The following is a 281,838-nucleotide window of genomic DNA, read 5'->3' on the forward strand; positions in this document are numbered from 1 at the left end:
TGCTGAGCTAAGGCATATTCTTTCACTGGCCCGATGCTGTCGGAGGAAGGTTCTCTTGCAGGCCAGAAACAACAGAGCCTGGAATGGTGGAAGTGGAAAAGAGCCCATTCAGTTCCCTCCAAGCCCATCTCAGAACTTACCTTTCTGAGGTGAGGTGGAGCACTTAGCATGACTAAGGTTGTTTCTCCACCTGACTGAAATGAATCCAAACCATGTGCCCATGAAACAATCACTTGTTCCTCTCCCCTCCCCATTTAACCTGGACCTGAATCACTCTCCTGGACCTTCCTCTGTTCTTCCCTTGTTTCTGTATCTAGACTATGAGCACCTGAAGACACAGCCCCCTAACCTGTAAGCCTCCCGATCGCCAATGGTTCTCCTTGGGCCTGGACTAACTCTTTAGCTGGCACAAGTCCAAGGAGAGAAAGATAGCATAATGGCACAGGTTGTGCATGCCAAGACACGCCACCCTCTGGCTGCGGGAACCCGCAGATACTGAAATCCACTGATAAGGAGGGCCCTTTGTCCACAGATTGAATCTGCATCAAACGGAATGTGTGGTCTCTGGTCTCCTCCCCATTCTACACCCCCACTGCCCCCTCACTGCCCCCACTCCATTCTGCCTACCCCACCAGCTGAGCTGCACTCCCAAGCGTAGTCAGGTGCTAGAGTGGGCTACTACTGCCGCTGCAGGCATTTCGGGTGGCTGGTGGCGGCCCAGTGCAATGTCATAGGCCCTTTGACACTGGGACTAGTGTTATAACGTCACAATCAATCAGCCTCTGCGGGTGGGCCGACGCTTGATTCAGGGCAGATTCCAGCAAAGAAAAATAGAGATCCAGTGGCATAGCTGGAGGGGGGCGGAGTGCTCAGGCTGGCAGGGAGCCTCAGCGAGGTGGGCAAGCGACCCCCCCCCGTTCGGAGCCGTTCCCGGCGGGGGGAGCAAAATGGAGCCACACGGAGCGCTCCACCCCCCCTCCAGCTACGCCGCTGTGGAGATCCAATAAAACATCCATCCTTATTAGCCGGGTTTCAACAGCAACCAAAGTGGGCTGCAGCACAGGGAAACTTCGGCTGAAATCAAGGCGTTGGTTTTGAAGGCGTCACAAGCTATGTTGTTCTTGCGGCTACAGACTAACATGGTTGCCTCTCCGGTCTCCGGATGTTGTTTACATCCAAACAGAGAGGGCGCAGGAGGGTCAAGACAAGATTATAATCAGACAGCCGCACCAAAAATAATCCCAGCAGATCAGCAAAAGGCTGTTGAAACAAGAACACTTACAACTGGCTCTGTGGGGGAAATCGGAACCCTTCCCCCTGCTCTTGGCACTCTGCCGTGAAACCCAGAAGTCCTGCACTTCCAGGTTTCACAACAGCGTGCAAGGAGCCTGGTGAGCAGGAAAGTGATCGGGTTCACGCTTGAGTGAGAAATGGATGGTTGTGGCTTGCAACAGGTTGGAGAGAGGCAGCTCCACTTCCTTGTCCATAGGGCTCAATACACTTTCCTCATCAGTTTCACGACCCATCAAAAACCGAGTTGCGACTCACTGGTGGGTCCCAGCCCACAGTTTGGGAACTACTGCCTTAATTCAAAACTGACCAATGATACTGATTGTTCTGGAAGCCAATGAGGCATTACTGTGACGCAGCAGAGAACCAATATGGTGTGAGTGTGAATCGGCTCTCGTTTCCATGTATCAGAGCTAATACTTGGAACTTGGGCCTCTTCAGCCTAGAAAAGAGACGCCTGAGGGAGGACATGATTGAGACATACAAAATTATGCATGGGAAGGATAAAGTGGATAGAGAGATGCTCTTTACACTCTCACATAACACCAGAACCAGGGGACATCCACTCAAATTGAGTGTTGGGAGAGTTAGAACAGACAAAAGAAAACATTTCTTTACTCAGTGTGTGGTTGGTCTGTGGAACTTCTTGCCACAGGATGTGGTGATGGCGCCTGGCCTGGACACCTTTAAAAGGGATTGGACAAGTTTCTGGAGGAAAAATCCATTACGGGTTACAAGCTATGATGCGTATGTGCAACCTCCTGATTTTAGAAATGGGCTATGTTAAAATGCCAGATGCAAGGGAGGGCACCAGGATGCAGGTCTCTGTTATCTGGTGTGCTCCCTGGGGCATTTGGTGAGCCGCAGTGAGATACAGGAAGCTGGACTAGATGGGCCTATGGCCTGATCCAGTGGGGCTGTTCTTATGTTCTTAACTACAATTCCCAGGAGGCCTTGCAGGTCTTGTTGTCTGGTGTACTCCCTGGGGCATTTGGTGGGCCGCTGTGAGATACAGGAAGCTGGACTAGATGGGCCTATGGCCTGATCCAGTGGGGCTGTTCTTATGTTCTTAACTCTTCTTCAGTTGTGTGAGTGTCATCAAACTGGCCACTAGTTTTTGTGTTGGCTACTGATTTCTCGGGTGACCCGTACAGGTATATATTAAAATAAATAAATAATAAAGTTAACGAGGGTGACATCAACTCTAGTGATGCCACTGCATTTGGGCTGTGCTCATGATATTGTAATTTATTCAATATGGTCGGGTATGGGAGGAGATCCATCATGGGGGGGGTGAAACTCTCGCACTGGCTGATGGAAACTCTAGTGGTGCCTCTGTTTACAGCTGAAAAGAATGACTTGTAATTTAAGAGATAGGACACAAAAAGAAAAGGCATTGAGGAAGAAAGAATATGAAGAGTTGATTGACATAATTTTTGACCAATATAAAAGGTGCAGAAGTCTTATTCTAATGGTTAAAACTCTCTTGCTCCATCATGTCTTTGGGTGGTGTATGATGGGAGCCCAGTGTCCTGGATCAGTTTCAGCATAAGCATCACTGGGCATCTGTCAAATGTCCACTTGTATTCCCTGACACCAAATAAGTACAAAGAGCAAGAGAAGAGATTGCAGTTGAACATCAGGAAGGAATTCTTGATGGTCAGGGCGTTTCAGCAATGGAGCTGATCACCAAGAGAGGTGGTGGATTCTCCCTCACTAGAGATCTTCAAGGAGAGACTCGATGAGCACCTGTTGGAGATGCTCTAGGGCAGAGGTGTCAAACATAAGGTCCGCGGGCCCGGAAGCAATTTATCCAGCCCTCAGGCTCTCCCAAAACCACCATCAGCTGCTCTGAACTGCTGAGCTGTGCTGAGTACCACTGTTGAAAGGGCACCCGCATGATAATTGGGGGCGCCCATATCTTGAAAATATGATCAAGATTTCCATAGTTCCTAAGCGAGAAAAAAGTGCTTTTTTCTGGTCATCACCTGCTTAATGACATCACTTCCTGCTTAATGACATCACTTCCGGCCCTCAGCAGGCATTATGAATGCTATTCAGCCCGCTGCATGAAATGACTTTGACACCTCTAGTAGGATCTCCTGCTACAGGAGACAGGCAGGGGGTTGGACTAGAATGCCTTGTGGGTACCTTCCAATGCTATGATTCTATCTCTGTGCCCAGGTCTTTTTTGTGACTGTGGCTCTCAGGTCCCATCCAGACAGAAAGGAGCCCATGGAGGGCAGTTAGCCAAGAGCTCCCTCAAATCACTGTTATCATTATCTTGTTGCAATCTCTGCTGTGATCCCCATTTTGAAGGTGAAAAAGAAGGCTGAGAGAAAGTGTCCCGTAGCCGAGGCAGCATTCAAAGTGGGGCAGCCCTGGTTCAAGGGGCTGTGTAGCCACAAATGGACGATTCGGGAGTTGGACGTAGACCTGGGATATTCAGGTTCAAATCCCACTCAGCTGTGAAGGTTCCTGGGTGACCTTGAGCCAGTCACTCTGTTTCACTTGCCTTACAGGGTTCTTGTGAGGATAAAAGAAGGGGAGGCCCATGTACACCACCCTGAGCTTGAAGGAAGGATGGTATAAAAATGTTATAAATAAATAAATAAATAAATAAATAAATAAATAAATAAATATAGACATCAAAACAATATTAAGCTTTTTTTATTATAATGCTTTTTAAAGGTTTTTAACTTTAAACTTTGAGTGTTTTCTTTAAAGAAATTGGCTTATATGAAAGCAAATAAATTCTGATCAACTGCAGCATCTCACCCCTGAGGCCGTCTTGGGCCAACCCTGTGGCTTAAATCCAGGGAATAACAGCATTTCTCAACATTTGTCTCCTGTCATATCACTTTGCATGGTTCACCTATGATGTTATCACTAGTTACTTCTAAAGTGGGAGGCCAGATGATACAGCAGACACCAGTAAGAAGCTCAGAAAGCAGATAGGAGGGCTTCCCCCCCCCATCACACTCTGGAACCCTGCCCATCAGACTAGCCTCCTTACTGCTGTTTGTTACTCCACAGTCTCACTGCCTGGTGGTGGGTGCCCTTCACATACCAGTTGACACCACCTCAAGCACCACAGTTGTACTCATACTACTGGTTGAGAAACCTGGGTGTATATAATTGCACCCGTGCAATGGAATGTTAAAATATTTGCCAAAAAAAATATTTTAAATGGATGATGATGATGATGATGATGATGATGATGATGATGATGATTTGAAGCCATTTCTGCCCAAAGTTGCACATACGCAACAGGGACTAAATGTGTACACCTGTGGGCTGGGCAGAAATGGGTTAAGGCAGTAATTTTCAACATTTTTCATCTCACGGCAGACTGGCAAGGCACTAAAATGGTCAAGGCACACCACCAGTTTTTTGACAATTGACAAGGCACACTGTGCTGTCAATGGGGGCTCATATCCCCCAATGGTCCTATTGATAAATGAAGCTCTCCCAAATTCCCACAGCACACTGGGGACCACAGTGGTTGAAAATGGCTGGGTTAAGGAAAGAAAATCAAGGTTGCGATCCTAAAAACACTTGACTAGTAACTAGATCCAGGGAACTCCATGCAACTTGCACCTGAGCAAGCATATTTAATTGAGAGCAAGTTAATTTGCTCTCTCAAATTAACCCCATGCCAGGATAGCTGGACATCCTGCAAAGGGGTGGGGGGTGAACCAAGCATGCCTTGCTTTGTTGGTTCCATCTTAGCAAAATAAGTGCCTTCTTTGTTTTCCCACCTCCCCCCCCCAAAAAACACTCCTAGCAAGGCTCCTCCCTGTGAACTACACCTCCCATGATGCTCTGCTCTTCTGCGCATGCCCAGAGCTGCTGGGTTTGAGTGGCAAGTTGTTTGTTTCACTGAAACACCAGCAGCTTTCCTGCACTCCTGGGCTCCCAACTCTCCTGCTTGCTTCTGCTCCTCTTTTTATGTTCTTTTTAATCCTTTTTTTCCCCCTGCTTTGCTTTTTTCCCCTTTCCCCCCACTTTTCCCCACTCTTTGCAATCTGTCTCTCTCTTTTCCCCCTCTGTCTTTTATTTAAGATCATCTCCCACCCCCTTTCCAAAGTCATCATATTTTTCTATATCTCTTTTTTTCCTCCCCTTCTCCTTTGCCTGCCCTGGAGACTTGCAAAGGAAAAAAAAAATACCTTCTTTGACAAAGGGACACACACACACACACACAAGGCACAACAGAAAACAGGGAATTCAAACCAGATGAACCACAAATGAGAAAAAGGAAAAGATGGAATTGCACATTTTAGAGCACCGGCTGAAAGTAGCTAGTGTAGCCAAGGAGAGCATACAGTTGTTTACCTATGGACTGATCAAGCTGGCTTTCCTCTCCTCCAAGACAAGGTAGGTGCCCCACTTGCCATGCATGTCAATTTCAATTATTGTTCTTTTTTTTGCAAACAAAAAAAGGACCTCAAGACCAATATTGCAAAGGCTTCTTTGGGAAATCCTGGACAAATTCAGATGCAAGCTGGGGAGGGGGGTTCAGGAAGGTGGGGGGGCACCCCAGCCATTCACCCCCCCCCATCAGATATACATACCACCCTCTGAAAGGATTGCACCTTCTCCGTGGTCTCTTTCATTTGATTATATCTTTTTACAGAGTTTTTTTTCCCCCAGAAACACGCCCCCTTCTTCCCCTCCCCCCATAACCTTTATTTTAATTCATCTGCTTTTAAAGCTGCTGGGCCAGGAAAACAGCTCTTGGCAATGGACAGGAAAAGCATCTTCAGTGCAATCTGGGTCTAAATATGTATTTTAAAACAGAGTTAGATATTTAAAAAAACAAAGAACTAGGAGGCAGGCACTCAGGACAACAAAGAACAGCAGTAAGGGAGGGAGGGGGAAGGACAGATCAGTGTGTGTTACACACACATTTTACTTCTAGCAGTTACAATTGTGTAATCTTTACTCACGAGAAGTATTATTGCTAAATGTACTGGGGAGGGGGCAATATCCTGGATTCCTGGCCGCATCATGTTGTTTTCCTAAAGGATCACATTTGGGAGAGCTGCTAGATAAAAAGTCAAAAGGTTTGCATTGGATGTATCTGTGCATGTATGTATAAATAAGTCAACACTGAAAGCAATCATAAATTTTGGCCAAGAAGTGAACTGCATGGGTTTTTTCCACTCCCGGAGCTTCGTAGAGACAAATAATTTGAATGGCAAATGCAGAGTTCTCATTTTTTTCCCCATCCTTATTTTGCCCTGTGAGTGTACGTAGATAGACCAAAACTGGAGGAATGTCTAAACTTTCCTTTATTATTTTTTTTCCACTTTAACAATTAGTCAGTTTCCATGTCGGCATCCGGAACCAACTTCAGAACTCATCTCTAATAACTGTGTCCCCCCTGGTGGTCCTTGGGGAGGCAGGCCCTAAACTGAGTGGGCATTATTTGTTTTTAAAATCAAATTTTGGATTTGAGAGTGCAAGGAAAGCTGTGTCTTTTCCTCCTTAATGTGGTGGAATGAACAAGCTTGTTTACAACTTAATGTGATGATTGTCTCTGATCTGGAGCAAAAACTTCATTGCATTAAAATTCTTTTCTTCCCCACCCCCTTCTTTGTGTCTTAGCTCTGTGGCATATACTGTAATGTCATTCCGCAATCATGTTTACAGCCTCCCGTGAATAACTCAACAGGATATTAAACATAAAATACAAGGCAGTGTTCAGTTCCTTCTTCACAGGTGATGACAAAACAGGCTTCCCTTCATTGCATTGTTCTGGTCACTTGTGGGCGGAGGGGGTTGGGAACCCCAAAGTGTTCTTAGAGTGTCACCCATAATCTTTAAATCTCAACTGTCAAACATGTTCTGTGTTCGAGTTCTGAAAAAAGTCTGACACCATATTTGTGTTAAGCCACAGATCCCTGAGACGGGTCTGTTGTGCCAACAAGTCAGAGAAGGCAGGCACTGCCCCAGTTTCTTGTTACCGTTCAGAGCTGCGGTCAGTGGCGTAGCTAATGGTTGTGTAACCCGGTGCCAAGCTCAAAATGATGCCCCGGAAGTGATGTCACAACCAGAAGTGATGTCACGCCCAAGCTTTTTAAAAAGTGAAAGTTGGGAGAAACCCACTTCCTTTCCCTCCAGCAGCTTTCCACCTGCTTGCTATGCTGCCTTCCCCTAGCCAGTGACATAGCTAAGGCATCTATCTGCTATCTGGGGTCAAAGAAGATTTGTAAACCCCCCCAAGACAAAATCAAATTTAATTAAGTAAATAAATAGAAAGTGTGCCCCTGATTGATTTGAGACACTGTGCTGGGGTGAAGAGGGACGGTTATTCTCCCCCTGCTAAATATGAGAGGAGCGCCACTTGAAAAAGTGCCTTTTTACCCAGTTAGCAGGGGTAACTGTATTATCATACATGGAAAAGAGAGTTGACTCATACTAACCCTTTATTGGTTCCATGCTGTATCATAATTACATGTCATTGCAACATGTCAATAACATAATAACATGTCATTGGTTCTCAGAACAATCAGTCTCATAGGTCAGTTTTGAGTTAAAGAAATCCACTTTTTGTTCCATAAGGCCGTTGCGTTTTCATTTTCTAGTTAATTGGCCATAACTTTTGATAGAATAAAGATATTCCAATGCAGTTTATTTCATTGCACTCTGCATTAAATTACCTTTCCAATGATATATAACATGATAGTATTCATACATACCAAGATTTTCACAATTTTGGTCGCTAGTGTCAAGCTTAGCTTGTTGCCCCCCCCCAAAGCTTGTTGCCCAGTGCAACTGCTACCCCCGGTACCCCCTTAGCTACGCCACTGGCTGCAGTCCTTCCATCTCAGTTGACCATCCACAAAAAGGGTGTCAGAAAGGCCCACCTCTTAAGTGTCCCTGGAAGGACTATTGCAACCATGAAATGGCTCAGTTCTTGCTTGACCAGAGCAGCAGGGTTGCTCTCCAATGGCCTCTGCCACTGTCGGTCAGATTAGACCCGTTCCAGAAGGATCACTCAATATTTTGTAGAGAAATCCGGTGGTAAAGCAGTTCCTGGTCTGTCTTGCTGCAAGTGGAAGTTGCAAGTTGCTTCCCCTTTGGGGGAAGAGCCGTAGCTCAGTGCTTGAGTACCTGTTTTGTATGCAGAAGAATTCCCTGGCAGCGTCCCCGGGCTGGGTTGGGAAACAGCTCCAACTGCAAACACTGGAGAGCTGCTATTGGCCAGGTACTGAACTATATGGCCCAATGGCCTGAAGGGGACAGCTTCATAGGGTCACATGTATTCAGGTCTGTAATACTGGTAGCGCCCGGACCGGCCCACCCCCGAGGGAGGTTGAGGTAGTCGCCTCAGTGGATCTGCAGAAGCACCCTGCATGCCTCCACCTCCTCCTTCTCCCTGGTTTTGAAAAGAGAAAGGATGTGAAGGAGAAGACTGGTGGGCTAGAGGGGAATGGAGCAGAAGCATAGAGGACTGGTGGCTAGATTGGTACCACTCTTCCACTGCCTTCCCCTTTCTTTTTAAAGCCAGAAACCTGAAGTGATGGTAGCAGCAGAAGCTAACACACCGCTGGGGAAGGGGAACCATATTTGGTCCCCTTCCACCTCAGGCACCAGAAGATCCTGGGCTAGCCCTGGTTAGCATCATCTAGTACGTGCTTGACAAAGAACAAGATGTCGGGTCTCTGCCCCAAGAGGCTATCACCCTGCAATCAACTCAAGGAAGGCAAGAGCAGAAAGGAAGGGGTGGGTAAGGGAGGGATCAACTGGGAAAAGATCTACAATTGTTTCATTTGTGCTCACACATTCATTTGTGTTTGATGACAATGTGCTTCTCTTCCCCTATGGAAAAACCAAGCCAAGCAGGCTTCTGGGGAAAAGAGTGGGCTTCCCTAATATGCTAGTTTTCTAGGTGCGGAGAGGGGGATGTGTTGCTTTTTCCTTTGGGGTGCATTTAAACCAGCCACCTCCACCAGGCAAAGTCCAGCCCAGGACTTGGCCACCTCAGCCTGCATAAGCTGGGGTCAGTTTAGTCCTAAGCAGAGACCGGTTCTGGAGTGTACCACTTTGGGCTATAGCGGAGGTGGGGCATATTGTAAATGGTTCCTCCATTAAAATAATCACACTAATAACATCCTACCCCTCCTGCATGGTTTCTATTCTTTATTTACTTTTCTTTATGTCACCATAAGCCACAGAAGCATAAGCCCTGCTGGGTCAGGCCAGACGCCCATCTTGTCCAGCTTCCTGTATCTCCCAGTGGCCCACCAGATGCCTCAAGGAGCACACAAGACACCTCATCCTGGTGCCCTCCCTTGCATCTGGCATTCTGACATAGCCCATTTCTAAAATCAGGAGGTTGCATATACACATCGTGGCTTGTAATCTGTAATGGATTTTTCCTCCAGAAACTTGCCTAATCCCCTTTTAAATGTATCCAGGCCAGATACCGTCACCACATCCTGTGGCAAGAAGTTCCACAGACCAACCACACACTGAGTAAAGACATATTTTCTTTTGTCTGTCCTAACCCTCCCAGCACTCAATTTTAGGGGATGTCCCCTGTATGGGATGCAGCCCAGAGCCCACATCTTGGAGTGAGTGGCCGAACCGCTTGCTAACAGGAACACTTTGCCAATGTTTTTGTTCATGCTGTGTCTATAGTCTAGAGTCTATATCTATAGACTGGCTTCCAAGTAAGGCTGGTTAGAATCAGGTAACAGTGTATAGTGTAGAGTGTTCATTGTTACCTGATGCTAAAAGTTCCTTCCTTGGAAGCTAGTCCTCATTGATCTTCAGATCTGAAACAGGGAAGGACTCCCCTACTGTCTTATATCAGTTGACCACTGGCTTTGAGGGGAGGTTAGCTGTTCTGCCTCTTTAGTTTAATGTGTCTCCTTCCTTCACTTTAATGAGATCAGGGCCATGAATATGGTCTCTCACTCACTTTTATCCTTACCGCACCCCGGTAGGGTAGCTTAGGCAGAGAGGGTGGCCGGCTGACCCAAGGTTCCCCAGTGAGATTTATAGCTGAGTGGGGATGTGTTCTAAGGCTGTGACTCTAACCATTACACCACACTTTACTTTCTTTGCAACAATGTGGTGCTGAATCTTAACTTCGGTTCATCAAAGGCAATACTAAAGACAATATTCTTGACAGCGATTGGCAGCAGCTTTCCAAGTTACTGGTCAGGAATTTTTCTCTGCCCTGCTTGGAGATGCTGCCAGGGATTGAACCTGCGACCCTGCAGAGATGGGCAAATCCAGCGCAGCTTGAGTCGAGTCACGATTGCTCCGTTTAACTCGGCTCGAAAACGAGTTCTGATGAGCAGTAACAACAGAGCCTGCAGGCGCCATGAGGTTGGAAAGTGTGATTGCTACAAACCACCTTCCCCCAGCTTCCTTTTCCCCTCTCCCTGGGCTCCTCCAGTCAATTCTAAGGCAAGAAGCCCCTTGGGCTCCTCCTTTTGCCTTCCCTCAACCAAAGAAAAAAATCAGACCACCCAACCTTCATCCAGTGATCATCGGTTCCTTCAGAGATGGACAAGAGAGCCCAGACTCACAGCCAACACGGGATCCCTGAAGCCCTCGCCATGTTGCTTCCCCCTCTGCCACACCACCAGCTCCAACCTGGCCTCCCACACAGCATGCTAGAGGTGCTGATGTGGGCCACACGGCAGAGACTGCAGCTGCTGCAAGTCTTATGTGCCAGGCTGAGGAACGCACACAAGACACTCCTTAACACAGTGTCAAACCTGGGAGAAAACTGTCCTGCTCCAGTAGGTCTTTGGCTTGTGGATCTGTTTACCGTGAAGGAGCTCTGGGACACAGCTGTGGGGCTACAGCTGCTGCAGAAGTAAGTGTTGATACCTGGAAATTTCCTGGGATCACAGCTGACCTCCTGGAGAGCAAAAGATGGAGGCAGGGCTGACTGAGAGGCCGGGGCTACTGGACAGGTAGACTTGGGCTCCAGGGACTTTTCCGGCTGTTGCCCCCCTGGTGTATTTCTCCCCTACCCCTTTGGGAAGGGGCCCAAGACAAACTTTGTACCCATGATAAAATTCCTCTCATGGCCCGGCTGTGGGCAGCCATCAGGTAGAAGCCAGGAGGTTGAGGGATCGCAGTCCAGGGTTCAAATCTCAAGAGGAAGCTGACCATCAGGAAAGACTATGTCTGCCTCGCCCCAGTCTCAGCCTGAACAGGAAATCTTGGGAGACTCTTCCTTTTTTGGAGAGCCAATGGCCAGTCAGAATGAATTGACTTCCTCCACTGTTTTCTTGACCCCATCAAACTCTCAAGCAAAGTGATCGAAAGGCAGTTTTTGAGTGGCGGGATAGATAGAACAGGACAAAGAAAATATTTCTTTACCCAGCATATAATCAATCTGTGCAACTCCTTGCCATAGGATGTGGTGATGGCATCTGGCCTGGATGCCTTTAAAAAAGGATTGGACTGATTTCTAGAAGAGAATTCCATCACTGGTTACAAGCCATGTTGGCTACGAGCAACCTCCTGGTTCTAGAAGTAGGCAATCTCAGAATGCCAGATGCAAGGGAGGGCACCAGAATGCAGGTCTCTTGTTGTCTTGAGTGCTCCTGGAGGCACCTGGCGGGCCACTGTGAGATACAAGAAGCTGGACTAGGTTGGCCTTTGGCCTGGTTCTTATGTTCTCACATCTTTCAACCTGTGCTTTTGAATGATGTGGAGGAGGCAAAAAAATTATCACTGGTAGATTGAATCTGATGGGGACAGACTACCCAAGATCGCAGCCTCGTACATAGCTCAAAAGATCCAGAAACCAACCTGGCCCCCCCACCCCGGTTCCATGATGAAGCAGAAAAGATCTGTCTTTATAGAATCCTCGCAGCTGGGGCTCCGTTGCCTGCAGCTAATTAGAGGGAATCTGGTTATTAAGAGAGAAAACAATTAGCAAACATGACAAATTTTTGTCTCGTTGCGTTCTGGATTGGCTGGATGGCTTTCAGCGCTGACTAGCTTCTCGGCCCCTTTTTTTGTGCTTATTTTACGAAGCTCTCTGGTGCTGCTCTTGCAAATTAGCTCTTTGATGAGGACTTTTCGGGGCCTGTTGCTCTGCCACAAACGGTTTTTGCCACTGACTGAACTTCAGTGCGCTGGGCCAGCGCACTGAGCATGTGTCAAAAGCTGCCTTTGAACAGGGACAGAGATTGTGCGTCCCTCCAGCCTCTCTCATTTCAGCCATTGCTATTTATAAGGGACTTTTGCTATCTGCTGAGCCCTGTGTGAATCTTCTTTATCCTGAGTCTGGCCATTGGTCCATATTGCTCAGTATTGTCCACACTGAAGCCACTCTCCAGAGTTTCAGAGAAGGGATTTTCCCAGCTCCACCCGGAATTGCTGCCAGGATTAGAACCTGGGACTTATACATGCAGAGTAGGGGCTGTTCCTCTGGGCTACAAGTTGGTCCAATTTGGTCTCTTTCTTACCTTTGGGGGATGTTCAACTTTCCGTTGGACTAACGCGAGGTGCCATTCCTCAAGATTCCCCTTCCAAGTCTCCAAAAGCCAGGGAGCCAAGCCATCAAAATGTGGGTTTGGTTCTGTTTCAGTTGTGTGTTTTTTTAGCTCCGGGTTCAGACACTCTTAAGAGTGGTTTAGTAACTCCTATCAGACACGCTGAGCCAGTTTAGATCATATTTATGGGAATAATACCCTGCTACTTTGCTTGCAGTTCTCCTCCATATCTAGGAAATACAGTAATAACTGCTGAACTTGAGAAAAAATATATATATATTTATTATTTTTGAGCTGTTTGTTTCTGGGTTTTTTTTTAAAAAGGATCTGACAAACCAAGCAAAACCAGACTGGAACCTAGGAAAAGAAAACTTGAACCATAGAATTGCAAACTGAGTGCCTGGAATTAAATTACTTGTTTCGAACTGGGAACTGCTTTTGGTGATCAAGGGGGGGTCACTTCAGGTTCACTTAAAGCCTCCCCGAATGAGACTTTTGGAGTCTTTTGGAATATGGAGCCATTTTGAAGACATGGAGAGACAGGATGCAGAAGGGGACAGTCCAAACTATCAGGGAGCAAAGCGCCTTCCATACATACAAAGAGCCCCGCTGGATCAAGCCAAAGGTCTATCTAGTCCAGTTTCCTATATCTCACAGTGGTCCACTAAATGCCTCGGAAGCATACAAGACAAGAGACTCGCATCCTGGTGCCCTTCTTTGCATCTGGCAATACGAGGAAAGGCTATAGCATTTGGGGCTTTTTAAGAGGCAACTAAGGGAAGGGGTTGTGATAGAAATCTTAAAATGATACATGATGAACCGAAAGAACTTTAAAACCGATAAAAGTGAACCGAAAGAACTTTATCTTCTCACTCTCATAATACCAGAACCAGGGATCGTTCAACAACATTGATTGGTGCGATATTCAGGACTGACATAAGGAAGTACATCCCCCACCCACCGCCCACACAATTAGTATGTGGAATTTGCTACCATGGGATTATTCTATTCCTTTAAAACCATTTTTGTCATGCTTTTCCAGGCCCTCATGGGCATCTTAAAGCCATTTATGGATTAGGATAAAAATATAGGCAAAAAGGGGAAAAAATTCAATAGTAAAAACAGCAAAACGGGTCTTATTTTTGCTGTTTTTATGATGGAATTTTAAAAAACTTTTTGCCTACACTTTTATTCTGTTCCCTAAGCAGCCTGGAGGGCGCCTGACATGGGGGCTTAGAAAAGCGGTATGGAAAAATGGTTTTAAGCCATTTCTGCCCAATGTTGTATCAACACAACAGGGATCAAATGTGTACAGCTGTGGGTTGGGCAGAAATGGGTTAAAGAAAACAAGAGTATTTAACAGCACAATAGATAAAGGTGGCAAAATAGAAGCAATCAATCAAAGGTTAGATTAAATAAAAAAAAAGTTTAAACTCCCCATTGAAATGGTGGCAGAGAAGGAACAGTTCTGATCTCACTTGGGAGTGAGTTCCATAGCTCTGACCCCACCACAGAAAGGCCCTGTTGTCAGACCCCACACAGCGGATATCTAAAGGTGGGCAGTGTCCACAACAGGTCATTTCCAGTGGCATCTTGGGATAGGCAGGCTCATAGAAGGAAAGACAATCCTCCAGGTATCTAGGTCCCAAACCATTAAGGTCTTTATAGGTCATTACCAGCCTGTTGAATTATGCTCAGAAACATACGAGCAACCAGCAAAGATTTTTCAACAGGAGGTGCATGGTGTAGCTGAAAAACTCCTTTGGGTTCTGCAGCTCTGTTCTTAGGGCAACTGTCTGTAGTAGCAAGTTGTCTGTCCCTCTTCCTCTGCCAGTAGAGCAGAGGGACAGACAACTTGTTACTGCAGACAGTTGTCCTCAAAACAGAACCACGGAACCCAGAAGAGTCTGTTGGGAGTGACATCACAAGAGGTGAAGACCACGGAGAAGACCTTAGAGGTCAAAGTGCGGTGAGGGGAAAACATTGCAGCATTCTACAAAATTCAGGGTGTAGAACACTCTGAATCTACAAATTTGCAAGGGAGGGCACCAGGATGCAGGTCTCTTGTTATCTGGTGTGCTCCCTGGGGAATTTGGTGGGCTGCTGTGAGATACACAGGAGGTCTGGTCTAGAGGGTAGAGCCTCCATTTGCCTGAAGATAACATCCACAAGGTCGCCAGTTCGAAGCCACCGGCACCGTGCGACCTTGAAGCAGCTGACAAGCTGAAGCCGAGCTATTCCATCTGCTCTGAGCGTGGGAGGATGGAGGCCAGAATGTGAAACCAGATCAGAGTGAAACACCTGGACTGTTGTGGTTCTTGAAAGATAGAACCTTCTTTCAATTGTAAAAATCCCTACGGGGATTTAATCAGCCTGCCTATGTAAACCGCCTTGAATACAGTCTTGAATAAAGACCAAGAAAGGCGGTATATAAATACCTGTATTATTATTATTATTATTATTATTATTATTATTATTATTATTATTATTATTATTATTATTATTATTATTCAGGAAGCTGGACTAGATGGGCCTATGGCCTGATCCAGCGGGGCTGTTCTTATGTTCTTAACTACAATTCCCAGGAGGCCTTGCAGGTCTTCTTATTATCTGATATGCTCCCTGGGGCATTTGGTGGGCTGCTGTGAGATACAGGAAGCTGGACTAGATGGGCCTGTGGCCTCATCCAGCGGGGCTGTTCTTATGTTCTTATGCTCAGGGTGAAATTTTGGCTGGGCAGCAGCCAGACTTCTCTTCCGAACGGTGATAATAGGAGACACCTTTCTCTTGTTTTCTATCTCCCCCCCCCACCAGTGCATCTGGCTTGACATACAGATGTCATAATATTCTGACAGCTTCATCTCGTCTCCCACGCATGCGTCCCTCGGTAACACTGGCCTCCTTCGCAGCCAAAGGCTGTCGTTCAGAGGAGTTTAAATTATAGAAGAGTTGGGCCTTTCAAGTTGCTTTCCCAAGGAGACCTACAGCATCTGATGAAGTGGACTCTAGTCCAAGAAACCTTCAACCACGATAGATCTCTTTTCTCCCTTTTTTATTCCCCCCCTCCTTGTTTGCTTGCCAACAATTTCAGCTAGTGCTGAAATTTGGTGGGGAACCAAACTGGCAGGGCCAAAACTGGTGGCGGTTTCAAGGAGAGGTTCCGAGTACTCTTAATTTGAGGAGCAGCTGATTATTTTACTTCGACAGTAGCAAACGTAGTTCTTGCATGCCAATCTACAAAGAAGATGGAGCTTTCTCAGTATGCGCGGAACCCCAGGGGTGAGAAGAGAACTGAAACTTTCAAAACATGCACATGCATGCACGCACCCCACCAAAGAGGGAGAAGCCCCCAAAGTCTTTGCATCGTAGGGACTCTGAAGGGTTAAATGAAGAGACTACAGGGGACAATCCTAGAGAGGCATCGCTCTTTGTGCTGCGAGGGCATCCATAAGGGAGGGAAAAAACTTTGGGTGTAACTCAGCGGCATCATTAGGGTTTTGTCACCCAGGCTGCAATCCTAACCACGCTTTCCTGAGAGTAAGCCCCATTGAACCAAATAGGACTTACTTCTGAGTAGACCTGGTTAGGATTGTGCCCCCAGTGTGGGAGGCCAGTGCATCACCCCCCATGATGGACTTCTTCCTACGCAGTGGGCATGATGCACCGTGGCCCTGCCCCACTGGTTTTTTGGCTATATCTTTTGATAGAATGGAGATATTTCCACACCGTTCATTTCATTGCATTCTGCATGAAATCGCACATCGAATGATATATAACATGATGGTATTATTCAAAAGTACCAAGATATTACAAATTTTGGCCAGTAGTAGTGTCACATTCCCCCCCCCCCGTGCACATCACCTGGTGTGGCCTGCACCCCCACACCCTCCTAGCGTTGCCACTGGTGTAACTGAAAAATCTGCAGGTGAGTGAAAAGAGAGGAAGGAGAACAGGTTGTATGCACAGACATACAGAGATTGAGAACAAAGTTCTGAGATAATGAGAAGAAAGCAGGTTTGACAGTTCATGCAGAAGATTCCCACCTTTTCCTGAAACCTAATAGCGTGATCCAGGGCATGCAAACTCTGAAGTAAGCCCACTTGAATCCACTGAGACTCCCAGGAAGGTGCAAACATTGCAGTATTCTGTTTCATGGCCCCTCTTCTTGTTGCCGTCAGTATCACTCATGTTCCACCTCCGAGGGAGGTCCATAACTGATGGGATGGTTAAGAGAAGACACCAACAGACCAACATGTTTCTCAGCTCCCTCTGTGTGCCTTGACAAAGTCATCACACCTCATGCAGTGAAGCGCATGATTTAATTTGGAGTCTCAGTGGTTTGCAATTACAACAGTACCTTGACTTTCATCCACTTGACTTTCATCGCTTCAGCTGTTTTCAGTGTTGACCACATTTCAAATTTCGTCCACGTGCTTTCCCCTTTCATCCAATTTCACCCAACCTTCCACAATGTTCGTCAGCATTCTTCTATTTATTTTTTTTATTTCTGTTTATTTAGGTTTTGCGCATATTTGCATGTGTTATGTAGTTATGTTGCTTGCCAAAATAAATTTGCATTCTAATTAAGGCTTTGATGTTCATCCATTTTTGACTTTCATCCATGCTCTAATCCCTATCCAGATGGAAGTCTCTGGTTCCAGATGATAGGCAAGCTACTGCTACGCTGTACTGTAGAGTACAAGATCACTCTTCAGTTCCTTTCCAGCAAAGCAGGTCAGAGAAGGAGCCACCTTCTCCGGAGGCAAGCCACAGGTCTATCTAGCCACATGTGGCAAGCTCTCCAGTATCTCGGGCAGAACATTTCTCTGCTTGCCAAGTGTATGTTCTGCCCCTAAGCGTAATGAACCAATATGGAGGTCCAGCAGTAGCTTGTTTTGCGGTTGTTCATACCTGCAGAGGCAGGTCAAAGCTCAGCGTTTTATACGTCAGCTGCTTGGACTGAGAAGCAAAACCAGAGTCATCAGCATTATCGGGCTGCTGGAGCTTGATTGTCCCTCTTGTTACACCTGATCCATCCTGAGTTTGTAGCTGCAATACCACCTGCTGACCTTGTGTCATACTGCTGTAGCCCAGCTGCCTGTGGAACTGCAGGAGACAGTAGAACTGCAGGCTTCCATCTGAGAGCATGCCATCTGTGTCAGGCTGCAAGAGTCCCCAGCTTGAGCTGTGTCGCCCCTTGCGTGCTGTCTCTCTCGACCCCATTGTTTGCTGGCACTAGGTGGAAGTGTGGAGAGCATTGTTATAGCCCCTCTGGATGGCATTGGCTGAGCTGCTGTGACATCACAGAGAGTTTTGTGGACAGGCTCAGGCTGAGAACATATAGAGAGCCCTGCTGGACATATAGAGCTCCCTGTTTGGAAATTAACAGGTTTTTGAACAACCACTACTTTGTGCCAGCCGACCAAAGGGTTTCCATGTCTTTCACTCCATGCATTTTGATGGCACCTGATGGTTTGGGGCGTGCCGAAGTTCAGCCCGTTGGGCAGTGGAATGTGTTTGTGTCTCTCTCACTGGCCGCTTTCCCAAGCAGTTCTGAAATGCCTGCAGCAGCAAAAACAAGTCCTCAAACTCTCGAGCTGCCAAAATTCTCGATTCTGGAGCGGACAAGTTGGCTGTGTACCGCTCAGCTTTCCAGGAAGAGGCAGTCAGCACCCAGATCATAATCATGGCGCTCTTTACCCTATTAACTTGAGTTGCTCTTCAGGAATCAGCCAGCCAAAATCCACCGCAGGACAGGCTTCACTGAGAAGGAAGTTGAAGGGAGCGAGCAAGGAGGCATCCGAGCGAATTCCAAGCACAAGGGGCAGAGGGGCATTTGTTCACTCCCAAAATGGGGGGAAGAACTTTTGAAAGAGCGTTCAGCTGTTGCCGTGACTCTCCAATTAATTTTGGCTAGCTGTCATGGAAGGTTCATGACAGCTTGTATATAAAATGTGACGTCTCTGATTTGATGGAAGATTTTTGACATTTGAGTGGTCCTGGCATTGTGGGGCTTTTAGGGAACACTAACATGTGATTTTCATGTGGATTTGTTGGCCTTGGTTAAAGGTTGAGTGGCCTTTATACAGTAGGCTTCGCATCCACAAATTTGGGTCTCCATGGACGCCGAGTCTGCGACTGCAGGGCCTCAGAGGACCACCGAGATGCACGTGGAAGTGCCTTCCGATCACATTTGGGAGGCGTGATGACACTGGGAGGCCACACACAATTTCCTGAGGGCCAGGTGTAACCCTCAGGTGAGAACATAAGAACAGCCCCACTGGATCAGGCCACAGGCCCATCTAGTCCAGCTCCCTGTATCTCACAGCGGCCCACCAAATGCCCCAGGGAGCACACCAGACAACACGAGACCTGCAAGGTTTCCTGGGAATTGTAGTTAAGAACATAAGAACAGCCCCGCTGGATCAGGCCATAGGCCCATCTAGTCCAGCTTCCTGTATCTCACAGCGGCCCACCAAATGCCCCAGGGAGCGCACCAGACAACAAGAGACCTGCATCCTGGTGCCCTCCCCTGCATCTGACATAGCCCACTTCTAAAATCAGGAGGTTGCACATATCCCTATATAGAGTTGTGACCCTGACCTCCCACGGATTCCATTATTCACAGAATTCAGTATCTGCAGGGGACAGATCCCCCACAGATAACGATGACACACTTATCTTTCTTTTTATGGGATATCAAGTCTTAAGAACTGAGGGTGTTCCACTTTATATAATGAATGGGTTCCATGTACAACTTACTTGATTCTAAGCACTGTTCCCTGACAAAGCACCCATCTATTCTGCCTGTGGAACTGCAGGAGACAATAGGCCAATAGGCTTTCATAGTGACAATAGGCTTAGTGACTATAGACCACTATGGATCACTATAGAACATGGTGACATACACAATAGGCTTTCATAGTGATACAGCAGGGGTGCTCACACTTTTTTGGCTCGAGAGCTACTTTGAAACCCAGCAAGGCCCGGAGATCTACCAGAGTTTTTTTTACAATGTTCACGCCATCATAACATATAACATTTATGTGTACAATGTATGTTGGTGTACCTTGAGCCCCACTGAGTATAACAGCACTTACTCCTGAGTAGACATGCCTAGGATTAGGCTGTGAGGCTGCAATCCTAGCCACACTTACCTGGGAGTAAGCCCCATTGAGTACAATGGGCCTTACTCCCGGCGTTTCCTCCCAGAGGCACCTGAAGGGGGGGGTGGCACTCCGCGATCTACTCATTTTGCCTCGCGATCTACCGGTAGATCACGATCCACCTATTGAGCACCCCTGTGATACAGAATGCATGCAAATGCCTCCAAGAAACCTCAAAGTAGAGCATGAAGACAGCAGATATTCCACCCCCCTCCCATCATTTGATACTCCGGGAGAGCCTCTCTCTGCACATGGAGGTTTCATAAGGACAGTCTTTCTGGGTCAGGACAAAGGTCCATCTGGTTCATCGTCCTGCTTCTTATAGTAGCCAACCAGATACCTCTAGGAAGCTGGCAAGCAAATCATGAAGGCAAGGCTCCTGCGCAGCACCTGATAGCCACAGATAGACTCCCTTTGCATAGGAAAGTTCCGCTTGGCTATTGGAGATAATAGATGTCAGAGGACCCATTTTTTGAGTTCAGCCTTACTGTCCATCCAGTTCAGCATCTGAAATTCAGAGGTACACTGTTCCTGAACCTGGAGGTTCCATACGACCACCATGGCTTACATCCATGGAATGACCCATCCTCCACAAATTTGTCTAATCTCTTTTTAGAATCATAAAAACATAGATGGCCAAGAACCCATCTAGTCCTGCACCCTGTTGCCTTTGAGGAGCTGGCAAGCAGGATATGAAGGCTGATGCTGTCCTGTGTTGAATAACTGATATTCAAAGATACACTGCCTCTAAGCATGGAGGATCTAGGACCAGGTTCTGATAAGAAAAGCTTCTTGTTTGTCTCCTCCCTTTCTTCTGCACCCATCCCCACTTAGTTCTTCCCCAGCTTCGCCTAGGAATGCAACAGAGCACAGAAACTGGAAGATGATTTTGTGTGTTGGCAGGAAAGAGCTCTTGCGGCTACAAAAATACAGCAGGAATCTCGACAACACTCCGCCTGTCTCCTGCCAAAGGTTATGGCACTTGGTCTTGGAATGCCTTTGCGGGGGGGGGGGTGTTTCCATCACACCACTTGGTCTCCCGGGTGCGAAATATGCAAGGCACATATTTAACCAGCTCGGTAATAACACCTCCATTTCTCCCTAATGTACACTTAACCTCGCCTGAGTCCTCCATTTACACAAGCACTGGTACATATTGACCTGGCAAACGGTGCCGTAAATAAGTTTATCCTGGACTCTTGAGCAAAAAAAGGGAGGGTGAGAAAAAGAGACGGAGACAACGATCGAATTGCACAGTCTGTTCTTTCCTCTCTGTTGAAAAACAAGGCCGTTAAGACAGAGGCCAACTGTTAGCGGAGTGGGGTTTTTCTTCGAGGAGGTCTTCTAGGACAGGGTAGAGCAGCGTATCTGAAACCGTAGGTCAGGACCCGATTTCTGGTGGGTCCTGCAGTGTCTCCAATGAAAACACGAATGGTGGAAAGATCAGATAACTAACTGCCTCAAGCCGTAGGGCTATTCAAAAATCAGATAGCTGCTAAGTGCCCTGCAAAGAGCTCAGCTCCTGCAGTTGCAAGATAGCTACTGGTTGTGCCTGATCCTAACAGCCAGCTCCAACCCCACTCTGGATTCGGGGCAGGCCAGCCGGCCTCCCCATTCCAGCATGGGTTAGGATTGGGCTATAAGCCCCTCAAGCCTTGAGGCTATTCCTTAGGGCTGCCTCATGAGAAATGGATCAAGTTGGGTTTTTTTTTTTTGCAAATAAATAAATTAGTAAAGCATTACTTGTCAATAAATAAATAAAAATATTATTTCTTTCTAGATCCCTTTTTCTTAAGTCTTGTAAAGCGAGGTGGCTCCTGATGGAGTGTCATTTTAAAAAATGGGTCCCGGTGCCAAGAGGTTTGAGAACCACTGGGGTTAGAGCATTTGCTTTGCGGCAGAATGTTCCGGGTTCAATCCCTAGCAGCGTGTAAACATAGGGTTGGGCGTGACCCCTGCCTGAGACCTTGGAGGACGCGCTGCCAGGCTGCGTCTGGCATTCCTGAGTTTGATAGACCAATGGTCTGACTCTGGTGAAGGCAGCATCATAACATACAAAGAGCTTTTCAGAATCCAGGATCTCAGTCAGGGAGACTGGAAAGAAGGAACAAAATCATTGATCATACAGTTCCCTTTGTGTGTGATGCATTTAAAAATGTATATTTGATATGATGTTGACAGCTGAGTCACTAGATAAATGAAATGGGATTGTCCCAATGCCTGACCTCCACAGCTGGTTGGTTGACTGGCAGTGATTGAGTGGCATGGCTTATCGTTGCTTAGCAACCGCATCCCTCCTCTTCTTCCCCAGTCTCCCAACATGCCCAGCTAAGGAGAGCTTGGCTGCATCAGACCAAGAGTCCCTCGTATCCTGTTTCCCACAGTGGCTCACCAGCTTGCCCCTCAAGCAGGCAAAGGTAAAAGCTCTCCCCAGTTGGATGTCTCCGCATCTGGCACTTTGAGGTAGATTGCATCTGTATATGGAGGTTTTGTTTCTAACTAGCATTGGAATTTAGGCTGCTGAAGACCTTCCTTTCTCAAACTGTCCATCTAGTGGGAGAGGTTGGGTCCTGGGGCAGGGTGAGATACAGAGCACACCTGTGCATTCCATTGATTTCTTTTATTCCTGGGTTCTGATGGGCGATCCACATCTCCCACAACTTCAGAGAAAGCTCCCTGAAGTGTGTACAGGAGAGAAAAATCCCTCTTCTGTTTTCCTGCTGACTTATTTGGTCAAATCCCTTCGTCTTTCAACACCTGCAAACGGCTGAAGAAAGGCTGTTAGAAATTAAACACCTTGAAAGCCAGAATGCCCAAGTTCTTGCTCTTCTGAGTTTGTTGCTGTGGATGGAACTGCCCCTTACTGGCTCGATCCAGGAGTTGACAAGTCCCTGTCCTTTGGATTGATGGTTTAGAGCAGCAGACCAGAAAGTGGGGGGGGGGGGAGAGACAGTGACATCCTTGCCTGAATAATATAATACCTGCTCAATGCATCACACTGATCTTCCTGCAAGCAGCAAAACGTGTTTGCTGTGCCCGAGGTCCTTCAACATGCTTGCCCGCCCAGCAGACGATTGGATTGTGATGAGAAGATTCCGGAAGGCAAGCATGTCCAGAAAGGTGACTTGAGTGGCGAGGATGTGCTGGCTTCTGGGTTACAACCATTGTCAAACTTGCCACCAATGGGGTCATCCATTTTTGAGCTTTGGTGAAAAAAGATGCTAACAGTGTAGTCAATCCGACTGAGTTAAACGTGGCTTCCTTCTAGAAAAAGAGTTTCATAGCATCATAGAGTTGGAAGGGTGCCACAGGGTCATCTAGTCCAACCCATTGCTTGTAGCAGGAAATCCTCCTAGACATCTCCAGCAGGTGCCTCTGCTTAACAATGTCCAGTAAGGGAGAATCCACCACCTCTCTTGGCAATCAGCTCCACTGCTGAACTGCCCTTACCAATTACAGTGTTTAGGATTGCAGCTCAATGGCAGGTTCTCCCCCCCACACACACACACCCACCCCCAAATCAGATACTGGGTTGGGTAGCTGACAGACCATTCAGCTGTCCCTAAAGGGAGATCCACTTCTTCTCCCTCCATGTGGATTGATTCTGCCTGCTTATTGCAGTGTCTTCTACCTCCAGGAACTTCTACAAATGCTTAGAAATGCACACAAAGGAAACCTGCTGTTTGGTGGCAATCTGGAGAGGCAAAATAGTTAATAAGTACGGTTATTACAGCACTTCAGTTCCTGGAGAGAAGTGGAACCGATTGAGCAGAGCAGAGGTGTACCAGTTGAGAACGGTCTGCTAGACACACAGCTTAGTTCTCCCTCAATATGAACCAGTTGTTAAAATAACAATGATTCTTAGCGTTTAGAGGGGTTTAGAGAGCTTTGTGTGTATTAGCTTAGTGTACTTTTTACCACAAACTTGTAAAGTAAGTTTTATTATGTCCATGCTGCAGATGGCGAGAACTGAGGCTGTAAGGGCACCTAGGAAGAAGTGTCCCTGGTGTATCTAAGGGGGTCAGGGGGGCAAATGCCCTGGGGTGCCACTGCCTTTCTCGTCATCCCCCCTCCCGTTACTTTCCTCACCCCTCTGTTCGCGTTTCTCGCCCCGTTTGGAGAAGGTCACACGTGGCCTTCTCCGGCCCGCTGAAGGCCCCTGGACATGGGGCACAGCATTCTCCGTGGTGGGGGACAGTATTCTATGGTCCTGGCCATTCTATGGAGCCAGGGCCAGGAGCCCGGATTGCCAGTGGGACTGATTTACAGCTCAACTGCTGGGTTACAAAAGCTCTCAAGAGGCATTCCTGGACCAGCCATTCACAAACAATTCATGGTGGACAAGGGAGACAGCAGTTAACCATGAAACCTCCATGTTCAGAGATAGAGCACATCGGAATACCACAAATATCTCTTGATTCAGAAACCCACAGTGCAGGTATTAGACTATTGACCTGCTCTGGGTGGGGTTGCACTCCCTCTGAAGGAACAAATGCGCAGCCCCAGAGGAAGGTGTCCTTCTGGATCCACAGCTCCTCCTGGATGCCCAAGTGACAGCTTTGGCCAGGTGGGCCTTTGCCTAGCCTCAGCTTGCGTACCACCTGCAGCCATAGCCGAGTCATTCAGATCTGGCTCTAGTGGTCCATGCCTTGGTGACATACCATTTAGACTACTGCAGTGTGCTCCACGTGGGGCTGCCCCTGAAGACGGTCTGGAAGTTAGTGCAGAATGTGGTCGCAGAGACCCAACAGCTTAACTCAGTTGAGCTGCTGCTCCGGCGACCACACTGGCTGCCCATTCATTTCCAGGCCCAATTCAAGGTGCTGGTATTTACCTTTAAAGCCCTTTGCAGCCTGGGATCATTTTATCTGAGGGGCTACCTATTCTCATATAATTCTGCCCGTTCTCTTAAGTCACTGGAGAGGTCCATGTTCCACCACCAAGAAAAGGGTGTGCCAGGAAAAGCAAGGGACAAGGCCTTCTCAGTTGTGGCACCACTTTAATGCAATTCACTACCAGAAAATCTAAAATCTATCTTTTCAGTAGAGTTTCCAGTGAGACCCAAAAACATTTTTATTTACATTAAGGGTTGGGAAAGGGTGAGATTTCTGGCTGTTTTTGTCTGGTCTGTTGCTTTTATCATGTATTTATATGTTTCTTTAGCATGTTGCGCCTTAGCTTTTTAGCTACCACTACCTATGGGTATTTAGATTTGTTGCAATTATTTGCTGCACTGTCTTTTAAGTATGGCTTGGATTTTAAATTTTACTTTCTTTTTTTTAAAAAAATGTATACTAACTTATATTTTGTATTTTATTGAGTAATGTTAGCCACCCTGAGCTTCTGGAAAGGCAAGGTATCCATGTTTTGAATTAACACCAACAAAACTGATCAAGGCTGCAATCCTATCCACAGTTACCTAGGAGTAAGACCCATTGACTATAATGGGACTTACTTCTAAGTAGACATGCATAGGATTGGGCTCTAAAATATATTTCTGATAACAGAGGCTCCAGCACTCCCAGGTGGTAAAATTGGAGGGCCCATTTCAGCCATTGGAGGACAGGTGAAAGGGGGGACTTAGCCGTGGTGGGGCACGTCTCGTCCTGAGTGCCTGGGGGCTGCCATTTTTCATTCCCATCAATTCCGTATTTGCCTCCGGCTGGCTCTCCCATGAGCAGCAGCTACATGAGAGGAGGCACATAGCCAATGGCCCAGCTGCTGTTGACACCTCAATCTCTTCCATGGCTACAGTTGTCATTTTTGGTTGATGACTAAGGCTGTTATTTCTTGAAAGCTTCAGTCCATTTAATCTCACAAATGTGCAACTAGATGAGTTGTCAAGTTCTTGACCTTCAGCTGAAAGCGGAGCTCCGGTATCCAGTCCAAGCTCCAGTACAGGAGCTTTTTCCACCGCTGAGGTGGGCACCCCAAGTTCATGTGTGATTAAGTTCTTCCTATTTTATTTCTGGTTTTAGCATCTTGCTAACCTAACTCTTTTTTTTTTCTTTTCTTTTCCGGGTTGGCAGAGTACAGAATCTCTTTTCGTTTCGCAGCCAAGGGTGGGGAGGTGGGTGATGAGTTAATTGGTGCTTATTCCAAATCTGCTAACTGGGAAATTCTTCGGACATGGTGTGTTGGTTTTGTATCGGGGACACATCCAAATAATAGAGCTCTTTCCCTCTCCCGTGCATGTGAAGAGGTTCAAAGCCAATTTGAGAAGAGGCTGTGGCTCAGTGTCGGAACACGTGAAAGGTGAATTTTCATGTGAATGTAAATTCACCATTTGCATGAATTTACGTGAATGGTTCCAGGTTCAACCTCTGAGTAGGACTGGGAAGCACCCTTCTCTGCCAGAGGCTTGGAAGAACTACTGCTACTCGGAGTAGACAATGGAGAGCTAGATGGGCCAGGTGACTGACTCAGTAGAATGCAGCTTCTTCTGTTCACCAGAAGCGTCCATAGGTCAGTAGTAGATCATATGCAGGCATCATTCCCCCATGTCCATGGGGGATGTGTTTCTGCCCCCCGCAATACAGGAAACCGCAGATACAGGGGAACCCGATATCTACGCCCACCTCTCCTGTGCCCATTAACTTAGTTTGTTGTTTACAGTTGCACAGATCGTGTATCTTGCCTTAACCAGATGTTATAAGCAGGAAGCTTATAGCAAGACAAGCAGGCAGGCAGGCAGCTGGAGAGGATGACTCAGCAAGTGTGCTTCCTGTTAACGTTCGCTGAGTCGTCCCCTCTGGCTGCAGGCTGCCTGCCTGCTTGTCTTGCTATAAGCTTCCTACTTATAGCATCTGGTTAAAGCAAGGTACACGATCCTTTGTGCAACTGTAAAGGTAATGGCCACAGTGGAGTACGTGGGATAAGCAGATACCGGGCAGGGGTGCCTTTACTATGCATGCAGATGTCCCACATTGAGAGCCAGGGTGGTGTAGTGTTTTGGGAGGTGGACTTAGAGCTGGATGATCCAGGTTCAAATCCCCCCTCAGCCACAAAGCTTCCTGGGTGACCTTGGGCCAGTCACTTTCTCTCAGCCTCACCTACCTCACAGGGTTGTTGTGAGGACAAGAAAGAGGGGGAGGAGCAGCTGTGTAAACCGCCCTGAGCTCTGTGGGGGAAGGGCGGTACAAAAATGTGAAAAATAAATAAATAAATAAATAAATAAATTTAGTAATTGGCAGCATCTTCTGCCGTTCCCAGTTGATGTGGCCAATACTGAGATGGAGCAATGTCCTGACTCATTGATTCACAACCACAGCTGTTTTTTTCCCTCTCTCATCCGATCAAGACAGAAAATGTCACTTCAAAGTAAATATTTCTCAAGACAACCCTCGGTGGAGTTGGAAAAAGTGACTGTACAGAAAGCCACCTCCCTGCTGTTAACAGCACTTTAAAGTTGCAAAGAATATTTTTGGGTGGTGTTGTCGTTGTTTTTTCAAAAAGCTATGTGAAAACAGAGCTAGCCGGGAGGAACAAATTCTAAGAGTTGACCGGGAAGAAGCAAATGTGTGTTTTTGTGGGGTGTGTGATTTTGCAGGTTTTTTTTTTGGAGAAGAGGAATTAAAGCAGTATACCTGTTTGTTCCTTTTTAAAAAAATAAATAAAAAGCATTGTACAATGCAACAAATACAGACTTTTTTCCCCCACTCGGTAAAATTAGGCCCTGGTGTGTGCCGTTGACCCTGTCTCAATAATGGTTAATGAAACTTAACCATGGTTTGGAAGAAAGGTCCTAGTTGCAGATTGTTGGCTGTGATTGGCCTGCAGCCCAGCATTGGAAACCATGCTGAAATGACAAATGGGAGTTGTCATCACCACTTTGCCTTCAGAGGTGACTTCCAGGAGACTTGGTCATGCACCCCATTTGCCCATGTCCTGAAATCCTGGCCTTTGCATCAGGCTTTCAGTAGGCCCTTGGTGCAGCCTCTTAGTCCCGTTCTGTCCCCCACTGCAACTAACCTGAAGGACATGTTCCTGAAACTGTTGCGTCTTCCTTCCCTCGTTGACTCTGGCCTCCATTTCCTTCCTCTTCCACCATGCCAGAAAAGGAGTGTCACCTCCTTGTCCCCCTGGGCTTCTCTTCAGAATTGGCTGTGCAGGAGGTGGTGGTGGAAGCAGAAGTGGCAGGTGCAAAAGATGGGGGGGCAGGAATTTCAGGCACTCTTCCTCCTTGGTTCAGATCTAGTCAGTGCTCAAATACAGTCTTTGGGTTCCAGCAAGTGACAACGTCTTTCAGGAGGTTCGCTCATGCCTTGAAGATCACCTTATAGCTCAGCCCTATGCAACGTAACTCAGAAGTAAGTCCCACTAACCTAATTTGGAATCTCCTGTAAGCTGAAAGTGACATCACAAGAGGCAAAGAACACAGAGAAGGGTCCAAGTCTGAGTTCTGCATCTGAGCTGGAACGTTTGAATTTCGAGCTATGCAAAATAACAGCACGAGCATGCTGTGTAATGGGACCTTTGGCTGATTGGGGCTTATGTTTGAAGCCTAAATTGATGATGTCACTTCCAACCATGACATCACTTCTAGGTTAATGACATCACCAGTGGTCCTGACTGATTGTCAATCCAAAAAGTGAGTCCTGGTGCTTAAAAGTTTGAGAACCACTTTTCTGAAGGAACATACTGGGCTTGCACTGTTACACCAGAACTAAGAGAATTCTTTCTTTCTTTCTTTCTTTCTTTCTTTCTTTCTTTCTTTCTTTCTTTCTTTCTTTCTTTCTCACAGATGCAAATTTTTCAGCCTGACAGAAACACCCGAGGACTACACGATCATCGTGGATGAAGAAGGTTTTCTTGGTGAGTTCCAGAATTTGCTGCTCACTTTGCCTATCATTTTATTATTTTAGTTCACTTTAAACTTTTAAATGATTTGATTATTTAATATTAGAAGGTTTAATATGTTCTATTAATTAACACGCCCATATCCTATCTCTGCGCTGTGAGCGCTGGGCAGCTCACAACCATTGAAAGCCCGGGTAGCATAGTGGCTAAGATGCTGAGATGCAAATCGGGACTTCCTCTGTTCAGAGTTTACCTCCGCCATGATCTTACAAGGAGGCCCTTAGGCAAGCCACTCAGTCTTGGCTTCAACCTTCCCTAGCTGTAAAATGGGCATGTTGGTTTGTGCCTTAGAGCCTTGCTGTAAGAATTGCAATGAGATATGTGAAAGACACATGAAGCATTTCACTGTACCAGTGCTACCATCACCTAAAACCTACTAAGTAATTAGTAAAAACACAACTGCCATACAGGTTGGGTACAGATGTGACAACAAACTATGATTTTATTTATTTGAATGTTTTTGAATTCTGGTTTTGCATCTTAAAAAATCCAGGAACATCAGGTGTCCAAGGCCACTCATGAAACAGAATCAAACTAAAGGTACATGGGCCAAAATTATGATGCAGTTGTTTAATACGTGAAAAACAAAACAACAGCATTTGGGGGGGGCGGGTTGAATTCAGAAAGAAAAGATCAGGAACTGATCTGACCATCAAACTACAGCAAAGCAAAATCAAACTTCAGGCAAGAAAACAAAGCATCTGTTATGATGGTGAGCCTTGTACCCTTGCATTCCCATGAAGAGTTTTCTATAGGTACATCCCATAGCTTGTAAAACATATCTGTTAAAAGGGTTTTTGGCTCACGTGGTCCTCGGCTTAACCAGCAGTTGAAAGTCTACCATGGTTTGTTTGTTTGTTTGTTTCACATTTTTATTCCGCCCTTCCTGCAAAGAGCTCAGGGTAGTGTACACAGTTGCTCCCTCCTTTCGTCCTCACAACAGCCCTGTGAGGTAGGTGAGGCTGAGAGAAAGTGACTGGCCCAAGGTCACCCAGGAAGCATCGTGGCTGAGTAGGGATTTGAACCTAAATCTTCCAGGTCTAAATCTTACAAACTTCTTCCTTCTTCTTGCCGGGGGAGACAGAAAGCTTCCTTTTGCAGTTTGATATAAACCGCAGTTTCCTATTTTGCCCAAACTCAGAGAACCGTGGTTGGTTCAAACCCCCATTTTCTCTTATTTACATCAAGCTTGAAATTGCAATTTGTGAAGCTTCCTGGTTGTTGTTTTTATGTCTTCTCTTCCTTGCATGCTTGTGCCGGCAGCAAACAAAACCTGGTTTGTTGCCTCCAGAGCCAGTCATGAAGACGGCGCTTGGGCAGCGTCAGGTTAACATCCCGGCGCGAGCCAGCCGGCAGAACACAACTATTAAACACCAGCCCCTCCCACTCATGAGGACTGAGAACTTGGCAATTCTGTGCAGCCATAATCACAGAAGATAAAGTCTTCTGCTAATCCGGTGCCTTTATCTTCTCGGGCACGGTCAGGTGTTGGAATAAGAGTGTCAGCCAATGGAGCGTATGAAACCAATGGCCACAGAAAGCATTCTGGACTTGAAGTGGACTGCACTTTAGCAAAACAGAGAAGGTGTCTCCTCTCTCTCTCTCTCTCTCTCTCTCTCTCTCTCTCTCTCTCTCTCTCTCTCTCTCTCTCTCTCCTCTTTCTGGAGCTCCTTGTACTTACAAATGTCAGGGATAAATTGTGTGGAAAATTCTTTAAACTAATGGCCTGAGAAATATTCTGCAAAAGCTATTTTCTATCCCTGCTTCTAATTGCATCTTAAACTGTAATAGCCTTGGCAACGGGAGAATCGCACACAGGCTAATGTCACAGTTCACTTGGAGCAATTTGTTTCATAAGATAATGAACTGTATTAGCAGAAGTTTGGGAGGGGGAGAGGAGGTGGCGATCAGTTGGCTACCTCATCGAGGAGGGGGGGATCTGTCGGGTTTGCAAGAGTGCAGGGTGAGATTGAGACCTGGGGTCTTTGTAGTGGTGTAGCTAATGACTGTGTAGCCAAGCTCAAAATGGTGCCCCGGAAGTGAATACAACCAGAAGTGGCCCCAGTTTGATTTTCTGTTTAATTGGCATAACTTTGGATAGAATACAGATATTCCAATGTGGCTTGTTTCATTGCATTCTGCCTTAAATCATCTTTCCAATGATATATAATGATGGTATTATTCATACATACCAAGGTTTTCATAATTTTGGCCACTAGAGTCAGGGGGGGGGGCTGAAGGGTCCCCCATGGATACAGGGGGGATGTCTGTACTGAGCTATACGGACCAGTGGTCAGACTTGGAACAAGAGAGTTCATTGAGAGCATCTATGGCACAGTAGTAGAGCCCCCGCCTTGCATGCAAAAGGTCCCAGGTTCAGTCCTTTATATCTCCAAGTCAGGGTGGAAAAGACCCATCTGAAACCATGGAGAGCCTATCACTGTCAGCACAGCATAGGCGTTTTAATTATGTCAGCTGTTTTGAATACTTGTTCGTTGAAAAGTGGTATATTCTCAGTCACTACCCTGCACATGCCCGATCTGATCTCAGAAGCTAAGCAGGGTCAGGCCTGGTTAGTACTTGGATGGGAGACCGCCTGGGAATATCGGGTGCTGTAGGCTTATACCATGATCTCGGAAGCTAAGCAGGGTCAGGCCTGGTTAGTACTTGGATGGGAGACCGCCTGGGAATATCGGGTGCTGTAGGCTTATACCATGATCTCGGAAGCTAAGCAGGGTCAGGCCTGGTTAGTACTTGGATGGGAGACCGCCTGGGAATACCGGGTGCTGTAGGCTTATACCATGATCTCGGAAGCTAAGCAGGGTCAGGCCTGGTTAGTACTTGGATGGGAGACCGCCTGGGAATACCGGGTGCTGTAGGCTTATACCATGATCTCGGAAGCTAAGCAGGGTCAGGCCTGGTTAGTACTTGGATGGGAGACCACCTGGGAATACCGGGTGCTGTAGGCTTATACCATGATCTCGGAAGCTAAGCAGGGTCAGGCCTGGTTAGTACTTGGATGGGAGACCGCCTGGGAATACCGGGTGCTGTAGGCTTATACCATGATCTCGGAAGCTAAGCAGGGTCAGGCCTGGTTAGTACTTGGATGGGAGACCGCCTGGGAATACCGGGTGCTGTAGGCTTATACCATGATCTCGGAAGCTAAGCAGGGTCAGGCCTGGTTAGTACTCGGATGGGAGACCGCCTGGGAATATCGGGTGCTGAAGGCTTATACCATAGTCTTTCGAGACTGAAGGTTGCCAGCCAGCACATAAATAATGTGAGGAAGGGGATCTGTGTCTGAGGGGGAAGGGGCTGCAGCAGAGGGTCAGCAATGCATCCCCTCATGCACCCTCGGTCAGAAATTTAACTCCTAGAGCTTCTTGGGAGGAGACAGAAAGATGAAAATCACACATGGAAAGGTAAAGAGGCATCTTTAAAGGGCAGAAGAGAAATGGTGATTTATGGAGGGGAAGGTGCCGAAAAACAGGGACCGCTGGCATGTAGTAGACGGAGCGGGACAGGTGAGGAAGCTATGGAACTCCAGGCCAGGAAGCTCTGGCACTCTGTATACGTATACCAATGACTTACATGCTACACCAGCGTTTCTCAAACTGTGGGTCGGGACCCACCAGGTGGGTCATGAGCCAACTTCAGGTTGGTCATGCAGTGCTTAGCTCAGCCACCACTGAAAATACAGAGCTGAAAATACTGGGTGCAGAGCATCCACAAAGGCTGCCCTTTAAGGGTTGGTCATCTTCCTGGGTGCCCTTGATGTGAAGAGCCTTCATATGGCCTGGGTTCTGTTCCTTTCTGCCTTTGTCTTCTGCTTCAATTGCAACATCCATCCCCCAAGAAGCCAGCCTGCAATAACCGGAGTCGGGGTGGCCCAAGCCGCCTCCGTCTGCCGTACAGGCTTGTTTGCCGCGGACACAGACGCTAATCTTGCCACGTCCAACTGCTTGTGCTCTCTTGTTTCATAAACAGAGCCAGACGGTGTGTTCAACCGGCTTCCCCATCTCAACGTGGATATTTTAGAACTGGAAAAAGGCTTACCAAAGTGATGGGGGGAGGGGGGGGCTGGAGGACCTTCCTGATGAGAAAGGGCACAACATTGGGGGCTTTTTAGTGTGCAGAGGGAGGTGTGACTCCGAGGGGCTGTGATTAAGGCCTAGAAAATTATGGGGGAAAGGGGGATTGAGAGATGTTTTTCTCCCTTTTGAAACAGTGGGATTCGGGCAGTGAACTGATGGGCAGCAGATTCAGGAGAGGCAAAAGAGCTTCTGTGCCCAAATGTATCATCAACTTGTGAAACCCGTTGCCATAAGATGTTGTGACCGCTTGAAGAAGCACAACCCCTGCATTCAAGCCCTGCCTGTGACCTTCTTGAAAGCCTCTGGATGGCCATTCTGAGGACACTGGGCTGGATGGCTCTTTGTCCTTATGCCTTCTCACTTCCTTGGGTAGACAGTAATCCTTCCCCCCCCCCATCCACATGTGATTTGTTCCAAGATCTACTACATACAGGAGGCCCCTGTGTCAGTGGATTCACTTATCCACAAATCGGGTCTGCGGGCCCCTGCCCACATACACACCCCCGCACTCCAGAGGGTCCAGAGCTCCTCTCGCCTCCAGAGGGTCCGCTGAGTCCAGCAGAGGTCATGCGTGTCTGTCCATGGCCTCTGCTGGGCTCAGACTGTGCCTTAAAGTAAAAAAAAAAAAAAGTCACTTGTGAATTTTTCATAAAACCGTGACATTTTTAATGCCTTATAAGGCATTAGGAGGCCCGGGGAAGCCCCCGCTCCGCTGGGTCCTGAACTCTGTAAAGGGTCAGAAGGCTTGACATGGAGGCTTTTGTGTCTGCACAGCAAAATAGCCAGCGCAGATGCAAGGAGACCCATTGCCTCGGCCCAAGCTTTTCTCAGGGAAAGGGAACGAAATCCCCCTGAAGAGACTCACGGCAACTTCCTTTAACCCGCTGGATACAACTTTGGATACAACTACCAACTGGTAGCTACTTTGGTGCTACTGTTCTAGCTGGCTCCAGAAAGCATAGGATTGGGCTGCCCAACTGCAATCCTGTACATACTGACATGGAAATGTGTCCCATTGAATACAATGGGGCTTACTTCTGAGTAGGCATTCATAGAGTTGTACTGAAGCCTTCATAGGAAAGGTGAATTTTAAAAAGGCAATAAGAGGGGAGGGGTCTTGGGAGGGTTTCGGAGCATAAGGGGCAGCGAGTGCAAATGGTGGGGTCGTTGCAAGAGGAAGTTCAAGGTGTTTCTCTCTCTTTCTCTAGAAACTGGAGTCTGGTTGTTGGTTTGAGCCGTTCCTTTAAAAAGGAAAAAAAAAAAACGACCTTATCGCTATGCTGGTGAGAATCCACATCACACCACCATGGTTGTTGATGACTGTTTTGTTAAATCAGCCTCGCGGCCCATCCCTGCCAATTACAGCACCATGACTAAGTGTGTCTTCCGTAATTGGGGGGGGGGGAGGGAAGGTCCATTCTATTTCTGACATAGGTGCTGGTTCCAAGAAAAAAAGCCAAGAAGGGGAAAAAAAATGTCATGTGATTTTCAGAGCCCCAGGCTGCCTTATCCTATTCTTCAAGCCAGCAATCAAGCTGGGTTTTGGGTTGCAGGTCAGCTTTGGACAACAAAAGGATTGCAAGCTTTTCAGTGGCGTAACTTGGGAATACACGAGCACAGAATAAATGAACGAGCCATGCCCCGTCTTCCAAACAGTCTTGTGCCAGCATCTTTTTACATGCCAAAGGTCCAGGGCTGAACCAGTGGCATAGCTAAAGGGGACTGGGGAGTTCCTTTTTCGCAGCTACCACACTTTGAAGGGGGTGTCAAGGGGGTGCCTTTCAGAGGCCTTAGAAAGGCCGGTTTTCGGCAAAAACGGAAGCGCCTTTCTAAGACCTCTAAAAGGCCTTCTCGGACCTGGGTGGGGAGTATGGAGGATGTTAAATTTTGGGGCCCTGGATGTCAGATGTCCAAGCTGTGCCACTGGACTGAATCGCTGACATCACCTGCAGGAGATGGAGAGCTGCTGTCAGCCCACGGAGACTAGCAGTTGTCCATCTTTTTCATCTCATGGCATGCTAACAAAGGGCAAAAACTGCCAAGACACAACAGTGGCAGTCCTGGGGAGAGTCAAGAGGGGCAAAAGCCCCAGGGCACCACACCTGACTTGCTGTCACTGCCACCCCCCCCACCCTCCAGAGCCCTTCGGAGGGCTGGGGAGGCCCTGCACTGCATCTACTGGCCCTCCTAAAGCTTTCAGATGCCTCCAGAGGGCTGTTAAACAATACTTCCAGTTTTCTGAAAGCTGGAAGTACTGTTTAACGACCCTCCAAAGGCCTCAGAAAGGGCCAATGGATCACGTGCAAGGCTCCATAACAGAGGTCTTTTCTCGGGGGAGGGGGGCCATTTTGTGGTCCTGTTTTGTGGACACAGGGGCCAGGTCCCCAACTGAGACACACCATCTGTTTTTTGACAATTGACAAGGCACACTGTGTTGCCCGTACAGAGCCTTGAATCCCCCAATGGCCTTAGTAATAAACGATCCCCCTCCAAACTCCTGCCGCACACCTGCCACCTGCAGGGACCATTTGTAGCGCACTAATGTGCAACGGCACACCGGTTGAAAACCACTGACGTGGACCACACTGAGCCAGGTGGGCCGACATGATAGGAGGCAGCTTTATCTGGTCATAAGAGGGAGAAGGTCTTTAGCGCAATGTACCTGGGGGGGGAGAGAGTGAAAGAGCTCAACTCGTCTTTTTAAAGAGATTAAGTGCTGCTGGAATGTGAGTTTTGGGCCCAGTTAATTCTTTTAGGGGGCTAAAACAGGGAGAGAGGAAAGTGGTGTCGATTTGGAATGAGATCTATGGCTAGCTAGATCACTGGTCACCTTGTAAAGGTCTGTCACTTTCTGGGACTTCCGATCCAGTGTGCCAGATGGAGATCATGAGATTTATGGTTTTTTTAAAGCTGTCCGTAGAGGGATTCTGTTTGGACGTAACACTGCGATGCTTTAAGTGAACCAAACAAATGCCCAGAACTCCAGGGTTTCTTATATAATGGAGGTTACATAATCAAGTGGCAACTAAAAATATACTCCAGTATAACTTTCCAGGCAGCCAAGCATAATTGATGATCTTTCTTCTTCCAGGAGAAAAGTATTATCTCTCTCTCGCCCCCTCCCTCTGTCGGTTAACATGCAAGTTATTAACTTACTACAAAGCAACTAGCTTAATAAGCAACGTACTGCTTTGCAGAGCAATAAGCAAAATAACCCTTGCATGTTATCAGATTGCTACGTCCTGGGTTGCCTCAGGTCACAGAGCTTGACCTGTTTCAGGAGGGTATTCCCAGGTGAGGGAATCCCTCAGAGGGAGGAGTCAGGATCAATAGGGCTGTTCTCTGATTGGCTTAATGAGAGCTTTTGCTCTTAGCTCCGCCTCCATGTCTATCAGGCTCCACTACCAAACTGCTAGGTCTGGGAAACTATCCTCTTTTATTCAGCAGCATTAGGCCCCACCTCGTCATACCAGGCCCCTCCCCTTGACTTGAGACACAGTGACAGGCCAGGAGCTGCCCTCTGGCTTCTGCCAAGGCCCATCCCATGTCACCCAGCTCCACCCCTAGCTAGCCAACCATTTCCCTTCAGGGCAGTGGTCACCAAACTCTTGACCACTGCACAGAAAACTGGTCCCTGTTTGGAACGGAGCTTACCATTCTGCTGTATCGCCGCATGACTTCTAGTTAGATCGGGGGACAGGGATGCTCTGGGCAGTCGCATTTGTTGCCTGGCATCCCAGAAGGCTGCACAACAGGACATCTGGGCAGACATGACTGCCCAGAGCATCCCTGTCCCCCGATCTAACTAGAAGTCATGCGGCAATGCGGCAGAACAGTAAGCTCTGCTTACGGGGTGGAAGGGTTACACTAAACCCCGGATCTGGCCCTGGGGCCAGGATTTGGAAGCACACCCTGCTTCAGGGCATCACTAGGTGGACATTGAAATCCCACTGCCTGCAACCTTGAGGAACCACTGCCAGTCATTGTAGACCAGAGGTTTTCAACCAGTGTGTCTTGAAAGGTTCGCAGATGTGCCACAGCTGAAAATTGCTGGAAACACACATCCGGGTCCTGCTGCTATGTTTCTAGGGCAACTGTCTGTAGTAACTAATTGTCCCAGGCCCAGAGGAGGAAGAGGGACAGACAATTCATTACTACAGACAGTTGCCCTAGAAATAGAATTGCAGAACACCAGAAATCTTCCAGAAGTGACATCACAAGAGGCAAAACCACAGAGAAGACCATTGAACATCTCTGTTGTAGGTGGTCCTGAGCTAGATGGACCAATGATCTGAATTCAGGCAGCTTCATTTGTTCTAAGCATTCCCATATAAAGCAAATAATTTCCACATTCTGGATGACGCTACTAATCCAGGTTGGCCATTGGCTCTCCCGTTCAGGCTAGATGCCCTTCCTCTTCAGGCTGGCATTTTGCTCTGAGCAGTGATAGCTTTTCTTGGTGTTTGTCTCTTGTCCCACATCCAATTTGCAGCTCAGCTTCCTCGCACCTGATGCCCTTTTGTAGCAAGGTGAGGGTGGCTACAAAGGTACCCACCAAGAGCAGGCAATAGCCAACTTCCTGTGATGGTGTTAGCAGCCAAGACCAGATGCTGCTGGAGCTGGGAACAATGCAAATGGTTGGCAACCTTCAGTCTCGAAAGACTATGGCATAAGCCTACAGCACCCTGTATTTCCAGGCGGTCTCCCATCCAAATACTAACCAGGCCTGACCCTGCTTAGCTTCCGAGATCATGGTATCAGCCTACAGCACCTGGTATTCCCAGGCGGTCTCCCATCCAAGTACTAACCAGGCCTGACCCTGCTTAGCAGACAAGACCAGACGAGATCGGGCATGAACAATGGAAGCTCTCTTAGCTTCCTCCCTCTCCTGGAGAGTCCGCACTGTTCTGTGCCTCCTCTCTCTGCCTCCGCAGCCCTTGTTTACCCACATAATTCCCCGGGTACCTTATCAGATTAGCAGGACTTCAGAATGTGAAGAGCCAACCGCATTTGGAGAGAACTTTGCACTTGGCTCACATCCAGCTGGGCTTTCGGCTTCTGTGGGCTTAAGATTTTGATGTAAACACATTCTTGATACCAGGAAGCCATGCATGCCAAAGGCAAAAGAGCTGCCATAGCCTAATTATAGACACACGAGGGCTTGCTGAACCAATGGGGTGACGTTCTGCTGCTCCTGTGACCTCGGGGATTCTGTCCTCCTAGGCTTGCATTCAGGAGCCGCATCATCGATGGTAGCTGGTCAGGAATGTTAAATAGAGCCAAGCAGAGGACAGGCAAGAGTTGTTCTTGACTGTCAAGAGTGGGCATCAGCTCCCCAGTGCCTCCACGCTCCTCCCCACCACCTCCCTTTCCATGGACCCTCCCGCCAGGCGATTTGCTTGGAGGTGGTGGGAAGCAGTTCCCAAACTCCACACTGAGGGGCAGGACATCTGGGAATTGTGAAAGGGCACCAGCTGAGGATCAGGGTGGAATTTGGCTTTCCAGGAAGGCTCGGTTCCACCCCTGGTTTCCTGGGGCAAAAAAAAGGACCGCTCACTCTGATTTGACATCATGAGGCCATCACTGAGCCCAATCTGGTTATGGCATCATCTGGTTGTGACATCATCCCGTTAGCAGCCTGATTCCTGATTGGCTGGCCAGAACGGCCACCACAAACATTTATAGTTTCACCCACCAAAATTAATTTCAGCTCTAATTTAAAAAAAATAAAAAATTCCCATCACATTCCCATTATTGAGCTGCAATCCTGCCCAAACCGTATTTCTCCCCATCAGGAGGCCAAGCTGCTCTGTCTCAATTCACTGTCCAGTGTGGGAAGAGTAGGAAAGGAATGAGAATATTATAGCAGCCTCTCTCTTTGGGGAGCTTGTGCGACTGTTTAATTCCCATTTCTTACTGACCTCTTTCCGCTTAGGGAAACCCCAGGCGTCCATTAAGAAAAGGGTGTCTGCCTGGTTTCCAGATGTTGTCTCCAGGAACCACTTATCAAGATGCAGAACATCGAGAGTTATAGCAGCGGAGAATGTTGATTGAGCTTCCACATCTGCCGCTGTTTTTCTGCCCATTAAGGTGAAGGGAAGGGCATAAAAAGCCCTCCCCCTCCCTGGCTGGAGTTTCAAGTCCCTGATGATGGCAGGCAAAAGCCACTGCTGTTTTCTCTTCCAGTCTTCGATCTTCAAGGAGAAAAATTGGAATTTGGCACCAAACATGTATGTTTTCCAGAACACTAATAGGGTGGTCCTTTATCCTTGGGCTTTGCAAGCTTTTAGTAAAAAGCATAGAGTTTAGTGTGCCATGAGAAGGAAATCACTGATTTGATTATCCACAGAATTTGCTATCCACAAGAGGTTTGGGAACGGATCCCCCGTGGATATCAAGGGTCCACTGTAAGTCCCTTGTATTTCTGACTTGGATTGTGTAGAACAGGGGTGTCCAAAGTTTTTGGCAGGAGGGCCACATCAGCTCTCTGACACTGTGTCGGGGGCCGGGGAGAAAAAAGAATTAATTTACATTTAAAATTTGAATAAATTTACATGAATGAATATATTAAAGATGAACATATATGACTGAATGAAGGTCTTGCAATAGCTCAAGGCCTATAAAAGGCCTTGCACAAAGCAAGGCTGGCCTTTCCTTTGCTGCTGCTGCTACTGCATCACAGACTTGAAACAGCAAGCAGTGGAGGAAGCCCTCATCCCACAGCTCACGCAAGAGGTCAAACAGTCGCCCTCATGCTGAGAGCAGTTGCGTCAGGCCAGTGCAGGCTCCAACAAATCTCTGGAGGGCCAGAGGCTCATTGGAGACTGGGGGCTCCCTGAGGGCCTCATTGAGAGGCCTCGAGGGCCGCAACTGGCCCCAGGGCCAGGGTTTGGGCACCCCTGGTGTAGAACAAGGGAGAGAGGAACTGGAAACATGAAGACAGTTGGAAATTCACGTTAAGAAAAATTAGCAAAAACTTGCCCCAAAACCCAAAACAGGCTTTTCAACAGAACGACCAAACAAACCTTTAGGAAACTTCCTCAGACTTTTAGGCATCCATGCAGCTCTGGGCTTGTCCCATTTCTCAACAGGTCAGAGCCTGTGTGGTGCAGTGGTTTGAGTGTCCGACAAGGTAAGGAGATGTAGGTTGGAATCCCCCTTCAGCCAGGAAGTTCATTGGGTGACCCTGAACCAGCCATCACCTCTCAGCTTCATCTCCCTTCCAGAGTTGTTGAGAGTTTAAAATTTGGGCAGGGGGCAAAGTGGGAGAGAGAACACAAAGAAGCCAAATCATGACCCAGTTCTGAAATTTGGTGGCAACTTTTGCTGGGAAACCATTTCTCTGTTCCGTTGACTGACTCACACAAGACTCTTGCACATCAGCAAGAGGTCATAAACTGAAAATCAGCTGCCACTTTTGTTGCGACGGTGTGGCTCTCGCTTCCCATTAAGTGACAAGGACACACTTGGGTGTGTCATGATTTGCTGTGGGAAGAGCTTGCGCCCCGGGGGGGGGGGGAAGGTGGCTGTTAAAGATCGGCACCAGAATCTCCCCCATGGCAACACAATACAAACAGCTAGGTATTGTTGAGACTGCTCCCATTTCACTCTCACAAAAGGCAAGCTCAGGACAAGATCAATCCTCTGGGTGGTGTTTCACTCTAAGAAAAACTGTATTCTACATCATATGTGGATTCTTGGAATAATGCAGTGGGCCCTTGGTATCCATGGGGAATCCATTCCAGGACCCTCTGTAGATACTGATTTCTGTGGGTAATGAAATCCATGGCTGGAGAGCTTCAGAACACCACCGAATGAGACCTGAGGTTGCTGGTGTTCTAAGGCCCTTCAGCCAACATGGGCTCAGCATCCACAGTTAGTGATAAGGAGGGCCCACCATATTGTTGTGTTTCATCAAGAGGAGCAAAGAGGTGTGTAGGACTCTGAAATAGCGCCCACAGGAGTCAGGGGTCTTGCTCTGCTCCCACCAACCCAGAGACAACTTCAGGGGTCAACTAGGTTGAAGAAGGTTGAAAGTCGCTGCGCTAGAAGTTAGATCTCAGAGTGGAGAGTGGGCATACCTTATCTTTAATGTGTATACCTGGCAAGGCCTGCCCATGAATGCCAAGAGGCTGTGCAGTGCCCAGCCTGCCATTTCACATGATATATCTTGAACTACTAATAACCTACTGGTTGGCAACCTTCAGTCTCGAAAGACTCTGGTATAAGCCTACAGCACCCGGGATTCCCAGGCGGTCTCCCATCCAAGTACTAACCAGGCCTGACCCTGCTTAGCTTCAGAGATCATTGTATCAGCCTACAGCACCTGGTATTCCCAGGCGGTCTCCCATCCAAGTACCAACCAGGCCTGACCCTGCTTAGCTTCAGAGATCATGATATCAGCCTGCAGCACCCGGTATTCCCAGACGGTCTCCCATCCAAGTACCAACCAGGCCTGACCCTGCTTAGCTTCCGAGATCATGGTATAAGCCTACAGCACCCGATATTCCCAAGCGGTCTCCCATCCAAGTACTAACCAGGCCTGACCCTGCTTAGCTTCCCAGATCATGGTATAAGCCTACAGCACCCGGTATTCCCAGGCTGTCTCCCATCCAAGTACTAACCAGGCCTGACCCTGCTTAGCTTCCCAGATCATGGTATAAGCCTACAGCACCCGGTATTCCCAGGCTGTCTCCCATCCAGGTACTAACCAGGCCTGACCCTGCTTAGCTTCCCAGATCATGGTATAAGCCTACAGCACCCGGTATTCCCAGGCTGTCTCCCATCCAAGTACTAACCAGGCCTGACCCTGCTTAGCTTCCGAGATCATGGTATAAGCCTACAGCACCCGGTATTCCCAAGCGGTCTCCCATCCAAGTACTAACCAGGCCTGACCCTGCTTAGCTTCCCAGATCATGGTATAAGCCTACAGCACCCGGTATTCCCAGGCGGTCTCCCATCCAAGTACTAACCAGACCTGACCCTGCTTAGCTTCTGAGATCAGACAAGATCGGGCATGTGCAGGATAACCTACTAATAAACTACTAATAACCTACTAATAAACTACTACTAATATATCTTGAACTACTAATAACTGAGATATATCTTGAACTACTAATAACCTACTTTAGGACAATTTTAAAAAATGTTGAAGGCTCTGTATGGAAATGCATAAAAAGTGATTATTAGAAAACCACTGTCCTGTGGCAGTGGAGGGGGGGAGTGCAAGAAGGAAAGGAAGATTGTGACTTTTCAAAAGAGTCCAGATTTTAATTGTAAAAATGCCCTCTGGCGTCTTCTCCACTCTTCTGTAGAGACTTTAGTGTATCCTATCGCAGAAGCTTAGAACTGGGTCTGTTTCCCCAATACAGGGATGTGGGAAGAAGTGAGAAATGGGATTTTGCAATCCCACAGGGCCCTTTTCATCTCCTGGGCAGACAGGCACTCTAACCATGTGTGAAAACCAAAAATAAAAATCCAGTGCTATTTTTGCACACTTGAAAATTATTCGAAGGGGAGGTGGGTCAGGGATCGGATGAGCTGGGGAACACATGGTTATTTTTGAAAGTTTGCTTCTTTTGGCTTGTTGACTTCATGCTTCTGAAGGGGATGTATGCAAATTTCCTCATATTCATGTCATTTTCTTATCAGAACTTGACCATCCATGGACTTTGTTATCTGCTCCTGGTTCCAGAACCAAACCCCTGTGGATTAGGAGGACATAAGAACAGCCCCACTGGATCAGGCCATAGGCCCATCTAATCCGGCTTCCTGTATCTCACAGCGGCCCACCAAATGCCCCAGGGAGCACACCAGATAACAAGAAGACCTGCAAGGCTTCCTGGGAATTGTAGTTAAGAACATAAGAACAGCCCCACTGGATCAGGCCATAGGCCCATCTAGTCCAGCTTCCTGGATCTCACAGCAGCCCACCAAATGCCCCAGGGAGCACACCAGATAACAAGAGACCTCATCCTGGTGCCCTCCCTTGCATCTGGCATTCTGACATAGCCCATTTCTAAAATCAGGAGGTTGCACATGCACATCATGGCTTGTAACCCGTAATGGATTTTTCCTACAGAAACTTGTCCAATCCCTTTTAAAGGACCCACTGCAATTAAATATTAGGCATACTAATGGCGAAGAAGGGTGGGGCCTTCTGCGCTGGGGGAGGAGCCTACAGTGAGCACTTTCCGTTTTTTGCCATAAATTGGCAAGGATATGAGTGTGTGTTTGAGACTGAATTGAACACAATGCTCTGCTAAGTTATTTCTCTTTTATTTAATACCTTCTTCTGCCTCATTGACTCTGCATTAATGGTGTAACTGGAGTTCCCAGGACTCTCTGTACACTGCAGATTTCACAGCTCCCTGGGCAAGAAAACCATCCCAAGCGGCTCTTTGGGATGAAACTCGCAAGTATTCCTTCCGTCCCCTTTTTCCCTCAGCCCCTTCCCGGGAGCCACTCTCACCTGGCCTACGTTTTCTTCTCGCCAAGCTCTGGTGAGACTTTTCCATCTGTCTGTCTGTCGATCAGGGCACCACGTCCAGGAGCACCACGTCCAGTTGCCATTGAATCACAGCTCTGAGAGATTCTGCTTCTTCCTTTTTGAAAACCAGTAATTGAGTTGGTTACAAGAGTTGAGATTTGGCGAGCAAGCCAAGCACCGGCAGGCTGGCTTTTGAGACTTAATTAAGCCCGGTTAAGCCAACACACAACAAATAAACTTCTGTGATTACCAGGGTAATGGCTGAAGGCTGCTGGGCCATTTTGGTCAGAGGGGAAAAGTTGATTGCTGTGAGGACAAAGTTGGATCTCACCACCCACCACCCCTTAGCAAAGTCCTGACGAAGCATCATTTTGCTCCTGTTTTAGATTCTTGCTGTAAGAATCGGAGTCCTTGTTTCAGAGCAAGCTGGCAGGGGGCTAGGGAACCCTTGAGCCAAGCCCTGTCTTGGGGTCCAGAGGGGTGCATGTTACTAGAAGAGTGGCTCCCAGGACGAGGGTGAAAGTAAAAGACAAAAGTGCTTGGAGGGTACTCCTTCCTCAGCACTCCTGCAGCACTAAGGTAGAACATCCAACAGCCTTCTCTCCTGCCCTCTATGAATGGGGAAGCCCAACTGCAGGTGGGGAAGACAGAAGCAGGTGTCAGCAGGACAAGTGGGTCGGCTGAGTGACTTGCGCTGCCCCCTCTGCTCATGTCCTGTGGGCATAAGGCAGTATCACATGGTGCTTCCCCCCAGAAATAAAGGTTCTAGAACTGATCACATGATTCTGGTGGAACAAAAGCATCAAAGGCTGTTTGTTCTGGGTTATTTAAATGGTTCTGGGTGTTTGTTGCGGTTGCATTGAGTGGCTCCTGTGAGAAACACAGTTCTGTAGGAATATTGACATATATTTTACAATCGGACCGTACAATCACACAGTAGTCTGCATCCCAAGTTGTCTCAGCTTTCGTATCTTTAAAAAAAACAAAGCAAGTTTCTAGACCTTAAGGTTGGGTGGGGTTGGGTGCCTGTCGAACTCTCAGAAGGGAAGTGGGAGACACGTATTAGGGGGCAAAGTTAAGCTACAACTCCTTGACTCCGTTCTTCACACGATTGTGTCCGTGACTTTCGGTCACCCAGAATGTTCTGTGCGTGCTGATGATGCATCCGGACATTTTTCTTGGCTGAATTAACCCTTGCAGGCACAACGCATGGCTAATCTTGTGGGTTTTTCCCCTCCTAGAGCTCCCTTCGTCAGAACACCTGAGCGTGGCAGATGCAACGTGGCTGGCCCTCAACGTGGTTTCCGGCGGCGGCAGCTTCTCCAGCTCCCAGCCCATTGGCGTGACCAAGATTGCCAAGTCGGTGATTGCTCCACTGGCTGATCACAACATCTCAGTATTCATGCTCTCTACCTATCAGACGGACTTTATTCTGGTAAGAAAATGCGACACCGGCCAGTGCTGAAAGGTGCCATGTCCCCTCTATGGGGGGCTCAAGAATCAAATGCGTAACATTACCTGAAATGGTGAATTTCAGGGGCCAAAGTTCTTGGACTGCTTTGCTGCCTGCCTTCCATAGAACTTGTGATTTTTGTGAATCTCTGTAACAGGGTGGCCAAACTTGCTTTACTTAAGAGCCACGTACGATAAACTTCAGATGTCTGAGAGCTGCAAGAGAGATGTATAAGAGCCCCAACATAATAATAATAATAATAATAATAATAATAATAATAATAATAATAATAATAATAATAATACAGGTATTTCTATACTGCCTTTCTTGGTCCTCAGATTTCTCCTTAGACTTTATTCAAGGCGGTTTACATAGGCAGGCAATTTTTAAATCCCCGTAGGGATTTTTACAATTTGAAAGAAGGTTTCTATCTTTCAAGAAACCACAACATTCAGGTGTTTCTTTCTTGATCTGGCCTCCATCCTGGCCTCCATCCTCCCACGCTCAGAGCAGATGGAATAGCTCGGCTTCAGCTTGTCAGCTGCTTCAAGGTCGCACGGTGCCAGTGGCCTCGAACCGGCGACCTTCAGATGTTATCTTCAGGCGAATGGAGGCTCAACCCTCTAGACCAGACCTCCAGTCCTTTAACAATAAAGAAGCATTTACATTCTTGAATATATTTACTCACCATGAACATGACACTTACATTTTAATCTGATGGACTCTCAGTTTGTACCCGGTAAATAAATATAAAGCTTGAAAATGTCTTATTTGCTTTTTATTTTCCTTTTATGCTGGTGAAGAAAGAGGGACAGGCAAATGGTTACAACAGACAGTTGCTCCTGAAACAGAGCTGCAGAACCTGGGAGAGATTTTCACCCATTTTCAACTGCTGTGCTCCAAACTCCCGTGGCACGCCTGGAGACCTTGCACGGCACACCAATGTGCTGTGGTTGAACACTGGTTGAACACTGCTGTCCTGGGTTCTTCTACGTTTGAATTGCTCTGCTGCTTTAATGCAACTGTGATCGTTTTATGCGTCAGAAATGCATCAAAAGGTGGTCTGTGTCAAGAAATAAAATAAACGTTTGTCCCCACGGCAGATACGCAATTAAAAGAACACGGTTGCCACTGCCTCTTTTAGAGTTGGGCCTTCAGATTTCAAGTCTGAGATGCAAATCTCAGTGCTCCAGAAATCCCACCACCTCCTAAGCAGACCATTGAGTCCCACTGTGGAACAACTGTCCCTTTCTGAGCTAACTCAGTTCTTGTTTTTCATGCATCGATTCCCCCCCCCCCAGGTACGTGAGCGGGACCTTTCGTTTGTGATGCACGCACTGGCATCGGAGTTCACCATCCTCAGAGTCGTGAACGGGGAGACGGTAGCAGCTGACAGCCTCGGGATCACGAATGGATTTCTGAAACCAAAACTGGGTATAGTCCTCTTGTGCATTCTGACTATCCCTGATTCTGGATACCTGCCCCTGGTATCCTGGCAAAACCGCTGTCTCCGTTTTGGCCTTCTGGAACTATTTGGGGGTTGCCTTCCTTGTGATGGGCTGGGTCAAGCGATGGGTCAGGAGGTGGTAGCCTCACCTACCTCACAGGGTTGTTGTGAAGGCAACAAAAGGGGAGGGACTGTGTACACCACCCTGAGCTCCTCGGAGGAAAGGCGGAATGAAAATGAGAAAAGATAAACAGAGAGTTGAGATAGTTCAAGGACCACCTTCCTCCAAGTCAATCTGCTCTTCCTGTAAGGTCCTTTACGGAGGCTCTCTTGTGGCTTCTGCCACCCTTTGTGGTGTGTTTGTCGGGGCCTTCTCAGTGGTAGCCCCTGGAACTTCTACCCTGTAAGCTGAGCCCAGCATTCTCTCTGCCTGGTTTTTTTTATCACCTGTTGAAAACTCCTGTTGTGGAATATATCACGTCTTCTGTGAAATGTCATGTCACTGTGTGCCACCTTGAATCTTGCCACCAGCATGCAAGTGTTTACAATTAATGAAGAAGCCTCGTTTGCTGTTTCTTTCCTTTTCAGTTCAGAGGCCCGTCATCCACCCCCTCTCCAGTCCGAGCAACATGTTCTGTGTCACCAGCCTTGATCCAGATACCCTTCCCGCTGTTGCTACACTCCTTATGGATGTCATGTTTTACTCCAATGGGTATGTATGATCGGCACACATCCCATGGGTGAAAGAGTGGGGGGTAATAGGATGCTGGTCTTTAGCCAGATCCAGCAGGGCTTGTCTTGTGTCCCTTTGTTCAGACAAGTGAAGTACGCAACATCTCCAAGCATGTTCCCTGGGGCATTTGGTGGGCCGCTGTGAGATACAGGAAGCTGGACTAGATGGGCCTATGGCCTGATCCAGTGGGGCTGTTCTTATGTTCTTAAACTACAATTCCCAGGAGGCCTTGCAGGTCTCTTGTTATCTGGTGTGCTCCCTGGGGCATTTGGTGGGCCGCTGTGAGATACAGGAAGCTGGACTAGATGGGCCTATGGCCTGATCCAGTGGGGCTGTTCTTATGTTCTTAACTACAATTCCCAGGAGGCCTTGCAGGTCTCTTGTTATCTGGTGTGCTCCCTGGGGCATTTGGTGGGCTGCTGTGAGATACAGGAAGCTGGACTAGGTGGGCCTATGGCCTGACCCAGTGGGGCTGTTCTTATGTTCTTAACTACAATTCCCAGGAGGCCTTGCAGGTCTCTTGTTGTCTGGTGTGCTCCCTGGGGCATTTGGTGGGCCACTGTGAGATACAGAAAGCTGGACTAGATGGGCCTATGGCCTGATCCAGTGGGGCTGTTCTTATGTTCTTAACTACAATTCCCAGGAGGCCTTGCAGGTCTCTTGTTATCTGGTGTGCTCCCTGGGGCATTTGGTGGGCTGCTGTGAGATACAGGAAGCTGGACTAGGTGGGCCTATGGCCTGACCCAGTGGGGCTGTTCTTATGTTCTTAACTACAATTCCCAGGAGGCCTTGCAGGTCTCTTGTTGTCTGGTGTGCTCCCTGGGGCATTTGGTGGGCCGTTGTGAGATACAGGAAGCTGGACTAGATGGGCCTATGGCCTGATCCAGCGGGGCTGTTCTTATGCCTTTTGTGCCCTATTGCTAGGCTTCCAGGAAGCATCTGGGGGGTAATAGGATGCTGGTCTTCAGCCGGATCCAGCAGGGTTTGTCTTGTGTCCCTAATACATTTGTTCAGACAAGTGAAGTACACAACATCTCCAAGCATCACATCTGCCCTTGCAGGAAAGGTTATAGCGTTTGGGGCTCTTCAGTCTAGAAAGACGGTTGAGGTAGGATATGATTGAGACATGTAAAATAATGCATGAGATGAAGTTCTTCTCCCTCTTCCACAAGACCAGAATCAGGGAACATTCACTCAAATTGAGTATCGGGAGAGTTAGAACAGAGGAAAGAAAATATTTCTTTACCCAGCATGTAATTAATCTGTGGAACTCCTTGCCACAGGATGCAGTGATGGAGTCTGTCCTAGATGCCCTGAAAAGGGAATTGGACAAATTTCTGGAGGAAGAGCCCATCACAGGTTACAAGCCATGATGGGCATATGCAACCTCCTGGTTTTAGAAATAGGTTCTCTCAACATGCAAGATGCAAGGGAGGGCACCAGGATGCAGCCCTCTTGTTGTCTTGTGTGTTCCCTGAGGCATCTGGTGGGCCACTGGGAGATACAAGAAGCTGGACTAGATGAGCTTTTGGCCTGATCCAGCAGGGCTCATCTTATGTTCTTATGTTGGAGAGCACACCTGCATATTTCTATGTGGTCGACCACTGAGCTACAACCTGTCCTAGCCAGATGCCAGAAGCCAGAAATAGACCTCTTTCATGAGAGGTGACCTAGTTAACCACTCTGACCTCCAGCTCTTTTTCCCCAGAGTAAAAGATTCTGTGGCAGGCAATGAAGACTCTGGACACATCCGCTTCTTCTCCTTTTCTCTCATTGAGGGTTACATTTCTTTGGTGATGGACGTACAGACGCAAAAAAGGTGAGTCTTGGATCTGCTCTATAAAGCCTTGAGGAGTTGTGCAGACACTCACAAATCAATTAGAGACTGTAGTGAGTTGGGGGGGGAAGCCCCAGAATAATCAGGGGCCTCTTACCACCCGTCTCAGAATGTATGGCCATGTAAAGAAGAGCAATGCCATGATCTTGGGGAGGTTGAGCTGTGTCTTCTATAGATAACAGAGTGGACTGGGACGAATCACGAGGTTCTCGGTTATGGATACCCACAAATCAACACTCTCTGACCCCACGACAGATGTGCTTGTGGATCAATTCCATCGTTTCCCAGAATAGTTTTATTGGCTGCCTTTATTTGTACTCTGCTGTCTCCTCTTGCAGGTTTCCTAATAATCTGTTGTTTACAAGTGCATCGGGAGAACTCTGGAAGATGGTTCGGATCGGAGGGCAGCCCCTTGGCTTTGGTAGGTCGGAACGGAGAGGTTGGCCACTGGCATCCTCCAAGTCAAACTCTGACCTTAGGGCTTGCCTCAGGGTGTAAGGAGAAACTCCCTGGAAGCAGAAATCCAGCACAGCAAGGAGAAGGTTCTTCGATAACCTTTTTGCCCTTATGCACTGATGAGCCGTTTGCCAGGAATTTCACGGAATTTCGTGAGGCAGCATTTACAAGTGAACAGCCCTCCCTCCAGTTTCCTGAAGCAAATAATCTGTTCTGTGACTTGGTTAGCAGTCCTGGATTAAATCTCACCTCCAACACAAACAGGAGGTCTCAGATTCAAACTCTGCTTTCTCTCGGTCGGTGTTTCTCCTAGGAGCCCTGGGGCTCCCTGAGACCCCTTCAGGGGCTACACGAGCCCACCCTAAGTGGCTACCATCTGCTTGGTGCTGCATCCGTATTCTAGGACTTCCCATGAGTCTGTGCATGCTCCGGTGGGACTCCCTGAGACTCCGTTTAGGAGCATAAAGGGCTCTGGAGCCCAAATTGTTTGCAAATCGCTGCTCTATAGAGGGCTGAGAAAGACCATCCTCTGCATCCCTGGAGAGCCTGCTGCCAGTCACTGCTGACCCAGAGGGACCGATGGTCTGACTCAGTAGGTGACAGATTCCAAAGGCTGTATTGACCTGCATTTTTTTCTCCTAGATGAATGTGGAATCGTTGCTCAGATTTCTGAGCCCTTGGCTGCTGCCGACATCCCTGCCTATTACATCAGTACTTTTAAATTTGATCATGCACTGGTAAGTCCCTGAAATAACTTCACCGGGGAGGGGAAAACCTAGCCTGAAAGATGCCAGGGGTTGGAGGGACAGCCTCATTGAACAGGCCACCCAATTACTGTGCTCTCTTGTTCATTTCTGTGAAACTTATGCATAGGGACTGAGGCCTGTGTGAATTTGTAGCAAGAGGTTATAGTCTCTGCATGGAGAAAACTAGCCAGTCAGGGTAAAGCAGCTCTTTCACGTGCTAGATATCTGCCTGCAAGGACATATGTGCAAGGACATATGTTGCCCAGATCAACTTGAGATCTGGGCAACCAACCTAACCTAGCTGTGTAGTGCATGTCATTTTAAAACCTGGTCAATTTCTTTCAGGCTCACAAGTGGGTCTAATGAAGGGTATTGCTTGACCAAGTCACATGCTGCGTGTTGTCCCCCAAACAAAACCAATGATGGTGTCAATTTCCTTTCCCATTATGAATGCTAAGCCTCTTCATGCAAGCCTAACCTTTTAACCTATTAAATGCTCAAGCGAACAAGCTTTCTGCTCCTTCCCTGAACTGTTGGTTTTGCCGTTGGCTGGAAGCTCTGGTGTGTACACAGTAAAAAGTCAACCTGATCTTAGATAGCAGAGGTCAGAATGTGAGAGCCATTTGGGTGATTCCCTTGAACATTAACCACCCTGATAAGATAAGTCCAGGAACAGGAATCAGAAAGCTAACACACTGCCCTAGTTCTCCACTCAGGTGATAAAAAGCTCCGTCTGGCTGCATCCAGGAATGTCCCTCTATATCCTGACACACTAGATATTGCAGCAGAATGTTTTCTTTTTGCACCTTCAGTTCACTGATGGGTGATTAGCCTCACATTTATGTGAGGGTTTAATTCTACAATTGGAAAAATAAAAATATAAAACACCTGGTTTGGCCTGCCCAGCAGTGGTGCTGTATCTACTCCAGTGGCGTAGCCAGAGGGGGTGCAAAGCACTAAGTTTTGCAGGGAGCCTCACCACAGTGTGCAAGCAGAGTGTGTAATATCCAGAACAGATCCGTCATTTACAAGCAAATGTGTGCTAATTTAATCAATGATACAATTTTAACCAATTGATTGACTAAAACAGCTATCCTATACACACCTTCCTGGGAGTAAGCCTTATCCTGAACTTGTCTTCCTTCTGAGTAGACGTGCCTAGGCTTGCACTATAATATTCCTTTTAATTGAATGATGATACCTAGCAAGAATAGAACTGGGGTATCCATCCATCCCGCCCCATTTAGATGACCTTTAACCCATTTCTACCCAGCCCACAGGTGTACACATTTGATCCCTGATGCCTATATGCAACATTGGGCAGAAATGGCTTATTGGGTGTATATGACCCTTGGTTGACCTAGAATTTATGACATTGAAAAGTTGGGTTTCTCTCTTATAACATAGCATCCTAATTTTCATTTTTTTTTTCCTCCATAGGTACCAGAAGAAAATATAAATGGTGTTATCAATGCACTGAAAGTTAGTCAAGCAGAAAAACATTAAGATCCCTCGGAGTGGGACCTGGGTGCATTTTACAACAAAATTTCTTGTTCTCAGTATTTTCTGGGAGGGAGGGGAATCAATTTTTTTTTTTTCACTCCAAAAAGATCATGGGAAGAGTGTCACAGTGCCATGAAGCCGTGGAAGGGACAAGCAGTGCTGGATAGCTTTTAAAAATTATAATTTTTAAAAATTGTTCAAGAGGGGAGGGGGAAAGGGGAATTGTTGGGACTAACAAACTGTGAAAGGTTTTCTGAAGATCCAACTCGGAAGCAAAAAGTAACCATGCTGCTTTTGTGTGTGTGTGTGTGTGTGTGTGTGTGCGTGTGTGCGTGTGTGCGTGTGTGTGAGATCAGCAACAGGACCACACAATATGGGAGGCGCAGAGAGAGAAAGAGACTACCGTAAACTCATGCAAGGGAGTACACAGGTGGCAGATAACACTTCTGGGAAAAGGATAGAGGTGGAGGGACTGAATGGAAATCTGAGTAATGATTTCTTACAGTTTCAGCTCACTTTCAGCCAGGATGGGCTCAGAGGGAGAACAGACAGCAATGGGCTCTGCATTTCAACATCCTAGGCGAGTGTGACCCTGGAGAGTGGCAGCGTGGCAGGCAGAAGGTCCCAGGTTCGAGTCCCGGTAGGTGCAGCTAGAGATGGGGGAAAAGGCTAGTCTGGACTCCTGGAAGGTTGCCACCATTCAGTGCAGACAGGATTGAGCTGTCTAGACTGATGGTCTCTCTGTTGGCAGTAGCCTGCTTTGCCTTCATGGTGACGCTTCCCTGTAAAAAGCAGTTGGGGCCCGCTCCCAGCCCGTGCTCTTGCCGTCTGCGTCTCTGAAACAAACAGGAGCTGCGCCAGTCGTGCAAGGGCAGGTGTGCAGGAGACCATCCCAGCGGACTGGGCCTTCAGTGATCCCCTTACCCCTGATGCAGAGGATTGACTTGGCGTCCAGTGGAGACTCTTTGTTTTTGTTGAAATTCCTTTTCTTAGAACCATTTGGGATCGTAAGGGGGAGGGAGGGTGGACCAGCTCAGGGCACAGTTGTTCTGGAACCAAGAAACGAGTTTGGAACGTTTTGTCCTCGAGAGACCTTCTCAATTGTCTGCCTCTCTGCAGTCTCCCAAATACATCTTTGCTGCAAAGTTTCCCAGGCTGTGTTTGTGTGGCTCCAACTCTCTTTTCATGTGTGCTGCTGCCTCCTTCGGCTACCTCCCTCCAGGCCTGGAGACATTTTAGCATGACCAAGGTAGATCTGGCACAAGGGCTGTGCTGCTCTGTGTTCAGTCTTTGCCCAGCTACAGGTCCCTAGAAGCTTGCAGGAGAGCCTGTTTGTGCTTCCCAGCCTCTGCCAGGAAGTAAGCAATAGTGGCTGATCAATTTACTTGGTGCAGCCAATCCTATAGCTGTCCTTCATCTTTTTACCTAATTTTACCTTTTTGATTCACTAGCTGCTTGCCCCTCTTGTAGCAAGGAGTTCCAGCAGTTAAAAGCACTTTTTTTTCATCTTACTGCTTTTAGGGAGCCATTATGGAAGTTTGTATGCTGAGTGAACTTCATGATATATGTTTGTCCTCCTTTCATGTCCACGACAACTGCCCAGCTACAGTCAATGCTAGCAGTCAATGCTTGTTAAAAAGAGGCTAGAGGGTCGTAATCCCCCTAGAACAGGGGTTCTCAGAGTGTGCATCACAACACCTTAGGGCATCACAGCAGTCAGAAGGGTGCCATGGGATGTCCCTATTCCTGTTCCTTCAGGCGTCACCAGCTTGGATTTTGCAAAATCCCACAAGATCCAAGTTGGCAGTGATCAAATCTCACATGATGCCGCCATCTTGGATCTCACAAATTCTTGCAAGATTTTGGTGCCACCTTCTTGGCTCTTGAGAGATTTTGTGAGATCCAAGATGGCAGCGCCCGGCTGAGCTGGAAAGAAGAGGCTGCAGGGGTTCCATGACCCAAGTAAGTTTAGGACCCACTGCCCTAGGGACACGCAAGACTGAATTTGGTTCATGCTACCTATATCCTCAGGAGCTCAGGGCAGGATACAGTAGCTGGCCAAAGGCCAACCAGTGAGGGTTCGTGGGTGGGGATTTGAATCCAAGACTCATCAGCATGCCAGCTCTCCTTTAAACATTGCTGGAGCTGTTACACAGTGTATTTCCTTCTGCCAACAGCTCCACTGTTGCCATCCCTTCTGCTCTTCCTTCCACTAACATTAATGAGGGAGACAAGCAATGATTTTCCATGCAGCAGCTGCCACTCCGCTATCTACAGTAATCAAACAGGCCTCTGCTTGAGAGGAGCCAAATATCTGCCCATTAGCACTGGGGGCTTCCTTCCCACTACTTAGCTTTATTTCCTCAGCAACCAGTATTGAAAGCTTTGGTGTTTACCTTGCAGCTGTCACTGTTGGTACAAGTAACAATGCCCAGTGCCCGCACGTGAGCTCAGGCCCACAGATTACAGAGCCAGCCACCATTGGCTGTCAGGTTTTTTTCCCCCAAATCAGGTTGAAAGAGGCGTCTTCTAAAGCTGTTTTAAGTCTTAATTAACAGCTTCCTCCAGGCAGCTTTGACTGCTTCCCTTAAAACAGTGCGGCAACATTCGCCTTTATGGTCTTCACATCCACCAGGAGACACTTCTGGGCTCTGTGGCTCTGTTTCTAGGGCAACTGTCTAAAGTTGCCCTAAAAACAATCAAAGATCTTGGAAGAGTTTTTCAACCGCTATGTTCCAGACTCCTGCAGCACCCCTGCAGACTTTTCACGGCACACCAATGTGCCACGGCACACTGGTTGAAACTCGCTGTGCTACCGCTCCAGCAGTCACAGTTTAAATCTCAGAAAACCACAGACTTGCTAGATACCCTTAAGCATACCTCTGTGGTTCAAGTCACTACCTGCACTAAGGGGGGAAAAAAAAACTGATCTAACTTACAGGATTCTTGTGCTCTTCACAAACCAGCACCTGCTTTCAACACCAGAATGCTGTCAATGTTAACTTTTACATGGCACTACCTGTTCCTCTGTGCTGGAGCAACCCCCCACCCCCACCCCAAGATTAGGCACAGAGTTTTCAGAGATCCCCCTCTCTCTTACAACCAGGTAGTTTGGTCCACCTGCTGTTCTGCTATGAACTGTGACGGAAGGTGGACTTGGCCCTTCCTGTCTGCACACAGCCTATCACTGCATGAATTAGGGGTGAATAGGAGGCACACTGATCTGTAGAGGGAAGATCCTGCTGGAGGGGTGCAAAACTGGACTGTGGTTGACCGCACACCTCCAGTCCAGCAATTCCAGGAAACCTGAGTCAGACTCTCAGGAACAGCCTTGAGGGAGCCATTTGGAATAAGGTGCATTGCATCAGAAAGACCAACACTCATCACTGAAGAACAGTGTATTTGGCACCTTATAGCGTGTTCCGCTTTAGGATCAAAGCAACCCCATTTCAGAACAAGAATCCGTCCTCCCCTCGCTAAGCCTCGACAACCTGTTGCAGAACTGAAGAGTCTCGCCCACCGGCAGGAGAGCACTTGCTTCAAAAGAGACAAAGACAACCCACTTCAGAGGCCGCTCAGTTCCAACTTCCTGCGCACCCAACAGCAAGAGTTCAGTCCCTCTCTGGAAGCTTTTCAGTTATAATGCCTGAAGTAATAGAATACCCATTGGTGTCCTATGAATAGACTCAAGTGTTCCTCGAGAGGCTGCTGATGTGGTGTGCCTTCTGGTAGGCTGCTGGCAAGGAATTCCGGGAGATGCCAGGCTGGCACAAAGTAGCAGCCAACTGTAACGGTCAATAATGCCGGTTTTGGCTGTCTGGTCCGGTTTGCATCCTAAACAAAGGACTTGACCAGAGTCACCATGTGGTCCACTCCACAAGCAATGTCCATCACTTCCCCTGGCACCGTTACCTAGAAAAGAAAGGTCAGAAAAAATAAGTGTGCTTTCGATCCAGCCCAGCATTTCTCAACATTTGTCCCCTACGCGCTATGCATGGTCCACCTGTTGGGCGCAACTGGTGATGATGTCATCACCAGTTACTTCTGGATTGGGAGGTGAGATAGAATGTGGCAAACACCAGTAGGAGGCTCAGGGTGGACAGAAGGGTTTTTCTGAGCATGCGAAAAGTGCATAATGGAGCTCTGCCCACATAGTCAAGCCTCCTACTGGTGCCTGTCATGTTGCATTACTGGTCTCTCTACCAGGCAGCAGGGTTCTGGGTTTCCCAGGTGTACCACCAGACACCACCTGAAAGACCACCATTGATCTAGCCCTTTTCATTTCATGGCGCACTGAGAAGGTGCTAAAATTGTTACAACACACCATCAGTGTTGTTGTTTTTTTACAATAGACAAGGCACACTGTACTGCCAGCAGGGAGCTCACATCTCCAATGGCCCAACTAATAACTGACCCTCTCCCAAATTCCCACAGGGCACCTACAGACCATAACAGCACACCAATATCCGTGGCACACCTATTGAAAATTGCTGGGCTAGAGGGAGCTTTGGCATGCAGAACCCGTGCTCAGCCGATCAGAGCAGAGAGCATGGAGGTCCAGGTGGACCAAGGGTCCGACAGCATCACTGTTCAAGCCTGATGAGTGGGGGGGGCAGGGGGAATAGCTCAGTGATAGAGCACATGTTCAGAGAGCCCCAGCTGCAACCCAGTAGCAGGAATGGGAGACCGTTCCACCTGACACCAGTGGCAATCCTGGCCACTCTGGCACCTCCAGGGATGCTGTCTCCACTTGGAGGTGCCACCACCCCAGACCCACTGTCTCCCCCTTAGGTGTTCTGGGGGCCTTCTAAGGGTCTTTAAACGTCACTTCCTGTTTTTGCCTGAAAACCGAAAGTGACGCTTAAAGGCCTTCCAGAGACCTTAGAAGGGCTTACGATGGCCAGGGAGGCCACATGCAGCCTCTCCAGCCCTCAGAACGCCTCCAGGGGGAGGCAGCAGGTGCGGGCAGACAGCACAAACCTAGATGGCCAAAAGATCTGACTCAGTAGGAAACAGCTTCATACTTTCACACTCTCACGATGGCCTCCATCAGTGCTCTTTTTACTAGAAAGCATTTGAAAAGGAGCTCTGGGTGGGGGAGGGGGGAATATCCCCAAAGCTGGTTTTGTCCCCAGAGTTGCTGGTGTGTTACAGGGAAAACACAAACTGATCAGCACCCCTCCCTGCCAGTATTTTCTGGCTGCTTCAGTGTAAGTCAACAGAGACAAGGTCAGCTATACAATCTTCCAGGGCAAATGGAGATTGGCGGGGGGGGGGGATTCCTCCTGCCTTTTTCCCCCCCGGCTTTCCCATCAAGAAACAAGGCAGGAGGGGGCGAATGTCGGCTAGACAAGTCCTCTGTCCATCTCCATCTGTCACTTCTATTCAGAAGTAGGCCGGGGACAGCATCTCATCCTCCCAGTAAAGCTGGACAGCATCTCACTGACCCAGTAAAGCTGAAGCATTACTACAAGTCCTGCATGCCAGGTTCTCCATGGACTGTTTTCCCAGTTAAGTCTGATCCAGAAGGGGGGCGGGGCACATGATATGTTTTGGGCTTGCAGTCCATTCTCCTCCAAGAACATCAGTGGCCTCAAGGAGATTCTCCTTACCCTCCAGGGAAAGTACTGGTCCTCCATTCTGCCAATCCCCAGACAACCTCGGACATTCTTGCCCCACACAAAGAGCTCGCCCCGGTCTGGAAGCCAAAACAGAACACACCGAGTGGTCAATCGGGTGACCTTCGTGGGCCACATCTGCACCTTTTCAACTCTTCCAACTGGCCTGCTTATTTCATAGGTCACATTTTCCTCCACTGCCATCACTCTTCAATCATTTAAGAATGAAAGAGACAGAACGCTTGTCTCCCACTGGCTATGGACATGGATCCAGGGTGGGGGGGGAGAGTGTTCTTGTGAAACAGAGCCAAAGAAAAGGGGGGGAACTCAACAGATTCATTTGGGAGGTCTCTCTCTGTAGGGTAGGTGGAGGAAGAGCTGACACAACTCACTGTCTGCTGCCCCCTACAGGGTGCATTTAATTTGCTGGATTGCTCCTTCCAAGAGAGGGGGGGCAGGAATCAGCCCAGAACTCTGGGCCCTTTCTTCAGTTCAGTGGGGAAGGAATAGGAGCCGCCCCATTTTTTGCTTTTAATTTTGCATTAAAACTAAAGTGCTGGGAGTCGGACTTAGACCTGGAAGATCCAAGTTTGAATCCCTGCTCAGTCATGAAGCTTTCTGGGTGACCTTGGGGCAGTTACTCTCTCTCTCAGCCCCCCCCACCTCGCAGGGTTGCTGTAAGGACAAAAAGGAGGGGAAGAACTATGTACATCACCCTGAGCTCCTTGGAGGAAATGCAAAAAATAAATAAATGCGCCAGGGCATCAGATTACAGCATGGCCACAAAAGCACCCCATCACCACAAACATTGCATCAGATTTTGTACCTTCCTCACAGGCTTCTTTATCACTTCTTCCTACCCTGCTTTCCTACCAGCTTTGCATTCCTACCTACCACTTGCTTTGCATTCAGAAGATCCCAGGATTCATCTCTGGCAGCATCGTCAGGGAGCCCACAGGAAAATTCCTGTCTCAAGCCCCATGGAACTCCTGCTGCCAGCCAGTGCAGACCATCCTGAAGGACCAAGGGCCTAAGATAACTTTGTAAGATCATCCCACACCTCTGCAAACCTATCACCTCCATCTTCCTCCTTCACGTGGCTCCTCCCTTCTCTAGACCCCAGGTGAAGTTTTATTCTGTCCCGTCTTTCCCGTTCCCTCAGAGCATGCTCTTTCAACATTCTCAATTGTCAATACACTCAGCAGGCGAGACATATGTACGCATTCCATGACATCACAGCAGTTCAACCAACAGGACGTTTTGGGAGCAAGAAAGCAGTCTCTCACAGAATACGCATTTTTTTACCGTGCTCTAATGGGATCTAACGCGTATAAAAATGGGAACACAATCTTAAACTTTTTCTTCTTCAGCTGATGCTGAAACCGGTGCCGATTCAATCAGGGCTTGCGTATAGCTCCAACACAAAAGCAGCTGCTGCAGAAGCTATAATGGGAACGGCCCTGGATGAAATACTAGTGAGAAGAAGTATGGCTGGTGGCCACATGTGTAAATGCCTTTTCTATAGTAGCACAAGCTTATGGAACTCCCTGCCACATACAATCAGGTAAGCAGCACCCATATCAGAATTCCAGTAGCTCCTGAAAACCCTGGGAAGTGTGGACAGCAGACCTGCAATTGGTCCAGAAGCCAAATTCTTTTTCCATTTTGTATTCTTTGCGATTCTGCTGTGGTTCCTGTTATTTTATACAGTGTACTGTATACACAGAATCCGTGGGGAATCCATTCCACGCCCCCCCCCATGGATACCAAATTCCATGAATAACTAAATCCACAGAGGACCCTCAGAGGACCTCCCAGATGCGAAGTGGCTTCCAATTGTGTCCAGGTAGCCTTCTGAAGCACACGGAGGCCACACATGGCTGCCCCGGACCTCAGGAGGCCTTCCGGACGGGACAGAAAGTCAGTTCCAGTTTGTGTCCAGGAGATACTCTCAGGCCTTCCAGCTGCAGGCTCGACATCCACAGATATTCACTGATGTCAAATCTGCAGATAAGGAGGGTCCACTGTATTATATAACTGTTTTAAAAATGCATGTTTAGTCATCATTCCTATACTCGATCATTACTCGATCATTACTAAATCGATGGTAAGGCCACACCTGGAGTATTGCATCCAGTTCTGGTCGCCACATCTCAAAGGACATAGTGGAAATGGGAAAGGTACAAAAGAGAGCAACTAAGATGATTACTGGGTTGGGGCACCTTCCTTATGCGGAAAGGCTATGGCATTTGGGCCTCTTCAGCCTAGAAAAGAGACGCCTGAGGGGGGACATGATTGAGACATACAAAATTATGCAGGGGATGGACAGAGTGGACAGAGAGATGCTCTTTACACTCTCACATAACACCAGAACCAGAGGACATCCACTAAAATTGAGTGTTGGGAGAGTTAGGACAGACAAAAGAAAATATTTCTTTACTCAGCATGTTGTTGGTCCGTGGAACTCCTTGCCACAGGTTGTGGTGATGGCATCTGGCCTGGACGCCTTTAAAAGGGGAGTGGACATGTTTCTGGAGGAAAAATCCATTACGGGTTACAAGCCATGATGCGTATGTGCAACCTCCTGATTTTAGAAATGGGCTATGTCAGAATGCCAGTGCAAGGGAGGGCACCAGGATGCAGGTCTCTTGTTATCTGGTGTGCTCCCTGGGGCATTTGGTGGGCCGCTGTGAGATACAGAAAGCTGAACTAGATGGGCCTATGGCCTGATCCAGTGGGGCTGTTCTTATGTTCTTATTACCCTGCCATAAGTGAGATGGAACAGCAGAACACAATAAAGAGATGAAAGAGACTATCCAGACTTGGAGCAAGACAAAGAGAGACCATTTCCTCATCAGCCACACATCTAAGAAACTTACTGGTGATCGCGGCAAACTGGCTGAGACCGCAACGGATCCGAGTCACGCGGATGTCAGCGCTGAAGTCAGACAAGCCAAACAGAGTAGGGGGGATCATTTCCGGAGTCGCTGCTTCCATCAGCTTCGGTCCTTTCCCAAGTATTCCATAGCCCCACACAAATACGTGACCTTCCTCTGGGTTGGGCGGAAAACAAGTTCAGCGACTGGCCATTCATTCCTTTGCCACAGGCTCTGAGGGCCCAGATTCGAGAACATGAGAGACGGGCTTACCATTTACCAGCGCACTGACCGTCCCTCCACAGCAGACGTCCTTCACCCTCCCAACCTTGAAGGGAAGATGTCTGGGCACGTTTACCTGGGCAAGGAAGGAAGTTCAGAAGATGATTTCCTCTAGTTTTTTGCTTGGTCTCTTTCAAAGACCAATTAAATTTTATGTGGAAGGAACAAAGGGCAAGATGATGTAAAACGTATCTAAATTAAAACCAAGAACCACAGTCCAGGTTCTCCCACAAACTCAGAGGCGTATGCATGCCCTACCCTGTAGTCATATCCTGAATGTTCAGAAGTTACAGCCAAGCACAAAATTCAATGTGCTGCTAGTCCAAGCTTTGCCTTTTTCTTTCCTCCCTTGATTTAAATTTGATGCAGCAGAAACAGAACAAAAAAAAGCACGACACTTCAACGCTTGTCAAAATGCTAAACAAATTCTTCACCTTCAGCAAACTCTGCCCCCAAGTACTCCACAACGCTATGATCTCATCACGCACACTCAGAAACTGGCATTGGGTGAGGAGTACAACATCCAGACCATCTCAGCTCTCACATAGTTTCCTGGGTTCTCCTGTCTTGAGTTTCCTGGGGTCTTTTTTTGTTTGTTTTCATTTTAAGCCAGGTCTAAGCCTTAAGTTAACAATACTCAACGTTTTCCTTCTCACAACACACTGACTTCTATGGTCTTTGGCTCTTGTGATGTCACTTCCAGCTTCCAGGAGACTCTTCCGGGTTCTGTGGCTCTGTTTCTTGGGCAACTGTCTATAGTAACAAATTGTCTGTCCCTCTTCCTCAGATAGCAATACAGACAGTTGCCCTGAAAACAGAGCCACAGAACCCAGAAAAGTTTTTCAGTAATTTTTAATGCTGTGCTGCAATCTCCCGTGGCACACCTGCAGACCTCTCGCAGCACACCTATGTGCCACAGAACATTGGTTGAAAGCTTCTGTCTTAAGTGAATGAACACTGTATGGTAAAAGGAACAAAACCCCAGCAGGCTAATCTTGCCCATCTTTAAACTCAGAGATCCCACCTGTCTGCTCCAGCACCTTCCCACCAGCACCAGACACCCACATGTTTGACCAGCGGACCTCCAAGGACAAATCCCTGCCCACCAGGCCCTACAAAGTTCCACTCTCTCAAAGAAGAGCCCTGTTGGATCAGGCCAAAGGCCCATCTAGTCCAGCTTCCTGGATCTCCCAGTGGCCCACCAGATGCCTCAGGGAGCACACAAGACAACAAGAGACCTGCATCCTGGTGCTACTCCCTTGCACCTGCCATTCAGAGACAGACTACCTCTAAAAGCTGGGGAGCAAATATAGTCATCATGAGCATCCCCATACGTTACAGAAATAAGTGTTTCTTCTGAGTTTGTTCCAACCTGGGTCAATTCGGTTACAGCAGCCAACTGCAGGTATTCGGAGTTTCCCCAGCCAAAGAGGTCACCGTCCTCTGACACAGCAAGGCAGCAATCACCGTAAGTGGTAACCTTAGCAATGGGGACACCAGCAATATCCCCACCCAGTTTTGCAGGGGTGCTGGTAATGTCGTAGTGACCGAGGCCTGATTTGGAAAGAGGAAGAGAAATACTTCATTGCAGGTATATACAGTGCAAAATTGGTGGACTTGGGGGTCTGTCAGTGGGACAGAGAAATGGGAGCAACTGTGGACAAAGGAGAAGTTTGTGCATGCTCAGAAGACTTCTGCAAAAAAAATACTAGTGTGCACATTTGAAGACAGAATGAGAAGAATCACAGAGTTGGAAGATACCCAAAAGATCATCTAGTCCAACCCCCTCCCTGCAGCAGGCAATCCTCCTAGCACAAGTCCAGCAGGTGTGGGGAGATGGAGGTATAGTCCCAGACTGCTGAGGTTTGAGGCTAGCCAAGCAGAACCTTCTTCATCTAGACCTCAACTTGTGGGGTGGGGGAAATTCTGTTTTTTCATCTCCTAACACCCATGGCCATTTCCAAGCCCTTGATGCTTTTTACCCAGCATTCCACAGCTCTTCTCACAAGTTGCAGCTCCAACTACCTGTTTGGCCATCTGCTCCCCACCCACAGGCAAAGACATCTCCTTTCTCCGTCCGGAAGAGGCTGTGATCCTGCCCACAGGCCACCTAGGTGCAAATATAAAGGGGGCAGAGGTTTGGAAGCAGGGGGGACAAAAAGATGGGCAAAAGGAGGATTCAAAATTAAATGTGACTGCTTAAAAACAATTAAATCATGGTAAAATATGCATTCAAAAGGATGTCTTACTTGGGCAACTCTGTTTTCACACTCGGGCAGTCTGTGGATCAGCTGGCTTCCGCTGGATCAGGGAGAGAAGGTCAAAGAAAACAGTGGACATGTATAATTTGGTTTGCAATCCAGACAACTACTCTGTAAAATAAGTGAATGTCATTATCTCTATATTACAGATGGGGAATACTGAGGCTGATGGGAAATGGCTTGCCCATTCCCCAAGTCTGTAGAAGATAAGAGATTCAGACCTGGGGAATTCCAGTTTGCATCTTGGTCTCTTTTAGCCTCTATACTACCTCAACTCTGGTGGAAAGAGGAATTAGCAGTGTACACATGCACGGAGAAGTTACCAAAACCCACAGATTCATTGAATCCACAGGTGGGGGCCATCAGAGGACCTGATCACATCTGGGAGGTCAAGTGAGCCCCTCTCACACCAAGTCAAATCCACACATGCCAAACCTGCAGATAAAGAGCCCCCCCCCCCCAAGTAATCTAATAGCTCCCTATTTCACAAGCTTACAATCTAAAAAGATGCAGAACTCCCACCAGCAAACAGCCATTAGAAGAGACACTGTGCTGGCGTAAAGAGGGACAGTTACTCCTCCCCAGCGAAATATAAGAGGACCATCACTTGAAAATGTACCTCTTTACTTGTTTCAGATTTTAAATTAAGTAAGCTTTTCATTCCAACAGATGGATTAAAACAATCTTGTCAATTAATCCTAGCCATTGATTAATTAAATCTGCATCCATTGCATATAATAAAACACAGCAGTTCCTAAGGGGGGGAAAGCACACTTGGAATCAAGAGGATATAAGCGAGTCTTAGAATAGGTATTCCCATATCTCTCTCCCCCACAAGACAAAATTCTTCTCCTGCAGTCCCAGGGCTGCTATGCTTTTAAAGTATTTTTTTAAATCACATCCCATGACTGATGGGAATGATTTTTTACCATATCAAGGTGGGTTCATTGGATAAGTCAACCCATGTGTTTTCAGGTTAGGCAATTTGGTCCTGGTCTAGTAGTTAAATATTATTGTAATAATCTGGAAGCAGAGGGGTCAGCTGGAACCAGGCAGATTCTCGTACCTGTAAATTTCACCTTCAATCACTTTTCGGCCACACTGGCCATAAGCATTGTTCCCCATGCTGAAGACTGAAACAGAGTTATGGGTTGCAATCAGAAGAATATCATGTTCCACTCCACCCTTTTGGAAGGTGGCACTGCCTTTATGCACACACACAAGCTCCGTGAATGTTTGGGGACTATTTTAAAATATCCAACTGCAGTCAAAACCAGGAGGGTAGTTGTCCAGTGCTCCAACCCTCCTGTGCAGACATCTGCAAAACCAATTACTGGGGCTGGGCTGGAGAGGATTGTGGGGTGAGAAAGAATATATGGCAAGTGTAGAGACAGGGGGTGCTCCTTCCTTCCCACCCACCCACCAGACTAAAAAGCACTGGAAAACAAGGATGAAGATGCATGACAAATCAAGATTCTTTGAACTTGCCAGATTACCACACCTCCTTCTTTGTCAGTCAGCACCAAGGAGTGCGCTCTCCCACAAGACACCTGCAGGACTCTGGTCTGCTGGGGTTTGTCCAGGGGCAATGGAACAGGGCTTGGCTCCAAGATGTATTCGTAGCCTTTTGCTTTGAAGAAGAAGAAAAAAAAAGACAACCAATTAAAAAAAAACTAAGACAAACTGACCACAATTTACGACCAGAGCTCTAAGCATTCAGCTACAAATATTCAGAGGTACCCTGCCCCATACATGAAGTTTTCACTGCTAACTGACATGGCCAACAGCCAAAATGCAGCACTTGTGCGTCAGCCCAAAGCTCCATCAAGCACAACATCCGTTTTCTAACATGACCAGTCAGATGCCCTCGGAAAGCCCACAAGCAGATCAGGAAGGTAATGACCCTCTACTGTTTTACAATCCCTAAACCTGGCATTAAGAGGTAGAGTGCCTCTGTACATGGAGGTTCTACTAATAATTATTACTGCTAACAGGAAGCTCTGTTGGATCAGTCTAGAGGCCCATCTAGTCCAGCATCCTTTTTCCATCAGTGGTCAAGTCAGTTGCTTTTGGGAAGCTCACAAGGAGACTATGCGTGAAGGGCCACAGCCCACAGAGACCCCAGCCATGCCTAAATCCTACTGAAGTCATGCAGCATAAAGACATCATTCAGCAACCCTGTGCAAGGGACTCCAGTGGAATTTAGATGACCCCCAACTTCCTAATTGGGTTGTAGCAAGTGCCCTAACAGAGGTTACCAAAAGAGGTAGGAGTGAGGGATGGAACACCATCTTCAAAACTCCAAACCTCATCAAGGGTCCAGGTACTTACAGCGATCTTTCCTGCTGTGATGAAAGCCAATCTGAGAGTCTTTGTTTAGCCCCATTCCCCAGACTTTCGTAACATCCGTGGTTTTGGAGGATAAAAGTGTGAATCCATAGCCACAGGCGGCAGAGGAGATCTTTCAAGGAAAGGTAATGATATGTAGTTTAATACAGATACAGAAAAATGGGTAGAGAGCCAGGGTTGTTGCGAGGAGAAAGCCCCAAATTCAATCCCTGGCATTTCCAGATAGGATAGGAAAGACCCGCTTTCAAACCATGGAACATAGTTGCGTGTCAGTAGAAAATACTAAACTCAATGGCCAAGACTCTGTTTAAGTCAGCCTTATGTGTTCCTAGAAAACCTCTCTAATGAATGGAATAGAAGGGACCATGAACAGAATTTTGGAACCAGTAACTTTGCACAAGTGACATAGACACCAGCAACTCAGCTAAGCGATACAATATTTATCTATTTATATCAGGCTTTTCTGCCCCAAAGGGCACCCACGGCAGCTCACGTATCAGACTATATATATAAATCATAAACGTATATAAAAATAAGATACAGAAATAAACATAACCAACCCCTCCCCTCCCCCCCTCAAAAGCTAGCAGACAAAGAAATGTTTTTAAGCCTTGCCCATACTTCTCCGTAGAGGATGATTGTAGATCTCCGGGAAGAATGGTTTGGAGGAGTGGTGCCACAACAGAGCACCACCATTTCCTTCACCTTGGATGGCAGTGGAACTCTTAGCAGGGACCTGCCAGATGATCTAAGGCAGCCATTTTCAACCACTGTGCCGTGGCACACTGGTGTGCCGCAAGTGGTCCACAGGTGTGTCACAGGAATTTGGGAGAAGGTCATTTATTAATAGGGCCAATGGGAGATGCGAGCCCCCACTGGCAGCATGGTGTGCCTTGTCAATTGTCAAAAACCTGGTGGTGTGCCTTGACCATTTTAGTGCCTTGTCAGTGTGCCGTGAGATGAAAAAGGTTGAAAATCACTGATCTAAGGAGTGGGGGATTCCAAAAGTACTTTGTTCCCAGGCCATATATGAATCCTCCATAGCTCAGAAAGCACATCTCTCAATACAAGCCCACTAGTGATTGAAAGGAGAGTTCTTACTCCATGTGAGCATAAAAAAAAACCTCTCTTGATCATGTGAACATGGAAGGTGACTTCTATGGAGTCAGGCCCTTGGTCATTCCAGCTTTGTATTGTGTACCTTGACCAGCATCAGCTCCCCAGGGTTTCAAACAAGCATCTTCCTTAAGTCTGCCTGGAGTCACCAGCCAAGACTGAACTCCTGCATGCAAAAGACATGCTCAGCCACTGAGCTACGACCTCACCTCAGACCAGGATCTGCCTTGTACAGCATCCTCTTTTTATCTTTTCAGACCCTTCCAGGAAGCCTCAAAACAGGGCAACTGAAAGGGGAAAGTGGCCCACCTGCCCCCCATCTCTCCCTCACCTTCGTCTCCAGATCCAGGCGATAGGGAGTGGGTTGGATCCTCCGCCGCTTCTTCCACCCGGCGTCAGGCACGACGAAGCTCGGGATGCCCAGAGCCCCGGAGTAGGAGAAGCCCCACACATACACCCGGTCTTTCCTCTTGGCGTGCCTGCCCACGTACTGGAAAATGGGGGTGCTGCTGTCGGCCTCCTGGAGGTCCCGGGTGCTCTGTGTCCCGGTGGCTTTCGCTAGGCCCCTGGAGGGCCCCTGCAGGGAGGACCCCCTGGAGGGGCTGAGAAAGGGGTCCAGTGCGGCTCTGGTGGGAATGTGAGGAGCCCCCCAAAGGGAACCCAGTGCCCTTCCTGGGGGGGCCCTGCTGTGCATGCTGGGAAGCCCAGGAGTCCCCCCTGCCTTCCTCAGGGGGCCCAGAGGCAGCCCCTTCTTGGGGCCCAGGTGGGCACCCCAAGGAGGCTCCAGGGCCTTGCTTGGGACTCCCCCCACTCCTCTATGGGGCCTGAGCCACTGCAGCACAGTGGATCCCAGTGGATCCCTGACCCCTTTCTGAAGGGCTGACAGCAGTCCACGCCCTGAGCCCATCACAGCCTCCCCCAAGGGATCAGAGACCCCCAAGCCTCCCTCCCATCTGGGCCCCCTGCAGCATGGGCATGGGCAGCGCCATCTTGCCCACCTTCCCCCTTTGACCCGCTTCCTGACCTCTGCGCAGGCGTGGGCGCCGCGGCCATGACAAGGAAGGCACGATTCCCCAGGGACAGCTTTCTTCTGCGCAGGCGCAGAGGCTCACGGTCGTGAACGTTCTGTTATGACTGTACCGCGGGAGAGGTTGTTCTGCGCAGGCGCAGATACTCGCAGAGTGGGTCGCCATGACACGAGAGGCATGATGCTAATGCCTATAGAGTCGGGTTGGAGGCGGCGGCCATGAAACCAGAGGCAAATGGTTGCCTCTCTCATTCATTGTCTTTGACTGGTCAAAGGGGTGATCTTGGTGGCATTGCAAAGGCACTAGACCTCATGATCATAAATAAACCGCATGGCCTGACACACCCTGATTATTTCTGCTCATTTAAGTCTTTCATTTAAATTAAGGCAACATTAATTAATCAATCATTAATCAAACAATTAATGAAGCAATCAATTAAAGGTTTCCTTTTCCCTCCCAGTTGCTATTTTAAGGTTGTTTTGATCTTAAAGTAGCAGCTGGGAGGGAAAAGGCAAACTTTGATTGATTAATTGATTTAATTAAATAATTGATTGATTGAAGGTTGCCTTTTCCCTCCCAGTTGCTACTTTAAGATTAAATCAACCTTAAAATAACAGCTGGGAGGGAAAAGGCAATCTTTGATTGATTGATTGATTGATTGATTGATTGATTGATTGATTGATTGATTGAAGGTTACCTTTTCCCTCCTAGTTGCTATTTTAAGATTATTTTAATTTGGAAGGATTTTTTTTCTTTCCTCCCCCCCTTTTTTTTTGCAAGACCCCTCCCAAAATGCATGTATTGAAGCAGTGGTTTTCAACCTTTTTCATCTCATGGCACACTGAGAAGGCACTAAAATTGACAAAGCACACCATCAGTTTTTGTTTTGTTTTTGACAATTGAAAAGGCACACTACACTGCCAGCCAGGGGGCCCACACGCCCCTATGGCCCCACTAACAAGTGACCTCCCCCAAACTTCCACATCGCACCTGTGAACCAGTCATGGTAGAGCATATTTTGATCTATTGCCCTGCGCACTGTACACTTCGAAAGCTGTACTTGGAGCCTTTTTTATGCCATCCTGTTGGTCCATTTATTGATCCCCTTTTTGTTCTGCTTAGCGATAATCACGTAAATATTACTAAGGCAGTTGCTAGTTTTTTGTCTCATTAAAATATCCCCCCCTTCCTAAAAATCTCTTTTTTCCTCTTTCCCTCTTCTATCTTTGGACCATTTCCCTCTTCCCTGCCTCACTATGTTTTTCTTTAGTGATTGTCATAATTTGTTTTGTTTATCTTGTTTATTTGTTATATGCCAATAAAGGTTGTGAAGTGAACCAGTCCTGGCACATTCATGTGCCAGGGCACATTGGTTGAAAATTGCTTGAGGGTGGGGTAAAAATGCATCAATGAAAGTAAATAAAAGCTCTAGTATGCTGCAAGCACTGTGGGAGAGAGGAGGTGGCAGCTTGCGATTTTGCAGTAAATGGTTAGGGCAAGAGGTGGGGGTGCAGCTTTTGTAGCACGGATTCACTGACATGCTGGGGGCCCAGTGGAAAGGGGACCCAAGACCCAGCTGCCAAGCAAATGACAGATTCCTTTACAAGAGCCATGAATCAGACAGCAAAGGACATGCAGCCCTTCCCAGACTAGAAATCAAACACCAGGGTTTGGGGGTATAAAGGGGCCATAGCAGTTGGCATAGCTAAAGGGGGGTGCAAAGCACTAAGTTTTGCAGAGAGCCTCACTGCAGCCTTTAAGGGGCCCCTCCCCTTTGGAGCTAGGCCAGCACCTCCATTTTGCTTCCACCACCTGGAATGGCTGCAAAGGGGCTGGTGCATTTGCCGCCCCTCTAAGGAAGACACTCCATGTGAACATTTCGGGGTGGCCTCAGCCCTGCTTCCTGATCTCACCCTTGCATGCGCAGGCTCTAGTTCTGTACTGTTCCTTCATTAACTGCCCTTCCTTGTTATGCACGTCCTTTCTGTTTCTCAATTTTTCTTCCTCAAAGGAGCTCAGGGTGGTGCGCATAATTCCTTCCTACACAACAGCCCTGTAAGGTAGGCGAGGCTTTACCCCACCCTTCTTCCACGGAGTTCAGAGTGACAGTGCTGACCCTGCCCTGCCTCCATTTCCATGTTTATTTTCCACATTTTTATATCACTGTTCCTCCGAGAAGGTGGTGTACATAGTTTCTTCCTTTTGTCCTTGCTTTCTTGTAAGGTAGGTGAGGTTGAGACTGACTGGCCCAAGGTCATCAGGGAGCTTTGTGGCTGAGCACGGATGTGAACTGGGCCCTTCTAGGTCTGCGTCCAAAACCAGAACCACAACACTATCCTGGATCTCAAAATACAAATCCCACCTCTTGTGGACTGTTTTTCTCCTTTAATGCCTCTAGCCATGGGATACAATTTCATTATCCTTTGAGCCCATGAAAATGAGCTTTCCTGAAATCCAGAGTACATCTCTTGAGCACCCTGAGCTTTCATATCTCTTAAGACTGAGAATTCCAAAATGACATGGCTGGTTTCACCCAAAGACCCGGCCAACTTTCACTTCCTCACCAATTCTCTCCTGTTGGTAAGGATTAACGCTGCAATCCTGTACATCCTTTCCTGGAACTAAGCCCCACTGAACACAATGGAACTTGCTTCTTAGTAGATATGCTACTGTGCTCTATGTCAGCAGATCCCCCCTTCCTCCACTGTCTGAGATAGAGGTATCCACAAGGCAAGAATTCACGGGACCTCCCAATTTTCACCAAATTAAAAAAAGAGGCTTATTTTAACCAAGCAAAACAAAAACCTGGTCAGTACCTGAGCCTCTCTCACAAGCCCCCCTCTGCAGAAGAGTGAAGCTTAGTCAAACAAACTGAGCTTAATCTGTGGAACTCCTTGCCACAGGATGAGGTGATGGCATCTAGCCTAGATGCCTTTAAAAGGGAATTGGACAGACTGATCAAGGAAGAGTCCATCGCAGGTGACAAGCCTAATGGGTAAATGCAACCTCCTGGCTTTAGAAGTAGACTATTTCTGAAAGCCAGATGCAAGGGAGCCGTACCAGGATGCAGGTATCTTGTTGTCTTGTGTGCTCCGTGAGGCACCTGGTGAACCACTGTGAGATACAGGAAGAGCCCAGGACCTTTGCTTTTCCAATTCCACCGACCGCTTCTGTATGAAGATCTCCATTCCTTTCCAGGACAGACTGTTCCGTCTTTGCAGCTCTTGATGCCTAGAACTCCCTCCCTCCCTCCCTCCATCCCCCTGCTCGCTTAAACGTCTCTGTCCTTTCCTCCTTTTTGCCCCCCTTATGCTTGGGCAACTCTTCCAGAATGCCTCTCCCCCCCCCCCCAAAACCCACCTTTGCCACGAAGTCTTTTTCTCAATCCCATCATACTCAGCCCTCACTAGGCCTGCAGTGTTGTGCACAGTTACCTGGAAGTAATCTCCATCAAACACAGAAAACATAACCGGGATGGGCAACCCTCGACAAGTATGTGTAGTAGAAACCAATGCAAGCTTTTCCCTGGTTGACATCTTTCCTCTGTCGTCTCTCCTGCCCCAAGTGTGGCACTGTAAGCCTTCCAGGGCAGAGACCTGTTCTCTTGAACTAAGTAATGTGCCAGGCACATTAATGCTGCAGTAGGGAGGAGGTGGTGGTGCTGATGAGGGAGGAAGCCATTATTCATTATCTGCAGTCTTCTTCCACCACCACCACTACTGGCCTTATGACATTCTCCCTTCCTGTCAACAGTCATATGCAGGGTTATGCAAGAGATTTGAGAAGAATCAGTATGTTTTGGGAGAAACTGTAACCACTAAACCCAGAAGATTTCCTGTCTGTTGCAATGTTTGGGGTTTGCCTCAGATTTGAGCAAGTTCTCAGCTTGAACTTTAATGGGAAATTCCGTGTTCACGCTGACACTTTCATTTCTCAAACATCTGAATGTACACACAATTACTTTGTTATGAACCAAACACGCCTGACAAAGGACACTATATGACACATCTGTTTCCTGGAGATGGACTAACATTGGCCATGCGCTGCTTTGTCCCATCTCTGGTCCTCCGGAGCAGGTCAGGGGATCTTGGTCTGGTTGGAAATGCCACAGATTGGCCTGCTACCTCCCAGGCTCAAGGAGAGGGGAGGGTTAGAGGCCTTCAGAACATGCACGCTGGTTCAAAATGGTCACACTGAGCCTTTTGGGGCGAAGGAGGCAACCTGAGACCAGTCGATCCGAAAAATGGTTGGGTGCCTGCAGGTCCAGGAGCACTCTGGCAAGCAAGGCAGCCTCCTGGCTGCACAAGAAAATCAAGTGGGTGAGCGAGGATGAAAAGAAAGGTCCTCTGCTCATCGTCTCAGGGGGTCAGCAGGAGCTCCATAAAGGCAAGGAGCTCCATAAAGGCAAGGTCAGTTTGGGGAATCGAGGCATCCCCTCGAGGAGGACTTCCAACCTGACCTGCCTACCTGAGAGGGAGGAGCTACCCAGCTACCCAGATGTCAAGGACTGACCCTGCCGTGGAGATCTCACCAGAGGAGAAGACATTCTGATGGACAAATTCAGTCCTCATAGAAAACGCTGAGTCATTAGCAAGTCTGATACCAATTTATAGCAGAGTCCAGCAGTACCCAAACTAAAAAAAACACTGGTTCAGAGAGGGGTTTTTCTGAGAATTATAACTGACCCTCAAAAATGCAGAAACTTTTTGTTGCACTGAACCGGACCCAATTCAAAAAGCTATACATGCTCCAGAATAGGTGATTCAGTCCCTTTATACTCCATTTATACTCATATGTTGCAAGGCAAATCATCAACTCAGAGAAGCAACTCAGAATGACTCGGTACACAGGGTTGAAGGTTCACAGGCTTTTATTGAATTGTATACAATTGGTTCACAGGACTCATGTCCAAAGCATGGACCCTGTCTGAATACTGGTCCTTAACTTTTATACCACACAGTCCTTTGTCTGAAAATCTAGACTTCTCATTCGCTGAAAGTTTGACATCATAAATGGGGCTAACTCTTAACAGGATGTAGATAAAATACTATTTACATACAAGATGGAAAATAGGTGGGCAACAAACGAACAAAACTATTGACTGGCGCTTATTTACATACAGGTGGGGTTTCATCTTGAAATTTTGCCAAAATTACACAATTTCCAAAAGTTTCCAAAACCAGTAGGGTCCGCTGTAACATCATTCCATCCAGCACTGACCCTCACTCACATTTATCAATCTAACTAGGGACCTCTTTGAGAAAATAGGTTTTCATACTATCCTCATTAAAGAGAACACACAAACACTTAAACACAAGTGTGAAGACCTTAATTTTGCAGAACGTCTAATCTATTTATTGACATATATTCCTTTCAAACCCTTCCTAATTAGGGTGGCCTTGCTTGAACCACCTATCCTATCTCTTTGTACCTTTTCTCCTGGTTTTAGTAACTCTCTGTGGGCCCTCTGCAAACCAGTCTTTTCAACTTCCTTTTAACAAATCCTTCTGTTCTCCCATTTACCTTATTCAGACATTACATGCCAAGCAAACTGTTTGAGGCAACCCTGCACCAGCCGCCCTCTTTTCATCTCACTGGCAATTCACACAAAGGACTCCGTCTTAAGGATGATCCTGGTTATCTAACTAAATGTTCTAAACTCATCTCTGCAGGTGTCTGTCAAGAACATCCTTGCCAACTAAGATAAGGATGTCTGCAATGTTAAACCCTTTGTCTAGTATTCTTAAAACTTTACTAAAATCAAGCATTTTGATTCTTTAAGACTTTCTTCTAATCACTACCATATGTCTCCATATATGTTTGTTATACTTTAAGGCCGGGGTGCCCAAACCCCGGCCCTGGGGCCACTTGCGGCCCTCAAGGCCTCTCAATGCAGCCCTCAGGGAGCCCCCAGTCTCCAATGAGCCTCTGGCCCTCCAGAGATTTGTTGGAGCCCACACTGGCCCGACGCAACTGATCTCAGCGTGAGGGCAACTATTTGACCTCTCGCGTGAGCTGTGGGATGAGGGCTCCCTCCACTGCTTGCTGTTTCACGTCTGAGATGCAGCAGCGGCAGCAAAGGGAAGGCCAACCTTGCTTTGTGCAAGGCCTTTTATAGACCTTGAGCTATCACAAGACCTTCATTCATTCAGATAAATTCATCTTTAATATACATTTATGTAAAATTATGTAAATCTATTCAAATTTTACACATAAATTAATTCTTTTTTTCCCCGGCCCCTGACACAGTGTCAAAGAGCTGATGTGGCCCTCCTGCCAAAAACTTTGGACACCCCTGCTTTAAGGCAAAGACTATATATTCGTATGTCCCTATATGTGTCTTTTCCTTCTTTTGAAAACTTAGAACAACAAACAAGTGAGTTGGCATCATAATGTGCTCTGCCAAGAAGGAGTCCTATCTTCCTTGTTGCCCTAGTTACTACTCCCTTAAAGTGTATCACAGCCTTTGAAGCTCAAGGTCTCTCTTCTAAATAATTCCTTCAAGCAGCTGTTCTGTGAGACTAACTATGATGTTTAAATAAAACTCCTTTTTCTATTTTGTGTAGCAGTGTGGCTTTTAAGCTGCTAAGCATTTGTTTCTGAAAATCAAGCAACTCTCTTCCATTATGTATATGCTGTAGTATTAAACTATTTTGTAGTACTCTGCTTATACTTTACTGGGCTATCCAGGTCTAGGGTCAAAGGTCACCGTGCCTCACATATATATATTTATTTTCCTAGTAGTGCAATCCTATGTATATCTACTCAGGTACAAATTCCACTGAATTCAATGGGACTTACTCCCAGGTAAGTGGGTATACAATTGCAATGTTCATTGCTTTTTAATCCTTCTTGTAAAAAAACAACAACTAAGAATTCAAAAGTAAACCGTTTTAAAAATAATACATCTCTTTTCTCGAGTTAAATATTATTGTATTTGGTTCTTACAATTGCTAGGATGCTTTTTTGTTTATGAGGCATTCTGCATAAAATGCAAAGCACTCCTTAAAAGTCTCTGAAACAGAAAGTTAAAAAAAAAAAAATACTGAATGGCCTGAACCAGATCTGAACTGAAATACTGGACTCCGTGATTTACAGTGATCTCACCAAAAAAAAGAGCAGTTTATGCACCAATGGGAATTCAGAAAGAAGTTGCGGTGCTCTGGAATAAACAGTGATAAAAGAGCAAAGGTCCCTCTCCATCTAAGATGTCTGCCGCAGACCGAATTCTGGCACAGCGCTCCCTCCTCACGTGATCTTCTTTTTGGTGCTCTCTGAACAGCGGGTCAAGATCAAATCCTTACTGGGTCTTGGAGGGATGGCAGGCTGAGCTTTGGATTGGTTACTCCCCAGTTTTTCATCCTTCTCCTCTGTAAAGCAAAAGAGGCACACAAAGGTGTTCACCGCAAGCTCCTCCAGAATTGCAGCTCCAAAAACAAAATCCGGCCCAGCTGTCTTTAAGGAAGAATCCAATCCTTCTTCTGTCATTAAGAGCAGGTTTCCAGTAGCTCAGCGCTTAGTTGCAGGCGGGTCTATTAATGCCTCTGCTGGTGCCTGCTTGCTGGGGGTAGAGTCTTGCCCTGGACCCCCATGGCACTCCCCCTGCCCACTGGTAGTTCGGCACTATGCCACAAATACCAAAGAGAATAGATGGTAGCTTGTAACGTGTAACCATGTCGTGAGAATGGATGATGGCCGGATCCCAAAGGATCTCCTCTATGGAGAACTCGTGCAAGGAAAGCGCCCTACAGGTAGACCACAGCTGCAATACAAGGGATCTGCAAGAGGGATCTGAAGGCCTTAGGAGTGGACCTCAACAGGTGGGAAACCCTGGCCTCTGAGCAGCCCGCTTGGAGGCAGGCTGTGCGGCATGGCCTTTCCCAGTTTGAAGAGACACTTGGCCAACAGTTTGAGGCTAAGAGGCAAAGAAGGAAGGCCCATAGCCAGGGAGACAGGCCAGGGACAGACTGCACTTGCTCCCAGTGTGGAAGGGATTGTCACTCCCGAATCGGCCTTTTCAGCCACACTAGACGCTGTGCCAGAACCACCATTCAGAGCACGATACCAGAGTCTTTCCAGACTGAAGGTTGCCAACACATGCAACGTGTAACCACTTCAGCAGATTAGCAGTGGGTAGGCACAGACTACACAGTGGGGGAGTTTTGGATACAGGAGATCTCCTCGGGGTAAGGGGACATTTGTCCCCTTGCCCCTGGGAAAGCCCCAGCAGCCACTATGGGTCAACTCGGACCTGCACCAGCTATATCACTGGCACAGGTCCACATTGATCAATGCAGGTGTATAAGGCCTGGGAAGGGGGTTTGGATACAGGCATGTGCTGGCACTGCCAATCCCACCCTCTCCCACCCCTTTGGGGACAGGGAACCATTTCTTGATTTGGTTTGCTATGTAAACCCGCTCTGTGAATAAATTTTTGATGAAATTATTCTTAATAATAATAAAACAACAACATCGGGTGAAGCTGCAGACTTTGTGGTAAGGAGCCCAAATGGGGAGACAAATTGCTGCCTAGAAGCCTTTGCAAGTCTTTGCGGCTTTTTTCTTAGCAGGCTTGGACAGTCTCAAACAGTGGCATTGCTAGGCAGGTGTGGGCCACACCGGGCCACGTGCACAGAGGTGGGTTACACCACTGCTTGCCAAAATTTAAAAAATCTAGGTATTTCCAAATACCACCATCATGTTATATATCAATCGATGCGCAATTTCATGCAGGATGCAATGAAACAAACCACGTTGAAATATCTCTATTCTGTCAAAAGTTATAGCCAAAAAACCAGCGGGGGCAGGGCAATGGTATATCACCACAGCTACTACTGCACTGCATGGGTGAAGGCCCATTATAGGGCTGAAGCGTTGGCCTCCCATACCGGATGACGCATAGCGACGCCTCTGCACCATGCCACTTTATAAAATGCATAGAGTATAATTATTCTAATTTAGAATAGAATAATAAAGAGCAAATTTTCTTTTATTAAGGAGGTAAACTTGGTAACCTGCAGCTGACTTGGCTGCCTTTCAAACAAGCAAAGGAAGTTATGGAAGTCCAAGGGGCTCCTGGTCCTGCCCCCCCCCCCCCAAAAAAAAACTTACCAATCACACTGGTTTTGTTGAGAAAGTTGCTCTTCAGCTTCTTTCTGCCCTGCGTGTATTTCATGCTGTTCCTCCTATAGGTCTCCTGGCTGATTTGCTTGCGACTTTGATTGTGAATGCTCTTAATGTTTCGGATGGTGGATCTACCCGGTTGGAAAGAGAGCAAAAGGAGAGGTGTGGGGGTGAGCATCTCCCCGATTCACAGTGAAACCACAACTTGCTGCAGCCTGGCAGAACCCTGGAAAGGGCAACTGTTGGGATGGGCTGCTCAGAGGGCCAGGGTCAGCTTTAAGCCAATTGGTCCAACTGCTCCCATAAGAACATAAGAACAGCCCCACTGGAGCAGGCCAGAGGCCCATCTAGTCCAGCTTCCTGTATCTCACAGCGGCCCACCAAATGCCCCAGGGAGCGCACCAGATAACAAGAGACCTGCAAGGCCTCCTGGGAATTGTAGTTAAGAACATAAGAACAGCCCCACTGGATCAGGCCATAGGCCCATCTAGTCCAGCTTCCTGTATCTCACAGCGGCCCACCAAATGCCCCAGGGAGCACACCAGATAACAAGAGACCTGCAAGGCTTCCTGGGAATTGTAGTTAAGAACATAAGAACAGCCCCACTGGGTCAGGCCATAGGCCCATCTAGTCCAGCTTCCTGTATCTCACAGCGGCCCACCAAATGCCCCAGGCAGCACACCAGATAACAAGAGACCTGCAAGGCTTCCTGGGAATTGTAGTTAAGAACATAAGAACAGCCCCACTGGCTCAGGCCATAGGCCCATCTAGTCTAGCTTCCTGCATCTCACAGCGGCCCACCAAATGCCCCAGGGAGCACACCAGATAACAAGAGACCTGCAAGGCTTCCTGGGAATTGTAGTTAAGAACATAAGAACAGCCCCACTGGATCAGGCCATAGGCCCATCTAGTCCAGCTTCCTGTATCACACAGCGGCCCACCAAATGCCCCAGGGAGCACACCAGATAACAAGAGACCTGCAAGGCTTCCTGGGAATTGTAGTTAAGAACATAAGAACAGCCCCACTGGAGCAGGCCACAGACCCATCTAGTCCAGCTTCCTGTATCACACAGCGGCCCACCAAATGCCCCAGGGAGCACACCAGATAACAAGAGACCTGCAAGGCTTCCTGGGAATTGTAGTTAAGAACATAAGAACAGCCCCACTGGAGCAGGCCACAGGCCCATCTAGTCCAGCTTCCTGCATCTCACAGCAGCCCACCAAATGCCCCAGGGAGCACACCAGATAACAAGAGACCTGCAAGGCTTCCTGGGAATTGTAGTTAAGAACATAAGAACAGCCCCACTGGATCAGGCCATAGGCCCATCTAGTCCAGCTTCCTGTATCACACAGCGGCCCACCAAATGCCCCAGGGAGCACACCAGATAACAAGAGACCTGCAAGGCTTCCTGGGAATTGTAGTTAAGAACATAAGAACAGCCCCACTGGATCAGACCATAGGCCCATCTAGTCCAGCTTCCTGTATCTCTCAGCGGCCCACCAAATGCCCCAGGGAGCACACCAGATAACAAGAGACCTGCAAGGCCTCCTGGGAATTGTAGTTAAGAACATAAGAACAGCCCCACTGGGTCAGGCCATAGGCCCATCTAGTCCAGCTTCCTGTATCTCACAGCGGCCCACCAAATGCCCCAGGGAGCACACCAGATAACAAGAGACCTGCATCCTGGTGCCCTCCCTTGCATCTGGCATTCTGACATAACCCATTTCTAAAATCAGGAGGTTGTGCATACACATCATGGCTTGTACCCCGTAATGGATTTTTCCTCCAGAAACTTGTCCAATCCCTTTTTAAAGGCGTCCAGGCCAGATGCCGTCACCACATCCTGTGGCAAGGAGTTCCACAGACCCCACGCTCCCGGTTGGACCCCACACCTAAGGGGCGTCCACACCACAGTAGTCTCCTCTAATCTCGTCAAACACACACAATGCATTGTTGCAATGGACACCTAACAGCACACTGCAGGCTTGATAAGCAACCATTTTAATTTCCTTCTCCATTTTGACAAAGCCAGGAGGTTTGCTTAGACTTTTAAATCAGCTCACATGCATTTCTGAAGCGCGCACGTTGATTGTTTTCCATCCTACCGTAGAGATCTAAAGTCTATCCTGAATTTTATTGATATCTCTAAGATTCAACAGAGCTCGGCTCCAAACCTGGGGCCCAGCAAAAAATGTTTCCAATTGGCTCCCGCAGCTCCTAAGGTCGCCCCCCCCCCATGGGACTGTCCTATCCCAGTATATGCGTATCCGGATTGTCCTATCCCGTCCACAAATCTGGTGAGGACACAGCCTCGAACTCGCCTCCTCCTGGTGGGTTCCCTGCCTCCACCATCATCACTGCTTTTCCTCTCCCTTCTGCCTCTTGGATTTTTAAAAATGAAAAGGGAGAGAGGAAGAAGAAGCACTGAAGGGAGGAGTGTGGCAGGTGAAATCTCCCACCTTCATGCTTCATCTGCTGTTCCCATTCAAAATCCAGGGAGCAGGAACAGCAGCAACAGAGCATGGACGACAAAGGGTGGTGTGCTCACCATTGGATACAGGGGAAGGGTGTGCATGCTGCTGAAGTGTGGATAGCCCAACAAGGAACCAAGACCAGGGTACAGCATCCACCACCTTAGATACCTGAGAAGTGTGGACAGGCCCTGATTGTTTGGGATCCAGTCCTACTGATGCTTTTCAGGGATCTTGCCCTTGTTCACTGATGAAATCGACTTAGATCTGTTCAGTTACAGGTAGGCTGAGTAGGCAGTCATTCCCTGAGCTGTGTACACAGCACACACATGTACACACTCTATAATGTACACTACATGCTTACCTGTAGAGTCTCATCTGACCACCCAAGAAGCCTGGAAATTATCATTTGGTAGGGAGGTAGTACACAGAGATCTCTGGCTCCACCAGAGATCCCTAGCCCCTCTTCCCTAAAGGACAATTCCCAGGATTCCCTGGGGAGAATGAATGGGTATGAAAGTGAGAGATACCTATGGTGTAGGATGCTGTTTATCATCCATCACATACCACAGGTTAGCAAGAACTTAGTCTGTAGATTGCTGCACATAGATGCTTTTACAGGTTTTGATGCTGTTGATCTATCACAGAAATTGCTAGAAGTTTTTAGAGTGCGTGGTTTAACGTAGATATGGCTTTATTATTTTTTTAAGTGTTATAACGGCACCCTGGTGGGCAGAGAGTAGCAGGAAAAGCCAGATAAAACTGTAACAAAATAAAATCTCTCTCTCTCACACACACACACACACACACACACACACAATACCTTCGTGGTGGGATCCCCTTGTTCCTTAGCTGATTATTTTCTGGTGTGTTCTCATCTCCTGATTTCTGCAAATACATCGAGGGGTAATAGCCAGTGGTTTCATCTTTCCTGGAATGAAGGAAACACCATTTGAATACGTCAGATAAAAGGAGCGTGGCCTGTTTGGGTCGTCACTAATTATAACATCCTGTGGGGCATAGAATATTTTACTTATTTATTTTCCACATTTTTATACCGCCCTTCCTCCAAGAAGCACAGGACGGCGCACATAGTTACTACCTTCCTTTGGTCCTGAAAACTCTGTGCGGTAGGCGAGGCTAAGACAGGGGTCTCCAAACTTTTTGGCCAGAGGGCCGCATCAAATATCTGGCATGGTGTGGAGGGCAGGGGGAAAAAATTTAAATATAAAATTTAAATAAATAAGAGATGGAACTCAGATGAGTGAACAAATTAATGGATGGGCTCATTCATTCAACCTCTCTGGCCTTCAGAACACCCTCCAGACACAGTCAGAGCACATTTCTGGTCATGTTCAGTTGAGCGGGCCAAAGGCTTTCAGGAGACAAGAGGTCGGCCGCGGGCCGGAAAGAGGCTTGCTGCGGGCTGCACCTGGCCCCCGGGCCGGGGTTTGGAGACCCCTGGGCTAAGACATAGCGACCGGCCCAGGACCATGAAGGAAGCTTTGTGGCTGAGCAGAGATTTGAACCTGTATCTTCCAGGTCTAAGTCCAACTCCCAAGCCACTACACTATCCTGGCTATATGATGTGGACTGGGGTCAGTGTAAGGTACTCCTGAACATCTCTAGAGGACCCTCTATGGGGGAGGGGGGAGGCCACTGCTGAAGCATGCCATACTCTGGCCCCTGGAAGTTGATAGCTAGGTGGGCTCCCTTCCTTACTGTGATGACAGATAGGGGTCTTTCATTCTCAGCAGGCCACCAGCATCAACAACCACTGTCCCATCTAGCAATGGTTGCCTTCGTGGCCTTGCTAGGGGGTGTGACGCGCACAGAGGGTGACACCACTACTGGCCAAAATTTTTTAAACCTTGGTATTTTCAAATAATGTTATATATCAATCGATTGATATATAACATTATTTGAAAATACCAAGGTTTAAAAAATTTTATGCAGAACGCAGTGAGCAAACTGCACTGAACTATCTCTATTCTAGCTGAAGTTAGAGCCAAAAACCCAGTGCCAGTGGGGCAATGGTACATCACCACGCCCACTGCCCAGGATGTTGCCCCGCCCACTGCATTCGGGGAGGTCCATCATAGGGGTGACACTCTGGCCTCCCACACTGGGTGACATAAACCCTAGTAATGCCACTGGGCTGCCTGACTTTTTTTGCTCCCCCTTTCCCATGTCGTGATGTGTGGGCCATGGGGTGGGGGTGGAGAAATATGGCAGGCAGAAGCCCCCACTGTTGTTTCTGCTGTTGACTCAGAGTGAATAAATAAAAAAAAAGCCATGCTTGCTGCCCTGGTACAGGAAGGGAGGCCCAAAACCTAGCCCAGTAGAGGGCAACCCGTTGAAGCTCTGGAGCTGAATTCTTGAAGGACAGCTATCTCATCAGACACACACCCCCTCTCCTATGTGAGTTTCCTTGTGGACTCACCTGATAACCCACCAGCCGTCCAGCAACTTATGGATCACTTCGATGGTTTCTCCCTCCTTCAGTGTGATCTCATCATCCTGGGCAGCTGTGTAGGCTTTTCGAACCACAAACAGCTCACCTGACCAGGAACGAAAAGTTTGAGAGTTACAAGGGGCTTCACCAAATTAACACAGCACTGGGAGAAGAAAAAAAAACGCTCAGTAACATTTTTGCAACTAGCTATTATTGTACTTTTTCCCCCTTTCAAAAAAATGAAATGAAAGGAAAAATGGAACTGGAAAGTCTTCCCCTTTCTGGTGGCCTTCATTTACCAAGACAACAACATGAGGTAGGTCACTATAGGACCCATTTTACATACAGGGTAATGGAAGCTGCAAAGAAATAAGTTGGTCTGAGGTCAAATGGGTCTGTAAGGGTGTCATATCAGCAACACCTGACACCTGAGATATTTGAGCAGTGGGTCTGGTGATGTCACAAGGTGGGACCTCATGACCAGTAGTACACAGTTGTTTACTGCTGAATCAAAGCATTTAGTGAAGGTGGCCATCTAAAACCCAACCTTGGGCTGAAAACCTGAGATCCTCCAACTAGCCGAAGTGCTGGGCTTGAGAATCTGAGGCTGAAAATTTGGAATCTGACAACCCTCTGGGTCCATAGCAAAGGTAGAATTCACACACAGGTTACAGCTGAAATTACGTTGTACTTAACCAGTTGGTCAGCCCAGCCCTGGACATCTGAGGATCCACTGAGAGGGTTGTTTTACCTGTATAGTTGGGTTCTTGTTCTTCAGATTCATCTGGGCCATCCATGGGTTCTAGGTAGGCAGCGGGGACCCAGCCTCGTTTGTTCTTTTGCTGACAGAACCACCAGCCTGGAACAACAGCAAAATAAATAAATGCCCCTTCAGATCTCAGAGTTTTCAAGACTTATGTTTATTGACAAGGGGTAGAAGTTAGGACTGCATTTCTTCATGCCATGAGCAAGGCATCATCTGTGATTGCAAGGAAGCCTGTAAGCGGGATCTGTTGTCTCCCACAATGCTTTACTACAGAGTGACTTGAAAACAGTGGGTTCAGCCATGCTGGCATTCCTCTCGGCAGTGAAGGGCCTTGCTGGTTGGGAACTCCCAAGGGTGCCACATGATGTGGCTCTTCTGACCTAGCAATAAAAGCGGCCTCGCTCCGAAGCAGGGATCAGCAACCCTTTCGGGCAAAGGGGTCAAATGTTTGGCAATGATGTCATGAGCGAACGTCTGGGTTGCTGAGCTTCGGAGAGCTCGGCTTGGGAGGTGAAGCCTCCCACCCAATAAGCCAAGGGCAGGCAGCTCTGCCATTCCCTGACCACCACAAGGCATATTGGGAGAGCTCCACATGGGTCAGTTGACTTTGAGTAGCAGGCTGGATCTGGCCGGCGGGTCTGAGGTTGCCAACCCCTACCCTAAAGCCAAACGGATAGTGTTCTTACCACTTTCGCTTTTCTCAACCACGTCCACCGCGTCTCCTGCCTTGACGCCCATCTCGGTTCTGGAATTCTTCTCGTAGTCTGCAATCGCTCGGTACGTCTGAAGGATGATGGGCCCTGTGATGTCTGCCAAAAGAGAAGAAGTCAGGATTTGTACATTCCTGAGCAGGGCGTGAAAGCAAGAGCTATCACCCATTTTATCCCTACCTAGCACTCAAGTTCAATGCCTCTCAACAAGGCTTCCTATCTATCATGGGACTTCCATGGGACTTTCTGTCTATCATGGGACTATCACACTTCCTTCCTATGATGGCTAAAAACATAAGTGGAGAATCTTTGGCTGAATCAGACTGATCTACTGTAGCATTCGGTATCCCATGGTAGCCAACCAAATGCATCTGGGAAGTCCACAAGTGGGTCATGAAGGCACTAGCCTTCCTCTGCTGCTGGCCAGCAATTGATACTCTAAAGCAGGGGTCTCCAATCTATTTGGCCAGAGGGCCGCATGAAATATCTGGGGCAGTGCTGAGGGCCGGAAAAAAAATTTAAATATAAAATTTAAATAAATAAATAAGAGATGGAACTTAGATGAATGAATAAATGAATGAGTGAGCTCATTCACTCAGCCTCTTCGGCCCTCAGAACATCCTCCAGATGCAATCAGAGCACAGCTCTGGTCATGTTCAGTCGAGCGGGCCAGAGGCTCTCGGGGACAAGAAGATGGCCTCGGGTCGGATAGAAGCTCACTGCGGGCCACATATGGCCCCTGGGCTGGGGTTTGGAGACCCCTGCTCTAAAGGTAGACTGCCTTTGAATATAGAATCTCTATTCAGGCACCTTGAACCTATTACAGAAACAAATGCAGGTAGACAAATTCAGAAGGAAAATTTTTATCCATCCAGAACTGGGAAACTTTCCAGAGTTACTAGAAGTGATGAACGAAGAGCCACTTCTGCTTTCTTACCTGCTGCAATTTTCTTCAGATCCTTTGGCATTAAGAAGGTTTCTGGTTTCCTGACCCTGGAAAAGACCAAGAAGAAAAGTCCCTGAAATACCAAACCTCACATCTCGGTCACAAACTGAACAGAAGGCTAGCCTCTCAAGCCTCCACCGCTCCTTCACAATAGGGAGTTTCCCTTAACAGGGCTGTTGAGAGGATTGGATTGCTAAGATGTCATATTGATCAACAGAGTCTAGCAACCAGCAAAAGGGGAGAGAGGCTACCTGTGTTGCTTGCCTGTTGCTCCTTCCTTTTACAGATACTATTGTATCTGTATATTTTACTGCAATGAAGGAAGGACCAACAGGCAATTGACGGGGGCAGTCCCTCTCCCTTCTTTTTGGCCGTTTGCTTCAGGGAGGGGGAAGGTGTTGTATAGAGGAAGAGATGTTAAAAATTTCTGTTGTACAGAGGAGGGGGTGTCAAAGGTACTAGCTACACCACTGCCCCAGCAACTGGTTTTCAGTGTCACTAAACATGGAGGCTTGATTTTGCTGTGAAATGTTTTCCAGTCTATGCATATTTATTTTATTTACATCCCGTTTTCCTCCCCAAAGAGGCTATGTATACCTCACTTCTCTATTTTGTTGGGAGGGGTGCCTTGTTAATATTTTGTTAGTGTGAACTGCAGCACCGTTTGCTTGGGGGGGGGGGGCTTTTCTCTCTTCCTAGATTTTAGAAGTTAAATTTCAGAGTGGGCAAAGGAATGCATTATGTCTTTAGCATGCATGCCAGCAGGGGCAGAATCATTAAGGCACCGTGCAGTGCCCAGTCTATGCATGACTGCTTCTCCCAATCTTAAATGGATGGACTAGAGGAAAATGAACCAGTTCAGATTGCCCCCACCCCCAGATTAGGGTCTCTTTCCCATTTCTACTCACTGGCCTCCTGTTGGGGGATTCAGATCATCTGGTCGGACTTTAAAGAAATCCAGGACGTGCCCACATCGGGCAATCTTGCGGGGCAGGTTGATCAAGGCCAGGCTGTACTCGGCTATGGTGCCTTGGCGGGTTTTCGTCATTTTCTGGCCCTCAAACCACCTTGGTGCTAAGATGGATTAAAGAAAAAGAAAGCATTTAGAAATGAACAGAATGCAGAGAGATTCCGTATACTGTTCCACCTCACAGAGTTGTAGTATCCTGAGAGCCAGGATGGTGTAGTGGTTCTGGGGTTGGACTTAGACATGAAAGATCTAGGTACAAAAACCTGCTCAGCCATGAAGCGAACTGGCCCAAGGTGTGTGACTTTGGGCCAGTCACTCTCTTCTCACCTGCCTCACAGGGTTGTCGTGACACATTGCACTTCCCCACAGGAAGTTGGGGGGTCAGTGGCAGAAAGATTAGTGACAGGAAAAGATCTTTCCACCCCCACCCAGCTACCCAAAAAGAATGTCTATAGACACTGTCGCCTGAAAGACATTTTGACCACATGCCTTTGCTTAGATAACCAGCCGATCTCAAGGCAGCCTTTCAGTTCCTCAAAACCCCAGTGCCTGCATTCCCAAGACACTCGATTTAGCCAAACCACAGGACCTCAATGCTTTACTCTGTACAGGAAACAAACATTTGAGCTCCCACGCGCAACTGCACGCGACCCTAACACCCCGAGAAGCCATTTCTCAGAGTTTGATTTGAGCAAGTATACCACAGGGTGCGGCCACCAAAACTATAAATGCTAAGGGTTTGGGCTTTGGATCACAATAATACAGGGGAAAGTGTTCCTCTGAGCTTGTACAGAGTGCCTTCTCTCTACCCTGAGATAGCTCCAAAGAACTAGGATTAGAAGGAGGGCGACCTTCTAGCACAGAAATCACAAAATCCAGTTCATTTTCTTCCTTGGTATAATAATTTCAGTAAGAGGACTGAACCAGATGTCTAATTTCTGCAGAAGGTGAAATATTTTCTGGGGAAAACTCTGAAATTCATTTTTCTAATGCTGAAAATGTTTTTCATTTCTGTTTTCTACTGCTGCTTGTTGCTGCTTAGGCATTATATATATAACTGGATTTCTGTTTTCCTAGAAAAATTTCCATGGATGATCCCAGCCAATCAGGGATCACAGAGCAGACAAGATGCTCTCACAAGGTGACATAGCCCAGTCAGAGTTGGTTAGGGGCTGATCGCACTGTGGGGAAAAATGAAGCAGTGAGAATTTCTCAGTTCAAGAGTCGTTCCCCCCCCCAAAATATCCCTCTGTCCAACCAAGTTACTGACCTGGCAAGTGGGGAATGATTCTGTTCTCCATGTTGATATCCCCAGATTCAATTGGGAACATTTCCTTTAATGTCCTCTAGTGAGAGAAAACAGCAGCAGTTTGAGAGTCCAGTTGAAAGCCTGGGCAAAAATAATGCATTGTCTGCACTGAGCAGTGCCTGGTAGATATTCGGCCAATGGCATTTTCCCTGTCACTTCAGCCCCACACCTGGCAAACATCTGCGCATTGGGCATCCGCTACATGCGCAGTGGCCCCTCTTAGCACTACTGGACCACCTTCCTGTCAGGAACTTCTTCCTGATGTTATAAGAACATTTCCCCTCTTTCAGTTTGCAAGACTGGTTGAGAGCCAATCAGTAGTGTAGCTAGTGGGGGTGCAAAGCACTAAGTTTTGCAGGGAGCCTAATTGCCCCGTGCAAGCAGCCCCTCTCCCTTGGAGCCACCCTGGGCCACTAGAGAAAATGGAGTCATACACCTCCATTTTTCTCCCACCACTTGGAACGGCTCCGAAGGGGAGAGGGAGGGGTCGTTTGCAGGGTGCAGTGAGGCTCCCTGCAAAACACACCCCCTCTAGCTATGCTACTGGAGCCAATTTCTTCAATCAAATCCCATCTTTGCAGCCATATGACAGGGCTGATACAACACACACATTGCAGGGCACACACAATGCAGCTGCTGTGTGTATACTCTGAACATAGGTGGTTTACCAGGGTGTTCGGGCCCTAGGAAAAAAGTACTGTCCCTGGTCAAAAGGGACAATTGGAATGTAAAGGCAGAGTTTTGACAGCACAAGCGTGTTGCAGATGACTCTGTTTCAACATCGGCTTTCCCAAACTCGATGCAACTGCAAGTTACTACACAAACCGAGCAATGGCGCTTTCCCCATTGCAAGGTTGCCCCAAACGGGTTTCCCGAAAGGGAAATTTGCAATCGCCGATTTTGCAATCTTGTTCAATCCAAGTCAGGGGGCTGAAAAAAAAAAATCCAGCTAGCTGTGCGACATGCTGAAGGCCACCGTGACATGGACAAGGGGAAGCCCGAGAGGCCGCAGCCACACCCAGACCGCTAGAAATCTGAGTCAACCGCCCTCTGGTTTTGGCAAGCGATCATGTGAAACAGTTGAGATCTTGGATGAGTTAACCTGATATACCCTTTTGCAAAGTCAAGGCTATGTCCCCTCTTCTTACTGGAACTACGTGGCAGGACGTGTAACTGAAACAACCGCACAGACTCCCCCCATTTCCCCCTACGTCCGCCCCCCCTGTTGTCTCTCTTATGTGATCTCTACACTGTACACCTCATGGAACTGGGGCCTTGTCTCCCCCACTGTATCTAAAGCTCCAAAAGTGGCATGCATAGCAAAATAAATAGGGGGAAATGGTTCCCTGTCCCCAAGGGGCTCACAGTCTAAAAAGACCCCCAACAGAGACGCCAGCAAAGAGGCAAAGCTGGGATGATTATATTAGGAGCATAGTAAACGGCAATCTGGTGATGTGGCCTCAAGCCCACAACACTTTCTGCAGCCACAAATGTGTTAGTCTGCAAGATACAAGAAGACTCTTCATTGCCTCTGTTTCCAATTTGCCAAAATGAGGAGACAAATTGCTGCCTAGAAGCCTTTGCAAGTCTTTACAGCATTTTTTTAAGCAGGCTTTGACAGTCTCAGACAGTGGCACGGCTAGATGGGTGCAGACCAGGTGACGCAGATGGGGGGGTGACATCGCTATTTGCCAACATTTTAAAAATCTTGGTATTTTTGAATATTACCGTCATGTTACGCATCAGTCAATGTGCAATTTCATGTGGAATGCAATGAAATAAACCTCGTCAAAATATTTCTATTCTATCAAAAGTTATAGCCAAAATATCAATGAGAGTGGGGCGACGGTACATCAACACACCTACTGCCCGGGGCGTTGCATGGGAGGAGGTTCCATCGTAGGTGTCACGCACTGGCCTCCCGCACCGGATGATATATACTGGATGATAGCCAGTGGCTAGTGGTGCCACTGGCCTCAGACAGTCATTCTTGACTTGGAATTGTGTATGTGATGAGGAGTCAAAACTCAGCAGTCGTGGCAATTTCAATTTCCACAAAAGAATTGCTTTGTTTTATGCAATGTCAGAAAATAATTTTCTATAATCACATGATGCTCTGCCCTGGGCATGATTCTTACTGCTGCAGGCTTTTGGAGTGGCATATGAAACATTTATATTTCTCTGTTTTATGATTGTGTTTTTATTTTTCAATTGTACACTGCCTTGAGCATAGGAAAGGAGGCACATAAATCTTCCACAATAAATAAATGAGGCTTTTCAGATTTAATGAGGTACCCAGTGAAAGAATGAGGGCCCAATCCTATTCAATTTTCCACAACCAGTGCAGCCGTAATGCAGCCCCAAGGTAAGGGAACAAAAGTTTCCATAGCTTAAGGAGGCCTCTGTGACTGCTGCCCCACCACCAGATGCAGTGCATGCCCCATTGGCACAGCTGCACTGGCACTGGAAAACTGGCTAGGATTGGGCACTGAATGAAAAAATGAATGAAGGCACCCAAAAATAAAAGGCAAAACCATAACTGGATACAATGTGAGAGTTCTGAGGTCAGGGTTCCAACACCTATTTCTTTTTAAAAAGCAGCTACATATGGGCAGGGTTGATATGGATCAGGCCCACAGCATGGGGGCAGCAACATGTCTCACCCTTTCCGCCCATGTCACTACTAAGGACTTATACAGTCTTTCAAGAGGCATGCCTTCCTCTATGTGCGAGATGGGAGGATGCCTCATTTAAGACATGGGCATGCATCACTTATGCATGCGTTTCTCCTTTAGAACTACTAGTTGTTTTTTTTTCCTCCGTTGCAAACATATATATGGATATAATAATCAGATTAGCCCATCAACTTAATTACATATTAGAATTAATCAATTAAAATGTCTTTCAAAAGGTAGCCTTCCTATTCGGCAGTAAACTGCAGTGAGTTCAAGGGGCATACATATGCCCTAGTCAGGGTGCACAGGATCACAGCACTATAGCCAGAAGAGGTCCTTACTTACATGGAAGTCATAGATCTCCGTGAACTTCCGATACACAACCTTCTCGCTGAGATCCTGCCACTTCACCAGGAACATGTAAACCTGACAAAGGACAACACAGTGGCATTCTGCAATTAAAATCTGCAGGCATTTCAAATTAGCTACCCACAAGAACATCTACTCCAACATCCCCGCCACCAGTAGCAGGAACTCCTCCTAGAGCATCTCCAGCAGGTGAAGAATCTACCACCTCCCTCATCTGTTCCACTGCTGAACTGCTCTTACCATTAAGAATGTCTTCCTGAAATAGTTTTTATACTGTCTTTATATTAATTGTATATTATTGCCATTTTTACATCTTTTAATCCACGCAAGTATTGCTTTAGTTTTTCACTGTTTTTATTTAAAGCTTTTATCGCTCACAACAGGAGAAGAAGCTGAACGCTTTCCACATGCACTAGCTCCAACGCGTCCTCAGTATCACCTGGCAGGACAAAGTTCCAAACGACACAGTCCTGGAACGAGCTGGAATCCCCAGCGTGTATACACTGCTGAAATAGAGACGCCTGCGTTGGCTTGGTCATGTGGTGAGAATGGGCGATGGTCGGATCCCAAAGGATCTCCTCTGTGAAGAACTTGTGCAGGGAAAGCGCCCTATGGGTAGACCACAGCTGCGATACAAGGACATCTGCAAGAGGGATCTGAAGGCCTTAGGAGTGGACCTCAACAGGTGGGAAACCCTGGCCTCTGAGCAGCCCGCTTGGAGGCAGGCTGTGCAGCATGGCCTTTCCCGGTTTGAAGAGACACTTGGCCAACAGTCTGAGGCAAAGAGGCAAAGAAGGAAGGCCCATAGCCAGGGAGACAGACCAGGGACAGACTGCACTTGCTCCCGGTGTGGAAGGGATTGTCACTCCCGAATCGGCCTTTTCAGCCACACTAGATGCTGTGCCAGAACCACCATTCGAAGCGCTATACCAGAGTCTTTCGAGACTGAAGGTTGCGAACGTTATTGATTGTAAATTTGTATTGTATCTTTATGTTGTGCACTGGAAAGCAGCATTAAAATTTTTCAAATAAATAAAGGCACCCCAAGTCTTCCTCCTCCTCCTCCTCAGACCCCTTGCTATCTGCCCTGGTGCAGCCCATTTCAGGGGGCTACATGAATGGGCCATTCATGGTACAGATGGTACAATGAAGATGCTGACCTAGTGTGAGTCACCAGTGAAAATTCTAGAATTGGGCGGGGGGGGGGTGAAGGATCAAGGGTCTGACTATCTTGAGGCCTGCCACATCTCAAGAAAGATATTGTAGAGGTGGAAAAGGTGCAAAAACGGGCAGCCCAAATGCTCAGAGGGCTGAAGTACCTTTCTTACCAGGAAAGGCTACAGCATTGGAGGCTTTTTAGCCTAGAAAAAAGGCAACGGGGGGCGGGACAACGTTGACGATGGGACACATGATGAAGGCTTACATAATTAAACATGGTGTGGAGGCAGTGGATGGATAGACCTTTTTTCTCCCTCTCAGAACACCAGAACCAGGGGTCATCCCATGAAACCGATTGCAGGGGGCAGCACGTCATTAGTCTTTGGAACTCATAGCCACAAGATGTGGGGATGGCCACTAGCTTTTTTTTGGCTTTAAGTGGGCAGATTCACCAAGAACACATCCGCCAAGAGTTGCTCATTGTGATAACGTTGTGCTTCCTCCAGGCCCAACGGCAGTATCACCCCTGAATACCGACCATAGGGGAGCAATGGCGGAGAGGGGTCTGCCTTCATCCCCTATATGTGGGCTTCTCAGGCGCAGCTGGTTGGTCACTGCAGGAAATGGGATGCTGGAGTAGATGCCCCCCCCTTGGGGACAATCCTGTAGGGCAGGGGTGCTCACACTTTTTTGGCTCGAGAGCTACTTTGAAACCCAGCAAGGCCCGGAGATCTACCAGAGTTTTTTTTACAATGTTCACGCCATCATAACATATAACATTTATGTGTACAATGTATGTTGGTGTACCTTGAGCCCCACTGAGTATAACAGGACTTACTCCTGAGTAGACATGCCTAGGATTAGGCTGTGAGGCTGCAATCCTCGCCACACTTACCTGGGAGTAAGCCCCATTGAGTACAATGGGCCTTACTCCCGGCGTTTCCTCCCAGAGGCACCTGAAGGGTGGGGGGTCGGCACTCCGCGATCTACTCATTTTGCCTCGCGATCTACCGGTAGATCGCGATCCACCTATTGAGCACCCCTGCTGTAGGGCTTTTCTCATGTTAAATTTGCCTCCACCTGAAAATACCACCAGTGGTTTCTATTCCACTGTGTAGCAAATAAGCTACCATGTAGTAAGTTTCCCCTCTGGCTTTTGACTGCGCCCTCTCCAACGGGATCTCCGACTGATGTAATGTACATGTAAACGGATTGAAAAGTGGTATATAGTGTATGCATTCTTAATCATCATCATTTCCAGGTACTTACATAGTGTTGGTTTGGGAAGAACCTCTTCTCAAAGCCCAGCAGCTCAATGTGTCTGATGTAAGTCTCGTCCATGGCTGCCGCTGAAGTCCTGCAGCCCAGGTGCTTGGGGACTATTGCTTGGGGAGAGTCACAGTTCACTCTCTGCTTTCCACCCTCTCGTCATGCATATGCAAGCCTGCTGGCCGCAGCTTTTATCTTCACCAAAAGGAGAAGTTTCATTTCCTGATATTGTCTGTTCATTGTCAAGTGTTCCTTTTTTTTTAAGAAAAAAGTATTGCTTTCTGTTTTTTGCACCTGTGGGCCAGGCGTGGCGCCAAGTCAAAAAGCGGACGTGCCAAATCAGGAGGCTGAACTGCCTGCAAATTGAAAAATACTGTTCTCAAAGCAAGATGCTGCAAGAGTCTGGCTCTTGGTTCACCTGGTTCAGTCTTGTCTACACAGACTGGCAGCATCTCTTCAGGGTTTCAGGCATTCCTCAGCCTCTGTTGTCTGTATAGACTTGCAGTGGCTCTCCCAGGTTTCAAGGAGTCTGTTCCCCAATCAGTCCTCCCTAGAAAGGCTGCCCAGGATTGATGATGCTAGGGCCTTCTAGATCAGCCATTTTCAACCACTGTGCTGTGGCACACTGGTGTGCCGCGAATGGTCCCCAGGTGTGCCACGGGAATTTGGGAGAGGGTCATTTATCAATAGGACCATGACGGGATGTGAGCCCTGTCATGAATATGTACAGTTTAGGCCTAGGGTAGCATGTGAAGCCTGAACCAAACTAAGTCAGTAACGGAGAAGAGGCTCGCAGTTCCGAGAATGTGAGTAAACAAACAAAAAGATTGTTGTCTCTCCTTTGCTGGCCAGAAAGGACAGACAACAAGAATTACAACCCCTTGGAATGTTTAACACCTCTGTAGACTGAGGGGCACCTTGTCAAGCGGATGGAGCGCAGCTGTGGATCTCCAGTTGGGAGGGGTAAGAACTAGGGGGGCTGGCAACCAGGCCAACTTTAAGAAGGTTCTGTCCTCAAAAGTTTCTGATTGGACAGTCTAAATAAGTATGAAGCCACCTCAGCACTATTAGCATAAGAGGTATACTAATGAGTGCCCCAAGGGGTGTGTCCGGTTCTTCTTGGGCAGAGTTTCTGGGTGCAACATCCTGCTCACGGTGAGCTCCATTGTCCACCTCATAGGTAGCCCTGGAGCTAAAAGATCTACAAGAGCTGACCCAGGTGAGAGTTAGGGATTAATAGAGATAGCCAGCTAGCTTTATTATTTTATTGCTGTTATGTTTCCTAGATGTTTATGCCTCTAGCATTTGCTGCCTTACTGTAACTTTATGTACTTAATAAAACTAAAATCCCTTTTACTAAGTTGTTTCATTGCCTGTTGGGGACAAAGGTTCAGAATCCTGCCTAGCCGTTCAGCAAGCTACCAAGTGCTCATTGAGGTCTAGTAACTTGAGGACAGAAGCTTTAATTGGAGAAAGCGCTCAGTGCCTGCAAGGGATAGAGTTAAACCTAGAGAGTCTCAGTGTCCCTGGACTGAGGCACTGGCACATACAGGGTGGTGGCGGTACTACTAGACGGGGGGGGGGCCTTGAGGGCTTTAGGGTTCGAGAACCAAGAACTCTGAGCACCCCAAACCCCCCTAAGTTTACAACAAGCCCCCATTGACAGCACAGTGTGCCCGGTCAATTGTCAAAAAGCTGACAATTGCCCATTTTAGTGCCTTGCCCATTTAGTGCCTTGCCCATTTTAGTGCCTTGCCAGTGTGCCGTGAGATGAAAAAGGTTGAAAATCACTGTTCTAGATGCTAAACAGGCACTCTGCCTTTGAGCTTGGGAAACTGAAACCAAGTTCCTGTTTTAATTTACTTTTCTACATTTTTATCTCACCTACCTCCAGGGAGCCATACAACATTCTCCCCCATTTTACCCTCACAACAAGCCTGCGAGGTAGGATAGACAGCTCACTGTCATGAATATGTACAGTTTAGGTCTAGTAGCATGTAAAGCCTGAACCAAGCTAAACCAGTAACAAAGAAGTGGCTTGCAGTTCCTAGCTGCAAGGAATTTACAACTCAATGGAAGGTGATAATGTAGCACCTAAGCACACAGAGAGGCGCCCATGAATCTCCAGTGGGGAGGGGAAGAACTAAGAGGACTAGCATCCAGCCCCACTTCGGGAAGATTCTGGCCCCAAGAGTCTCTGATTGGACAATTTAAATGAGTACAGAGTCACCTGAGTCCTGTTAGCATGAGAAGTATAAGAACAAAGCCCAAAGGGGATATCAGGTCTTTGTCTGTTTGGTGGAAAAGGTTGTGGGTGCAACATCCTGCAGGGGAGCCTGTCCACCAAGGCCATGTGGCCTCATAGATAACCTGGAGGAAAGATCTTCAAAGGAAAGCTGACCCAGGTGAGAGTAGGGAATAATAGACATAGCCAGTTAGCTTTGCTATTTTAATGCTGTTTCACAGAAGTTTTAAGCCTCTAGCATTTGCTACCTTGTGTAACTTATGTAACCCTATGCATTTAATAAAGTAAAAATCATTTTACTAAGTTGTTTCATTGTCTGTTGGGGACAAAGGTTCAGAATCCTGCCCAGCCGTTCAGCAAGCTACCAAATCCTCAGTGAGGACTAGTAACTTGAGGACTGAGGCTTTAATTAAAGAAAGTGCTCAGTCCCTGCAAGGGATAGAATTAAGCCTAGAGGGTCTCGGTGTTCCTGGACTGAGACACTGGCACATACAGGGTGGTGGCAGTACTACCGAACAGGTGTCCTTGAGGGATCTAGGGTTCAAGAACCAAGAACTCTGAGCACCCCAAAACCCTGGGAGTATACGAAGTGTATGACCCAATCACCCAATAAACTTCAAAGCTAAGAGATTTGAATCCAGCTCTTTTCATTACACTACACTATAGCATACTGGCTCACATTAAATTTTTAATTTGAAGCAGTCTGAATTTGATTTTTCATCCTGCAAAGTTTGCTTGATCTAATCCCCCCTCCCAAAAAGCTTTTATACACCTTCTTGCAGAAAGAAAAAAAAGGATACTATTCTCTCCCCTTGGCTAATTGGATGGGGTTGGATGGAGACAGTTTAGGCCAGAAAAATGACTAAATGCAGGTTAGAAAACACCCCTTACCCCAGAGTTGCAGCTCCAGCCTAACTCAAAACCATCCCACCCCACAGTTGCTTCTATGGAGATTCAATAATGTATGTGGTTTAGCCCCTCTGCGCTGGTAAGGCTGGGTTCAGACTATACCATCTTGCAAGTGGTGGCTCACATGATTAATTACTCCTCCATAGAAAATACACACACGCATAGAAAAACTAGCTAATCAGGGAGGTTAGATTAGAACACTTGTCCTTGGCATTCTTGTTTTGTGTGTGTGGGAAATGGTTTTGTATGGAGGTCACCTAGATGAATCCTTCCCCTGCAGTCTGAACAGTCATGGCAGCATTTACAATATTTTAGTTTTCATGGCGCACTGACCTCTATGGTTTCTGCCTCTTGGGATGTCATTTCCAGGAGATTTTTCTGAGTTCTGCAGCTTTTTGTAGGGCCACTTTTAGGCCAGAGTTAGCGGAAGAACAGGGACAAATTGTTACTATAGACCAGTGTTTCTCAAACTGTGGGGCAGGACCCATCAGATGGGTCATGGACCAATTTCAGGTGGATCCCCATTCATTTCAATATTTTATTTTTAATATATTAGACTTGTTGCTACCATGGTACGTGACTGCATTTGGGGAAATGTTACACATTTGTACTTTCAACAGGCTACTATGCATATGCTTTTAACAATGATAGTAAATGGGACTTACTCCTGGGTAAGTGTGGGTAGGATTGCAGCCTAGGATTGTTTAAAATTTTCCTGATATTACTTCTGGTCATGACATCACTTCTGGTGAGTCCTGACAGATTCTCATTCTAAAAAGTGGGTCCCGGTGCTAAATGTTTGAGAACAATTTTTATAGTATAGTTACCCTAGAAACAGAGCCACACAAATGAAGAATTTTTCAGCAATTGCACAAGCTCCTATGGCACACCTGTGGACCTTTCACAACACTGGTTGAAGAGTGCGCCATGGTGTTGATACTGCTTGCCAGCTTCTGTGACAACTTGCTCTGGGAGAACCCCCACTCTTGGAAGTCAAAACCACCTCTCTGACCACAATTGCATTAGCCATTCCAAGTTTAGCACACACACAATGGGTGGAGACTATGAGGGCCTTTCCAGAGGTTGGGTCATCAGTTTAAAAAAGCCCCCACAGTGGTGATGCTAAGAATTTGGTACAACATGCTTAGAAAAGAAAGTGAAATGCTAGATGAGGAAGTTCAAAAAACTGACCTCAGCCACAAGCTCCAGTATTAATCATTGCCATTTTACCCCACCCTTCTTCCCAGGAGTTGAGAGAGGCAATGCTCCCCCCACCCTACCCCATCTGCCTCCATTTCCACGTTTTTATTCCACCCTTCCCCCCCCAGGAGCTCAGGGCGATATAGACTGGTTCCTTGCCTCCTTTTTGTCCTCACAACAAACCTGTGAGATAGGTGGGACTGAGAGTTGGGGTCACCGAGGAAGGTTCATGGGTGAACAGGCGTTTGAACCTGGATCTTCCAAGTCCAGCTACCAAACCACATCATCCTGGTACTCCATCATAATTAGCCTGAGCAGAGAGAGAGCTCACTGGCCAGTAAATTCAGCTGAGCAGGTATTTGAACCCATGTTCAAATCTTATTTCCATTCTGGAGTTCAACAATATTCCCCCCCCCCCCCATTTTGCTGATTATAGCATAGGAAAATGCACACACCACCCCATTTCATCCTAAGGATTGTATCTAGAATCAGATCTAGTTCTCAGAGAAGATCTGGCAGTTCTCTACCAATGAATTGTGCCTGACCTTGCTCCTTTTGCCGGTTTATACTGCCTTATCAATCCACACTGATTTCAAATGGTAACTGGTTAGCTATTAGTATGGTTTGTTTATGAACATTTATTTTATTCTTCTTCCATTGCAGGTAAATATGTATCTATATTTCAACACAGTCTAGTTACTTTTACTCTTCTCTTTCCTCATATTCAGTATTGCAGTCATAGAAACCTGTGGATAGAGGTGAATACAGCACATCTCAAAGCACTTTATGGAAGTTCTGCTTTTGGGTTGCATAAGCCTCAAGGGATGCAAGAACCCATTGCGCCAGGAGTGAGAACACATTATTGAACAAGACTGCGGAACATGATCCAAGCAAGTTTACTAAGAAATCAGTATCCACTGCCCTGAAAACAGAACTTGCTCCCAGCAAGTATACACAGGATTAGCTTTAGATAATCCCAGGGGATTGTACTGATTGAAGGAAACAAGAACTGAACAAATACCTAAGAACTCAAGCAAATGTACACTGTTATTCTCACTTTATTCTCACAGCCACCCTATGAGGTAAGCTGAAGGAAATGTGTGTGACTAGCCCAAAGTCAGACAACTGCATTTCAGCCTGAGCAAGAATTTGAACCCAGGTCTCCACTGTCCTAGCCAGTGGTAAAGTCAAGGAGGAGTGGGGCATAACACAGCCCTGGACTCCCCAACAACAGAAGTACTCAGGTGCTGTCTCCAATCTTTTCTTGTACCATGTTCAGGAGGAAAATGAAGATTTGTCTCTAGGGGCATCTGTCAGTATCAAGACAAGGGCCACCTGGGAGGCAGCATGTAGCCTACATTATATTAACTCTACACTCCTATGCAAATTTACCTAGGAGGAAGTTCTACTGAACACAGTGGAACTTGGCTTCGGGAGAAATCTGACAAGCTCCTGCACCTTCAGAACACTGCACCACACTCATGGCCAACACAAGGGGGTTGCAGCCAGCTCACCGCCAAAGTGATTTGAAGACCCACCAGTTTCCTGCTGACAATGAACAAATGAAGGAAAGGCCATACATCTCAACCTCATCTGGAGAGCACACTGTGGGAATTCCACACCACTGCACCCTGGAGAACCAAAAGCTTTCCTCCATCTTCCAACCCGGTTTAAAACCTCAACCAGGAACACATGGCGGATTTCATGATGGCCCTTGCTGGCTAGGAAATCAAATTATTTAGTGTCCTCTTTCAATTCCCATTGTTGGGCGTAAGAAACGAAAGCAGTTGGGACTTGAGCTCCGCAATCACAGGCAGGCGGTGGGCTTTTTACAAGAGGAAACAGCACAGTTATTGTTTGTTCAAGCTTACTGAAAGACTCTTTTTGGGAGTTTCCAAGTTCATACAATGAAGAGCCTGTTATGTAGGGAGAAGGTGAAGGGAAAAGGATTAGCTCAGGAGCAAGAGGCTGGAAAGGAAGAGTAAGTACACAAAGGGCCCTGGCAAGCCAGCTACGGAAGCAGTTCTGTCCAGGTTACCAAAACAGGAAGCTGGCATGGCCACTGTTCTGCCCACAACCGGGGCCACTGCCAGCCTTCCTCAGTTGCTGGGCTTGTCCTATTTCCAAAGAGGGGCTTCAAAGAAATGAATGGGAAAAGCCAGCACCAGGGAATGGATACCTAGGATAGAGACAGTTCTTGCGCTCCAAAGCTTTTCCTTAGTACAAACCCTTTCTGATGTTTTGCCCAGAGTTCTGGAGTTGTGCGTTTGAATCTGTTGTAACTCTAGGGGACATTTGTGCTTGTGCGACTAACAGAAGGCAGCACATCATGAGCTCCCACTTTGTGTTTGGTTTCACCGCCTACCCAGAAGTGCAGCCAGAGCAGGTGGGCAATGTGGCAAGTATGGTAGGTGCCCTTCCCCCTCACCAGCAGAACCATTCAGGGCAGCGACGCCCATCCTTTACCACCACCACCCTGAAACAATCTTGCAGCTGGCTCTGCTTAGCAGACCGTGGGGTTACCGAAAGAGGCAGACACCCAAGTCTGACCACCTCTGGACTACAACAACGGTCAACGGTCCAAACTAGAATGCCCACTAACTCAGCAAAGCTGCCTTCCACTGAGGCAGACCTTTCCCCACCCAGCTCAGCAATGTCTGCAGCGGCTGACAGTGTTCTCCGGGGTTTCAGGTAGGGGATTGAGCTCGGAACCTTCCGCATGCAGACCGTATGCTCAGTACCTCAGTCTAAGGCACCCTTCCTGTCCCCAGAGACACCCAGACGGCAAAATACCAGCTCATTTAATGTACGCTAAGATGTCAGGAAAACCAAGCGTTTATTTCCATATTTCTTTATTTATTAAAAACATAGGAGTTGAGAGATATATCATAGGAAAAAAAATTATTTCAAATATACAGATACTATTTCATCCAATTAGCCATTAAAAGAAAAAAGAACAGAAAAAAAACTTCGGTGAACAGTTTCAGTTCCCGCACCCTCCCCACTTTCTCCCATGGGGTCAAAAAAAACAAAAAACAGGACACAAAAACCCTGGACAACCGGAATTGCGGCTAGCATTTCCCTTCAGCAATGAAGGCCAAGATGCACCTATGGGCTGCCTGACTCGGAAAGGCAGGGAGTTACTGCCTTCGAGTCCCTGTTGATTTTAAAAAAAACACACAAATAAAAGCTAACAATCATTTAAGTCATGTGTCCAGCATTTCATCCTCCAATTGGGTCTCTGAAAAGAATGTGAGATTGAGAAGGCATTTTGCTGCTTTGTGCCAAATCATGGGACTTCCAAATAAAGTAGACATTTCTATCTAAAAGGTACAAAAGAGAAGGGGATGGCCAGGGGTTGGGGAAGTGGGAAAAAATCAAGGGTACTTCTCTTATACAGTTATATTACACAGCCCAGGGCCGCCCCAGCAAACTCTTCGCAATCCTGGATGCTTTCAACTACAGAGTGAAAAGGAAACAAACAAACAAACAAACAAACAAACAAAAAGAATGGCAGAGATTGAAGTTATATCAGTTGCAGCTAAGAGTCCTATGCAACATAATTATTACTGCTTGACAGTTCTTGTGTTGCATCTGCTTCATTCGTTTGATCTGGCTCACATCTACCTGCATTTCATTATTCTAAAAGGTTTAAAGATAAATAATTTAAAAAATGGGCCCGGGGATAAATGAGTGCAATCTGAGGAGCACAACAGGAATATCACCAGGTTAAGCAATCCACATAGTTACAGGCCAAAATAATGGAAGTTGGGTTGAAAATTCTGCATCCGCGACAATCTAAGAGCCGTCTCTGATCTAGAAAAGCATCTGCACACCACCCACTATGCCACTTCCTCTATGGCTTTCCTTTTACCCTAGTGCTGGTGAGGTCTACCACGTGGGGTCCGGCTCCTGTTTTATCTGAGTGTTGTCTTCAGTTTGTGCAGCATCTGGGGAGACAAAGAACACCAGGGTGTCTTTCAACAATGCCCAAGATCCCTGCAGAAAAATGAGGCACAGACATGGGACATGCAAGAGGGAACGAACACCCCAAGTTTATGGTAAATTAGCAAGGAAGAATAAAGCACCAAGACAGCCTTAATTAAGAGGGTGGCTTCTCTCCCAGTGCAATCTTTTCCCTGTTCACTGCGGGGGAACAGCTGCTTGGAACCAAAAGCAGCAGGTGGAAAAAAAAATGGGTCATTACACAGAACCCATGGAAATCACACCCTGACATGCAGTTTTTTGTAAATCACCACAAGTGGCAAACCCATCCCATCAATTTGAGGGAGAAAGCAGAAGGAAAAAAAATGTTGATTTGGGCTCACTCCGTTCTTGGTTTTGCGAATATGGAAAATGCTCTGTCAATTCACTGCTTCCTTCATGGCAGGTAAGGGACACTCACCATCCTCCACAGATACTTGTACTATTTGGTCAGGCTCAATGGGCTCTAAAAAAAAGAAGAAGAAGAAAATTGCATGCGTCTTTCCAGTTATTTCTGGTTCAGCATACACGCTTGAATGAATAAGCTACTCATTGTTTTTCTAAAATTTCCTCAATTGTTATTAGACACACGTGATCTAAAAATACGTGCCCAGTCATGTGTCATCCTTGAAATAAGAATGCGGGGGTGGGGGAGAAAGAGCTGAAGATAGAAGGAACGAAGCTAGAAGTGGAGGCTTGCAGACAGCACGATGCTCTCCCAGCACCAGCTCTGCTCGCTTTTCAACGTCAGGTGAAGGCCTTTTTAATACAGCTGACCTCTCTCAACAGGCTTTGCTTTCTGTCGCTGTGTTTTTGCCAATGCAAACACTGTAACAGGGCTTTCTCGCACACTGTTTTGCCAGGTTTTATCTACAAAGTGGCATAAAGATACCAAAACTAGAAGTTATGGGCTGCACAGAGAAAGAGTAGGGTGACACGGGCTGCAACGTAATGCGCGTGGTAGAAAAACAAGGGAAGTTTAAGAGAGAGGGTAGAGACTGGCAGTAGGGTAGAGGGTGCATCAGGGGTGCAGGGAGAAAAAGGGGGGGGGTAACAGAATAGGTTAAAAGAAAGACCCTAAATACCCTAAAAGAAAAAGTAGTGAATTAAAAACAGCAGTAAAACACTCTTTTGTGTTAATAGGATGATGCAGAGCACCTGAGTTAAAATATATATAAGTGGCCTCTCAGTGATTTCAGCTGCACAGCCAACCTGTGAAAATCCAGAGCCCAGCCTTCATGTCTCTCAACAGCTCCTAAGCTCAGCTGCTCCCATTTCAGGTCTCCTCTTCAAGTGGTGCAACTAGCATGTCCCACTGCACAGAGGAGGAGGCTTCTGCTACTCTGCTCCCAAAGAAGACACTGCTCTGTTATCTTTAGTAACAGAGCAGTTAAGCAGGTTTGCAAGAGTTAAGCAGGTACCCTGAAAACTCTTACCTTCTGCCGCTGCTTCCTGGGCTGGTGTGGCTGCTGCTGGTGCTTCTGGTTCTGGTTCTGTTTTCTCAGTGATTTCTGAAAGGACAAGCACAGCTGACTAAGAAGTATGAAGTTTAAGCCCCTCCAATGGTAACTGAACTCATATTTATGGGCGGCGGGGGGGGGGACACCTCATCAAAGGGAGTAAACCTGTTCTAAAGAGCCAAACCTTGGCCAGCCCTTGAAAAATGCAAGCTGTATGATGTGGCAAGAAGCCATGAAAATGAGTACAGACTTCAAGAGACCCAAGTCGACCTATTGGGAGTGGCAAAATAGAAATATACTTACGGTTGTTCATTACAAGTCCAGGGAATGGCCTGTTGGGTGGAAAGAAAAGCAAAGAGGTGGAACATTTCAGTGCTAAGAGATGACTTGCATCGCCCTAATATTCCACAGACAATCTGACACCTAGAGTTAGCATAGCCAAACCTCAGACTCGGGCATGAACCCAATTAACAACAATTTCTTTGAAGTGTTAAACTGCCATGACGATGACCAAAAGAATTCCATTTATTTTCAAACTCTTCCACCCCCTGTATATGCCCCCAGTTTCAGCTTCCAGAAGGACAGTCATATTAAGTCTATTGCAGCAATGCCTTGGGACACTGTGAAGGCAAAAAGATTTACTGCCACGTAAGCTTTCAGGGACACTTATAATCTCTAACTAGCCACAAGACTTTTCCCAGTTTCACCTTTTATTGTTTTTGCTCTGTCTTGAAGTCTGCTAAGCCAGTAGCTATTCAACAATGATCACTGCATATTTATTTTTCCCCTTTCGGTCTCAAAAATTATCCAATTTCCACCAGTGGCAAAAAAAATCATCATTTTGGTTATAACTGCTCCAAGATGAGTTCTGAGATTCCTTAAAGAAGAGCAATATTGGAAAGGATCATACCATTAAATTACAAGGGGCACCTCACCCGTGCATCCTGTATCTGCAGTTCCAGTTAACTGCGGTTTGGATCTGCAGGGCCCCCCCATGCGCCCCCTCTGGAGGTAAGGGGAGTTCTGCTCACCTGACCTCTGGAAAGTTTTCTGAGCCCTGCAGAGGCTGGATGCATCCACCCGTAGCCTCTGCAGGCCTCAGAATGACTTTTTAAAAAAAATTCTGAGGCCCGTAGCGGCTGTAGGTGGGCAGGCATGTGTGGTCTCTGCAGGGTTCAGATAACCCTCTGCAGATATGGGAGCACACCTGTAGCTGCTTTTCCACAAATGTGCACCTGAAATCAGATCAAAAAGCATTAGAGTCTGAACATCCAAGGGAAGCAAGTTCCACAGGCATTTATAGAGAATGCCTCTCTCCATGACCTTGTATAAGCCTGTCTTGTATGACGGCCTCATTTGAGAGCACGCGCTTGATCTTTCAACCCTGCAGTAGGGCACAGGGAACAAAGCATCCTCTTCGGTATGCAAGGGCCAAGCCATTATGAGCTTTGAAGGACAAAAAGAAAATAAAAGACAACCACAAACTGTGCTTAAGGAAGCCAGCCTATGAGTCCAGAATACAGAGGGCACAGGGACATCTGTGAATTACAAGGGACATCTTGAATTACAAGAGGGCACAGGGACATCTGGTCACATGTATGGAAAACAGTGGCTAATTCTCACAACACTGAGTAAGTTCTGATGCAAACTGCAAACCATGGTTTGTGTTAACCATAGTTAAGAACCCACATCACGGCAAACATCTAGGCATGTAACAAGCGAACAGCAATTTAGAGCTGCTTGTCCAATTTCATTCCCTATCTTCATGCTTCTGCCCTTCTCCATAGTACATTAAGGCCTCCTGAGATGAAGCAATAGTGCTGTGATTTGTCAAAGGACTATGAATTCAGATGCAACAGTAAGCCCCAGTTAGCAGACATGCATTCTGATTTGTAACCAGCTTCAAACCATAAATTTAGCCTTTGGTTTATTGGCACTAAATAAACCACAGTTTGTGGGCAGAACTCGGGTTCATCTAAACTAGACTGAATCCATCTCCAATAGTACAATAACTCAAGCCTACCAGCTGTCTTGTCTAGCAGACAACTAGGTAATCCAGGTTATGCAACGCACACTTCAAAGCCACATACCTAATGACAGTAAATTTAATAAATTCTGCCGAATCCAATATCTTCCTCATAGAACTGATTTCAAGATAGCTGGGAGCTTTGAACGACACACCAGGGGGCATTCCATCCACCACCACACAGCCAGGATTGACGGTGATTTTTCGGTATGGGACTTTCACAGGGTACCCCATGCCGATAGCTTCTCCTGAAGAGAGAGAACTGGAAATTAGCCTGAGGCTACAAAATGTCTATATCCCACCTTTCGTCTATTTAGAGCACATATGAAAACTTACAAAACACGAGAACAAACAAAACACACACAGCAATAGAGATAATATAACCAATAATTCTACAGTGACTCTTGTCCAAAGATTTAGAGGTCCCAGGTGCTTATTTTATGATACACGCATTGCACCATACAATCCACCTAGATAAGAGTCATTCATAGACTGGCTCTCTTTTGATGAAGGGCTCAGAGGCTGGCATACTGCATTCGCTACACTGGTGGTTCCCAAACTGTGCGCCACGGCACTTAAGGGGGCTGTGGCAAAGTCACTGGGACACAGCGGGATGTCCATGTTGGCACTTCCCAGCTCCCCTGGATGCCATCTTGGATCTCACAAGAATTGCACGATCCAAGATAGCAGTGTCTGGGAGAGCTGGCATGAAGAGGCCGCTGCAAAAGAAGGGAACCAAGACCATGGTAAGTTTGGGATTTGCTACTCTCCACAATCTAACCAACTAGTTTTTTGCAAGCTAGAAAAATAAAAAATTACCAAACTTCCGACTGAAGAGGTCATTCACTTGCTCTCTCAACTGCCGGGCCTTCTCAACTTTGGAGGTCCTCTCATCATCATCTGAAATCCATTATCACAACAACAAGAAAGGGTTCAAGGCAAGGATGATTTCAATTGCGACAGATTTTAACATAGCCCAAGAAATTGTTTTTGAAAACTTTAAACTCCTCCATTATAGCAAACATTTCTCTATCGCAAGCCTTGAGTGGGTTCCAGAATTAGTCTATGGTTAAACAGAAAATCCATCTGGTTCAGCATTCTACCAGTGATCAAACTGCAGCCAATAAATGAGCAAGTTACTTTCAGTTCCATTTCCCCATCTACACAATAGTGATTAATCTTGTAGACCTGCAGTTGAAAATGATAAAAAGAGAAGAGAGTCCCTGACTGAAAACTACAGGAGATTTAATATATAAAGAGAGTTATGTTGAGGTATGAGTACATCTTTACCATCCCTGTTCAAATCTTAGGAGGCTACAGTTAGTTTCAAGAAACTGAGAAGTTTATTTTACAAATCTTACTACAGATTTTCAAATGAGACCACAAGGGAAGAGTTAATTATTGTCCAAATCTTATATGGGCTATTGCAAAAACAATGTTTGATAAGAACATAAGAACAGCCCCATTGTATCAGGCCATAGGCCCATCTAGTCCAGCTTCCTGTATCTCACAGCGGCCCACCAAATGCCCCAAGGAGCACACCAGATAACAAGAGACCTCATCCTGGTGCCCTCCCTTGCATCTGGCATTCTGACATAACCCATTTCTATAATCAGGAGGTTGCATATACACATCATGGCTTGTAACCCGTAATGGTTTTTTCCTCCAGAAACTTGTCCAATCCCCTTTTAAAGGCGTCCAGGCCAGATGCCATCACCACATCCTGTGGCAAGGAGTTCCACAGACCAACCACACGCTGAGTAAAGAAATATTTTCTTTTGTCTGTCCTAACTCTCCCAACACTCAATTTTAGTGGATGTCCCCTGGTTCTGGTGTTATGTGAGAGAGTGTAAAGAGCATCTCTCTATCCACTTTATCCTTCCCATGCATAATTTTGTATGTCTCAATCACGTCCCCCCTCAGGCATCTCTTTTCTAGTCTGAAGAGGCCCAAACATCCTCATAAGGAAGGTGCCCCTGTCCAGTAATCATCTTAGTTGCTTTGTTTTGCACCTTTTCCATTTCCACTATGTCCTTTTTGAGACATGGCGACCAGAACTGGACACAATACTCCAGGTGTGGCCTTACCATAGATTTGTACAACGGCATTATAATATTAGCCGTTTTGTTCTCAATACCTTTTCTAATGATTCCAAGCATAGAACTGGCCTTCCTCACTGCCGCCGCACATTGGGTCGACACTTTCATTGACCTGTCCTCCACCACCCCAAGATCTCTCACCTAATCTGTCACAGACAGCTCAGAACCCATCAGCCTATATGTGAAGTTTTGATTTTTTGCCCCAATGTGCATTACTTTACTCTTACTTATATTGAAACGCATCTGCCATTTTGCTGCCCATTCTGCCAGTTTGGAGAGATCCTTCTGGAGCTCCTCACAATCACTTCTGGTCTTCACCACTCGGAAAAGTTTGGTGTCGTTTGCAAGCTTAGCCACCTCACTGCTCACCCCTGTCTCCAGGTCATTTACAAAGAGGCTGAAAAGCACCAGTCCCAGGACAGACCCTTGGGGCACACTGCTTTTCACCTCTCTCCACTGTGAAAATTTCCCATTGACACCCACTCTCAATGGGTTTCCTGGTCTTCAACCAGTTCTCAATCCATGAGAGGACCTGCCGTCTAATTCACTGACTGTGAAGTTTTTTCAGTAGCCTTTGGTGATAGATGCATGGGAACAAATCAAAATTTATTTAAGCGGGGGGGGGGTCCACTCTTTTTCAGGGAAGAGCTATGAAAAAAACACACAGAGCACTAAGAGTCCAGCAGAAGTACCTGGGATGGTCACTTGAATAATGTTAAGGTCTTCCACTCCAGCAGCTGTGTTCACTACTGGGTCAGGCAGACTCATAGTGTTGATCACGGTGTTTGATGAAGCGGTTCTTCCTTACAAGACACAAGAATTCGGAGTTCTAGTACACAAGGTCTCAAGGTGATCCAAATTCCATTTCACATTATAGTTCTTAATGCACAGCAGAAAAGATCAGGAAGGAGCAAGATTTGGAGCTAAGGCTGGCTGACCCACTAGGCCAGCGATTTTCAACTTTTTTCACAACATACGGACATCTAAAGTCTACTCTATGGTCCACAGCCCTTGTGATGTCACTTCTAGGAAGACTCTTCCGGGTTCTGCTACTCTGTTTCTATGTCTATGTCTATGATATGCTACTATGTTTCTATCTCTATGTCTCTGTTAACTATCTGTAATAATGAATTGTCTTTCTCTGTTTCTCTATTGGTAGAGTAAGAGGGACAGAACATTACTGCAGACAGCTTCCCTTCAAATAGAGCCACAGAACCTGGGAAAGCTTTTCAGCTATTTTCAAACACAAATGCCAAACTCCCACAGCACACTGGCTGAAAATTGCTGCACTAGACTAACTGGAGGACAGTCCCTTCAGAAGGGCTGCAGCATCACAACAGTCTTGTACAGTGGGAACCCAGCCCACCTCCCTGGCACGAGTAGAAAGTGACACGCTGTATAGCTAATTTGTCTTTTTTTGGGAACAGTGATGTCATTGCACTTTAGATGGAAAAAATTCAGAACACACCCTGACTAGAGATCTGGAATGGAAGTGGAGATTAAGAGAGCAGTATATACTGGCTGCTGGTCTTCCACAGCTCCTGCCACTTATTTGCTCCTGCAAAACCATTTAGGAACAGGAAATTTTGCATCATCACACTGGGTAGCTCTGAGAATCACAGAGCAAATGCCCCAGGTTTTTACATACTGCTCAAGCCTGCCAGTTTTGAGCAGACAAGCAGCAAGAACACCAGCATACAGAGAATGCATCAAGGTGACTGTCACCCAACCACTCCTTCAACACTGGATTTCACCCTCATTCTGAGACACAGTAGCCTCCAGCCCCAAATGGTCACGAACAGGAGTTACAATTTTATATTCCCTGCAGCAAGTCTTCCTTTAGAAGCTCCAAGACTGCTTTTGGAAGGCACTCTCAGAAACTGTTCCTTATTTCTGACTAGTGCTATCTACTTCCTGAAGCAGCAGATCTGGTCCTTCTAGGACTTAAGCCCTGTTGCAAAACTCACTCTGAGGGCTGGGGATAGCGGTGGCACTCTCTTTGATGGCTGCCTCGAACATCTCAGGCCTGCAGAGAAACACAGTGAAATTCTGACATAAGATTATGGAGGAGGAGCAAAACCCATAAGAAATACACAAAAATTACAGTATAGGGTTTCAGTGCCCTCTTACCTGCTGTGTAAGAAAGCAAAATCCTTATCCATCTTGATGCCACCACCCCACATGCCCCCTACTTGCTCCAAATTCACCTTTGTTTGTTTGCCTCAGCCATCACTTCCCTAAACCTTTTCTTACCCCAGAGATTGTAGAAACCACATGCAATCGAGGAAGGACTCACTGAAGAAAGATCAGATAGAGAGCCGGCCTAATTCAACCAGAAGTCCATCTCATCTAGCATCCCACAGTGGCCAAGCAGATGCTTCTTGCAAGCCCACAAGCAGGGCATGAAGACAGACCACTCTCCTGTCATTGTTTCCCTGTAGCTGGTACTCAAAAGTGTGCTGCTTCTGAACATGGAAGTGAGGTTCTCTCAAGCTATCATGGATAACAGGTGTGGGTAAATCTATCCACTGTTATTTTTATCAATCCTAGAGGATTAAGCAAGACTCCTTAGAAAGAGTTTCTCACCCCCCACTTCATACCCTGATCAAACAGACTGCAGTAGCATCAATGAGGAGACAATATGCAACTGTATGGACACTGTCCAGTCAATTTTTTAACCACCCAACAGTATCATGGGCATATTTACCCCTCAGACTTCCAGCAGATTCATTTTAACATGACTCCTTTCAAAATTTGCCTGTTGTTCCCTCAGCCTTATCAATCCAGCAAAAAACACGATTGCCATCAGCTCAACCACCTAACTATATTTTGTCTTCCATTAATAAGAAAGCATACTGAAAAATACTACACAGGACACACATCTAAAACATTTTAAGGCCAGCTGAGCTCAGAAAGGCAGCATCCCAACAGATTACTCAAAGAAAAGAATAAAAATCTAGTAATCAAGAGATTAAAGTACAGGCAGAAATTGACTTATTTGTGTACTATGCAATTCTCTTTAGGACACAGAGTTATAAGAGCCCACACCAGTTTCGTGAACCATGCTGGGCTAACTTACCCTTTTACACCTTGCAAAAGGCCTCTGCCACCATCCAGTTTCAAATAATGCAACTGCATATTTGGACTAGAAATATACCAAGGTTCCTAGTGCATATTTGTGCCCTTTGGTCAGATGACAGTCACTACAAGCTGCAGAGTGCAACTGTACATAGCGCTTACGGGCAGGATTGCTTCCCAATAGTCTAGCCAGACTTTCCAACCGTTGTGATTCTGATCTTCTCCACACACCGCAAGGGAAACACCTGGTGATGGAGAGTTTAGCGAGTTCCTCTCACTGAACAAATATTGTAAAAACCCCACTGAAAAATGGCTGTTTAAGATTTTTCTGCCTATGTAAACTGCCATGAAAACAGAGACGGCAGTATATAAATACTTAACCAACCAACCAACCAACCAACCACATTCTGCTATCTGGGTAAAGTGAAGAACTTAACATAGAAAAGGTTGCTTTATATGTATCTGCAGCTAGAGAAAAGAGCAACATGTCCCATGCTTTTCAGACTATCAGAATACATTTGATTTGTCTTTGTCTTAGAGACCAAATTCAAGTGATAACTCTAAATCAGCTCATTTTAATGTTCTGTTCATGCAGCCAGGATCCTTCCTCTGCAGATGACAAATAAAACAACTCCTACCATGATCCAAATCATACCTAGCCTAAAACATAGTGTTGATTTGCTGATGGAACAGATTCCAGAACCTATTTAGGCTGAACCCTTATTCATTTAAGCTGGGCAGAGGAAGCTCACACAGTACACATTACAGTTGGCTTACTTTTTAATGATAAATTTTATCTTAGCTTTGTTTCTGAGGATCTTTTCCAATCTTGGAATGCCAAATGTAGACGGGCGACGAAACGGCACTCCCTCGGGCAGGCCCTCAACGTAGAAATCCTCTGGGTAAGATTCGAAGAGCGCAAAAGGAACCTTCACCGGCTCAGTCAGCCCAAGAGCTTCCCCTAAAACAAAAGACACCTTCAAATGTTTGAGAGGCCTTGCCTGACCTGAACTGATCTTCCAAATCTCTATTCCAATATTAAGTAAGGCTCATGAACACTGTAACTACTGAGGTGTTCCAACAGCCCACACAAGGACTACTGACCAAAGGGACAGACGCAGCTGACCAGAGGCTCCAAGAACAAGAAGGCAGCATTACTGCTGCAGCAGCAAGTTAGCCTAAGAGGACAGATGGGAATTATAAGCATGAATTAATGGGCATGTTATAAGTGGGGAGGAGTATGGAGGAAGCACTGCAAATGAAGAAGAAGCCGGTTTTCTCATTTTCAGTTACAAACTTAAACATGGTGGCATTTTTCCCCCGTATATACCACAAGGCCTCAAGATGCGGAGGAACTGAAAGCACAAGTCCTAGCACCCTCCTAAACCAGACAGCTTCCCACCGGTCACATCCAGCTGTGGAGATCCAGGGTGGCTGCCAGGCTTCCTCGATACTGAATTCACTGTCCTTGGCATTTTCTGTTAGCTGGGCTTTCAAAAAACTTCTTCACATCAAAGTCAGGGTGCATTAGGTGCTGGAATGTGACCCTTTCAGGCCTCCTTGCACTCCCCTTCCTCCTCCTCCTCCCCCAGCTTGTTTGCTCTCTCCTCTGCCACAAATCCCCTGAGCAAAAGAAAGCCCTTGCGCATACAGTTGTCCTCCCGCCATCCTGCCAGCCAATGGTGTGAGGATACTGCAGAGCAACATCTCCGCTGGCAGGCAGGGAGAAGGTGGTGCCCATTACAGAACTTATTTAAAGGCTTCTCCTCCCCCCCCCCCCCAATCCTGGGCAGTGAATGGGGAACATGTGCAGTGGTGCCCTGGGATAAAGGGTTTTCATCATGTGCCCCAGTAAGTCCGCACATTGGTGTGACCCCCGTCTTTACCCTGTGGCTACTGGTAGTTTTGGAACTGGGTTATTGGAATTGGCACTCTTCAACTCCTGCCTTGTAGATTATTTATTTTGTTGCTCTGAACATTCTCAAACAAACTTTTTAATATTTAAAACTCCTCCCAGATGTACAAACTCCAATTACCGATCCCTACAGTGAACTATGGAGGTCAGTGGCATTTGCTGCATGGCAGCCTATAAACAGATATTCACTTGATCGCCTTTGGTGAGCCAAAACATTTCCAGGAAAACAAGCAAAGAAGCTTTACAGAAAAGTCGCTAATTTCTTTTAGACTTTAGATGGCCAATAAGATGTCTGTGGGCAAGCACACTAATTTTTTTAAATCTGACTAGCAAATATTTCATACTTGTTTGCGTAGCTGGTTTAGGACCTCTTTGCACATCACATAGCAGAAAGAAAGTTAGCACAACATCTATACTCAACAGGAACTGACAGCCCATCCCAGTTCATCAGTGTACCTGTGCAAAAACAGGCTCTTGGAGACCTACTGCTCACATTTACATCTTACTCTTACATTTTTCTTTACAAAGGCAAAAGGTGATGACAGAAGACTTCAGTTTCAAGCTCAAGAGCAAGGACTGTACTTTATGGCCACAACAATCTGCACAGATAAAATTCTCCTCTAAAAACTATGTAGATTTTTTAGCTTGGCATGCTTACCACATTTTTCATTAAAAAGGTTTTCAACTTTTTGCTTCAAGTCGGTGATCTTGGCATTCCAGGCCTCTGTCAAAATAGCAGAAAGAGTCAATCCGTTATTTGTACCCTGCCCCACACCCCACAGGCAGAACAAGGCAACTGGCTTCCTTTGCCAACAACCCTTCAAAATCTAGAGAAGTTCCAACTAATGTAACCTTCCCAGCTTAGGATGATTCCACGGCATAACACTAAAAGAAAGCCGTTTCAAAACCATGAAAACTATAAAACCTGAAATGGTTCAACAATGATTGGCTGCTAGCTGCAGCCAAAGTACTAACACTGCCCCCTTCATACCATGGATAAAGTTTCACAAAGGACATCTAAAGCCTCTCAGCTGTGTCCATGGAATTGCCCAAGTGGTCAAGAGTCACGCAGAGAATATTAATTTTTCCCTTTCTTAAAGCGAACTTGGATCACCAAAGCACTTTGGCCACACAATCCTAGGCATGTCTATTCAGAGGTAAACCCTACTGAGTTCATGTGCAGAGGAGTGCAACATGTATCCCCAAACAAAGCTGCCAACCAAAAACAGATGCTTGCAGACATGATATCTTAGTCTAGCCCAGGGGTGTCCACAAGAGGTCAAACAGTTGGCTGTCATGGTGAGACCAGTTGCGTTGGGCCAGCACGGGCTCCAGCTAGTCTCCAGTGGGCCAGACCTCATTAGAGACTGCGGGCTCCCAGCGGGCCGCACTGGGAGTCCTCAAGTGCCGCAAGTGGCCCCAGGGCAAGGGTTTGGGCACCCCAGATCTAGCCTAAAAGGAACGTGCAGATACGTTATCTCAGCAAAAAAATCTGCAAGTTTACCTTACTAGCTTACAGAGTCAAGGCAACTCTCTGCATGGCTCATGGGAAGCAGCAGGGCAACTTGCTCTGACCCTTGAGTCACCATTTTCCGCCCAGCTCCAGCCTTACCCACTGTTTTGCACCTAGTTTTGGTTCGCTATTAAAACCCAAAGTCAATTCTATACACCTGAAGTCTGCCCACTCCTAGCTTCCCAGAAGAACTACTGAGTCATTGTAAGGTCAGAACACACGAGTGGGCTGATGTTATTTCTCAGTAAAACTGCACAGCTCACTTTATCAACACAACAGTTCTATTAATATGGCAGTGGCTTCAATAGCAGTGACTAGAACAGACACATACTACCACCCCAGGACTTCATGCAAGTCGAAATTCAGACCACCCTCTTTTCCTACAGGAAGACACCTTCCTATCTTTCTCCAGAGTGAAGAAGGCAAAGCTGCACAGAACAGGGGTCTGAAAATCTGGGACTCTGTCAGGACTTCATTGGGTCACTTCCATCAAATCCGTATCCTGTCTGAGGAACATGGCAGGTAGCTGCCTGGCTTCTGCAATGACAACTAAGAGGCTGCTAGTGCAGGCCCAGTCTGATGCGAAAGAGACCTCTGAAAGGTGGATCGTCATGATCTATTTAGCCTCACGGGGGAAGGCCCCTGGGAGACCAACTTTCCTGAGCCACCAGCTATTCTGCTGCCTACAAAAGACAACTTTAGGTGAAAATCCCACTGCAGTTCTGTTTCCACTGAAATGACACAGGAGCTGAACTGGAAGCAGTAACCCCTCCCAACGCTCTTAAGGTCTGCATAGTCCTATTTATCTGCAGCAAGGAGGAGGTGCAACCCCTCTGAGGAGACACCCCTCTTCTTCACTGAGAGAAAAAAGTGCAATGACACCGCAAGCAATTTGCACATTCCAGCCACAACGCTTCACTTCTTACATGAAGAAATTCGAGACACACCAAGGCACAATTAAATGCTATACCACCTGGAAGAGAAGGGGAAGTAGAAATCAGTCCTACACTTGTTCAGTCACCACTTCCAATGCCATTAAAAAAAACACACACACACACACACAAGTGGAGTGGACATTCTCACACTCTCTCTTTACTTCAGAGGCAGACCTCACTTCTCTTTGAGAGCAATTCAAGATAAGAATCTAAAGGTCTCATAGCCAGACCAAGGAACCAAGAGATATCAGCACTGGCTCCAACTGTTAGGTCCTGAGTCTGCACTCCAGCCACGCTATTAAACACAGCTATCACTGACCCCCTTGCTTCTCTGAACCTGCTGGCATGCACTGAGAACACGAGGAAGGGAGGTGGTTTTGCTTTTGTCTCGAGTCATCTGCAAAAGCCCAAGAAATGCCTTGCTACTGCTGCTGCTGCTGCTGCCTGTAAAAGCCCTGCAAGGAGAGAAACCATCCTTTAATTCAGCGGTCTCCAAACTCGGGACTGCTGCGCAATGGAAAACCCTTCCCCAGCATGAGCACAGCTTACTGTTCTGTGGGCATCCTCTTATCTCTTGATCTCCCCCAAACCTTGTGCCAGGCAGTCACATCTGCCCAGAAATAAGGGCATACCGCAGAAGCGGCTGCCATAATTTGGGAGGAATCGGACCAAGAGATAAGAGGTTGCCCTGCAGAACAGTAAACTCCTTTAATGCAGGAAAAGGGTGCACACAAGCACCAGATCTGGCCTATGGGCCGGGGTTTGGCATCCACTGTTTTAATTCATGCAGAGGTGGTGTCTCTGTCTTTTCACTGCAGGAGGTAGTAACAGCAGAAGGGCTCTGCTGGCACTTACTGAAAGACCTCTGCTTGCGCAGTAAACATTTCTCTACCCTAAGCAGGGCTTGTGTTGGGAGTAGAGTGGCACCTACCTGCCAGAGGAGGGGCAATCACCCCAAAAAAGTTACAGGACCATGATGTTAACTAGGACAATCTAAATAAAGGTCATTTATGTAGCACTTCCAATACTCTAGAATTATTCATACATGTTAACTTGTAACCCTTGTTAACAGTCATCTCATACAGCAGATCTCAGCTTTGAGAACGAAAATTGATGAGCTGTCTATACATTCCAGAAATACATGGGTAAGCATTATTGCAGACAGGAGGGCTGTGGCTGAGACAGGAAGAGAATGGCTTGCAGAGGTTCATGTTCAGGCTACAAAACTAGAGCCTTCTTGATTCAGTTCTCAGCCACCAGTTCTCAGGAACAAAGAATGAGGAGTAACTGCTGGTGGTCAAGCCACAGATAAATTGGACGGAGGCAGCTTCCATGCCCTCCCCCACAACAAGGGCCAGAACTTACCAAAAGAAAATTCTCTTCCCCTTGGCTTGAAGCCCACGTTGGATCCGTTGGTTTGCGGATTAGACCTGACTTCTGGAGTCTGCGTTTTACTGGCAAGTCCTGCATCAAACACATACAAATATACAACACACACTCAATCACTGAAGCAACTTTAACACCAATTAACTGATAACGCTCTTCATCGGAATTTTAGTCTGTAAAACAAATGGAAGCCAAGATCCTCCAGTAATATGCTAAATCAGTGCTTCTCAAAATGCTTCCACCCCACAACCCGTCTTCACCAGGGACCCGGCAACCAGGAAGTTCATCAAGCTTTCAAATTTGTTACACAAAGAGCCTACTGCTAAGAGCCTTTGCACAGTGATCTTCGGCCCATTCCAGACCTCATCTTGTCGTGTTCTTGCTGACAAGTGTATTTTTGTCAGCAAGAATATGACACGATGAGCCCCAGAGTAGGCCAAAAACTACTGTGCACGTTTTTAAGAACAAAAGCTTAGCAACCTGGAAGTTTTGGCTGGCAGCATTACACAACCCACCCAAAATGTGGTCCCAACCCATTTGTGGGTCTTGACCCACAGTTTCAGAAATGCTGCTCAAACCAAAGTACTTCTGGCTTCAATTCATTGGTTCTTATTTTGAAATCCCCAAGAAGCCCGGGACCTGGGTACCTTAAGGGCCACCTGCTTCTGCCCATAATTCCCTTGTACACCCCATTCAACACCCATCTTATGTTCTTTTGTTCTGGGTGCCCTCAGCAATGGACACTTGGAGAGTACCTCCTACAAGCAGGGCATTTTCAGTGGTGGCACCAAATTTATGGAAATGCCCAAAAAGCCCACCAGGGTCCAACACTATGGGAATTCAGTTCTCCTGTCAAAACTTGGCTCACTGGGCTTAATCTGACGTTCTTGCTCTGATGATTTTGCTTAAACAGGTTCCTGATACAATAAATTTTTTTTGTTAATACCACCGTGCTGTTTTCTTGCTCCTTTTGTTTCTCTTTTGATATTGTATTCTTGTATTTAAATGACATTGTATTCTTTAAATGATCTGAAGTTGTTCTTAAGTCAGTTATTAATTTTTAAAACAGTTAAACCTCAATGCTGCATAGAGCTGGTGACATTTAACGAGAGGGTAACATATATGGAAAAAGTGACAGCTTCAAAGAGGGTGCTGCTTCACTGACCACCTCGCCCCAAACACTCACATTACAACAACAGCAGCAGCATAGAGCCAGGTCAAATGTATCAGTTTGAGGACTGAAGAAATGGGGGGAGGTGTTAATTAACAAAACTTTCTTCCTTGTCAAAGACAGCATGAACAACAGTTGTGGGGTAAGATTTTTGCCTAACTCCTTCCTTCTCCCAAAGGGAGGCTCTGCTTCACAAATGGAGAAGTTATGTATCAAAATTGTACGCTCCCAGCTACCCATGCCTAAGCAAGACTCTTTGGAGAATTCCATACCTTCATCTACAGTGACTTCAATCTCTGGAACCTTGGAGTTGCCTGTAGGACTTTGTGCTGAGTTAGAGCTGTTTGGACTCTGGGATCCTACAAATGAATCACACCGATTATACCCATTTTTACACAATGGCATCTGATACAGAGTAATTTGTCACAATTGCCTACAGAATGCCCCATATATTCAGCAAGATGTTCTTACGAAAATAATTTAACATTCTTGATACAGAAATGGACAGTGAACTTACAACCAGAGATTTAAATTAAATTCAAGCACCACACAGACAGATCCGTGGAGGGATGAGGAGGGGAAACGAGAAGGGTAAGACTGGATAGCATTTTGGTTCTTTCCAGCATAAGGATCATTTATGAAGCCTCAGCCTGAACTGGAATTCATCCCTATGATCACTTCTCAAACAACTGTTAAGTCTATTCACAAGTCAGCTATTCCCTAGTGACTCTAAAGATGGGGCTTTTTATTATAATGATGCTAGAAATTATTTCAATCATGCAACGTAAGAAGGGTTTATTCTGCTCACTGGGCAAAGAGGCACTTTTAAAGGGCACCTCATATAATGAACTCAAGGACAGCAATGTCCCTATCCATCCTAGTACAGCAACTTCTTCAATGGTTGTTTGCTGGTGCCTCCCTTACTCTCTCGATTTTAGCATGTGATCTTCTTCAGAACAAGGAACCATCTTCTCATTTCTTTTAAAACATAAAGTGCTTAAAACTCAGTTTTTTTTAAATTAAAACCAGGTTAAAATATTCTTTATTATTTGGCCAACACCTGCTGGATTTCAGAGGTCTCGCTTTCAGTGTTGAGAACCACCATATAGTAGGCAATAATTAACACCTGTTCTCTTTGCAACTGGCAGGTGACATGTTTCTATCACAGCACAAACCTGTGCATGTCTACTTAGAAGTAACCCCCGCTATATTCAATGGGTCTTACTTCCAGGAAAGTGTGTACAGGTTTGCAATCTTACTCACTTACCTGAAGTATTCACTTTACTAGCCAATCCAGGAGGCAGATAAGAGGTGACAAGCTCAGGCCTACAAAATTAGAGAATGCAATTTTTAAATGGAGCTTAAGTATGAGTCAGACAAACTGCCAGGTCAACAAATGTTTTACTGGACTAGCAATCTGTTGAACAAGGTCATGGACCAGAACCTCCCACTGCAAACCGTGCTGCCTTGGAACAGGTAGGACTAGGCATTGGGTTAGGCTCCTCCCACCAAAATTAACCAACAAAATAATTTGCACAGCCCTGCTTCTAAAGTACTGTAAGTGGGAAGAGTAACCCAGGGAGCAATCCTAACCCGCGCTGGACCAGGCAAGCCAGGAGGCTTGCGCTGCATCCAACGTGGGATTGCAGCGAGCAGCGGCTCAGCCATGGGCAAGGGGAAGCTCTTCCCCTTACCCGTGGGTAAGGTCTGTGGCCTCTATGGGTCTCCTCAGACCTGCGCCACCTCTGGAGGTGGCGCACGTCCGAGGAGAGCAGAGCGGCTAGAAGTCGCTCCGCTCGCCCCGGGGACAGGGGTTGGGATCTGGTATAACTGCTGGATCCTGGGCCTGCCCACCCCCCGCCCAGTAACACCCCCCACGCCCCCCCACGCATACCTTTGCCTCTTATGTCAGCACGCTTGCGCTGACACAAGCGGCAGCGCAGGAGCTTTATGGCATGTTTGCGACCCTCCAGGGCCACCTATATCGGCATAACTGCTGGTTAGGATTGCACCCCCAGTCTGATACCCTCCACCATTGAAAGAGAAAAGTTAAGTCTGAAGCAGCCCCTACAAAAAAGGGTCTCCAAAATTAGCACTAAAACAAAGTAATGAAAAAAGAAGTGTTTCACAATAGTGCAATTTGGTCTCATGCCATCCAAAGTCCCACAAAAAAGATGACGCCCAAGAGAACCTGCTAATTATGAACAAAAAGCTCACTTTTTCACAACAAATTTTATTTTTCCACTCCCACGGACAATCCTTTCCAGGCGCGGGATTCCAAACCATGTTGGGCTCCGGAAGGGAATGCCTTCAGGCAGACCTTCGACGTACAGGTGCTCAGGGTTCGATTCAAAGACGGGATAAGGAACCTTCACTGCTTCACTGAGACCCAGGGCTTGTCCTGGAAAGAAGGAGGCAACATCTCACAGCTGGATGGGACTCACAAATCCAGCTCCTGCCTAAAATACAAATCCTCCCCTTCCTAACCAACTTCTCTTCAAATACCTCAACAATTTCATGATCAGAGTTAATTCATTTTTATTAGTATGTTCAGCCTTGAAAAGGGCAACTGTTCCCTCAGTTGCCAAAAAAGGGCCAAATTAGAGTCTGTTTGTTTTTTTAAACCTCATCACGCTAGAGTTTGGATTCAACTAGCTTCCATGCTAATTCAGATCCTCTTATGAGCCCCTTGTTGGCCTGCAATCTCCTCCGTATCTACAGATCCCTGGGTTAAAGCCGAATAGTAAACATTTGCAACCCTTTCCCACATCCTTGTGGAAACAACCAAGGTGATCAAAAGCTTATCCATCTTACAGGTAACAGATGTGGCCGCAAGACATATCTGCAAGATAAATGCAGTATATGTGGAGGCCCCAGGATCTTAACAAGTGGTCAAAATGGCAGAAAATGGACAGTCTCCCATTTCTTTATCCTTCTATAAATGTTTTATAAAGCAGTAGGACAAGGGAAGGGATGAAGCTCAGTGGTTGAGCACATGTTTTGCAACCAGAATGTCCTCTGTTAAAGCACTGGAAGTATCCCTAGGGAGGGCAGGTAAAGACCCTTCCCTGAAACCCTGGATAATCACTGCCAGTCGACATAGGCAGTGTTGAGCCAGATAAACCAATTGTCTCAACTGAGGGATAAGGCTAAAAAGGGAAACATCCAAATGGTTAACTTACCGAATTTCAGATTAAATATTTCTTCTACTTGCTTCCTAAGTTTTGTGATCCTAACATTCCAATCTTCTTTGACTGAGATGACAATAAAAAATACAATATTCATTTATCGGTATGTGAACAAAAAGGTTGTATTCTTTTCTGTTTCGTAACTCAGCAATTGTAAACACACTTACTAATACCCTTTTGAGTTGCATGTGTGCCTCCTCTCTATGAAAGATAACAGAGGCAATAACACTAAATCCGTTATGACATGTAATCATATATTATTTTTTAAGTGCTATGTTATTTATTGTCTTATTCACACTGTTACAAAAATCATCATTTAAAATACTTTACAGTTTAAGAATACAGTGAATACCTCTGTCATAAACTTAGGGGGGTTTGGGGTGCTCAGAGTTCTTGGTTCTCAAACCCTAAAGCCCTCAAGGCCTCTCTGTTTAGTAGTACTGCCACCACCCTGTATGTGCCAGTGACTCAGTCCAGGGACACTGAGATCCTCTAGGCTTAACTCTATCCCTTGCAGGCACTGAGCGCTTTCTCCAATTAAAGCTTCTGTCCTCAAGTTACTAGACCTCAATGAGCACTTGGTAGCTTGCTGAATGGCTAGGCAGGATTCTGAACCTTTGACCCCAACAGACAACGAAACAACTTAGTAAAAGATATTTTAGTTTATTAAATACATAAGGCAGCAAATGCTAGAGGCATAAACATCTAGGAAACATATCAGCAAAAAATAATAAAGCTAGCTGGCTATCTCTCTTAGTCCCCATCTCTCACCTGGGTCAGTTACTCTTGTAGATCTTTTAGCTCCAGGGCTACCTATGAGGCTAGGTGCCCATGGTGGACAACGGAGCTCAAAGCGCATGCAAGATGTTGCACCCAAAAACTGTCCAAGAAGGAACGGGACACACCCCTTGGGGCACTCATTAGTATACTTCTTATGCTAATAGTCCTGAGGTGACTTCATAGGTATGTTGACTGTCCAATCAGAAACTTTTGAGGACAGAACCTTCTTAAAGTTGGCCTGGTTGCTAGCTCTCCTACTTCTTACCCCTCCCAACTGGAGATCCACAGCTGCATTCCATTCCGCTTGATCAGGCGCCTCTCCATCTACTAAGGTGCTAAACATTCCAATGGGTTGTAATTCTTGTTGTCTGTCCTTTCTGGCCAGCAAAGGAGAGACAACAATCTTTTTGTTTATTTACTCACATTCTTGCAGCTAGGAACTGCTAGCAACTTCTCAGTTACACTGTCTTAGTGTGGTTCAGGTTTCTACTGCCAACCTAGGCCTAACATGTACATATTCATGACAACCTCCCAAAACACTTCTTCCTTGAGCACTTTTTAATTACAGCACTGGTCATCCTGGGTGGGATTTGACAGCTACCTCACCCAATGGGAGCAGTGCATTCTGGCTAACACAGACTAGTGCCAGCTTCTTCCCTTATCCTCAACTACATCTCCAATAGCACTGCTCCACACAGTGCCTGGCTTTGCAGGAATGTATCCCAGACATTATGGGAGGTATGACTATATTTTTAATAAGTACACATACTAAATCATTTGTAATGGTATTATCCTTATTAACTAACTTACTGAGAACACACCTCATAAGTGCACTTCTTACCAGGCATGTTTGTTCTTGGTTGGGAAACCTCTGTTGGAGTGATAGTTAGCAGTTCTGGCCTATAAACAAAGACACACAAGTTAAGTGCTAATAGCAGCTGGCAGTTCTTGCAACTCAAAAATCTTTTAATGTGCTCTTACCCTGAAATATCTAATCCTAACTTACTAATCAGTATGTTCTGTAGTACGAAGATGACTTTGCTTGACCCAATCTTAGAGTAGTAACACTTCAAAAACTTGGAGCAATGAACTTTAAACTTTCTAAGCAAGATGCTAAAAACAGGAAAGGACCAGCCTCCCTTTTTGTGTATACTAGTTTAATTACAGTTGTAAAATCAAAACAAGTAATTTTGCATCAAGTCACACATGTTCGCTTATATTATAAATCATAACACTGACAGTCCAGAGATGCAACTTCGCAACGTATTTTGGGGGGGGGGGGGTGTCAGAGCAAGAATTCTGATTTTGGAAGTAACAAATTCAGAAGTAAAGCAGATGTCTTTGGCCAGAAACCAGTTCCCAGAGATTCTGGCATTATGCAGAATGTACAGCCCTATGCCCCAAAAAACCACTACCACTACCTGAAACTGTGGTCCACTAAAAACAAACCTATAATGTTACTTCCAATATCTAACATATATCAAGTTAATTTGGCTGAAAGTTAGGAAATTGCATGTGACACGGACAAACATAATCCCCATTTATACTGAAATGCAAAGGAAACTGAACTTACTTTTTTATAACAAATTTTATCCTGTTGCCCACTTGAAGAATTTTCTCCAGTCGAGGAATTCCATACCAAGACGGACTACGGAAGGGAATGTTTTCTGGCAGGCCCTCAACATAAAGGTCAGTGGGGTGAGCCTCAAACTTCTGGTAAGGGACAGCCTTTGGTTCAGTGCTTCCCAGTGCCTCAGCTGTTAGGTGAGGTCAGACAAACAGCGTGTAAGCCTCAGGCAGGGACAAAACATCAAACCATAGGTCACTCCCTTCGCCATTACATTTTGACAGGGAGAGAGATATTTTAAAACAGGTACCCAAGGCTAAGATGTTGGGTCTGAGCAAGACCAGAATTCTCCCTCCACTCATGGCTAACACTGCAACCTGTTCACCCAGGCCCTTTCTCCTCCAGCCACTAGATGTCATCTTGGGAGGGGGTTATTGGATGCTGAGCTGTAACGTGGGCAGAGACTGAGATGTAGCTGCCCCAGGCACACTGGAGGGCAGGACTGCTTTCAAGTTTTGCCCCAGGTACAGAGGAAGTGCTGATGGCTTCCCCTGCCCTGTTCTTTCTCCTCTGGAGGTTGGAAGCCTCCACAGGAGAAGGAAGGGGTGCACAAAGATGATTTGTGGGTGGACTAAGGGGTGGACTAAGATGATTACGGGGCTGGAGCACCTTCCTTATGAGGAAAAGCTACGGCGTTTGGGCCTCTTCAGCCTAGAAAAGAAACACCTGAGGGGGGACATGATTGAGACATACAAAATTATGCAGGGGATGGACAGAGTGGATAGGGAGATGCTTTTTACACTCTCACATAATACCAGAACCAGGGGACAACCACTCAAATTGAGTGTTGGGCGGGTTAGGACAGACAAAAGAAAATATTTCTTTACTCAGCGTGTGGTTGGTCTGTGGAACTCCTTGCCACAGGATGTGGAGCTAGCGTCTAGCCTAGACACCTTTAAAAGGGGATTGGACATGTTTCTGGAGGAAAAATCCATTATGGGGTACAAACCATGATGTGTATGCACAACCTCCTGATTTTAGAAATGGGTTATGTCAGAATGCCAGATGCAAGGGAGGGCACCAGGATGCAGGTCTCTTGTTATCTGGTGTGCTCCCTGGGGCATGTGGTGGGCCGCTGTGAGATACAGGAAGCTGGACTAGATGGGCCTATGGCCTGATCCAGTGGGGCTGTTCCTATGTTCTTAAACTACAATTCCCAGGAGGCCTTGCAGGCCTTCTTGTTATCTGGTGTGCTCCCTGGGGCATTTGGTGGGCCACTGTGAGATACAGGAAGCTGGACTAGATGGGCCTATGGCCTGATCCAGTGGGGCTGTTCTTATGTTCTTAAACTACAATTCCCAGGAGGCCTTGCAGGCCTTCTTGTTATCTGGTGTGCTCCCTGGGGCATTTGGTGGGCCGCTGTGAGATACAGGAAGCTGGACTAGATGGGCCTATGGCCTGATCCAGTGGGGCTGTTCCTATGTTCTTAAACTACAATTCCCAGGAGGCCTTGCAGGCCTTCTTGTTATCTGGTGTGCTCCCTGGGGCATTTGGTGGGCCACTGTGAGATACAGGAAGCTGGACTAGATGGGCCTATGGCCTGATCCAGTGGGGCTGTTCTTATGTTCTTAAAGACACAAGTGCTTCTTCCTTGGGGGAGAACCTGGGAGTGACTGCCTTGCACCACAGGCACAAGGTGGCTTCACATACACCCTTCCTTCTCTGAAGAGGCTCCCTGCCTTCAGAAGAGAAAGAGCAGGGCGCGTAAAGTGGCCGCAGTGAGCAGCCCCTCCAGGGAGAACCCCAAAGTGAGGTAGTGACACCAATGCCCCAGGTGCCAGAGCACTCTGTTACTCAAAACAATAAGGGCACACTAAAAAGGCGGTGTGCGTTTTTTAACACTCCTTGCCGCAAGGGAGGCAATACAGGCACTTCATGGCTGATAACGTGACCCTCTCACCTTCAAGATCACCTTGGAACGCTGGGAAGTGAGCTTACCAAACTTTTTGCAGAATAACTGGTCTACCATCTTCCTTAATTTGGTGATTCGAGCATACCACTCTTCTTTCACTACAATCAGTAAATAAAACACACATTAACATTTAGAGTCAACACTCAAAATTTCCAACACAAGACCCCCATTCACAGTATCAACCTTATTACAGTATGTTAATATTTATTTTATTTACATTCTTAATACCTCCCTTCCTCCAAGGAGCTCAGGGTGGTGTGTACATAGTTCCCCCCCCCTTTTTGTTCTCATAACAACCCTGCCAGATAGGTGGGGCTGAGAGATACTGACAGACGCAAGGTCAGCCAGAAAGCTTCATGGCTGAGTGGGGATTTGAACCTGGATCTTCCAGGTGCAAGTCCAACTCCAGAACCACTATACTATCCTGGCTCTAAGAGAAAGGACTTTCACAAAACTCAGTAGAAATGTCTAAAAAGACCATGGGGGGAAGGCGGGGATAGAGAAGCAGAAAAGCATTCAGGAAGCCTGTTGATAGAATACCATCACAAAGCCACGTGGGAGTCATTTTATTTTGAAATAAAGTAAAATAGTTCAAACCACAGGAATAGAGTTGGCAAACAAAACTGAGAAGGAAAAACAAAACCAACAGGGCAAAGGCTCCAGCAACTGGAAACACAAGTAGTAAAAAGGACTCGGGGTTCAGTTCCCCTCACACACATTTTTAGATGCAGTTTTCGCAATTCACAAATTCATACCTCCTGCAACAGGTTTGTCTAATGGTAGATCTTCTCGTGTTGAATTTAGCAGCTCATGCCTGAAAATATTTAAACAGAAATATTACGCTTCAGTAGAACGCCTCCTCCCTACCATCAAAGAACACAGAAGTGCCCAGATGGAACAGACCACAGTGGCCAGGAATAACTCTCTGATGTTGCGTTCTCCTCAAATGATATTCCACACCTTGCTGTCTCTGAACTTGGAGGTTTCATTTAGCTACATTTGAACAACAATCGATACACCTATCTATCCTCCATCAGTTCTCCCAAGACCCCATTTAAAGCCAACTAAGATACTGTGGCCAGCACTCCATTGTTATGCACTGTGTGGAAGAGGACTTTCTTTTGCCTGCCCTGATTCTACTCCTTCTCAGTTGGATTGGGTTGCCTAGAGTTCTAGCATTACAGAAGAGAGCACTCAACAGGGGAACAACAAACTGGCAAATCTACAGAAAAACTACACCCTGAATCCTGTACGTGCCCGTACTTTATGTAAAGGCAAATTACTTACTTCTTGATCACAAATCGTATCCGTTCCTTTGCCAGTAGGATCCTTTCGAGGCGAGGGATCCCATAAGTGGAGGGCCTTCGGAAAGGAATTCCCTCTGGTAACCCCTCCACATACAAGTCTTCAACATGGGACTGGAACAGCGGATATGGGATAGACACAGGCCCTTTTGCACTAATAGCTTCAGCTTCAAAATAAAAAGGAAAGCAAACGAAACACATTCAATTGAGTGTGGAATGCCAAGTTGTTTATTTTGTGAGTGCACTGGACACAAATGAGGTAGTTTATTTCACTTACAACAGTGCTATGCTTGGAACCTCTTTAAAAGAGAAACCACGTCTCACAAGCTCAACTCGGACAGGGCGCCACACTAAACTCTGCACCAACCGTAGTTTAGAATTCAAATCTTGGTATGACCCTGCTGAACATACAACCACGGAAACTGAGGCCCAGAGCTTCTCACTTGCTTTTATTCTCTATTTGATCAGCCCTATAGTCTCCACGAATGGGAGCATTCAGAGGCAGAGAAATGAGTGCATGGCTGGTTTGTCAGTTCAGACATCACGGCAAACTAGAACTTCTTACCAAGGTGAACAAGGGAGTTCAAGTGAGTGACTGGTAACACTCCAGTCTGACTACAACAACAGACTACTAAGTTGGACTTACAGGACTCTTACTTTTTACTTTTGTTTTTATTGTGAGGAAAAAAAACAGAAAACATAATAAAAATTAAAATAAAACGAACACTATAGCTGGCCCAAGCTGTGATTTGCAAGACCACTTCAATTCCTGTTTTCTGACCAAAGTTTGAGAGCTGATCACAGACCATGATTTGCCAATTCAGGAGTTGCACAGCAACATGGTTTCGTTAGATGCTGTGGGCCAAGAGCTGAATGCACAGGCAATTCTTTGGCCTGTGTTTTCTTGGGAACACAATCTAGCACGTGACTCACCTTTGCTCACCTGCTTAACAGCTGACACCAAAACAAGTGGGACTTGAGGCAAAATGACTGGGACAAATACAGTGGCCACAGTGCCGTTTTCCATCCCGTCCTCCCACCCGACAAGGTAAGGAGCAAGATAAATTGTGCAACATAAGCATGAGCCAGCTAAATATCTTGAATTATGCATACCACAGACTGCAACTTTCCTAGGGTTAGAATGTTATTTTTAGTGCAGAGAATTACAGACATGAAAAGCCTACTTCTACCTCTCTGACTCTGCAGAACCAACACGGCTACAAACACCCTTTGGCACAGGCAGTCCAATGGCAAGACAACATGCCCAAAGAAGGGGAAGGGAATTCCAACCCACATTTTGTTCTAAGCGATTTGGGATTTCCAAATGCCAGACAGCAAATTGTTGGGAAAGAAAAAGAGAGAGCTGGTGAACACATACCATACTTTCTTTCAAATAGCTCTTCGACTTGCTTTCTCAAGTCTGTAATTCGGGCATTCCATTTCTCTGAAAGGAAAAAGTAACGTTAGCCCAATATAAGATCTATACTAAGCTTCTAACAAGGTGTTCTGCTGTCAAAATCTGATTATGCCTTTTTGTTGTCCACACAAATATGAAGAGGCAAACCCTTTAAGGAACACCTGCACACATTCTGGGAAAAGAAACATTAAAATAGATGTATCTGGACCAAAGATGCTAAAATCTTTGTCCAAAAATGGTTGCACTTCAGCAGTCCAGTCAGCAGCTAACTCTAGTTATGGCGGAGGACAATTTGAAACCGCTGTGGACAAGTTGCTTTAAAACAGAACCCGAAGAGTTTAGCGGGGCAGTTTGATAAAAGGCCAGAGTGTGTGTGAAGCCGTATTGGCAAAAGTCTTAAAGGGGGTTAAAGCCCTCACTTTTTGATACCTCCAACCTTGGATATAGGTATTCACCTCCAACATCTGGAAGAGGGTGGAGACACCCTCCCGTATGAGACACAAACCACCTAAATTCAGGCTACTGATACACTTGGATCTGGGGAATTTCAGAGTTTTGCAATCTCTTCCACTCATTTCTTCCCTCTCCTTCCAGGGCCTCAGAATGCCTTATAAGGTATAAAGACAGATAAAGGAATCTGTAGGTTCTGAATCCACGCATAACACAGGCTGACCTGTATATATTTTAAATACATACATTTAAATACATACATTGCTGCTGCCAGTCACCGTAGTGGACTATCATGAAACAGTGATCAGATTTATATGGCAGCTTCATGCGTTGAAACAGAAATACACTCATTGTTTATATTGCATCATCAATGTGTCTGGTGCTTCACACAGAATAAAATCATTAAGCTATTTTTCATTCTCCTCAAGGATGATTCAAGTAGAACATAAAAGCTTCCATGCTCCTTAACCAAGCAGGAGTCAGCCCAACAAAAACCATGTTGAGTTCTTCCTGAGGATGGACTGATGGCATCCTCGGACACACTGCTCCTTCCACTTGCTTTGGAGATGGACAGAACTATGCACACTTGCAATACCCAAGCACACTGAAGGACCTAACACCTCCGGTTCCATTCCAAACAGCTGAAGAACAACACTCCCTCTCAAACCTGCTGCAGGGCTGTACTAAAAGTTACTTTCACACCAAAGCTTTCTTGTGCAATAACAGAATAATCTACAAGGTATATAGGATCCATCCACTGTGAAGAAACAATTCACTGCAGGAAGTTCAATGTTACTCTCTCACACAACGGAGGAGGGAGGCAGCCTCAGATGGGATCCCCACCATCTCTAGCTACCATGTCCAGAGTGGAGAAAGAGCGTTCCTCTGCTGCTCAAACTTCAGCCACCTGCCGTAATACTCGTCTCCTCAACACAGCTTCCACTGAGGCACAGGCTTGTGATTTGGAACAGCGAATAAATGGAATGATGGAGGTCCACGTGGCTCTTCTCCAGATTTCCAAGAAGGGAGCACTGGTATGGAAAGATGCTGAGGCTCTTGCACTACATGGGAAATGAGCAACAAGCCTCTTGAGAGGCAAGCAGCTTAAACTTCATAAATCAGAGTAATGCAACACGTAGGATAATTTTGCAGGCTTTCTTGACTAGACTGGCCAGCTGAAAGGAGGCCAGCAAAAACCCTGATATCTGGGAGGCTTCCTTCCTACACAGACAGATCACAGATTGCATGAACAGCCAATGAATGCCAAAAAAGACAGCAGGATGAAAAAGTAGTCTACTTTTTGAAGTAGTCTTAAAAAAAGATAGTAGGATCAAGTCTTGTTAATACTGAGTTGAATTTTGGTCTCAAGACACCCTATAGGCCAAGGTAATGGTGACTAGGAACTTCCATGAGAGGATCTACAGGGGCAGGTTGAGGGCCCTGGTGATTTCACCAAGCTTCCACGTAGGGTATCTGTGAATTGGTGGAGGTAACAAAAGAAAAGCACCCTGAGGGAACCATTAAGGGCAAGGATGCAAGGCAAGAGAGGATTCTTTTTTGTAAAGGAAGTGGACAGAGCACAGGCTTGCCATTTCAGGGCAAAGATCTTAGTCCAAGCCATCTTGAAAGCAAGAACGTCTGGTATTGATGCTGACGCTAGAATGGATCTCTTCCTTTTAGAACACAGCAAGAAAGAACACTAGGTAGTTTTGTAGATACAGATTATGGTTGGCTTCCTGGGGGCCATGATGGTATCTAGATGCTCGTGCAGTAATCCTGTCTCTCTTAAGAGTGCCCACAGCCTCCACAAAGAATTTGAGCTGGGGGGGGGGGGTGCTGGATGAAGTAGGGGCCTTGACTTAGCATGTCTGGTCATGGTAAAAGCTACTACAGGCTTGAAGAGACCAGCTGAATGATGTCAGAGGACCAAGCCCGCCTGGAGCTATGAAGTGCTACAAGTGTTATTCCTGCTTGTTCTTGATGTGTTTTCTGATAATGGTGGCTAGAAGAGTTGTTGATGGGAAGATGTACAGGAGCTCCTGCAACCACTGAACTGAGTGCGCACCTATTTCTGCGCCTTGACATTCAAACCTTGAGATGAACCTCGGGAGTTTATCAGAAGCAACTGGGTCCACAGATGGGTGACTGATGTGAAACCTGATCTGCTGAAAAACCCAAAGCAGAAAGCTCCTCCCCACTTGGTCCAGGCTGTAGTGACTGAGCGTCTAAACCTACGCCTTTTTACTCAGAAGTAAATCCCATTTCAGTCAATAGAGCTTACTCTCAGGAAAGCGTGGACAGGATAGGCAGCCTCACTCACGCTGCCTTGGTGTAAAACTTCCCTTTTACATGCTTCACCATGATGCAGCTTAGATGTTGCACCATTTCCATTGAAAACAGGATCTCATCCCCTAACCGCAGGAATCTGGGGTAAGGTCATTTACTGGTAGGGCCACTGGGGGGATGTGAGCCCCTACCAGCAGCACAATGAGATAGTCAACTGTCAAAAACAGATGGTGTGCCTTGACAATTTTAGCACCTTTCAGCACCTTGACAATTTTAGTGTGCCACGAAATGAAAAAGGTCAAAAAATTGCCTCTAGAGGTTCTCTGAATAACAAAGCAAAGAGTGTGGCCTCCTCTGCTTTGAAGGGTGGTTCAAAGCAGAGGTATCCCACCTCAGCCTGCTAGTCTCGGATCCAGGTTTTTTTTGGGGGGAGGGGGGTGAACGGGTCCTCGGGAAGGCGGGTTGCGGACATCAATCTGGCCTTGAAGCTGCACCGTTTTCCAGGGTCATTTTGAGGATGAGTAATAGTTTGCCTGAATCTCTAACAACAATGCTAATGACAGTGGACTAGGAAGTCCTGCTTTCCAGAACAAGACAGGAATAGAACTGAAGGGGGACGTTCCTCCTTGAGCCTTAAGAAGTATGCTTGGACCTAGTCCTGCCTATCTCTGGAGCAAGCAGAAGGAGCAACCCGTCAAAAGATGCTCTCCCTCCACTGTGGGACACACAATGCATTCATCAGACTTACCAAAGTTGAACTCTCTTGCTTTCCTTCGCCCAGCGTTGGCAGCGTCGTTGGCTGGCTCCGAACTCTTCGTCTTCTTATGGGGTGGTAAGTAGTCGTCGTCATCTTCAGAGACAAAAATACACAGGTGTGCATCATGGCTGCTGCCGCTAGACCAGCCCCGAGTACATTCTCAAGACACTGTGGTTCTAATTCACGCTATTCGCTGTTGGAGGAGGTGAACCATTCCAGAGTGGGGAAGGCCACATGCATTAAAGCCTATCAGGCAGAGCCTGGCATCCAACTTCCTCATGCAAACTACATTCAAAACTATGCTAATGGAACTAAGGTATGCACAGCCGCTTTGCCAATCCATTTACAGCGTAATTGTCAAGGAGACCCTCCCTGCTGAGCAGGCGTGTCCTCTACTCTTGAAGGACACCCCAGTAATCATACTATGGAGATCTGATACCAAATGTATGGAAGATATCCATCTCAAGTAGGATGCTTTGGAAAGGAAATATCATGGAGGAGATTATGGAACCCGAGAATATAACAAAGGAGAGGGAGGAGAGAGAACATTGGTTTCTGTTCCAACACTGCATGAAAAGGAATTTCAAGCCATCAAAGAAAAGTTGGTAAGATTCCAGCAGGGATTGACTAAGAGCTTTGCATATGGTTCTACTGCCCCATAATATTTGGTTTAGAGAAAATAACCTCTTCTAAAAGGTCTGGAAGCTGACAAATACATGGGAAGGATGTTGCGTGTTTTAAAATTAACTTTCCATTGTGTGCTGTTGCACAACACCAGCTGCTATGTAATAAGGATTTGATCACTAATTAAAAGAATGGAGGAGAGATACAGTAGATGCCAGATCTACATACACACACTCACAAGAGTTTTCCCTATCTATTTTGGCTCCCAGCAGTTTCCCACCCTCATCAAATCCCTAAACCACAAGATCCTCCAGGGTTTAGAAGCAGGAGCTTGGCCCAAGAGCTTCCAAAATCAAAACCAACAGAGAACTCTCCAATGCCACAAAAGCAAATGGGAAATTCATATCACAAAACTTGCACTGTCACTTTAAAGCCATTTTTTTTTAAAGTTACAGAGTGGTTTTGCCATTGCCAAAAATAATCACAAAAGAGAAGAGTTGGACATAAGACACGGTCCCCCCTAATGTGTCGACATCTCTGTTCCTATGGCTCATCTCTTCCTCTACCAGTGCTTCAAAACAGAGACACATGACAGTCATACACAGACAGAAGGTACCTTTCCACAGGCTTACCAACCTTAATCAAAAAAATCCACAACACACACAACAGTCCTTCAGTTGCTCATGCAGGAAAAAAACTAAATATAAAAAAGTGGCTATTATTTCCTTACTTTGGTATAATACAACACCCACCATACTGGCATCAAATTTAACAACATCATCCACAAGCACGCAAGAGCCTTAATTAGCGCATTTAAATCAAAAGAAAACTCAGCCTTGGGAGGAAGCTTTCCTTGACTTCAACCTCAAAGTTCAGCCAACTTCATAATAACTTTACCGTGTAACTTGCAGTTAGGATCTGGAGCTGTCAACCCAGAAAGGAAGCAAGGCATCCCTAACATCTAGATCCAGCTCTGGTATTTTAACCACTTTTCCATCTTGTACATTTCTGCTTCGGTGCAACAAACATAGCTCTTAACGCACTGATCTACTGTAGTCCATATTGAAGCTTGCGATTTGAAAGGAGAGTTTTACTAGAGTAAGAAACATGAAAGAGAACTTTGCTCAGGGAGATGTGCCACTAAAAATTTTGACAGCTAGACATTCAACTTCATAACTCTCCTCACTCTGCTTTCCAAATCCACCCTTGGTTTGCTAATCCAATTATCGCCATGTTGTTCCGTCTCAGTTTTCTACCCTACCAGATTCAAATGACATCAGAGATAACACATCACAACACACAGAGAATGCTGTGTCCTTGGAAAAACTCCATAATCAGAAAGGTAAAATCACCCATAGTTCACCCCAACATTCTTTGTCCTGAAAAGCAGCTGAACTAACTTGTTAAATCGCATGGCATCAAATTTCACCACCCTGCCACGCTGGCAGCACCTATCACCCCAAGGAGCTCTCTTTCTAACCAATTAAACCATTCCCAACCTTTTAAAAGGTTAGTCCAATAAAAATGGTCCAATAAATGTTATTTTTCAGCATGAGAAGGGGCCGGGGGCAGGAGAAGGGGGATGGGAGAAGATGCACACGACGCCACATGACTGAGATTCTTCTGAAACAAGTGAGCAAAAAGAAAATGAGCTGAGAAAATGGCCAACCTTCAATGGTCACTTCCACTTCCGGATCCTCACTTGTTTCAGAAGTGGCATGTTGAGAAGAATCTGTAAGAAGCAGAACAAAAAACCAAGTCTGAACGGCGCACAGGCAGCGGAAGAAATGGTTTTTACTCCACAAATGGCAAATCAATGTACATGTGTGTGTGGGAGTGTGTTGCACACTATGAATAAATAAAAAAACAGGCGCACTATGAATAAAAGACAGACCCATAAACAGGCAGACCAAAATTCTTTTATCAGAAGCTCGACGCTCAGCAGGATGATGGTTAGAAAGTGGGGATCCCAAGCTACACACACACATGCAACACCTGTTGAAGGGTGCCTTGTCTGAGGCTCAGTGCAATTTTCAGATGGTTCCTGGTCCATCAAAAGTTACTGATATATGGTTTACAAAAACAAAAAGTTCTGTATCACCTTAAAGATTAACAAACTTATTCCAGCCTAAGTTTTCATGCATTGCAGTTTACTCAGATGAATCTGATGATGCAGACCGTGGCCCATGAAGGCTTACACTAAAATCAGTGTTAGTTTTTAAGGTGCTACTAGACCCTTTGTAAATTTTCCAGAGGAGCAGCCAAGTTAGTCTGTTGCAGCAAAATCCCCAAAATCTTTCTTCTGTCACACAAAAGACACTCAAACACAAATAGAGCTTACAATACACGAGTATTTATGAAAAAAGTTGAGCATCTAACACAGACATTCAAAGAGTTGGGGCCACATCTAAATGACCACTTCTCCAAGGAGTTAAGGCACATTCTAGCAGCTGTTCCACCCACTAGTGTGCCTTATTTTCACATTAACAACTCCCATTTTCAGCACCTAAGGTAATGGAACATGACATCATCCAAGCAGGTGGCTTCCCACACAAATAGTTTCATCAGATGTTACAGGTGCCAAAATCCACAGTTCACTGTCTTATTCCCAATATCACAGCCGGAAAAAACCTCCACTCAGGGGAAAGCAGGACGATGATTCTCAAGACATTTGCCCAGAAGTTCCAAGGTACTGGGTCCAGGCAGTTGTTACTCTCAATTTCCATCAAGGCAGATGTTTTGGCTCAACAACAGATTGCTTTGCTGGTTGCTTTGCACAGTTGGCTACCAGGCTGATAGGATGTAGGCCCAGTCTTGCTCTTTCCAATGCAGCCAGACAAGCAACAGTGGTTCCTCTGGGCGTAATCTTCATTTCCATCATGTTTCTGAATTCAGAAAGATTCCATCATGGCATAAATGGAAAAGTAAAGGATTCAAACGTACTTTAACCCAACTGAAGAATCGTCTTTCAGAAGAGAAGAAGGGGGGGGCGGGGCGATGCAGTGAACTGAACAGGCACGATCTCCGGGGCTCCGGATTTCAGCCTGTTTCTCACCTCTATTTCTGCGGGTCCAGGAGATCCGATGACTTTGCCAAGAGAGGTTTAGTCATCCTGACGGTGATACCTGAGTTAGGTTGGAACCCAGCGGGGGGGGGGGGGGCTTGCTTCTCAGGAGTTGGCCGTTCAAGGCAGTGGGGGAGGAGACATGAAATCATGACTAACTGCAAAACCCCTGTGGTGATACCATCTACTGAAACAGATTTCATCTATTGAAAGAAGATACTTGGAAGAACAAAGTAAGTGCTGTTTGTGTTATGTAAATCCCGGCTTTAAACAAATGACATTGGAAAAAGGAGAAGGGGGGAGGATTCCTCCACCTCATTGTTGTTTTTAAATCTGAGAAGAGACATGGAGTATAACTTTATCAATACAAATTTACAAATCTGCAACCATTTATGAGATATGAATTTTATTAGATGTTGAATTCTGGATTATTTGAGTGTGGAAGGATTTCCTATCACTGAATGGTGAGTTGAACATTGTTTGGTCGGCGTTTGTGGGAAACTAAATGTTTGCATTCCATAGCAAAGAGATTGCCCAGGACATCTAGTGGACTAAAAGAAAACTGTAAGGGAAAAATCATGGATTCATCAGGAACAAATTGGGAAAATCTATTACAACAAAAGCTGGAATATTTGCTTGATATGGGTCGACAACAAGTGATCCAAATTTTACAAAACCAAATTAGCGTGCAAACCTTAAGTCAACAGATAAATAAGCTTAATGAAACAGAAGTTAAAGCTACAACAATGAAGAATAATGACCAACAAATTGAAATGACAATTTTAATGAAAATACAGAAAGATGGGGCAGACTGGAGGATAAGTACCCAAAAGGTATTGGACCAGAATGGGGAAGAGCCATGTCAACCAACAAGCATAGTCGACCAAGAGATTGACCAAGAGAAGGAGATGACCTGCCAGGATCTGGATTTATTGGCAGGAATAAGAAGACTAAGACGAGGATGTATATCAAAGCATGAACTCTTAAGAGACATTTCTTGTGAAGTTTATCAGGAAAAAACGATGGAAAAGAGACAAAAAAGTTTAGAGATGATATGCAAGATCTGAATAGCTATTCAAGGTAATGACACGATTTGGTAGTGGTGTAATATTTGATTTGAGAGAAGAATAAATATAACTAGGCATTTTATAGGTTAATTTTGATGAACTAGGTTTAAATTTGTTTGATATTGTTTTGGAATCTATAGATGGGGAAATGATATGAAAGTAGAAACTTAAATTTAGAAAGTAATGGATATGTAATATATGAGTGGTTTGGTAGATTTGTTTATAATTAGATTTATGATAAGTATTTAGTAGTAATTTTGTATTAGAATAAGTTGCATTAATAAAAAAGTTTAAGATTTTGTATTTTATAGGTTAATTTTTATGAATTTAGATTTAGATGAATTTTGGTGAATCAATTTTGATGAATTAGATTTAAATTTGATATTGTTTTGGAATTTATAGATGGAAAAATATGAAGGTAGAAAGTAAAGTTTAGAAAGCAATGGATATGTAATATATGAGTGGTTTGGTAGATTTGTTTATAATTAGATTTATGATAAGTATTTAGTAGTAAATTTGTATTAGAATAAGCTGTATTAATAAAAGAGTTTAAGAGTTTATTGAAAGAAGGAACATAATGAATGATGGGAAAAGAAGGGAAGAGATTATGATGATGATGAAATGGTGAAGTATATAGAATATGAAACAGGGTTTTTAGAAATGAGTATGTATTTTTTGTATATCTTTTTTTTCTTCTTTTTATAATTGTTTTCTTTCTTTCCCTTTTTGGATTATATTAAGAGATATAAGAAATTATTGGTAGAATGAATTATTAATTAATTGGCATATGGTATCCTGCAACCTCAATGTTTGTATGTGTGTTTATTTATGGAAAAATAAAAAATTGTTTCTTTTTTTAAAAAAGGAAAGGCAACGTGGCCACACAGAACAATTCACTGGGGAGGATTCCTTGCGGTACAGTTTGCCAGTGCTGCTCTGTGGATAGGTTTTGTGGCGCATAGAACAAGAGGATATCATCTCCGATACTGGCCGGGAAGACACATGTAGAAAGCAGTACAGTAGGCAAGTTACAGAAAAATCCAGGAGAACAGCTGCTTTTAAAGCGTTCTGAGATTCAAAACAGCCGGCTGCTGGTCACCTGTATGTGAGAAGAATCTCTTCTAGCTGAGAAGCCTCCCAAAACTGGTCACAAGTCCTTTTCTCTCTCAGACAATCAACTTCACACAAATGACCAATGTGCAAACAGGCAGACTTGCAATAAAGGTTGTGGGCATCTGTGTGGCTGTGCAAAATGGGCAGATCCTATTTTAATCAGTCTCTCCTTGGAAATAGTTTCACATCAAGGTGTTCTCTCTTTCAGAGTGAAGTTCTCTGTAATTCTGGTAATTGCAGGGAAGTTAATTCACAGTGGATTCGTGTGCAGCCTGAGATCCCAGCTTGGGAAGCACTGAAGTCATGCTGTACTAACTCACAGATCAATATAGTGGTTTAGTTCTGCATTCTTCACACAGCGCCATTCTTACAGGTGTAATCAAGTTCAGATGACTTTTTCCATCTATCAACATGTTCAGGGAGATGCTATCCACGGTTTCCTCCACTGGGTGACTGGATAGCCTTGAAGCAGAGCATTGCCCACACGGGCAAAGCAATATCAAGTCTCCAGTTTGGCAGAAAAAGGAACCAACCTGTACATATAACAACACCAAACTGTCCACAAGGATTCAGGACACAGAAGAGATCAACAGGAAAACTGGTCACTCCTTCTGCTTTGAATCTGAACGAAAATATACGTTGAATTGGAAACTGGTTGGTAGATCAACTGAAGCTGTTTTCCAATTCCAAACAGAATTGAAAACTGGTTGGTAGATCAACTGAAGTTGAAGCCACTCCAGATTTTTTCAAAGGAAGTTAGCGGGTCTCCAACAGCTACCTCATTCACATTTGCAGGATTCACACTTCAGAGTCAAGCACTGCTTCACAAAGCATAAACACTCCTCTGAGTCTCAACAGTAGCCAACAAATTCAGAATTGTTAGAGGTCCTTGTTCTAGCTGGTTCTCCTGAGCCAGACTAGGATACCTGGTATTGCATCACACTAGCTGAAGAGCACACTAGCATCTCTACTGAGGCAAAGGCAAAGGCACAATGTCACGTGTATGCAGTAGTATTCGTGTTGCCCCAGATACTTGCCCATTAAGCAAGTGTCTTAGATCTCACAGAGATGGCATGCTCAGAAAGCACAAGTATTTCCACCAGAAACAGAATGAGCTGGAAAACTTTGGCACTCTATTTTTTTACACCAATGTATTCAGGATGTGAACAAATCCTGTCCCACAGAACCACATCTTGCATCAATAATCCCACGTGGTCAAAATTATGATTTGGTCCCCAACAAGATGGGGCTCAGAAATCATATTTGAAGTCATCACAAACCTGGGGCTCTCTTACCACCTCACTGTCAAATTCACACATTGTCCTCATGCTTTCAATCATAGCACAGTGTGCAATATTGTTACCCACTCCCAGCCCCTGGAGAGAGAAGGGAGTGGGGGAACCTTGCAAATGCTTCTCAATAGTTGTCCACAGTAAATCATGCAGGATCACAATTGGGGGGTGGGAAGGAGGAAAATAAAAATACAACCACACAGAATATGGGGAAAAAAGAAAATAATGGAAGACAGACAAAATGGACACGTTTGCATTTAAGTACTCTTTAATTTTATTTATTTTTTTAAAAACACCGTTCCAGAGTTTACTTTCAAATAGAAAAATGTTACAGATCTCTAACCTTCTACTGGCAATTCCAGATCTGTTCCTTCACTGCAATCGGAACCCTGGTTGCTCCCTTTAGATAAATATAAACATACCATCATAAAAATAAAGAGGATGTTGATCAGCACTTAATTTCAGAATCAGTATCTCAAGGCGGTAGGAAGGATAGAGCTATCTTGGCGCAGTAGCAGGTAGGCTGTATATCAGGTGCGATAATTTCAAAACTCAACTAGTACAAAAGCACAGCCAACCTACTGAGCTCTGCTCCTGTACAAACTTGCAGGTGTTCGGCAAAGGGGTTTGGGGCAGATCAAAGCCCTCTCATGAAAAAGCGTAAAAAAAGGACGTCGTAATTCAGAAGAGTTAGCTGGGATGCAAACACAGTTTGGATGGCACAATGCTTGGGAGGAAAAAAAATGAAGCTGGAACAAAATTCTTCCAAGTTCTGCCCAAAAGCCTCCAATACTTTTCTTCTTAACACCGAACTATTCTCTTTCTTCCTCCAAACACAGCATGAACAATTACTGGAAATTACAGAATACGGCACAATACATCTGTTCAAAAGGGTCATTTATCACAAAATGCTATGAAAGATATCATGATGGGGTGGAATATGTGCCTTTCGTTATTTGACACAGATGAACAACTTACAGGTTTGGCTGTCCAAGCAAAGAGACAGAAAAGCAACTTGGCACCTTCAAGTTTATCGGGGTCCGCTTAATGAATCTCAAGCTAGGCACGACTATAACTGATCTCTCAGAAAAATTCAGGCCACGGATCTGAAGGCAAGCTCAGAAGAACAGTACTGTGGGCTGGCAGAACATGGCCTCTAAGGCACCAAAACTGTTGTGAGAAATTGCACTGTGATGGATGAACAAGTGAATTGCTATACCTGTGTAAGACTTTGCCATGGCGATTTTCTCATCAATCGCCGAAGTTTCAGAAGGACCTGCTTTGGTAAACAAAGACAGCCATAAAAAATATCACTTCCAAGGTTTTTCAAATTTCTGTTATGAGAGCATGCTCAGCAAAGGAAAGAATCGGTTCACAGAATTACAGCATTCCAAAAACTCAGCGACTTGGAAGGGCAGGATTTCTTAGAAAATGGCTCAATTTGGACATCATGCCAAACCATGGTTTGTGTTAAACCGGGGTAAAACCCAAATCACGGTTTGACTTTCCAGAACTACTTACAAGATATGGTTTAAGAGCACATATCTGCTTTCATTTTCTGACTGCTCTCTAAGCTGCAAGTGCTTCCGGTGATTAACTACCGTTTGTCAATTCATCACATGAAATCAAAGCTAGCAGAAACCATGGTTTTCAATTCACTGATCACAGAGCAAAATGTGATCAAGTCAGACATCACACCAAGCCATCATTAAACTTCCTTAGCCTCAGTTTGATGTGACATTTAACTGAACAAAAAGTCGGGGTTCTGATGCAACACAAAACCATGACTTAGAATTGCTATCTAGAGGCCTCTGGTTTACATACAAGCAAAGAGAATGTGCTACTTTCATTGGTGGTTTAACATAAATTGAATTTTTTTGTTTGCTGAACATCAACATTTATGGTTTGTGAACAAGTCAAGAAAACCTAGTCTTTGGCAGAAACTACTGTTTACCCAACCTACTCTTTCTATATTTAACCAAGAGCACTTTGCACCATCAACAAGAGTTTGCTCTAGTGACAAAACTCATCAACAACAAATTATCATGAAGAAGCATATGGCAACAGCAACTCCGCTACCGCCAGCATGGCAGCCTGTTCTTCCTGCAATGCTGTTCACCCAGCTCAACCCTAGACATTTACTAGATCAAGTCTTGTCTGCAGGTTTCTCATACTTGGTTGTTCCAAGATTGATCTGAACCCAAGTAAAAGGATAGTTGAAGAGGAATCATCACACAAAAAAGGGAGTTAAGATAGGAAATAGCCTCCTGGTACAGGGACTCTCAACACCCTCCTTCTTCATTTCATGATCCCTGATAAGCAGCAGCTTGTGCAAGAGAAAGTCACCCTTAAACAGAAACAACCTAGAACAGGCCAGGTGCACTAGTTCCAACAACCTGCAGTTGCCTGCCCGTGAAAGCTCCATCATGCATTACTTCCCACCATCCTCATAAGGAAATGGACACTCATGCAAGCATTCGCCCCTCCCCTTTTTGCTAGAGTGCTCTTTTTCAGCCTTTAAGGCCAGAAGGGACATTGCACAAATACACAGTAGAGTTTCAAGTGGAATACTGCCCACCTTGGCTAGAGCAGAACTACAGAGCACTCTTTCCAGCTCAGGAAAACGGCTTTATCACCAAGACATGACAAGAGGAGACAGCAAGTGGCAGGAAAGGCTTTGCAAGCTCAGCAATTCCTTGATTGCAAGGATGAAGCCATGAAGAGCCCTGCCAGGAAAACCTTCAACCTCCCCCACACCTCGTCCCCTCCCCCTTGTTTCCGGGCCATGGTATTCACTAGCACAGAGTGCTTTCAGCATCCTGGTGCCAAACCATGATGCTGTGTCCGTTTGCAACACCAGCACAAGACGACGGGTCACAACTCTGGACGGATCCCTATTTTGCATACTCCATCCTCAATGCTTAGCTCCCGGCAGAGCAGATCTCATAACTGGGCCACTGAAAAAGAAAGTGCAGCCAAAGAAACACCGACGGTAAAAAAAATAAAAATGAACCAGATCACACTGAGATTAGCCTGAATGGCAACATAATTTAAATCCAAAACTGCAATTCAGCTGTACTAACACTAAGCCCATAACCGAACAAATACTAATGAAGACTACCAGTTTTTTAGACATATATCCAGAGGTTTAAAGGTGGCGAACACTACAATTTTATGACATTTACACCCTGCTTCACTTCCATGGTGAACTCCAGGACGGCACATGTAAATGGGTTTATGAAACCAGAAGGCTGTCCTACAAAGAGGTTTGTAAGTAGCGACAGCAGAGGACCCAGCAATAATACACCAACTCCACAAGCCACTTACATGGTTTTATTGACACTGCTACTTGGGTGCCATTTTCCACTTCAGTGAGGTAGAAGCAAAGTTCAAGATTTAAAATGCTCCTTCTTCCACAATTTGAAGAAAGTGTGTTGTGGTTATTTTCAGCATCAGCATCATGGCAATATTAACAGAGGCCAGGCTTGGTTAAAATTACACACACACACACACACCCCTCCGCCCACCCACCCCAGATTGCGTGCCTTTCACATGTCTATCCAGTACACAGGCCCATTTAATTGCTAATAACAATAGTCCATCAGTGAAAGGAAGCAGTGAAGTGACCAGAGACATAAGCGCTGTCAGGGAACAATCGCTTAAGAATCTGCAGGACCAGAGTTGATGGAAGGACAAACACACTCCCTTCCCCTCCCTTCGCAAAAGGTCTCCCCTTGCAGCACTGAAATCAGGACTGATTCAGTCTGCAACAATACCAAATCACAATATGGATCGCGCAGGCTTACATTAAGCGATACAAAAGGTATACAATTTATCCTGATTACTAGATAAAAATTCATCAGGGTTCCAAGAGATTGGGAGGAAAGGAGAGGAAGAGTGCAAGGGAGAAGGCACAGAGAACGACAGAACAAGGAACAAAAGCAGTGGATAAGGAGTAGGAGCCATGCATAAGAGGTGCCTGACCCAAGGACAATTCTCCATCTGGTAATTTAAATACACACAGGAAGTCTTTCCTAGCTTTTCTATCTCCTCCAATAACCTTCATCTCAACACTGAAGACTCCAACCTATAAGAACCCACCCACTCAGTATTACCTGGAATGTTAAACTGGTAATACTCAGGATCCTCCGATTCTTCCTTTACCGTGACCAGCTCAAGCCCTGATGAAGAAGCAAGAGTCATCTATTTGCACAGACAGATTGAGATTCCAAAGCAAAACTCTTTCTACTGACTTCTCAAAGTGCACCTAGACAATTTTATCGTCGAACCAGAAGTGGTGCGGATTTGTGTATCCACAGGTTTGCTTCTCCGCAGAGGTCCTAGAACAGATCCCCGCGGATAATGAAGTCGCACTGTGTTCATTTTCAGTGTGAGGAAAATGCTGCAGGGGATTCCAGATTCCTCATAAATCAAATGGACTAACTTGGTTCAAATTTCAGAACGAAGCAACACAATATGCTTGTTTTGTATCTGCTGGTTTTTTGTTTTATACAGTGAACAGAAAAAAAAGTTTTAAAATGCAGTGGTTTGAGTGCTTTTTTAAAAAAAGGCAAGTGGGCCACTTTTGTAGAGGGAGCTCCTAGAAACAGAAGCACTACTTGGGATGCCACAAAACATATCTACAAGCATCCCACACGCTAAAAGAAACATTTTTTTTTTTAAAAGCAAGAAGTGAAATGCATACCAGAATCTTCATTGGGCTCAGTCTTCACATGGATAGAATGGCAACTAGGGAGACAAATATCAGAAAGCCTGTTTAACACACAGTGGGGTGGAATAATAAGCTCCCAAGAACTTAGAAAAGCCTGGATCATGCCACTGATCCAATTAGTGGGGCGTAGCTACAGGGATGGTGGCACGATATGATGCAACACACCATGTAAGCAGCCCCTCCCACCTGCCTCCCACTGCACATTGCAGTCACTGCCCAGAATGACTCCCAACAGTAAATGGGAGCAGCCGCTTACATAGTGCGTTGCAGCACCTGCAGTACTTACCCTGCCACCACCCCCTGTAGCAACACTCCACTGAGTCCAGCGACATCATGACTGCCAACTCACCAGAGTCCCAGGCAGAAGTCCCTCCTACCTCTGCTACCCAAGATGCCTTTAACTAGAGGTGTCACAGGTTACACCTGAAACTTTTCTACTGCTGAACTGTGACGTTTCCCCAGCAGCTGGGAAACAAGTGCCAAAGGCACTACAGAGGTATGTTCGTATCACAGAGCACAGTAGAACATACCATTCAGTATTCTACACCTATTAAGCACACAGGTCTGTTCTTATGCATTTCCTTCTTCAACCATGAAGAGTAAGCACTTACACATTTGTTTGCACTAGCAACTGAGGTTCTTGCAAAGGATCATGTCACAAGCTTTGTCTCGCATCCCAAATAAAACTATTTTCCCAGTCTTTTAAAATGTGATAGGCTGGTCCTGCCACTGGCTTTCATTTATCACATACTTGGGATGAGAAAAAAAAAAAAAGCACCATCACATATGAGCAAAAAAGAGATTATACCTTCCAGTAGATGTTATTGTGTGCGTGGAATCTAACATGCGAGGTCCTGAAAAACAAAACACATTCTCTTAACAACTGTCGGCTGGAGAAAGTGCAACAGAAATCAAACTGCACTCACCAGGAGTGAAAAGATTTAAGACTGAATATTTCTATGGAGCAGAGTATTTTTCCCTTGTGAAAACTGACCAAAAAAACACAAAACACATTGCTAAACAACCCAGGCGGTGTCAAGATGTTTTTATTTAGAGCTGGCAAGTCACTACTCACCCAGATGTTTCTTTGGCTCGAGGAAAGGCCTATGTTGAAAAGGGGGGAGGAAAAAACCCAATTACTCTACATGCATTCCTCAGTAATACTTACATCAACTCTGTCAAGCAATATAACATCCCCATACAGGAGAGGAGGAGAAAGACTGTGTGGCTTCCCTCAGGTTACCCAGTTCAGTGGTTCTCAAACTTTTAGCACTGGGACCCACTTTTTAGAATGAGAATCTGTCAGGACCCACCAGAAGTGATGAGTCATGACCAGAAGTGATGATATCAAGCAGAAGGAGTTTTAACAATCACAGGCTGCAATCCTACCCAGTTACTCAGAAGTAAGTCCCATTTACTATCTTTGTTAAAAGTATATACACAGTAGTCAGTTAAAAGTACAGATCTGTCACATTTCCCCAAATACAGTCACATACCACAGTAACATCAAGTCTAATATATTAAAAATAAAATACTGAAATGAATGGGGACCCACCTGAAATTGGCTCGTGACCCACCTGGTGGGTCCTGACCCACAGTTTGAGAAACACTGACCTAGTGAGTTTACAAGAATCATGATTTAAATAGATTGCCTGGTTCACTCCTCCCTCTCTTAGCCACTACTCTGCAGTACATACAGGTTGAGATTAATTATTCACCTGGGTTCCAAGCACTCACATGGATAAAAAAAAACTACAGCTATTTCCACTATAGCAAATCAATTTAAAAAACAAAGTTTCTTTGCTCCAGTGATTGAAAAACAGCCTTGCTGACCTTTTGACTCTAAGATAAGAGTCATTAAGAAGACAATCCATCAGCACTTCACTCAGCCCCTCCCTTCACCAATGCAAAATGATCACATTTCTTTCATGTGCTGGGGGAAGGGAGGAGAGAGAAGGATTGATGGATTGTTAGCCTGCTGCCCTCTCTCTCTCTCATTAAGGAGGCTGTTGTTAAAGGACTGTTCAGTTTTTAAAACTGATTTTAAAGGGATGCATCTTTCCCCTTCTTCAGGGATCAGCACATTCTTTCTCATTTGCAGGGGCCATTCATGTTGAGTCAAATCCGTGTATAAAAAATCCGTGCATAAATAGGCTGGACCTGTACAAACTTGTTTTCCCCAAAATATTAACTACAAATGAATTTAAAAACTTAAGCACCAACATACACACAAACATCAAAAGTTTGCTCTAAATTAACCCAGCAAACGGGACAAAGAACAAGGAAGGGTCCATCACCTTTTGATGACAAATGAGATCCCAGACTTGTTTTCCAGGATCCATTTCAGCGTTGTAGCATCGTAGCTGGAGGGATGTTTAAATGCAAGTCCTTCTGGGAGGCCATGCACCACCACAGCAGACGGATCCCTCTGAATCTTATCATATGGCACAGGAACTACAGTTGATTTTCCTAAAGCTTTACCTGGAGGGGGAGAACATCTTTATCAGCAAGATACTGTGTATGCTGCTTACTTATAAACACAATAAATGCAATCCTTCTTGCATGCAAATACAAATTCTTCCTCAGCCTTTCCTCCCTTCTTTTTGTTTCAATCTCAATCTAAACTCAAGATCAGTCCCACCAGCCTTGCAGGTGGCTGGCACAGACAACTTTCCTGCCAAAATGCATCTTTATTGGGTAACCTGATGGGGAGGGGGAAATATGCCATTTTCTCAATATTGCCCACAAAACTGGTGACTTGTCTGGCTTTAGTAGACACTGAATGTAGTAACTGAACAATGAAAGCATCTGGCCCTTTCAGACAATGTGGATAAGGCAACTGGCTACTTATGCATTACTGTATACACACAGGACATTTATACTTATACTGTATACACACAGGACATTTATACTTATACATTTATACTTCTACACAGACATCATACTTAGGCTAGAATCCTAGACACACCTACCTGAAAGTAAGCCCCACTGAACACAGTGAAATGTACTTCCAAGCAAACATGTATAGGATTACACTGTGAGTTTTTAAAAGTGCTATCAAAGTAGTCTGTACTACTAGCCATATTAGACTAAGGAGTTTCAAACTTTTCTCCTCGTGCACCTTTTCAGAGATTCCAATTACGTTAGTTCCACTTCTGTCTGAAGGGGAGGAAACCCACAGCAACACCCTGTAAGTCTTCCCTCACACATTCCTTTTGTCACTGCCTCTCTCAAGGAAGCCCCTGCTGCGCCTCAACTGAAAACCCTGGGATTAAACACATTGTGACCTTGGCACTCCAAGAAGTGTCCCCCCGTGCGAGCAGAAGGGAAAAAACCATGAACTAGCTCCAAACCTCTTAATAAGGGCACCTGCCTTTCTAAGCGCCATAGTCCATATTCTGCAGAAACCAGACATGCTTACCGTAACAAATGCAGAAGTAGTCCTCCACAGACTTCCTGAGGGCTTCCATTTCCACAATATCCACCGTCATCCTATTATCGAGCGATGATGACTTCATTTTCTGCAGCTCTGCAGCCTTTGCCTCCTCGGTGACACCTGCAAGGCAGAAGATGTGAAATTTATAACAAACCTCCAAATTTCGGCTTTAAAAGACAGTCTAGCACTGCAATTTTTGACCAGTGTGACACAACAGTTCAGAGTACAGTGGTTGAAAATCCCTGAAAAAACTCTTCTGGGTTCTGCGGCTCTGTCTCTAGGGCAACTATCTGTTGTAATGAATTGTCTGACTTTTTCCGCTGGCAGAGTCTTCCAGCACAGCTGACAAAAGTATATTCCTAAGGCTCAAGCTACTGGTGCTAAACTGACTTTATGACACCCACCTTATGATGAGGAACCAACCAGGTTCAGCTCAAAATGGTTGCTCAAAATTGCACAGACCCGTTAAAAATGACCATTTGATAAAGCAGACAGGCTTCTTTCCCTCCTCTGACTTGGTGTCAGGAAAGGGCTTCCAGAGGGAAGGCCAGCTGACTAAGGGGAGTATGCGGTTAACATGCTCACACCACTTCCTACTACTTGCTTTCCCTTTAGTGGACCATCAGCTGAAAGGGGGGAACCTTGCTGATATCAATATGCCCAGCTCACAATATGGAAATATCCCAAGATGCCCAGTTCACCCATAAGGCTCTTCTCTGACCAAAAGCTATCCCTCTCAGAGAACCAGCTAGCTGTGGTATGGGCCTCCAAGGGTGAACAGAAAAGTCATACATAAGGGCAATCAACAAATGAGGATAAAAGGGTTAGGGTAAAAGGGATGAGTCAGAGTACCAGACCCCCTCTAACAGATAGCTCTGTAAACAAATTGCCGATGCGTATCGAATTGCCATCCTCAGATCAACATCCTGTACTGATAACATGCCAAATGTTGTTGGTGTGTCTGCCTGTATGTTATTTTTCCCCTGGATACTTTTTCTCTCTTTGTGTCCTCTTGTCCCCCTCTCCTATCTAAAAGACCCTATAAAACCTGCATCACTGTAATCCTTCGGGGTCCTCCACGTGTGTGTGTGGAGGTCCCGTTTGCAAACAAGTAAACGTTAGAAGTCCTTTGAATTCTCCTGTCATATGTTGTTTCCCGCTCCAAAATCCAAAGAACCGTGTGTTCATTCGGGGTCATTGCTATTGTATCCACTTCAGAGCCGGTGGAGGAAGAAGGAAAGGCAATTCTTTACTAAGGACAGTTGCCCTAGAAACAGAACCACAGAACCCAGAAGGGTCTCCCAGAAGTGACATCACAAGAGGCAAAGACCATAGAGGTTAGTGTGCCGTGAGAAGAAAAGCACTGAAAAAATCACTGGTCTAACAGTCATGATACCAAAGGAAGCAAGGGTGGGGAGAGAGCAGAAAAGCATGTCAATTCAATTCCACAGCCTTTTCAGCTGTGGAACTAACATGGTGGAACTCTATTCCCAGTTCTGTGAACCCTCCCTTGAGCCTTTCAGGTGGCTGGCTAGGGCCGGCTGTCCCAGCCTGCTTTTGGACTTGCATGCTCCTAGCAAGTAAATTTGTTACTGATTGCTGCCACTGCTGCTGTTTCAACGAACTGACGTTGGTTTTTTTCATGCTGCTGTTCATTATGTTGCGGTTTTTATATTTCGTACTGGTTTTAATTATTGTTAACTGCTGTAGATTCTTATTTTGGATAGAATAAAAACAAACAGCTAGCTTGGGAATTTGTTCTGTCACCACACAGGGATAAAGTTGTCTTTTAACAACGTTTATTAATCGCAGGCTACAGTGAGGCTACGCTGTAGCCAATATTGCAGCAACATTTGGTGAGCAAGGCAGCTAAATTTGTTCAACCTTCCCATCAGGGTAGCTCCAATTCATCGTGATGAGACCACTAACTTTTAACTACAGTAACTGCTCTTGGTTTTTGTTTCACGGTTCCAAATCAATCTCATTCAATTGGAAAGTCGTGATAAGAGATATTCGGCTTATTTAACTGGCATTTGGCAATCACTTGGTGAAAACTAGGCAGCAGCAGCAACCCACAACGGAACAACAGCTGCCATCTTATCACAGCGCAAGGGCTTTCCAAGATCATGGAGCCATCTTGGGCAGGAGGTCTGGTCTAGAGGGTAGAGCCTCCGTCTGCCTGAAGATAAGATCCACAAGGTCGCCAGTTCGAGGCCACCAGCACCGTGTGACCTTGAAGCAGCTGACAAGCTGAAGCCGAGCTATTCCATCTGCTCTGAGCGTGGGAGGATGGAGGCCAGAATGTGAAGCCAGATCGGAATGAAACACCTTGAATGTAGTGGTTCCTGAAAGAAAGAACCTTCTTTCAAATTGTAAAAATCCCTATTTAATAAGGGATTTAAATAAAAGCCTGCATATGTAAACCGCCATGAATAAAGTCTTGAATAAAGACCAAGAAAGGCGGTATATAAATACCTGTTGTTATTATTATTATTATTATTATTATTATTATTATTATTATTATAAGATCTGCGTTTGTGTGCTACAACGCTTTGCCTCGAAGCACACAAACACAGATCTTATCCAGGATGGCTCCATGATCTTGGAAAGCCCTTGCGCTGTGATAAGATGGCAGCTGCTGTTCCGTTGTGGGTGGTTGCTGCCTGGTTTTCACCAATGACAAATAATGCCCTAATCTGGGCAGATTTTGTTTCATAGGGTAGGCTTTGTGGTCTCCAAGAAAAGACACCAAATGACACACACACAAGTGCGCCAAGAGCCCACTAAAAAACAAACAGTGCAATCTTAAATGGACGCTTGCTCAGAAATAAGCTGCACTGTTTTCAATGACACTTCCTCCCAGATAACCATGACTGCACCCAAGTATCACCTAATCTCCTTAGGAACAGGTGCAGATGGACACCAGTGTGCCGGGTGAGACTGAGCAGCTGTATATGGTAGAGGTGTGATTTCTTCAGTGATAACAAAATAAACACATAACACTGTTTTCTGCACTTCTTTTACAAAAATAACACTCCAAAATTTACAAAAAGACAAAACACCTCTACATATTGGTCACTATAGGCTGGTTTGGCTGGACTCCTACAATCGTCCTCACTCAGCCAGTTTTGAAGGCAGCGGGGACAGCGGAGGAACTGAGGATGTGAAGGTGGCGATGGGGGTATGTGCACACACTCCAAAACAGGGAGGAGGTGCAGAATTCAGGCACCAGTTCTACTTGGGCTGGGCCTGCAAATGGCCAGCTTACCATCCTGTTATCCCCTCTCTCTCTCTCTCTCGTAAATTTTCACTTGGCAAACTGCTGTCCATGGTACGCATTCTAATCCGCCTAAAAAAGACAGCCTAAAAACGATGTAAGTTTGGCACCTGGTGAGAGGAGAGTCTCGGCTGAAAAGGCCCTTTCCAAGACGGCCACCCAATTGATTTATGCCTAACATGGCCCCTGGACAAGGGACCCAGGTGGCAAGTGTAGTATTTTGGCAGATTCAAGAGGGAGAAGGGAGTCCTTCAGACATGCAGGTCTTCAACCCACACTGGCCTTTAAAGGTCAAACCAACACTCTGAACCATGCTGGAGAACAGACCAGGAAATACTATCTTCTGGAGTCAACAAGGCAATGCTGGCAAGCTCATATCGGTCGCCAAGACTACAGATAAAGTGGCTGATCCAGCATCCAAGGACGTTCTTTCAGCAACTCCTCTACGCGTCTATGAGCACGAGCAGGCATAAAAGCAGCGTAACAGGAGTGCTCCAGGCACACAGTGGTTTGCAAACCTAGTCAACACTCACAGTACTTGACAAAATCCTTCTGAAAGTCTTTTCTGGTGTTGACGAAGGCTCTTCCCCTCTCGGTTCCTACCACAAACACATCTGTTTCATAGACAGCAATGCAGGCAACTTCTGCCTTGGACTTGGCAAGCTCTTTGCACTGTGGAAGGAAAAACACAAGAGCTGCTTAGAACTGCAGTAGCAAAAAGTGTAGAATGAAACTGCACATGGAAAAGACTCTAAGGAGTTGCCTCAAATTCAGTCTCTCTCACTTCCGGTAGTTTCCACCTTGACAACAGCTCTCCAGGGTCCATCCCATCATCTGAAGAGTTTTTTAACTGGAGGCACAAGTAACTGGGACTTCTAAAGGACAGGAGGTACGCCTGGCCTGGAAGGCTGGCCCAGCAACAACCCACAGCACCCTGGGTAACTGCTAGGGGCCCAGCACTGACACCCAGCCACAAATGCCCTGGAACTGTCTGAGCCCCCACTTTTCCCCCCAAAATGCCACTTGTTGCAGCATCATTCCAAGGCACCAAGCAGAAAAAACAACAGCCACCAGTGGCATCCAGGTTTTTCCCTGCAATTTATCAGAATGTCACTTTCACCAAGGCAAACAAAATGGCATTCACCACCCAGAAGTCACCAAGAGGAGTAAAAAGACCTACTGCCGCTGCTGCCATTCAGCAGGAACTCTGTGAGCCAGACCCACAGAAAAGGGGATCCTCCGGAAAGCACACTGCCAAAAGCCCCCACCCCACCCAGTTGGAGCTGGCCCCATTAGAAAATCTGCTACTGCTTGCAAGTTAACCAACAAGGTCACTCAAGGTAAATCCAGGTCTTGGCTGGAAGGTACTGACTCAACCAGCTGGGAGAGAGGAGGGGCGTGGGGGATTGAAGCAGTTTTCATCCCTTATTCTCTCCGCCACTGGCTGCATAGCGAAGGGGAGAGGGTCAGCTTGCTTCCTCTGCTACCATCCTGAGCTGTTTTGAGGAAGTGGTAGCTGCTACTGTTATTTCACAGCAAGAGAAAGGAGTAGAACTCCTAGGAGGGAGTTACAAGGAAAATTCTTTGCCACATGGAGGTTGCCTGAGGGTGGAGACAGTCTAGATGGCTCAACATCCAAAGCCCCAAATCACACTCCCACCTGTGCAAGGAAAGGAATGTGCACATATGGCAGGCGATAATTATTATAAGGTCACATTTGGAATACTGTGCACAGTTATGGATGCCACTCCTCAAGTAGGGTATTGTAGAAAAGGTGCAAAGGGGCAATTAAAATGGCTAGAGGGCTGGAGAACCTTCCTTCTGAGGAAAGACTACAGTATTTGTGGGGTTTTTTAGTTTGGAAAACAAGGCAATAAAGGGGGGCCATAACTGAGACTTATAAAATACGCACATTGTGGAGAGAGGGAGAGAAGTTTTTCTTTCTTTCTCACAAGACTAGAACATCCAACGAAACTGCCTAGGAGAGACAAAAGCAGGGACTTCTTTGCACACTGAAGAATTAGTCTGCAGCACTCGTTGCTACAAGATGCTGTGATGGCCACTAGCCCGGGTAGTTTTAAAGCAAGCGGACCAATACGCAAGGAACAGGACTAGTCTACTAGTCTTGATGGCTATATGCCACCTTCAAGCTCAGTACGCCCTTGACTATGAGAGCAATATGGGACAGAGGCATACCTTTCTCCCCTGATTGTGGCTTACTAGAGGTAGCTGGTAACAATGCCCAACCAGACAGTTGGCCTGACACAGCAGGACTTTTCTTATGTTCATATGAGTGCATAAAGCCCTTTGCATTATTTTGTTGGTGTTTTCCTTTCAACCACACTGTACAGTGAGCAAGTATTATTAGCAGTTGGGGAGCAAAGGTAGAGAGAGGGGTTTGCCCAAGGCCACCTGGCAAAATGATTGCAGAACTGAGATCAGGACAAGGGAAGTCCCCATTTACAGTTCAGTCTGAGCCACTAAGTTACATCAGCTCTCAACAGGTGTGGACAAAGATACCCAGAGAGACAAGACCCTGGGAACAGTGCCAGAAACATAAGGCACATCAAAGAAGCCAAAAGCATGAACTTACCATCGACTCAAGTGCAGACATGAGGAATGTAACCACCATCCTGCTTTCAGAAGAGTCTTCCTCATGACCAGATGCTGCTGCCATGGCTGCCTGAGCCATTTTGGCTGAAAGTGAAGGAAACAGAGACCCATGAAGCAACACAACTGGCATCAGTAGGTTAAAAAACAACGTTTTATCCCTTCATATAGGATGCGATACAAAGCCAATAAGCAAAATAAGCCAGGTTAGGGGAACAGTCTCATTACTGAATGCATGTGGACAAGCCTTCAGAGGAGATACGGCTTACTAATTTAATTCTGTAGCTCTAAAACTATGAAGACCCTACAGAGACATGAGGTGCAAGTTTGCTTCTCAATACCCCTTCCCATTTTGTCTTTCAATCTCTACTAGACTGGCAACTACATACCATTTAAGCTGACCAAGGTCACTGGCAAAAACAGGAGTGAAACTTAAAACTGATAGCTTCATGTTGCTCACTAAGTATTCAAAAGGCAGTTTTTCTAAGACAACGGATTGATTCATAGATCGAACAACAGTTATCATTCCTGTCATTCTAGTAGATCCAGGACAGGCAAAGGAAGTGCTGCATGCAGGACACAAATTTACCTAATTCGGTGTCACTGGATATGATAAGGAGAACTAGATTGGGTTGCTTTAAGAGGGGATTCAACAATTCATGAAGGAGAACAAAGCCATCAAGGGCTACTAGCAATAATGACAGGAAACTCCAGGCTCAGAAGCAGACTGTGCCACCAGCTGTTAGGAGAGGGCTACTGCTGTCATGTCCTGCCTGTAGGCACCTCAGGGGAACTTGTCCACTGCTGAAAACAGGGTATCAGGCTTGATCAGGGCCTCCAAACTCTAGCCTGTGGGTTGGATCTGATGCACCAGCAAAATCAACTCAGGCATGGTGGTGGCAAAGCCTTCCTTTTTCACCCTGCAGCCTCCTTTCTTTATGCCTAATCTCTGCAGATCCTAGCACCTGGCAGCCACCTCTCCCAGGATAATGGGGCACAGAGTCTTCTGGGGCGATGTGCAGCAGAAGCTGCAGCCTGGCACAAGGCAATGCAAAGACTGGATGCAAGAAAAGAGACTGTGGGGCTAAATGGGAAGGCTTTGCCACTACTGCACCCAAGCTGATTATGCAGCAAGACCACGGGCCAGTTTGAACACTGCTAGACTAGAAGGATTTTAGACTAGAAGGATTTCTACATGTCCTGCCCCAGCACAGGGCAATGACTGCACTAGGTTTGCAAAGGCTGGCAATGAAAAGAAAGAATTCTTAATTTAAACAGATATTATTAATGGCATTTCTATGGCTGTACTTACCCTCGCCACACAAGACTACATTTGCAGGTGTATGCAAGTGGGGGAAAGGTGAGAGCTCTTTACTGCAAATTATTTCTGGAATTCAGGGCTGCAAGGAACAGCCTGAAAGTTCAGAGAGCAGAAGGTGGGGCATGGGGGCACATACCTCAATTAACAGATTCTTGGTGCCTAACGGCAAACATGACATAACTATCAAACACTTGAAATAAAATTGGAAATAAGCAATAAAGATTTGCAAGCTCTCTGCAGTGTTGGGCCCAGGCAGCTCTCAGGTGTCAAGAGGCTCCCCTGAGCTGGGGAAATAATAAGAAAAGTCCTGCTACACACCCAACACACTCTCAGCCCCCTCCCCAAGGATCAGCCTCCCCATCTTGACTGTAAACCAGTCACATTCAAACTGCAGAATTTCTATGTATATGTATTTTTCAGGACCCAGCTTAAAACAGGCTTTTGGTAGCTTCATGAATTGCACCATTACGACTGGACAGAATTAGTGCAAAACTCCAAACTGTTGCTTGGCATCTATACTGCACCCAGTTCATTGAAGACAGGTTTGCCAACAATTATCAGCCATGACAGCCAAATGGAACTTCCATGTTCAGATGCAGTATACCTCTAAAAACCAGGTGCTAGGAAGCAACAGTGGGAAAGAGCTAATGCCTTCATGCCCTGCCTCTGGGAAGCAACTGGTTGGCCACTGTGGGAAGCAGGATGGGCTAAACCTGTTAATCCAGCAAAATTCTTCTTACTTTTTTTAGTTATGCTAAGCATGTAGCTATGACATGCAAGTTGTCTATAATTCATAATGCGTTTGCTGGAGGGCAACATTCAATAGGGAGCAGCATGACAAGAACCTAACTCTCTAATCAATATTATATCTATGTTGGCTTCTGTAGGCTACTTCTGTAGGAACTAATCCCAGCATTTATTCTCTATCCCTCCCTTCTTACAGACACTTTGAACCAACTCATTCCTGAGCCCCTTCTTCCTTCCACCCTTTCAATCCTTAACACTGCCCCCCAAAAATCATTGAGGGTAACCTTGTCCACCACAGATGGGAATAAATAATTTAATTTCTCTCTTTTTCTGTGAACCCATGAAAATATATGATGCTGCCTTATCACAGATTATTGGACCATCTGGACTAGTATAGTCTAGTTTGATTTTCAGGGACTCTTCAGGCTCAGACAGAAGGTCTTTCCTGACACCAGCCAGTGAAGGTCCATTATCAGCAAGGCTGGGGATTTAACCTGTAGACCTTCCGCATGCAAAGCATGTGCTCCACTCACTGAATTGTGGCCTCACCACATCCTAGTAGAGTCATCACCTAGTAGAGGCATTCCGACAAAACCTGAACATTTTCTGAGAATAGGCCTATCAGCAATAAGATGCAGAACTCTGTTGACCCCAATCCAACATATACACTGCCATCCCATGCTCCCCCTCCCAATCTGAGAAACACTCTTAATTGAGGAACACATCTTAATATGAGAAACATATCTTAATTCTTTATAACAGCTGACAAAAAGCCCCATTTGTATTTCCATACCTATTCTCTGCATTACAAGAACTCTGCACAGCTAAAATGGAACCTGAAACAGAAAAATGCATAACTGAAAAGTGATCATATATTTTCTGAGCAAGGCAAGCTTGAGGCATTCCTCCCCAAAGTTTTGGGAGTCTCTTCAGACAGACAATGGAAAAAACAAAACAGACACACAAAATGTTTACTGTGAAGTGCTATATTCATTCTCCAGCCCCAGGAGATGAGAATCTTGGATGGGTTTGTACCTCCTACTCACAGACAAAACTAGACCCAGGCCCTTATAGGAGGCAATGGCTCCAACCTCTGGTTCTGCCTCACTCCCAGGCAACAGAGCTCAGGAGCTCTCCTGCTTTTTTTGCTCAGACTGAGAACCATCACCAAGGAAAGGCCAGAGTGCAGAGGATGTGATCTCAGCCAGCATCCCCATGCTTCATTTCATGCCTACTGGCATGGACTACTGTCTCCAGGAATAAGCCCAAACAATCTGCAGCCAATGAGGCGGCCAACCTGTGGCTGACAAGGCAGCGAACAAGAGCTGACTGACAGGACCTCAAAGCCTGTAAGCCTATGAAGACAAAGAGACTACCTGTCCCAGGGACTGCTTCTGGACCGGACACTCTAGCTGATCCACTTGATAGCACAAGCACCTGCAATTACAGGGAGACCATTCCTGGGAAGCTTGTATATATTCTGAAAATCTCCAGAGACTTAGAGTAGCCACTCAGATTTAGCACTGAACTGACATAGCGTTTAGGTGTGAAATGGCAGCAGAGCCAAGTGAGAAGGCAGCTTCCTCCCTCCCTCCTGCAATCAGGTCTGCTTCCCTTCTCTGCATCCAGTAGTCGATGGCAAGTTGACATCTGGACAACAAAGGGAAGCCGGTCAGGAACTGGGCCACTGAAGTGACTGGCCCAAGATAGCAAGATAAAGCTCAGATCCACTCCAGATGGCCACATGTCTCTTCATCTAGCCCTGAAGGATTGGACTGAAAGAAAGGAATCATATTTCTTTGTGTGTAGGACAGCAATGCAAATACTGCAAAGTAAGAGGATGCAGACCACCAGATGGGCTGGAGCACAGCTTTCTGCCCCCAACCCAAGAGTTTCCACAAACACACAGAGGAACAGCAAGGAAATATCCTCACAATGAGCCTGCCATACAGAAACCATTTCTCCTGCAAATGGGGGTGTATTCTACTTCAGAAGATAAAGAGGTTGAAAAGCCAGAGCCCAACACCCCAAACAGTAATAGTGTTTTTGCTGGGAACCTCATGCCCCTCTTCCTCCCTCCCCTCCAAGACTTAGAACAGGGCTCATGTTGGGTTAGGGGGTTGAGAGTTTTAGAAAGACAGGAGTTCTCTTCCGGCTGAGGACTTTTCCATTTTCTTCTCGGAGGCCTTGCCTAGAGGATGAGGAATTCCAGAACTTTCTTGTGCTGCATATGCCCCCACCCTACCCCACCCCACATTTTAACCAAGGCCAGGAAGAGCAGGCTGTATAAGTACAAAGAGCAACTGGATCTCCACAGGTTCTATGATGCCAGTTTTCTGCAGGTACAGAGTAAACTTCTGTAGTTTCACCTAGCTGTGCGGGATCTTTTACAGGTATTCAAGAACAAATCAATTCATGCAAGACGTTTATGATCTAAACTAATTTCCTCAAGATATGTTTGCTGTTTCTCCAAAGCAAAAGGTACAAGACAAAAACGATCGCCTCCTTCCATATAATCCGACCCGTCCTCTCAGGTCATCCGAGAGGGCCTTTCTGACTGTGCCGCCGCTAGCAGAGGTGAGGGGGATGGCGGCAAGAAAGAGGGCCTTCTCGGCGGTGGCTCCCCATTTGTGGAACTATCTCCCCCTGGAATTGAGAACAGCTCCCTCTTTAGAGTCCTTTCGGCGGGGGGCTTAAGACCTTTATATTTAGGGAGGCCTTTTACGCTGACACTAGGGGGCATGGCACTTTTAGAACAGATTTTAACTTGGGACCCAGGCTTTTATTGTGTGTTATTGTTTTTAATGTTTTTATATGTATATCATTTTTAATGTTTTTAATTGTGAGCCACCTTGAGTGTCCTCATGGGATAGAAAGGCAGGGTATAAATCTCTTAAATAAAATAAATCAAACATCTCCTTGAGTGAGCAGATAAAACATTCAGATATCTCTCTTTAAAGTATTTCCCTGGTGTGGGGCATATTGATAGGTCCTTCTCCAAGTCAAATTCTCAAGAAAAGCAGCAGTGGCATATGTGTCATCAGGGAAAGGTTCAGTGGATTTTATGAAAACATATCTAAGTTCCAGAAGCAGAAGCTCTGGGTGTGCTCTGGGACCCGTTATTTATGAAAGATCTTTCAATTCTGCAAGTTTTCACTAAAGCTGGTGGCTTACCTAATGACTTGCCTGTACCTGAAGCGGATTTATAATATCTACCCAACTATTTCATTTGGTCTTCCTTTCAGCGCAAACTTCAGGATATCTAGTTACACCTGTGGTGCTTCAGGGAGTATAGGAGAAGACCTCATCCTTCAAGCCATCCTTAAACTCAAACCTACACTCACATTGCCATTTTATCTGTATATAAATTTCAATATGGAATTTTTAAAAAATGGTTTGCTTCATTGAAAACATCAAAAAATCATGAGAAATAAATATTCTGGCCAACAAGAAAATTGGCGCATCAGTAGTCATGGACAAATTCAAACATTTTTAAAAACTGTCTGCATTAGGTAAAACATTCTTAATTCTGGAAACATGTCATGCATCTCCTGGACCCCCTTCACCCACGCCCTAGGGGATGCAGGCCCCACAGATTAAGAATCCTTGTGTTATGCTGTCACTTCTTTCCATTGGTTCTTGAAATGTTATATTCCCAAGAGACAGCCAATCGGAACTGCTCAGTATTCAAATACTGAACTGCACCAGTCCAGAACTGGGAAGGGCTTCCTCCCACAAGAGGAAGACATTAAAGTTGTCATCCATCTATCATAGGAGTGAGTCAAAGATATGAGTCGGTCAAGGATCCCTCTTTCCACTTCTGAGAAGGAAAATATCATGGCTAAATCCAACATTTGTTCTGGTCCCATATAACACCAATTTTCAATCCCCACATGAGAAGGGTATGGAAGGGGAGAATATCCTGCTGCAGAACACAACTTTGTTCCCATGGATATCTGAGCTACATTTTCAAGTCTTGTTTGCAAACATGTTATAGGCCAATCCCATTTATGTTTACTCAGAAGTCTGATAGTTCAGCAAGGTTTACCTTTTTTTTTTTTCCAAACAGTTATTTATATACCACCTTTCTTGGTCTTTATTCAAGACTTTATTCAAGACGGTTTACATAGGCAGGCTTTATTTAAATCCCTTATTAAATAGGGATTTTTACAATTTGAAAGAAGGTTCTTTCTTTCAAGAACCACTACATGCAGGTGTTTCATTCCGATCTGGCTTCACATTCTGGCCTCCATCCTCCCACGCTCAGAGCAGATGGAATAGCTCGGTTTCAGCTTGTCAGCTGCTTCAAGGTCGCACGGTGCCGGTGGCCTCAAACTGGCGACCTTGTGGATGTTATCTTCAGGCAGAGGGAGGCTCTACCCTCTAGACCAGACCTCCTGCCCTTCAGGTATGCCCTTCAAGTATGCATGCTTAGGATTGCTGATCTAGAGTCCTAAAATCACAGGGAAGTCTAAGAAGAGCATGTAAGGGTTTTACTCTTTATTTTATTGGTTGACTTTTTTAAAAAGTGATTGAAGGCGCGTGCGTGCATGTTTGCATGTGCTTACATGTGCACAAATGGTTTGAGGAGGAAAAGTAGTTTTGAATGATTTCCAGGGACCTGTCCAATAGCTAGCCACAACACTAGCACCACCACAACAAATGGCAAATAAACAGCAAGTAAAACCAAATTTTCCTAAAAACTCTTTAGAGTGTTGGGGGAGAGGGAAATAATAACATTCTTTTAACAAATGCAATAGCCAAGAGGAGATTGTCACCTGGATCCCATGCAAGAATTCAGCAACCTATGCAATGGATGTTAAAATCTGAGCTGCTTTTTTGTTAGGTTAGCCCAGGGGTGTCCAAACATTTTGGCAGGAGAGCCGCATCATCTTTCTGACACTGTGCTGGGGGCTGGGGAAAAAAAGAATTAATTTACATTTCAAATTTGAATAAATTTACATAAATATTAGAGGTGGGACATATAAATGAATGAAGGTTTTGCAATAACTCAAGTCCAATAAAAGGCTTTGCACAAAAAAGCAAGGCTGACCTTTCCTTTGCTGCCGCATCACAGACATGTGATCACAGCAAGCAGTAGAGGGAGCCCTCATCCCACAGCTCACGTAAGAGGGCAAACAGTCGCCCTCAGGATGAGAGCAGTTGCATTGGGCCAGCATGGCCTCCAGCAAGTCTCCAGAAGGCCAGAGACTCATTGAAGACTGGGAGCACCCCGTGGGCCAGACTGGGAGTCCCCCAGGGCCACAAGTGGCCCCTGCGTCAGGACAACAATTAACATAGGAAACCTGGAAACACAAGTGCAAGCGACCCATTTTATCTGGCACTCAACACCTTTCCCCATGGAAGGGCCTCTGTGTAAAGTCCGTCTGTTCTGGATCACCTAACAACTCTAAATTCAAACATGCCTTGCACGTAGTGTTGCCAAGTCTAGATCAGAAACACAATTGTTAAGAATGTTAAAAAGTATATATTCAGTACTTGAAGGATGTCCGGTTGGGACTGAGGAGGCTCAAGCTGCAATCTACGCTGAAGACACAAGGTGGGTCCTGGGGCAAATCACATGTTTTCATATACATTCTTTGGAGGAATAACAGGGATACAAATGTGGTCGATCTTTTCCAAAAAGAGAATGTTAGATGGCTTCATTCTGCAAGACATTGGCCTGGGAGTATTTATCTCAGGGGTAATAACCCTTGACCAAAACTCCAGTCTTCCTAAAGGGATTTTATGACAGACAACTCTACAGAATCCAAAGACACTCTGGCAAGGCCTGTCAACAGGTCCAGATAAGGGTCCCATACAGTCAGAAAACCAGGATGAAACCCATCAGGGGTACATAGAGTGGAGAGATGTTAAAAGACCACAAGGAAACCGGGAAGGGGGGGGACTACAGAGGAGTCTCATTACATCCTACCCATCAATTAGGAGTTGAAAAAAAGTTGCAGGAAACAAGAAAATATCCTCCCTTTCTGGGAGGAAGATTCTGGAGTACCTCCAGAATCCTAAAATAGTATACTTCAGACCCACAAGCACCAGCATCAAAATTCTGGGCATCAGGTTGAAATCAAGACCACACAGTGAGCTTCACAGTGGAGGAGAAAAGAGATCCCAAATCTCCAACACCTGTGTTAACAGCATCAAGCTGGCAGTGGGGAGGGTGGCTGTAGGGGAAAACTCTTCCCCATCTAAGGTGAGAGCACTGGAAAACTTAAAAGACCACACATGAAAACAGTAGGGTGTTTTCCTACCACCCCCAACCACCACCCCCAAAAAAACCAACTTTAGGAAAATTGGCAAACATCCTTCTTAAATCAAACAAGGAGGCAGGAGGAATCTGCACTGGTCCACAAAGAGTGCAGGAAAGTGTGGCTTAGCAGTCACAGCCATGACCAAACGTAAGGAACTGTTTATGCAATACAGGACCCCTTCCCCCTGTCATGGATATGTACAGTTCAGGCCTAGTAGCATTGCAAGGCCTGAACCAAGCTAAAACAGTAACACAGAAGTGGCTTGCATTTCCAAGCTGCTAGGATTTACAACTCAATGGAAGGTGATTATGTAGCACCTAGGCAGCCAAAAAGACGCCCATCAAGGATGGAATGCAGCTGCAGATCTCCAGGGGGAGGGAAGAGCTGAGAGGGCGAGTTTCCAGCCCCATTTCCAGAGGACAGGGTCTTTGTTCCTGGTCTCTTGGTGAGAGAGGTGGTGGGTGCACATCCTGCCCCACCAGGACCATGTGGCCATAGGTAACTGGCCTGAGGATCTACAAAAGAAGCTGACCCAGGTGAGGGTTAGGAAATAATAGAGTTAGCCAGTTAGCTTTGTTGTTTTATGCTGTTATGTTTCCTAGAAGTTTTATGCCTCTAGCATTTGCTGCCTTTTGTAACCTTTTGTAACCCTATGTATTTAATAAAGTAGAAAATCTTTTTACCATGTTGGTTCATTGTCTGTTGGGGACAAAGCTTCAGAATCCTGCCTAGCCGTTCAGCAAGCTACCAAAAATCCTCATTGTGGACTAGAAACTTGAGGACTGAGACTTTAAGTAAAGAAAGTGCTCAGTGCCTGCAAGGGATATAGTTAAGCCTAGAGGGTCTCGGTTTCCCTGGACTAAGACACTGGCTCTTACTGGGTGGTGGCAGTACTACCGAACAGGGATCTTTGAGGGCTCTAGGGTTCAGAACCAACAACTCTGAGCACCCAAAACCCTGGGAGTGAGACCCAAGTGTACGACACCCCCGTAACAGTTCTCTCATTAACTGAGGGGGGTGGGTGTGTGTGTGTGCAAATACTGTGAGAATTCAAATGCTTTAGCAAGCTTTTGAGTTACATAAGAACATAAGAGCAGCCCCTCTGGATCAGGCCATAGGCCCATCTAGTCCAGCTTCCTGTATCTCACAGCGGCCCACCAAATGCCCCAGGGAGCACACTAGATAACAAGAGACCTCATCCTGGTGCTCTCCCTTGCATCTGGCATTCTGACATAACCCATTTCTAAAATCAGGAGGTTGCGCATACACATCATGGCTTGTACCCCATAATGGATTTTTCCTCCAGAAACATGTCCAATCCCCTTTTAAAGGCGTCTAGACTAGACGCCAGCACCACATCCTGTGGCAAGGAGTTCCACAGACCGACCACATGCTGAGTAAAGAAATATTTTCTTTTGTCTGTCCTAACCTGCCCAACACTCAAATTTAGTGGATGTCCCCTGGTTCTGGTATTATGTGAGAGTGTAAAGAGCATCTCCCTATCCACTCTGTCCATCCCCTGCATAATTTTGTATGTCTCAATCACGTCCCCCCTCAGCCGTCTCTTTTCTAGGCTGAAGAGGCCCAAACGCCGTAGCCTTTCCTCATAAGGAAGGTGCCCCAGCCCCGTAATCATCTTAGTCGCTCTCTTTTGCACCTTTTCCATTTCCACTATGTCTTTTTTGAGATGCGGCGACCAGAACTGGACACAATACTCCAGGTGTGGCTTTACCATAGATTTGTACAACGGCATTATAATACTAGCCGTTTTGTTCTCAATACCCTTCCTAATGATCCCAAGCATAGAAGTGGCCTTCTTCACTGCCGCCGCATATTGGGTCGACACTTTCATCGACCTGTCCACCACCACCCCAAGAACTCTCTCCTGATCTGTCACAGACAGCTCAGAACCCATCAGCCTATATCTAAAGTTTTGATTTTTTGCCCCAATGTGCATGACTTTACATTTACTGACATTGAAGCACATCTGCCATTTTGCTGCCCATTCTGCCAGTCTGGAGAGATCCTTCTGGAGCTCCTCACAATCACTTCTGGTCTTCACCACTCGCAAAAGTTTGGTGTTGTCTGCAAACTTAGCCACTTCACTGCTCAACCCTGTCTCCAGGTCATTTATGAAGAGGTTGAAAAGCACCAGTCCCAGGACAGATCCTTGGGGCACACCGCTTTTCACCTCTCTCCATTGTGAAAATTGCCCATTGACACCCACTCTCTGCTTCCTGGCCTCCAACCAGTTCTCAATCCACGAGAGGACCTGTCCTCTAATTCCGACTGTGGATTTTTTTCAGTAGCCTTTGGTGAGGGACCGTGTCAAACGCCTTCTGAAAGTCCAGATATATAATGTCCACGGATTCTCCCGCATCCACATGCCTGTTGACCTTTTCAAAGAATTCTATAAGGTTCGTGAGGCAAGACTTACCCTTACAGAAGCCATGCTGACTCTCCCTCAGCAAGGCCTGTTCGTCTATGTGTTTTGAGATCCTATCTTTGATGAGGCATTCCACCATCTTACCCGGTATGGATGTTAGGCTGACCGGCCTATAGTTTCCCGGGTCCCCCCTCTTTCCCTTTTTAAAAATAGGCATGACATTTGCTATCCTCCAATCTTCTGGCACCATGGCCGTTTTGAGGGACAAGTTGCATACCTTAGTCAAGAGGTCTGCAACTTCATTCTTCAATTCCTTAATAGCTCTTGGGTGGATGCCATCAGGGCCCGGTGACTTATTGATCTTTAATTTATCAATGAGGTCTGAAACATCTTCTCTTTTAACCTCTATCTGACTTAACTCCTCGGTCAGGAGGGGCCATCTGGGCAGCGGTATCTGCCCGAGGTCTTCTGCCGTGAAGACAGATGCAAAGAACTCATTTAATTTCTCTGCCATCTCTAAGTCTCCTTAGAGTTCTTCAGAAAGAGATGGTGGTGACTGGCTGGGCCTTTCCTCCTGAAATCTGCAGGTTATAACAGTCTCCCAGGACAACCCTATACAGGTTTACTTGAATTTAAGTCCTAGTATATTCAATCGGACTTACCCACATGTGTATATGGGTTGCAGCTTATAGATGAAGCACTGTACATAAAGATAAGAGTCATGTTGATCAGCCACATTAGGTGCTGAACAGACTCTGGGTGCTGACCCAGGCCTCCTGGGGTGAAGAAGACAGCACTGTCTGCTCTCCTTTTTAGAATTATAAAAAGTCTAACAGCTACTGCCTTCAGCAGACCAGTGGTAAGTGAATCACACAAGTCCCACATCTAGCAGAAAACAGAAACAGTGATATCTTTAACATGAAGGCAGGAGAATAATTCAGATGATGCACTAGATTTCAGAGTCAACGGAAGTCAAACTAGGAGGTCTGGCTCAGTTGGTAGAGCTGCCGCCTTGTATGCCTGAAGATCTGAGGCTGCCAGTTCGAAACAACCGGAAGTACCCGAGAACTGACGACATGCTGATATACTGATGAGCTGACCCTCAGTGGCAGAGAGGAGTTGCTGTCAAGTGGAGAATGGGAGGCGAAGGGCCAGAGAGAGGCAAGACTGGGAAGGAATCCAGCTGGAACGAGGAGTTCGATGAAAGACTAGAACTATTCAATTGTAAAAATCCCTATGGGGGTTTAGAACAGCCTGCCTATGTAAACCGCCTTGGATTAAAAGTTCGAGGAGAAATCTGAGACCAAAGAAAGGCGGTATATAAATACCTGTATAAATAAATAAACTAGAGCTTTTGAAAGAGAGCTGGCATTGGTGTGTATGTCCACCCCAAAATGTATCTGAAATAAAAGAACAGGAGTTTTACCAAGATCCCCACTAGAAAGGGGAACTTACTTACATCCCCTTTAGAAAAACTGCAGGTGGGGAGAGGAGAGCACCAATAATAAGCTAAGACTGCAATCATATATTTGGGAGTAGGTTCCACTGAAGACAGTGGGGCTTGCTTCTGAGTGAATACAAAGGGTTTGGCAGCAATGCCTACAATCTAGACTTGCTTGCTCACTTGCTTGGAGATTAAAGATTATTAGGGTGTAACAGTTCAAAGCCATCCAAATGGAGAAAGGGTACAATCAGAAAATAAGCAGGACAGGACAGGACATCTGGTCCTGAGAATAAAAGGACCTGGGGGAAAAAGCACAAACAGATAACATTTGGAACTGACATAACATGCAGGTGTTTATATGCAAATACTAAAACCCTCAAAGCCAAGATAGGGAGCTGGAGTGCTTAACTACAATGGAGAACAAAGGCACAGTAGGTATAGCGGAAACCTAGTGGAATGGAGAGAACCTGTAAGATATGGTCACTCAAGGACCCAAGCACCAGAGAAAGTACTTGACATGTTGTAACTGTTGGTCAGAGGGTATTAAATTCAAGAAGTCAGAGAATGTAGGGGGACCAGAATCCTCAGAACCATTATAGGTAGAAATACCAGGCCCTAATAGTAATTTAGTACCAGGGCAATGCCATTACTCCCATGATCAAAGTGCTGTGAACATTCTTGACTTGAAAGTAAAAAGCAGGAAGGCATACGAAAGGAGAACATGTTATAGTAATGAATAATGCAGTTAATTACTCTCACATAAACTGAATAAAATAAATCAGCATTTCTTAAATTGTTGGTCTCGAGGCACATAACATGTAGCTCAGCTGCCACTGAAAGCACAGAGCTGCTGGGTAAGTTGGGCTCCTGGTGGGAGAGAGGCATGGTGCTTTGCCCAAAACAGGTGAGAAGGCGGGATGCTGGAAAGGGGAAGGGCTATGTGGTTGGAGTAGGATCCAAGTTTGCAATTAGGTATGTAGTGTAATGAAGTGTAGTGTAAATGATGGCACTTCCTGCCATGACATTACTTCTAGGTTAATGACACCACTTCTGGTGGGTCCCAACAGATTCTAAAAAGTGGGTCATGGTACTAAAAGGTTTGAGAACCACTGAACTGAATGCATATTTCAGGCTATGATGGAGAGAGAAAATTACTGTTCCCTAAAACAACTGGTCTTGGAATCAACCACAGAGAAAGTGAACCTAGATTTAATCCTGTGACCTGTGACTTTTTGTGAGGTGTGTTGATGAACCCATAGGGAAGAGCGACCATATATGTATCCAGTTTAAATATACTAACTTAAAAGATTCTAAGTCAGTCCAGCACAGACCCATTTGACTTCAAAACAGGGGGACTTCACAAAAATGAGGGGATATCTAAAAAGAAAGCTGAAAGTGAAAGTCAAGTGGGTCAAATCTCTCCGAAGTGCACAACAGATAATGCCACAACAACTGAAATTCAACTATACTATATACCACTAAGTAAGAAAAGCACTGCCAGGAATGGGTCCAGGAGGGGGTCAACCCAGCTCATGAGTGGAATCCAGGAAGCTATAAAAAGCAAGGTTTTCTTCAGAAAATGGAAGTCTTGCCCAAATGAGAAGAACAAGATGGAACATGAACGCTGGCAAAAAGAAATGTAAGCTATCCACGTGGGATACAAAGAAAGAACACAAGGAGCACATGGATACAAAACATCAAAGCAAACACTTCCTCCAATTCATCAAGAGCAGAAAACCTGCCAAGGAGACAGTTACACCATTAGAGGAGGGAGTCAAAGGGAAAGTTAAAGAGGATACAGAGATCGCACAACAACTGAATGAATTCTTGCCATCATTACAGAAATCCTAGGACAGATATGGAAGCCTGAATCAACCTTCTCAGGGAATAAGTCTGAAGAACAGAGGCAAAACAGATGCCAGGAGAGAGGCACTGACAAATTAAAAATTAACAAATCACTGGGTCAAGATGGCATCCACCCAATTCAAATGCAAAATTGCTGATCTGCCTAACAAAAATATCTAATGTCCTTTAAATCAGCCTCTAGGCCAGAGGACTGGAATATCAACAGTTAAAAAGGCTTCCAGGAGTGATCCAGAAAAATACAGGCCATTCAGCTTAATGTCTGCTCCAGATATTAAAAGATAAAATTAAGCATATAGAAGAAAGAGAACCAGCATGGTTTCTGCAAGCCTGCTTCACCAACCCTTCTAGAGAAAGGTCTTGTGATGAATAGCCTAATAGAACCATTGGGGCAGCTGCAGTGAGGGAGGCAAATTCCATGCTAGGGGTCATCAGGGAAAGATTGAAGAAGACTGCTATTATTATGTTGCTCCTATAAAAATCTGTGGTGTGGCCACATTTGGAATACTATCTACAATTTGGAATACTATCTTGGCTACATCTCAAGAAAGGAGCTGGGAAAGATGCAAAAGAGGACAACTAAGATTATCAAAGAGCTGAACACCTTCCTTACAAAGGTAAGGATATAGCATTTGGGCCTTTTGAGCCATTTTTAGGTAATTAAAGCATAGACAACATCAAAGGCTTATAAAATGATGCATGGTGTGGACAGAATGGAGAGATAATTTTTTTCTCCCTCTCTCACAATACAGGTCCAGCCTATTTATACACAGATTTGACTCAACAGGAATGGCCACTGCCAATGAGAAGGAATGTGCTGATCCCTGGAGGGGGGGGGGGAGTGCATCCCTTTTAAGCTGATTTTAAAGGGATGCATTTTTCCCCTTCTCCAGGGATCAGTCCTTTAACAATAGCCTCCTTAATATGAGAGAGGGGGGGGCAGCTGGCTGACAATCCATCAATCCTTCTCTCTCCAGCAGACCCCTCCCTTCCCCCTGAGCACTTTTCCATTGGTGAAGGGAGGAACTGACTGAAGTGGTTGGAGGAGGACTGATTGATGGATTGTCTTCTTAATGACTCCTATCTTAGAGTCAAAAGGTCAGCAAGGCTGCTTTTAAAACACCTGAGCAAAGAAACTTTGTTTTTTAAATTGATCTGCTATAGTTTTTTGCCATCCACCTGAGTGCTTGGAAAGGAACCTGCGTGAACAGCTCAACCTGTACAAGAAACCAGGTTCATTCATTTAAACTGTCCAATACAAGACTTTAAATGGATAAAGATGAACTTTTTCATCCAGCATAGTCTGGGGAGTTCCTTGCCAAAAGAAATTGCCTGCTTACAGTTTTCCAGAGGCAGCTGCTAAGCCACTGTGGAAAACAGGACACTGGGGCTAAATGGGCCCCCTTTGACCTGATCCAGCAAGGCCCTGCCTGAAGTTCTTATCTAAATTGGAAAAATAATGCCTCGAGGGAGGGCCTAGGAATGAACAAATGTGGACAGGAAAAGTAAATAAAGAACAGATCTCTCTTCTTTACCAGGCATACATTTTTTTTAACCAGAGCGCCGCCTCCCCCGAATGGCTCACTGCATTCATTTTTTATGAAGTGCCTAAAATCTTTAAACCAAGGCACCAAAATTATAAAGTATCAATTCAATTAAAAGCCTTCCTAGTAACAAAGTTAAAACTGCAAGGGAAGTCAACACTTTCGGGGGAAGAAACAAAGGATTCCTTCCTTCCAGAAACAGGTCTTTTCTGGAATTGAGTGACTACGGAAGAGATATGGGCAACCCACTGGGGTGATAGGGAAGAGGTATCCCTTTGGCCATTACTGGTGCGGCGGGGGGGGGGGGGAGGCAGAAAAAGATAAGAAAATAAGTGAATCCATAGACACCAGGAGGAAATACTCTCAGGGGACACAGAACACCAACAAGAAGTGGCTCCCAGCACCCCAGGACAATCCACAAGCAAAATTCTCCATCTCTTCTGCAGGAAGGATAATATATGGTGGGGAAAGAAACCAAAAAATATTTCAAGTAAATCCACTAAGGAAGTTCGGGCCTTTCCACTGCCATAAATCTGTGCAGAAAATTATCATCTGTTATAGCAAGAATTCTACGTGCACACACCTGGAAAGGAGCCTCTGTGTGTGCAGAGCTGTTATTCTAACAGCAAGACAACAGCAGCTCAGTCTCAACCGTGGCCCCCCCAGGAATGGACTAAGCAGTGCTGGGAGAGAGGGGAAGACAAAATAACAGGCTCAACTCCCTACTATAAAAGTTGGCTTCTCCTTTGCCTGCAGCATGGAGAATGATGGGGAGCTAGGAAGAGTAAAAAGTAATGCCCACTTCTCCACCACAACCAGCATTTCCTAGGGGGGGATGGCAGCAGGAATTCCTTTGCTTCTCTTTGGTTGCAATCCCTATGCACACTTTCCTGGGAGCAAACCTCACTGAACAGAGAGTGAGGCTTCCAAGTAAACAGGCACAGGATTGAAGTCACAATACCCTACAACGGGTGGGAAGGAAGGGACCCTTCTTATGAAGAACAGCTATAAAAAGGATGTCTTCCCCTTGGGAAAACTCCCTGTCCCCAGAAAAGTCACATTATAATAATAAGTAAATAAATGATGTCTCCCTCATGGAAAGTTGGCCCAGGAAGTCTAGAATGCCCTGTGGTGGTGGGGGGGGAGAAGAGTCCCATCTTCTTCAGAAGGGCAGCTATAAAGAGGCTCTCTGCCCCTTGGGGAAAACTCTTCCCCCCCCCCATGCACAGGCACAACAGGAAAAGCCACATTATAATAAGTAAATAAAAGACTTCCCCCCCCCCATGGAAGCTGGCCAAGGAAGTCAAGGGAAAGGAATGGGGGGACACCTTGGGGAAGAAAGGATAAGGGTTTCCCCTTTTCCCTGGCTCCTCATGGGGGGAAAGGGTCCCTTCTTAAGAAGAACATCCATTAAAAGGATATCATATCCTTGAGAAACACCCCCTACCCCAGGAAAAACCACATGATAATAATCAGTAAATAAATGATGCCCCCCCATGGAACGTTGACCCAGGAAGTCAAGGAAAAGGAATTGGGGGGGCTTGGGGTAGTAGGAGTAAGAGTGTGCTTCCCTACCTTTCTCCCTCATTCCTCATATTGGGGGGGGGGGAAGAAAAAGAGTTCCTTATGACAAACAGTTATAAAAAGGATGTCTTCCCCTTGGGCAAATCGCCCCCCCAGGAAAAGCCACATCATAAGTAAACAAATTGTGCCCCCCATAAAAGCTGGCCCATGAAGTCAAGGGAGAGGCTGGGAAACCCCCCCCCCCATGTAAAGCCACTTAACAATAAATAAATGCCTCCCCTTTGGAAAGTTGGTTCAGGAAGTCAAGGAAAAGGAATTGGGGGGGGGCTTGGGGTGGAAAGGGTATGAGTTTGCTTCCCCTCCTTTCCCCCTCATTCTTCAGGGGGGGAGAAAAAGGTTATCAAATGAAGAACAGCTATTTAAAGGCTCTCCTCCCCTTGGGGAACCCCCCCCAGGAAAAGCCACATAAGTAAACAAATGAACCCCCCCATAAAAGCTAGTTCATGAAGAAGAATGGGGGACTTGGGGGGTGTACTCCCCCCATTCCTCTTGGGGGGAAAGACTTTCCCAGACAACTTTTTTTGAGGGGGGGGCTGTGGCCCGCAAGCCCCTCCCCCACCACTCTAGCCCCTCCCCCACACCATTCACCAGCCCCTCCCCCACCTTCCCTGGGGGGCACTTCTTGGCCTAACTTTGCTGTGGCTCTCCATAGCAGCGACTGAGGGGGGGACCAAGGAGCGCCCCCCCCGCGCGCGAGGGTGGGGGCGAGCAGCGAGGGCACCCCTCCCCCCTCAGCCCGCCCCTCCCCCACTCACTCGTGTCCTCCGTGAGGCGGCGGCGGCGGGGGGGAGGAGGCCGACCCGCTCGCTCGCTCCCTCCGCTCGGGGCGTCCTCAGGGATCTCCCTCCGCTCCTGGGGCTCCCTCAAGTCTCGGGGCGGCGCGCGGGCCCTGCGCTCAACGGCTCACCCTGAACCCAGAACCCGGGAGGGGAGGGGGGAGGCTGGAAGGAGCGAGGACACCTTTTACCAGACGTCGTCTCTGCGCACGCGCGCACGCCGCGCACCTTGGGATTTGTAGTCCTCCCGAGGCGCCGCCTCGCGCTGAGCAGGGAGCGGCGGGACTACAACTCCCAGAAAGGCCCGCGCGCCAGGGCAGAGGAGAATGGTGGGGGGAAGGAGCGCTCAGGGAAGGCTGGCCTCTTTCTTAGGACCAGGGAGAGAGTCAATGAGGGCGGGGGGGAGTGGGGGAGGGGACAACATGGCTGTGCAGGGGGGGAGGGGCGGGCCTGAGCAGCTCCTTGCACTTTGCAAGAGGCCATGCGAAAAAAGGAAGGGGTTGCATGGCAAAGTTGTGGTCCTGGTGTCAGTGCCTGCTTTTTTTAGGGGGAGGACCCAAACACACACACACACAACACCTTTTTGTGCCCTGCCACAACACAGAAGGGGAAAACATGGCTGTGTGCAGGGGGTGGGGAGGGCAGAGGCTGGGCAGCTCCTTGCACTTTGCAAGCAAAACCATGCAAGCAAAGAAAGACCTGGCAAAGAAATTGCAACTGCAAATGTCAGTGCATGGCTAAAGGACCCCAATACACACACACACAAGCACACACCAGTGTGTGTGCACTGCCACAACATAGAGGGGGAAAATATGGCTGTGCACAGGGTGGAGGGGGGGAGCAGGGCAGAGGCTGGCCAGGCCTAGGCAGCTCCTTGCACTTTGCAAAACAAAAAGCAGGGCAAGAAAGCAAAGAAATTGCAATTGCAAATTTCAGGGCATTGCTAAAGGACCCAAAACACACACAGACACAAGCACACAGCAGTCCTTTTTGTGTGTGTGTGTGTGTGTGTGTGTGTGCACTGCCACAAAATAGAGCCCGCCCCCTTTTTTTCCTTCCATGCACAATGAGGGAATCTTGCTGCAGAGGCAGGAGGCTTGGCCAGAGCAGGCTGGCTGAAGGAGGGAGGAAGGCAGGGGCTGTTCTCTGTCCTCCATTTGCAGGGCATCCCCAGTGCAACTCAATACACACCATCTTTGCTTTTTTTTCCAAGCCTTGTGAGTGTGCAAGGCAACACCATTCCCAGCAATCCAAACTATCCCCCAACCGAAGGTTTCAGAATTGCAAAAGAAAAAAAAATTGCAAAAATTGCTTTCGGCTGGCAATGCAACCATCTCTGTTTTTTATTTTAGCCTTGTGAATTGAGTGTGCAAATCAGGGAAGAAATTTTGCACCATTCCCAGCAATCCAAACAATCCCAAGCGAAGGCTTCATAAGTGCAAAACAAAAAGAAAAAAAGAGAGAGAAGGGAAAAAAGATCATTGGAAGGCAAATTCCATATGGCCTGCAAGATTTAATTGTCTCTTTTTTCCCCCCACAACCTTGAGGGCTAGAAACATTTTAAGCTTGCATCAAACATATTCATATTAATTGCATTGTGCAAAATAAAGCAGCCTTTTTTTGGTCCAAAGGCCCTTTGTCAATTGGTCCTAATCAAGGTAGAACCAGATCAAAGCTTCTGCGGGGGTCTTTTGTTTTCCAATGAATGGATATGGCTACCTGTGATTTTTGGCAAAAATTAGTATTATTTATTACTTATAAAATGCCACGTTTTCTGAGTATTGTCCGCTAACTGAAAATGCTGCTGGCAGGTATATAATCTACAACCTGATTATCCACAGTATAATTTCTGGGATGATTATTCCAGGATTCCATGAATTTTGCATAGCTGTGGATTTGCATATGATAACTGAATACAATTACTGTACATTACTCCACGTTCTGATTATTTATTGCTTTTATAGCTATTTAATCGTATCCTGTCTTTTGCTAAAAGAAAAAAAAAGATACTGTATCCTGGCAGAGCAAATAAATACAGTATCTTCATAAAATTATATCCTTTACCCATTCTTCCAGATTTGCTCTGCCCCGTCCCACTTTGAATTTCCAACAAAATTCCGGCATTCATCCAAAACCTTTCCTAATTTTGCATGCTGAAATCACTTGCCATAAACTATAACACCCCCTTTTGGTGATTTCAGTGTATCTCTAGAGCGAATTAATGAAATGTATGTTTCTTCTTTATTAACCACATTTGTACACATCATCTAAAGTTTGGGCATTGCATATTTTGAAACTATTTTAAAATGTAGAGTGATTTGTTCTTATTATGATTTAAAATATTTTTTTTTCTCTGTTGTAAAGCATCATGTAAATCAGTGGCTCTTCTCGGCATCACCTAGCAAGACAAAGTTCCAAACAACACAGTCCTGGAACGTGCTGGAATCCCCAGCATGTATGCACTGCTGAAACAGAGACGCCTGCGTTGGCTCGGTCATGTCGTGAGAATGGATGATGGCCGGATCCCAAAGGATCTCCTCTGTGGAGAACTTGTGCAGGGAAAGCGCCCTATGGATAGACCACAGCTGCCATACAAGGACATCTGCAAGAGGGATCTGAAGGCCTTAGAAGTGGACCTCAACAAGTGGGAAACCCTGGCCTCTGAGCGGCCCGCTTGGAGGCAGGCTGTGCAGCATGGCCTTTCCCAGTTTGAAGAGACACTTGGCCAACAGTCTGAGGCTAAGAGGCAAAGAAGGAAGGCCCATAGCCAGGGAGACAGACCAGGGACAGACTGCACTTGCTCCCGGTGTGGAAGGGATTGTCACTCCCAAATCGGCCTTTTCAGCCACACTAGACGCTGTTCCAGAACCACCATTCAGAGCGCGATACCAGAGTCTTTCGAGACTGAAGGTTGCCAACTGGTGGTAAACTTTTTAGCAATAGGGATCCACTTTTTAAAATGACTCTATCAGGACCCACGTAGGTTTACCAGACTTTAAAAAAGGAGCGCTAGAAAGAAATAATATTTTGTTTATTTTTAAGTAATAATAACCTGGTAAAGATTCTCACAGCACAGTCCTAACTTGCACTGGAACAGGCAGGCCAGCACGTTTGGGTTTGGCTGAGGCTTGGCCTGGGGCAAAGGGAAAAAATTACCCTTACTCTGGGGAGAGCCACAGCCACCCCAATGGGTCTACTTGGAACTGTGCCACCTGATGATCTGTGCCACTATGTGCCACCCAGGAATGGGACTAGAATTTGTCATAACTGCTGGATCCTTGGCTCACCTCCTGCTCTCTGCCCGCCCGCCCACAGTCCTGCCGCCTGCACTCCCCCCCTGAAACACCTCCTCCCCACCCTCCCCATGCCATCCCAGACCCCTAAGCCAGCCGAGCTCAACCGGCGCAGACTCACCTGTTGCACTGCTACAGAGGCTGGCTCTGACCTCTGCGAACCAGCATACGTCTGTGCGCCAGCACGGCTTACTCCGAGGGAGGCGCATACTTGCTTTACATCCCAAGCCAGCGCAAGGGACTTGCGCCTTTAGGATTGTGCTCTCAAACATTTTATCTCCCTGTGTTCACACAAAACTAACTAAATATAAATAAATAAAATAAATCTCCCTTCCAGTGTATTAGAGGCTGCCTGCCACTCATAGTTTATGTAAGTTCTTGTATTAAAACAAGGGGTTAAACATGACTTGCAGGCAGGATACAGCCCCCAGAAGCTCTTCGTCTGCCCACTGTGATCATTGGGCTGTCCCAGGGCCACACATTCAGTAGCGCTGCTTCTGCTGAACCGCAGGTGGGGGGAGAGACTGAAGGAGGCCTTAGAAGACAAGGAACTCTATGGGGGAAGGTGCAGACCAAGAAGGGTGAGAGAAAGAGATGTTGCCAAGACACTGGGAGAGTCCAATTATCACGCGGGCCGCCCTTTCAGCAGCGCCACTTCTGCCGAGGCTTCACTTTGCAGAGCATCTCTCAACTCTGAAATGCAGAAGTGGCGCTGCTGAAAGGGCAGCCCTTTCATGGTCATTGGACTCTCCCATATCTTGAAAACACGATCAAGATCTGCGTATTTTCTCTTCTGTCATTTGCAGCTTAGGAGTTTGTACGTGAGAGCAAAGTGCTGATTTCCGGCCATCATCTGCCGAATGGCGTCACTTCCTGCTTAATGATGTCACTTCCAACCCGCCTGGCTCCTCCTTTAGGTGGCTCCTCTGGGTGAGAGCTGAACAAGAGATGCCTGGTGACTGCTTCGATCTGTGGAACCGAGTGCTGTTCAAGGAGCTCCTTGGTGTTGAGCCAGAGGGGAACGGCAGAACAATTCAGAGTGCAGGCACCACTCCCCGAGAGCTCCTCCAACTTGCCACCTCTTGCTTTGTGGACAGGCCAATCCTTCTACATGTCGCGAGCATACCAAAATGCTGCTTCCCTGCTAGTCTCTTCCCAGGTGCAGTTCAAGGTGTTGGTTCTGGCCTATAAAAGCCCTAAGAGCTTTTCAACCAGCATGTCAAAGCACAGTGATGTGCTGTGAAACAGTGGCATCGCTAAGGGGGTGCAAGCCACATGGGGTGTTGCGTACAGGGTGTGTGTGATCACCACTACTAGCTAAAATTTTAAAAATCTTGGTATTTTCTAATAACGCCATCAAGTTATATATCGTTCAATGCGCAATTTCATGAGGAATGCAATGAAACAAACCATGTTGAAATATCTCTATTCTATCAAATGTTATCACCAAAAAAAACAGCAGGGTGGGGCAATGGTGCATAACCATGCCCATCTTCTGGGGCTTTGTCCCGCCCACTGCATGGAAGGAGGTACATCATGGGGGTGCCACACTGGCCTCCCACACTAATGATGCAATCCTAACCAACTTTCCAGCACTGGCATAGCTGTGCCAGTGGGGCATGTGCGGCATCCTGCAGTCGGGGGATAGTCATGGAGGCCTCCTCAAGATAAGGCAATGTTTGTTCCTTTACCTCGGAGTTGCACTGCCCTTATGTCAGTGCTGGAAAGTAGGTTAGGGTTGCCGCCTAAGTGATGCAAACTCCAGTGGCACCACTACTGTGAAAGGTTCACAGGTCTTGCGCAGGAGTTCAGAGCAGTTGAAAGTCACTAAAAAACTCTTCTGGGTTCTGCAGCTCCGCCTTTAGGGCAACTGTCTGTTGTAATGAATTGTCTGATTCTCTTCCTCCGCTGGCAGAGCCTTCCAGCATGGCTGACAAAATCATATTCCTAAGGCGCAAGCTATTGGCGCTGAACTGCCTTTCTTTATGACACCGACCTTATGATGCGGAACCAGCCAGGTTACGCTCAAAATGGTTGCTCTAAAGCACAAAGACCAGTTAATGATGGCCATTCACTAGGGCTGCAATCCTAACCACACTTTCCTGAGAGTAAGCCCCACTGAACAAATAGGACTTACTTCTGAGTAGACCCAGTTAGGACTGTGCCCTAGGAGGATTGCCAAGCATTTTGCAATTATTTTAAAGTAGGTTCTGGCAAAACAGAGACAAGTTTAAGATTATTTTGGCCGACTCCTGCAACCTGACTGCATCCTGAGGTTGGAGAGAGCTCACACAAAATAATAGATAGCGTGTCATATTTTTATTTGATCATTATTTAGTTCCAAGCAGAAAGGGCACCATAAGCAGTTCTTCCTCTTTCCTTTTAATCTTCACAACAACCTTATGAGGTAGGTTAGGTTGAGAGGTGATATTGGATGAATGTTATGCAGTGTGCTTCGTGGCTGAGTGGGGATTTGAACCCAGGTCTCTCTTCATTGATGGAAAAAAATTCATGCCAGGACCCTTCCTCACCCACCGCAGCTCCCTTCTCGAATGTGGTGGAATGGTCCAGAGGAAACTCACAATCGCCTACCTCTTCCTCTTAAAGCCCCCACGCCCTATTCTACATTCTTCCAAGGGGTTCCCTGACCCACATGAGCAGGGGTGGCATTGCAGGTTGGACACTGGCTGAGGGTCCGCATCTACCAAATGGACCACCTGGCCAGGCCAACCCCTGATCCCTCACTACTGGTGGGGGTAGTTTTCCCCAGTGCACCACCATGAAGTGGGCAGAGAGTGCCCTGGAAAACCCAGTAAAGGGCTTTGTCCCCAAATTCCTAGCAACCTGGTGCCAGCATTGGGCAGGAGAAAGCATTTCAGGACTGCTGTGGGGAATTTCCTTGGCACGAGTTCATTACACAACCTCATTATTTTTCACCTTTGTCCAGAGACATTCAGTCAGTCCTGATCAACTTGCTAAATGTAGAGGGTTTTTTTGTCTTGATTTTTTGCCTCTAATATCTCCGAAGCCAACAACATCCTTCATTTTAAAGGCTGAAAAGTCTTTTGGAATCAAAAAACTTCCATTTGTGGTTCAGCATATCAAGCATGAACCCTGGGGCATTTGGTGGGCCGCTGTGAGATACAGGAAGCTGGACTAGATGGGCCTATGGCCTGATCCAGTGGGGCTGTTCTTATGTTCTTATGTCCTTATGTTCATTGCCTGATCATTCCGATGTTTGGTGCCATGTACCCAGAATGTCAGGATTCTGTTGGTTGGGGAAGCCTCCCCCTATTGGATACCCCATATAGAAATATATGTGGATGCACTACACAAGAACCTGCCACAAAGGTTCTCTTTGACTTTGGTGAAGTGATCTTTAAGGCGGGGCACCAGTAAATGCCACTTGAACCCACTTTTGGACCAGTTGAAGCCAAGACTACGTTTTGGGATCCTATCACGAAAGTGAATTGAAACCAGCTCCGTATTTGATCACGGGTTGCACAATAATGGACCACAGTTCCCTTTCATGCATGGAAATCAAAACACAGAGCAATGCCAGCCTGATACTCCGTGCTATTGCCTTGGAGACATCCAAAATAGAAACCAAAACTTGCTTGGCAAAGATGGGGAAATCCCAGAATGCACTATGTCCTGCCCATTATAGTGGCCGCGTTCTGTTTTTCAGCTAGAAAATAGATGGAATTGAAGTCGCTAGCATGCCTCTAGCATGCTTCTAGCGTGAAAATGAGCCTCTCTGTTGTGCTTTGACCACTGCTGTAGTCCAGCATTGTCTTTCCTACAGTGGCCAGCCAGGTGCTCCAGGAAAGTCCACAATTCAGGCATTCAGTTTGCATGCTCTGTCCCAGGAGGTGGTGTCCACTAGAGACACACTGTTCTGAATCTAGCTCTGAGCAGATCTATTCCACCATGAAATCAAGAAACTTTGTTCTATGTACATCATCCCTGGCCCCTTGTTCGTGCCAATGTGATTGGGACATTTGGCCCTGCTTTTCCATCCCCAGTGGATTCCGAACTCTCCCTAAAATTTCAGATGCCATTTACCTGCCTCCTCCAGCATCCTAGCATTGTCTCTTTTTGAAGAAGACAAGATTTTAATCAAAGCTGTCGTTCTTTAATTAAACTCCATTGAAATGCCATCTGTTCGGGATTTTTTTTTAAAAACCCATTTCATATTTTGCCACTTTTAACGAGGATTGTTATTGAATTTAGTATGCATGGCTGCCCCCGCTCAAGGAATAAATAATTTTTTTTAAGTCACTCAACTCCTTCAAAAGTCGTAAAAAAGGGAGAGAGGTTGGGTAATCACGGATCCGGGATCTTCATTCATAGAGGAAAAGGCCCTTTCTCTTTCCATAGATCATTTTCTATGCGGAAGCTCTCTGCGGAGAGCCAGCTTTGAATGAAAAGAGACACGACTGCACAAAACGGCAAAAATTAGTGGCGAACTGAAAACAGTAATAAAGCAATCAAGAAATTGTCTTGCAATTTGGGGATGAGAGAAATTTGCCTTGAAAACTATCTCTGTGGAGGGCAAGCCTGACAATCTCAAGTGGTCATTTGCATCACTGGTGATGCACAGAACATTCTGGAAAGTGTGCAAGGACTCCGCAGGGAGATGGCAAGGAATCTTGGGTACACGTCTAAGCCTGCACCCTAGAGCTGCTAGGGGTGGCCGTGATCCATATGTTAGCTCTGAAGATAAATACGGTGTTGATCCCCAGTTAAGGAAGTCATAGCTGATAAATAAAAGGAGCCTGAATCTATCAATAAAATAATAATCAGATCTGTCTTTACAGTATTTGGAACATGAAAAAGAGGCATTTCCTTTTTTCCTGACATAGGAGGAAATGCCTAATGATGTGCATTTCGAGCAAAAGGCAAGCATTCATCTTAGAAGAGGCATTCCCGACATCGGACAGAGTGCCTCTTCTAAGACGATGCCTGCCAGTTGCGATTAAATATGTATTTTGATCAGTGTAACTGATTCATTCTTGAAGCCTTAGATAGTGGATGTCAGAGTTCCTCATTAGATCCTTATCTCCAATCAGCAGCTACTTTCAATTCTGCACGAAAACCAGAAGTCACTGCTGATTGGAGATAAGGGCTGTTTACACAGTCACCGAGGACATTGGAGGGGGCTGCGAGCCTCCAGGAGCCTGCAAGAGGCCAGCTCTGCCCCTCAGGTAACAAACCAAGCCCCTTGGTAGCAACAGAGCTGAGATCATTGCAGCGCTGTTGCCGTCCTCCAACCTGCTCCCCCTCCCCAAACATTTAGCTGGTTCCCAACTCTCTTGAAGGAGTTTGGGAAGCACTGCTCTAAAACCTCCTGAATTTGGTCCACCATTATTTTTGCAGAAACTTCGATTGGACAGGCAGGCTTGCAATCCCTGCGGTCAGTAATACACTCCAAACGTATCTCAGAGCAAGGCAACACTTCCTTTGTTTTTTATTCAAAAAGGCCCTGGCGGCAGGAATATAGTGTAAAAATCATTGGAAAAACTAAAAGGCATCGATACATATTGGAATATACACTTTGTACAAAAAAATTACACGGCGTTAGTGATGCATTCGTCTGAGGTTCTGATTCAGCAGCTGAGGTCTTAATAATTAATTGGCCCTGGGATCTGGACGTTGAGGCCCCCGTAGTCCAACATGTACATGGGCCATTGCTGGAAAACAGTATGAGAAAAAAGCATTGTTGGGGCAGAGCACAAATCACACACCATCCCATTTTATGGTCCCAGTGACACAGAGTAAAAAGGAAGGGGGCATTCTGGCAAGGTTTAGGAAGCAGAGGTGAATTGGGAGCAAAGTGGGAGGTCCTTAAGAGAGGAGGTTGTCTTCTCAGTGTGCCATTTTATTTCACAGAAATCCCTGGAAACAATGCTATGTCAGCAGTTTTCAACATTTTTCTTCTTAAGGCACACTGACCTCTGTGGTCTTCGCTTCTTGTGATGTCATTTCCAGCTTTCAGGAGACCCTTCTGGGTTCTGTGACTGTTTTTAGGGCAACTGCCTGTCGTAACACATTGTCTGTCCCTCTTCCTCCGCTGGCTTTGGGACAGGCAATTTGTTACTACCGACAGTGGCCCTAAAAACAGAGTCACAGGACCCAGAAGGGTTTTTCAGCAATTTTCAACCGCTGTGGTCTAAACTCCAGTGATACACCGGTGGACCTTTTGCAGCCCACCAATGTGCCGTGTCATGCTAGATGAAAATCATTGTGCTACATTATCACATAGAGGACTTCTGGGAAATTAAAATGGCATGATGAGTGCCATCATCATAAAACTGGGTGAAAAAGGTTTTACCTGGGCAAACCCTTTCCGTTGGAGGAAGACCTGGCTAGAACCCTTCTCCCTAGCCTGCTAGCTTTGTATTTGCAGATTTATTTTTTTTGGGTGGGGGGGGGGAAGAGCATGCAGGAACATTCTACCACCTGAGCCCACAGACTTCAGGGAGAATGAGGACATGGTTAATATATTTACCACAAGCGAGATCTGATTGGTTGATGATGTAGACTCCAGGTTTGAAGAGGAGGACGATGACGATGATGAGGAGGAAGATACTGAATTCCCTTCTGAGATCCTCTTCCGCTTCCGTTTGGGGACGCCACTATCGTTTTCTAGGGATATTCAAGGGGAAAAGATGTGTTTCAACTGGAATGGCCTGTTTCCATGTAACACCCCCCCCCCACACACACACACTGCTTTTTTCTACCATGCAGTAAACACACATTTGTAATGAAAAGGCAGTGGGGAGGGGGAAGATTACACACTCTTGGTCACTACACTTCAAATTGCACCATCCTGCGCTGCTTCTCTGCAGTTAATTGCACCTTCCCCTGTCGCTTCTCGACTTCGAATTGCACCTTCCCCTGCCACTTCTCTGCTTCCTATTGCACCTTCCCCTGCCACTTCTCTCAGATTGCACCTTCCCCCACCACTTCTCTGCTTCAACTTGCACCCTCCACCTTCCACTTCTCTGCAATAAATTTAAGAAGTGCTTTCATGTTAGTTAAAAAAAAAGGGTTGTAAGCCACCTTGATAGTTCGTTTGGAATGGCAAGGTATAAATGTTTTAAATAAATAAATCATTCCCTCTCTCCTGTTTTGCAGTTTTCACTGGTGAGCCAAATCCCCAGCCTCTCCTAATTCAGTCCTGAGAATACCTGCTACAGCCCAACCCTAAATACATGCACTCAGAAGTACGTTCGACTGAGTTCAATGTGACCACCACCTAATAAGAGATAAGGATACTATACTTGATTAACTGGGTCATTCGTCCAGTGCATCTATGGGACAGGCTGGGAAGGCACAATGGCCGGCCCACCTGCGCAGGCCCTTTCCAGAGCTGTAGCCAAACAGGAATGAGATGGCCAGCGAAAAGACTGTTTCACCAAAATTGCTGCCTTTTGTGTTTCAACTTGCCTGGTTGTTTGGCCTCAGTGCCTCCATCTGCAAAAGGCCTGTGTTTTAAAAGGAAAAAAGCTGAGTTACAAATGATGACATGTTTATAGTTATTTTCAGAAATCAAAGTGCTACTGGATTTTACACATGCACTCAATGGCTGGGTTCAGCAATGCCATGCTGCAGACCTCCAAAATTCTACTCCCACAAAAGCCAAGCAAAAACAGACCAATTTGGTGGTGGCGCTTTGGTGGGGTGGGCATTTGGTTGCTTGGCCGCTAGGCTAACTCATGATGAATGAGTGGCCTGGCACGGCTCGACTGGAGACCTTTGCTCTTGGTGCAGAAGGTCCTGAGTTCAAGCCCAGGTATCGCCAAGCAAGACTGAGCAAGGCCCCTCTCTGAAACCTTGGAGAGCCACTGCCGGCATCCTAAGCTAGATGGACCTTGGAGAGTCGGTGTGGGCGGCCCTAAGCTAGATGGACCAATGGGGCTGACTCCACAGAAGGCAGTTTCCTGTGTCCATTCCAAGCAGCCACAACTCGGGACAAAGCAACTTGCTTTCCCTCCAGGAAGTCCCAGGTTCAGTCCTTCACACCAGTCATACAAACCCCAGACTCGAGATCCCAGAAAGTTGCTGCCAGTCTGCGAAGGCCACTGCTTTTAAACTTTTGCTTTGCACCACAAAAACCGTAAATGGCAGTCATGCACAGGAGTCATTGGCTGACTTCACAATTGTTCTGCACCTTCCTTCCCTAAATTTCGCCTCTTTTGAAAAGCCAGGCAGCTGCACACCATATCTTGCCCACTGGTTCACCACCATCCCAGCCATTTCCATTTCCTCCTGGGCCAGGAGGGAAAGTGTCATGTGATCACCATAGCAATGGAACCAAGGTTCCCAGCCACATCCTGGGGTCCTAACAGTGCCCAGGGTGGGATGACATGGTGCCCAGGGCGGTGTGACCCTACTGCATCATCACCTCGCCCCTGCACACGTGTACTACACCCCTCTCCAAGTATGGTTCCATTTTGGAACAAAACAGGCTATCAGGAAGGAGGACCCAACTTCCAGCAAAAAGTGCCCCCACTCCCCACAGAGAGGCCAGAAACACCTGGAACTGTGTGGACAGAGGGACTGCACCACTGCACCTGCTCACTGACACAGTGCATCCACTCCTGGCTTAAGTGGCACCCAGGGTAAATGCCCTGTTGTGCCACACCCTAAATATGCCCCTGCAAGTACCACCAGCCATACAGTGAGATACTACTGGTGCTACTTTAAAAGCACTAGTGCAGGCAATGTTGAGCTAGATGGGCCAGCGGTCAGACTTGGTGGAAGACGGCTTCATTTGTCCATTTCTGTTCACTGATGCTCCCATCATGCCACCAAAATGAATGAAGCTGTTCTGATTTGATGCCACCAGAGGAAACGGCTGCTTCACAAGTTGAAAAGAAAACCTGGGCAAGCAAGGCTCACTGTAGCTGGTTGATAATGGCCATCCGGATCCGGTCTCGTGCTTTGAGGATCTTCTCCAGCCGGTGGATGTCGTAGGTGTTGGGGTTGCGAAAGGGGATGTCGTCCGGTAGGCCGGTCACTTCGATGGCGTCTGGACTGTCCCGGATCAGCTTGTATGGCACCAGGACAGGCCGGTTCAGGCCCAAAGCCTCTCCTGAAACAACAGCAGGAAGGGATGATAGTGCTTAACTATAGCCAGACTACTCCAACCTATTTGACAGCAGAGACTCTAGAGCAGGGGACCCCAAACCCCGGCCTGGGGGCTGGATGCGGCCTGTGGCCAGCCTCAATCCGGCCTACGGCCAGCCTCTTGTCCCCTGAAAACCTCTGGCCCACTTGGCCGAACATGACTGGAGCTGTGCTCTGGTTGCATCTGGAGGGTGTTCTAAGGGCCAGAGAGGTTGAATGAATGAGCCCATTCATTCATTTATTCACACATCTAAGTTCCATCTCTAATTTATTTATATAAATTTTATATTTAAATTTTTTCCCCGGCCCTCAGCACCGTGCCAGATATCTGATGCGGCCCTCTGGCCAAAATGTTTGGAGACCCCTGCTCTAGAGCCTTAAGTGTACACGATCCTGCTGGTGGGTGCTTTGCTCCATAAAACCACTATTAGTTCCACAACATACTTTGCACACAGAGCAGCAAGACTCACCGTACTTTTCGTTGAACAGTTCCTTCACTTGCTCCCGGAGAATTACTTTCTCCCCTAACCGGTTGGCGTCGTCTTCATCTGCAGAGAAAGAAGCCGTAGAGCCATCATGTTATTTATTTAAAATTTGTGTTCTGCATTCCCCCTTCCAAACAGATAACTTGAGGGTCCCAAGTTGCTAGAAATGGCACACGTTTATAAACAACACCAAATCGACACCAGGCACGACCAAGATGCTGGTCTGGGAGGTCCATGTTTGGAGCTCTTGTTGTCTCTCTCAAAATACAACTGGGGAGCAGTTTGGATCAGGGCTATGGTGCAGGGGGAGGGTTAGGCGCCCCCTTTCGTCAACTAAATCAAGGCCTCCCGCAGCTGCTTTTGGGGAAATTAAAACCCTTGTGCCCCACTGAGTTCGGCCCAGACAGCCAGCAGCACAAATTTTCAACAACCGAACAGAAGAGCTGGACAAAGCCACAGACCTATCAAAATAAGGTATTATTTGGGCAAAACATTTCGTCTGCTGTCAAAACACCATTTGAGAGAGGACCTGTCATGTCTCCGGGATGGGAATTCCACAACGTGGAGCCACAACAAAAACAGCTCTCCCACATGACTACCAGCCACACCACTGTGGTGGCATGACACGGAGCAAGGATGCCTTCCATGCTCTGTCTGCCTGGGTAGAATCATGCGAGAGGAGACGGTCCATCAGACCAGCTATTCCCAGACCACTGAAATGGATCTCTCCTGCCTTTCAATCTCATGCTGATGTGGTTACTGAGAGCCTCCTTCTACAACAGGGATTCAGGTTTATTGTCCTGAATCTCGAAGTCTCAAGTTCGCCCTTCCAAGCAACACAAATAAGGAATTTGAAGATTATTCAGCCCCCGCCCCCCAATACTCTTACCCCAGAACACAGTGCTGCATTGCCCCTAACCATTACAGAGCACAACTCTATTTTTTTGTTCTACTGGGCTGGGAGAAAGGGGACCAACAAGCAACTTGGACAGCCAGTGCGGAGTAGCGGCTAGGCAGTGATTTTCCACTTTTTCCTTCTCATGGCACACAGACCTCCATGATCTTCGCCTCTTGTGATGTCACTTCCAGTTTACGGGAGACTCTTCTGTGGTCCTGTTTCCACGGCAAACGCCTACAGCAGGGGGTTCCCAAACTGTGAGCCATATAGCTCCCCAGGGAACAGTGAAAACCAGCCAGGGGAACTGCAGAATCTTCATGAAAAACATGCCTACAAAGTATAGGATTGTAGCCCTAATGGGAAGCCGCAGCCGATGACCCAGTAGGTCAAGGGAGCCACCAGTCGAAAAAGTTTGGGAACTACTGGTCTATAGTAGTGAACTGTCTGCCCTGCTTCCTCCACTGGCTCTGCTGGCAGAGGAAGAGAGACAGACAATTCGTTACTATAGACTATCAATCAATCAATCATTACTATAGAGTGTTGTTCTAAAAACACAGCCACAAAACCCAGATGTGTTTTTCAGCTATTTTCAACGCCAGGCTCTAAACCCCTGCGGCACACCTGTGGACCTTTTGTGGCACGCCAATGTGTCAGGACACAACGGTTGAAAATCGCTGGAGTGTCACACTAGGATCGGGGAGACCTGTGCTCAAATCTCCATTCAGCCATGAAACCCACTGAATTACTTTGAGCCAGTCACTCTCTTCCAGCCCATCTTACCCAGCCCAAGCAACAAGAATCTGTCAAGGCTACAAGGATTGCAAGTTCACCGTGAGCTAGAAGAAGAGCAAGATCCAGTGCAGTCTCAGGACCAGGAGACTGAACTTGTGAATTGGGACTTCCACAGCCTGAATTTCGCTTCTGCCATGAGCCTTCGGCTTGCCTGCCCCACTCCCTCTCAGCCTCAGCCTTCCCCATCTGCAAGATGGGGAGAAGAGTAACACGCACCTTCCATATGGTAAGCCAGACATATCAGGTCCTTTGTGAGCTCCAAAAGCGATATGGGAATGCCAAGTACTATTCAGTTTATAGTGGAAAGAACAGCAAAAACAGCTACAAATCCAACACGTTAAATTTGTGTCCCATTCTGCGGGCTTAATGGGAGTGAAATCAATGACCCAATGCCATGGCTCTGATCCAGTATGAGCCCCTTCCCTGCGGTAGATTTTAAGAAAAAAAGAATAGAAACAGTTCTCTGGTGGCTCCTTGCACTCGCCCCTTCAGCAGGACAGCTGGGGAGAGGCAGGGGAGACCAGGCATTCTGGCTGGTCCTTGCTGGAGCCATGCCCCCAGCGCCCTCCAAGGGGCCAGCAAGCACAGGATTGGGCCTGACTGTGCCGAGACTCCATGGGGGACTTCGACGTCCTGTCAGCCTCCATCATTTAAGGATGTAGACTGAGGGCAAAGCTGGAAGGATTTGGGGGCCCTGGTCATGAGGAATGGGGCACACCCACCCCAGCTCTTACACCTTGGACACCTTTTGTGCTCAGTTTGATAGATATGGGTGTGTCGATGGTAGCAGACAAAGAAAGGAACCCCAGAGTTAAAAGTCTGGGAGTGGCTTTGTTCTAGACCAGCGGTCTTCAACTGTTCTCCTGCCACAACCCCAATTAAGTATGAGACTGGGGACCCAACACCAACCCCGCCCCTTCCTGGGGGCCTGATCTGCCCATCCCCACCCCACCCACTTTTCTCCCCACCTCTTATGTCTTCACAAGAACCCTGTTGCAACCCTGAGCAGGAGATGTGAGGCAAGACAGTGGGAAGTGGCCGCGCAGGATTATATCAAGAACAGTTTGGATAAGGCAGGACCTTGATTGGATTGGATACAAGCCCTCTCTTGCATAGGCTTTGAAAGGCTGCCGGGACCCCCCCCCCCCAAAATGAGGCTTTGCAACCCCATTGGGGTCAGGATCCACAGGTTGAAGAACACTGTTCTAGGCAGTGCTAAATATCTGTGGTGGCCTTTCTGGAGTCAGGAAATTGGTCCGATCTGAGTAGGAGTAGGCCTGCTGGGCTTACGCAGAGAGAGAGAGAGAGAGAGAGAGAGAGAGAGAGAGAGCGCAGCCATTCTCAGCCTTGCTAGCTGAGCTCCTTTGGAGATGCCACCTTATTTATTTATTTGTTTATTGATTTATTAGATGTACTTTTTTATTTTTAAAACACAATGGTAGGCTTGAGCATGGGCTATGTCAGGGGTGCCCAAACCCCAGCCCGGGGGCCACTTGCGGCCCTCAGGGAGCCCCCAGTCTCCAATGAGCTTCTGGCCCTCCAGAGATTTGTTGAAGCCCGCGCTGGTCCAACGCAACTGCTCTCAGCGTGAGGGCAACTGTTTGACCTCTCGTGTGAGCTGTGGGATGAGAGCTCCCTCCACTGCTTGCTCTTTCACATCTGTGACGCGGTAGCGGCAGCAAAGGAAAGGCCAGCCTTGCTTTGTGCAAGGCCTCTTATAGGCCTTGAGCTATTGCAAGACCTTCGTTCATTCATATAAGTTCATCTTTAATATATTCATTTATGTAAACTTATGTAAATTTATTCAAATTTTAAATGTAAATTAATTCTTTTTTTCTCCTGGCCCCCGACACAGTGTCAGAGAGATGATGTGGCCCTCCTGCCAAAAACTTTGGACACCCCTGGGCTATGTAGAAGGCTAATAGGAGGCGTAGGCTATATAACAGAGGGTCTGTTGGCCAGTTATAGTGGGATGCAAATAACCAGGCTGGGGGAAAAAAAAACCTGAGCTGCAAATATCCAGGGACATGAATAACTGGGATACATTTGACCAGGACTCAAACATCCAGGATGCAAATCCTCTGGTACCTGCCAGTGACCTTCTGCACCAGAGTATGTGCTCCATCACTAACTTATTGGGGTGCCTAATTGGGACCCAGAGTCAGACTCCTACCTGGCTCTGGCTCAGCAGTCCAGAGTTTCAGACAAGGCTGTTCCCAGCTGAACCTGGAGAAGGTGTCCAGGACCTTCTGCATGCAAAGCAGCTAGTTAGTCCCCCACATTTTTGGTCCTGTGGTTTGTGATATGCCAGCTCTTTCATCTTGGCACGAATGAGTGTAGAATGACTAAAACTGGAAACATCAGGGGCTTGCTTCACATTTGGAAAGGAAAAATAGTCATCCATTGATGTACTTAAAACAAAAAACCTCACACTGTACCCTGCATCCGTAAGCTCATCCCATTCCACAACAACCCTGCAAAGTGGAGAGACAGTGACTTGACTAAGGCCAACCAGAAAGCTTCATGGCTGAAAACAGACCAGAATTCAGGTCCCCCCATTAGAAGTCCATCAGTCTATTCACTAAAGCAGACGTTACGAAGGAGCTGACTTTAGTTTTGCTGATCTACGGCCTGTGCAGTTTGCCACAGGTTTCAATTCGTGTGTGTTTTTCCCTCCGCACATCACGCATGTCCACCTGTGCATGGATTCACTCCTAACAAAAAAGCAATCTTGACGTGACCCTATATACGATTCTTTTTCTGCAGTGTTTTACTGATGTGCACATGTGCTTCTAAAGCCTGATAAAACACCACACCAAAAGAATCTCAATAAAATTTGTGCGTGCTGTTATGTACAAGACCTGTGCCTCTTCCTCCCTTGTCACCTGATCTGGTCCTCACAACAACCTTGGGAGGTAATTTAGGCCAAAAGATGGTAACTAGCCCAAAGCCACCCAATCTTTGTGGCTATACAGGGATTTGAACCCAGATCTCCCCACTCCTACAGTCCAGCACTCTAACCACTACTCCACTGCTGGCTCCCATTTGTAGGGATGAAAGTAAACCAGAGAGAGACTAACTGATCCCGGTAATAATTTCTCTCTCCATTTGGAGCCGTGACTTGGCTAATTAAAAACGTGTTCCTTGTCTGCTACCATCCACAAGGCATCAACTGAGCAACGTACCGTTCAAAGCGGCGTATGCTTTTTCCAAGGTGGATATCCGCCTAGGGGCTACGACATACATTTAGGAAAGAAAAGAGAGAATAGTGAGCGGGTGACACTTTGCTCTTTGCACAAGTCCAAAGCAGTAGAAAATGCTGGCCTGGCCTTGTGCCAGGTGTATAGCTCAGCTGTTACCCTGCACATGCCTGATCTTGTCTGATCTTGGAAGCTAAGCAGGGTCAGGCCTGGTTAGTACTTGGATGGGAGACCGCTTGGGAATACCAGGTGCTGTAGGCTTATACCACAGTCTTTCGAGACTGAAGGTTGCCAACCACCACCCAGAATAGCTCTCCAAGACACAGGATGGGAAACTAGCAAAGCCAGAGAGTTAAAGGGAGAGTTAAATCATTTTGTTCATGAAGAGGTTCAGTTGCTCATCACCTGCCAACCACAAGAGGGCCAACACTTTGAAAGTAAACTGTCTGCTCAGTAAGCAGGCATGTATCCTGAAAAGGCTCATCCTTTGGTTCCAAATGGTCCAATTTGACACTCCCCCCAGGTCCCCAGAAGCAAATACGGAGGTGAGTCCATGCAGAAGCTCAGACCCAAAGGCCACCCATTCCAACAGGGGCCTCTGGTCAAACAGCCACTATCCCACAATCATTGTGGCTCAACTTACAGCTGATTCTCATATGACACATTGGCTGCAATCCTAACCTCACTTTCCTGGGAGTAAGTGCCATTGAACACAACAGGACTTGCTTCTGAGTAGACCTGATTAGGATTGTACCCTTAAACACTATTCTGAGTGCACAGGGCATTGGTCCACAAGACGGCATTTCTGAGGCAGGGAAGCTGCACTTTCTCAGCATTTTGGAAATAGGAAAATGTGATTTCCACCTTCCAGAGGCGGCACCGCAGTTTGCAGTACAGTAGTAAAGGAACAAGTTAGAAGGTGGTTTCATGAGCGTTGGGGGGGGCCTATTGGTTAATGCTCAAGCTGTTGATAAGCAGCACACCTCTCCCCTGCCTTAGTGCCCCCACCACACTGCAAACCCCTAAAAAGAATTTGCTTCAAGTCATTCTGGAGCTGGATAGTACTTTAAGCACACAACTGGGGGTTACTTCTCGTTAAGAACATAAGCACCTCAGAAGAGCCCTGCTGAATCAGCCCAAAGGCCCACCTAATCCAGCTTCCTGTATCTCACAGCAGCCCATCAGGGGAGAACACAAGACAACAAGAGACCTGCATCCTGGTGCCCTCCCTTGCATCTGGCATTCTGACATAGCCCACTTCTAGAACCAGGAGGTTGTACATATCCATCACAACTTGTAACCTGTGATGGACTTTTCCTCCATCGATCTGTCCTATCCACTTTTAAAGGCACCTAGGCCAGACACCATCACCACGTCATGTGGCAAGGAGTTCTACAGATTAATTACATGCTGGGCAAATAATTCTTTTGTTTTGTCTGTTTTAATCCTTTTGAAACTCAATTTTCATGAATGTCACCTGGTTCTGGTGTTGTGTGAGAGGGAAAAGAAAGTCCCTCTATGCACTCTATCCATCCCTTGCCTAATTTTATATGCCTCAATCATTTCCCCCTCCAGATGCCTTTTTAGAGCACCAAACGCTGTAGTCTTTCCTCAACGGAGGTGCCCCAGGAGGAGATGGGGAAGGGGGCAGACCTCTCTGACTACGGGAGAGGAGTGTGGGATTGAAGATGAGGTGGAAAAGACTGGAGTGGCCACCACAAGAAAAGAGAGAGGAGAAAGAGAGATGAAGACATGGATGGATGAGGGCATTAGGTGCAAGTTCCCACGAGCCTGCAGTCTGTCTCCTGCAACCGGACATCACCTGAGCTCCAGGCCCTTGGGCAGCATAAGCTAGGTAATGGCCCCCACCTCCTGAACTGTCTGCCTTTATGCACCCGGAGAACTACCCTGAATGAAGGCAGACGACTGTGCAGACCCTGCATGGGATGGAGAACTGTACAGAAGGGGTGAAGCGGCAGGAAAGACTATTGGGGGGGGAACTGGTGAAGAAGTTGTAAGCAAACCCCTTAATAATAAGCTGCAGAGCATCAAGACAGACAATCTCTGGTAACTTTTATGCCCCACAAAGTCCTCTCCCGACCCACACGACATTGACCTGCCCCCTTGGGAGGAGCAAAGGGTGGGCAGGGAGGCTACAGACACGTACTCTGGAGGTAGGAGAGAGACACAGAAGGGGCGAAGAGGCACCAAGTCATTACCTTGTGATACCTGTGAGGATGCTGCAGTCGGAAATCAGCAGGGGAAGAAAAGAAAGTGTGTCAGGCCCAAGGAGGGTTAAAGCACCTGCCACCACGTCTGCACCAATTACTCTGCCAACAGCAGCAGCAGCAGTCTGGGTTGCCTCTACACCAGTGAACCTGCCCAGTCCTCAAGGCAGCCCTTCTCTGGGTGCCCCTGCCTTATACGATGAGGCAGGTGGGCCACCAGCAGGAGGGCCTTTTCAGTGGTGGCTCCTAATCTTTGGAATACCCTTCCCAAACAGCTCATGCCTTCATTCATGCCATTTAGGCTTCAGGTTAAAAACTACAGGGTGACACATCAATTCTCATTGAGGAGCTGAGCTGAATGAGGAGGGAGGGGTTCAGGGGCAAAAACCAGCAGCCCGATTCATCCGTGTCCGTTTTCTCCGCACCATCAACAGCTTTGCGGGACCGACAGTTCCACCCAGCTGCAATTCTCCCCCCCAGAATGGCCTGGGAATTATGCCAAGTCATCATGTAGTGTCGTTCCCAGCGGGCATCCTGTAAAAACAGTAGCGGCTGCTGGCACCGTGGTGGCCAATATTAGCAGTTGCCATTTCGTTTTGCCCACAGCGCCCCAGGTTGACTCACTGTTCTTGGGTGTTATGGGAAGAACAAAATGGTGGCCATCGGCCAAACTGCAACCCCCTGAGCCCAATCAGATAGTAGAGGCCAGTCAACACGATGGGTCCTTCTCAGGTGCTGAGGCCCTGCCTCCTGAACGAGGCTATGCTGCCCTCAGGCCTCCATTTTTCTTTCAGTGGTCATTTCAAAAACATGCTCAGTGTCCTCCTGACTCCTGTTTCCATCCACTTCCCCTTTTGCATGGTACCTACTACATCGTAAGCCAACGGACAGGGCTTGTACTGCTTGTAAATGTTTGTCCAGTGCCAAGAACATTTCAGAAAACAAATAAATAATACTCAGAGGAGGAGATGACGTTTGCCATTAAAACCTGAGGAAGTCTGAATGCATGTGCGCGCATGCGTTTAATTAAAGACTATTGCATGGTCTATTTTATTAATTGGAGGACGGAAAGAGACCTATCGGTGTGGAAAAGGAGCTCGGGAAAGAGAACAGGCAGCTCTGGGGTGCATTTCTCATCAAAGCAGAGAAAACTGGGACACAGAAATGAGGTTCTTGACTAGGTTGCTTCAACTCGATTCCTTTACCGTGTAACCTCAGCTTCCATAAAAAAAGAAACAATGGTCAAAGTTGTCTTGCATACCAGTTCTAAGGAGTGGCCAATGGCCATCATATCCAGTCCAGGACAGTCACTGTCACACTACCAGAGCCCAAGAGGGTGTTGCAAAAGAACGACTGGCAGGCCACATGAAAGACCTGGACTTCTGTGGCGAGCCCAAAATATCTTCCCAGAGGAGGCTGCCTATTGAATAGCTGTGTGCCCTTCACAACTCTAGCAGTGCTTCTTTCCAGAAGTCAGGTCATTCTGCTACAACCCTGCATCAGTGCAGCAGCTTTCTAGCGCTCTCAACGTGTCAACACAGCAGAACTGCCCATCCTTCAAAGAGGCTGCCTGAGTGCCCCTGTGTGAGTCCCTGCCCTAAATCCACCCCCTTCCAACCAGGAGCCGTTCCCTATAAGAGCCACTCATGCTGAAGCTCAGTGGGGCTTCTGAGAATGGGTCATGTTCTCTTGCACACAACTTTTGCATAACCAGCGGTGTACCAACCTGCCACAGAACCCGGGGTGCTAATGTAGTGATGTCAGCTGGCATTGCCATAGCAAGCGACACTGCTACGTCACTTCCTTTTAGTGTTTCTAAGCGATCCCCAGAGGTATTGAAACACTAAGATGTGGTGGCTGCCATCTTAGGTGGGCCTCGTGTGAAACCCCCCATGTGATGCTCCGGTCTGGAACCTGGGGCATCCCAGCCCAGGCATCCCCTCCTTGGTACCCTACTGGCATAACAATTCCCTGGGAACTGCTGAAGTTAAGGACAGCACTCTGTGGCCCCTGCCATTAGACTGGGGACTCCTGGGAGACTGAGGAAGAGCACCACAGCAAGGGGATGATCAGCCATTGGCCAGGGAAGGATCAGATGCAGAGAATCATTTTTTCTTCCATCCAGAAAGAATGGTCCACTGCAATTACCCATTGCCCAAGGCACGCAGTTCTAGAGGGAAGCAGCTTCTGGCCTCTGCCACCGACCACAGCAGAGATGGCCAACTGGTGGTCCTTGGAACATTTTTTGAGCAAACCAGTATCTGTTGCCGACTGACACTATAAACAATGCAACATATGTACTCCTTGGCAGCTGCTGAACTAAGCAGCGAGTGTGAATCACTCCAAGCTCCATCTTATGCCCCCACCCCATCCTCTACACATGTACAGTTGCTCATAGTGGGCACATCAACAGCACATAGGTTCTGTTCAAAACAGGTTCAGCAAAGTATGCCAGTCACAATTACTATCTGATGAATGGCTGATTAAATCCCAAACTTGATCACTTGTGACTTTAATCTCATCCAAGAACAAATTCCTAACCCTCAGGGATGCAGAAGGACTAAAGACTGCTGGGTTTTTGTTTTGAGTGTGTGGGTATAAAAACATATTGCTTCAATCCATTGAAAGACAGACTGAGGCGCATTTGATCAAAAGGCAGGGTATAAATCTGCTCAATAACAAAATTTATTTAACATATTTATAGATTGCTTTTTTCCACAAAAGAGTTCCCCAAGTTGTTTATATTGTAAAAGGAAATGCAAAAATAAAAATTGTTCCCTGTCACGAAGGAACTCACCCTTAAAACAAAAAAGAGCTTGAAAACGGGTCACTGGAAAAAGGATCATACTGGGATAAACTGGGACAGATGCTTTCCCCCACCCCACTAGACGTAAGAGGACAATCATATAAACAAGAAACAAACCTTTAGGCTGCACAAGTGAAATATCTAATTTAATATTTAGGGGGGGGGGGAAAAATATGTGCTTAATCTATCCGAAGTTTTGGAATGCTGTTCTAGGGTGCCCAGGCACAGACAACCACATTCTATACAACAAGGCAAGGCAGGGAAAAGAATCCTATCCCCCCATTGCAGGGGAATTGGATCACCCCATTCTGGGGGAGCATGCAGTGTTCCTTCAACATCTGAACAGTTTTCAAAGGGGGTATCTGAACTGCTCACAAGAAAAAAATAAATTGCAAGAGGGTATTGACTGGCTTAAGAACTGCCTGTCTAGACCAGAAGGAATATCGTGAGGATGGCTATCTACCCCCACTCCCAAGGATATAGCTACCTACCCTAGAGTTGTGGTTATAGCTCCACAGCTGCTCTGGCTTTACCCAGAATGAACAAACCTGGTGTCGTTCTCTCTTCACTAAGGACATACACGTTTAACATAAATATGTAAACATAACACAACAGAGAATGCCGGTATACGTTGTAGGTATGCACAAGAGGCCGTGTTCCCCAAATGGACAACACAAGCATATGGTCATGATTTGGTCATTTCTGCAATGGCAACATATACTTGGGAGTTCAGTTGCTAAAGTGTTTGGCACTTACCAGGTTTAGGGATAAGTCCTTGGAATGGTCTGGAAAAGAGAAGAATGCAAGACTGATCAGGGGACAGAAGCCAAAGCATCAACAAGCCTTAGTTCAAGGAAGTCAGAGGGTGCCTGGATGGGATTCACCTGGGAACTCTGTAAATGAATGAAGCTTCTTCCTACCGAGTCAGACCTTTGGTCTATCTACCTGCACTGGCAGCAGCTGTCTGGAATTTCAGGCAGGGATTTGTCACTGCCCTACCTGGAGATGCTACTAGGCGCTGAATCTGGGACCTTCTTGTGGAAAGTGGACGCTCTTCCACTGAGCTACAATACGTCCTCCATCAATCCACATTTGTTCCAAGTGGGAAGAAAGATGGACTATAAAATGAAATCAATAAATATGTTTTTAGAGGGTGGGTCTTTTGGGACATAATTATTAATTGTTTGGATTAACAGAGCGCCATCCGTGTCTATAGTGCTTTCAACAGAATGAAAGATCTGTCCTGAAGGGCTCACATCCTCACAGAGACACAAGTGAGTCAACTGAGGAGGGGGGCGGAATGTGGAAGCAGGTTACGCCTGGGGAAGAAGATGCAGTTATCCATCGCAGTGGTTTTCAACCAGTGTGCCGTGGCACGTTGGTGGGCCATAAAAGGTCCATGGGTGTGCCACGGCAGTTTAGAACACAGAGGTTGAAAATTGTTGAAAAACTCTTCCTGATTCTGCAGCCCTGTTTTGAGGGCAACTTTCTGTAGTAACTAATTGTTCCGCAGAGAAAGAAGGATGGACAATTCATTACTACAGACAGTTGTCCTAGAAACAGAGCCCCAGAACCAGGAAAGGTCCAACAGAAGCTGGAAGTGACAAGAGGCCAAGACCACAAAGAAGACCATAGAGGTCAGTGTGCCATGAGGAGTAAAACATTGAAAATTGCTGACCTATCACATAGACTAGGGATGCTCACACTTTTTTGGCTACTTTGAAACCCAGCAAGGCCTGGACATCTACCGGGGGGGAAGGAAGTGTCTGACAGACACCCCCTTTAATGTATGGAGCCCCTGCTGGAGTCTAGTCAGTTTCGTCAGTTTTGTTGCTGCATGCCTGAAGAGCAGCTAAAGTGTCAGTTTCAGTTTAGTGTCAGCTAAATATGTCAGTTTCCTCTAGTCACTAGACGAAACTGACATATTAACAGTTTGGAGAGCCGGCTCCGTGATCTACTCATTTTGCCTCGCGATCTACCGGTAGATCGCGATCCACCTATTGAGCACCCCTGACATAGACTAACTCAAGCTTACAATGCAGTACGGGGACTAGGGAGGGGGATCAAAGGCTTTACATAATTACAACAGGGGATCCCCAACAGTGGCAATATCTTGGACTGAAACTACAATAGCCTCACTCTCTCACATACACACAGGGAGATGCACCAACAATCTGACTGGGAAGAAGGCAGACGCCTGTGTAGCTCATTGTAGCTCAGTGGCCGAGTACCTGCTCTGCAAGCAGAAAGCCCAGGTTCCATCCCAGCTACATGAGCCTGTCCTGAGATCTTCTTAGCCCTAATCCTACATCACCGCCACACAGAAGCATTTTGCATTAAGGCCTCCCTATGGCTTGAAAAAGAGGCCCTGGGTGTACTGCATGACTCAGCCCTGCTTGGGAGAGATATTTTGCATGAGAGAACGACACCCTCCACTGCAAGGCACAACCTGGCAAAGATCCCAGAGGGAAGAATACCTTGTTACCGTGAACTTGATCTTGTCCGCCACCGCCAAGATCCGCTCCAGGTTCTGGGAGCCGAAGGTGCATGGTTTCCGGAATGGGATTCCTGGGGGGAGGCCCTCGATGATTACGGAGCCCGGGTTGCTCTTGATGCGCTTGTATGGCACTTGGACTGGATATTTGATGCCCAGAGCCTCACCTGGAGGAAAGGAAGGAAGGCACGTGAGAGAAAGGACGGAGCACTGGGTTCGGATGCAAGCATCTCACGCTCAAATCTTGGGTGGCCACAAAGAGTGAAGGAACCAGTACACTTGCTTAAAATGCCAGAGAGCCACTGCCTGCCAGCCTAGATGATAATGAAATAGAGCAGTGATTTTCAACGTTTTTCTTCTCATGGCACACTGACCTCTATGGCCTTTGCCTCTTGTGATGACACTTCCGGGAGACTCATCCAGGATCTGCGGCTCTGTTTCTAGGGCAACTGTGTGTAGTGATGAATTGATGGGCAGGAGGTCTGGCCTTGAGGGTAGAGCCTCCGTTAGCCCAAAGATAACATCAGAAGGTCGCCAGTTCGAGGACACCGGCGGCTCCCTGAACGGCTGAGAATGGCGAGACCTTGAAGCAGCTGAAAAGCTCAGCTGAGTGATTTCACCTGCTCTGGGTGTGAACAAGAAGCGTCTTGGCTGCCCTCCTTGTGAGAGATGGAGCTGCTTGCCAGCTTGCATGGGAGAACTGGAGGCCAGAAGTAAGACCAAACCAGGAAGATCCATCCTGAAATGTTGTTGGTTCTTGAAAGAGAGAACCTCTATGATTGTAAAAATCCCCTTGAGGGATCTAAAAACGCGTGCCTATGTAAACCACCTTGAATTAAGTCAGAGGAGTAATCCAATGACCAGAAAGGCGGTATACAAATACCGGGTGGGTGGGTGGGTGAGTGAGTGAGTGAGTGAGTTAGTTGCCCTAGAAACAGATCCTGGAAGAGTTTTTTAGCTATTTTCAACCGCTGTGCTGCAAACTTCCAGGCCATCTGCAGGCCTTCCGTGGCACACTGATTGAAAATTGGTGACTGAAAGGGACCAATGGCCTGTCAATTTAAGGCCGCTTCATTTGTCGTGGTGGAGTAGCTCTGAATGCAGACATAGTCATTAAAACCAAAAAGTGAGAGAGAGCCATAGGTCACTGGGCAGTGGTAGGACTGGGAAAGTCCACCTCCCTTTCAGACTTCTTAGAGCTGCTGTCAGGTCCACAGACAGTATCAGGCTGGACAGACTCAGCAGAATGCAGCTCCATAGCTTTGCATGAAGTCCCATAGTTCTGTGGCAGAGTGCACACTTTGGACGCAGAAGGTCCCAGGCTCAAAAGAACCTAAGCGCAGCACTGCTGAGTCAGACCAAAGGCCTTTTTAGTCCAGCATCCTGTCTCCCATGGGCCCTCAGATTCCAGCAGGAAGCCAGTAGATGGGGCATGAGGGCAACAGCCTCCCTGTTGTATATTCCCATCACTTGTGATTCAGAGGTCTACTGCTTCTGTTCACGGAGGTTCAATTCCTTTCATAGTTCAAAAGGACACTGGTCATAGTTCAGAAGAGACCTGCTGGGTCAGACCCAAGAGGGCCTAACTAGCCCAGCCTCCTGATTCCCACAGTGGCCAATAAGAAACAAAGCGAGTTCACACTACACTACCACGGAAAGCAAATCCTCTCTCCAAGCGCTTTCCCTTCTTGCAAAAATGACAGTCCTTTTCTTAAGCTCGCCCTACTCACAGGGTTGTCGTGAGAATAAAACAAGGTAACACCACATATGCCACCCTGAGATTAAAATCCCGCACAATTTCTCACCGTATTTCTTATTGAACAAGTCCTGAACTTGTTCCCGTAGTGTGTTTGCGATATCTATTCGGGAAAGCCGAGTGTCATAATTTTCTATAAAGAGAGACAGGGGAGGGAAAAAAATGATTGAATTCTTACTGTTACATTTTCAAGAAAAATGCTTCTGTACCTCGGTTCTGGTGCAGCTGCTCCAAAATTCTTCCAAAACAAAACTAAACCAGAGAACATCCCTCAAACAATAAAGTGCATTTTTATTATCCATGAGAGTTTATCTCCAGAATCAGGATCAAGGCCATCAACACAAACCATTTGGGCTGGAAATCGCAAAGTACACTTCTCACTTAGGTGGAAGCGAGTCTCACTGTGACAACTTGCAAACACACACGTGGGAAATAGAGTCTTCTAAAATTCTTCAGGGAGGAATTAACTGCAAAATATGGAGGGTGCCTTTAAGCATGTGCAGAGTGCTTGGCCTTCTAGCAGGAAGTTACAGGCCAGCAGGCTTTTATGTGTCTTCTCTCTTCTGGTAAGTATTAGTTCTTACGAATTAAATGTAATGACAGAATGCCTTTGAAGACTGAGGTCTGAAATTCAATTAAGGTAAACATTGATAATTCTGAGAGTCAATATTTAACAGATAAATATGACAGCCAAGATGAAAGTCCTCTGCAGAGAAGGAGGGGAAAAAGGTGGGCACTGCTTCGTCCAGCTCATGTTCTGTTTCTATATGTTTCACCATCTTCCCTACTCCACAATTCCCTCTGAAAAAACATAATGATTCTGAGGCAGTGGCATAGCGAGAGGGGGTGCAAAGCACTAAGTTTTGCAGGGAGCCTCACCGCAGTGTGCAAGCAGCCCCTCTCAATCCCCTTCTGAGCCATTCCGGATGGAGGGAACAAAATGGAGGCATTCACCTTTGGGTCTTCTCTGGCATTTGCCCTTGTTTTACTCCCCTGCCCAGAAGGAGGGGCCACTTGCACGCTGCAGTGAGGCTCCCTGCAAAACTTGCTGCTTTGCACCCCCTCTAGCTGTGCCACTGTTCCAAAGAGAAATGTATGCACACATGTATATCTATGTGTATGTACGATGACATCCACCAGCTGTCAACAGAAGTGCCACAAATAAGACTCCCATTTTCCCCTCTATCACAGTGTCAAAAATGCCCCTTCCCCCTTTGCCACCCGTGAATGGAGCTGCAAGTCACTTTGGTTCAACTTTATGCCAGTATTACATATGCCTGGTTCTCATTGCATTTGTTAACCTGAACCTGAACTATCCTGCTTCAGATTGCAGGTAGCAGCACATACGATCAAATGTGAAACAAAACTGCAAGCATATAGAAAAGTAGCCTGTCAGGAAGTCTTCTCCCTTATTACCTACATTTATATGCACAGAGATTTATTTAATCGCATGGAAGAGAAGTCATGTTTGCTCTGAATTTGGTATGCTGAGGTTACAAGTTTCTAACAACGCAGTCTTGGGCATGTTTACACAGAAGTATGTTCCACTGCTTTAAACTGGGCTTACACACTAGTAAGCGTGTTTTGGATTGCAGCCTAAAAACATCTGCAGTGCTGATCGTGCATTATTGAGAAACACAGGTCATAATCCTGTAAAGGACTTGTACTGTCAGTGCAAGAACTTTCATAAAGGTTTGAGAGTCAGGCCGCTGTCACTCACTGCCAGACCACTGCTGCAAGTGGCAAAATGTGTGGCAAGCACAGCAATGAGTCAGAGAGGCTCAGCAAGCATGGTGAGTGGTCTGTGGAGGTGAACTATGGGCAGGGACAGGGAGTAATGGGGTAGGTTGGGGAAAGGCCTGGGATGTGCATGTTGGGGGCACGGGGGAAGTGAATCAGTGGCAGCAACTTCCTCCCAGATCCTACCCCCAAAACTCCTACACCAAACACTCCCTGGCTCTCCTCGAACTTATGCCTGCAAAATGTCTTGTCTTGTCTAGGTCTTGTCTAGGTCCAAGGAGACCCAGGACAATTGGGAAGCCTACCAAGAGTACTTATCTCCTACAGCCTGTTCGATCACCCCTCCCCCCAGGAAGTAGTGCAGCCTCATATGCTAACATGACGAGGGCTAGGATTGGGCAGTTGGAAACACGACTTTTGCTAAGTTAAGTACGCATCTGCGAAGCTCGCTGGAACTGGACTTACCGGGCCAAATTACCCAGGATCCAAGACCAGGAAAAAAAGGGCGCCTTGGGTGCCCTTTGGGGAGAAAGGCAGGATAAGAATCGAATGAATGAATGAATGAATGAATGAATGAATGAATGAAAAAGGTATAAACCCAACTCAAAATTGTATGAATTAGAGGAGGAAGTGGCTCTGTAGAGCACTCTCATTCTCACCATGGAATCCCGGCCTTTTCACAGGTTCCTCCTCCAGACGTTCACTGGAGTCTCGTTCGTTGGCTGTTGGTGCAAGAGAAAGATGCTTATTCATTTGTTTGCACCTTTAAAATCTTCCAGTTTAGATTTAACATTCTCCTCCATTCTTTTTAAGCCATTCCTCTCGCCAGCCAACTTTGCCCTGAGTACACTAGCTCCATTTTTAGCTATTAGGATTAATGGAATATTCCAGCTAGTATGCGGCTAGGTCAGTTTCTCATGAAAGCCAAACACGGCGCATGTAGCCAATGAGTATATCCAAGTTAAGGGTCACACCACGATGGCGTGGATTCCCTGGGGAAACTCTTTGAGAAGCAGGCTGTTTGCCATGAAGCCAAATGAGTTCAGAATGGTAACATACTTGATTGCGCATATATATATATATATAATGGTATCTGTGAATGTAAGTAAAGAAATAGGCCCCAGGAGGTTTACAGTCTAAATATAGACCAAGGGGGAAACAACAGATTGGAGTGGGGGGGGGGGAATGGTAACAAGGAAAGCACTTGGTTTGCTGAAGGCTAGAAGACTGAAATCCTGGAGGTCAATTGACTTACCTACCGCTCCTGGGCTGTCAGAGGCCGTCTCCTTCACTCCTTCTGTAAGAAGCTCTGGTCTGAAAAACAATGCAGCAGCAATAATTAGGGGACATTTCATATAGAACTATATGGTAGATGCAGACCTTTGAAGAGATCATGATGCTTTCTAGAGCAACAAAAGCACCACTGATTTATAGCTATGGGCCACGAGCACCTTTTGAACAATATTGTTTCTTGCTTTTTTTTTTAGTGGGAGACCAAGATTGCACCTTCTCGCCCTACTGCCCCACCATTAAGACCCCCATAAATCCACATGTAGGAATAATGTCTGAAGAAAATGTAGGTTCCCAAAATTCAGCACATAGGCCCAGATCATGCAGTCTCTCTCTCTCACACACACACACACACACACACACCCCGCCTACACACTTTGGAGGTGTTGGAAGTGGAGGTTGGAGGTGTTGGAGGTGGAGCAAATGCACATGGTGGGTGGAGCCAAAAGGAACCATCTAATTGCCCAGCTGCATGACAAGGGGAAGGATGAGACTGGACTGGACCACATGAGCAGTGAGACTGGCCTTTTGGACTTTACCTCTTGATGACAAACCGGATGCTGTTGCTCGCCTGAAGGATCTTCTTCAGCTTTGCAATCCCAAAGCAGTTTGGCCGTCGTAGCAAGATGCCGTCGGGCAAACCCATCACAAAGAGATCGTCCGGGTACATCAGGAATTTGGAGTACGGGACTTTAACAGGCTCAGAGACTCCTATGGCTTTAGCTGCGAATGCACATCAAAACAAGGAACTGATGTGAGAGCCCATAAAAAGGGGTTGTCATCAGCCAGAAATATACATACAAGGGTGTTACCAATGTTGCTGACATTCACAAATATCTGGCTGGGAGCACAAAGTCATGCTGCTCGTAATGCCCCCCCCCCCACCAATTCTCCTTTTGGCTTAGAATTCAAATTGAATCTTGCGGGTATCTGAACTAAAATTTGAGATCTACCTAAGAAGAAAAACGACCTTCCCAGCAAGCCTAGAATTATGCTGGCATCAGAGCCTGTTTTGGTCATCCTCAAGCCAAGAGGAGTTTGATAATATTGAAACATCAAGTTGGGACCCAGCTCTTGCTTTTGCCACAAATCTTCTCTAGACCTTCCTGCAAGGCTTCGGTTCTCCAGCTTGTCTCCGGGCAACCTGCTGTTCTGGATCACCAATATGCACTTCCTCACAACGGACCTGCACAGTGCTCAGACTACAATACCAATGGATGCTTCGGAAAGAGCTAGGGGAAGATCTAGGGCAGAGGTTCCCAAATTGTGCATCACATGCCCAGGGGCACCCTGGCACATTCACAGGGGTGCTGTGCGATGGTGCCTCCTACTGGTTTTCCAGGGCACCACCATCTTGGATTGTGTGAACTCTCACAAGATCTGGGCACCAGTAGTAGTAGGCAACCTTCAGTCTCGAAAGACTATGGTATCACGCTCTGAATGGTGGTTCTGGAAGAGTGTCTAGTGTGGCTGAAAAGGCCAATTCGGGAGTGACAATCCTTTCCACACGGGGAGCAAGTGCAGTCTGTCCCTGGTCTGTCTCCCTGGCTATGGGCCTTCCTTCTTTGCCTCTTTGCCTCAGACTGTTGACCAAGTGTCTCTTCAAACTGGGAAAGGCCATGCTGCACAGCCTGCCTCCAAGCGGGCCGCTCAGAGGCCAGGGTTTCCCACCTGTTGAGGTCCACTCCTAAGGCCTTCAGATCCCTCTTGCAGATGCCCTTGTATCGCAGCTGTGGTCTACCTGTAGGGCGCTTTCCCTGCACGAGTTCTCCATAGAGGAGATCTGGGCACCACCATCCTGGATTGTATGACATTTTGCGCCCAGCTGAGCAAGGAAGAAGAGGCTGTGGGGATGCCATGACCCTGGTGACTTTGGGAACCACTGACTTAGTCAGTGAGAAGCTGAGTGGGCCACAGAATGAGGTACTAAAAAAACCATCTGAGATCAGTAGGTCAAGTATCTCACCATATTTTGTATTAAACAAAATCTCCACTTGTTTCCTCAGGTGGCTTAAAACGTCACCCACACCATCTGGAAGACAAAAGCGGCAGACCCAGGAAAATCAATCAAGGCTGCACCAATTTTAAGGCTGACCTGAAATCCCCAATCCCAAGTTAACTGCTTCATTTGTGGGTGGTCAAAATGGAGGACACGTGATGGAGGGTGGCTGCTGTTTTTTTCCACAAGTCCCTCAGGAATAACACCACGTCTTGTAGCAGTCGTTCCCAAGGGAAAAACAAATGGCAGGAGTCAGTCTCCCGTTCCAGCATGGATCTTGCACTGGCAGTGAAAAAATGATGGTCTGGCAAACAGGTATGGGACCACTACTTCTCCAGTAAAGCTCAGCCAGAAACTCAGCTCAGCAATTTGTAATCTGGCAACACTTCAGTATCTGAAAGTCTGAACCACTATTTTTTTTTTCCTTACTGACGTGTGGCTAACACTCTTTCAGACACTACAGCTGATTCCTCAATGTGTGCAGAAGCAAGACGTATTCTGTGATAGACTCACCTCTGCCCTCCATCTGCTTCTCCTCATGTTGCAAATCAGCGTTGGAACCTTTATCTGAAACAAGAGAGAAGGCATAAATGTAGCCAGAGACTCTACATAACCTAGGGATGGGGCTGTAGCTCAGTGCTAGAGCCAGACCACTTTTGCAGGCAGAAGGGCTCCAGGTTCAATCCCCGCTGGCATCTCCAGATAAGATCGGGAAAGGGAAAGATCTCGGAGCCAAAAACCTTGGAGAGCTGCAGCCAGTCAGTGTAGACCAATGGTTCCTGAACTGTAAACTATGGTGCCTGAAGGTGCCATGGTAGACTCACAGGGATGCCCCCGGCGGCCTCCTCTTCCTGGCTCTCCTGCGCACCGCTATCTTGGATTTCACGATCCAAGATGGTAGCACCCAGGACAGCCAGGAAGAAGAGGTTGCCACTGTCAAGGAAGGAGCAGCTTCTTATCTGTTGCTGCCTGCGGAATGCAGCCTCAAAGACTCAGCCCACACAAAGAGCACTTCAGACATAAGTCCTTCATTATTTCAGTCTGTATTTACAAGGTAACAGAAAAATAACAGCAGCATAGCAAAGAAACATAAAGACAGCACAACATGCTACATACATGACCACCAGCCTCCCCTGCCTTCCCACACATGAGGGCTCTTGCAGTCCTTTTAAAGCACTGTGCGTGAATTAGGAAGGGTGGTGTCTCCTCCTCCTGGTGCTAGCTCAACACCTGTTTCAATTAGCGAGCTCTCTATCCACCTGACTCTTGGTGATTCAGCATTTTACACAGCTTGGGCCCTACCTTATCCAGGCCAAATTTCCCCGGGTTGTTTTCTAACCCTGACAGCCACTAAAGAAGGATGCCAAGATCACGGTAAGTTTGGGAACCACGAGTGTAGACAACACTCAGCTATGTGGACCAGTGGCCCACTTCAGAATAAGGCAGCTTCATATCCTCACCACTGATCACGGAATTCATTCAATCCTAATTTGACATAACCAATCTTATGTTTTCAGGTGCTATTTTAACTTGATATAATCGGTCCTCATTACCCACGGGGGCCCCATTCCAGGAACCCCCATGGATAAGGAAAAACACAGATGTTCAAACCCATGGTTTTCAGGTCCACATAAAGCCTCTGGAGGCAACCAGAGCAGCATTCAGTCACCTCCAGAGGCTTTCTGAAGCCCAGAGAGGCTGCACACATTCACCCTTGGCCTCTGTGGTGCCGGAGCACTTTAAACATGACTTTCAGTTTTTGGTGAAAACCAGAAGTCACATTCAAATGGATCTGGGCAGCCTCTTCAGGCCTCAGAAAGCCACCCAGACCCATTTAAATGCATAAGAACATAAGAAAATAAGAACAGCCCCACTGGTTCAGGCCACAGGCCCATCTAGTCCAGCTTCCTATATCTCACAGCGGCCCATCAAATGCCCCAGGGAGCACACCAGATAACAAGAGACCTGCAAGGCTTCCTGGGAATTGTAGTTAAGAACATAAGAACAGCCCCACTGGATCAGGCCACAGGCCCATCTAGTCCAGCTTCCTGTATCTCACAGCGGCCCACCAAATGCCCCAGGGAGCACACCAGGTAACAAGAGACCTGCATGCTGGTGCCCTCCCTTGCATCTGACACAGCCCATTTCTAAAATCAGGAGGTTGCACATACGCATCATGGCTTGAACCCCGTGTACCCCATGACTTTCATCGAGAACCGGAAGTCGCATTTAAAGCGCTCTGGGGCTTCGTTCTGAAGCTGCAGAGGCTGCAAGGCAGATGCACACAGCCTCTCCAAGCTCAAAAAGACTTTGGAAGTGACCAGAGTGCTGCTCCAGTCACCTTTGGAGGACTTGGGGGCCCCAGATTGGTATCTACGGATGCCAAACCTGTAGATAACGCAGGCCCCCTGTATTACTTTTAGACCTTGAAGTCTCACTTGAAGTTTTCATCCCAAAGTGGCCAATAAATGTTAATAATAAATTGGGAATGAACCAAAATGCACCCCTCCCAGTTTTGCTGTCCCGTTCAGAGGAGTTGTGCCATTTCAAATCAAATTGGCAGTGCTGCCTCTGCAAAGTAGCGGTGGTTTGGTTTCAACACACATGCCCAGATCTAAGCTAAACGCTTTCCATCAGAGCCATTTTTGACCAGGGTGTACAAAAGAGACATACATGCTGGTAACCCTGGCTGAGTAACATCTGCATGCAGCGTATGCGTCACTCCCTACAGGAAATGACTTCCGGGCAGGAATTTTGAAATGTGTGGCTGTGGCTCAAGGTTGCCCCTTGAAGCAGCTTCTCGGTAGCTGGACAGAGAGGTGGAGTTTGAGAAAAACCCTGCCGCTGATTGGCTGCTAATCACCTGTCAGCCTTTCGCGCACGTAGCTGGCATCGTCGGACGCTACATGATTAGCCACCACATCGTGGATCTCGTCCAAACCAGGCGATCGATCTGAGGAAAAGAGAAAGCCAACACTGAGTCCAGTGATTTTGTCCCCGGGGTAGGAGGTGGTTGGCCAAGAGATATGGAGATTCCCTTTACAATGGATGGGATTAAGAACCAAAAGAACCTTTGATCCAGCAGTGGTGTCATTAGGGGCTGTACCGGGTGATGTGCACAGGGGGTGACACCACTACTGGACAAAAATTTTTAAATCTTTGTATTTTTTAATAATACCATCAAGTTATATATCATTCAATGCATAATTTCATGCAGAATGCAATGAAACAAAACCTGTTAAAATATCTCTGTGTTATCCAAAGTTATAGCTAAAAATCTGTGGGGGTGGGGCAATGGTGGATCACCACGCCCACTGCTGGGGCCTTCCACCCCATGCACGGGAGGAGGTCATAACGGGGGTGGTTATGGTCTGGCCTCCCCTACCAAGTGATGCAATCCCCTAGTGACACTCCTGCTTAGGCAGATGCTTGCTATTGGTGGATTTTTGTCCTCAGTGGGAAATTCACTGGCAGGGCTGGGGGCTGACAGCATCACTCAGCAGATGCAGAGAGAAAGAGTGTGTCCATCCTAGCTGGTGTTGGCTAGAATTGGGGGTGAAGGTGGGTGGGTGAAGGAAACAAGTTCCTAAAGTTGATCTCTGGGGATCAGCTGCCTACTGCAAAAGTATCTTCTTCCTTCCAGTGTGTTCTGCTTTTATTTTGGAAATAAGTATCACAAACACTCAGTCCAGCAGAAGCTCAACTCTGCAGTGCTGCCCTGGAAGCAACAGCTGCTTGGAAAGCTATAGCTGGGAAATAGCTGTCTTCCCAGTTAATACCAATGCGAAAAGCTGCGTGAGTGCATGTGTTTATTGACTGCCTTGAAAGAAAGGTGAATTCAGTTCTGGGAGCCTTGCGTAAGAGCCCTCCTGATCAGACCAAAGATCCCATTTAATCCAGCAACCTGCTTTCCATAGTGTCTGCCAGATGCCTATGGAAAACCCAAGAGCCCCAAAGTGCCTTCCCACACTCTATGTCATCAGCAATGGGTACTGAGGGGTATGTTGCCTCTATACATGGAGGTTCCATTCAGAACTATCATGGTTGATGAAAACAGCCCTGCCAGATCAAGCCAAAGACTCATGTCCAGCATACTTTTTCCCTGCTGTGGTCAACCAGATGCCTCTGGGAAGCCCCAGAGTCAGACATTTAGGCAAATAGCCCCCTCCCATCGACCCCTTACAGGGAATCCTGCTTCCCAGGCTCTGGCAGTGATAGCGACAGGCCCAACTGTAACCAAGCAAGCTTCTGCCTGCTGTCGCCGACCTGAGGAATCTAAGCATGAACTTAAACTTGTCAGCCCCATCCAGAAGTTTCATCTATTCGATACCTGGAACGGTGATTTGAATTATATCCGCTTCGTCCGGTTCTATTTTAATGCGTTTTAACCCTCCTAGTTCTCCTGAGGTACCTATCATGGAAAGGGAAAAGAGCCATGAGAAATGGAGGGGGGGGGAAGAGCAGAGGCAGGATAATGAGATTTGCACTTCATATCTACGTCGTCACGTAATCAGGGATGTAGCTAGAGGGGGTGCAAAGTGCTAAGTTTTGCAGCGTGCAAGCAGCCCCTCCCCCTTTGGAGCCATTCCAGGTGGTGGGATGAAAACAGAGGTGTACACCTTCTGGAAGCATTCTAGGGAGGCCTTCTGGGCATACACCTCCATTTTGCTCCCCCTGCCAGGAATGGCTTTGAAGGGGAGGGAGAGGGCCCACTTGCACACTGCAGTGAGGGTCGCTGCAAAACTTAGCACTTTGCACCCCCTCCGGCTATGCCACTGTCATGCTATTATGTGCTGAATTAATTCATCTGGAAGGACCAATGCACCTGCGAGTTCCGACTTCACACTGACCCCTGCGGATTAGAATCTGTACTTTGCCTGCATTGAAGGGCAGAGGGGATATCACCACACTGATTGCAAGCAAGGTTGAGGGATCATGAGGCACAAATGAGTAAGCTTCAATATGAGCTTTCAATACGAAGCTTGTATGAAGTCTTTCAACAGGAAGAATGTTGACAGGGCCATTCATTTTCTGGAAAACTGCATAGGCAAAAATCTGGTACCCGGTACAAAATCCTGAGGATCTCACCATCTCAGTTTAGATATCACACCAACTTGGGGTTACGCGGCTCTGGGAGCCTGGTTAAGGGACCTTAACTATGGTCTGAGGTGACATTCTGTGTAACTGCAGTAACTTCAAAGTAGAGTAAACTGCTGGCCCGATTCTGTTTGCACAACAGCACCCTCATTTCAAGTGGACAAAAACTGAACTGCAACCCCAAAGGGATCAGGTGGTATGTGGAGCCAAGAAGGTCTCCCTAGCCTTATAAAACTGTTGCCCTTGGCCTGGTTCCTCAGTCTGAGCTGTTCTCAGATTGCTGAACCTTCTAATGCCTCCAGACCGCCAGCCCTGAGACAGTTCAGACCAAAGTTAGCCAATCAAAGCTCTAATATGTCAAAGGCAGGAGGAAGCTGCTCTCAAACCTAGCTTTTTAAGACATCCTCCACAGCTAGAAGCCTCATTTTAAGCAAATTTGATTTTCAAGTATCTTCACCCAACTGTACAGGAATACAAACAAGCCTCATCTTCCTTACCTGGTTCACAGTCTCCAGAGATGGGGCACTTTTCAGACCTGTCAAAAGCAAGTTGATCTCATCATTTCATCATTGCATTTTATTATTAAGCACTAAAGGTTCTTCAGTGCTGTACAATAAAAAGAGAGCTGAAACACACAAAGGCAGGTTGATATGTCCAGCTAACTTAATACTGAGTCTATTTGAAGGTGCAAAACACTCTAGAGCAATGCTTCTCAAATTGTGGGTCACAATCTGATTTTTGGTGGGTCATGGAGTCAGCACAATCCGGAAGCTGTAAGGTATTCTGGGCCACATTGCTCCCCAGAATGCTTTGTGGTTTCCAGGTAGTGCTTGCCCCACAACTCACTTCACTGGCCGCATTGTACCCCAGAATGCCTCACAGTCTCGCATTCTGCAGCGTGACCTGGAAACCACAAGGCATTCTGGCGCACAGTGAAATCGGCGTGGCTGACAAAGCGGGTTACCACAGTAAAATGTTTGAGAAGCGCTGCTCTAGAATGTTTATCTTCACCTCTCCAACAGTCACAATGGCCACTAGCCAGGATAGCTTTCAAAGAGGAGTAGACGACTTCATGGAGGAGGACAGTCTATCAGAACTGCCATGCTCACAGATATGCCATGGAATGTCATATGCTGGGAGACAAATCATGGGGCAGGGGAGGTTATTGCCTCCATCCCCTGCTTTTAGTCTTCCCAGAGACATCTGGTTGGCCATCTAGAATGCTGGATTAGATGCCCCTTTGATGTCACCCAGCAGGGCTTTTTAAAATGTTTTTAAGTTCAGAGGAAACTGTCACATCTGGAGGAAAAATTAAGGGTGTGCCTTTTAGGAAGTGCTAATTGGGCAAAAGATAAAGTTATTTGGAGGACAAAATGGGCCTACCTATGATTAGCCTGGGAAGTCCCTGCCAGGTCGAGGAACGCCATTCTGTGAGGTTCTGGAGAGATTTCCCTGGAAGGGCTGGATGGCTCCATCTTGGTTGAATCTTTGGTAAATTTACTTCCTGGATGCAGTCAAGGCACCAGGTTGTGACAGGGCAAGGAAAAGGAATGATAGTTGAAAAGAAGGTAAATGAAAGAGAAAAGGGCACAAAAGTAAGAATGATGAGATTCTAAGAAAGATGCTTTCCATGTGCACAGTCTAAAGCACCTTAATGCCAGCAGGACCCACATTCACCCACCTGCTTTTCATGTGGGCATCACATAATAGAACAGGCTGTCAATATCCTATCTCATTGCACTTTTATTCAGGTCAAATATTTGTTGCAGAATTTTTATCCCATTAAAGGGATATTCAAGAAGGCTCACATAATAAAAATAGTCAAACAATTTTACAGCAGCGATATCACAAGGCTGGGAACTGACCAAGAGTCCACACTCATCAGAGGGCCTACCTAGAGAGCTTGACCCCTGAACTCTTAGTCTCCAATAGCATCCAATTAGGGGCAATTGGGGGATGCTTTCCTCCAGGGCCCCCAACACCCTAGCACTGAGTTGCAGCTGGTACAAAACCTGGACACAACTGGCATGCAAGAAACAGAGCACCCTACAGCTAAGTAGGGGTAGGGGAGTAGGGGTCAGTTTGGAGTAGGGGTCCATATGGAGTAGGGGTCAGTTTTCCCACTGATCACAGAAAAAATGAAAACGTGCAACGTACCTGTAAAAATTCTTTCATCAAACATCCTGCAAAAGGAATGCAAAGCCATTTAGGAAAGCAGCAAAAAAGAGCAACAGCTCAGAAATTCGTTTGACTGACTCAACACTGAAGAACTGAAAACAGTCTACGGGGTATGCAGATGGCTGGTCTACAGGTTCAGGGAATGTGCAAGCAGGAAGTAAGATTGCACCACTAGCCACATCCCACTGACATCCACATGCTCACTGTTAGTTTAAATGGGCCCTGCACACTTACAACTTCTCCATGCAATCAGGGATCCTGATTGTCCCAAATTTCCTGATCAAATGGAGGAGTTCTACACGTGTATAAGCTGTGTGCACAGGGGCTCTTTATACTAATTGTGAAAGCGTGGGTGTCAGTGAGGCACGGCCAGCAGGTCTGCCAACATTAGGGGCATGACCAGTGATGCAAACCTGCCAATCTCAGGGGCTGTCATGATAGCGCTCCAGGCACCAGGGGCCCTGGGAGCTGGGGGTTTCCCAAGGCACCTAGTATGAACTATGGAACAGACAAGCTACAGTTGGCGTTATCTTGAATGTTCTGAATCAGTCAAGTACCTTCTGATCACGAAGTGGATGTCATGCCTTTCCTCCAATATTCGTTTGAGCTTGGGGACTCCGTAAGTGCAGGGCCGCTTGAACGGGATCTTGTCAGGGATCCCGATGATTTCCACTGCCTCTGGGTCACAAGCGATTTTCCGATACGGGACGGGGACCATGTGATCCAGACCCAAAGCTTCAGCTGAAAAAGTGACACAGCAAACATATCCTGTAGTGACTGACTACAGGGTAACGTGCTCAACGGTGAATATAGCGGGGGTTTTGCCAGATTCGCAACTCCAGTTTTGTCATTTCCTTGGCTCACAAGCTTTTCTTGCAAGTCAAACGCTGAGAGATGCATCTCAGAGGGGCTTCTCCCCTTATGCTTCAGACAGGCTGCTTGCTTTCTAAAGATATTTAAAGTATGATCGATATATGACGCATATAGGGAATTGAAGCGGCTTTTCAGATCAAGAAGTTGCATTTCAAGTCCCCACAACTGAAATAGTGGGAATTGACCTGTCAGCCTCAGACTCTCTGCAATATGGGAGATGACAAGAACACCGACCACTAAGTTCAGTATAACCACAACACAGAACCAAGTTACTGTGAGGCTTACAACAGGTTCAAATCCCCACTCCGTCATGAACCTGCTAATTGGGTAAGAGGCACTTTTTCAAGTGGGTGCTCCTCTTTTTAGCAGGGGGAGAGTAACTGGCCCACCTCACCCCAGCACTGTCTGTTCTAGTGGCTGTCTGCTGGTATTCATTTGCATCTTTTTAGATTGTGAGCCCTTTTGGGACAGGGAGCCATTTAGTTATTTGATTTTTCTCTGTAAACCGCTTTGTGAACTTTTAGTTGAAAAGCGGTATATAAATACTGTTGATTGATTGATTGATTGATTGATTGAACCTCACATGACTTGTGATCTTGGGCCGGCTGGTCTTTCTCAACCCTCCATGCCATAAACAGTGAGCCACTGCCCCCTGTTGTTGGAACTGTGCATATCCCCTTATCTTTCTACTCCCAATGGTGATGGCTTGCACCCAATGCTGCTGTGGGGACTCTGGGGCAAACCGCCCAATCTATATTTTCCCCCTCCCCACCAATGCAGCAACACCAAAATAGCTCATGCTGAGTTCTATGTATGGGGGGGAAGCAGTCCCGGAGGTCTCCTCTAGATAAACACACCAGTGGGGAGCAAAGTCAGGAGCCAGGGGAATGTCCACTGGGCGGGACATTGGTGGCCAATGAAGCCAAGTTGGAATGGGAGCCCAGGTCTACCTAGCAGGTAGATTTGGGCTCCATGTCCAGGCAGAAGCCCAGGTCTACCCACCCAGCAAATCGCCATAGAGGCCATAAGCTCAACCAGGAGCTCAGGTCTTCCCCACAGGTTGATCTGGGCTGCAAGTCTGGGCAAGAGCCCAGATCGACCTGCCCAGCAAATGGCCATGGAGACCATAAGCTCAAACAGGAGCCCTTAACTACCCCACAGGTAGATCTGGGTTCCAAGTCCAGTCCGGAGCCCAGTTCTACCCACCTGGTTGACCTGGGATCTGGAGTTAAGGGAGTGCTCATAGCCCCGCCCCCAAACACAAACACTGGATCTCTCCGTGCTCTGAGAGTGACGCCAGACACCAAATGAAGACTGAAGGCTCCTGTTCACCCAGGCTATAAATTCCTTGACTGGTACAAACAAAAGGGAAATGCTGGCATGAATTAAAAACTTGGACGCCGTATCACAAAACAGCTTAAGAAAAGAGATGTATAGCATATGGGATTCTACTTCTGCAATAGAGAATTAAAAAAAAAACCACTAAAGTGCCATAAAGCTAAACGACACCCCAAGATTGCTCCATAATGATATGCAAGCCATAAGCACAGCAGCTGAGAAACAGGAGCTAAACACCCACTCACCATATCTGCTGTTAAACAGAATTTGCACACATTCCCTCAGGGTGTTGATATCCTCGGTTTCTTTGATGAAATTGTCCCACTTATCTGGCAAAACAAAACGAGAAGACGGCATGACAGCAAAACACCAGATCTGCTGTGGGTTACCTCTGATTGAGAATAGTGGTGGGGGGGGGGAGAGAATCTCTTGCACTGGATGCTGCAAGGGCACAAACTGGGAAGAATTAGAGCTCGGGCTCTAAAGAGTTAAGCTCCAGCATTACCTCCTATATACCATTTCCACTACAAGTCTGAGCTGTGTGCCATACCCTGCTGAGAATAGCATCTGCCTTCCTATTGGTCACATCCATCCAACCTGACCACAGCCAAGTGGAGGTCCAGCAGCCCAACCCAGGGTTTCTTGCCTCGGAGAAACCAACCAGAATAGCAGAATCTGGAAACTGTTCACAAAAGGAGCTGACAAGCCTGAATCTGGGCGTGTTTCCATTCCAGCTCTGAACCAAGATTACCTGTCCATTGCTGGCCGCCACTCTGGCACCTGCTGCAGGCAAATGAGGAAGTGGCATCTAACCAAGTTTCTTCTTTGCACCAGAATTAATTGTTTTAATTTTGAGTCTGCTTTAACTAATTCAGTGTTTCTCAAACGGTGGGTCGGGATTCACTAGGTGGGTAATGAGCCAATTTCAGGTGGGTCCCCATTCATTTCAATATTTTATTTTTAATATAATTTTGCTCCCATGGCATGTGACTGCATTTGGGGAAATGTTACAGACCTGTACTTTTAACAAGCTACTACGAATATTCTTTAAACAATGATAGTCAATGTTAAATGTCAATGAAGTCAATGAAGTCAACCTACCCACCTGGGTAAGTGTGGGTAGGACTGCAGCCTAGGATTGTTAAAAATGTTCCTGCTTGATGATGTCACTTCCAGTCATGACATCATTTCTGGTGGGTCCTGACATATTCTCATTCTAAAAAGTGGGTCCCAGTGCTGAATGTGTGAGAACCACTGAAGTAATTGCAAGTTCCTGCTCTTATCCATTTGCACTCTTTCCCATACTCCTTTTCGTTTTTGCACTTTTTAAACACATTCTTGATATTTCTACAAGTTACTTGCTCAATTTTATGTTCAGAGGCAAGAACTATGTCACATAGGCTGCAATCCTAACCCCTCATGTCAGTGCTTTCCAGTATTGGCATAGCGGTGCCAATGGGACATTAGCTGCATCCTGCAGTTGGGTGTCACTCATGGAGGCCTCCTCAAAGGAAGGGAACATTTGTTCACGTTCCTCAGAGCTGCATTGCCCTTATGTCAGTGCTGGAAAGCACTGACATAAGGGGTTAGCATTGTGCCCTTAGTCTCTGATGGCCTCTGAAGGCCACCAGGACCAAGAGAACTATGGAGGATAAATTGAGGAGGACAGGTTCATTGGTTTACCAAATGGCTCCAAGAGCCACCAGCCACCATGCTGAAGGTAATTCCAGTCCCTTGGGTATGCCCTAGGCTGGAAGGTAGGGCGAGAAAGGGCACTCCAGTCTTACCCCAGCTTTAGGGGAAGTTCTTTTTCCAGTAGCAGTGAATCAACTCAGTTTCTGGGTAAAAAAAACACAAAAAGTTTTGTGTCCCCAGGAAACATGGAAAAGCTAGATTCAAGGGCTGAGCCATGAGGCTACACTGGACCACCAGAAGATCTGACAGAAGGTGTTGGTGCTTGAGAAAAAATAGTTGTTTCAGCCCCATCAAGGTCTGAACCCTGGTTGCAGCACAGGTTTCACACACCCCAGACTGCAAGGCAGATCCTGCCGCCAACAAAGGGAACTGTGGGTATATACCCATAATATCTCCATCGAGAGATATTAAGGTCACAGTCAGGTGATTCCTGGCAACCTCCTGATTGGTCTCACCCCCACAAAATAGCTACCTCTGGCAAGTCAGACTTCCAAGGCTGCTAACAACACATGGTACATATCTTTAAAATGTCAGCCCGTTAAGATAGGGGACCATTTTATCCCAAGGCATTTTATTGTGCCTTGCTTATATAAAGACCTTTGATTTTTGTTGCTGGTGGACATTATTTTTGTGGACCAAGATACAGTTTTTTTTCAACCATCATCATCATATAACAGACCAAATTAAAACCAAAAATCTATCATAAGTTCATTAGTAGCCACAATTAAACAGAATAGCAGGAATAAAGGACGATACAGACACAAGAGCCATGTAATTTAAAGTCACACATCAACCACCCTTTTTTCCTTTCCATATCCCAAAGTCTTCTGACCAGTGAGCGCAGCCATACCTGATTTGTCATGGACTATGGAGAAAAGGATGCGTTTGGAGGAGTGAACGTTCTGGATGAGTGGGCCGCCAGAGAAAGCAGATTTCTGTCCTGGACACAAGAAAGAAGGGATATGAAATTGAGATGGGGGGGAGGGAGAGATCAGAATTACACCCAAGATGGCTGTTACACCCTGACAGGGCTGCTATCAGATCAATGTCTTGGGAATGTGAAAATGACATGGTACCCAATCCAAAATTTATCGTAAAATGGGAAGAAGTTCCCAACCAGGAGGTCACAAAACCTCCTTGGGTTACGTCATCCTCAGCCTACTAAAGCACCCTGGAGGGTCTGTGGCCCACCAACGCCTTCCTCCAGGGTTCTGCAATGTGGCAACTGTCAAGCAAATCCTTCTGATCCTAGATCAGCCTAGATCCTAGGCTGTTAGATGAGCTCCATTGGGTCTCAGTGTGCTTCCAGGCATGTTACAAAGAGCTAGCCTTAATGACTTGGGACTGAAGAACTTGCAGGATCATTTTCTCCCATATAAACCTGCCCAAAACCTGCTTTGGAGGTCCTCCTCTGGTTGCCTTTGCCTTCAGAGATCTGCACTTGACGTCAGAACCTGGGAGGAAACTCCCGGAAGGCAAATAATCTTTTCCCAACGTTACTCTGAGAAAGCTGGTCCAAGACAAGCCAATTCCGAATCAAGCTAAAGAAAATTCACCCATTATAAAACGTCAAATCTGAACGGAACTGGAGAAGCCAACTCCTTGAGGAATGTTCGCTAAGGACTATGAGCCCATTCAAAATAAAATGGAGAGGACTTCACCCACTACAACACACCTGTTCCTTAAAAAAAAGCTCCCTAGGACAGTCTTAGAAGTAACCAACATGCAGCAACCAATGCCCCTTGCAGGTTGGAGAGACATGACTCGGTTTTGTCACTGCCTGCTGAGAAGCTGCAGACCTGTGACTCTCTCCAAGTCATCACTGCGTATTTCCTGCTCCCACCCTATTTCAGCTGGGATCCAAGCAGGGCCGGCCCATCCATGAGGCCAAATGAAGCTGTCGCATCAGGCAGCAGGTTGCCTTCCTTCTTGCCTCCACTGCCCCCCTCCCCTTCCTCCTTCTATTCCCTGAATTGGAAAAGGAAGAAAGGGACAAAGACGAAGAGGAAATGTGGAGGGGTAGGGAATGATAAGTGAAAACGTTGGAGAACGGGAGGGGCAGGGGCTGGTGCATCATGGGGGAAGGAGGGGCACCATTTGGTACGCTGCCTCGGGAGGTCTTGGGCCGACCCTGGATCCACGGCGCATCAAGGCCCTTCCACAGGCCTTTGGGCAGCCACTCCTTGGACAGCAAACATTAAGGTCATTACCACAGCAGTCACCGAACTCCTGTGACGAAGGCACCTTCGCTTCTCCTGACAGCCGGGGCCTCGGCATCTCGCCAACCGTGTTCATCCCGTGCCGGCTAGCGGGGCCCTCTTGTTTTATCTCCATGGCAATCTGTGCGGGAAGTGATACGCCGTACAGGTAACTGTTTGCAGTGATCCCAGGGAGACCATCCTGACTGGCCGATTTAGAATGCACGTTGTTGAGGCCGGATTCCCGGCTGCCCTTCGAGAGCAGAGCGGAGGAGTTCATCTCAACACTATGGCCAGGCTCCCTCACGGGATCCTCGGGGGATCTGAAAGCAAGACAAGCACAGTCACCATCTGGGGTTATGAAAGAGGATGGAAGCCATCTCTCTGTCCACTTTCTCCACCCCAGGCATCATTTCACAAACCTGGCTCCACCTCCCCCACTTACTCTTTTTCTAAGCTAGAAAACCCCAGTGCTTTCATCTTTTCTCATAGGGCTCTGGCCTTCTGATTTGCTTCTCTGCACCTCTACAATATCTTTTTGAATATGGGATGGCAGTGAGTTCATCTGGAGGCAGGAGGTCTGGTCTAGAGGGTAGAGCCTCCGTTTGCCTGAAGATAACATCCGCAGGTCGCCAGTTCGAGGCCACCGGCACCATGAATGGTGAGACCTTGAAGCAGCTGACAAGCCGAGCCGAGTTATTCCACCTGCTCTTTGGTGTGAGCGAAGAAGCGTCTTGGCTGCCCTCCATGTGAGAGATGAAGGAGCTGCTTGTCATCTTGCGTGGGAGGAAACTGGAGGCCAGAATGTGATACCAGATCAGAAAGATCCATCTGAAATGCTGTGGTTCTTGAAAGATAGAATCTTTCTTCAATTATAAAAATCCCTAAGGGGATTTAGAACAGCCTGCCTTTGTAAACCGCCTTGAATAAAGTCTGAGGAGAAATCTGATGACCCAGAAAAGTGGTATATAAATACCTGTATCATCATCATCATCATCATCATCTAGCTTAGCACTGACAAGCCGTGCTTCTCCAGGATTTCAGAAGGGGGTGTTCCCCAGCACTACCTGGAGATGTCCAGATTGAAACTGAGATCAGTGGCTCCCTGTTTTGTTTTTGAATTTTTTTAGTTTTTTTTTTTACCAACAAAATACAGCCAAGAGAACACAAGGAAAATATTAGATAATTACAATCCAAGTTGCTGATTATGGTCCTACTTATTTTGAATTATTTTCTGTTCAGGGTTTGTTTCCTGTGTCAGTGCAAGTGAAACTTAAAGTTTGGGTTCAGTTCTGGTTCACTGAAAAACCCCCTCCTCAAACCACTTTCGGGGCTTAGCTCAGGTCTAACTCTCTGCAATGCACCAAACTCGGGTAGCCTATGCTACAGGCTGAGCCCACTGCAAACTCAGAGAAGGCTTTTCCCCCTTACCGTTTTAGCCGGAACCTCAAGCTGTGGCTGTGCTCCAAAATGGCCATCAGAGATTTTGCGTCGTACTCGGTGGGTTTACGGAAAGTGAGGCCATCGGGCATTCCAGCAACCACCAGTGAGCCGGGCTCCTTGAGGAACTTCTCATAGGGCAGGGGCACCACGCTGCTCTTTCCTAAGGCCTCACCTGGACAGGAGAAAAACGTTTTATTGATGAAAACAAAGAAGGGCCGTACTCTTATTGGGACCAATTAATAGCCCAAGCCTACTCTAGTTCCATGGAGTTCAATGGGACCTCTCCCATCTCAGCACGGAAAGGATGTCGCCTAAGAACCCACTCCTATGCATGTCCATTCAGAAGAAAATCCATTACAGTCAATGGGGCTTACTCCTGGGTGAGTGTGGACAGAACTTTAGCCAAAGAGCCATAAAGCACTCAGTAGGAAGCGTTTGCCTATATCCAGAATATCCGGCTGGATGTCAAGCAAAAGGAAGGAGGAAGGGGAGGCAACTTTGGAAATCCTGCCCCTGCAGATCTTTGGCAGAAAGGCAACCTTATCAAACCAAACCAAGCCGAACTGAAATAGTCCCTTACTATAAAGCACATCAAAGACTTCCTCCACCATCTTCCTGAGAAGGTAAACATCCGATCCCTGATCTGGGCAGATCCGTGGAACTGCTCTGCCAAAATCCTTCGCCTTCTTCTGGTTGTCTAAATCTTGCTCTTTCCTTTGTTGGACTCCTGCTGACAGGAGAGGAGAGGGTGAAAAGCACTGAGAAGAAGAGAATCCCAGACTAAAGCTCCCAGCAGTTTTGATGACTTACTTCCCATGCCACCAGTTATAATTTTTGACAGCAAGCCTGGCAGACGGACCCCTTGAACCTTGAAGGCATTACTTGAGTTGTAATACCAACCGGTCCAAGCATCCCATCAGCTGTGGGAAGGAAGTGGGCAAGAGGCCCCAAAGAAGTTGGAGCAGATTCGAGCAGCCCAGGACTGCCCTATGCTACCTGGAAAAGGGGTCAGGATCTGGCATAACCACTGGGTCCTGGCCCCAACTCCTGCTCCTCTCCTGCCCGTCCACAGTTCCACCTGCCATCTGCCCTCCCCATGACCGAAACACCTCCTCCCCACCCTCCGCACACCCCGCCCCAAACTCTGAATCGGCTGAGCTCGGCCGACACAACTCACCTTCTCCCTGGGGCCCACAGTGGTGCAGGGATCTCGGCACATGTCCATGCGCCAGCCTATCTCCCCAACAAGTGACACAAAAGTGCTTTACGGCATTTTTGCGACACTCCCGGGCTGGCGCAAGAGACTTGTGCTGGCCCAAGTGCCAGATAGGACTGCGCCCTTAGAAACTTCAAAGCCTGGAAGAGACTTTCAGCAATTTTCAACCGCTGTGCTCCAAACTCCCACGGCCCACCTGCAGACCTTTTGTGGCACACCAGTTGAAAATCACTTACTGCAGGGACGAATCACTGCTCCCTATTAGTGCATAATCTAAAGCAGACAGAGGGAATGAGAGATCAGGGTAAGAAGGGAAAAGAGAAGGCAAATGCTTTCATAAGTAGTTAAGTACAGCTGGGAATGAGGATTAAGAGGAAAAATACATGTAGAAAAGGTGGGATTCAAGGAGGGATTTGAAGGAAGTAAAAGAGGTGGCACCACATTAAAGGCAGCAAAGGACAAAATGCAGAGTCACCGCAGAAGATCTTTGATCAATTGCAAGTGACAGAGCTGAGGTCACATGACAACCAGCTATGTAGCTGAGGGTGCAATCCTAACCCACTTTCCAGCACTGGCAAAGCTGTGCCATCCTGTGTGTTACATCCTGCAGTTGGGTGGCACTCATGGAGGCCTCCTCAAAGTAAGGGAATGTTTGTTCCCTTACCTTGGAGCTGCATTGCCCTTATGTCAGTGCTGGAAAATGGGTTAGGATTGCAGCCTAAGGGGGTGGAAGGACAGCAATTACACTGGGCAACAAGCTTTAGGGGGGCAACAACCTGAGCTTGACACTAGTGGCCAAGATTGTGAAAGTTTGGTATTTTCGAATAATACCATCGTTATATACCGTTCAATGCAGAACGAAAGGCAGAATGCAGTGAAATCAACTGTGTCAAAATATCTCTGTTCTAACAAAAGCTATAGCCAAATAACCAGAAAACAAAAACACAGCTGGATTATGTAACAAAAGTGGATTTTCTTAACTCAAAACTGACCAGTGAGACTGTTCTGAGAGCCAATTAGGTGCTGGTATGATACAGCAGGGAACCAATAAGGTGTTAAAATGGGGGGAGCCTGGGGGGAGGCTGGGGGGAGGTGGTAGATCAAGTGAGTGGGGATTAAGTGAGGGGTAAGAGCAAGAAATGAACATAAGAACATAAGAACAGCACCACTGGATCAGCAAATGAGTGAGCAAGTGAGTGGGGAGGAAGTGAATTTTTCTTTCTTTTCACATTTTTAAAAGCCCGGGCATGCCATCATTTCCATGGCATCATTTTGAGCTTGGCACTGGGCTACACGGCCATTAGCTACACCACTGATGACAATAAATAAGGGCAGAGAGATATGGTAGCACAAGGCCATTGAGAGCTTTAAAAGTAACGACTAAGATATTGACTAGAGGAAGACTGAAAACATGCACCTCAAATCCAACCATCACGTTGCACTTTTGGCAGCCTGGAACAGGGAGAGACTACAACATACCAGGCGCAAAATCTTTGCTCATGCCGAATGCTCACAAACGGATTAAACCACAGACGAAATTTACAGCCAGCCCCGACTCAGCAGATAATCCAAGCAGGCATTGACCTTGACAGCTGAGGAGGGCTAATATTTGCACGGGCATGAACTGTTCTCTGGCAGCTCCACCAAGGGGATTAAACACAAATAGGCTCAGTACCGAGCAGGCGGGCCGGCCCCCAACCCTGATTTTCTATGACACTAAAAAAACGGCAGGATTAGAACTAAACAAATGGGTCTTGACCCACGTCATCCCAGAGTGGTTGCCTGTTTATGCCACACACAGACTCTAACACACTGTGAAACAAACAGATCCAGTTAAACTGGGCCCAACTGAGAGCTGGTTGAGACCTATGGCTGGCAACTTTATGAAAAAGATGCATGGTGTGCACTGTGCTCCTCAGCATTTACCCTTTGCGTTCAGGTCCTCTCTTTTCTCATGGGGTGACACAGAACTTTGGAATGTAGAAAACTGCCTTCTACTGATCCAGACCTTAGGCCAGTGGTTCCCAAACGCATGTGGTCACGACACCCTTCTTTCACAGTAGCCCTTTCTTCCTAGCTGTCCTGGGTGTCACCATATTGGATCATGCAAGACCTCGCATGGTAAAATATGGTGGCACCCAGGAGAGCTGGGAAGAAGAGGCCACTGGGGACAACGAACAACACCCTTGTGTGGTTGCCATGGCACCATGGCACAAAGTTTGGTTACTACTGCCTTGGGCTGTGTAGCTCAGCACTGTCTACCATGACTAACAGCAGCACTCAGGAAGGGGTTTCAGGTAGGGGTCCTTCTCAGCCCTTCCTGGTGATGCTGCCAGGCAATGACTTGGGTTTAAACAAAACAGGTCTGCAGCCATCATGTCTACTTGGGCCTGAGTTGACGCCACCTTAAGCTTAGGATGTGAGAAGTCTGGGCTAGCACTACCAAAGACAAGGCCAGATACTACTTACTGCAGAACTTCTTAAAATCCACCTGGACCTCCTTCCTCGCGTTCATGAAGATCCTCCCCTTCTCTGTCCCAACAACAAAGGTGTTTTCATCATGGACCGCTACGCAGGCAACCTCAGCGTTGAGTTTAGAAAGTGCAGAACACTGCAGGAAGAGGCAAGGAGAGAGAGAACCTCAGTTGGAATTAGCTACCTCTGTTGCCGTCATTCAGGTTTCTGTATAACAGCATATGAACAGATGAAGGTGTCTTCTATCGAGTCAGACTGCTAATTCATCTAGCTTGGCACTGTCTACATCTCCAGGTAGGGTTGAGACCCAGGTGAGCTTCTACCAGTGATTGAACTTGGGACTTCCTGCAAACAAAGCAGGTGTCCTACCACTGAGCAAAGCCCCTTCTCCAACCTCAGCTATCAGAAATACAATGAGGCTCTTGGGGGGAGGGTGTAGATCACAATGGCCACTAGGCAGTGGATGAAGCAGGCCCAATTCCCCAGACAGATTATGGTGCGGTCAACGGACTCGATGAGAGTGAACACAATACAAAAAGGTGACTGGGTGAAGCTCTTTCCAGGTGTCATTTATTGTGGGTGGTCTAATGTGGGGAGGGGGGGGAAGACTTCAAGTTTGCAGAACCTTCCAGATTTTCACAGAAGTTAAAGTCCACAGCTGGATTCAGGCACAAAAGGGTGGCCAGGCAGGAAGTGGGGAAGGAGCTTTGTGCAAATGGCACCTCCGGAAAACGCCTGCAGTCCAGGAGCCAGACACAGGGTGAATGGCATGTAAAAATCTATATCCAAGTTACAACAGACTGAGGATTGATACCTGAAAACTGGTTAGTGGTGTAATAAACACCTGGTCACAGGTGATGCTGAAGCTGAGATGTGATAGCACAAGAACAGCAGATGCGTTTTTTGGGAAAATTACTGGGAGTGACATCATCTTACCAAAATAATACAAAGCACCCACAGATCCTGATTGACCTTTGTCCACTCCACAGCCCAATGGTTCCCAAACTGTGAGGCCCATCTCCAAAGGGAGCGTGGTGTACTTATAGGGGCATCATGGAATGTCCTCTGCGTCCTCTTCCTGGGTACCGCCATCTTGGATCACACATGTTCATGCAAGATCTCACGTAAATAACAGAAGAACTGGTGAGAATAGCATGAGAGGACACGCGATCCGTGGTAGCAGCACCAAGGAAGAGGACTGTGGAAAAGGGCATTGTGAAGCCAGTAAGACTGGGAACCACTGCCATAGCCTGATGCCATGGACATCTATGCCGATGCCATAGACATCTATGCCATAGAAATCTATGTCTATGCCGATGTCTGTGTCGGCATCTATGTCGACATCTATGTCGACATCTAAGTCTATGCCGATGCCATAGACAACCGATGCCATAGACATCTATGCCATAGCCTATGCATTGATGTGCACAGACATATGCACATCTACATATGTCTTCAAACCACTTTCAAACATCTTTTAGCAGGGCTACCAAGCACAGAACTCTAGGCATTGTGTTCTGTGAGGGGCTAGGGACCTCTGACATAGAATTCTAGAACGGTACCACAGGTTTGGGGATTGGAAAACCATTCTACTTGATCCAGTTTCAAACCAGTATAAAAATAAAGCATAAACATCTCTCTCCAGCATAGGGTTTTAAAAAATTGAATAGCCCCTTTTGTATTTTGTAAGCACATACATGCTTCCACGTTTAAAAACATAATCAGTTTTGTTGCAAAGATCAGGCCAGGCAGATATATTGTTTATGGGAACTGACTTAAGTAAGATCTCTGTTGAGATGTTTTTCAAACATCAAAAATGGAGGGGGAGGGAAGAATTCTATTTTTTTTAAAAAGGCACGCGTGCAAATTTTTGTCATTGTTAACAGATAAAAGCCTTCATCTTGTTGTGGGAAAGCTCACGCTGAGATGGGGGGAAAAAAACACAAGGGACTATCAGAACAGCCGATTCTGACACCAAGTTTAATAGAAATCACAAGATGCATTTTTAAAGATTGACTTCAAAACCCTTCAGGTGGTGGGTGCAAGGAAGTGATTTTCATTTCAGAGCTCAAGCCCAGAATGGTGGCATGCAGAGAAGAGCCCGACACGTCCCCCACTCCTCAAACCAAACTCATCACCCTTCCTGTCCATCAGCCCCATGTTAAGACTTGTCCACAGCCAAACCTTCTCCTGTTGTGAATGAAAACAACAGAACAGTGACAATGACAACAAGGGTTCATTTCCGCTTCCATGAAATAGGTGGATAATTCAGATGAACGCAAGCGTGTACAAATATCAGTCTTGGTGGCAATACAGTTTTCCTCCTTGCTGGAAGGCAGTGGTGTATCTGGAGGGGGTGCAAAGCACTAAGTTTTACAGGGAGCCTCACCACGGCATGCAAACGGGCCCTCCTCCCCTTCAGAGCCATTCCTGGCAATGGGAGTAAAACAGAGGTGAATGCTAGGCCGCTGGGTGTCTCCAGGGGCCACTTGCACACCACAGTGAAGCTCCCTGCAAAACTTAGTGCTTTGCCCGCCCCCTCTAGCCCAGCTGCTGGGAGGGAAACTTATCGACCACATCCCTCCCAGCAGCAGCACCTGCTTGGCAACATTCAGTGACATTCAGTATTTAGAATGTCAGAGTGGATGTGACATCACAGCAGCCCAGTCAGTTCAGAACCTCCAAATCCAGGATTACGGACCATTCATGAGTTACAACACAAGTCGCTTAAAACGGGACACATCGGATTGCGGAATGAGAGGTCAAGATCCGCAGGCAATACTCTCACACCAGAGATCAGCTGCTCAGAAGTCAGCCCTAAAGGCTGGTGGGCAGGGCTCTCTGAAGTCAGCTGACAGTGCGCGCAAGGAGACCAGTACTGCAGCCTAAAGAGCGCCCTTCGGTCACAGAGCTTAGCCCGGAAGGGCGACAGTTAAAACACAGCACTAGGGGTGGAGCAGGTGGTTATTATTATTTATTAACTCTATTTCAGTGTTTCTCAACCAGTGGTACTTGAGGTGATGTGCGGTGGTACTTGCGGGACCGTAGGACACCTGCCGTTCAGCAACAAGAGCAGGAATGGGATTTACAAACAGCGGCAGGAGGCTCAACTCAGCAAGCAGAGCTGCAAAGCATGCTTTTCCAGGCTCAGAAAAGCCCTCTTGTCCACCCTGAGCCTCTTACTGGTGCTGGTTGAAGCCCGTCTGGTCTCCCAATGATGTCTGGCGGTACTTCAAATAGGTGGACTATGTGAAGTGGTACGGCTGAGAACAAACCTTGAGAAACACTGCTCTATTTTAACCCCACCTTTCTCTCTGAAAGTGGCTAAAAGGCACCAGAGACTGACCTCTGGGTACCTTGGCTCCTCCCAAGGGTTGAATACGAGGCACAGTTGCCTCTCATACCTACAAGTTACAACAGCCTGAGGGTTGTACCTACAACATTTCCGCAAACCCTCTGAAGGAAATCCATGTTTTAAAAAAAACTCACCATAGAATCTAAGGCAGATACTAAGCTGGTGATGACCTCATCTTTTTGAGAGAAGAGCAGGTGCCACTGGTCGGGTCTGGAGTTGTTCGGTGGGCCATCAGAGAGCTTCCCCAACAGTGCCATAGTCACCTGGAAGAAGCCAGAAAGATGACACAGGGTTAGACAAAAAAGCCTTCAAGAGTTTGCCAGCACTCATATATTCCACCTTTCTAATGAATACTCATGGCTGCTTCAAGTTCCCACAGCTAAAGTCTCCTTTAAATGTCACTCTGTGCCTCCTGTACTGTCGCTCCCCGGCACCCACTAATCGGAAGTAGCATGCTCCTGTACATGGAGGTTCCATTCCTAACGTATGAAAAGCCCTACTGGATCAGATCAAAGAGTCCACCATCCTGTTTCCAACAGTGGCCAACCAGATGCCTTTAGGAAGTCCACAGCCCTCCCGCACGGTTGCTTCCCTGCAAACGGCATTCCAAGGTACACTGCCCCTGTACATGGAAGTTCCATTTAGCCATCATGGCTAATAAAAACATAAGAACTCTGCCCATAAGGCAATGTGATATTATAGCATTCCTTATTTTTATTTATTTAAGGTGCTTATATTTATTAAGTAGTGCCTCTCTTATATTTAGAAGGGGGACAGCAACTGATTCTAGTCACCCCAGTACAGCATCCCTCCTAGTGGGTGTTTCCTGGTGCCACTATTTTGTCTTTCGATGTTTCTTCTCATTCATTTTATTATGTATGGCAGCAGCTGTTACCCTGCACATGCCCAATCTTGTCTGATCTCAGAAGCTAAGCAGGATCGGGCCTGGTTAGTACTTGGATGGGAGATCGCTTGGGAATACCGGGTGCTGTAGGCTTATACCAGAGTCCTTCCCAGTTTGAAGAGACATTTGGCCAACAGACTGAGGCAAAGAGGCAAAGAAGGAAGGCCCATAGCCAGGGAGACAGGCCAGGGACAGACTGCACTTGCTCCCAGTGTGGAAGGGATTGTCACTCCCGGATTGGCCTTTTCAGCCACACTAGACGCTGTTCCAGAACCACCATTCAGAGCGCGATACCATCGTCTTCCGAGACTGAAGGTTGCCAACTACCAGGCTTATACCATAGTCTTTCGAGACTGAAGGTTGCCAACCAACCATTTTTATTATGTATGCCAATTAGAGAACATTTTTGCTGTCGAAAAGCAGTGTAAAAATATTCTAAATCAAAGGAGAGGAGACCTGTTGGACCAAATGGTTCATCTAAAAGTCTCTAGCAGGACACAAAGGCAAAAGTGGCATAGCTAGAGGAGGTGCAAAGCACTAGGTTTTGCAGGGAGCCACATCGCAGCATGAAAGCGGCCTCTTCCCCTCCTCTTTGGAGTCATTCCCGGTGATGGGAGCAAAACGGATGCATCTGCCTGGCTCCAAAGGGGAGGGGCCGCTTACATGCTGCGGTGAGGCTCCCCGCAAAACTTAGTACTTTGCACCCCCTCTAGCTACGCCACTGGAAGGCAACAGCTCTCCTCATTTGCATGACACTATATACCTCCTAGCTGAAATTCAGAGGTAGACTGTCACTAAACCTGAAGGTTCTATATAGCCATAGTGGTGAATAGTCATTGATAGGACTCTTCTCCTGGATTTGTCAAATCCCATTTTAATGCAAAGAACCCTGCAAGCTCAGAGCAAGGCTACATGTAGCTGAACTGTTTCCAACCCGATATTTCCAGAGAGCCCACAAGGAGGGCCCAAGGGTAATGATCCTTCTCCACTGTTTATCCTCAGCGATAGGTGTTCAGAGATAGCCTTCTGGGCCAAGAGATTCCAGTTCTTCCTCTCTGGACTCCAATCTGGTTTTAAAACTATCACAGCCCGTGGTCGGCATCACTCAGTACAGCAGCAAATTCCATCATCAAAACACTGATGGCCAAAATTCAGTCTTTCAGACCTAATTCAATCTACAGAGCAGACTGAATTTTTGTTTAAAGCTTGGAGATGGGAGAGAGAGAAAGAGAGAGACAGAACATCTCTAATTAAGCAAGATTGCGGGAGGGGGAAAGAAAAACAGCGGAGGCTCAGAGCGCCTGTCTGGAGAATAAGAATGAAGCGAGCTCCGCTTTAACTCAATTTGCCAACCAGACAACAACTGCGCAAAAGAAAGCTCAGGGCTTGGCGGCGTCTGGGATCCAACTTACTCCCCCCCCCCCCACATGCAGGAAGTGAGCCAAATGTGATGGACAATGTGGCATAGCTGGAGGGGGCAAAGCACCTAGGGCAAAGCACTAAGTTTTGCAGGTACCTGAACCAGCTGTGCAAGCAGCCCCTCTGGTGGGAGGGGTGGTGGAAGCAAAATGGAGGTATTCACCTCCCTGCATTCACCTCCATTTTGCTCCCATCACCCGGAATGGCTCCAAAGGGGAGCCGGAGGGGCTGCTTGCGTGGTGCGTTTAGGCACCTGCAAAACTTAGGGCTTTGCACCCCCTCTAGCTATGCCACTGCAACAAGAAGTGGTGCTCAGAGAAGGGGGAGCAGAATGAAGTGACCCTGGGAGAAGAGCAGCGAACTTTCTTTACTCAAAGGAGGAGCACCTATGACCTTTCGGAGCCATTCCTGCACGGCATCCGGTTCCGCATGCAAAAACAGCCAGTGCTCTAATTATCAGGCAAATCACCTGCATTCTGATACCTGCCCCTGGCAGTAAAATTACAATCACCATCAGAGCTATTACACAATGGCCAAATGTTCCTGGTGAATAATGAGTCAAATGCACGTTGACGGGGCCCTCTCAATAGTGAATAATAACAACACAGGCAAACGGCATCATTGGATATTTTTGTCCTGATTTTGCACTAATGATTTTGTGCCACCAACGTGCACAGCGGTTTTCAGAGTTCAAGAACACAAGTCCCTGCCCTGAGGTTAGTAAAAGGCCTTGTACAAAGCAAGGCCGGCCTTTCCTTTGCTGCCTCTACTGCATCACAGACGTGAAACTGCAAGCAGTGGCAGGAGCCCTCATCCCACACTCACGCAAGAGGTCAAACAGTTGCCCTCATGCTAAGAGCAGCTGCGTCGGGCCAGTGGGGGCTCCAACAAATCTACAGAGGGCCAGAGACTCATTGGAGACTGGGGGTCCCTGAGGGCTGCATTGAGAGTCCTCGAGGGCCGCAAGTGGCCCCAGGGCTGGGGTTTGGGCACCCCTGATCCAAAGGACCAAACATTCTTCTGTTTTTCAAATGGACGTAAGAGGTAAGGCTGCAGAGGAGAGGAACGCAATCTAAAGGTTGTCTTTTGCCATGTAAACTGCTTTGTGAGCTTTGTTGTTGAAAAGCATAAGAACATCAGAAGAGCCCCTCTGGATCAGGCCACAAGATACCTGCATCCCATTGCCATTCCTTTGCACCTGGCATTCTGAGGTGGCCTACTTCTAAAACCAGGAGGCTGCACAAACCCATCACGGCTTGTAACCTGTGATGGACTTTTCTTCTAGGAAACGGTCCAATCCCCTTTTAAAGGCATTTATAAGAAGCAGGAGGAGGAGGATTCTTCAGCAAGGCTATCCCCAAGACCTCCTGACACCTGGGTCAGCGTGTCAAATGCTAAGACCCCATCCCCGTACCCAATGTGCCAGCCTCTGCTTCTCCCACTCTCCAACGTCCTAGCTCAGCACTTCGCTCACCTCCACATTGCCTCTTCCTCTCTGCCCGCCCTTCCTTTCCCAATCCAGGGAGTGGACGGAGAAGGAGAAGCAGTGGGAGGGAGGCAAGTTGGCAAAAAGAGATGGGCACCCCCCCCCCCAAATCTGCTTCCCAAGGCAACCACTACAGCTGGCCTCATGGATAGGCTGACCTTGTTCTTAAGCAACATATAACGATGGATGAGAAGCTTGGGGTATGAGAACTGAAAGGACACTTTCCAGTGTGCATCATCTGTGGTTCCACCGGATGGGAAAGGCCTCTGCCTGAGACGACGGAGAAACACTGCCCGCCTGAGTAGTGACCAGGTGGCACAACAGTCTGAATGGATCTTATATAAGTAAAGGGACGGTCAATAGCACAGGTGAGTAGGAGAGCAGAAGGTCCCAGGTTCAATCTCCATTTAAAAGATCTCAGATGAGAGGGCTGGGAAAGTTCCCTCTCTGCCTTGGAGAACCACTGCCAGTCAGAGTAGGTTACGCTGGGCAGGACGAGCCAAGCGTCTAACACCGTACAACGGCTGCTTCCTAACTGCGCAAGGCACACACAACGCTCGACCACCACCGTTGGAATCACTTTCTCCAGCAGTCAGGCTCTTTATTACAGAGACTCTGGAATGGAAAAAGAAAGGGAGCAAAAGCGACACAAACCGGTTATAACGGTCACAGACAGATTTCCGGCAGAAGCGAGCCGATGAGAGGGAGGAAGCATCTGGAAGTGGAATGAAGGGGAGGGGGTACTTCCAGAGGAGGGGGCACAATAGAAAGAGTGTTTGCCTTCCTTCAGGAACATATTTACAGAAGTCTTTGGGTGCTTCATCAAATGCTGGCCTGGTTGGCAACCTTCAGTCTTGAAAGACTCTGGTATAAGCCTACAGCACCCGGTATTCCCAGGCGGTCTCCCATCCAAGTACTAACCAGGCCTGACCCTGCTTAGCTTCCGAGATCATCGGGCATCTGCAGGGTAACAGTCGCTGCAACCGTGCAATGCTGGCCTAATGCTTGCATTAGTCTAGTGGTTGCCAAACTTTTTAGCACTGGGACCCACTTTTTAAAATTTGGGGATCCACCCAGCTTTACAAGATTTTTTTTTTTAAGTGGTCTAGAAAGAAATAATATTTTTAATTATTTATTTACAAGTAATATTTGATTGATTGATTTGCGCAAAAAAAAAAGTGATCCATTTGTCATAATGAGGCAGCCCTAATGAATGGCCTCAAGGCTTCAAGGGCTTAGTTCTGTGATCCAGCCTTTTCCTCCCCTCCCCCAACTACTTGTCATTGATGGATTTGGAAAAGAAAACACACCAGAAGAAAGATGCTCCAACATTTATCTCCCTATATTCACACAAGCTTGCAAACTGCAGGCGCTCAGCACTTTGCAGGGCAGTTAGCAGTTACCTGCTGTTGGAATAGCCTCAGGGCTTGAGGCAATGATTTATCTGATCTTTCCATCACCCATGTTTTCATTGGAGGCTCTGAGGGATCCACCAGAAATCAGGTCCTGACCCCCTTGGGTCCCAACCCACAGCTGGCATCAGTCCAAAGAAGTCTGAATACTGCATCAGTCTGAAGAGGCAAACAGCTAGCCTTTAAGTCTAATAAACTCAGAAGATGGGAGATTTAGAAGAGGCGATAGTTCACCTGCTTGACATACAGAGAGCTGCAGGTTCAATCCTGAGCAGCATCTTCAAATAAACCTAGGAAAGACCCATATCTGAAACCCCACAGAGCTGCTGCTGGTCTGTGCAGACAGCACTGATCTACTTGGACCAAGGGGCCGACTCCTAAGTAAGGCAGTGTCCTGTGTTCAAGATTTCCAGTGACCAATGCATAGGCTTCAACAGTCTCTACTGATAAGCATAGCCTCTGTTTTATAGCATCTGTCCCTGGTAAATATCTGTCCTGAATTTTTTCCTTTGTGGGGTAGCAGGTGCGATTAATAGTATATTTTGTGTGATAGTTCAGTTGTTCTACTAGATCTTTAACCAAAAAAACCACCGCTCTTTTGGGTTTTTCAGTTAACGAGACTGAGACAGGACAATTGTAGAACACTGCTGGATTTTGCTTTTGCTCAAACAAAATCTTGCAAAGCTGGTGTTGCTCATTTGAACTGTCTATCACCAGGGCCTGCTTTGTCCTTAGAATCAACCTCTTGAACAGCCTCTGCTGCTCAGCCTAACCACCAGAAACAAGCAGCTCTGCTTTGACTTAACAGCTGACCTCTTGCAAAGCTTATCTCAATTGTCAATATTATTATTATTATTATTATTATTATTTCTACCCCGCCTTTCTCCCCGGAGGGACTCAAGGCGGCTTACAACAAGGTTAAAACAAATTAAAAACATAATTTAAAAACAGAGAAAAGGATATTAACAGCATATCATAAAAACTGTAGTCAGATAAAAAGAGCATAGAGCAGCAAATCATAAAAGAATGAGGCCTGTAACCAGGTACTTAAAAAGATATTAAAAGATATTAAAATATGAAGAAAGTAGCCTCAATGAAGAAAATGGAAAGGAGAAAACTGGTCTGAGACAAACCAAACCAAACTACAGAACCCAAAAGGAGAGAGTTTTGCTGTTCTAGCAGACCATTCTTCCAAGAGGAAGGATTGCCCAGTGCAAGATTTATTGGTGGGGAGTGCTCTTTTCTCTTTCTTTTCTCTTTTCTTTCTTCCCTCTTTATTCTGTCTTCCAGTCTCTCACCTCTCATCTGCCTCTTTCCCTGGGTTGCTATCTCCAAGGAACCACCTTCCTAGTGAGAGCTGAGAACGACAGCCACCGTTCCGTAAGACGAAACCACGGCAAACTGCATTTCTGCCATACCTAGCAATGCTGCCGTTGCAGGTCCCCTCCCCTCCCCATGCAGAGTTTCCAATCACACTAAACTCCTCTCTCCTGCGGTGCACTCCTTTCACTCCTCTATTGGAGTGAAAACTCCAATAAAATCCTCTTGGGCCCATTAACCTGATACACTTGCATCTTTTTCCGTTTACAAGCTGACGGGAGCTTTCTAGATTCCCCCTGGTTTGCAAATCCTTTTAATAAAATGTCTGCAGATGGAGTTTACGGTTGTACTAAACTTCGTACAGCTTCCTTGCTTGCCCAAGGAAAACTGGAAAGCAACAAAATGCACACAGAGACACAGAATTCATGTGTGATGTTGTTGGCATCCTTCAGTCTCGGAAGACTATGGTGTCACACTCTGAATGGTGGTTCTGGAACAGAGTGTCCTCTCCAGTGCGCGAAGCCTGGGTAAAGTAGGTATGGAGGATAGGCTGTTACCCATGCAGCAGATCCCCCCTCTCCACGTCGCTGAAATGGTCCAATGGAAAGGCAGAGGCCAATACGGTTGGTTCCAGCGGCGTCGCAGGAGTTGCCAGAACGTGACTGTGTTCAGCCATGAACTGCCTCAGGGACTCCGGCTCCGGATTTTGCCTCGAGGTTGACTCCTGAAGCCTTTTCCACAACTGGATGTAGCCACAAGGCAGTGGAGGTTTGGGATCAGAGTTTTCCTTCTCTCAGATGAGCTGCCTTCCCAGGCTGACGAGTCCCATCTACCCGGTGGCTGTTTAGTCGCCTCTTATGACAAGTACAGCCAAACTCATGTGTGATAACCTATGAATTTCAGAATCCCAGAAATCCATATATCCACCTTTTGAAGATGGGGCCATATCTCAGTAACAGAGCACCTACTTTGCACGGCATGAATCTGCATGGCTGCCAGATTCAATCCCTGGCAGCATTTCCAGGGCTAGGAAAGACCCCCTGCCTGAAACCCTGGGGAGCTGCTAATGTAGGCAAAGACCAAGGGCCTGACTCAACTGAAGGAGGTTTCATATATGTTCAGGTTACACTAGCTGCCCAGATTGCTGAGGCGGCGTAGCTGGAGGGGGCGGAGCACCCACTCTGGCAGGGGGTGGGCAAGCGGCCCCTCCCTTCGGAGCCATATGGCTCTGTTTTGCTCCCCTCGCCAGGAACGACTCCCAAGGGAGGGGCCGCTTGCCACCCCCTGCCAGATTGGGTGCTCCACCCCCCCTCCAGCTACGCCACTGAGTGGCACAAGAGTAACTTGTGGTCTTGAATGCTCCCTGAAGCATCTAGCAGGTCGCTGTGAGATGCAGGAAGCTGGACTAGATGAGCCCTGGGCCTGATCCAGAGACTCTTCTTATGTTCTTATTGATCTCTTTCCTCTTTCCAATATTTTGCATACAAGAGTCTCACATGCAAACCAGTAGTATAGCTAGAGGGGGGGCAAAACAGTCAGTACTGCAGGCGCTACAATGCGCTGTGTAAGCAGTCGCTCCCACTTGCCGTCAGAGCCATTCCGGGCAGCGACAGCAATATGCAGGAGACACCACTTGGAAAACATACTGCCCGAATGGCTCTGACAGGGAGTTGGCCACTCTTCACACCATGTTGCAGCGCTTGAAGTGCTTACTGTTCCCCACCCCCAAGCTAATCAGCTAAACGACTGATACAGGCTATCGTTTTTCTGTGAGCAATCTGAGCATCTCTTGTGAAGGTAGAAAGAAAGCCGCCCTGGGTCCCTTTAGGGAGAAGGGCGGGATAGAAATCAAGTTTATTATTATTACCCCAGATTTTGCTAACACAGATTTTGTCCCATCCCTCATCTAGTGAAGTAGAACATGGGAAAGGGACCGTAGCTCAGTGGCTGAACCCTGCTCTGCATGCAGAAGGCCCCAGGTTCAATATCTGGCATCTCCAAGTAGGGCTGGGACAGGCTCCCCTTTGAAACCCTGCAGAGTAGTTAAGAATATAAGAAGAGCCCTGCTGGATCAGGTCAAAGGTCCACCTACCCCAGCTGCCTGCAATTCACTGTGGCCTACCAGATGCTTCCAGGAGCAAACAAGACAACAAGAGACCTGCATCCTGTTGCCATTCCCTTGAATCTGGCATTCAGAGACAGCTGACCTCTAAAAACCAGGAGGCTGCACATATCCATCATGCCTTGTAACCTGTGATGGATGTTTCCTCCATAAATCTGTCCAATCCCCTTTTTGAAGGCATCTAAGCCAGGTGCCATCATTATATCCTGTGGCAAGGAGTTCCACAGATTAAGTACATGCTGGGTAAACGTCAGTGTTGCCTTGTCAGTGCAACTGAGCCATATGGACCAAAGTCTCAGGACAAAGCAGCTTCCTAGCATAAAATTCCCAAACTGTTGCCAGACTGAGAGCTGCCCACACAAGTCACATTTTGCACGGGCACATTTTGCACATTTTGCACGGGCTGTGACAAGACAGGGTGGGCAGGGTTTAAGGCAAAACTGGGAGGGGCTGAAAGGAAAGGACAGCAAACTTTTGCATTGGGTTCTTCGGTTTCCTAAGAACCCCCATGCAAAATTTTGCTGTCCTTTCCTTCCAACCCCATAAGAAAACTATGCAGCCCCCAGCCATCTAAAATGATCTCTGGTACAGACTGTTGTTTTTCTTGTTGCTGTGGGTTTTTTCAAAGCTTCCTCTCTTATCAAGAGCCCATCTTAACTCTGACTTCCTCAGTTTTTCCCCTTTTTTAAATGCATGGATTGGAATCTTCTAACACCGTTCTTCCGACTGAATCAATGTTTATCGACTTCCCCGTCTTTTTACTCCAAAAGTTCTTTTATGTGAGGGAATTTTCCTCCTCCTTTACCCCCCCTCGCCCAAAAAAAAAAAAAAAACAACCCAAGGATCTTTTCACACTAATTCAAAGCGGCTCCTGGGCCATCTTAACATACATTTCTGCAGGAAATAAATAATTGGTCCCACATGCCCATTAAAAATGATGGAGCAACACAAGCCAGGGGGGAGGACCCGTCAGGTGGGGAAAACTCCACCATTCCAGCAGGCGGTTTTAACTAACCGTATATTTTTAAAGCAAAGGGCTCAACTGGAGTTTTTTATCAGGAAAAAAAGTGGGGGGGGGGGAGAATCACAATTTTTGACAAAGCTGAGCAAAAATGACCTATATCCTCCAGCAAACTCTGATCACAATGGAAAATCTTATTACAAAAAGGACTGTTTGAAGTGCAGCCAAGAAGCAATTAAAGATTAATCTCACCCCCCTCCCCATCTACACACACACACACACACACACACACAGACACAGCTCCAACCCCAAAGTCAGTAACAAAGCTCCTATTGATTTCAACCAGGCCAGGATTTAACCTTCATCGAAGCCTTGCTGAGAGATGATTTGGGGGGGAAGAACGCCATGGCACAGCTACCATTTTACAACAGAAGCAAAACAAGACCAAGCAAAGTACAGCCACTTGCCTGCGGTTATGATACCATTGAACTTGGGGACCTGTTGGCAGACGCCACACTATACAAAAATGGGGGGGGGAGGGAGTTTAATACAGAGGCAGCTTGGATTTTTTGCACAAATTACACAAAGGAGATGCATTTATATAACTTTCACGTAGTAGATTGCATGGAATAGGACTTGGAAGGCCTGGGTTCAAATGCCCTCCTAGCAAAGGAGTGCGGTAGGTGAGCGTAAGGCCCTCAGGGGGTCTCAAGTCAGGGGCTCTGGCCACAGGTCTCAGGCACCTCGCGCCACCACGGTGGTTCAGAAGCAGAGGAAGTGGTTGGGCTGAGGTCTGCAGCACAGCAGCGCCACCCAGATAATGGCCAGAGGTGGAACTGCAGCTCATCAGCAGGGGGGGGGGGCGGGAAATCAATAGGCAACTGTTACCCTGCACATGCCCGATCTCGTCTGATCTCGGAAGCTAAGCAGGGTCAGGCCTGGTTAGTACTTGGATGGGAGACCGCCTGGGAATACCAGGTGCTGTAGGCTTATACCATGATCTGGGAAGCTAAGCAGGGTCAGGCCTGGTTAGTACTTGGATGGGAGACCGCCTGGGAATACCGGGTGCTGTAGGCTTATACCATGATCTTGGAAGCTAAGCAGGGTCAGGCCTGGTTAGTACTTGGATGGGAGACCACCTGGGAATACCAGGTGCTGTAGGCTTATACCATAGTCTTTCCAGACTGAAGGTTGCCAACCACCATATAACAATGGCACCAGGCCTGATTCCTCACTTTGAGCAATCCAGCCCAACCTAGAACACACCTGCTGCTGCTGGGGATGAGAGGGGTGTTTTGACCAAGGTGCAGCCAGCACTGCAGTCCTGGGGGGTCCAGGAAGACCTCTGAAGGGCTCCTCATGCCTGCAAACATCTCCCAAAAAGAAAAGAAAAACACGGGGCCTTCGGGCTTTTTTCCTTCTATGGAGATGTTTGCAGGCATGGGGAGCCCTGTGGAGGGCTCCCCAGACCCCCCCCCAACCCTCCAGGACAGCAGTGCTGGCTGCAGCTAGGTTAAAAAAAAAAAACCCTCCCGTCCCTGGCAGCAGCACAATCCTGGGGTCACACGTTGCTGCCTTCCTCTCTTGCGACAACTTCCAGTGCTCCCAACGCCCTTGTAGGTGTCCAGGAAGCACTGCACCCATTTCTTGGCGATGGGGCAGCAGCTCAGTGAAAGAGAGCACAGGACTTACCTGCCAAAAGGTCCTAGATTCAATCCTGACATTTTCAGGAAGGGCTGGGAAACTCTGAAACCCTGACAGAGCTGCTGCCAGTCCACGTAGACAACACTGAGCAAGACGGAACAAGTGCCTGACTGGGCAGAAAACTGTTTCACCACCACCTTCTTAACTCTGTCCTTTCCTTTTCAACCACCCAAATGTATGCTTGCTGTTGCGGACCTTGATTTCAGCCTGCTCCAGGCCACGTATGTATACACATATTCACATAAGAACATAAGAAGAGTCCCGCAGGATCAGGCCAAAGGTTCCTCTTGTCCATCTCCCCATAACACTGTGGGCCCACCAGATGCAAACAAGAAATCTGCATCCTGTTGTCACTTCCCTGCACCTGGCACTCTGAAGTAGCCTGCTTCTAAAACCTAGGAAATTGCACATACCCATCATGGCTTACAGCCTGTGATGAACTTTTCCTCCAGAAAGCTGTCTAATCCCCCTTTAAACGCATCAGGACCAGGTTCCATCACCACATCCTGCAGCAAGGAGTTCCACGGATTAATCACATGCTGGGTAAAGAAGTATTTTCTTTCTTTTAGGGAATACACTCACGCACACAGAGAATACCCATAAGAAATATACATATTCCAACTGGCCACTATCAGTCCCATCCCACACAACCCTGACACTTGGCAACAGATCCTTCCAGGCCTGATTAAAAATACATTTCTTGTTAGGTCTCTTGTTACCTGGTGTGCTCCCTGGGGCATTTGGTGGGCCGCTGTGAGATACAGGAAGCTGGACTAGATGGGCCTATGGCCTGATCCAGTGGGGCTGTTCTTATGTTCTTAACTACAATTCCCAGGAAGCCTTGCAGGTCTCCTGTTATCTGGTGTGCTCCCTGGGGCATTTGGTGGGCCGCTGTGAGATACAGGAAGCTGGACTAGATGGGCCTATGGCCTGATCCAGTGGGGCTGTTCTTATGTTCTTAACTACAATTCCCAGGAAGCCTTGCAGGTCTCTTGTTACCCGGTGTGCCCCCTGGGGCATTTGGTGGGCCGCTGTGAGATACAGGAAGCTGGACTAGATGGGCCTATGGCCTGACCCAGTGGGGCTGTTCTTATGTTCTTAACTACAATTCCCAGGAAGCCTTGCAGGTCTCTTGTTATCTGGTGTGCCCCCTGGGGCATTTGGTGGGCCGCTGTGAGATACAGGAAGCTGGACTAGATCGGCCTATGGCCTGATCCAGTGGGGCTGTTCTTATGTTCTTAACTACAATTCCCAGGAAGCCTTGCAGGTCTCTTGTTACCCGGTGTGCCCCCTGGGGCATTTGGTGGGCCGCTGTGAGATACAGGAAGCTGGACTAGATGGGCCTATGGCCTGATCCAGTGGGGCTGTTCTTATGTTCTTATTTTTTCCAGTAGAGATTTGCTAAGTCACGACCACAAACAACCGTCATGCAAAACTGGAGTCTTCTGGGTCGAGGGAGGGGAAAACCCCAGAAACCAGATCAAAAAATACAATGACAACCGGCTAATTTGCACAAATCAGACTTGGGTTTCGAGTTGCGGTTTTCCTAAACGCCTGAGCAAACACGGAGATCATGATGGCAACAAGAAGAGAGCAAAAGCTTAGAAGGAAGCGGGAGGAAGGAGAACCAGCAGACCGCATGTGGGCATTGGTTACCACAGGGTTAAGGTGTCATAGCACTACTTGTCAAAATTGCAGGGATAAAGCTCAGGAACACGCCTGCAGCACCCCAACACTCAGGTCATGAATTGCTTCACAGAGCAGGCCCCCCCATTGTTACACCTTGTGGAAGACACCACAGCTTTCATGTAGGTTGCAATAGTCTGTCTGTAAAGGCCCAGGGCCAGCATATGGGATCCTCCTTGGGACTGTGGCCGCAGTCCTAACCCAACTTTCCAGCACTGGCATAAGGGCAATGCAGCTCCTAAGTAAGGGAACAAACTCTGCCCTACCTTGAGGAGGCCTCTGTGACTGCCCCCCAACTGCAGGATGCAGCACATGCCCCACTGGCACAGCTATGCCAGTGCTGGAAAGTTGGTTAGGATTGCGCCCTAAGTGTCCAGCAGGCCTACTGCCTGACGATCAACTACTACCCAATGATCAACACTGACAGCCTTGGGGAGAGCTGGCCCACCCATGAGGACAGCTGATGCAGGTTGCATCAGTAGCAGATTGTGAGGGGTCTGAGGGGGTAGAGGGTTCATTTCACCCTGAGCCTTACTGTCGTCAAATGACAGCACATGCTAAGCCACAGAAAGGGTTCAGTGATTTTTTTTAATAGTACTGATGCGGCAGACCCACAAAGGCGTATCGAGTGGCATTCCAGGTGGTGCCAACCCCCAACCCTAGGCCCAGCTGCCCATTTTCTTTTTTCCAACAGTGCTTCCAGCCTTAGCGTTGCTCTGGGGCACTGTGGGCAATAAAATGCTGGCCCTCCACAAAACATGGTGGACACGAATGGAGGGTGCATTTTTAACCCCCAAAATGCTGCAGGAGTGACACTACGTGGGGTATTGTGGGCAGGACAAATAGTGGTTAGAGGCTGCTGAGAGATGATCTTGGCTGCCACTGATTTCACCTGTCACCAAGGTAACCCCTCCTTAGGGAGATCACACACGTAGGAGAGGGTTCACTGGCTCCAGTCCAAATCTCCTGAATCAGCTATTAGCCACAAAAAGGAACACGTATGGACCCCAAAATTTACCTTTCTGCAGCCAAAAGCCAATTTCTTATTTAAGTTCGGGAATTGGTGCAGGGAGAAAGAATTAAACCCATTCCATGCAATGGCCCTGATCCAGGGGTGTGTGTGTGTGTGTGTGTGTGTGTGTGTGTGTGTGTGTGCGCGCGCTGAAGAAAAAAATACAATACATTGAGTCCTTGGCATCCACGGGGAATCTGTTCCAGGACCCCCCACAGATCCCATTTCCGCTGATAATTAAATCCGTGGGCGTCCTGCAAAGGACCTCCTGGACATGATCCAGGCACTTCTGGTTGCATCCAGGAGATCCTGTGAGGCCCTCCAGCCATGGGCTCAGCACCCACTGATCCTGAAATGCCAAGCCCACAGATAAGGAGGACCCACTGTACATATAGGGGTTTATATACATATATTTATGGGGAGTACAATCATGGAACTTCCGTGCTCTGGTGCGCGCGCAGGGTGGATGGGTGTGTAATCCCTCCCCACTGCCCAACGGAGTTTTGCCTTTGATTCTCAATCCATCTCATCTCTGAGGAGAAACTCAACCCCTGGGAATTTCATCCACCCGACACTAGAGCGCAGATATATCAGAAACAAAGCAAAACTGTATTTTTTTCCCTGTGCACAAAGGCATTTATCTTTTAATGTTTACCACCCTTTCTTCCTCCCTCTCTCTGTCGTTTCCCCGACACTGTCTAGGCTGCAAGAGACGGGACTGTCAAGAGGGGGAAGACTTCAGGTTTGTGGGACCGGCAGCGTTTCTCATCAGAAGCTCAAAGTTCACCAGCTGGGGACAAGTGCAAAAGAACGGGTTGGGGGCGGAGTCGATACAAACTGGGTGGAGTCATTTCGCCAGCGCACCCGTGAGCCAAACTCGCAGGTAGGCGTATTAATCTGTGACTGATTCTTGATAAAAACTCAAAAGCCAGCAGTGAGTTGCCCAGACATCCCACTGGTTGAACTGTCAACACTTTGCAAAACTGACAATTAAATTAAAGCTACGACAATTATAACGATGATTAAATAATCAGCAGAAAATAAAATTGCTCCCGAGCAATAAAATTCCTGTCTTTCTTCTGAAAGTTGCTTCACACACAATTTTCCCCCAGAGAGAAAACATTCAGTGAATTCACACGGATATCTCTGCACTCTTAGACCCTCAGGCTGCAAACCTAAACACACTTCCCTGGGAATAAGCCCCATGGAATACATTGGGACTTACTTCTGAGTAGACACGCATAGGATTGTGCTGTCAACCTGTTGGGAGGCCGCTGGATGCGGACAAGAACCAGGAATCCGTAGCTCTGGACTCAGCTACCCCATGTGGTGGGCAGTCTGGACTGCTTTCAACATCAAGACTGGCCACTAGATCTTCCTGAAGAGGCAACACTTGTCTGCTTGCCCTGGATCCCAACACTATATCATCCACCACTTCCTGGCTCCCTGAAGGGTGTCAAATCAAACCTGAATCAAACCCCAAAAGCCAGTCCAGAGTGGCTTTCCCCAGTAAATCAGGACTGAATTCAAATCTCTTGGTTGCCCTGAATCTGAACAGGATCCAGAACCATGAAACCTTAGCAGTGGTAATAGGTTTAAGCCATTTCTGCCCAACGTTGCATATATGCAACAGGGACCCAATGTGTACACCTGTGGGCCGGCCAAAAATGGGTTAAGGAAATCATTTTCTCACTCAGCTTTCAACTGTATAATTAACAGTTTCATTTTCCTGTTGAGAGTATTTTCTCTGTAAAAGCACTGTAAAAATTCAACAGGAATATTTAAATATCGGAGTCATCTTTCTGCCTCCAGTGAAACCATAAACCTACAAATGTATTCATTTTGTGTTTTTTTTTATTCATATATGGGGATAGGTACAAAGGTACATACGTAGGTCGGGGGAATACAAAGGGAAGACACATTAGGTTTCCTCTATAGTACAGTTTTGGTTTTTTTCTCTTTCAAACAACTACAGATCTGACACATGCTCTGAATTATTTTGTTCTATTTATTCTCTTTCTAACCAATTGTAACAAAAACTTCCCATATATTCTTAATTCTATCTAATTTACCATCATCATGTAATCTTTCTGATAAAATATCCATTTCAACTATTTCATAAATTTTTTCTATCAACATGTTCATATTTGGCACCTCTATATTTTTCCACATCTGTGCAAATAAAAGTCTTGCTGCAGTGTTGATGTGAATCAAAACAGGTCTAATATTTCTATTATAATTATAATATTTAGGAGAAATAATTCTGGAACAAAGGGGACAGAACATTTTAACATTTTCTGTAACATAGTATGTATAATTTCCCCATACATTTTCCCATACATGATTATGAATGAAACGGATTTAAACTGGTTTGGAGCATCTCAGCTGGTTAGCACTTTTTAAAGTTAGTGCCCAAACTGGAATTGAAGTAGGAAGTTAAAAAAAAAATATGGATGAACCTGGTCTGAACGGAGCCCAAATTTGTCATCATTTCACTCCATGCCACCTTGACACCCGCATTGTGAGTAGAGATTGGCCAAATTTAAATTTTTCATCTTGATTCTCTGAGCATGGACCAGAACAGGAAAATACTGGCCAACCCTACTTTGCCGATAACGCAAAAAGCCACATCCAACGTGGCTTCAGAAATAGATGACAACTCTAAGATTGCCACATCTGTCACCATCCCATTCAAATGACAACAATATTGTATTGGCAACCTTCAGTCTCGAAAGACTATGGTATCGCGCTCTGAAAGGTGGTTCTGTCACAGCGTCTAGTGTGGCTGAAAAGGCCAATCCGGGAGTGACAATCCCTTCCACACCGGGAGCAAGTGCAGTCTGTCCCTGGTCTGTCTCCCTGGCTATGGGCCTTCCTTCTTTGCCTCTTAGCCTCAGACTGTTGGCAAAGTGTCTCTTCAAACTGGGAAAGGCCATGCTGCACAGCCTGCCTCCAAGCGGGCCGCTCAGAGGCCAGGGTTTCCCACTTGTTGAGGTCCATCCCTAAGGCCTTCAGATCCCTCTTGCAGATGTCCTTGTATCGCAGCTGTGGTCTACCTGTAGGGCGCTTTCCTTGCACGAGTTCTCCATAGAGGAGATCCTTTGGGATCCGGCCATCATCCATTCTCACGACATGACCAAGCCAACGCAGGCGTCTCTGTTTCAGCAGTGAATACATGCTAGGGATTCCAGCACGTTCCAGGACTGTGTTGTTTGGAACTTTGTCCTGCCAGGTGATGCCGAGGATGCGTCGGAGGCAGCGCATGTGGAAAGCGCTCAGTTTCCTCTCCTGTTGTGAACGAAGAGTCCATGACTCGCTGCAGTACAGAAGTGTACTCAGGACGCAAGCTCTGTAGACCTGGATCTTGGTATGTTCCGTCAGCTTCTTGTTGGACCAGACTCTCTTTGTGAGTCTGGAAAACGTGGTAGCTGCTTTACCGATGCGCTTGTTTAGCTCGGTATCGAGAGAATGTGTGTCGGAGATCGTTGAGCCAAGGTACACAAAGTCATGGACAACCTCCAGTTCATGCTCAGAGATTGTAATGCAGGGAGGTGAGTCCACATCCTGAACCATGACCTGTGTTTTCTTCAGGCTGATTGACAACAAACTCCGTACACAAACAGGCAAAGCAAGGACCCCAATGACATTCCACCAAACCAAACCATTTCAGAACACTAAAATTAGCTGGGTACATTAGTGAACTAAGCCTGTCTCGATTCATCAACTGCTGCCTATCCTCTCCCTCCTCGCCCCCACACCTTGCTAATCACAAAGATTGCTTTCTACATTCCCTCGAGAGGCTGTTAAAATCCTTGCCAATCAAAACGTACCTTCCAAAGCCGCCGATAATGAACGCCTGCCTTTCAAGGAGTGAGGGTTCGAGATATAAGAGGCAAGCTTTCGAGTCACACAGATCTCTTAGGCTGGATAGTTTAAGGCAGGGGTCTTCCTACCTGTGGGTGTGACCTGTGGCCAGCCTCTGGTCCCCTGAGAGCCTCTAGCACAGTTGACCAAACATGACCAGAGCTGTGCTTGTGGGGTGGGGGAATGGGGGTCATTTTAAATGTATGCTTTATTTCTGAGGTGTGTGTTGGTGTTTAGAGGAATCCTGGAAATTTGAGCCCATTTAGTCATTTATTCATTCATCTAAGTTCCATCTCAAATGTATTTATTTAAATTTTATATTTAAAAATTTTTTGGGCCCGCGACACTGCCAGATATTTGATGGGGCCCCTTGGCCAAAAAGTTTAGAGACCCCTGGGAAAAGGAAAAAATCCACATCAGAAGGGTCTATGCCAAGGCTGGATTGCAAATATCTGTGTGCCCCTCTCCAAAGACACTTCAAGACTGGTTTATATCAATTAATTTATTTGATTAAAATATTTTCACCCCATCTTTCAGCCCAAAGGGTCTATGAAGCAGCTTACAATTCTAATCTAAAAAGACACATTTAAACATTAATCAGATATACAACAAATTAGATAAGCAAGAAAAAAAGATACACATTGGTCCATTTAGCACTGACTGGAAGTAACTGTCAAGGGTTTCAGCGAAGGGTCATTCATGGCCTTACCTAGAAATGCCAAAGCCCCAAACTAGGTCTTTCTGTATGCTAAGCAAGTGCTCCGCTACCAAATTCTGGCCAAAAAGGAGTGGAACAAACCTCCTTTCCAGCAGGAAGCCCCATAGTCTTGGAGTGACAGGTTGGCAACCTTCAGTCTCGAAAGACTATGGTATCCACCACCAATAAGTCCCTATCCTGAGTACTGCATATGCGCAAAATGACCCTGTTTACTAAGCACACTTCTGATTGCGTGCTCCCGGTTTTATTTATTTATTTAAAGCGATGTTCCTCAAACTGTGGGTTGGGACCCACTAGGTGGGTCGTGAGCCAATTTCAGGTGGGTCCCCATTCATTTCAATATTTTATTTTTAATACATTTGACTTGATGCCACCATGGCATGTGACTGCATTTGGGGGACATGTTACAGATCTGTAATATGCTTTTAACAATGATAGTAAATGGGACTTAATCCTGGGTAAGTGTGAGTAGGATTGCAGCCTAGACTTTTCAAAAATTTTCCTGCTTGATGATGTCACTTCTGGTCATGACATCATTTCTGATGGGTCCCGACAGACTCTCATTCTAAAAAGTGGGTCCTGGTGCTAAACGCGTGAGAACCATTGATTTAAAGGATTTATACACTGCTTTTCTGATAATCAAAGCAGTGTACAACAAGAAATAAAACATAATCGAATTGTCCCTTGTTTATCCCAATTTTTGCATTTTGGGGATGGCTTTTTTAAACTGCATTTGTATGAATTGCATCCTTCAGGGTTTAACCCCCTCCCTGGAGTCTACAGAAGTTAAAGCTGCAATCCTGACCACACTTTTCTGAGAGTAAGCCCCATTGAACAAAACAGGACTTACTTCTGAGTAGACCTGGTTAGGCTTGTGCCCTAAATGTCCAAGTGGGAAATGGACACATCTTGTCTCTAATATATACCCACCTAAATGCACACACAGGAGTATAAAAGACACCTGTCCCTATATATTTCACTCTCAATATTTTGCTCTCAATTCCATATTGTAAAGCTGCTATTTATTATTTTTATTGCTATTTTATTTATTTTATTATTATGAAAAATATTTATATGTCATATATAAATATATGCCAATATTTATATATATAAGAATATTTGTATTTATATGCCATATGAAATATATAAACATTTAACAACAGAAAAAAATTAAAAAACCAAATGTTTCCCTGTCTCAAAAGGGCTCACAATCCAATTATATTTTTTTTCTACCATACATCTGATATAAAGAGTAAACAACTTCAGGATTTTACACTGGTGGAAGACCCGTGATGGCAAAACAAATGGACGCAGCCTATAAAATAAAGCCTTCGGCAATGTGCAACAGGCGTAGAGCCAAGGCCACCATCCTTGGGAGTAGAACTGAGAACTTTACGAGCATATATCAATTTCTACTTGTGAAATGTTGGCAGCTACAGTATTCCCCAGTCCCAATTGTGTAGAAACCCAGAGCAGGAATTCTGAAGGTCTTCTTTAAAAACAAGTCTTATAGGAGAGTGGTTCCCAACCTGGGGTACGTGTACCCCCAGTGGTACTCTACAGGACCTTTAGGGGTACTTCAAAAAGAACTAAATCAATGTGGAAAAAGGCAGGTAGGACCCCAGAATGCGTTGTAGGGCCAGCAAGGCAGGAAGGAAGGTAGCTAGCTGGCTGGCTGCAAAAACCCCACCAATAGCTAGCTTTTGGTCATCTTTTCATGTATGAATCAGTGACTGAAAACCAGTACAGTAAAAAAATTGAAACATAATATGGAAAGTGATCAATCACCAAGAATTTCTCACAACACGTCTGGTGCAAAAGAGTTGGTGCAAAACAGTGAAAAGGCATTGTCATCTGTTCTTCAAACGAGCATAAAGAAAAACACAGAGATGAATATGTTAAATATGGGTTTTCGTATACGGGAGATGAGGGCTTATATTATTAATATTAATTATAAACATTTTGTTTACAGAAGGGGTACAATTGATGAAAATGCGCTGCCTCGGGGGTACACAAGTGAAAAAAGGTTGGGAACCACTGTCATAGGAGAAAGCGATTCTGAAAGTATCCAGACCCAGAATATTTATTTGTTTAGAACATAAGAACAGCCCCACTGGATCAAGCCATAGGCCCATCTAGTCCAGCTTCCTGTATCTCACAGCGGCCCACCAAATGCCCCAGGGAGCACACCAGATAACAAGAGACCTCATTCTGGTGCCCTTGAATGTATGCCCTGCTTTTCATTCAAACTCAAAGTTCTGAGGGCTGCGACCAAACCCCAAACAGAACCGGACCAAGCGACATGACGGTCTGTGGTCCAGCAAGTGTAATCTGGGGACGAAGGCCAGCACGGCCAAGGAAAATCAAATGCCCTTTGGCTGATCCCTTATCTATTTATGGTCACCTCTTCAACCTGGCAGCAAACAACTCACTTGCCAAGAAAAAACAGGCACACTTTCAATTCGTCCTTCGCTAGAAGCCAGGAGGAGGAGGAGGGACGGAGGAAGGAAAATCAAAGGGGTGGAATAGGGACAAGTCTCGGACTGGAAAAACAAGAGGAGGTTTATCCAAAAACTTGCCACAAGACAGCGGGGAAGGGAGAGGCCCCGAACATCAAGCCACTTGGAGACTACGCCAGTAAAGGAGTTATTAATTTAATTATTGTCACCGTGATTATTATTTTTTGAGAGGTTCGGTTTGCTGACATAACCACGAAACGGCGGCCTTGCCAAAATTCCTTGGAAAGACACCGCCGGCCACCCCCAAAGTCAAAACCGGAGGCCAAAAGATACAATTTCCAGAGTCGGGTTTCTCGAGAGAGTCTCGTAAGGTGAAACTTGTTATTTCGAGATTTGCTTTCTTCTCCCCCCTTTTTTAAAAACACGCCACAGCAGCGGAGCACGGCTACCGTTTGCGTGACCGGGGTAAAAAAATCCTCAATCTTAATTCCAGGCCCCATGGTGCCTATGGCAACTGGCATCTGTCGGCATGGCAACTAATCTCGTGGTATTTGAACAATGTAACGAGGGCCTTTAATCTTCCAAACACTGTAAATCTTTATTCTCCGCTGCCTGGCAAGGACCAGAAGAATAAATATAAAAAGGCAGTTGCTTCCCACCTGGTGACGGAGCTCCCTGAACTCGAGTCCTGTCCATGCGTATTTTCTACTCAAAGGCCATGTGGCCAACAAGAGACCTTCCCACCAATAAATGACTAGCCAGGAGCCACCAAGGGAAGAATTTGCTCCCCGAGGTGCTCAGGGACTCCGGAATTACAGAGACTCGCCTCGCCATCTCCTCCCTCGCCATCTCCGCCCTTCCTGACGCAATGGGCACAATCAGATCCGAAAAACAGGCACGCACCTTTTCAAATTTGGAATAGCAACCGTTTGGTGGAAGCACATTAAGCAGGAACGCGTCCAACCATGGAAAGCTCGGAGAGGGACCAAACGGCCTGTGAAACGTTCATGGAGTTTGACCAAAACATAGCCCGCAAACCAACTGGCGGTCCTGGGCGGGCAAAAGACTTCGGACTTCACGCCTATGGGGGTGACACCACTGCGTCCACCACATTGCTGCCTCCACTCACCCTCCAGGATGCTTCTGAGGGCTGAGAAAGCCCCATACTATGTCCACCGGCACTCCAAAAGCCTTCTGAGACCTCTGGAGGGTCGTTAGGATTTCCAGGTTTCGGAAAATAGGAAGTACTGTTTAACGGCCCTCCGGAGGCCTTGGAAGGCTTTTGGAGGGCCAGAGGATGTCGCGCAAGTTAGTCTCCTCTGGGGGGGCAGAGGTGGGCCAGGGGGCAGCAGGGCTAATGCCTTGAGCGCCACAGCTACAGACTGCTCAGAAAGCCTTGTGAGGTTTCTGATGCGATCTTAAACAGTACTTCTGATTTCGCAGAGATACTGTTTAAGGACGCGTGGGAAACCTCCCAAGGCTTTCTGTGTCATTCCCAGCATTGCGTGAGGTTCTGCTGCTCTGGGGAAGTATGGGGGTGGCGTGATGTGGGCAGCGGAGTGCGTCGGCATCATGGACCTTTGCTCCAGGGCATGTAGAAGACCAAGTCTGTTACTGTGGGGTTTTGCGGTCCTGTGCCCTTGGGCATAGAGGTTAGCTCTGCAACTGCCCAAACCAGCTCTCAGAAGTATTTTCAGTGAACCAGAACCAAACCAGCACGTAACATCTTCTGGCTACCTCGAGCTGGTCCAGAGCTCAACCCCAAAACACACAAAGTTATAATAAAGAGTTTCAGTAATCACTCAGCGTTCCATTTTGCAATTAATTATTCCTTTGCCTTTATTTTAATCCATTCGCATGCATTTTATTTTTACGTTCTTTAAAAAAAAAAAAAATCTTGCAACAAGTAATTATTTTCTGTCTGGTTCTCCTGGTATTCAGTCTTACAGGCTGCTGGCAAAAGAGCTTGAGATTATTCTGCAGGAAATGGATCTAAACTGATGTAACGTGCCTGAACTGGAGAGATAAACACTGATGAACCTGAACTGAACCCAAGACTCCCTGATCACAAGATTGTCACACTGGCGCATGTGAACCCATCTCCGTTTGTTGTATGCGCCTGTAAAATTTCACATGGGCCATACAATGTACAGACTGCTGTTTACCTTAAAAACTAAAATACAAAACCAACATCATAACACCATCGCAAACATAAAGCCAATTAATACCAAAAAAAGAAAAAGAAAAAAAAGAGAACAGAATTCAATAAATGCGGGATTAACCTAATCACAGTAGAACAGGAAGTGCAATAGGTGACACCATAAAACCATTCAAACAAGCCCAGGACTCAATGGAAGACGTGAGTGTCTGCTATCTGCTTCCAAAGTGGTGTTGTAAAATGGTGGGTGCATCAGCTTCAGAGTTCTTTCTGCCTGGTGGGAGAGACTGAGAGTATCCAGAACGGCGGTTTTCAGAGTGCCATGGCACACTGGTATGCCGTGAAAGGTCCACAGAAACTCTTCCAGGCTCTGTTTCTAGGGCAGCTATCTATAGTAACAAATTATCTGCCCCACGTCCTCTGCCGGCAGAGTCAGTGGACGAAGAGAACAATTTGTTGCTACAGACAATTGCCCAAGAAACAGAGCTGTAGAACTCGGAAGAGTTTCCCGGAAGCTGGAAGTGACATCAGAAGAGGCGAAATTCATAGAGGTCAGCGTGCCATGAGAAGAAAAATGTTGAAAATCACTGATCTAGAATGATGGTGGAGTGGCTGGAATGACAGTTGGAAAAGGTCAATTGGAGAGAGGACACCCAAGGAAATTTTGAGAAGCCAAAGGGTCCCTAAATACACAGGGACACATATAATCCTTCCTCAGGCTGCCTCAGTTTTCCTTAGAGGAATTTACAGTGAGGGTGGTGGTCAAAATGTAGCATTCCTTTTGCTTGCTGGAAGCCCAGACAGATATTAACTTCCTCTATAGAGATGACCCTTCTATGGTAATAAATAACAATATGGATTATGTGGGTTCCTGGGTACTTGGGGACCCCCTGCACCCTTTCAGTCCTCCGGATCTTCTCAAAACCTCAGCTGTCCTCTCTCCTCCAACATTCTATACCAGGGGTCTGGGGCCACATGCGGCCCTGGGGCCACTTGCCCCAAACCCCGGCTCTGGGGCCACTTGCGGCCCTCGAGGCCTCTCAATGTGGCCCTCAGGGAGCCCCCAGTCTCCAATGAGCCTCTGGCCCTCTGGAGATTTGTTGGAGCCCACACTGGCCCGATGCAACTGCTCTTAGCGTGAGGGCAACTATTCGACCTCTTGCGTGAGCTGTGGGATGAGAGCTTCTTCCACTGCTTACTGTTTCACATCTGTGATGCAGTAGCGGCAGCAGAGGAAAGGCCAGCCTTGCTTTCTGCAAGGCCTTTTATAGGCCTTGAGCTATTTCACGACCTTCATTCATTCATGTAAGTTAATCTTTAATATATTCATTTATGTAAACGTATGTGAATTTATTCAAATTTTAAATGTAAATTAATTCTTTTTCCCCCCGGCCCCCAACACAGCGTCAGAGGAATGATGTGGCCCTCCTGCCAAAAACTTTGGACACCCATGTTCTATACAAATAGTTCTCAAATTTTTTAGCTCCAGGATCCATTTCTTAGAATGGCAATCTATTGGGACCCACCGGAAATGATGTCATTAACCTGGAAGTGACGTCATGGTTGGAAGTGACATCATCAATTCAAACCTGAACCACGATCAGCCAAAGGGCCCGTGACACAGTGCGCTCGTGCTGCTGTTTTGCATAGCTTGGAATTCAAACATTCCAGCCTAGAAGTCAAAGCAGAAGCACATCCCTCCCCCCCTTTCTAGTATCCCATCTTCCCACCTATTCAAAGCACCAGGCCTCTCTCCCACCAGGAGCCAGTCTTGCCTGGCAGCTCCATACCCTGTATTTTCAGCTCTGTAATTTCAATGAAGGCTGAGCTAGGTGCTCAGGCCCACCTGAAATTGGCTCACAATTCACCTAGAGGGTCCAAACCCACAGTTGGAGAACTATATGCTGTTCTATACAATCAGTCCTTTTCATCAGGAAGCACTTAGCAAGCTGATTTACACAATACTTGACATAGTAGTGGTGACTGCTGCAGTCAGCCAAGTCTTGTTGGGAAGAGAGTTTTACAACCTGGGTACAGCTACCAAGTAGGCCATGTCCCAGGTACACACCAACCTCACCTCTGGTGGTGGCAGGACACCTCTCTCTGCCTCACCTCACCCTGGTGGTGAACAGGGCCTCTCCAGATGACCCCAGTGGATGGGTTGACTCATATGGGGACATGCAGCACCCAAGTATTTGGGCCCAAACGGCTTAGGACTGTAAACCAGGGGTGTCCAAAGTTTTTGGCTGGAGGGCCACATCATCTCTCTGACACTGTGCCGGGGGCCGGGGGTTAAAAAAAGAATTAATTTACATTTAAAATTGGAATAAATTTGAATAAATTTACATAAATGAATATATTAAAGATGAACTTATATGAATGAATGAAGGTCTTACAATAGCTCAAGAACTATAAAAGGTCTTGCACAAAGCAAGGCTGGCCTTTCCTTTGCTGCCACTACTGCATCACAGACATGAAACAGCAAGCCGTGGAGGAAGCCCTCATCCCACAGCTCACACGAGAGGTCAAATAGTTGGCCTCACGCTGACAGCAGTTGCGTCAGGCCAGTGTGGGCTTCAACAAATCTCCAAAGGGCCAGATGCTCATTGGAGACTGGGGGCTCCCTGAGGGTCGTATTGAGAGGCCTCGAGGGCCACATATGGCCCCGGGGCGGGGATTTGGGCACCCTTGCTGTAAACTCATCACAGCACTTTGAATTGGGCTCAGAAGCAAATCACGTGTCAATGAAGGCAGCACTTTAACACTGAAGTTCACACCAAAATTGGAGTTTACTACAGAAAAGATAGCCTATAAAATAAGTTAGAAGGCAGAAAAGCAGCTGATTGTCAGGAAGCAGATCACCAGAGGCACTGATGGAAATTTTGCTTGTATGCACAGATTGCAGCAAGGGCAAGCGAAGCTACCTTTTCAGAAAGCTTACAAAAATTCAATTGCTGGGTCGAGTCAGCCAGTCAGAAGCATCCAAAAAAGAGAGGTTCCAAAAATCTCGCCTCCTTGGTAAGTGGAACAGCTCAGGAAAAATGAGGGATGCTTCCACTCACACTGCGCAAAACTTCAGATTTTGTACACTGTTCCACAAGAGGCAGCTGGTGAAACTGAGAGAGGACGAGTGGCGAAAGACTTTTGACTGATCCGTTATCTCACCCCTGATAAAGCAAGGAGAAAGCGTGGGAACCAGCCTCTGGGTGGACAGCCAACTGCGTAAGCCAGTGGAGGTGCCCTGCTAGAGGGAGTGTGGAGCCTCACCGCAGCGTGCAAGTGGCCCCTGCCCTTCGGAGCCATTTTGCACTCCCTGCAAAACCCCTCTAGCTATGCCACTGGTGTACACAGAGTTGCGGCATCAAAAACCGCCTTTGCATTACATTGGTCCCACAGATCTTACTGGATGCAGTTTTAATGTAGAACGGACGGTGGTTCCTTACCTTAAAGTCCACCATTCCAGGGCTGGCCCATAGAGAAGACATAGAGAAGACCACAGAGGTCAGTGTGGTATGAGAAGATAAACATTGAAAATTGCTGCTCTAGAGCTGACTTGGACATGTATTCATGCCTGATCATGCACAAGCTGCTTCCATACTCCACTCTGAGATTTAACTTCTGGAAACACTCTGGGGAGGGTATAGAACTCTGCAGGATGACCGCTCTAGAAACATGCACTAAAAAAATTACACAAGGCTGTGATTTCCAAGGGACAAGTAACAGGAGGCTTGTTCTTGTTAAACAGAGACAGCTGGAGTCCGTTCTGTTTACAGGTAACTACTGAGCTTATGGAATAATAATATGTGTGCATCTTAAAACCCACTGATTCACTTTCACTTCATCTCCTTTCCTGCATTCTTGCTGTGACATTTCTAGATACGTTTAAAAAAAACCCTTAAATCTTGCCGTATTTTTTTTTTTAAAGGAATTTGGGATACCAGCAGACACAGCCTAATCTCCTCCCCAAACCCCGAGCAGCGCCCAATTCTCAGCGGCATCTTCGTATCTTATCAAGCGCGATTTGCATATCACATAAATATTTATTTGCTTCTAATCCTGCAAACAAAACCTGCCTTTGGGGCAGAGGAGGAATAAAAATGAAAAAAAAAGCAAGGACTCTAAACCAGAAACTGCAGCCTTGCAGAAGATGCAAAGAGGAATGCGTCTCGGGCTGAAAGAGGAAGGGGGGGGATGAGAAAATACATGTATTGCCATTACGAGAGCCACTTAAGCGCCAATGTTTTTGTACGCTTGAGCTGTTCCAATTTATTAGTTGTAGTCACCATCTTCTACTCCCTGTCGCAGTTTGGCCCTTAATTGGAGGGATGCCTTGTTAAAACCGTATTCCTGCAAGTTGCTAGAGTTGTCGGTCTTCAGGGTCCTTCCCCAGAGAGCTTCTAGAAGTCCAACCTCTGAGTGGGGAGTAGATGCATCTTGTCTCTAGTGCACATGCGGGTCCAAGCACACGCATGAACAGTAAGGCACCAGATGGTGTACAGTCTGCCGTTTCCCATGGGATGTTTGGGATGGCCAGTAAGAGGGAGGGCAATTCTATTTTTCCAATCTATCTAAAACTGGAGAATATAGGAAGCAACTTTCCTAGTTGCGTCATATAGGAAGCAACTTTCTACTGAGCCAGATCGTTGGTCCATTTGGCTCAGCAGTGTCCACACTGACTAGTAACCGCTCTCTGGGTTCAGAAGCTCGGCTGGGTTCAGACCGAGCTCGGATGCTGAAAAAAAAGCAACTTCCAGTTTTTCGTGAAAACCAGAAGTGCTGTTTTTAATGCCTTATAAAAGTCACTTCTGGTTTTATGAAAAAAAATGCAAGTGGCATTTTTTTTCAACATCCAAGCTCCATCTGAGCCCAGCAGAAGCTACATACAGCCTCTACTGAGCTCAGAGGACCCTCTCGAGGTGAGGGAATTGTCCCTGGACATCCATGGCCTCTGCGGAGCTCAGAAGACCCTCCAGAGGTGAGGGTAGCCAGGCTTCCCTTGCCTCCAGAAGGTCCAGGCTGCAGGACGGGTATCTACCCACATCCACGGTTTCAGCTATCCATGGGGGGTTCCAGAACGGACACCCCCTCCCCCCGTGGATAAGAGCTCATGTTTTAATGGTAATATGGAGGCAGGCCAGCCCAACCATGAGGTCACCTGAAATGTTCACATGGAGTTGCAGTCTTGCAAGCCCCCCTGTCAGCCTGTCTGACACCCACTCCAGCCTGCCACTCCACTAGATGCTCTGATCCAACTTACTAGGACCAAGCTGGCAAAGGATCGCAAGAACAGGGAGAATGGAAAAGGGGCAAGAGCACACCACTCATTTGCCTGTTGGACCTCCATAGGAGGGGTGCATATAAGGTGCATGTGAGCAGAGGCAGCGTCTGGTGGATTCAGGCAGAGGCATGCGCCATCCCTGAATAGAGGTAGGAGATGGGAGTGTTGTCCCAGGCAGCCCGATGACCAATTGCAGAGAATAATTTCTGCAGATGCTTCTCTCATTTTTCCCTGTGCACTCAGGAGGGTCAGAGGCTCAGGTCATTCTCCGTGTCAGACCCCACCTTCAGTGACCTCTCGCCACATCCAAACTGCCAAAGAGTGACACATGGGCCCACACATCCATACGTTCAGCTGCAATCAAAGCGCCCAAGATCCAGAGCTGCCTATCCAAAACTGGGAATCATTTCCTTTCTCAATCGGTTTGCCACTCAGAAAGAAAAGGTGTGTGTGGGGGGGGGGGGAAACCAGCGAAGATGAGTTGCAAGGAGGTAGGGAATCCGAGCTCGCACTGCATCAAATCTACATCTGCTCCCAATCCGTTTCCCAGCTGACAAGAGCTGCAATGAAGGAGCCTCCGGGAGCTGCACCAAAAGGAGAGCGGAGATGAGAGCTCTTCACACACACAACACGACACAGCTCCAAAGTGGGCAAACACAAGGCTACTTTTGAATGTCAAAGTAAATATTGAGAGAGACGCTTGAGCTCCTCTCCCTCTCTGTAGTACCTGCTTCTCTCTGGGTGGGTCTGGTTGCTGCAAACGTGCCACCGGGCGCACCTGTGACAATCTGCGCCAGGCCAGCACCGGAGCTGGCCAACGTCAGCCATCAGACAGAAGACTGCTGCTCTGGGTGAAAGCTGGATGGGGGAGAGGTAAGTATGGGTGGGGGGGAGGCATTCTGAGGCTGGGGGAAGGCACGCCAGGGGGAGGACGTGGAGTAGGAGGGGGCAGAGATGGCAGCAGCCCTGCTGCCATAACCAGACCCCCCCCCTTCCAGCCCAGGAGTCCCAACACAGATCTCCTCAAATCTGTGCCCATCAGGGCCACCTGGGACTTACACAGGGTAAGGGAGTATAAGCTCCCTTACTCTGAGTAGCCCCAGCGGTACTACATTTCGGCGCCACTGCAGCCCTTCATGCTGGGAAGCTCCAGATTGGGCTGTTATTCTGTATAACGAGTAGACAGAGAACAAATAACCTCTTTTTTTTGGTTCTGCAGGATGTTTGTAACTATGCCAACGAGAATCTATAACAAACACAAATTTGAAGAAGAATTTGTGTGTTTTTGCCGAATCTTTTCCTTAAAACAAAAATAAAAGTCTCTATTCCCCCCCCCCAATCTTTTAAAAATCTCCAAACATGTCTATTTCTCACACATAGCGAGAAAGTGTCAGTTTCATACGATGGGAGCTGGCTTCCTTCAAGATGTGGTCCATATGTGTCTGAGACAACAGCAAGGTGTAATTCCCACGGAGCTCAAGACGGCATCATTTTCAAGAGGCAGCCATGTTGTACATGAATTACAACGTCAAACACCCCAAAAAGCAGTTTCGTTCTCTTCTCTTCCTCCCCCCCTCCCATGCCACCCTCCTTCCCACTTCTCAAACTGGCAGACGGGCAAATTGGAGACAAAAGGACCCATTAAAAAATTAAGAAGGATGCTCGCAGAGAGAAACAACATACAAAGTTTGCCTCCGGCCAAATATGTTTTCCAGATTTCCCCCACCGCTTCTAAAGGCAACCTTAAAGCTGAGAAAGAATTGAGGCATCCAAAGAATTACCGGGAACGTCCAAAGAATCACTAGGAACTGGGAAATGGTCATGAATGTATGTTGGGATGAGGGGACCACACTCCAGTTGCCTGGACCAATTTAGAACATAAGAACAGCCCCACTGGATCAGGCCATAGGCCCATCTAGTCCAGCTTCCTGTATCTCACAGTGGCCCACCAACGCCCCAGGGAGCACAACAGATAACAAGAGACCTCATTCTGGCGCCCTCCCTTGCATCTGGCATTCTGACATAGCCCATTTCTAAAATCAGGAGGTTGCGCATACACATCGTGGCTTGTAACCCAGAATGGATTTTTCCTCCAGAAATTTGTCCAATTCCCTTTTAAAGGCATCCAGGCCAGATGCCGTCACCACATCCTGTGGCAAGGAATTCTTTTGACATATATCAAGTCAGTTGACCCCTAAGGGGTCAACCCGTGTCCACCAGACCCTAAAAAGCCCCAACCTCAGAACTTGCTCCTCAGTCTCCGCAACACAACTCTGGGATGGGGACATTTCCTCCTTACTGACCTGAAACACCACCCCCAACTATACATGTGCGTCTGGTCCCTCTGGCCCTAGCTGACTGCTCTGGAAAGTACCCCTGACTATATTGGATCTAGGGCATCAGGGAACCTCCTGCAAACTCTCCTTCAAGGGACCCTTCCTACCTGGGCAAGCCCCAAGAAAAGTGCTCGGTTACTACTGCAGCAAGGCTATGGACACAGAAGGGTTCTCAGGGATGAGCCACAAGCCCCGAGACATCATCAGTTGCCCAGCTGTCCACACATAAGAACATAAGAACAGCCCCACTGGATCAGGCCATAGGCCCATCTAGTCCAGCTTCCTGTATCTCACAGCGGCCCACCAAATGCCCCAGGGAGCACACCAGATAACAAGAGACCTGCAAGGCTTCCTGGGAATTGTAGTTAAGAACATAAGAACAGCCCCACTGGATCAGGCCATAGGCCCATCTAGTCCAGCTTCCTGTATCTCACAGCGGCCCACCAAATGCCCCAGGGAGCACACCAGATAGCAAGAGACCTCATTCTGGTGGCCTCCCTTAAGTTAAAAAAAACAAAAGCAGAGAGAGGTTGCAAGAGGGGGACCATGCTGTAAACATGGCTTCACGCGGTCACCAGCAACACCACCCAGCCACACCACAAAGCTGGACAGCACACTGAAGGAGGAAGTAACTCGTATCAATGTCAGCAACTAACTATTTTTAAATATTTACCTGTTGTTTTAAAACAGTGCCAACTCCCCACCACTCTGAGAGTCCGGTTGAGTTGGGAGAAGGATTATAACGTGAAGGTTAAGTACATCAAATCTGAGCCAGTTCTCCGCTGGTGGGCCAAAGGCCAGGAGCTATGATAGGAAGCGTTGTCGTGCAGGACGGAGTCAAAATGGTTCCCCAGAGGAACAGCACTGAAAGGGGAGCCTGGCTGCCAATGACATTCCTCCTGCCGCCCTCTATCTTTTTGCTCGACCCACAAGTCCCCTCACACACACACTGAGGGCACAATCCTGAAGGCGCCCTCAGCCGTGGCAAGTCCCTTGTGCTGAATCTTAGCCCAGGGCAGCTCTGGGATGCTCAGATCTGTGCCACTTCCTGAGGTGGCATAGATTCAAGTAGCCCCATTTGGGCTGCTGCAGCTTTACCCAGGGGAAGTTTCCCTTGCACTGGGCTGAGTCGCTTTTGGCCCCAACCCCATGTTGAATACGGGGCGGGCCAGCTGGCCTCCTCATGTCAGCACAGGTTAGGATTGGACTGTGAGTCATTTTAAGAGAAAACAGGGAGAGGGAGGAATGGTGGCCACCAAGCCACAAAAGGATCAGCACCTCCACAGAGTCATGGATTGCCACCACAAAATAAGGTACACAGGCATTTCAGTCCCAACAACAACAACAACAGCAACAGTATTTATATACCGCTTTTCAACAAAAAGTTCACAAAGCGGTTTACAGAGAAAATCAAATATCTAATGGCCCGCTGTCCCCAAAGGGCTCACAATCTAAAAAGATGCAACACCAGCAGACAGCCACTAGAAAAGACACTGCTGGGGTGAGGTGGGCCAGTTACTCTCCCCTGCTCCCAGAAAAGTCAAATTCCTGAAGCAGTGAGTCTGATGCTTGTGCATTAGCCCCGACCACCCCAAAGCCCCAGGTTCAGTGACTGGAAATGAGATATTGTGAAAACGCACGATTCCTCTCTTAAGGGATTTTTTTAAAAAAAGATGTTCTTATTTTTTTAAGCAAGTGGCAAGTGGTTGGTCTGTGGAACTCCTTGCCACAGGATGTGGTGATGGCATCTGGCCTGGACGCCTTTAAAAGGGGATTGGACAAGTTTCTGGAGGAAAAGTCCATTACGGGTTACAAGCCACGATGTGTATGCGCAACCTCCTGATTTTAGAAATGGGCTATGTCAGAATGCCAGATGCAAGGGAGGGCACCTGGATGAGGTCTCTTGTGATCTGGTGTGCTCCCTGGGGCATTTGGTGGGCCGCTGTGAGATACAGGAAGCTGGACTAGATGGACCTATGGCCTGATCCAGTGGGGCTGTTCTTATGTTCTTATAAGGAAAGGCAGATATACAGAATCAGCTGTATTCCAGCTTCTGAATTCTCACAGGGCATTCCGCTACAGTGGAACTGAACGCATGTCAGAATTCTGGCAGTTATGGAACGGAGCTGCCATGCTTGCCTCATCCCTACCCACGTGAGAAATGCTGCCCTGTGCATTGCTGCAGTGCACATGATGAGCATGATGATATGATATGAGCGTGAGGCAGCTCTCATCTCATGGGTCAGACTCTTGGTCCCTCTATCTCAGTACTGCTTGCGCTACCTGGCTGCAACTCCCCCAAGTTTCAGGCATCGAGTCTTCCTCAATCCTACCTGAAGCTGCTGCCGGAACCTCAACCCAGAACCTGCCCTGCCACTGAGCTCTAGTCTTTCCTCTTTGGCACAAAATCTGAGTAATCTACCAGCCTGTGTGACTTTTCCTCACTGCAGCATCCCTGCACCAGCTGCGCAGCCCTCCCTTTTCTTTTCTTTTAATCAATACGACCTGACACTAATTCTAATGGTTTTAATAAATGTTTAATGCCTCGTGAAAGGTCGCCCGCCTCCTCTTCCCGCCGCAAGTTTTGTATTAATAGCACGCGGGCCGCTTGGCTCCAACTGTGCCGTTGCACCAGGATCTCCAAACGGTTTTTGGCCTGCGCGATGGTCCCGAGCGAGGTATTTAAAGCCAGAAAGACTCTCCGTGGGCTCGGCAATAAAAACTGGCTGGGATCGCCGTGGCAAGAGGCCAGCAACAATGCAGGGAGGGAGAAACAACACAGGGATGGAGAGGCAGAAGGATGAAGGACTGAGATCAGGCGTGAGCGAGAACAGGGTTTGGACCCAACTTAAAAGTTGTAATCATCATCAAAGCAAACCTCTGTTTTCCAAGGCCCAGACAGACACGACACTAGGGACGTGCAGTGCCTAACCGCCCCACCAGAGTCCTTCGAAAAGCACCACTACCGTCACCATGTATAGTGCGCAAACACTCACAATCCACGAACTTGCGCACCTCGTACAGCGGCGGCGGCGGCACTGTTCAAAGGACTCCAGTGGGGTGGTTCGGTCTCACCTGCCGCCCCCACACCGCATGTCCCTGCGCAACACAGGAGAACCTTCCTCAAATTCCATATATGCATCATGAAAGTGTATACAAAACTGCTAAGGCCCCACCTGGAACAGGGCAAACGGAAGAGAGAGAGAGAGGTGCTTAAGATTTCCACAGAAAAATACCTTCTGAGAGTCCTTGCGCACCTGAGCTGCCCTTAGCAAACAAAGAACAGCTGGTAGGACTGCAGTGAGATTTATTTGTGACGCGTTTCGACTGTGGACAATCTTTCCCGGTGGAATACGCTGTTAAAAAAATAATAAAGCAGAAATCATTTCTCTCTCTTCTTGTTTTTCTCAGGAGGTCACTTTATTTGGTTGGACTATAAGTGGATTATTTTTGAATCACAGAACTGTTTTTTATACTTTCAGTTCCATTTTTTTTTTAAAGTTAAAAAGCTTGACTTTTTATAAATTTACAGTAAGTTATAATACTGCATTTTACATGCTTTTAAAAGTTGAATTTTTCTAAACAGTATTTTCCCTGGAGAAATTCATAAACAAATAGCATCGGGATATATAAGGCTAACTCCAGTTCTTTCAGCTATTCTTCATTTGTTTGCAGCAGTGTTTGCTGTTTCCCCCGAACTATTTTTCCAATCAAACTTGCCCCCCCCCCAGCTACTGTTAGTCTTACCTGGGAGGAAAAAAAAGCAAGATACAGTGACATGCATTTTTCCCCAGATGTAAATAACAGCTAGAGCAGGGCATCAAACATAAGGTTTACAGGCTAAATGCAGCCCCTGGAAGTAATTTATCTGGCCCCATTATAACAGGGCTCTCCCAGTGAGGCAACTGGGCTCTCTCATATCTTGAATGAACCAGTGAGAAATTTAGAGTCTTTCAATAGAGCAGAGATTTTCTACCTTTTTCATTTCATGGCACACTGATAAGGCACTAGAATGGTCAAGGCGCACCATCAGTTTTTTTACTATTGACAAGGCTCACTGAGCTGCCATTGGGGGGGGCTCACATCCCCCAATGGTCCTAGTAATAAATGACCCTCTCCCAGATTCCTGCAGCACACCTGGGGATCTCCCACAGCACACCAATGTGCCACGGCACAGTGGTTGAAAATGGCTGCAATAGAGTCAGATTATTTTGTGAAACGAGTCACAAGTCAAGGGCTCCCCTGAACGTGACTTCGGTCCAATGGCAAAAGAACTCCTGCCCCCACGTCCTGGCTAACCCTGCCTTTTGGCCCACCTCATGCAGCAAAAAGAAAAAGAAAAAAATCAAGCCTTCCTCCTTCCCTCAACCCCTCAGCCCCCACCTCCTGGAAACTACCCTCTCATCAGGCCTGCAGCTGCGCTGTCCTTCAGAATGCCTGCTTGCTTCTGGATCGCCCACAAGGTCTTCAGCACGATAAAGAAGTGGCAAAAACAAATTAAGTTGGAACACATACAAGATAGGAACTCACAGTAGGACTTGAGTCATTTCAAGCCCAGACTCATTTTTAGCATCAGTGGCTCCGAGTCGCGAGTCCAGTTGGGGTCAGTGACGTCCGCGACTTGAGTCGACACAAGTCGTCCAAAAACCCGTGTTTGGATGACTCAAGTCCCAAGTCACATTCCCATCCCTTCTTATTTCCAGTCATCATCTGCTTAATGATGTCACTTTTTGCTTAATGATGTCAGTTCTGGACTCCAGCAGGCACCATGAATGCCAACTTTGGCCCTCTGTAAGAAACAAGTTTGACATCCCGGAGCTAGAGGGACAGTTTTGATAAGGAAAATGATGCAGGGAGAAAGGATTTGGAGATTTGGTGGGCCGCTGTGAGATACAGGAAGCTGGACTAGATGGGCCTATGGCCTGATCCAGTGGGGCTATGTTCTTTATGATTAAACACCTTCCCTACACTGCTGCTGCCCTGATCTAATCCACTCCCCACTTTGCAATTACTTTTAATTTTAACAAAAAGTTCCAGTTTTATTTCACCTTTTGAGACAATATTTTTTTAAAAAAAGCTTCTAGTCCCCATGGATACTTGGGAAATACTTAAAAGAATAGCTTTTAAAGTGTTTGGAAAAGACCAGAAAGGGGTAACTAAGATTTCCATTGAGGATATTTTAAGGGGGGAAGCCTTGCAGAACCTTGTCATTCCCCATGCAGAAGCTGCATTATGCAAATTAAGCATAAGCCAATGACCTCAATGTGCATAATGTATTATTATGCAACATTGGTGCGGGGGAGCCATAGCTCAGGCACATCAGGCTGTTTCTCCCTGTTCAATTCAGGTTCCCTTAACATAGTTTTAATGGATTCGAGTTTTTAAATATACCCTGCTCTTCTTTTAAGACTCAGGGTGGCTTACAAAAAGCACATTTAAAAACAAAAAAATCAATATTAAAACAATCAGTGGCAAAAAGTCCCCAAAGCAAAGGAATAGTAGTGGGAGGCAGCCAAGATAGCATCAGCCAGAGGCTGATAGGAAACTGGCGGCCTTCACCAACCATCAGGAGATCAGCGGCAAGAGGACCTGCTGCACCTCATGGGGCAGGGAGTTCCAGAGGGTGGTGGCTGCCGTCTCACAGGTCACCACCAACCAGAAGGAGACAGACACCACAAAGGGAAGCAGCCCTAGCCCAGCTCCAAGCTGCCATTTCCAAGAGCTCAGGAAGTTTGTCAATAACGTGATGACATCATCATCAAATGTTCCGATCCTTTACCGGAGAGGTGGCCAACCCCCAGTTTAATGGCTCGATTCCCTGCTTAAGACAGGGTTTTCTTTTCTTACATGCCGGTAGGTCTCCAGTGCATGCTCCAGAGCTTACAGGTCTTCCTCCCCATGTGAGGATAGCAACTGAAGAACTTTGAAGAGTGCTTTGTCTTTAGAACAGAAAAAAGAAAATACTTCTTTACCCAGCTGGTAATTACTCTGTGGAAGTCCTTGCCACAGATAAAAACATAAGAACATAAGAAAAGCCCCACTGGATCAGGCCATAGGCCCATCTAGTCCAGCTTCCTGTATCTCACAGCGGCCCACCAAATGCCCCAGGGAGCACACCAGATTACAAGAGACCTCATCCTGGTGCCCTCCCTTGCATCTGGCCTTCTGACATAGCCCATTTCTAAAATCAGGAGGTTGCACGTACACATCATGGCTTGTACCCCATAATGGATTTTTCCTCCAGAAACTTGTCCAATCCCCTTTTAAAGGCGTCCAGGCCAGATGCCATCACCACATCCTGTGGCAAGGAGTTCCACAGACCAACCACACGCTGAGTAAAGAAATATTTTCTCTTGTCTGTTCTAACTCTCCCAACACTCAATTTTAGTGGATGTCCCCTGGTTCTGGTGTTATGTGAGAGTGTAAAGAGCATCTCCCTATCCACTCTGTCCATCCCCTGCATAATTCCCCTGCATAAGATATAAGATATGGTGATGGTGTCTGGCAGGAGGTCTGGTCTAGAGAGTAGAGCCTCCGTCTGCCTGAAGATAACATCCACAAGGTCGCCAGTTCGAGGCCACCGGCACCGTGCGACCTTGGAGCAGCTAACAAGCTGAAGCCGAGCAATTCCATCTGCTCTGAGCATGGGAGGATGAAGGCCAGAATGTGTAGCCAGATCGGAATGAAACACCTTGAATGTAGTCGTTCTTGAAAGAAAGAACCTTCTTTGAAATTGTAAAAATCCCTATTTAATAAGGGATTTAATAAAGCCTGCCTCTGTAAACCGCCTTGAATAAAGTCTTGAATAAAGACCAAGAAAGGCGGTATATAAATACCTGTTGTTGTTATTATTATTATTATTATTATTATGGTGTCTGCCTAGATGCCTTTAAAAGGGGATTGGATAGATTTCTGGAGGAAAAGTTCATCATAGGTTACAAGCCATGATGGGGAAATGCAACCTCCTGGTTTTAGAAGTAGGGGAGCTCAGAATGCCAGGGGCAAAGGAATGGCACCAGGATGGAGGCGTCTTGTGCGCTCCCTGAAGCCTCTGGCGGGCCACTGTGAGATGCAGGAAGCCAGACTAAATGGACCTTTGGCCTGATCCAGCAGGGCTCTTCTTATGCTCTTATGTGCATTTGCAGGAGCATCCAAAAGCAGAGCACCTGCCATGAATACATCAGGTTTGAGGTTCGGTCCTTAAAAGCATGTCTAGGTAGGGCTGGGAAATCTTGGAGAGCTGCTGCCAGTCAGTGGAGGCAAAACTGAGCCTGATGGCCCGACGGTCAGACTCCGTAGAAGGCAGGTGCCTTATCTCAGTTGCAGTAGAAATTTTGTGTGGAAGGTAATTTTTTTTAGAAGGATCTCAAACAAGAGTATTAACCCAGTTGGCCTGTGCAATAGCAGGATTCCCAAAAAGGAAGCATAAGGCTTTGATAAGAGTTGATGGAACGCCGACAACAAAAATCTTAACTATTTCCTGCGGGAAAAGTCACTTGAAATGTAGGAAGAATTAGGGATGCTGACAAATAATAAAAGCTTTCAAAGCTGGTCTTCAGGCCTAAGGTTTTACCAAATGATTCAGACAGACATTCTTCTCCCACTCTCATGAAATCCAAGAAGAAGAAAAAAGCACAATCAATCTCTGGAACTCCCTGCCACAGGATAGTGAAGGCTGTCAATGACTCAGATGACTTTAAAAGAGGATGAGACAAATTCATGAAAGACAACTAGGGGCCCAATCCTATCCAACTTTCCAGCCCCGGTGCAGCTGCAATGCAGCCCCTAGGCAAGGTAACAAATGTTCCCTTACCTTGTGGAGGCCTCCATAACTATCCTCCCACCACAGGATACAGAACAAACCCCACTGGCACAGCTACACCAGGGCTGGAAAGTTGGATAGGATTTGGCCCTTAGTGAGATGCAATCTCCCTCTGAACACCAAGTGCTAGAGCAAGGGTGTCCAAAGTTTTTGGCAGGAGGGCCACATCATCTCTCTGACACTGTGTCGGGGGCTGGGGAAAAAAAGAATTAATTTACATTTAAAATTTGAATAAATTTACATAAGTTTACATAAATGAATATATTAAAGATGAACTTATATGAATGAATGAAGGTCTTGCAATAGCTCAAGGCCTATAAAAGGCCTTGCACAAAGCAAGGCTGGCCTTTCCTTTGCTGCCACTACTGCATCACAGACGTGAAACAAGAAGCAGTGGAGGGAGCCCTCATCCCACAGCTCACACGAGAGGTCAAATAGTTGGCCTCACGCTGACAGCAGTTGCTTCAGGCCAGTGCGGGCTTCAACAAATCTCCAAAGGGCCAGAGGCTCATTGGAGACTGGGGGCTCCCTGAGGGCCGCATTGAGAGGCCTCGAGGGCCGCAAGTGGCCCCAGGGCCGGGATTTGGGCACCCCTGTGCTAGAAGGAAGATAAACCCAAGCGACCGCCTGACCTTTAAATGCTATGGGGAGGGGCAAAAAACAGGGAGGGTTCATGCCTGTGGGCTTCTTGGAAGTACCTGGTTGGCCACTGCAGGGGATCAAGATACTGGCCTTTAATTTGATCCAGTAGGGCTCGTCTAGATCCTCATTTCCCATGGTAGCTAGGAATAGAACCTCCAAGTACAGAGGTCCTGGGGACAAATAACAGGGGGGGACTGGGCCAGTTGTCTATGCTTAGCCTGTCCTACCTCACAGGGGATAAAATGAACCAGGTAAACCACCCTGAGCTTCTTCGAGGAAAGGAGAGTATAAATGTCACATATCAACTGTCTGCCTTTTGGGCTGGCCACAGTCTCCAAACCTAACCTACTCTGCAGGGCTGCTGGGAAGCTAAAGTGGGATAACCTTGTGCATGTCAGTTGCAGAAAAGAAAGGAGGTAAACAAGAAAGAAGTGAAATGCAATCATCTATAATTGCCCTTGGAAGGTAGGAGGAGAGGAGCTAGGCCAGGAAACAGACCAGGTCTAACAATAGAAACTTGATTGTAGACTACTCGGGCCAGTATCTAGATGAAAATCGCACGGCACGCTTCATGTGACCCAGATACGGTCACCGGCACCTACCTTTTCGGTGCTGGAAAGTCAGTGGAATTTAAAACCTGCCCCTTATCAGAAGAGGCTGTCTGAACTGAGTCGGTCTCAGAATACACCTCGCAACTGGCTTGGTGTCTCGGGCCGTCACTGGGAGCAAGAAGTAATTCCTTCCTTTGCAACAAGGGAGGTTGGACTAAACTGCCCTGCAGACCAGAAGAGCACACATCCCCACATCTCCCCACTCTAGTCTAGCCTTTTGCAGAGAGAGTTAGCAGTCTCCTGCCACGGTGGGATGTTGGCAAGGATTGTCTTCTGCTGTCCCCCAACCAATGGAGGAGTGGCTGGTGGGTAAAAAGAACAGGGCCTTCTCTGTGACAGCACCCAGAAACTCCCTGCCCCATGAATTTCACTTAGCCCCGCCTCCTGGTTTTTCCAACACTATGCTCAGACATTTTCACTTTCAATCAAGTGCTTGATTGGTTTTACTCTGTTGGGGATAATTCCTTTGTTGCTTTTGCTGCTGCCCCAATGTGCATTTTATACAGTAGTAAAATAGTAGGAAAAAGTAGTAGGAAAAAGTAGTAGTACAGTTTACAGTTCCTAGTAAACTGCTCTGAGCACCCAATTCTGAGGTGGGATCTAAATAAATAAGAGTCAATAACTAAGTTTCATCATTCGTAATAAACCATTAGGAAGATTACTGCCTGCGAATTTTTTATCTCTCCCTCTGTCTTTCTCTACGGATACTCCCTCATTTTAAGAGCCACAGGAAAGGGCCCATTAAGAGGATCCATGCTTGGCTACCAGCCACAGAGCCTCCTTCGTTGTGGCACTGCTCACTGAAACACATCAGGCTGGCCCTTTTGCCAAAACTTACCCCTATTTCTTCAGCTTTTCCCCATTTTTCTCAGTCAAACCAGCAGTAAGAGTTCATCAAAGACTTAACGACACCTGAGCTTCTGTCCCCATATTCCTTCCCCCCCCCCCAGTTTTCCAAGGGTTTGCCATCTTGTGACATCACCAGTCCTCCAAACCTCAGCGGGCTCTGGTTCAGAAATCTCAGGGCTCTGGGTGCCTCCAGTCTTACTACTTTGAGCAGCATCCCCAGGGAGACTTGGCTACTGACTTCTCTACATGTGTTTGGAAGGATGATGAAGGTCTTTCAAGATGGCTTGTTTGGGGATCTGCTGCATGTATAAACCGTCCTCCCTCCCATGGGAAAGGAGGATTTCAATCTGCATGGACAAATGCTGCGTTTGGGCCTCTTCAGCCTAGAAAAGAGGCGCCTGAGGGGGGACATGATTGAGACATACAAAATCATGCAGGGGATGGACAGAGTGGATAGAGAGATACTCTTTTCCCTCTCGCATAACACCAGAACCAGGGGATATCCACAAAAGCTGAGTGTTGGAAGAGTTAGGACAGACAGAAGAAAATATTTCTTTACCCAGCGTGCAATTAGTTTGTGGAACTCTTTGCCACAAGAAGTAGTGATGGCATCTTGTCTGGATTCCTTTAAGAGGGGATTGGACTGGACTGGATTTCTGGAGAAGAAGTTCATTACGGGTTACAAGTCATAGTAGGTATGTGCAAGCTCTTGGTTTTAGAGGCAAGCTGCCTCTGATTGCCAGGAGCAAGGGAGGGCACCGGGACGCAGGTTGTGCCTGGTGTCTGGTGTGCTCCCTGGGGCATTTGGTGGGCCGCTGTGAGATACAGGAAGCTGGACTAGATGGGCCTATGGCCTGCTCCAGTGGGGCTGTTCTTATGTTCTTAACTACAATTCCCAGGAAGCCTTGCAGGTCTCTTGTTATCTGGTGTGCTCCCTGGGGCATTTGGTGGGCCGCTGTGAGATACAGGAAGCTGGACTAGATGGGCCTATGGCCTGATCCAGTGGGGCTGTTCTTATGTTCTTAAACTACAATTCCCAGGAAGCCTTGCAGGTCTCTTGTTATCTGGTGTGCTCCCTGGGGCATTTGGTGGGCCGCTGTGAGATACAGGAAGCTGGACTAGATGGGCCTATGGCCTGCTCCAGTGGGGCTGTTCTTATGTTCTTAACTACAATTCCCAGGAAGCCTTGCAGGTCTCTTGTTATCTGGTGTGCTCCCTGGGGCATTTGGTGGGCCGCTGTGAGATACAGGAAGCTGGACTAGGTGGGCCTATGGCCTGATCCAGTGGGGCTGTTCTTATGTTCTTAACTACAATTCCCAGGAGGCCTTGCAGGTCTCTTGTTATCTGGTGTGCTCCCTGGGGCATTTGGTGGGCCGCTGTGAGATACAGGAAGCTGGACTAGGTGGGCCTATGGCCTGATCCAGTGGGGCTGTTCTTATGTTCTTAACTACAATTCCCAGGAAGCCTTGCAGGTCTCTTGTTATCTGGTGTGCTCCCTGGGGCATTTGGTGGGCTGCTGCGAGATACAGGAAGCTGGACTAGATGGGCCTAAGGCCTGATCCAGCGGGGCTGTTCATATGTTCTTAACTACAATTCCCAGGAAGCCTTGCAGGTCTCTTGTTATCTGGTGCGCTCCTTGGGGCATTTGGTGGGCCGCTGTGAGATACAGGAAGCTGGACTAGATGGGCCTTTGGCCAGATCCAGCAGGGCTCTTCTTATGTTCTTACGCCATTTCTTGCAGGCGCATCCCATCCAGTGTTTCACATTCTGCTGAGTCAGGCCACGGCTCTGGCATAAGAACATAAGAAGAGCCCTGATGGATCAGGCCAAAGGCCCATCTAGTCCAGCTTCCTGTATTTATGAGGTATCAGCTTTGGCCCAGCAGATGCCTCAGGAAGCACACAAGATCACAAGACACCTGCATCCTGTTGCCCACTCCCTTGCACCTGGCCTGTTAAAGACAGCCAGCTTCTAAGGAGGTCGCACATACCCATCATGGGTTGTAACCTGTGGTTGACTTTTCCTCCATAAAATTGTCCAGTCCCCTTTTTAAGGTATCTAAGCCTTCAGGTGCCATCACCACATCCTGTGGCAAGGAGTTGCACAGGTTAATTACGTGCTGGGTAAAGAAATGCAGTCTACGTCGGTTTTACTGTCTGCTCCGATTGGGATTAGCTCTTCAAGGCACCAAGCAGAGATCTCTCTCATTTCCTGACTACCTGATCCTTCAACTGGAGATGCTCAGGTTGAACGTGAACACTTCTGCACACAAACCGTCCCCAGCATTTCACGGAAGCAGCTCTGTGCCTGCAACTTTCCAAATATGATGCCAGAGATTGCTGTCTCAGCCCGACTTACCCCTCCACCCATCCTGCTGTTGGAGGCACTTCTTCTGCTCCCTTAAAATGTGTTCTCCTTCAAGATATATCAGGAGGAAAAAAAACCATATACTCCTCCAATAGGTCATCCACACTTCCATACCTCTGCAACTGCAGTGTGCGGAATAAAAAATTACATAATGTTCATGCTCCATCGACATTTGGAATAATGCATTTCGACCAAGGCACACCCCCCCCCCAAAAGGCCACAAACCTTTGGGAAGGGGATTGATCAAGGAGCAGGAAACAGGAGCAGTCTCAGCTGAAAAGGGGTGACCAGAGCACGTGCCTGACATGATCCCATCCTGGGTTACATAAACCCAGGCCATTCTGGGCCTTCGGTAGGCAAAGCACAGCAATGAGCGGTCTCCATGAGCACACCCTGCGCAAGCAAAAGACTCATGACCGAGCATACCAGCCAGCGATTCAACCTGATGACTAAAGACAGAGGCAAGGAAAGGGGAAAGGTGTTGAGTAGGGGTTGAGTAGGGGTCCAGGATTCACAGCCCCTTGTGCCCCAAACTCACAGAGAGAAACAGAGAATGATGCGCAGCCTAAACTTCCAATAAACATAGAAAGCCACTGGTCACGATAGCTGCCATTTCTGACTGTAACCTCAGTGTACGAATTACATCTGCTCCCCAGGATAACCCTGCCTTCAATCCCCTTGCCTCCATCAGCCAAGTCCCTAAGGTCACTTTCTAGCCTGTGAGCCCCTTGGGGCAGAGACCCATCTTTCCACTTTAAAGTGCCATCATTATTGATAGTTCATAATAATAAATTAAAACGAGATACCAAGTGAGATCTGACTTCAAAGAGATCTTTGGGGTAACTTGGATTTGGGGTGGGGGAGTGAGGGAGACATCCTCAACATCCTGCATTTCTCCATTGATCACTGAGATCACTGAGGGCATTTAGAAATTGCTGCTCCAACCTCAAGCAGGAAGTGTCCTCTATGTCTAATGGGGTCCTGGCATGAGTGGGCAGAAACAGAGGCATATGGATGTAGCCTATAGGGTCTCGTTTCCCCAATATGCAGTAAAATTCTTTTAAATGCAACATGGAATACACACAGTTTTAACCATAGTGAGCAAGCCAAGCCTCTTCCAGTTTAATCCCCACAACTTTTCCCCACTCCTTGACTCTCGCTCATCCTGCCTTGCTATGCTACAGAGTTGCCTGTAGGAACATCAACCTCAGCTTCCATTGCCCAGACTGCTGGGAGTCTTTGGCTCTATTTATTAACCTGTTGGATAGACAAGGGACTGCCACAGATGGAGAAGCAATGTAGAAGTCAGGGTATGACCACATGGGTGAACAACAGCAAACATAACAGGCTGTGCATCGTGGGAGTGCCAAGATAGTCCAGTGGGAACAATATTGGCCTGACCCACCAGGGAGTCACCAGGTGACCATAGCATAGCAGGTCCCAGGTTCAAACTTGGGCAGCAGCTCCAGGTAGGGTGGGAAAGATACTTGTCCAAGAACCACTGCCAATCAGAGTAGGCAACACTGACCTGGATAGACAACAGTTCTGGCTCACACATGTTGTGACCCTCTCTCAACCTATGTCACTTCATTGTGGAAACCCCACCTCTTCAGAAAGTACAACCGCACAGCAAAACTGGCCACTGTACTTCTAGTTTTTAACAAATAAAACGTTGCCATGTTTAGTCAATTCACAGATTATTGCAACTGAGTAAAAAAGGTGGCTCAACTTAAAAGAGGCATTCCCTCCCTTGTGCAAGGGATCTAACACAACACTGATTTTTCCTCAACCACAATCATTTGCTCATTTAACCACTTAATTGATTAATCAACTAAGTGATGCAATTAATCAACAAAGATAAGAACATAAGAACAGCCCCACTGGATCAGGTTATAGGCCCATCTAGTCCAGCTTCCTGTATCTCATAGCGGCCCACCAAATGCCCCAGGGAGCACACCAGACAACAAGAGACCTGAATCCTGGAGCCCTCCCTTGCATCTGGCATCTGACATAGCCCATTTCTAAAATCAGGAGGTTGCACATACACATTATGACATGTAACCCATAATGGATTTTTCCTCCAGAAACTTGTCCAATCCCCTTTTAAAGGCATTCAGGCCAGATGCCATCACCACATGGTGTGGCAAGGAGTTCCACAGACCGAACACACGCTGAGTAAAGAAATATTTTCTTTTGTCTGTCCTAACCCTCCCAACACTCAATTTGAGTGGATGTCCCCTGGTTCTGGTGTTACATGAGAGTGTAAAGAGCATCTCTCTATCCACTTTATCCTTCCCATGCATAATTTTGTATGTCCCAAAGATGTCCTTAAATAGGCTGACAGTCACATTTTATTTATATCTATCAGCACAGAAATACATATATGTACAATATATAAATACAGAGAGATGGAACACTAACTGTGTAACATGCTTTGCAATTGTCACCCACTTTGGGGCACTAGCGATCACTGGCTCCATTTTACAGGTGGGACGTGATAGAAATTCATTCAAGGTCACTAGTGAGTCCACCACCCAGGTAGGGACTGCCCTGCTAGATCCAGCCCTAACTCCTTAGCTACAGGAACACACTCCCACAAAAGACACATACAAAACCAACATACCGTCAGCTTTGCCACACTGAAGAGTCACTAACCCCTCGAGGCAGATTCACCCCCCTAGCACAATCCAAAGGTAAACATCCCATTTATCCTTCCATCACAGTACCACAAGCAGAAAGCAGCGCATAAAATACCGACAGGAATTTCTCCGATTGGAACTCTTCTGACGCATGGCTCTTCCTGGGCAAAATTCCTTGTTGGGCCAAAATTTTTCAAAGCATCAAACCTCTGCCAAGGTACACCTTCCGGCCCTCTGCAGGCACAATTGACATTTTCGCTCCCTCCCGTCCACCACAACCCCACAAGTCATTTCCCTTTGCAGCGCAAAGCACGTTGGTCACATTTCTCTGCGTCTGGTTAGCAGTTTGGTCCAAAAAAAAAAAAAAAAAAGATTCGAGGGAGTGCCTCACCGGTTAAACCACTCGCTTCTATTTTAAGCAATGCTGCTGTGTTGGGGGCTTGTTAAATTTTTTTTAACCCTGCAGCCTCTCCCTGCACAGGGATAAATCTGTTTTGAATTTTTTTTTTTTAAAGCTGCTTGTCTTCTTGCAAAGCGTGGCAAACCTGAGTGATGTAGCCCAGGCTGATGCCAACTGGTACCCAGAAGCCAAGGATGCTCGGCTGATGCCAGCGTAACACCCCCGCTTCTTTCAGAAAACAGCTGCTATCAGACACAAGGAAGATGCAATTTCTGGAATTCTAAAAGCGGCACTTGGTTTTCGAATGCACTGGTACAACACCTTATCCAGAAAGTATCACTGAGAATCAATACAGAGAAGGAAATTAACCAGCTAGTGTTGCTCCCAGTTTGCAAGGGGGAAGACTCACCCCTCAACCCCTGATGGTGTATGGGGCCCTACTTCTGCCACTGGTACTGAGAGGTCAGGGGTCCAATAGTCATAGACTCTCAGCCAGGGCCCTGTCTGGCCGACCCCAGTTGCCCCTCCAGGAGTTGGCCTTCCCACATCAAGAGTGGCCAACCCAACGCTCCATCCCAGGACCTTCATATAGGAAGCCCTGAACCCCCATGTGTGTGAAGAACAGAACCTCTGAGCATGTGCAGACTGCTCCAACCTCCCCAGAGATATATCACAAGCAGTTGCCACACACAGGGAAGGAATGACCAGTTTAGAAGTTGTTATGTAGGCAGGTTAGAATCCAGGCACCATTTAAAGACCAGTATGGAGAAGGATGATGATGGTGGCAGAGAGAGAGAGAGAGAGAGAGAGAGAGAGAGAGAGAGAGAGAGAGAGGAATTCTAACTATAAATACTACTGGGATGGGTCAGGAATTTATTTTTAAAAAGAAACAAAGTGCCATGTGTCCAGGATGGTTAAGATCAGAGGCCTTTATCCCATTAACAGTTTGCTTCCAAGATGCCCTTTCTGCGTCGTAGCCAGATATGAAATAATCATCCTTGCTGCAATTCATAATAAAGTTCACACTGAAAGAAAATTAAGGGGTTTTCTTAAATTCAAAAAAATGAAGAGAAATTAAGCTTGTGACTTCCAAAGAGGCACAAAAAATAAAAATAAAAATAAGTTTGGGAGGGGGGAGTGGAGGAGGACGTAGAGGTGTGTATTTGACTGGGGAGGGGGTCTAGATTGCAGATCATAAATAACCAGAAAGTGGTTTACAACAGGGAAGTGGGGAAGCAAGCAAGAGAAAGGGAGCGATGTGGTCAATCATCAACTCACTTTCCTTTAGATAAGCTTCCTTGCACTGACCTCATTCTCAAACTGTAGCAGAGAGAGAGAGAGAGAGAGAGAGAAAGAGGAAAAAACCCAGAGGAGAGAGAAATAGTCTGCCTACCTTTCCAGTCTACCTGGCCACCCACCCAGCACCAGCCAGAGCTCCTCTAGACAGAAGTCTACCCCCAATGCACACAGGTCAAGAAACACCAGCAAGACCCCAGTTCCATACTGTTGTCTAGAGATGTCTCTGTCCCCAATGGATAAACACTGTATTGTCTGAATGCATCAATATCCTGGTGATCTGTGTCAATTACATCGAAGGTCCATGCATGTTTCTCCAGCAGGGTTGGTCACCAGCCATGGCCCCCCTCCCACCAACACATCAAACCCCCCCCCCCAAGACTGCCCACCCCTCCAACTTCCTTGAATGCAGAATAATCCCAGTGGCAACCTGCCCCCCCCCAGCAGCACTACATCTGCAGCCCAGCTGCAACAGTCCATGCAGAGATCAAGGAGGAGGGGAAACCAGGGGGGGGGGGAAGGTCTGTGCCATGCAATAAAGGTGGAGTGATGTATTTGGGGAGAGGGGCAATTGGGGGGATTAGAAATGGGGGGGTGGGTGAAAAGTTTCTCTTACCGCAAGGCTCAGCCTCTCCCAGCTCCCGGCTCCTCCTGCCTGGATTGCAGGGTTGAATTAATCTGGGAAGAGGAGGAGGAGGAAGGGGAGGAAGGAGAGAAAGAGAATGGAGGAGGGTGGGGGGACTGGAGGGGGGCTGGTGCCCAGCCTGGCTGCCTGGGGGGGGTGGATGCTGCAGGGGGGTGCTGGGCCAGGCAGGGGCCCCCCCATGCAGCCAGCCCCTGCTCCCAGGGGCTGCAGACAAGGCGAAGGGGGAGGGCTGCTCTTTGTTCTGTAATCCCAGTAAAATTGCAAGCCATTCGCCCCGGCTCTAATCCCAGCCCCGCTCAAGAGCAGCATCCATTGGCTGCCATTTACATACAGGATTAAGAGGCAGGCAGGCAGGCAGAGAGACAGCCAGGCTGCAGCTGCAGCAGCCAGCTTGCACCAGAGGGGCTCTGGCTCCAGCCTGCCTTGGCAGCTTGCCCAACAGGAGAGGGGCCACTGCGTGGTGGGGGGCCAGATTAGGGCAGAGGAAGGGGGGATCAGAGGGTACAGGAACAGCTGCAGCCTCCCCGGCAGCGCATGGAGTGTGCTTTGGAGCCGCCTGGTCCAGGAGGGAGGCAGGGTGCAGGGAGAGAGAGCTGACCTGGCTAGGAGCAGTCTACCAGAGTGCTGCCCAGTGGTGCCTGCTACCCAGGGTCAAAGAAGATTTCGTAGCCCCCCCACCCCACTTCCACAACAAAATCAAATGTAACCGATTAAGTAAATCAATCCATTAAAAGTTTTCTGGTTAATCGGCCATAACTTTTGACAGAGTACGGATATTCCCGTGCGGTTTGCTTCACGGCATTCAGCATTAAATTACCTTTCCAATGATATACAGCATGATGGTGTTCGTTGTACATACCAAGGTTTTCACAATTTTGGCTGCTAGCGTTAAGCTCAGCTTGTTGCCCCCCTAATTGCCCGGTGAAGTTGCCACCCCTTTGCATCCCCTTAGCTATGCTACTGGTGCTGCCGATTGCTGGTTTGCTACTCTTGGAGGGGCAGGAGATGGAGTATTGTGTCCAGTTCTGGTCGCCGCATCTCAAAAAAGACATCGTGGAAATGGAAAAGGTGCAAAAGAGAGCGACTAAGATGATTACGGGGCTGGGGCACCTTCCTTATCAGGAAAGGCTACGGGGTTTGGGCCTCTTCAGCCTAGAAAAGCGGCGCCTGAGGGGGGACATGATTGAGACATACAAAATTATGCAGGGGTTGGACAGAGTAAATAGAGAGAAGCTCTTTACACTCTCACATAACACCAGAGCCAGGGGACATCCACTAAAATTGAGCGTTGGGAGGGTTAGGACAGACAAAAGAAAATATTTCTTTACTCAGCGTGTGGTTGGTCTGTGGAACTCCTTGCCACAGGATGTGGTGATGGCATCTGGCCTGAACGCCTTTAAAAGGCAATTGGACAAATTTCTGGAGGAAAAATCCATTACGGGTTACAAGCCTTGATGTGTATGTGCAACCTCCTGATTTTAGAAATGGGCTATGTCAGAATGCCAGATGCAAGGGAGGGCACCAGAATGAGGTCACTTGTTGTCTGGTGTGCTCCCTGGGGCATTTGGTGGGCCGCTATGAGATACAGGAAGCTGGACTAGATGGGCCTATGGCCTGATCCAGTGGGGCTGTTCTTATGTTCTTATGATTGAACTCCAGCTGGGCCGGGGAGGGGGGAATAGGGACAGCAGGAAAGCATACTGGATCAGGGGACACAGGAGAATTTTTTGAGCACAACTTAACCTGCCTGGAGACCTAAGAAAGGGGTGGGCTGTTAGCACATACAGAAGCATTGGATTCAGTTTCTGGGAAGGGACTCCCTCTAGTCAGTGATGATGATGATGATGATCGTCATCATCAGTATTTATATATCACCTTTCGATGAAAAAATTCATAGGTTTGCAGAGAAAACCAAATAACTAAATGGCTCCCTATCTCAAAGGGGCTAAAAAATAATCCAGTCTCTGCTCTCGGTGTTTTGTTGCAGAAAAGGATCCCTGCTTAGTGGGGGAGGAGGGCGGTTTGGAAAGCCGTTGCCCAAGGAGCCAGCAGAGGGTGAGACAGGCCTGTGGACTGACGCAGGGCTAAGTGGCTTCACTGGGAGCACCCGCTGTTTCAGGGCAGAGCAGGCGTTCAGACGTGGCCTGTGACCTCTTCAGGGGAAAAAAACATGGTTGGTGCACATGTGGAAGGTGTCTCCCCATTGCCCCTTGGGTACCTGGCTCAGGACTCCTGCCATGACCATGTTCTCTAGGGTCATGTTTACTGATAAACACCAGTAATGGCCCATGTTCTCTAGGGTCAGAGACATGGTCCAAGAAGTGCTGCTCTCCTCAGGATCTTTCTCTTCCCACTCCAACAGAAGGCAATTGGGGAGCATCTCTCTGCAGATCGTGGAGCCCCGTGGCCGAAGCAGGAGTACACAGGAGCTGGGTGGCAACAGAGACAGGAGTGCACTCAAGACTTGTGGATTTGAGACAGATCACTCCGGGGCTCAGTGCCTGGCTTGCGAAATGTGATCACGCCACAAAAATCAGAGGCCAGTTGCAGCATCCTTGTGCATAAACACATCAACAGGAGAGCTGCAAAGACTACTGTCATGGGCACACTGCTAAAAAGGAATACTAGTTGTCCCATGGATGAGCTGAAGAACATTGTCAGAAAGGAACACCAGCCCTGCAACTCTCTGGTTGATGCATGTGGGGGAAGGAAAGGGAGGCCTGACTGTTATTTCGTGCTGGCTTAACCAAAAAATTACAGTGACTGCCATCTTCATTGCGTACGTGTGCACCCTGTGAAACACCACAGTGAGACAGGGCCCCAAGGGCAGCCTGATACTGATCCATTTTTAATAGGGCCCACTGTTGAGGTTATAAAAGAAAGCATCTCTCAGTCCAATTTTTGTTTAAACTTTCAATTCAATTGCAGGTTGCGGAAAGCAAACATTTGCCCTGCTGGATTTCCAGAATGGATCACTTACAAAAGTTTTGCAGTGGTTTCTTGGGGCTATTGACGAGTTGAAAATGAAGAGATTTCTGGGTCCTGATGACATCTGCCTAGGAGTTCTTAAGGAACTCAAATGTGAAATTGCTGGTCTGCTAACTGACTTGTCCTTGGCCTGTAAACCAGCAGTTCCCAAAATTGCCTTGAGTACGGCACCCCTTGAGTTTGCTATGACTCACACAGTTTGGGAACCACTGCTGTAAACCAACCTGTGTGGTGCTGGAATCCAACCCTGTAACAGCAATATTTAAAACATAAGAACATAAGAACATAAGAACAGCCCCACTGGATCAGGCCATAGGCCCATCTAGTCCAGTTTCCTGTATCTCACAGCGGCCCACCAAATGCCCCAGGGAGCACACCAGATAACAAGACCTGCAAGGCCTCCTGGGAATTGTAGTTAAGAACATAAGAACAGCCCCACTGGGTCAGGCCATAGGCCCATCTAGTCCAGCTTCCTGTATCTCACAGCGGCCCACCAAATGCCCCAGGGAGCACACCAGATAACAAGAGACCTGCAAGGCTTCCTGGGAATTGTAGTTAAGAACATAAGAACAGCCCCACTGGATCAGGCCATAGGCCCATCTAGTCCAGCTTCCTGTATCTCACAGCGGCCCACCAAATGCCCCAGGGAGCACACCAGATAACAAGAGACCTCATCCTGGTGCTCTCCCCTACATCTGGCATTCTGACTTAACCCATTCCTAAAATCAGGAGGTTCCTAAAAGAGGATCAGGGGGTGAATCCAGAAGGTTACAGACAGATCAGCTTCACGTCTGTTCCAGATAAACTGATAGAAACCATAATTAAATATAAAACTTTTAAATGTATAGAAGAACAAGCCTTGCTGGAGGAGAATCGGCATGACTTCTACAAAGGTGAATCCTGCCTCACTAACCTTCTAGAGTTCTTTAAGAGTGTCAAGAGGCATGCAGACAGGGGCAATCTTGGGGTCCACAAGAAAGAACCACAAGCATCAGGAATAAATTGGAGGAGAATGGAGAAGACCTAGCTGAAACAGAAGAGTCTTCAACACTGGTAGAGAGGAAGCCAGAGAGTGCCATAGGGAGGGGCACTTTCTGATAAGACCCTCTTGTGCATCCACACAAGCCACACTTCAGACTGCATCAGGACTTGCAAGAGAGCCTCTCCAGAAGATTTTAGGGCACAGGTGGACTCAAATGGAGGAAGGTGATCCTTCAGGTGTCTTGTCCCCAGGCCATTGAGGGCTTTAAAGGTCACCACTAGCACATAAGAACATAAGAACAGCCCCACGGATCAGGCCATAGGCCCATCTAGTCCAGCTTCCTGTATCTCACAGCGGCCCACCAAATGCCCCAGGGAGCACACCAGATAACAAGAGACCTCATCCTGGTGCCCTCCCCTACATCTGGCATTCTGACTTAACCCATTCCTAAAATCAGGAGGTTGCGCATACACATCATGGCTTGTACCCCATAATGGATTTTTCCTCCAGAAACTCGTCCAATCCCCTTTTAAAGGCATCTAGGCTAGACGCCAGCACCACATCCTGTGGCAAGGAGTTCCACAGACCGACCACGCGCTGAGTAAAGAAATATTTTCTTTTGTCTGTCCTAACCCGCCCAACACTCAATTTGAGTGGATGTCCCCTGGTTCTGGTATTATGTGAGAGTGTAAAGAGCATCTCCTTATCCACTCTGTCCATCCCCTGCATAATTTTGTATGTCTCAATCATGTCCCCCCTCAAGCGTCTCTTTTCTAGGCTGAAGAGGCCCAAACGCCGTAGCCTTTCCTCATAAGGAAGGTGCTCCAGCCCCGGAATCATCTTAGTCGCTCTCTTTTGCACCTTTTCCATTTCCACTATGTCTTTTTTGAGATGCGGCGACCAGAACTGGACACAATACCTTGAATCATGCCTGGAACAAAGGAGAAATGAACCCTTTGCCTCCAAGCAATTGGCTGAAAAGTGTAACAGGGGGGACTCTGTTTACATTGGGAAAGAAAGGGTTAAAAGAACCCATGCTTTGGAGTGATGGGCTGAATAAAGGGAGGAGGTTAAAGAGCCCTTTGCTGTAGAATGATTGGGCCAAGCGCTGCAGGGGTGGGCTCTGCCTCTCTCCACCCTGGGGAGATGGTCTTAAAAGAGAGCCCTTTGTGCTCTCACCTGTTCTGAAGCCCACCAGTGGATACCAGCTCTGTTCAAACCTTCTAACCCAGCAACTTTCAACCTTTTTCATCTCACAGCACACACTCACAAGGTGTTAAAATTGTCAAGGCACTCCATGAGTTTTTTTTGACAATTGACCAGGTACACTGCACTGCTGGTGGGGGGCTCACATCCCCCAATGGCCCTACTAATAAATGACCCTGCCCCAAGCCCCGGCAGCACACCTGCAGACCAGTGTGGCACACCAATGTGCCACAACACCATGGTTGAAAATGGCTGTTCTAACCTTCCTGAATGTGCCCACTCACATCATCACAGGCAGCCGAGAGAAAGTGTCTGTTCCAATGCAGATTGTTTTTCCCATTTCCCCCCAGCCACCCACCCACCCTGCTATCTTTTTCACTCATCCCCTGGCTATTTGTAATCCCGATGCCTTATTGAGATGCAAAGGAAGACTTCAAATCCTTCATCCTTTGCATAATTCCCTTTAATTAATACTTCAAAAGGTTTTAAATGCAAAAGTCATCTTCTTCCTCTAGCAAAAGTTTGATGGCATCTCCAGCACAACAGAAACTCCCTCCTGTTGTTGCCAAGGTCTAGAGCTCCATAAATACATTGATAGGGGGGGAAATCATATAGATGCATTATAACAGGACTGGCTTCTGGGACCTGCTTTAGTAGTTATTAGACCCCAGTGTTGGCAACCTCCAGTCTCGAAAGACTATGGTATCGCGCTCTGAATGGTGGTTCTGGAAGAGCGTCTAGTGTGGCTGAAAAGGCCAATCCAGGAGTGACAATCCCTTCCACACCGGGAGCAAGTGCAGTCTGTCCCTGGTCTGTCTCCCTGGCTATGGGCCTTCCTTCTTTGCCTCTTAGCCTCAGACTGTTGGCCAAGTGTCTCTTCAAACTGGGAAAGGCCATGCTGCACAGCCTGCCTCCAGGTGGGCCGCTCAGAGGCCAGGGTTTCCCACTTGTTGAGGTCCACTCCTAAGGCCTTCAGATCCCTCTTGCAGATGTCCTTGTACCACAGCTGTGGTCTACCTGTAGGGCGCTTTCCTTGCACGAGTTCTCCATAGAGGAGATCCTTTGGGATCCGGCCATCATCCATTCTCACAACATGACCGAGCCAACGCAGGCATCTCTGTTTCAGCAGTGCATACATGCTAGGGATTCCAGCACGTTCCAGGACTGTGTTGTTTGGAACTTTGTCCTGCCAGGTGATGCCGAGGATGCATCGGTCCCAGAGGTCCAGCAATGGGAGCCAGGAGTAAAATAGGGGTGGGCACACACTCGGAATTGAGGGCCAGGGTGCCTTGGAGTTCAGGCTGAGTCCAGGTATTTATTTTCCCACAGCAGAAATGACCTCACAGTCCATTCCTGCACAAATCCACTCCTGCTCTCTCCCCCCCAATTTTGACCAGCAGAATTTAAAAGAACATCCCTTTTGGTCCTTGTTATTGGTAAGTAACCAGGAGGCAGGAATCCTGCCCACGTACTGAAAATCACCTGGAAATCCTGACCAACCTCCTGCCCACCTCTGCGTTATAAAAACAGGGTCAACATGGTTGAACACGTGACAGAGAGAAGATGAGCTGGAACATTTTGGAGATTTCAAGGGTGCACCCCCAAACCTGTGGGTTCTGAGGCTGGTGGTGTCACAAGACTGAGGACCCTTTTGAAAAGGGGGGGTGTAGTACAAGAGCAGATCTCAAAAGGTAAAAGCAGTGGTTTTCAATATTCTTTTCCCCGTGGCACATTGACCTCTATGGTCTTCGCCTCTTGTGATGTCACTTCAAGCTTGTGGGACTCTCTCCCAGGTTCACTGGGTCTGTTTCGAGGGCAACTGCCTGTAGTAATGAATTGTTGCTACAGACTTATTTGTTACCACCGACAGTGGATATTGAAACAGAGCCTGGAAGAGTTTTTTTAGGGATTTTCAACCACTGTGCTCCATATTCCCATGGCACACCTGCAGACCTTTTGTCTCACAGCAATGTGCCACTGCAAACCAGTTGAAAATCACTTGATAAAAGGCTGGCACCCAGTGATAAAGAGAAGGAACTCTGCACTGCCCCCCTATTGGCCTGAAAATTAACCTTTGCCACTCGCCCACCTGTGAGAAAAGAACCAGAAGCTGGGGAAAAAGGGGCATTTGGGGCAAACTGCCAGCCCTACAACCTTGCACATATGTTTGCCATGAACCCAACAACTCACCAGGGTGTTCTGTGCAGGTCTCATCTACATGAATGACACAAGATCACCCACTTAGCCTCGTGGTGTGGTGGGCTTCTCTAGTCTTACCCCAATGCTCTAAATCAGTGATGTTCAATCTTTTTCATCTAATGGCACACTGACAAGGCACTAAAATAAAAGGCACACATCAGTTTTTTTGACAATTGACAAGGCACACCGTACTGCTTGTGGGGGGATCACATCCCGCAATGGCCCCACAAATAAGTGACACTTTCCAAAACTCCAAGCACACCTGTGGGCCATTTGCTGCATACCAATGTGCCATGGCACACTGGTTGAAAATTGCTGCACAACACTGAATCTAGACACCAGACCCTTTGGTCATATCTTAAACCAGTCTCCTTCATGTCTTAGAACATCACCTGTCAGACTTGATTGACTTTTCTTTCCATCTCCCACCGAACGTGGACAACATGTCTCCAGTCGTCCTTCTCCATCCGCTGACACTGAACTGAGTCATGTTCACAATCTAATACACGTTGTGAGTGATTGACGAGATCAAATGCCACGTGCGTAATTTTGAGTAACACAAGCGATTGGAAGAGCGCTTGGCTCGGCTGAAACTGGGACCGTGTCTTTTAGCAATCCAATATGGAAATCCAGGTACACAGTAGGATAAAAATGAGCTGACAATGACCCCAACTTTGAGGGGGAAGCCCAAGCCACACAGTTTCTGAGCTGTGGTTACCTCAAAGAATGTTCTTAAACCTCTCAGTTTTCAAGGGGGAAGGATCAGTCACAGAATGCTGGCAGTGGGCGCAAAAACTATGGGAGAATTCAAGAGGAACTATGGCAGTTTGGCTGGGGAAACACCACACAAGGCTTAGGTATAAAAGAGACTGCAGGGCTCATCAGAAATTGTGTGGATTATTTACGTGCCTAGAGAACATAGGCCACACTGAATCAGGCCAAAGGCCCATCGAGTCCAGTTTGCTGTATCTCACAGCGGCCCACCAGATGCCTCTGGGAGTGGGAGTAGTAGTAGTAGTAGTAGTAGTAGTAGTAGTAATAATAATAATAATAATAATAATAATACAAGTATTTATATACCACCTTTCTTGGTCGTCAGATTTCTCCTCAGACTTTATTCAAGGCGGTTTACAAAGGCAGGCTGTTCTAAATCCCCGTAGGGATTGAAGAAAGGTTCTGTCTTTCAAGAACTACAACAATTCAGATGGATCTTTCTGATCTGGTATCACATTCTGGCCTCCAGTTTCCTCCCACGCAAGCCGACAAGCAGATCCTTCATCTCTCACATGGAGGGCAGCCAAGACGCTTCTTCGCTCACACCAAAGAGCAGGTGGTATAACTCGACTGGGCTTGTCAGCTGCTTCAAGGTCTCACCATTCACCGTGTCGGTGGCCTCGAACTGGCGACCTGCAGATGTTATCTTCAGGCAAACGGAGACTCTACCCTCTAGACCAGACCTCCTGCCCAAGTACAGGAGGAGTACACAATACACCAAGATACTTACATCCTAGAATGGATGATGGCCGGATCCCAAAGGATCTCCTCTATGGAGAACTCGTGCAAGGAAAGCGCCCTACAGGTAGACCACAGCTGTGGTACAAGGACATCTGCAAGAGGGATCTGAAGGCCTTAGGAGTGGACCTCAACAAGTGGGAAACCCTGGCCTCTGAGCGGCCCGCTTGGAGGCAGGCTGTGCAGCATGGCCTTTCCCAGTTTGAAGAGACACTTGGCCAACAGTCTGAGGCTAAGAGGCAAAGAAGGAAGGCCCATAGGCAGGGAGACAGACCAGGGACAGACTGCACTTGCTCCAGGTGTGGAAGGGATTGTCACTCCCGAATTGGCCTTTTCAGCCACACTAGAAGCTGTTCCAGAACCACCTTTCAGAGCGCGATACCATAGTCTTTCGAGACTGAAGGTTGCCAACTACCAACTACCATATGCCCTTGCATCTGGCATTCAGAGGTAGCCTCCTTCTAGAACTAGGAGGTTGCATGCACTCATCACGGTTTTTAACCGTGTTTGTGATGGATTTTTCCCCCCATACATCATGTATCGGTCCAATCGCCTTTTAAAGGCATCCAGGCAAGATGCCATCACCACATCTTGTGGCAAGGAGTTCCACAGATTATTTATTTAAGAAATTTATATCCCACCTTTCCTGTGCGGAAGCACATGCCCCATAGTATGAGTTTATAGAGCCCTTCTCTTCCAGATGGAATCCAGTCATCACGTTGGTTATCTGGGGCTTCCAGCAGAAGCAGCTTCAGGACCACCAAGCTGTAAACAGCCACTCAGATGAGCTCAGCCATGATGTACACAGACTGCACACATCAAATGCAGCACCTTTGCACTGCTGAAACTGGGGGTGGGGAGAAACCAACAGGATGCAGTGACATGGCGTCAAGGAAATGACTGCCCAACAGTGGGGCCTGAGAACTACCCACCCTAACGGTGGGGACACAGATCCGACTAAAACAATTCTTTCCCCCAGATATTGCACTTGCCTGTATGCAAACCCCACATGGGTTTCCAAGCCAGTGAGTTCTTTCTTCACAGAATAAACCCAAGTACCTCCATTGGAGTTTGGAGTCATGGGTCTTTTTTTTTTAAGTATATGATTGGAAAGTGATTTGGTGGCCTGATACCTGTGGGTTTTGAGTGCTGGGAAGAGACAAAACAGAGGAGGATGTTCATAGCACAGTGCTCTCTACAGATAAACATCTTGATTGGAGTAAACGGTTGCCTGCAAAGCCCATGTGGGTGAACACACATGGATGCAATTTCCCATGGATGTGCTGCACTTGTGGTCTGGGCCAGGGATCAACAGCTGGGCAGAAGTTGCAGAAAGGGAATGGCTCATAGATGCTGGCAGAGGGTGGGAATCAGCTTTACTAATCTATTTGCTTCAGGATCACAGTGACACCTAGTGGCAGATTAGAGCCATGTTAATAAACCCCAAAAATATTCCTTCAAGGATGATGACTTGGATGCAGGGATCATGTTCTGACCTACACAAGCAATAGAAATAGAGGTGGGTCAGAGAGACCTTATGACAGGTAGTTGTGGGGGGGGGGGTCTGGTCTCCGCCCCTTCCTGGTGGCCTGTCCCCCAAACACTCCTCCACAGCAAGGAATTAGCCATGGTAGAAAGTTACTTGGGAATTAGATAAATCGTTGAGAGCGAGCCAACATTAACTGGCTTCAGTTAGGAAGCTGACAGTGCAATCCTATATCTCTGCTCAGAAGTTAGTGCCCCCAGGTTCAAGGGGGTTTACTTCCAGGTAAGTGTATAGGATTGCAGCCTTGATCTACTTTCTCTGAAGCCAGAATTAGCAATGTTACAGCCTGAAATGATGGAGATTGGAAATGTCACATTAACCTTTCGGGAGGGGGAGGGAGATCATCTGAATGAATTTCAAAATGTAAAACCATGCTCTAATGTAGTTGTAATCAGTGGAACAGCTCAAAGGGGTGCAAAGCACTAAGTTTTGTAGGAAGTCGCTGCAGCATGCAAGCAGCCCCTCTCGCTTCCCTTCAGAGCCATTCTGGGCGGGGGAGGGGGAGCATATTGGAGGCAAAGACCCAAAGAAGAGGCAAATGCTTCCGTTTTGCTCCCCCTGTCCAGAATTTCTCTGAAGGAAGGGGAGGAGCCGTTTGCACATAACATCACGGGGAAGCACCCTGCAAAACCTAGTGCTTTGCACCCCCTTCAGCTACGCCACTGGTTCCAATCCTTCTCAGTTGCGTCATCGCACATCTTGGAGAACAAGAACGAGAGGAAAGCACAGAACTTCTCTTTTATTGGTTTAGTATGAGCTCATCACAATTTAGCAAGCCAATCTGACGGCCTGTGATACATGAATACATAAGTCTGTTGAAATAGTTACACTTAAGACTCCCATCTGTAAAGCTTTTGTACAAAGGAAACAAAATAAAAATTAAGCCGATAACAAAATAGACGTTAGCTGTCAAACTGATTCTCTTTATCTAACAAAATTTGATAGCCAAAAAAGTGACTAAACTACAAAATTGAAGTACATAGCACACAGGTAAAAGGTTTTTTTATAATTTTACACCTAGTTATCGGCTCAATTCTGGTCCTGTGCAGGAGTCCTAAGTGGTTGTTGGGACTTTTTTTTTTTTTAGTGGATTAATAGATCTGTATGAGACTAAGTGCTGAACTGTGAGAAAAAGCTGCCATTCAGAGCAACTGGATTTTTTCCGTGAAACAGCCTAGTCGGTACCTTGATTTTGTCTTCATGTGAAACTGACA

The 281,838-nt window shown here is 46.9% G+C and overlaps 5 protein-coding genes and 2 pseudogenes across 16 annotated transcripts; 3 read left to right on the top strand and 4 right to left on the bottom strand.

The window, feature by feature from the left end:
* Positions 1-5,167: 5,167 nt before the first annotated feature.
* CASTOR2 (cytosolic arginine sensor for mTORC1 subunit 2) lies at positions 5,168-52,701 on the top strand. The gene is made up of 9 exons (XM_066636138.1): positions 5,168-5,670; positions 28,680-28,750; positions 44,620-44,813; positions 46,133-46,265; positions 46,867-46,990; positions 48,720-48,830; positions 49,187-49,269; positions 49,947-50,041; positions 51,491-52,701. The coding sequence occupies exons 1-9, from the start codon at positions 5,558-5,560 to the stop codon at positions 51,554-51,556; spliced, it is 990 nt and encodes a 329-aa protein (XP_066492235.1). The 5' UTR covers positions 5,168-5,557; the 3' UTR covers positions 51,557-52,701.
* A 2,235-nt stretch (positions 52,702-54,936) lies between these two features.
* Positions 54,937-66,980, bottom strand: RCC1L (RCC1 like). Its single transcript, XM_066635922.1, has 11 exons — positions 66,387-66,980; positions 64,922-65,051; positions 64,092-64,220; positions 63,657-63,723; positions 62,579-62,630; positions 62,355-62,439; positions 61,702-61,883; positions 60,321-60,405; positions 60,051-60,224; positions 57,166-57,251; positions 54,937-55,465 (listed from the first exon to the last, which is right to left on the bottom strand). Exons 1-11 carry the CDS (start codon positions 66,960-66,962, stop codon positions 55,388-55,390), a joined length of 1,644 nt encoding a protein of 547 aa, XP_066492019.1. The 5' UTR covers positions 66,963-66,980; the 3' UTR covers positions 54,937-55,387.
* Positions 66,981-74,219: 7,239 nt separating this feature from the next.
* On the bottom strand, positions 74,220-91,377 carry NCF1 (neutrophil cytosolic factor 1). Its single transcript, XM_066635873.1, has 11 exons — positions 91,306-91,377; positions 88,855-88,935; positions 85,796-85,871; positions 84,464-84,629; positions 83,547-83,602; positions 82,586-82,708; positions 81,885-81,992; positions 81,122-81,239; positions 79,502-79,609; positions 76,195-76,337; positions 74,220-74,453 (listed from the first exon to the last, which is right to left on the bottom strand). The coding sequence occupies exons 1-11, from the start codon at positions 91,375-91,377 to the stop codon at positions 74,332-74,334; spliced, it is 1,173 nt and encodes a 390-aa protein (XP_066491970.1). The 3' UTR covers positions 74,220-74,331.
* A 7,117-nt stretch (positions 91,378-98,494) lies between these two features.
* Positions 98,495-168,292, bottom strand: GTF2I (general transcription factor IIi). 6 transcript variants are annotated; one of them, XM_066636162.1, is made up of 36 exons: positions 168,076-168,292; positions 153,024-153,066; positions 150,146-150,249; positions 148,086-148,224; positions 144,261-144,395; positions 143,137-143,320; positions 141,915-141,943; positions 141,648-141,693; positions 140,813-140,856; positions 140,223-140,288; positions 137,327-137,383; positions 136,451-136,507; positions 131,241-131,303; positions 128,939-129,040; positions 125,416-125,481; positions 124,021-124,204; positions 123,489-123,547; positions 122,760-122,831; positions 120,768-120,951; positions 120,036-120,094; positions 118,409-118,480; positions 117,444-117,627; positions 116,494-116,552; positions 115,499-115,585; positions 114,035-114,133; positions 110,880-110,945; positions 109,084-109,267; positions 107,196-107,254; positions 105,921-106,031; positions 103,949-104,029; positions 103,194-103,377; positions 101,407-101,435; positions 101,080-101,154; positions 100,065-100,109; positions 99,534-99,609; positions 98,495-99,118 (listed from the first exon to the last, which is right to left on the bottom strand). In XM_066636162.1, exons 2-35 carry the CDS (start codon positions 153,034-153,036, stop codon positions 99,551-99,553), a joined length of 3,057 nt encoding a protein of 1,018 aa, XP_066492259.1. In that variant the 5' UTR covers positions 153,037-153,066; positions 168,076-168,292; the 3' UTR covers positions 98,495-99,118; positions 99,534-99,550. The 6 variants fall into 6 exon arrangements, with proteins under 6 accessions (XP_066492259.1, XP_066492258.1, XP_066492260.1 ...); XM_066636161.1 differs by having other exon boundaries at positions 98,495-99,609; XM_066636163.1 differs by lacking the exon at positions 153,024-153,066 and having other exon boundaries at positions 98,495-99,609.
* An 8,538-nt stretch (positions 168,293-176,830) lies between these two features.
* GTF2IRD1 (GTF2I repeat domain containing 1) lies at positions 176,831-270,375 on the bottom strand. 7 transcript variants are annotated; one of them, XM_066636169.1, is made up of 28 exons: positions 270,162-270,375; positions 222,215-222,343; positions 218,720-218,861; positions 215,615-215,764; positions 215,023-215,206; positions 213,604-213,914; positions 212,244-212,333; positions 209,944-210,027; positions 208,045-208,228; positions 207,467-207,492; positions 206,693-206,813; positions 205,807-205,844; positions 204,543-204,623; positions 203,076-203,165; positions 200,726-200,779; positions 200,180-200,245; positions 198,753-198,936; positions 198,179-198,237; positions 197,583-197,645; positions 195,233-195,316; positions 193,411-193,594; positions 191,690-191,718; positions 185,885-185,932; positions 180,995-181,072; positions 180,297-180,489; positions 178,842-178,879; positions 177,901-178,037; positions 176,831-177,082 (listed from the first exon to the last, which is right to left on the bottom strand). In XM_066636169.1, exons 2-28 carry the CDS (start codon positions 222,335-222,337, stop codon positions 177,014-177,016), a joined length of 2,910 nt encoding a protein of 969 aa, XP_066492266.1. In that variant the 5' UTR covers positions 222,338-222,343; positions 270,162-270,375; the 3' UTR covers positions 176,831-177,013. The 7 variants fall into 7 exon arrangements, with proteins under 7 accessions (XP_066492266.1, XP_066492267.1, XP_066492269.1 ...); XM_066636170.1 differs by lacking the exon at positions 270,162-270,375 and adding an exon at positions 267,965-268,126; XM_066636172.1 differs by lacking the exon at positions 270,162-270,375 and adding an exon at positions 267,834-268,126 and having other exon boundaries at positions 215,615-215,761.
* LOC136659745 (5S ribosomal RNA) lies at positions 186,039-186,160 on the top strand (annotated as a pseudogene).
* On the top strand, positions 232,574-232,694 carry LOC136659706 (5S ribosomal RNA; annotated as a pseudogene).
* Positions 270,376-281,838: the final 11,463 nt, after the last annotated feature.

Source organism: Tiliqua scincoides, chromosome 8 (genome assembly GCF_035046505.1).
Source record: "Tiliqua scincoides isolate rTilSci1 chromosome 8, rTilSci1.hap2, whole genome shotgun sequence".
NCBI lineage: Eukaryota > Metazoa > Chordata > Lepidosauria > Squamata > Scincidae > Tiliqua > Tiliqua scincoides.

Bases quoted from the DNA above. Each gene is read 5' to 3' on its own strand.
- CASTOR2 (XM_066636138.1), top strand. From the start codon at position 5,558: ATGGAATTGCACATTTTAGAGCACCGGCTGAAAGTAGCTAGTGTAGCC. The intron at 28,751-44,619 runs GTGAGTTCCAGA...TTCCCCTCCTAG, and splicing joins GGATGAAGAAGGTTTTCTTG to AGCTCCCTTCGTCAGAACAC. The intron at 48,831-49,186 runs GTGAGTCTTGGA...CTCCTCTTGCAG, and splicing joins GACGTACAGACGCAAAAAAG to GTTTCCTAATAATCTGTTGT.
- RCC1L (XM_066635922.1), bottom strand. From the start codon at position 66,962: ATGGGCTCAGGGCGTGGACTGCTGTCAGCCCTTCAGAAAGGGGTCAGG. The intron at 62,440-62,578 runs GTAAGACATCCT...ATTTGCACCTAG, and splicing joins GTGAAAACAGAGTTGCCCAA to GTGGCCTGTGGGCAGGATCA. The intron at 60,225-60,320 runs GTAAGCCCGTCT...CGCCCAACCCAG, and splicing joins GGTCAGTGCGCTGGTAAATG to AGGAAGGTCACGTATTTGTG.
- NCF1 (XM_066635873.1), bottom strand. From the start codon at position 91,377: ATGGACGAGACTTACATCAGACACATTGAGCTGCTGGGCTTTGAGAAG. The intron at 88,936-91,305 runs GTAAGTACCTGG...GTCCTTTGTCAG, and splicing joins TCTTCCCAAACCAACACTAT to GTTTACATGTTCCTGGTGAA. The intron at 81,240-81,884 runs GTAAAACAACCC...GTTCCTGGTCAG, and splicing joins ACAAGAACCCAACTATACAG to GTGAGCTGTTTGTGGTTCGA.
- GTF2I (XM_066636162.1), bottom strand. The intron at 120,952-122,759 runs GTAAGCTCACTT...CTCACCTAACAG, and splicing joins GTTATTCTGCAAAAAGTTTG to CTGAGGCACTGGGAAGCACT. The intron at 110,946-114,034 runs GTAAGTTCTGGC...CTATTTTGACAG, and splicing joins GGGAAGAGAATTTTCTTTTG to AGGCCTGGAATGCCAAGATC.
- GTF2IRD1 (XM_066636169.1), bottom strand. From the start codon at position 222,337: ATGGCACTGTTGGGGAAGCTCTCTGATGGCCCACCGAACAACTCCAGA. The intron at 206,814-207,466 runs GTACGTTGCACG...GACTGCATCCAG, and splicing joins TGATGAAAGAATTTTTACAG to GAAGTAAATTTACCAAAGAT. The intron at 178,880-180,296 runs GTGAGCCTTGCT...TTTAAAACACAG, and splicing joins GCCATTATCAACCAGCTACA to GCCTTTTGCAGATGGAGGCA.